At 43.2% G+C, this 288,358-nt stretch overlaps 2 protein-coding genes across 18 annotated transcripts; one reads left to right on the top strand and one right to left on the bottom strand.

Annotated features, from left to right (window-relative positions):
- Positions 1 to 167,568: 167,568 nt before the first annotated feature.
- Positions 167,569 to 187,092, bottom strand: LOC115610393. Of its 14 annotated transcripts, none has more exons than XR_003992221.1 (4): positions 184,911 to 186,573; positions 184,342 to 184,542; positions 183,395 to 183,617; positions 175,716 to 182,351 (listed from the first exon to the last, which is right to left on the bottom strand). XR_003992221.1 is itself a non-coding variant. In XM_030491871.1 (4 exons), the coding sequence occupies exons 1-4, from the start codon at positions 186,989 to 186,991 to the stop codon at positions 176,297 to 176,299; spliced, it is 606 nt and encodes a 201-aa protein (XP_030347731.1). In that variant the 5' UTR covers positions 186,992 to 187,092; the 3' UTR covers positions 175,716 to 176,296. The 14 variants fall into 14 exon arrangements, 6 of the variants coding, with proteins under 6 accessions (XP_030347765.1, XP_030347750.1, XP_030347731.1 ...); XM_030491871.1 differs by lacking the exons at positions 184,342 to 184,542; positions 184,911 to 186,573 and adding an exon at positions 186,803 to 187,092 and having other exon boundaries at positions 175,716 to 176,347; positions 176,436 to 176,578; XM_030491881.1 differs by lacking the exons at positions 184,342 to 184,542; positions 184,911 to 186,573 and adding an exon at positions 186,803 to 187,092 and having other exon boundaries at positions 175,716 to 176,169; positions 176,436 to 176,578.
- Positions 187,093 to 187,179: 87 nt separating this feature from the next.
- On the top strand, positions 187,180 to 285,448 carry ACVR2B (activin A receptor type 2B). 4 transcript variants are annotated; one of them, XM_030491860.2, is made up of 11 exons: positions 187,180 to 187,621; positions 264,332 to 264,539; positions 268,242 to 268,351; positions 269,732 to 269,883; positions 270,933 to 271,076; positions 272,182 to 272,325; positions 273,220 to 273,368; positions 277,044 to 277,158; positions 279,797 to 279,935; positions 282,314 to 282,444; positions 284,087 to 285,448. In XM_030491860.2, exons 1-11 carry the CDS (start codon positions 187,570 to 187,572, stop codon positions 284,279 to 284,281), a joined length of 1,539 nt encoding a protein of 512 aa, XP_030347720.1. In that variant the 5' UTR covers positions 187,180 to 187,569; the 3' UTR covers positions 284,282 to 285,448. The 4 variants fall into 4 exon arrangements, with proteins under 4 accessions (XP_030347720.1, XP_030347700.1, XP_030347710.1 ...); XM_030491840.2 differs by having other exon boundaries at positions 187,374 to 187,621; positions 277,044 to 277,353; XM_030491850.2 differs by having other exon boundaries at positions 187,374 to 187,621; positions 270,894 to 271,076.
- Positions 285,449 to 288,358: the final 2,910 nt, after the last annotated feature.

Raw genomic sequence — 288,358 nt, 5'->3', positions numbered from 1 at the left:
TGCTTTGTGCCTACACCATGATGTCAATGAATGCATGGTAAGCAAGGACCGTAAGAGGGTTCACTTCCTAAGCACATGTCTGCTCTAGACTAAGATGCTGATGTCGATTGCCCCCAGGCACCTTGATGGAGGATGCAGTGATCCTTAAACTTAGAGTGCTGGGTCCTTCCCTTAGAGTGGAATTAAACTGCCTAATTACAGCTACTATGCAGGAGTTTGGGGAGACCTGCACCCGTCTGGGGTGGGAGCAAGAGGCTGGACTCCAACACCTAAAACGATGTTAGGTGCCTGCATTGAAGCAGGTGAACCTTATCCTCTATGGCCAGTGTCCCAGTGCATTTACAGGTCAGCAAGAAGGGGCCAGACTGCATTTCTGCTTGTGCTGTCACATAGCATGGAAGCCAGATCAGGCTGCTGGAATCAGGCAGCTTGGGAGGCAGCTGGCGGGGAGAGCCCTAGAGGTTTGGAGGGGGGTTTCTAACAGAGTGCCGTGATGGTATCTAATTTAAATGGGATGGTTCTTCATACATCTGAGGCAGTGGCTTGCAAAAACTTTATTGCAGTGAAAATCCTGTTATAGTGAACATTTATCCCGGTCCCTCGGGGGTTTGCTATATAGAGAAGTTAGACTGCAATCTCCTTTTTCCTGTCACCTATTTAGTCTGTACACAATCTGTGCAGCATGTATCAGCTTTTCTTCTGTGTTCAGTACTGTGAGAGTCAGGTCTCTGCTGAGCCCCTAGCTATGATTGTGATTAAAGGAGATGGGACAAAGAGTGGCTTGTGGTGTTAAGTCATAGACCACAAATAATACAAACAAGATGCCGAGTGAGGTCTGGTTTGAATTCTTGGATAATGCTTCCTGGTGGCTAACTTATAAGGACTGAGGCTTAGAGTTTCTGTGGTCAGTTCTGCCACTGTGATCTGGTAACAAATCTGTCCTTGCGGAGTCAGGGGAAGAAAAATAAAAAAGTCGCACCATCATGTCCTGTTTTCATAAGCCAGATCCTGGGGTGCTTATTTAGAAAAGCCTCCCGTTGACTCCTGTAGTATGAACGCACAACATCCGCAGGAATGTAACCCAGAAATGTGACCCAAAAAATGCTGCTTCTTTAGCCATCAATCTGTTTCGCAGCATGTTGTCCTCCCAACTGTTAATCCAGATGTTATTTACATCAGTACAGTAACATTAAATGCTTGTACAAGCAGTATTAATAGCATCAATAACAATACTAAACATAAATAGCAGCAGCATTGATAGTAATACTTCTAAAGCAGCTTGTAATTGTAACAACCTGTCATTCCTTTGCTAACTTGTGCTGACTCAAGATTAAATTGCTCTGTGTGTGGAAAGCAACATGCAAAAGAGCCCATCTGTGCCAAGACTGTTTGCCTCCCTTTGTATTTTTGTTTGTTTGCTTATACCGACCAGCTGAGAACATGTCGCCATGCTTTACCCTCTTTATTGTTACCACATTTCTGACTGGCACCATTCACAGGCTGTTAGTCCTTGGAAATGGAGTATAGAAATGGAGTAACCATGAGTCCTCCTTACTGAGAAAAGTCTGAATGCTGGTGAAACTATGACTTTGGTGGGTTGACTCCTGATTTATGGTGTTGCAATCTGACCTCCCTGGTCAATTATTTAAGAAAGACATGAAGTGTAAGAGTTGTCAAAATATTGCCTGGCTATGTTTCCTACTGTTTTGGTTTTGGGCTGTTTCTGGCAACTTCAAAATGTCCAAAGCAGCCAAGTTTCTCTAAAATGGCTCGTGTCTAGAACAAACGTGACCTATTCTTGCTCCTGGATGTGAATGGACTCTCACAAGAGAAGAATTGAGACTTCAAAAGTGGCTATGGGTTTTACGAATTCTTCGGCTTTGTAAAAGGATTTTCTCCTAAGAGAAGACAGGTAAGCTTTCAACTCCCCAAATTAAAATTTTTTTTTTCTTCTTCAGTGCAGTACGGCGATGTCTCTCATTTTTAATTAAATGAATATGTGTTCATGTGTTAATGAAATGCAGAAAGCAGGGTTTTCCTGCATTCCTTGTAGAATTTTCTGCATGGTCCCTTTTGTTATAAAGCAAGCAAAGAATAATTCTGAGAAGGTAGGAATTTGATATGCCTTTTGCTGCCTATTTGGCGTATCACGGATTCGAGAATATATCAGCATGCCTTCATTGTAGATCAAGCCTTAGGTCATTAAGTAGTTGAATAATTCTGACTCTGAGATGTAACTATGATAACAGAAGGACTGAAGTACAACATATATTGAAGATCTGAGGAAACTTCCTCAGTTTAATGCAGATGAAATCAAGGTGTTTTATGGGTTTCTTTTAAAATCACTGTTATTTAAGTGTCTTGGTTTGGACTCTACCCTAGGTAAATGGCTCTGCTCAACTGTATTCTTTGCATCATACAGCTCATAATCTATTCTGTCACAGATTTCAAAGGGAAATATGCACGTCAGGACCCATATCTACAACAGCAGTTTTGGGGTTGGACAGGTCTTTCACACTTGGAGGCATGAGATGATGAATGAAGCAAGAGGATGGTCACTGTAGGAGTTGTGCAGGGTGGTCATCTGTCATTCTACTCCCCATAAAATGGGGAGGTGAACATTATTTAGCTGCAGAAAAGGGGTGTTGTGAAACACAGATCACTGTCAGCTGGTCTATGACAAACCCTGTAGCTGGAATTTCAGATATCATCATGCTTGAGCATCTCTACTGTCCAGGGAAAGTGCATTTGTGCTAAAAGATGCCTGTGTGTAAACTAAAGCAGCAGAGCAAAGGGCAGACAGATTGTGGAGGGTCGTTATTACCCGTGGACTGACACGGTGAATACTTTGGGCAGCAGATTTTTGAGCCACCACAGAAAAGTTAAATAGGAAATATCACCCATTGTCCTTCACTAAATAATATTAAATGCCTAAAGCCTATCTAGAGAAAAGAACTAAAGAGGGAAAAAGTTGTATTTGTATGTCCCCTTTTCTGACAGCCTCACCTTGAAAACCACTGCTGAAGTGACTGTTAGCTCCTGCCTCTTGTGTCTCTTCCATTTGATTGTGTCATATAAGTTATAAAAAGAATTGTAAAATAAACAGTAAAAAGCCCATCCCAGGATGCTATCTTTAAAGAATTTAAACTATTGCAGTGTCATAGGATCCTCAACATTTTGCCCAGGGGTTGGCTTCCCTGTCCTGTTGTTGCTCCCTATCCCCTGTCTTAGCATGTTTTGAGGCAGCTGGTGGAGAAACATCTTCATATGTCTCAGAACAAATGAGCAATTTTGTAAGTGGGTGTTGTGGATGTTTGAGGTGTTGAAGTCAAAGGTGTTCATCTGTCCTGGGCTATAGAAGAGGTCAACTGAAAGGATCATTGTAGTGATGCCTTCTGGCCCTTAAAAAAAATTTAGTATGTGGATTTTGGGGACCTTGAAAGATTTTGTGCAACGTTTGCTCATAATAAGACCTGTAATAAAACTTCACTTTGAACTTTAAGTACCCTACAAAAAAAAAAAAAAAGGAAATAGAAAATCCAAAACTTAATTGCAGCCTTGGCATGAGTGCTTGTATCTTGTCACAATTCTAGCTGTCTGTGAATGCATCTCTGGAAATCTTTTCCTGAAGAACCGAATTACCTAGACTTGGGAAGGCTCCTCAGAATATGAAAAAGGAATTTCAAAAGGCAGAGGGAGAACCTTCTTCATATCATGAAATGTATTTTAACTGTGCTTGAGAAGTACAGTTCAGATATGTAGCTAAAGATTCAAATGTTTACTCAAATCTTATCTGACCTACGGAAATCTCTGAGTATGCCAAATTAGGCTGCAATTTTGTGATAACAAGATTCTTCAGGAAAATTATGGTATTTCTGATGGGTCCTAAAATAACGACAGTGTAATCTGCTGCAGCGTATTCAGCCCACTCTCTTCTGATCACGAAGGGATTGTGGAAGAAAAGTATGGAAATAGAAAATGTTGATATTCTTTCTCTTTTTCTTTTTCTTTTAATTTTTTTTTCTTTTCCCCCTCTTAAAGAATATATCCAGCTGTGAAAAATACTGTATTTTCACTTCTGAGTTCCAGAGGGTTTTGTTTCCCTCCTGACAGTTGTAGCCAATTTCCCCCCAGATAGAGGTGGTACCAGACTCTCTTTTTGCCAAGAATTCAGCCCATCCAAATTGCCTTGTGTTTGCTATGGGATGAAGACACAGGCACAAGCTTACACGTTACTCATGATGTGGCTGCCTTTTCCTTTATCTGATCTCTGCATCCCAGGGGGGTGGATGTTTGGCATTTAGCAATCCCAACATGCAATTTGGCACCTGAGGTATTTCTGAAAATATTTCTGAAATATTTGGGATCTAAATGCCATTGAAACCTAAGCCCAGCTACCTCGGCCCCTCTTCTAAAATGGGATGTAGGTGGGTGTAGCCTCCGAAATCTGTGCCCCAAAACCCCATCCGTGCGACTACACCTTACACGTCTCCACCAAAGCTCTGTCCTGCCCCACTAAACATGACTTAAACATTAATGACACAGTCCCCATCTGGGCAATTGAATGCAGAATGCTTTTCCTCATCTGACTGCAGGAATGGGAGGTAAGATTTTGGTTTAGAAAAAGCTCAAATTAGAGCAGGTCTGGGTTTTGGCCTTGTTTTAAAATTAGGCACAGGAGTGTGGCAAGCTGGCTTGCTCTCTGTGGCTCCTTGTGAGAGGTTTGTTTCCATATGACTTGGGATGTGTGACCAATATCCTGGGACTGATGATTCCAAGTCACTAGGGCACTTTCCAATGAGTGTGAATACCCTGCATGAATGTGCGATGCACTGGCAAGGGTGCAGGACCAATTCTTAACACTTTTTTATTGCTGACATTGCTTTTCAATGTAAGGCAGCTCTGTGCCTCTTGCTAGACAGAATGTCTCTCGTCTGACAGAATTAACAATGAGCTATCCTCTCTTGTAGGGCTGACCTCTGTCATTTCTTTGGGCACCCCCTCTGCCCACCATTCCCTCTTGTGCTCCTTCCTCCTGCTGCCTCTTGTCAGTCACACTCAGGAATGCTTCAGGGGCAGAGATCACCTTGCTTTGCTGTATCTGTACTGCCTGTAGCAGCGACAGAGTTCTTTGTCTCCAAACCATTAAACCCACTGTTTTTTGGGTTACTTCATCCACCTTCATGGCTGTGGGGCTGAGTTAACTAATTTTTGCAGACTCTTTCTTGAGTCTCAAATAAGAAGCTACTCAAGCACAGCAAGCCCTGTGAGTGCGTATGTAGCCTCGGCAAGAGCACCACTGGTATTTCAAAAGTTCCAATTAGATCTGAGAAACAAACTTGCATGAGTTACTCAGTAGCTCTTGGGCATTGCTCTGCCACTGGTATCTATCTTCTGAAAAATGCCTTTCTCTGGAAACGGCAATCTCCATAGCACTTCACAAGTGCTCCAGTGGCTGGTGCTCATTTCATCCCTAATGTAAACAGCACAAACCCTGAGCTGGAATTTGAATCCTCACATCGCACAGGAGTAAAAGAATTTTCTTCATTACTGCTCAGTAACAAAATGTCACTTTGTCTGGCCCCACGAGAAGAGGGTTTCACTGTACATCCTCCTGGGAAATTTCTCTTGGCTGGTTGTCAGGAGGACGGCAGCATTTGGAGCACTGCTGCAAGATGCTGCAATTACTGTACTTGTGTTTCTTTGCATTTCAAGCTGTTGTCTTAGTGTCAGACTGTGCACATTAAACATGGCAGTGTTCTGTGGACTCCTCTGTGATACCAATATATCTCTAACAAAAGCGTATTCCAGGAACATGGCTGGAGAGGAGTCCTTTGCTTCTTCAGTCCCTCTTCCTTTTGCTGGTGGGACTAGTGCTGATACAGGTGTGAATCTGGAGCCACTTAAAAATACACCAAAAACCTGAGTGTAGCCATGCAAAACATTAAAGAAAAACCCCAGAAACATTTCACAGGAAGGGATTGTGTGTGCTGCAGGTTTTTGATTAGATTAAAGAACTAGAATGAAGCAGTGTGATTCAAAGTGGTCACACCATAGTAATAATAAATAATAAATAAAAGCTGCTCTGAAATCCTTTAATTGGAAATAAAAATCAGCTTTTGCTAAGCTACCCGGAGAGAGGGTACAAAAGCAGGGGAGGGAGCGTGGATTTGGAGCCCCTTTGAATGATCTATTATGCTGAAACTGCTTTTATCTTTTGTTTGGTGCAGTTGTTGAATGCAAAGTTGGCTTCATCTGTGTGACGTGTGGCAGACGCCTCTTTGGTCTGTGCATCCTACAGGGTGCAAAAGACCAGCTGGCTCAGCAAATTCCTCACAGCATTATTTGCTGCTTATCTTAACACCATGCACAGGGATCCTCTGACATCCTTGGGAAAGATGAACTTGCACAAGAAGAGGGAGGTTGGAAGGAGGGAGTGGGGGGAAGGGAGTTGAGGTGTAAGAAGGCAGTTCCCTCTTGGCATCCCAAAAAGCTTCTTGTAGTTCCCACATCCTGACATGGGCTGTGGAAATTCTTTCTGTGCCTGTCCCCTGCCCTCAGTCCAGCAGCAGGTATGTCCATTTGATGAATGGACAGACACAAACACACACTAAATGCTTTGGTTAGGCAAGGTTTCCAAAAATCACCTCCCACAGCCTCTCCCCAGGCTGCTTAGCAGAAGCAAATCCTTTTCTCATGTTACAGGGTTTCTGACAAGCTCCTTCCTACTTATTATCATCATTGCTTGGCCACTTTGGACCCCCTGTGTCACTCCAGTTTAACTGAAACGCAACAGAAGCGGTAGGCAGCAGAAGAGTTTTTTATCCATATGAAGGTAATCAACCTCCCGAGAAATGTGTGACTTAGTGGTTAATGCCAGCTTGGAATATGGCTGATGGTCATTTTTCCCCCCCCTACAAGCTTTAACAAGATTCCTGCCTGATGCAGAAAATTGTGATCTAACTTGAGTGTCGTCCTGTAAATGGAGTTACCCCTATGCTGCGGAGCTATGTTAATATAAGTCTGTTTATCTACAGAGGTGTGGTGAGCCAACCCTGGCTGGATGGCAGATGCCCACCAAGCTGCTCTATCACTCCCCTTCTCAACTGGACAGGGAAGAGAAAATATAATGAAAGGCTTGTAGGTCGAGATAAGGACAGGGAGAGATCACTCACCAATTGCTGTCATGGGAAAATTGGGAAAATTTGTTTATTACCAATGAAATCAGAGTAGGATAATGAGAAATAAAACCAGATCTTTAAAACACCTTCTCCCTCACCCCTCCCTTCTATCTGAGTTCAACTTTACTCCTGATTTTCTCTAACTCCTCCCCGCAGCAGTGAAGGGGAATGGGGAATGGAGGTTCTATTTGGTTCATCACACTTTGCTGCTCCTTCCTCCTCGCAATAGGACTCCTCTCACTCTTGCCCTGATCCAGCGTGGGATCCCTCCCATTGGAGACAGTCCTCCATGAACTTCTCCAACATGAGTCTTTCCCATGGGCTGCAGTTCTTCACAAACTGTTCCAGTGTGGGTCCACCATGGGGTCACAAGTCCTGCCAGCAAAACTGCTCCAGCACAGGTTTCCCACAGGGCCACAGCCCCCTTTGAGCATCCCGCTGCTGAAGGTGGATATCTGCTCCACCATGGACCTCTATGGGCTGCAGGAGCACAGCCTGCCTCACCATGGTCTGCAGCATAGGCTGCAGGGGAATCTCTGCTCCTGTGCCTGGAGCACCTCCTTCCCCTCCTCCTACACAGACCTGGGTGCCTGCAGAGCTGTTCCTCTCACATATTCTCACTCCTCTCTCTGGTTCCAATTGCTCCTGTGCAGTTTTTTCCCCTTAAACATGTTATCCCAGAGATGCTACCACTGTTGCTGATGGGCTTGGCCTTGGCCAGTGGTGGGTCTGTCTTGGAGCTGGCTGGCATTGGCTCCATTGGACATAGCGGAAGCTTCTGGCAGCTTCTAACAGAAGTCTCCCCGGTAGCTCCTGCCACCCCACTATCAAAACATTGCCAAAACCTTGCCACATAAACCCAATACAGGAGGCGGTAAATGTGAAGGTCATTCCAATCAAGCTGATAAAAATTCCTACTTGGATTGAAATCCCCTGGAAAACTCTGAAAGTGTTTCTGCTCCAGCAGGGGTCTGGCATGGGACATTCACAGATGGCACATGGTGTATTTTTCATTTCCGATCTATGCCTGTAATAATCTTTATGGCTGAAAGAAAAGTCGACAACTTACAATAAAGGTGCTATAGTCAGAAAAAAAAAATCTAATTTATGGTGATTTAAACACACTGTACCTGCACTGCCATTTGAAAACCATGATTGTAAACGAACTATAACATGAAAAACGTGGGGAGGAATTTATTAAAGGCCAGGCCACTTTAGCAAAGCCAAGATCTGAGCTGCCTGAAATGTAATGTGGTGCTTATAAACTAAAGGCATAAGTTATTAACTTAAACTAAATTATTTCAGATTTGTGTTCAATGGACTTGGTAATTATACCAAGGAATTTAAGCTGACCCCATCAAGCCTGCTTTCTCTTTTAAAATGTATTTCTGTGTCAATTAAAATGCCTGAGTATAAAAAGCAAAGTTTTTATAGGCCCAGCCATACAAATTCATTATCGTGCTATTATATACTTGGCAGTCTACAAATATGCTAGTGATTAACTTAGTGTGCATTAGCTGCCAGTGTTGCAGCATTTCAGATAAGTGTGGCTATTGTCTACACTCAGCTGACTGAAATTGCCAGGGATATAGACCTTGGATATCCTGGAGAAAGCCTTGGATATCCTGGAGAAAGTAGGTCCTTTCTGGTTGATAGCGGCTCTCTGCTAGATGAACCTTATATTAGATATGGAAGCATCACAGTCAATAGGCAGATAGTTGTTCCTGGAAAATGGCTGCTGGAGAGGCAGGTTGTCTGCAGGTTGCCAGACAGGGATGGCAAATTCCCTGGCTGGGATCAATTCTCACCTCTGCCCACGCATGGCTGGATAGCTTTAGTCAACAGCTTCCCTACTCCGTGTGTTTCCATCATTATATTATTCCCATTTTTTTCCATTTATATGTCTGCTTTACATTGTAAATTTTATGGGGCAGGGACTGTTTTATGAGTGGCTGTTATTGCATTATTGTAAAATATTATCAGCTAAGCTGAAATTTCTCTAACACTTGTTTCTGCTCCTCTGTCTTACCACTGTGGTGGCAGTGGTGGTGAGGAGATGAATCAGATCACCACTGGACAGCAAGACCCCAGGAAAAATACCCCCTCCCTTTCCATCCCATCATTAAACTGGCAAATCAAGCCAAGAAAGGCTAAAAATCAAGCCAAGAAAGGCTAAAAATCATGGCCAGGAGACACGCAGGAGAGAAGAAGCAAAGCAGGGTACACCCCAGCCCTCCAGCTTTGAAGTCTGGTACCATAGCTGTAGATGTATCCTTTCTCTCTCTACCTTCAACATTGTTTAGTTAAAAAATACCATAATACCTAACCAGGTTGGTAAATATTTCAAAATGATATAAAACTCAATAAAGGGATAATGTCAGTGGGGAGGAAACTATTTCCTCAGAGTATTCTGTCAGATAAATGCTGGAGCAAAGCCTTGAGCTGTAATGGTAATAGACATCAGGGCAGTCCCAGCAGAGAACTGTTTGGTGCTATGACTGGGTACTTTTTTGCTTGTGCTTCATGTGTTGGCATTTGGGAGCTTGTTTGGTGGAGGTTCTGAGTAGCCATGTTCTCTGCGTCCCTGTGGGAGATGATGTTGCTCAGCACTTCCAAAAATCAGTCTTCTAAAGATGAATCTTGCTGACTTTGGCTGTATCTGAAGGTGACTGGCAACTGCTCAGTGCAGCCATATTTTGAAGTAAATCTCTGAAGGAGGTGATACAAGGCTTTTCCTTTGCTGTTTTTCACTCTTGGGAAAAGCTCTGTGTTTCTGGGTTACAGCTGAAGCAAGTCCCAGGAGGTGTGGTGGGAGAGGCAAATATTAGCTTCAGTGGCTGAGGAGGCCAACATGTTCTTCTGTAACGCAGTAACGTGGGGAAGCATGAGATTGGAGTTCCCAAGACGGGTGCTCCCTTTTCCTCCATTGGTGGCAGCTCTTGGCTCCACACATTCCTCTGAGATGAATGCATTTCCCATCCTGCATGTATCCAGTTGAGAAGCCAGCCATTTAGGCTTCACATCCATGACTGGACTTCATGTCCATGTCTGGGCTTCAAGATATCATGTAGGTGAGATGAACCTTACTCTAACTTTAGCCTTATGAAAATTAGGGTCCTAGCCTAGACAGCTAACTAAGTGCCTCTTCAGCCAGAAGTGAGAGCAGTTACAATGACAAGATGTCCGTCTTAGACATCGGTTTTTAGGCTGCACATCCTCTGGAGGTGCATAGGCATGCAGGGGATAAACCTAGGCTGCTTGCTGACATTAGAATCTCGATTTCTCTGAAAAGACAAGATTAAATCCACCCTGACTAGATTAGCTGATTAGCAATATGCATCAACTCTCAAAGGCCAGCTAAATATAATCTAGTAGCATGGTGGTCTCCAGGTGTCTGACCTGTAACTGAGACCTCATCTGGGTAACTGATAACCCCTCCAGGCACGGAATAGTCCAGGACTAAGAAGCATCAAAGAGATCATGTTTATGTATATGAAATGATCAGTTCTATCTTAGACTATAAACAAAATCAGGCCGTGTAAAATGAGATGTGTTCTATTTTTCTGTTGTTTAAAAAATACCTGATGAATTTGTCTTCATATGAAGTCTGACTATGATTAGACTAGACCAGCTTGTAAGGAGCCCAGAGGTTTCCATACGAAGTTGTGCCTCACTTTAATGTATCTTGCTTTATATTTCAGGTGGTGCCAGAAGACACTTGTTATTACTTAGTGACACTGCAATGTACACCCATACAAAGCTCACACCAGTAGGCCATGGTGAATATTAAAGCCTCCTGGTTTTAGTCAGCCTGCAAACAGTCTCTTTCTGGAAAGGCATACTGTTATGGTAAGCTAAAGACAAGAGAGAGCTTGGAGGGAGATGTGTGAGTTATTATTTTACAGCTAAAGAAGTAAGAGAAGGAGAGAGTTGTTTGCGGCAAAGGAAAATACTAAATGCAAATTTCCTGTTTTGCTTCAAGCACAAGATGACTGTGAATGTCTCCTGAAGGAAATCAGTCCCATTGGGAGGTATAACACTTTGGGACCACAAGCATCTTTGTGGGTTCCTGCAGACAACATCTTGTAGCTTAGGTGTGGCAAATTCCAAGGCATGAATGGGGGGTGATATAGTAGAGGTCCTGATACGTATTTTGCTCCTGAGCAAATAAAACTCAGTTAATGAAGTTTTTGGAATGAAGGAGGACAATTATGTAGGCAGGGAATACTTAACACAGCTAGACATGTCACAAAATGAGACTCAAACTGATGCATTATTATTTAATTAGTATTGCTCCATTTAAGCAAGCCCATTTGTACTTGTACATATCACAAGCCCTTAATATAATCCATTCAGGCACAATAGTGGCACAGAAACAAACAATTAAAAAACATACCTTTTTGTAAATGGAATAGTAAAAGGTCTTCTTTGGGTCCAGGGAAATCCTTGTCTCTCAGTAGGGGAATTTGGCAGTATCCACCAAACAAATCACATAAGAAATGTCCTGTGGGTTTGAATTATTTAGGTACTTGGGGAACATTGAACTTGGTACTTCATCTGTGACTCCCTAGCCTGGTTCCCAGAACTGGATGCAATAGCATGGTCATAAACCATGTGTATCTACTGGGGCAAAACCAGACCCTTTCTTGAACATACCTACAGATTTATACCTAAGGTAGATCTGACAGTGTCCCTACTATAGTGTTCTCAGAATGGGAGAACATCTCTTCAAGGCACTCACGGCACCATCTCTGCTATCTTCTGTGTCCAAATAACTTTTTGTTGGACACAGGAGAAGAAAAAGATGGGGAGATGAACTCCAGGTCACTGTTTTGAAACACTGGCAGGTGTCTGGGAGCAGTTCTTGAATGAAGGGATTTCGGTTGAGTCACATCCCAAAAGGTGCCATGTACTTTTTCATGTACCTTAATCCTGCAGAGATGCGTTCATGTGAAGCTGTCCCTTCCCTTAGCTGTCTTTTGAAACACTAGAAAACGATTTTACACCATAATAAACAAAAACAGTCTAGTCCTACCTCTGTTGCTTTTAACAGACATGAATTGTATAGTGATCCTTACCTGAGTCTGAAGATAGCCTACAGGTAGCTCCAGGGAAATAGAGAACAATCTTCAATTTGGTGGCAGTGCTGCAATACTATGACATATGTGTTGGTCTTGATATTAAGGACTATGTAACTTATCAAACTGTCTACAGAAAGAGAGTGCAAATCACCCCATCTTTGGGAGGGGAATGGTCAAGATCCCTTCCAATCTTACTTTCTATAATTTTTCTATGAAGATGAGCACATTGTGATGGCATAGTCAACAGCAAGATGGAGAACCTGGGAGAGTATCACCATTTATTTTTTACTGTGGGAAATCACAGACTCCTATTTTTTTGCCACTTCAGCCATGCATTATCCTTGCTTAACCTCTCCGTCTGCTGCGGGAATCAGAGAGGAGATCAACAAGATGGTAGAAGCCTTCATTCCATTTATTTTTGATGTAATAGCTTGGGACATGTGGATATTTTTTTCCCCCAAACTAGAAACATGCTGTTAAAGTAGATGCCTGCTAACTCTCGGCCTGCTGAGCCAACGGAGCGAGCACAAGGGAATGTTTGCTAATCTAATGGGCTTCTGGCGTAGACCCAGCCCCAGTTCCAGCCATGTGAGGCTGGATCTGTCCCCACTGCTGCTTTGGTTTCTAAAGGGCTGGGTAAGAGGGGTGCATTCCCTTTTATGTATTTCATCTTTTTGGCAGGGAAGAGACATGGAGGTAGAGAGTTATAGAAAGGGGCATGATTGTGCAGCATGCCAGAAAGAAATGGAGAACCACAGTAAAGAGAGCTGTTGATGATAAAATAGTCCAAAGTATCTCCCTGTGCCTAGATGAGTGGCACTTATAAGGACTTGAATGAAAATACTGCAGTGCCATGACAGATGAACATTTATTTTCCTGCCCAAACCTAGGCTATGCTGTGAATCACTTGGGCCGGAGGTGTGGTCTGACTACCTTGTGTATTATTAGAGAAGGTTGTGACAGTATAGAATCATAGTTTCAAAATCATAGCATGGTTTGAGTCAGAATAGACCTTAAAGGTCATCTAGCCCAATCCCCCTGTCATCGACAGAGACACCTTCCACTAGAGGTTGCTCAAAGCCCTGTCCAACCTGGCCTTGAACACTGCCAGGGATGGGGCAGCCACAGCTCCTCTGGGCAACCTGTCCCAGTGCCTCACCATCCCCACAGAGAAGAATTTCTTCCTCATATCTAATCTAAATCTCCCCTCTTTCAGTTTAAAACCATTACCCCTTTGTCCTATCCCTATATGCCCTTGTCAAAAGTCCCTCTCCAGATTTCTTGTTGGCCCCCTTTAGTCACTGGAAGCTGCTCTAAGGTCTCCCCTTAAGGAGCCTTCTCTTCTCCAGGCTGAATAAGGCTGGTTCTCTCAGCCTGTCTCCATAGCAGAGGTGCTCCAGCCCTCTGATCACCTTCGTGGCTCTCCTCTGGACTTGCTCAAGCAGGTCTGTGTCCTTCTTATATTGGGGGCCCCAGAGCTGAATGTGATACTGCAGGTGGGGTCTCACAAGAATGGAGTAGAGGGGGAGAATCACCTCCTTCGACCTGCTGGTCACTCTTCTTTTGATGCAGCCCAGGACATGGTTGGTTTCTGGGCTGCAAGTGTGCACTGCCGGGTCATGGTGAGCTTCTCACCAACAAACACCCCCAAGTCCTTCTTCCAGGGCTGCTCTCAACCCTATTTCTCTCCAGTTTAGAGACATGGATGTCATGTGGGACAGTGTCAGATGCTTTGCACAAGTCCAAGTAGATGATGTCAATCACTCTTCCCTTATCCACCAATGCAGTAACCTCATTGTAGAAGGCCGCCCAATTTGTCAGGCCCGATTTGCCCCTGGTGGAGCCATGTTGGCTGTCACCAATCACCTCCTTATTTTCCACGTACCTTAGCATAGTTTCCAGGAGGATCTGCTCTATGATCTTGAAAGAGGTGAGGCTGACTGTAGTTCCCTGAGTCTTTCTTTTTTCCCTTTTTAAAAATGGGGCTTATATTTCCTCTTTTCCAGTCAGTGGGACCTTCTCAAGACTGCCACAATGTCTCAAATATGATGGATAGTGGCTTAGCCACTTCATCTGCCAGTTCCCTCAGGACCTGCAGATGCATCCTATCATGTCCCATGGACCTGTGCACCTTCAGGTTCCCTAGATGGTCTCAAACCTGATCTTCTCCTACAGCAGAAGGTTCTTCATTCTCCCAGTCCCTGCCTTTGGCTTCTGTGACTTATTTATTTGTATAGGGTTAACATTTGTGAGGCTCATTGGAGAAGTGGCTGATATCTCTCTGTCTGGATCTGCCATCCATCTGAGTAGGGCCTTTCGGAGGAGGAGAGTGGCTGAAGTGAGCAGTGCCTTTATAATAATTTGAGTGGCTCATCAAAAAGATCAATATTTCTTCCTCATGAAAATAAAATCACTCATCTGCATGTGAGAAAGCTGTCTATTCCACTCACTGCCACCAAGCAACACTTTTTCTTTCTTCTTTCCACTGAAAAGAGATGCACCTCAAATAGTTAAACCATCCTTATTGCCTCTCCTCTCCATCTTGACCTGGGTGCCAAATGAGGAGCACACTTCATATCAATACACAAACATGACTGCCATGGTGTAACAGTGGGATGTTGGTTAATTATTGGTAAGCAATTGTGTAAGCCGTGATGCTACTAGAATGACATTGTGGTTACCAAGCCCCATGGCAGCTCCTGGCAGCCTGCTCTTCATATGACATTAATCATGATGATCCTACAACTAGCCACAGTGAGCTCAGGGCACTCCCAATAAAGCAATGCTTTCTTTGTAGAAAACATCTCTACAAATATGTGTCTGATGGTTGAATGGATGTTGCATGATTCTAAGATAGATTGGTTTTAAAATAAAAGATGTTAAATATAGTATAATATCTAAGAATAGTGCAATTTGAGATTCTAGATAAAATTATCATGGAGTTTGGCTTTATAGGTTATTGACGTAAACATTCATCATCAACACCAGTCCGTATTAATGAAAAATATTAAGTTTTCGGCTCACCACATCCGGTCAGAGGCATCCAGGATATAATGCATTTATGCTAACCGAGTGGAAGACCTTCTGAAGAGCTACCAGAGAGGAGACATTGAAGGATCTTTCCCTACTAAATATTAGATCTGTTGTTGAAGACAGTTGACTTTGAATGGGTTTTGTGCAGAAATGATTTGAGGAATATCTAGAAGTCCACAGATGGTGTATTTTGGGATTTGCAGTATCATGGCTTGATCTTTTGACAGGAGATGGGAGAGATCACTGAAGCACTCAGCTTCTCTGAGGCAAGGGCAGCAATTTCTCACCTGAGTTCCTCAGAAAATCTGACAGGCTGGAGGTCCAGGCTAGGCCCTCCTACAGATGGTGAGACTGTATTGAGGGGAAATATTCTCAAAGAGTGTTTGTTTTTCATAATTGATTGTTTTCTGTGCTTTTTTAGAAGTGAAAGTGTTTAGGATCAGAAAATTCCTGTGGTTCATCAGTGTTTTGGATTGACTGCCGTCTAGCTCTAAGGAGTTAGTTGAGAAACCAAAGCTCCAGACACCTCTGGATGTAGCTGAGCAACTGATGTCTCATTAGAGCTGAAGGATTGTCTCCAGGCTGCAAAGAGATGAGGAGCAGGGCTCGATATTATCTAAACAAGATAATCTGATATGAGCTCAGGGTGCTCTTGCAATGAGCTGGTGGCCACCAGGGCAGGAGACAGGACCACTGTGGGACCGTTTAATCACTTACGCTCCCATTAGCATGTTATCTGTGCACCTTTGTCCTACAGAACAAAGTGCTAAAGGTTGTGCTTCTGAAGTTCAGATTGTCTCAAAGCCAATAGGACTTTATGCTGTCAACACGCCCTCACAGGGGATCATCTGAGACTGCCTACCAATGATGCAATGAGGGAGGCAGCATGGCTGGAGACCATCCTGCTGGTTGTTATCCAAACCACATGGACTATAGTCAATTGCTCCGTTGACATTACCCTGGAGAGCCATTGTTTACACAGCAGGTAGGTTTTGCCTGGAACCAACATCTCATTTCTTCCAAGCCGGGAGTTAAGGATTAAGGAACAGGAACCACTAAAATGGTAAAAAGTATAAATGAATGTCTTGGCATGTGGTGGGTCAGATCCCATGTGGTGAAATCCTAGTGAAATGGGGAAATTTTGGAGGATGTTTGAGCTCAGGGAGAGTAGTTTCGCTGTGTGGCTCTCCCATAGACCTCCAGCAGATGATTTGGCTTTAAAATCATGCTTTTAATGATGATTCCTTTGCATTTGCATGCTGTATGCATGGACAGTTCATCCAGTCATGTCCAAACTGATGCAGGCCTCAGGTAGCAACTTCAGTGACTGCTGAGGCAATCCTTTTGGGTTTGCTGTCTCCATGGACAGGGACAACAGTTAAGAAAGGAATTCTTGTCTCAGAGAGATCACATAGATCTACCCTCTGTGCCTTTTTCCTCCCTTAAAACAAAGATGATACTGCTTTGCCCTTTTCTGTTTAGATTGTTGGCTTTTTGAGGCAAGGAGTATTTCTCACTCTTTATGTCTACTACTTTGTACAATATGTGAATGCTGATCTGATGTGACTCTTGTTATGTGTATCTGAATGACCAGGTACAAAAAGCCTCAAAGCATTCAAGAACAGATACAGCAGACGTGCTTTTCAGTACTGACTTCGCCATAATGAAGCCAACGATTTACTAAATTAGCTAAAAATTAAAGGGTGAGCAGAACTTCGAGCTGTGTGCAGTGCACAGTGCTATTGCTTGTGTTGGCAGCGCAGAGCTTTCATGACTCCACCAGCTCTCTACCCTATAGTCTGAATGCTCCTTGCGGGCCACCACAGCCCCCAAGGATGCCTTTTCATCAGTGGCTAAGATGGCAGGTGCTGTTTGATTATTACTCATTCTTTTTTTTTTATTACCTTTGACAAGTTATAGTGTTGTTTAGTGATTTACTCCACTTTGTATTTAAATGTAGTGATTAGAATATCTTTTTATATTAGACTGCAGTTTTACTTTGAAGGTGAAAAGTGTCATGTATTAAATTATAGTGCAATAACTCATAGGTCCTGTTATTCACAGTCTGCACAACCTGTGCTTGAGAAGCAGTGAGTTGGACACTTTTCACATGTATACCTGGATGCCTTTGTTGCTCCTACAATTGCATTTATGCAGGGAACAGACTGAAAGCATAAAGACTATGTGGTCCACCTGTATCTTCACTGCTGATACCAGTAGAGCCTCTAATTTGCCTCTCAAAGAAGGAAGAAACCCAGCATCGCAGCAAAACCATATCTGCCCATTTTTAGAAGGTCACAGACTAGGCAGGCTGAAAAGGCCACTAAGCAAAAATAAACAGAAGGAAATATGACCATCTGTGCTCATCTTGGATGAGCAAATGGCATTTGGCATAGTCATTGTCACAGCTGAGTACCATTATCTTCTGCCCCCTCTAGAGAGGGAGTGTGAACTTCACCATTTAAGTACCAGGATGTTTTGCAGTTGAACTGGCACCAGGAGCTGTGAAATCTTGTTGTGTGAGCCCTAGCCTTCACTGCACAATTCTCTCTGTCTATTTATGACTTTTCTAACCCTTGTATATATGTAAAGCAGAAAATATGAACCATCTCTGGTGTAACTCCATCACCTGCTGTGGCTCACAATTACCCTGAAATTGTCCCAGAGGACTGATGGTGTGGCTCACAGTCATCCCAGAAAGCCACGAAGGTTGGTATTACAAGGTAACTTAGATACGTATGATGGAGTTGGTGGTCAAATCCTAGACAGCCATCTTATAACTCTTGTCTTTAAATATGTGTTTCTTCCTCTCTTTGTTGTTGGTTGGTGACATGTAATCTAGAAATAGGGGGGAAACTCCACAAAAGAAAACAGAATTGTGTACAAAGGGAGTTCTGATGAAGGATAACATGTTTTCCTGTGGAGCAATGCTGTGAGGCTATCTTCTGCCTGACTCCAGTTGATCCCAAATTGTCATGCAGTCTTGGCTTGCAAGACCAGATACTTTGCATTTAACTGATGGACTTTGCATTTAACTGATGAATTTCAAGCACCTTGTATAAGGCAAGCACATTTTTGGTAGCCCATAGACCTGAGCTCTCCTGGTTCAGCTCCCATGTAACGCCTGAGTACAAAGTTTGTAGTGTGAAGAGGTAGTCCAAGGCCGAGACACAAAGTTCAGTCCAGCCGCCTTGTCAATTTACTTACACTTTTCTTAAATTCCCATCTCTTGGAGTCATACGGTTAAATCTGACTCTCAACTTTTCATTAAAAGTAAAGAGGGGAGTGTGACTACAGAAAAACTGTCAGGATGAATCTTGCTCATTCACAACCACAGGAAAACACAAAATGTGCTGTAAGATAAACCTGTCTGATTTGAGGTGGTCTGATCTCCGGTTAAGCAAACCTGGCTGGGGGCAGTGTGTGTGGTGTTGGGCTGTAGTTGCAGATGTCTTTTCTACAGATGTCTTTCAGGACTGCTTACCCTTGGCTCCATCAGCTTCTCTTCCCACTCCCTGGGGGGTTACAGCTGATGTGGCAGCACCTAGTCACCTCCTTGTGCTACACTCTTTGCCAGAATTGTGAAATAAAGCATTTAAAAGAAAAAAAAATCTACCAAAAAATACCATCATGCCAGATGGTCTAAGGTGTATATAGCTAATAGTAGTAAAACTATTGCCCTACTTCAGCTGCTGACATGCATGCCTGACTGTAGCTTTCTCAGAATCACCAGTGATCGCCGTGGGCATATTTAGGCAACTTTTCATGCCACTTGAAGTGCCCATGTGTAGCTGAGACAACTCCATGGATCAGGCAGATGTGATCCACTTTGCAGTGGCTGCCGGGTCCAGACAGGATAATTTAAGACAGCCCAGACAGTCACAAATACTTAGACACTTTAATTGCACCTGATGTGTCCACCTATTTTCATTGTACAGAAAAAATGGTGTGGCTTTTGAAGTACACAGGCAGTTATATTGATACAAAATGGCTGGATGCGACTTGGGCACACAATTGCATTTCCATAGCCAGTGTGTACAACCTGATGTTCAAACCGCCCATCTGCTGACCACAAGAGGACAAAGATCCTTACCCGGGTAGAAGAATATGGGCAAACAACCCACATCTGGCATAATGTCTTCCTGGACTAGATAATTTCCTTGAATAGATATAGATATATTTGAATTTTGCTGTGGGTTGTATTTTTTTGGGGGGAGTGTGTGGCTTTTTAAGTAGGATTACATTTGTGTACTCTGGCCATGGTTCTTTTGATGGAGGACTAGATACCCTAGAATTCGTTTTATTGAGTGGTTGAGCCATGACCCATCTATGTTGGCATCAAGGATGGGACATTTTTGTAATTGTGCAACTCCATCTGCACTAACGCATATGCCAGTGAAATGTAACAGCTTCTAAATGAAAGGATCACATGGATTTGCAAAATATGTGTAGGAATATAGCACACAGAAACATGAAAAGTTGTAATGGGTTTATCTAGTTCCTACCTGTCAACAGAGATATATACACAGCTATCCTTGTGTATATTCTTTGCTTATTTCTGTTACAAAACCTGCAGTTTAGCTTACACCTTTTTCACTGAGACATAAGCTATTGTGCTTATGTTACAACAAGAAGCAATTAGTTACTTTGCCAGTTTAAGATGCTGTAACTTGATTGAATGATTGTGTCCTGGTGTTTTAGACCAAGTCTATCTTGGCTGCAAATGTTAACTTAATTTAGGCACTCACCAAATGGTTGTTTCTGGAGGGGCTCCAGCTTTCAACAAATGTTTCAATCCTGAAAGATATATTCATGGAGGATTGCTAGTTTGCAGCCCTAATAGTTAGGACTCTTTCTCTAGCAGGTGCTTCTGCTGCAGGAAAAGTTCTTCTGTTCTCTGGAGGTGACTATGGAAGGGATACTGGAGCAGCACTGGCCCATAGCATACCCATCCTCTCTCTGCCCTGCAAAATCCAGAGCTCTAAACAACACTCCTAGCTGTGTAAGCCCATCCAGGCTTCAGCTAACTCTTAACAGCAAGACCTTTGCATGGATTTGGACTTTGCATGGATTTGCAGAGATTTGGAGTAAAGCTGCATATATGCCTCAGTCAGCTGCAATGTGTAGATATGACTCAACATTGCACCATGCCCTCCCTGTTAAGTTGTCCTCTGGTGAACCAAGAAAACAAGAGAATTTTGGGATCTAGCCCCCCTCAGCCGGAGCCACCTGCTTACTGCTCATGGTGTTCCTGGAAGTCACTGAGAACTTTTTATGCCTTGTACGGGGGCTTGAAGTGACGAACAACTGGGTGAACCCCCTCATCAAAGAATGACATTTTCCTTTGAATATGTTAAATTACACCTTGAATAGGAAGCCAGAACAGACTCAAGAGCCTCTGCAAGGAATGATATCTTATGGTCACTGTCCTCCCCACAGAGAGTGGGCGTTTCTACATAGACTTTAAAAATTGGTTTCTTTAGGATTATGTTCTACCATCCGAAATGGACTTCTGCTGAGCAAAGAGAACCATACATAGCACCAAAGGTGCTCTCTGTGTGAAGAGTCTTGCAGCATGATTGGGCAGGACTCAGCCATCACAGAGAACATCAAGGCTTGGACCCAAAGTCCAGAGTGACATGGACATATGGACAGAGTTATCAGTTAAAGAAAAATCTTTCCAAATACACACGGAAAAAAAGGAATTTCAGGTATAATTGGGAATTGAAAACCAAGCCACTGATGCAAAATGAATCAGTGCAGGTGCACAAATGAGGTAGGACCAATAATTCCCACCCTGGAGAAGAGCACCAGGCCCTCTCAAGTAGGTATTTTTCCATGAGAAAACTACAATTATTAAATCTTAGCCTGTTTCTAGCCATGTCCCAGGGTATCCACTGTGTCATGTCTCATGAAAAGTAGAGGAAGATTTGCCTGTCCTGAGCAGCGAGGATTCCAATGCTGCCTTTGGGAGAGTCTGTGCCAGAAAATATTTAAGGGGAGTATTCAAAGCAGCAGCAGTTCTCCTAGTGTTTAATTTCTCTAGCGAGAAAAGCACAGGGTGGGCTGCAAATGATCTAAGCATGTCAGTTGTCAGATGAAAGCATTTCCAAATGGCTTTCTGGTTATATTTATGTCTTCTGGCTGAAAATGCATTTGATATTTTTTTCAGATGAGGACTTTTTTTTTCCTGCCTGTCTTAGAAAGGGAATTTACTGATTAAAAGTCACTGCATTGACAGCACTGGAAATTGAAGTTCCTTTTTTATCTACAGAACAGGTACAGCATGTACAGAGGCAGCATAAACCCAGGCTGCTGATGTGTCTTTTAGCTCTGTCCTGGGCTTAAGAACCCAGAAGGAAGAGGGAATAAGCTGATCCTCATGTCCCTGTTAGGTTGGGCTGCTCTTTGAATGGGGAACCCTGGCTTTAAATCTGGGATAGGAGGTTTTGATAATAGGATTGTCTGTTCAGCAGGAGCACAGCTGAAAACCTCTCTCAGTGGATTTGTAAAGAAGGTAACTGGATAGCTGTCAGGTACTGGCAAGCGTTGATCTTCTGAGTTGGATTTGAATGGCTCAGTGATTGGTGAAAGACTTTTCCCACTTCTGAGAAAGTCCCTTTAAGAAGCAAGTGGTCTCTGTTTGACTGCGAAGGAGATCCCATTACATACTCACAATGAGGATATCACTTTACATACAGGTCTCATTCTTTTAACAAGCCTCTGAAAGAGGTCTTTGTCTTGTGATTTAGTAAGGTCCACTTTTTTTGAAAGATCTGTGCCAAGACCTAAACATGTATAAACTGATTTGGGAAAAATAATTCCATAGCAATGTAGTTGGCTGCACCATGAAAACCAAGGCTTGCCTTACTGTTTGGTGTATAGATGCTGCCTCTGTTTGCAAACTTAGACAGCCAAAATTGCAAAAATAGACCTTTAGTAAGCAGAATCCATTTTTCTTCCTCTAATGAGGCCAAAATACCTTGAGAACAGTTTTCTTCTAGTCATCAGGACACTGGATGTCAATGTCATTTAGGAAACTTGCTTCTGCATGCAGAAACAAAAATATAAACACGAAATTAATGGTCATTGACCTTTCAACAGGTATGTGTGTGCATGTAAGAAAAGATAGGAGGTGTATTTCTCACCTATTTTCCTCAGAAAATAAGACTTATATGATGGGAAATAAGACTTCTATGATTTCTGTGCCTGTGTATGTATCCCCTTGTTACTTTCTAAGCCTGCTGATCTACTCCAATCAAATTTGGCACAGGTCTCAAGATATTTCATTCCTACAGGTTTCATCAAAACAGACAGTACAGAAGGCAAACTCCCTTAACACTTTCCCCAGAGAAAGGTTGCAGCATTAGCTCTCCATAGGCACCAGAGGATGCCTCCAGAGATGTCAAATTTGTGGGAAAAATGGCTTCACTAGTTTTATCTGTGGAGTTTTTTGGTGAATTATACGGAAAGGTGTCACTTTAGGGCCTGCTTTATATGTCCTTCTGTCCCGAGGAAGGAGTGGCTCAGGAGCTAAAGCACAGAGAAGATCTAGCCAGCATAAATGATGCTTAGCCAACAAATTCTCACTGCGGTACCTTAAGGGAGGGAGTGGCTTTGCTTTTCTTTCCTTTAATTTTTGCATGAAACCTAGTGGCCACTGTATCTTCTAGCGTTACTAGGACCTCACAAGGATATATGTTTTAATCAGTTTAGGTTAGGTTCCTTGGAGATGTTTTGTGCCAAGGAAACTTTGTGCTTCAACAGGCAATGCAAAATAATGGAAGCAGAAATGTTCCAAACTTGAAAATGCTAATGCTCGGAAAAAACCAAAATACTGAGAGGAAAAATATCCATAGTTTGACTTGCTGGAGAACAGATGCAAGTTTTTGAAGAATTCTCGCTCAAATATTGAAAGCTTTTTTTGTAAAATTTTTCTTTCAGAGCTTTCCTTTTTTCTTCATCTTTTTTTAACTAGCTCTAGTGCAAAGTACATAAAGCAAGTACTTCAGATGAGTAAATTCATCATTAAACCTGGATAGTGTTCTTTATAGAGAGATATTTCTCTTGAGCTGGCGAATTAATTTTCTTGAGTGGCAGGGCAATCTTCGCAGAGCATGCTGGTTTCGTTATGCAGATTGCCCATTATTAAAAACAAAACCAGTGGTGGTACCTTGCATACATTGCTGTTGAATTAGAGGATGAATACTCTCTTGCTTGTAAAAGACACCCTCCAGAGAAAGCTCCGGCTCCAGCCCTTACAGAGTAAGACAGTAAGACCTTTGGTGGCTTTGTGCCACTTGAACCAAAGTGGTAATTCTCTGAGAAGACAGCAGTTACAAGAACTATCTTCAGTAGGTCCAGAAAGTCTGTTTGACAACATTATGTCTCCTTTTCAAAACATCTCACATGTATGGGATAAGCACCATTTACCCTATATCATGGTTTTCTACAGAGGAAAATTTTGGCAAGGTAGAGGATCTGTCATGTTTTATGTGACTAGAGGCAATGCAGCAGTCTCTGAGGGCTATTTTCATGCAAAAGCAAAGCAGCTCCCTAATGATTTTTTGCAGATGACACCATGTTGGGCAGGAGGGTTGATCTGCTTGAGGGTAGGAAGGCTCTACAGAGGGATCTGGACAGGCTGGATCGACAGGCAGTGGCCAGTGGTATGAGGTTCAAGAAGGCAAAGTGCCGGGTCCTGCACTTGGGCCACAAAAACCCCATGTAATGCTACAGGCTTGGGGAAGAGTGGCTGGAAAGCTACTCATGGAAAAGGACCTGGGGGTGTTGCTCAACAGCCGGTTGAATATGAGCCAGCTTGTACCCAGACAACACAGAAAGCCAATGGCATCCTGGCCTGTGTCAGGAAGAGTGTGGCCAGCAGGACTATGGAGGTGATCATCCCCCTGTACTCAGCACTGGTGAGGCCGCATCTCAAATACTGTGTTCAGTTCTGGGCCCCTCACCGTAAGAAAGACATAGAGGTGCTGGAGCATGTCCAAAGAAGAGCAATGAAGCTGATGAACAGTCTAGAGCACAAGTCTTAAGAGGAGCAACTGAAGGAATGGGGGTTGTTTTTAGTCTGGAGAAAAGAGAGCTCAGGGGAGACCTTATCGCTTTCTATAACTACCTGAAAGGAGGGTGGAATGAGATGAGTGTCCATCTCTTCTCCCAAGTACCAAGTGGTAGGACAAATGGAAATGGCCTCAAGCTGCACCAGGGGAGGTTTAGACTCGATATTAGGAAAAATCCCTTCACCGGAAGGGTAGTCAGGCAATGGAACAGGCTGCCCAGGGAAGTGGTGGAGTCACCATCTGTGGAGGTATTTAAAAGAGGAGTAATGCGGCACTTAGGGCGATAGTTTAGTGGTGGACTTCGCAGCTCTGGATTACCAGTTGGATTCGGTGATCTTAAAGGTCGTTTCCAACCTAAACAATTCTATGTTTCTATGATGCTATGATTCTGTGATTAATAATTGGGAGGTGTGGGAAAAGAGGAGAGAAAGAGGCCAACTAAACAGTTTCAGCTACGCAAAATTCACGTGGTCAGTAAATCAGTTAATAAACCTGTCTGTTGAAAATGCCCCGGCTTACACTGATCAAAACGTTCCAGGAGGCAGTGCCTCTGAGACCTTACAGCTCAGCAGAGAATTGCAAACTGTTAATCTGAAAAATATGAAGGAGTAAAGCACAAAATAAAACACCACCCCCCGCCAAGCCCTGAAGTCAAGTGTCTGTGGTTCTAAATGCACTTTGTCTTTGTCACCCCAGCTGCTAAATGCTTTCTATTGATTTCTCTCTTGCAATCTTTTTCCCCCGGTTTTTCTTTCTTTTTTTTTTTTCTTCCCCCCCCTTACATTCAGTCCACTTGTTCAATGATACAATGCATAGCTTTAAACAAAGGCCAAAGTGACTGTTTGGAAAATCACAGCTTTTTCTGTTGTCTGAACTGGCAACACCTTGGGAACCAGATGCATTTGCGTTGTTCCAACAAGGGATATTCAGCACAGAGGCTCAGAAAGAGGTGGGTATCATCCCACATATATGCTCCCATTGCTTCCATCCATCCGCTTTAATGTGAGAAGGAGCTGGGGCAATTCCAGACGTACCTGCCCTACACCACTGCCCTTGCCCTTCATGTCTCATAGACCCTCAAAAGGTCAAGCGACCAGACCTTGCATGCTGCTGTATACTCTTCTACTGGCTTCACTGAGACTGAAAATTGGTCAGTATCCCATAAAACTGGGCTCTTTTGAGACCAGCATGAATGGTTAAATAGCAGGGAGCTTTAGAAGCTTTCATGCAGCAGCAATCTATTTGAATGACTCTGCGGCCTGTAGCATCATATAACTGTTTCATCTTTTCCCTCACCTAGTTCACCAGGGAAGGAGTCTGCAGAGATTTTCTAGCTGTGTGGGGATGGCAGGGGAGCACTGGTCGAGTGACACATGAAGCAGCACACTGCAGCATGGCTTGGAGACTTCAGAGGGGACATCTCACAGGAGGAATTCCGGCTCCTGAGGCTTTTGTGTTTGTGTGGGTTGTTGTGGCTGCTGTTTTTTTCGTCTTTGTTTTCTGCAGCTCAGTATACTGCTATAATACAGCAAGGCAGCACGGGAGTTGTTAAAAAAAAAAAAAAGAAAGAAAAAAATGTTTCCCTGCCCCTCTTTTTAGGAGCAAAAAGGAAAACAATTCCTCTGAGGTGGAGGTAAAACATGGAGTGCAGAGGTATAAACCACCTGGCTTGAGGTATATGGACAAGCTGCTCTCTCCCCACTCCCTGCTTCCTCACCATCTATCGGAGTTGATATCAAATCAAGTGTCTTGGCTGCAAATTTGGTTAGTGAGCAGGGAAGCTATGCCTTTGTTCTGATGCTGGCAAACCTCAGCAAGCTTGATTACCTAAAATAAAACCATCTGCAACCACTCTAATCAATGGCACATGCATAAGAGCAAAAGCTCTAAGCTACTAGCTCATGGCTAGTGTAAAATGTTCATTACATCAGACCGTTGTGCTTCAGGAAGGAATTTATGGGTGAGAGCAAGTGGCTCAGTATTACCCAAACTTGTTGCTGGGACACATGCCCAACCGTGTACACTGTGGCACTTGTCCCGTCTGGTGCCTGGTCCAGCAAAGATGAGGCTGCCGCAGCTTCTGCCTGGAGGAATTGCTGTGAGCACCAGAGTCATTCCTGTGGCACTGTGGGTCCTGGATTCGGGACTCATTACATGGTGATGTTTTCAGGCAGGCTTGGCAAACAGAAAGGAGTCATGAAGTTTGCTCATATTATTTGTGGGGTGAACAAGATTACACTAAAGTTGTCACTGGGATCTGCAGGAAATGGGTTAATCTATTTCTCCACGCATTAACTCCCCTTGCAAGCTGAGAGCTTGTGTTCAGCTCGTTGTCTTGAGGCTGAGATGCAGCCTGCTGATACACAAACCATGTGGTTCTAACTGGTGACAATATTCTGGATCATAGCATAACTTTTTAGGCATCCTTTTACAAGCTGGAGCAGATATACAAGGCAGCTTGCCAGTATAGGAGGCAGCAATGCAGTACCTACACATCCCTTGTCTTTTAAATATGCCTGCTAGCTTGGACCGGAGCACATAGGGAGATCTTTTCTCTTGACAAGCTCCATGCAATTACTACAACTACCTCAAAGAGAGTTTTCTTTAAAAATTATGGCAGATCAAGGCCAGGAATAAATTCCCACGCTAAGCCTGTAATTCCCTTTACCTACAGCCTTGTGCAATGCAGTTAAAGATACACCTGCCAAGGCCAAATATTTCCTCAGGCATGGAGAAAATGTATCACTTCACAGTGGGAGCTCACCCACCCTAACTTTACAGAAGTTGTCCACTGCCATCTTTTCCCATTTGCACTTTTCATGTCAAACTATTGTGCCAAAATTGACAGGCATGGCAAAGCTGGGATGCTAAATCCATTATCCTGGTTGATGATAATCACAGCATCTGTTCTTCTGAAAAGTATAAAATTCTGGTCCCCCATGGTCTCTTTGGAGGAACATGTAGGCTGGTACTCATTAAAAAAATTCTTCGACTTATCTTTTCCCTCGTGTTTGAACAAATGTTGAGCCTGGGAGATCCTCTCTGAGTTTGTGATCTTCCTCCTGCAAAACCCACCTCTTTGTTCAGCAGTACATGAAGTGGTTGTAGACACAGTTGCTTTGTATTCTGAGACAGCACTTAAAACTACCCTTTTCCCTTCAAAATCTGATACACAGGTCAAAGGGGTGACTGGTCATGTGGTTTCATCTACACGCACCTGACAGCTCCCATCCTCTTCTGCATATTCATCGCTGCCTCTTTCACTGCAAAATGATGTACTTGAAAGTCTAGTCCACATCTGACCACTTTGAGAACTGATTTATCATAGCAGAGGTTTTTTTCAAATTGTATTAATCCTTACAAATGGAACGTGGCCCTGGGCTACCGCGCGTCAGTTTTGGGCTTGCATGCTTCTGGTTTTGAAGGGTTATTCTGTTAGTTTGTAGCAAAGATTGATTTAATCAGACAAAATCTCCCCACCTAGAACCAAATCGTAGTTTAGCAAACCAAACCCATTTAGCAAAGCATGGAAGCACACGATTTATGGCAAGACAGTGCTTAAATTGTGATAGGGTCAACAGGTTTGAAGGATTTTCACAGGGGGTTCTGCTGAACAGGGTAGGGACAGCAGAAGACGAAAACTCTTCTACTTTTTTCACCAAATTTAGGTCACTTAGGTATAGTGAAAGTGGTGGTGGGAACTATGGTGATCAAAAGCAGGCTGGGCTCTTGTCTCTGCTCGTAGAAGCTAATGCAGTATTGGTGGTGAAAGCTTGACAAGACTTCTCCCAGTCCCACTGGCTGCTGTTCCACCAGCTTTTTTAATGCATACAGTGGATCTGAGCACTTTGCAAGTAATTGCATTGCCCCTTCAAAACACGCTCTGCCAGGGTGAGATCTTCTTCTCTATAGCAAATAGGGTAGATAGGTGGAAAAGCCCTTCCAGCCTCAGACACGGGAACAAGTCACCCTGCGATTGCCAGTTTACATCCATATAAGAACTCTTAGCCCACAGCAAGAGCAAGGTAATGTGCTAGTTTCACCTCCACTAAGGGGAGGCTCAATTAATCCATGTTGCCTGGATCGTTCAAGGGGCAGCTATCATGGATCAGCGGTTAGGCTGAAATTTGTCACCCTCAGTAACTTTGCTCATGTTTTCAAGCCCTCACATTTGCTACAGGTGCATATGGAGCTTTGATATTTACATTCCTGTAGCACTGTTAGACCGTTCACCAAGGGGAGATTCTGAATTTGACAACAGCACTCAGCAAGGGTGTGAATTTCCAAGTTTTATATTCATATGCGCAGTTTGAAATTCAACCTGCTGTTGGTTAGTTACATAAGGCTTTCTAGGGAGGGAACAGGAGCTTTACCTTGACGTTCCTACAGCGAATCCACACAGCATGAGCTACAGCGAACCCACAACTGTGACTGCTCACAGCGTACAGCTCAAATGATCTGCAGACTGATTATGATTCACCGAAGAAACCTGCAAATAATTTTAGATGAAGAGTCCAATCAAGAATCTATTTGCAGACAATTCACAAACACAAAAAAGAAGTGAGATTCATTGGATAAATTGTGCATTATGAATTATTCATCCAGCTCCAGTTAATGAGGTAAATAGTACTATCAGTGTTTAAAGTTAAGCTCATTTGTATATATTGGGCAGATCAAGGCTGAAGTAAGAGATGAAATTTTGGGGGAATAACCTGGGCTCCACAGAGTTCAACAGCAGAACTACTAACTACATGTGCAACCAGGATTTCATCCTTCGATTTGATCGTAATGGCTTGTCTGTGCTCTTGAATCAGAGGAGCAAAATAAGGTATTCCTAATTCCAGGTCTGGATCTCTACATTAGATGCCATTCTATGGGGCTTGCAATGAAACCAAGAAAGAAAATATCAGCAAGGAAGGGAAGCTTGGGGTGGCTTCTTTAAATGTTTTGTGAGTTATTTAATATGGGGGTTGGCCTGAGCTGGAAATCTTGGGTCTTAACTGTTTTTTTGCAAGAGTTAAGTGATATCCAGATATCCATCTGCGTTTCAATATGGAAATATCCCATGGAAAGAGGAATAATGAAAGTTTGAGAATGTTCTAAAGCTTTCCTTTTTAAATGAGCTTACTTTGACCAACATTTTAAGACTTCCATACTTAAACCTTGGTTTTAGACCAGAAAAGCATTTAAGCACATGCTTGACTTTAACCGCATGAGTAAGTCTACTGAAATCAAGAAGAATACTTCAATGATATATACAAATGTATATGTAAGCATAAGTCCATTCAGAAAATCCAGGGTTTGGTGTTAGCCACTCAGAGATCTAACGAGAATTAAATGAGAGGTCGGGTGGATATTAATTTCTTTTAAAACATTTTTCTTTAAAAGTCTCAAGGTGGATTTAATACCTTCATCTAATCATCTAAGTTTGAAAGTTTTCACTCTTAATCTTCCGCAATCTTGAGTAGGAGAATTCAGAATTCAGAGAATTCTTCATGGAATTGGTTATTACTTTACTGGGAAAGCCCTTAATTTGAAATCTAGCTTTTCCTTTGTATTTTTAAATTTTGAATTTTTAAAACCTGATTTCTGTTTGTTCTAGGACTTCACATTTTTTATGTGAAATAGCATTGTCATTAAACAGGCTTTTTGACACGACCACACTAAATCTTTAGCAGGTAATGCTTGAAATTACAGGCCACAAATCTCAGTAAGTGCTATTTACTAACATGATAATTGTGGAACATTCGATGATGTGTTAAGTACCATGGAGTGGCAGTATAATTACAGTACATGGCACGTTACAATATAAATATAAAGTAAATACATGATTATTTCTGGCTTAGGTCACATGGTAAATACTAAGTGCAATTATGGCACCAAGTAATGTGCAGGAACGTGTAATTACTCTTGGGCTCAATTCATTTACAAGTCCTTGTCCAGCTTTTCACACCACATGGCTTGTGGAAACTGTGGAAAACATTATTCATGGCTGCAATGGCCTTCTTATTACCACAGCCAAACCTTATATACAGATGATGCCTCCTCTGCCCTCTCCCTGTCCCAGACGATGGAGGTGAAGACTTGAGCTATCAAGGCAGCACCGAGTAGACAGACCTCCATTGAAAGCTGAGCCAAGAACTCTCTCCAGCTCATCTGACAAGGCTGATGTTATCTAACAGTTTTAATCTTACCAGTTTTGCTTTAGTGAGATCATCTCGCCCTGTTTTTGAGTCATTCGTCAGCAGTGCAGACTCTGCCTTACTCTACATCCTGGAAGTCAAAGGCTACAGCTGACTGTTGCTCTTCACGCACTAGCCCCAGGCTGATCCAAGAACTTGCCATTTCGTAATCTTTATTTGGATCCCTTAGCTCTGTTACCTAGTAAGTATAAGGAGCTGAGTGGGATGGCTTGGATGATACAGCCAACATCTCCACAGGTTCAAGAGCAACAGATGGCAGTAGAAGCAACTATGGCATATGGAAATTTTGTACACCTAATGGACAGCAGATATTTGATTCAGATGGTGCGAAACAGTCAGTTTATGGACAGCCACAGTGCCTGATGCTTGGAGAAAAGTCTAACAGAGGGGAAGAAAAAGGAGAAAAAAGAGAGTTTAAAGCCACCAGAGCACTGTTTTGTTTATCCAGCCAAGAGGACAATGTTGTGCCTCAGACATCATCAGCTGCCTGTTCTTCCAGGCACCTGGGCCTCTGAGAAGGTGATCCCAGCTGAATTTTGCTAGGCAAGATTATTAGTATTAATCTTACAGTCTGTCAACAGAATCTGAACCTGGGACCTTTACTGTTAAAGCCCAGATCCCCTGAGATAATACTAATGACTGCAGCTGTTTGCCATTAGCAAGTCATGCTCTCCAGGGGCTGCTTCTGGGGTAGCTGGGATTTTGGCTTGTTTCTTTTAGGGTCAGCTGTGAAGCATTTGAAGTAGAGACGCGAGGTGAGGAAGTGAGTTGGATGCAGCAGGAAGCCGTCTTGGTTCGTGCTGCTTCAAAATGCACAGGAGGTGCTGGCTCCCAAGTTGAGGCAGCTGACACTTGATGGGGTCTGCTGAAAAGAAAACTTCCTGAACCCAGGATGAGCATCTCCTGAAGCTTCGAAACTCTTGTGGTGCTTGAGTGCAGGAATATCACAACCACAGAAGCAGGCGCAGGTCAGCTAAAGGGCAATGTGGCTCTGGAGAGACTGGGGAGGGTTTGGAGGAGATGCTGCTGTATTATGGCTCCCCTCAAGAGCTAAAATGATATTCCTTGTCTGAAAATTGCTTTCCTGCCCTCAGCAGGCCAAGCACAACTTCCAGGGCTGGGGAGGTGGATCACTCTGAGGCACCACAAGCAGCCCATGCTGTGTTGCTCTGCCATGGTCTCCTCACAGTTCTCTCTCCCAGAAGGGGAAAGACTGCACTGCTGAGCCAAGACACTGGAGCAGAGATGAAAGGATATGATCCGTCAGCATTTTTGTTTTATCCTTTTACGCTCCCTTCTGCTGTGCTTTTCTTCGGCTTGCTCAGTCTCACTTGGTTCAGTTTTTCCCTCAGTCTCCCTTGTCCAGAAGAGAGGGGGAAATAACAAACAGCCTAAGGAATTATTTGCAGTTGTGTTGCACACTCTGAAGTGCACAGGGATAGTTAAATGGAGCCTTGGGGCTAAAACAGGGGAGGAATAAGAGAAACACCAATGACTCTGATTTAATCTCAAGATGCATCTATATCTTCCCAGTAAACCCACCGAAAAATCCTCTAAGGTTCCCAGAATTTTAGGTAATGTTTACGAAGAGGAGTCAGATTAAAATTTCTGCTTTGTATTAGGCTGGAATATATAATTGTATGTTATATGACTATGGCATCAAGAGAAACTCCAGAGCAAGAACCTTCTTATTTGTTGCGCACCATTTGCTTATCACGAAATAGGAAATGCACTTACACCATGCTACAGCCTTGAGAAATCATTATAAAAATCTGTCATTGCAAGTGCAGACTCCTGCTTACTCTAACCACAGCAAAGGCAGTAATGAAGACATGAATTACAAGTTACCTAACTAAAGAGAAAAGTTCCTTGCCCTAGCTCAACAGACTAGTATAATTTTTCAGGATGCTGTGTCTAATGCTAAGTGTCTGAATACTCTCAGGTTGTTTAGAATCAATTGGCTTAAATCTTGCGTAATGAAAGTGTATTTGTCAAATAGGCTCAAGCTTATTGCCATGTAAATTAACATTTGCAGGGGCAAATTTCTAAGTCCTTCCTCTCTTTGTTGCTTCCAAGATGTTATGGATACAATTTTGCACTTATGTGTGGGTGCAGTTCGTGTCATTTAAACTTCTAATTACAGCATCTGATTGCACCCACGTATCTTATCAGCTAGTTAGACACGTCAATGACACGCACCATAACTGCAAATATCTGGAGGTACAAAATTGCACTGGCAATTATTTGCACCCACTGAAGGAGAGGATGGATGTAAGGCAGGCCATTAAAGTGTTTAAAATACTTCTCTTACAGTAGCATAAAACACTGCTGCAGGGATATTACCTGCAGGAACGTAGAACAAACATTAAGCTGAATTTTGAGCAGCAGCTGGGTTGGCTTTGCAGCACAAACCTAACCAAGGTTCCCTTTATGGGTGCAAAATGTGTCAGCCAGGTCTGAGTTTACTTACCTGGCTTCCTCTGTTAGCTCTGCTCAGGATCTTGATAATACCAGCACTGAAATGCTTCCTTCAGTCCAGCTGAAGCCAACAACGGTGCCTATACTGCACCCTTTAGAAAATGTGCTCTGGCAGTGTCTGAGCTGACACCTGCAAATTCACTGTGAGCACAGCCTGGTTTTTAAGCAGCCTCAGGGCTTCTCTTAGCAGCCAGAGGAGATATGTTGATGGGGCCTATGCTCAGAGTTAAATTTAAGCTTGCAAGTGCTCTGCTGAATAGGGGCATAAACTGTAGTCATCTTTGGGACACATCCCTCTGTTCTGATCTCTGTGATCTTGCCATTACTTCCTGGAACTCTCAAAAGATGTCACCAGTACCATGGCAAAAGGTAGCAAATACTGTGTGATTATCCTACAACTTTGTGTTAGCCCAACCCTTCAGTACTTGACTTAGATTGATCTTCCACTGTGCAGTATGAAAGAATCTGGTCCCTGACTCAGAAACCTTCCAGGCTGGTCTGATGCCTTTTATCAGGCATGGGACACGCAACTAGCATTTGCTTTCATAGACTCATGAGTGGGTGAAGGTAATAGAGTTACTAACAGGAGATGAAATACTGGTGGTTCCATTTTGAGTGCAGCATTGTGAAAACAGATCTGGTTTAATGTCTTTTGTTTGTTTGGTTGGTTTTTTGTTAATAGGTATCTTTTAAATGATAACCGTCCTTACTCAGAAATGGTGTACATTGGTGTACATTTTACCATAGATGTTTTGCTGTCTGAATTGAAGTCTCTCACAACAACCTACATGTACTGTCTTCAGATTTTTTTTTTCCCTATCAAAATACTTGCAATTATTTAGGGTTAGATCCAAGCTTTGCCAAGCAGCTGATAACATTGCAGGATTTGAGCTGGAGGGAGGGGTGCTTTTAGAAGGGAGCCCTCTCAAAAGTGGAAGACAGTAGGGAGCACAAATGTTTACATCCACACAGATTCCAGTGGTGATGAAGAGTTCATGTGTTGGAGCTGCATTGATATTATCTACTTGGATCTGGCCCTGATTCTTCTTTAGAAAGAAAAGGAAAGAAGCAAAAAAGAAAACCTGGGAGGATTGTCTTTTGTTCTCATTTACCCTGGGGTAAATCCAGAGAAAATTCAGTGATCCAAATGGAACTAGTCCAGATTTCTGTTGGCCTAAATGAAAACATTGTTTTCATATACTAGCAGGGAATTCTGCCTTCTTTAATATCATACTTTTAAATTTTGCTGTCACCATGGGACACTGAAGTTTTATTTTTTTGGCTTATATTTTACTTATGAAAGAATTAATTGCTTCAGCTTCCTAGAAATCGTTGCATGATTCAAGTTACTCTCTTTCATAGCTTGTTAGAAAGTTTGGCTTAGTTTTCACCACAACCGCTCCCTACTCTAAAACATTATTTATATCCAAAAACTACTGCATGTACGGAACAGCCAGTGAGAAGTAAAACAAACACAGTATTACCTTTTAGCTGGAGTTGCACTCTGCTCTCCAGAAGGGATAACATTTATAAATCAAACACAGGTTTAATTAACCTTCCGTCTTTGCACAGGATTACGAGGGTGGGCGCAGTCACACTGACTTGAAGACGCAAGGTGCTCACATGACTGCTTCACAAAATTTCAGAGATTCAAAACAATAAAATAAAGCATGGTTTAATAAACTAAGGTCTGGCTTTGGGGCTCTGCCAGTGCTGGCTCAAAGCTGTAAGAGCCGCGATGAAGTCATTTTATATGGCAAAAAAGATTTTTTTCCCCCAGATGAAAAGACAGTAATATATGTTCTGACATTTGAAAGGGGTTTGCATATACTTTACCATCTTGCAGTCTGCAATCATACACACTTATCCTTAACCTGTCATTTCAGTGAGTGACATTAGTGTAGTCAGAACCTCATTTTTCCCTATTGAGAGAGAGATAGAAAATTCTTCTTTGCTTTGATAAAATCATAGAATAGTAAGGGTTGGAAAGGACCTTAAGATCATCTAGTTCCAACCCCCCTGCCATGGGCTGTATTCTAGTTGAAAGGTGTCTTTCTTGGGAAGCCCCTCTTTGTGCAAGTAGGCAGTTCAGTAACCATTTGCAGCCTAAAATTAACAGTTAGTATAAAAACAGTCAAAGAGACTAGCAGGACCTTTTTCAACGAAGTTAATTAACCGCATTAATCAAGATTTGGGTGCCTTTTGAGAAGAAGAGCTCGAGCTCAATCACAAAGTGATACAAGAAGCATGGGGTGCATTTCTGGGTCTATTACAGTAGGGTTGTGTGCAATGTTCAGACTGATTCTTGTGGCCTTTAAAGTCCAAGTCTTCCAGATCTGCCTGTGCTGGGAACACTTTCCAGAACATTTGTGCTATGGATAGAATCATTTGAATGACATTATTTCTAGCGGGACACCTTCGTGCAGAAGCCCTGGTCCATGGGATGGCTCCATTTCTCTACACCCACTTCTAACAGCACTGGTATCAGCTTGGGAAAGTGTTTGGCACTGCCTAGGAGCCTAGGGTGGCTCTGCTTTTTATAGAAAACCACAGTGATGCCTGGGAATCAGGCAAAAAGTCTGGGTCCTGGTCCCAAAGGCTAGGGAGAGCCCCAGCACTGAAAAGAATGAGAGGGGCAGTTGGCGACTTACAAGAAATTTGCTCTTGGGGAAGAGTTCAATCCTGCCCGGATGTCCAGTTGGAGGCAGGGAAGAAGTTGCTAGTTCCTCATTATTCTGTCCCTTCTGTTTGCATTTAAAACAAAATACAGCTGGCCATTTCACTGTGGCTCTTGTCGCACTAGCCTGGCAGGACAGAAGAACAACCTTGCCTGACTCATCTCTGGATCACTGGACACAGTAGCAGACAGGCAGTAGCTGATCAGACACCTGACTGCAGTTCCTAGCTTTGCTGAAGGATATTTAACAAAGATATCCCCTTTTCAGTGCTTCAGTTTCCTTCCTTTCACTCACTGCAGTGCTGCTGTAAACTAAGAGTTTGAGGAGCATCTAACTGCTCCCACTGGAGAACCCTACTGTCAGCTAAATCTCCCAGCCTCCCTGGTGAATCAAGTATATGGTATATAATAGGGTGTACTGCAGGGCACAGAGATAATGCACTGGTAATCCATCCAGGAGTGCAGATAGAGAAACCACTGAACAAATTACTCTACAATGCACAGTGCACACGTGTGTAAAGAACGTGTTAATTCTAACTCCATTTTGTGTTTCTTCTCTCCAGTGAGCATCACTGACGTCCGATCTATGTTTTTCGCTTGTTATTTCTAAGTGTTCAAGTTTAAGTAAGTGCTTTCTTTTTCTGTCTTACAAGAAGGGAATGCTTGAGCCTGTTGATTAAACACATCTCTTGCTTTTTTCCTGTTCGGGCACAAATTTCCAGACTCAAACTCTGAATGTAATTTCTATTCCTCCCACTCCACGTGCATGATGCAGAATTTTACCATCACGTTCCAAATCTTGCAGTAAAAACTTTTGCAAGTTATTAACAGACAGGATGGGTACTTCAGCTTTGACTGCTCTAGTCTTTTGAGTTTGTTTGTGCTTTTAATTCCTTTTTTCTTTTTTTTTTTTTTTTTAAATGAGGGATTCCAACCCTTGGAGATCTGAAGAAAAATAGGTTGAGGTGGATTGCATGGATCAGTCACACTTCTTTGCACTGTGCTATCAATCAAGGTAAAACACAACATCCTAGATGACCTTGTAGAAGTTTTTATACCAAAATGGATAAGCATGTCACTCAGGTGAAAAACGGCAACCAAAATGCTTCTGAAACTATCTGATCTTATTACAGTGTGTCTAGCAAACTGTATATCATGGTGCATGCATTGCTTTGCCATTACACATGTGTACATGGACATGATACAGTGCAGTGCACACATTATTTTTAATTCATGGAAACATTAAATGGGAAGCCACTAGGCGCAGGGCAAAACTTACAATGTGCCTTTCAGCTGAGAGATGGTGGGCTGATTTGCAGATGACCTTTTAGAGGCTTAAAATAAGTCCCAGGGCCAGGCTGGGAGCCTAATTCTCCAGGACAACCAACACTACTCACATGTGTAGCCTCTTTGGTTTCACTGGAATTACTCATGGTAATACTCACCAGTGGTAGTAGGTGGTGCACAATCTTGCTGTACATGCTTGTTTCCCTGGGTTTCTTGCAGCCAAGCAACACTGGTAATTATAGTTACCTACAGGTTTGAGACACGTAAAATGAGGCATTAGGGAGCCCTTCCTGGAGTAACTCTGCTTCAGGAGTTCCAGTTCCTGTTATTCTGAACATGAACTTCAGGATGCTTTCCTGCCTCCTAAATTCAGCCTGGATGCTGGAATTTCTATTTTCAAGCCATGACTTTGGAAACTTTCCAATTTCCAAGTGACTGATAAGGGCACGTGGGAAACAAGGGCTTTGCCCTCAGTACTAACCACATGCCCAAAACATGGAGTATGTCACCACGGCATCAGCACCCTCCTTGAATCCTGTTTGTGTCCCACCATAGTGCAGTTGCTCTGGGGTTTCTTTATGAAGAACGACAAGAGTCTCCAGTGTGTGATTTAAATCTTCAGTTGGCTGAATGCTCTCTGGAAATGCCTCTTCCTTGAGTACAGAGGGAAACTGATGCAACTCTCTTCAGGCCACGTTCAGATGCTTCATGTGTCTCATTGGTCCTGAATGGGCCATCCTGATGCTCACAAGGTCCCCTCTGACAGTATTAGTGAGAAAGAAAAATGTGAGTTGTCCATCCCTTATGTGCATTCTAAATGTGTTCAAGAACTGGGCATTCTGGATCTGATAAGATGGACTTCTGAGTTAAGGATGGTGGGGAAACAGGGTGCTGCTTAGGCAATGTACAGAGAGGAGAACTGCACCCCCTTTTGCTGGGGTTGGTCTGAGGTCATGAATTTACAGTGTCCTGTAGAGATGGGTCTGGAGCTGGGGTCAGCGTGGAAGTATCTGGGTGATCAGATTGCCCTGTTAGCTTCTCAAGACTGAAAGAAGACTAGGGCAAATTATGCTGCCAGGACATCCCGGAATTAGGGTCTTCAAATGAGATCATATTGCTGATCTGCTCAGTGCTGGGTTTCCTAACTTAACTCTGCTTTTCCACCTCCTGCCACTATTTTGACCAAAAAAATGTTCCAGTTTTTTTAACTCTTTGCACTTAGTACTTAGGAATAAGAAAAAATTGCACATCAAAGCATCTCCAGCAGGGAAATGTCTTCTCTGGAATTGTACTGAGGTTGCTGATGTTTTTCTATCCCTCTGGTGAATATATTCAGCCACCCTGAGTCTTTGGGCTGAAGTAAATCACTGGCCACCCCAACCCTGTTCTTCCCAGGGCAGCAGCCATTCAGCTGCACAAGTTATTGGAGAGGACTAGTTGGGGAGCAGATGGAAACCATGTGAAAATCCTCAGCTATGCTCCTGACTGAGCTTTGGGCCAGAATCAAATCCTGTATTTGAGCAGCCTTCTGTCTGTGGAGGTGGCATAGACAAGAAGCCGTGCAACTTAGCTCACAAAGCCAGAAGGCAATAGCGGGATAAATTTCATTACTCCTTCTCAGAAACCTTCACGTTTTCCTTCTCTTTATTCCTCTTTTCCTTTATGCTGTTTTCACTCCCCTTCACAAGAGTCCCGTACAGCAAAGGGGTGAATTTGATATCTTTCTTTCCATCAAGCTGCAAATATGATGAGAGGGAGATTCACCACAGTTTAGATTCACCTATCAAACTTCAGGCATTTCACCAAGGCTCCTAAATTAGAAGCCTCATTGTACTGACTTACTGCTGTTTGTGCCAGCAGCATCTTGAGAAATGGAGAAATACTGGCATCTTGAGAGCATGATTCACCCTCCTCAGATGTGAATCCCTCTTCTGAGGTGTCTCTCTCTTCTCTGTGACTGTAGCTGGTGCCCAGATAATGACAGTCCTAACTTGAGCATCTCTGCCTACTATCAGGTGGGATGCATCTGAGCCGAAATGTCAGATAAGCAAAACAGCCCATCAGAAGAACCATGGGCAATACAAACAACACAACTGATTCGGTCTTTCTTGTGAGAGGAAAAAGAGTTATCAGAACTCTTTAAATCTGCTCTGGGATCATATTGGTCCTTTTTATCATCTGTCCTCTTGCTATAACCTTCTGATAACCCATGGTGAGCAAGAGCAATGGCAGTTTCTTAGTGCTCAGCTTTCAAGTCGCCAAGGAAAAGCACTCCCACTCTTCCCCACTGCTGACAGATGAGGTGTCCACTGAAGAAATCAAAACAAACCAAAAAAATAAAAAAGAAATAAAAAAAAGCGGGGGGGGGTGTGGAACCCAACCCCAAAAAAATAAACCAGAAAATCTCAAAGCCCTACCAGTACCAGTAGATAAAATTTTAAATAAATGGTTGTTGCTTTCCAGGAAAAGGACCTAATAGGAAATATAAAACCTCTTGAATGATAAACCTATATCCACCTTGCCAGCAGGTACCACTTTCCCAAAATATTGATGCTTTTAAGCCTTAATCCATCTGTCAGAGGTGGTATGATACTTTCAAAAGGGAAACACTGCTCCAAGCTGTTGAGGGGGAAATGGAATGTAGTATGTTAGCAAGATGTGTTACCTGTCTTCTGACAGCTAATGTATCTTTCTTCACATTGCTTTGTCCTCTTCTGTGGCCAGAAAAAAACTGAATCATTATGGATGTCCCCAAAAGACAGCTTGGTAAACATGTACAATAAGTTCAGTTCTAGATTCTCATGGTGGGATCTCAGCATAGAAAACTCAATGCAAAGTTTGAGTGGTGTCCAGTCCATCTGCTCCATGACTGTGTGTGGAGCCAGTGAGAATGGCAGGACCTTAGACCGAATAAGTGTTTTTTTCTTATTTGTAATTGTCCATTCTTGCCTTTTTTAAGGTTCTTCTGCTTATGTGCATGATCTGCCAATGACAAACTAGCTTTGACTTTTAAAAGTCACTTAAGCCATGTATAACAGAGCTGATGAACCACTCAGGTTAAGGTACTGTCCACACAAAGTTATGGTCAGAGGAAAGCAAGACATCAAATTGAAAAGATGGCTTGGAAGAAGTAAAGAGGAACCACATGGGTTTGCAGCTGGAGGAGGAAGAGGACAAGACATACTATCAAGACAACTTAGAAACCTTCTTCTGGTAACTAAGGAGAAGTATTTATTTATTTATTTATTCATTAAAGCATTTGTTTGTCTGGTGGAAGCACAGTGTGAAACCTTACAAATAAATCATTCAGAAGATAGCAACATGAATTTAACCATCCAGATAATGATTTTGTGTCATTTTCCTGCATTGAATATTGGGGTTCATGAAAGACAGAGGAAGAAACAGGCTACACAAACAGAAGTGATGATTCTGTTTTCAGGAAAAGTTGCTCTCAGTATCTTCTTTCAGAGAACTGGTTTCCGCTGCATTTTTCATTATCCACCCGCACAAGCTTTTCAAGCAGTTTGCGCTCTGTGGTTTGTTCTGCTTCCTGCTTGAGGGCATGGTCCGAGGTCACAGTCATGTGAGATATAGGAAAAGCAAATGGACCCTCGATGAGATATAAAGAAAATGTCTGGATTGCTTCCACCCAAGAGAATTGAACTGTGGCCTTGCAGGTGACTTGTTGCAGTAGGACACGTATTTGGGTTCACTTTCCATCTCCATTACAGATGTTTTGTGTAATCCCGAGAGACTTACTTTGGAGAATTTCTGGAATTTTATGCTATTTAGTAGATGAACCAGTTTTATCAATCTCTTCTAGCCTTAAAATCTGTGCCTTGGCTTCACACTCTCTCATTCCTTTTTTAAACCTCCCTTGGGCTGTGCTATAGGATAACACAGCCATCCTTAGGTGGAATTTACTTTGCCTTTATGGATATGACCAAAATCCTAACCGGGGTAAATCACCACTGCTCCACTGTAGGGAATAACATAGAGGTCTTACTCATTTAAATGGATGCAAATCAAGGGTAGTTTAAGACAAGTTAAGTAAAGGATTATACTGGTAGAAAAGTAAATACAGAGAAAGAGGAAAGAAGAGAATGTTACTTATTACCAGTAGACAATAATATGATGGTGCTTTAAGCAGACTTGCTTATTTCCAACCTTGTCCCCTTTATCATGTTATTTCCACCTTTGTAGAATGCACATAAACCTGTTGCAGCCCAGGAAAGTCCCTTTCATGTCCATTTGTCACTGCATTACAAAGTGCTTTAAGATGCAAGACTGCAGGAAATCCCTTCCCTGGGAAGTCTTTCCATTACCTCCTGACTCTTGTCACACTTTGTTGGAGAATGCTAGTCCTCCACCTTCTTCCCAGAAGCCTCCTGCAGACTTTTACCAGCCCAGCTATCCTGCTGCCTTCCTGCTCTCCACTTGCAATGAAGCTTGTGTGTGGCTCGTATTTGTTTGCTCATATCACAGACTCTTATATTCCCCAGCTGCTCTTGGAGAATAGCCACGAGAAATCTTTCCAACTAATATACTGCCACCTGGTCTCCGAACAGCTCCTTGATATCTGGTTTTCTTGTAGTGTCTGCGACTTTGTTCTCTGATTCTCCTTTCTTCCAGCTTTTCACAGGTCCTTAAGACCTTTCCTTTTACCTTTTATATCTCTTCATGACAAATTTCCTAGTTCCTGAGGGAATAAATTAACAAGGCAAACCTTCTTACAGTGGATGTCAAGTTTATTTTTTTTTTCCCTTTCAGCCTAAATCTATGATTTAAAAAGAAGCTCCTGTGAAGGCTACAATTCCTGCTAGAAGTGTAGTTATTTTGGACAGCAGAGTATATTGGCCATTGATTGTGGCTTTAAAGTTTGTACACACATGCACACAATGCTGTCCTGGAGACTATTCCTTGTGCAGACACAAAGCTCAAGTTAATCCTTATCACAGTGTAAATGGCCCAATATTTCAGGAGAACATATTTTTAAAGACATTTTGAGGATACAGTCTTAAGACTATGCTTGATAACTCAGAAAAGATCCTATCTGAAAGTTATTAGTGCTGGTTTGTGCTAGCAAGAATGGCCTTATATGAAGGTATGGCCATACTGAGTTTCTGGTCACCAGATTTCCATGAGATTTGGTTCCTGCTCTCAGGGGTGCAATCGGAGTTAAAGACATGATCTGCAACAGTGAGAGACAGTCAGTCACTATGGCATGACCATCGCAATTCTGGGGTCTAAAAAGACTGACAAATCAAAGTTTAGGTTTAGCTAGGAGGAGGGGAGGGGGTTTAAAATATGCGTAAGAAAACCTGTGGGAGCATTAACATCCTTGAGCTAGTTACAAAGAGGTAGGAAATAGTGGGTTAGAGCTCAGAAAGGGCTGGAGTCTCGTGCCCTTCAGTCTGCTGTCTGCTTGGCACATGAATTAACAAATAAAAAACCCACTGAATGATCTTTTAAAAAGAGGAAAGGTTTATGGGTAAGTGGCGTTTTACCCTTTTTGTTATTAATGAGGTTAGAACATGTTTAAAACTATTTCCTGAGGTGTCTTGTTTAATGTGTAGTGTATGCATTTAGATGAAAGAATGGTCAATGAAATCTACAGTTTTCCATCTCCCAGTGGTTTTTGGTTGTTTGAGGCATGGACAATTCCCAGGAATACTGTGCCTTTTGGGCTGATGCCATGCCAGACATACTTACATATTTTGATTTACATGCAGTATCACCTGGAAAAGTGAGCTCAGCCTTGAGAGTTGTACCCAGGTCACGTTTAGCTCTGTTCTGGAAGAAGGCAGAGAACCAGCAGCACTCGCCATCAGGAGACATCGGATCTCTTTCTTTGTTGTTGATTTTCCATAGCAAGCTGCTCATCATCACATATTTTCTGTCTTGCTTTTCTTGTCTATGGGCAAATGCAGCCATTAAAGTCTATGGAGACCATGAATTTATTAGGACAGGGCTGCTGTCTCATTGTTCACATATACTGAACTTAAAACACTTGGCTCTTGCCAAGAGCTGGGCTGTGGTGCCTGGGATTGGCTTGAATTGACTTCTACTTTTCTCCCTAGTGTCTCTGCCTGCCTTCCTACAGATCCTTTGGGATTTGACCACACAGAGTGTGTGAGCTTAATTAAAATTAGCTTCAAAACAGAAGCCGTTGGAAAGATGCTAAAGATGCAGGGGACCCAGATGGCAAATGCAGAGCCTCAAGTTAAACTGAATTTAAAAAAATTGGTTTAAATCCACTGAGAGTATCTACACGAGGGTTTCTACCAGTTTAATTTAATTGGTTTAAAAGAATGCTTTTAATTAATCCTGTGTGTTCCTATAGGTGGATGAGACCTTTCTCGGAGGCAGTAGAAAGTGGCCAGCGTTCTCAGACGGGAATGATTGCAAGAAAAAGCATTTAGCCATCCGTGTCCTCGTCCCATGGGAGGAGCAGATAGCCCAGCTGCTGCACTGGGGATGCTGATACAGATCCATGAAGTGTCATAAAACTTTTTGTGTCACCTGGGGCGAGCTGCTTAACATTTTATCCATTTCTCTGCCCAAGAAAAAAAAGGATAATTGTATTTAGTTCCCTGGGGTGCCTAAGGATAAATATATAAAACATTATGAGGGGACAAGATACTGCAGTAATGGGGGCCTTGTTAAAACTGCCTCTTCCTTTCCACGAGCTAGTTCTAATGATGTATATTGCCTTGCAGGGTATCTACTGGCTGTACATTACTTTTCAGACCATGAAAGCATGAGATGTGTCACCAGAACTATTACTGCCAAATTTGTGATTTTTTTTTTTTAAATGAAATTTAAACATTTATGGTGCTTTACAAAAATAAAGCAAAAAAAAAAAAAAAAAATTAAAATCTACAAACCCTTCACCCCTAACATCTTTCAGCAGATCTTGTGGTGTTGGGTGGAAAATGAATTTAACAGGATATTACTGTTCTGTTGCAATATTTCTGGTGTACAACAATATTATAGTTGGTGTTAAACTTTATTACTAGCCCTGTGATAAAATTAGTTCAATATTGGCTGCTTTTATAATGTGGTTTTACAATTGCAACATGGGATAATGTGATATAGTACAAAAAAGAACAAAAAATTGCAAACAAACCCAACCCCCTAAACCCAGAAGCATAGAGTGGAGGAAAGGAACATAAAGTTACATGGCAGGAAGGTACAGGACAGGGGTTGCATTTTAATGTAGGGTGCTGTGAAAATTTCTTTCTGGAATGGCTTGAAGCCAAAAGCAGCCTTTTGATTATATTCTACACAGGCTGATGATTGTCACAGTGAAAAGTGTCAAATGGGGAGCAGGCAGGAAAGACAGGAAAGAAGGCAACAATTTCACAGCAGTGACTAAACTTAGTTTGCCCAGAGGTGAATTTAGAGCAACGTCATCATGCTGTCATTGGCTTCCTTTGGAATGGAGGGTTCCAAAATGGCACTTTTTGAGGTTATTTGTATTCTGAAATTGGGTGAGCTTAACCTCAGAAGGGTTTAGCACATTAGGGTGGAAATACAAGTCTAAGTGCTGCTATAACAGCATAATCAGTGTGTGGCATTTAGACACCCAGCCTGCAACACTATGCCATGTTCAATCAGACATCTTCCTTTCACTGCTGTGTCATTTGCCATTTCATTTATAGAGCCTGTGAGTTCCTTCAGGCAGATACTGTCTCTTATTTCAAGAGACAATAGAAAGCTCTGTTTGTGCAGAGCTTGGTGCAATAGGACCTATTCCCTGCTGTTATTTTTGGTAACTGGGCTAGCATAAATCCCAGCAGAACTAGGATGGAAAAGCCCAGTTCTGAACCAGTGCAAACCTGGGGAGCTCTACTGTAGCCAGGACTAAATAAGCAGAGAAAGAGGGCAGAAAGGTCTGGTTATGGCAATTGAAAATCTATGCCTAGAAGCAGTGACTTCAGAGTTGTGTATAGGATAGTGTGTCATAGGTATGCTGTAGCTTGTGTCCTGCTGTGCCTCCAAGTCACCCTTGTCTTAGGGATACTCATGCCTTGGGGAGCACCTTGCTGCAGCTTGTCATAGAGTAGAAGATGAAATTGGAATCATATCCTGATTGTTATTGTACTTTTTGGGTGAAAGTAGGAATTTACTTATTGAGAATTATGGCATGTACTAGATGCTGCTATTAAAAGCAAGGCTGAAGTTAAACAAACCCAAGAGCTATACTACTGTCTGTGCAGAGCTCTGTGCTGATTTCAAAAGAAATTTCTGGTATAAAACTATTGAGCCAACCTGGCTCCAACGTTTCCTCTGCTTCAGCTTAATCTGTTCTCATGTTGGAGCACATCTCTAGTAAAAAGGAGTGGAAGGTGGAAAGAATCTGGAAAATATATTGCCTACGTGAGCAGTGTATGCAGCCAGCAGAAGCAGCTATTCCTAGTAAAGAGAGCTGGGAATAGTTTTGAACACTCACTGGAGAGTATAAAAACCTTTGGGCTTTGTTGTACAGGTGTAGTGATAAGATATGTAGCAGTTTCCAGAAGGAAAATACAGCTAATGAAAAGGCACAGCAAAATACCAAAATTTGGAGGTGAAGTTCGGACATTCCCAAATTAGCAGCTAAGCTGCTAACTGCCTGTGGAAGCCTGGGCTGTGCTAACCCTTATTTAACCCATTGTGCATTGAAACCAGGGAGTGCCCTGCCCTGGACAGCAAAGCTAGATCACACTGGCACAGACCTGGTATGATACCCACTCCTCAGACAAAAAAGAGAGCAGGATAGTTGTAAGGACACACTGAGCAGAATATCACTAGAAGAATCTGGGTCTAAAAAAGTTTCTTGTGGTTCTAACATGCTTTAAACTCACTACAGTTACCTTATTTTGCTGTTCCTAGGTATGCGGGCACTTTGTTTTTTCCTGACCATGCACCTTTGTGACACTAGCTGATCCTGAAGACCTCCTCTCTCTCAGACTTTTTCTCTCCTCCAACCAAACTATGCAGAAGATTTCGGGTCATGTGTAAGTTTTTTGGAGCAAGTTTGTTTGGCTGTGAATTGCCACATTCTCCACAGTGTTTAGCCCATTTTACTCAGCTGAGTAGCATCACATCAGGTGTGTTTCAGCAAGCAAGGTGATGGATTGGAGGGCAGCGCCATTCGTTGCTCGATGATCTTAACGGTCTTTTCCAACCTAAATAATTCTATGACTATGAGCAACATTTAAAGGAGAACATAGCATTGCTGTGGATGATTTGCTTAAAAGTAAGAGTAGCTGAAGGGTATATGAACACGTAGGTGGGAAGGATTTTAAATGGTGAATAATTAAAGCCTGCGGATGAACTATCTGTTTATTTCTATAATGACTTTTGTAGCTAATAGTACTGCTTCTAGGCATGGTTGAATTGGTGGGGTGCTTAAGGTACACTGAAGGAGGGAAATCTTCTTGAAGTGGATGGTCCTTCACCATAGATGTATACTCGACTTCTCTTGCAGCACTGTCCATTGCAGAAAGTATGATATAATCTCAGCCAGAAGTACTGAAAGAGGGTAGATACCGATTAGATATTAGGAAGAAGTTCTTCACTGTGAGGGTGGTGAGACACTGGCACAGGTTGCCCAGAGAAGCTGTGGCTGCCCTATCCCTGGCAGTGTTCAAGGCCAGGTTGGACGGGGCTTTGAGCAACCTGCTCTAGTGGAAGGTGTCCCTCCCCATGGCAGGGGTGTTGGAACTGGATGAGCTTTAAGGTCCTTGCCAACCCAAAGAATTCTAGTATTCTATGACTGCCTTCACCTCTTGGTGCCACTGAGCTAACTGAAGACCAAGGCTGCTGCTGGGTGCCACTGTCCTCTTTCTGAATAAGCATCTTCCTCCACCTCCTATCTTTCATCCTAGAGCAGAGTATCTCCATCTCACTCTGGTGACCAGAGCCTGTCTCTGCCCTCTCCACCATCCTCCAAACTCTCCTGGAGTACCCGGCAGCCTGCAGCATGTAAGAGTAGGTGCAGGGCTGCCTTACCCCTCCAACTCTAAATGCAACTACCCCAGGGTGTCCACCATATCACAGGAAGTGAGGCCTTTTCAGGGGTGATTAGGAACACAAAGGGCTGTGCCTGACAATTAGAGAGAGGCTGTGGGACTGTGACAAGCATGACTGGAATTTGGAGCAGACAAGCACTAAAATCATACATGGCCACGGCCTCAGATTTGTGTTTCTGCACAGGTTTCAAAGTTGGGGGACATGCTTTTTTGGTTTTGTTTTAAACGTGGATTTATTTATTCTTTTCACAGTTTTCTCAGGCAGTTGAAAGGAAACTATGGTACCGAATCAGCCCATGCTGGAGGCAAGGAGGTTTTGCAGCATTTAGACCTGGAGTAAAGAACTGGGTTGCAGAAACTAACCATAATGAAAGCGTGTCCTTTCAGAGCCAACCATCAGGGAGAGCAAATCAATCATGCCCTGCCCTCCGCTGGGACCAGCAAGTGATTGATTCAGCTCCTGTCGGCTGCCCTTGTGGACCAGGGTGTGCGTGAACATGAAAGGAGCAGAACAAAGGCCCCATTACCACAGTGGGAAGAGAGGAGGCTCCCCTGCTGCTTGATGCATCTCACCCTCTCTAAGCTGTTTCAGCCTCCCCGTCTTTGTCCTCCTTCCTCCTCTAATGCTTTGATCCTTCCTTCCTCTGCTTTCCAGCCAGCCTGGCCCCAGTCCCTTTTTCCAGTTCCTCCCAACTGCGATGTTTTCTTGTCAGGAAAATCCTCATAACCCTATGTAGTGACTACTATTCCTGGCTGATCCTTGTGGTCAGTCCTTTCCCATCTATTTTTCTTTCCCCATCCTCATTTATCAGCCCCTTGCAGAAGAGCTAAAAATACAACCTCAGAGAAGTGTCTGCTTTCGGGGATTAGTTATTGATGATGCACGGGTCTCCCAGTTTTTTCTTGGGGTTCCCACTATCTCTCTCCTGGAAATCTGCCATTTTTATTTCACTCAGGTATGACCATGGAGCTGAGTCACCAAACTGGAACGGAGTATGGTTATTTTGGTTTGAAAAGAGTTTCTCTCCCTTCCTACTGCATAGGGAAGTGTGAAGGGATGAAAATTTGCCTGTGATTTTTCTTTCCTAAACTTCTTGTTTTCACCCACATTATTCATAGCCCCTGGCTCTTCGCCCCCAGGGCTTTTCTGGGCTCCTGTTGCTGAGGCCCCCCAGCAAATTGATGGCTGAATCCAGCAGTGCCAAGACATGAGCTACTGTGCAAGGGTTATGGTACTGCCTGCTCTGCTGACAACAAGCTGTCTGAAGCTAACTTGCTCCTCTGCTGAGAGCCTAGCATGTTTTTGGCACCTTGAAGATGGTGTGAAGCTTCATGCTGTACCGTCTTAGGTACCATCTGAGACCAACGACCTCTCAGGGTCTCATCCCGGCTCCAACTGTCCCCAGATGTGAAAGAATAGAGTTCACAGGCTGCAGTGTCTTGGACTCTGCCTTCTCTGGGACTCCTAAAATTCCCGAAGAAGATGCTCAGAGCTCCAACAACCCAAATGTCCTGCTGCCCTTGTTGGCCTTTGGCTTGTGAAGACAGTTCATGGCGCTTGTTTTTTCCGTTGTCAGCTGTTGTTTATCCCAGGAAAAAGCACTAGCGCTAAAAGCATAGCTTCATAAGACCAAGGGAAGATCTGACAGTCCAGGACACCTGGTGTTCAATAGCCCTCTACTGCCTCCAGAACGTGTAGAATGGCATAAGGTTAGGAAGAGCATCAAGACCTAGCCCTTCCTCTGCTGATTCATAGGACAGTCCTCCCTTTAATATGCCCTTTCTCACTTACCTCTATTTAATCATCCCTCCATCCATCCCTCGTTCAGTCTAAAAGAAGTTTCTGGTTGTTAGAATGAAGAATTTTTATTTCTCCAATCCATATACCCACGCAAGCTCAGCAAAATCTGCTAGTAGAGGGCAGCATGGTTAGTATTCTGCAGCTCCATGAGTAGGCTTTGAGAGTCGTTTTTTTCCCCTTTGTCTTTGTGTGGACACACACACGTGCAAGGAGAGGGCAAAGGCTAAAACCTCAGAGGGGCTGGTTACAGTTTCATCAATATTTCATAATTAAGAAGGTGACAGAATTCTGCTTTATTTAATAAGAGTATTCCCTAGGTAGGTCCTGTTTTCCCAGCCTGCTCCTGTAATTACAAACAGTTTGTGCATTAGCTGAGCAGCTTCACTGGGTTGTCTCCCCTTCAACTGTTTTAAATTAAAGGATTGACTATTGCTTTGGTCAGACCCGTGCTTTTCCTGGAAACCAGTGACATTTTTCATAGTTGATTTTAAATGAATCAGGAGGGGGAGAAAAAGTGTGAGAGAGAAACTGGGTGCGATTGGAGGAGCTGAATTTCACCCTTTCTGAGCACAGCTTGTGAGCATCAGGCTGTAGTAGCCAAAATGTCAGAAGAGACTCTCTGAATTAAGGATCGTAATCTGGAAGCAGCAGTGCCCACCAGCTGGATAGACAGTGGCCTGCGGAGAGGAGGGGATGGCGTCATGTAAACCGCTGCTGCAGCTCTTCGCAGCGGAAGCTGTCACTGACTGTGGATTTCCACAACACCAAGCATAGTGGGCCAGTACCAAGCTGGCTTCTTGGGGCTGTTACAAAGCACCACCCTAAGAGCAGGTCTGTTTAGCAGTATGCTTAGTGCTCTGCAAGTCCCTGGTGTTTTACAGTCAAAGGATGTATGGCCATATTTTGAGCTCCCAATGTGGAGATGGAAAAGGGCTATAGAAAAGTGCTCCAGGTCTTTGGCCGCCCTGCATCCCTGCAGTTCAGGCTGGGGATGGACACAATTCCAATGTGAAATGGGGATAGGTCCATGGGAGCATGCAGAGGTGCAAATTAGGGGAAAAGGAGGACTTAAGACTCGTTAGCACTCCTTCTCTCATGTAAGTAAATTTGTGACAGGTATAGAAGTGTTTCTATTGCTAGGTCCGTGCTGGCTTATTTCTATCCCCTGATGCTTTGGGGCACAGGATGGCGTCAGAGGCAAGCACAGAGGAACTTTGACCCATGGGGAGCTCCTCTTGGTAAAACATACTTTCTCCTCAGCTTCTAAGAGAAAAGCTGATTTTCCTTTTGGACCAAGTGATGGACTTCTGGGCCCTAGCAACTCTGCAGCCCTTGGGATTACCCCCCTTAGCAGGATATGTTTCATTAGCATCTCCAAGGGATGCTGTTGGCTTGTCTGGAGGTGTCACTGCAGGAAAGCTCAGTCCTTTCAGGGCTTCCCACCATGCTATCTGCTTTAGTCCACTCAGAGCAGTCACCGGGTTAAGTCAAGCAGTGTTTGCAGTATGGACATGGCAAGCAAATGGCAAGGTGAGCCACAGAGGGGAGGACTTGGACAGAATAATGGGAGGTGCCTGCTGCTGTCCTGCCTCCTCTCATTCATCTGATTTCTTTGTTCCAGCCTTAGGAGGGCAAATTCCACAAGAGACCAGCAATTCAGCCTACGGCAGGATCAAAGCAGCCTCATTTCCAGGGTTTGTGTCTGATGTTTGGATTCTCTGGCACAGGGACAAAATCAGGATTTTCCATTAGCTGGGGCCCTGAAAGCTGTATGTGTTTGTATGTATACATGTCTCTATTTAGCTTCTCTCGTGTCTAATACTGGCTGGGCGTCTTGACACTTTCTTCCACTTCAGGCTCCCTCATCTACCTGGCTGCCTATTTTTATGAAACTTGGAAGAATTCTTAAGCTTTGGGAATGCTTCATCTCTTTCGTACTTGGTGGGAAGTGACCTTTGGGTTCAAAAGTTATTTGGGATGAAAACACACAGGCTATGTTTGCATAAACAAGCTAGAAATAGCCCTTCAAACCACTTTTCAGTGTCACAACTCCCAGCTAACCTCCCAATAGGAGCTAGAGTGCATTTTACAAAATTGTGATTTTCCCCTCCTCCCCATTTAACAGTATACGAATACATGTAGTTGGAAATGTTCACAAAGTGCCATGAACATGTGCTCTGGTAAAGGAAATTAGTCTGATGTGAACATTGCTGCTTAGTGGTCTTTTTCCTCTGAACACTGCCCGTCACAGTGATCCTTCCTTCTCTTAGATAGTTTTGCCTCCGCCAGCACCACATGGAGTCAGTGTGGTGCAGCAATAGGATCTGAACAAACAGAAAAAAACCTAATCTGTGCCTATATACCCCAAAGAACATTAAAGACATCCTGAAAATGTCTTCTGGGGCATGGGGACATCCTATGGTAACCTTGAACGTATGTTCACCTTGTGGGGTAGCAGTATGGGTGGCTCAAACCAACGGGCGATGTTATGGCCCACAGCTGATGTGGGTCGGGGTTTCCACCCTCTCTGTGCTGCAGTTTTCCTTTGGTGAAATGAGGTACTGCTACTGACCCTTCCTTAAGGTGCTTTGGGGTCTTCAGTTAGGAAGCACCCTGTGAAAATTGTGTGTTATTGGGAAGAAGAACAAAAAATGTTAAGTTCAGAGGGTGACTAAAAGAGCTGCTGGCAGTTCAACTGCCATCTGTGGACAGTGATACTCTGAAAACTTAATGTAATTAAATGGACATTGTGATGGCTCTAAAAGCTCCTGCTGAGCAAAGATGAGAAGGGAATGACTCTGAGAGGCCGCAAAGGCTTCTCTTGTCTGTGGCAAGTCATGAGTTAAAGGTGAGCTGGGATTAGGCAAGTTTACTGCTGCAGGTACAGAAAACACGTACCAGGTCCTAGAGGGTACGATATACCAGGTGAAGAAATGTTCAGTCTTTTCTTCTGAGACCAAAATTTACTAATGAGGTTGTCCTCAGAAAACAGATCACCTGGGTGAGCTCTTTCACAGGCTCAAGTTCAGCTCTTGTCCTGCCCCAGGACATGGGTTTGCTTTTAATGGCAGCCTTGAAACTAAAATAATAATAATAACAACAGTAATAACTGTTTGGCTGCTGTTTATACACTAGCTGAGAGCTTATGGCTCGAGGTGTTTGCCCTTATTTCACAGCTAATTTCCTTATGTTCCTGTATGTGGATGAATATTTACTGTTCTTTATGGACTTCTCAGTGGTGGGGAACCAGCTGGGGCCACTACGAGCTGCAGGTTGGAGGGTGCTGTAGCAAAGGAAGCTCTGCCTCACGTTCCTTCCGTGCAAACCCTCCACCTCCACACCTGAAGACCTCCACAGCCACAGAGGTACCACCATCAGCACACCACAGCAGTGGTGGGTGCATGCTGCCCCATGAAATCAAGACACTCAGAGAGTTCAGAGCTTGCCTCATTGCCTACTACTGTTTTTAAGGTGATGCTCCATGTTCTCACCTACAATAAAGCCTTAGCACAGATTTACAGCCTATCGATGGCTAATTTTAGAGATCTGCTAAAGGAAGCCGTCTTTAGGGTGACTCCAACATACTGGGACCCTCTCTAGATAGTGCTGTAATGAAGAGAAAAGGTTTTTATGGGTATATTTGATCCTTGAATAGGAACGAGGAGTAATGAAAACATGTATGCGGGGGATATTCACATACCTCAGCTAGGAGGCCAGGTTCCCTCAAGGGCAGGGGAAGAATAATTGCAAGTAGGTGCCATCCTGCAACAGCTGTATAAGGGACCTTCAGTTTAATTAGGCTCAATAGGCCCTTAGCAGATGCATATAAGTGGCTCAAGAATAGGAGGAACAGCTGGACTTCATGCACCCACATGAGAAGCAGGACAGTGGTTCAGAGCTATAGGGAAGCAACAGGGTCTCTGGAAGATTTCCATTTTGCTGTCCCATTGCTTCTAGTCACATGGCTGATCTGCAACATCAGACTGCCATAGGCTCCCAAGCAGCATAGGAAGATGAATTTGCAGAATCAGTCTTGGATGTTAGAGGAAAGGAGGGAATGTTTGCATCCAGGCATCAGATCTGTGGGGTTCTAGTCATAGAATCATAGAATGCTTTGGGTTGGAAAGGACCATAAGATCATTTAGTTCCAACCCCCTGCCATGGGGGGTGGATGATCTCACCAGACCAGGTTGCTCAAGGCCCTGTCCAACCTCCCTTGAACACTGTCGTGCAGACTCATCATTTGTTTTGGCCAAGCAAGATTGTGCTACCTGGTGGAGCAAGTCACCAGCTCAGAGGGCTGCCTCTGGGCTTGGGAGCAGAGGTAGGTGCCTCAGACAGCCCCTCTTGCACCATATGGCACCATGGCAAGTTCTGAAATCATTGACAGGATCCATGCACAGCCAGGTCTCTGATCTCATGGGAGAACTCACCACCCACTCTTAAGTTCTATAAGCACTTAAGCATCTGTGGGATCTTAAAAAGTTATCTAGTGCTCCAGAAAATTCCCCAGCTGCTCAGCCTCTCTGTGCCCCAGCTGACTCAGTCTCTTTAAAGAGGAGGCATGGTGCTTGTGTTACAAAGACTGCAGGATGAGCAGCAGCACTGGTGTGTATGCCCATGGACACAGTCTGTCAGCGCTGATTACTTGTGTCACCCTTCTCAAAGTCGGTTTTTTTCATGCTTTGAATGTACAGGCAGGATTACTTTCTGTAATTTGAAAACCGGAGCTGACTGGACTAGAAGTGAAGCAACCTGAGTATGTGGGTCTGTGAAACTGGCTGTGGCATAGACATGGTCAGCAATGGTGGAGTGGGTACAGGTAAGGCAACTCCTCCAAAAGACGGGTAAATATTTCCGGTTCTTTCATAGTGCCTATCTCACACTAGCAAAATGATAGCTGTGACTGAAGAAATACCAGGCATCCCTGGAGTTCCCTGTAGCCTTTTAGAAAGACAGTCTAATCAGGAAGAGAGAAGCCACAAGTTATTTTCCCTTACAAAGACGATACAGAACAGTTGGGTCTCACATAGTCTGTACCCAGCTCTGAAGCTCTGTTTGTGCTGATGACTCAGTTTGCTGCAGTGATACTCACTGGGAAAATAAAACAAAACAAAGGAAAACAAAACAAAAAAACCCTTTTAGAATATAACTTCTGAGAAGAGGTGGAATCCCCTGAAAATTAGCTGTTGGTTAATAGAATTGATCTGCTGAATCATGTCTCTTTGAAGGCTGGGCAGATCTGCTGTGACCTAGGGAGGTTTTTTTTGGTTCTGAATGCAGAAGGCTTTGGCATCCCTGTGCTGCTACAGAATCTTTAAAAACAAGTTTCATCGAGAGCAGTTGTTACTGTGAAAAACTCTTGCTTGCAGTATGTTCCATACAGTCAAGGTCTAGGAGAAAGTTATATAGCAGACAGTAAATCCCACCTACACTTCTTTTTTTTTTTCTTTTTACAGACAGATGTCAGTGCCTTTGAGTGTATGCTGCTTTTCAAAGTGGCTTTGTAAGCTGATAACACATTCTTCCGAGGCTACACAATACTTAGCACTGCTCTAACAATTCTTATCTTCAAAGTGCTCTCCCCTGTGCAAAAGGAAAGTCAGCCTCTTCCCTGAAGAATTTCAACTCTAAAAAAGACAAAAAGAGGTTAGTGGAGAATGGAGCTACATGAAGCAAGTTCTCAGACAGTAGTTCACTTGCCATAAACAAGTCATTTTCAGTTAACCCGAAACTTGGCAAAATCATGCCACATTTTCAAGGTTTTTCACCCCCAAAGAATGAAAGAAAAATATTTCTTTTTTAATATTGCAGTCTTGCACCTTGCTGTTTGCAAAACCAAAACTTTACATGTCAAATCAGTATTTTGCTTGGAAATGTAACTGATGATTTTTTTCTTTAAAAAAAAGTATAAACAGAAAAAAAACCAGAATGAAACAGATATTTCATCTTGGATAAAATGAAATAATCTTTATGTTTCCTGGTTCAGCCACTGAATCAAGAAAAATAAAATCAATGCTGGGAAGAGCCTTTATAAGAGAAAAACATTATAACCCCTCCCATAAACTGGAGAAACTAAATGGCAGTGAATATCGCTGCACTGATTTTTATGGTTGACCTTCTGGCTACCCTTGCCCTTCCCAGACCTATGTCATGCATCAAAGCCAGCTATGCTATACTCATGATTTCCTAAGCATGGTGCTGGGATGCAGCTGCATTCCTTGTTTTCATATAAACCAGGACCCTCACACGAATGGGTCTGCAGATCACTTGCGTTACTGAACTTCTCTTGCTTAGAGATCAGCAGACAACAAAAGGAATACAGAAGCTCTTGGAGGTAGTAAAAGATAGGGTGAAATGGGTACTGCAGGTCACTTTTGTGGTATGATTCTGCTGGGCAAGGGTAACCCCATAGAGGCTGTGCTGGGCAGTACTGAGATGTGAAACATCAGCCTTCATCACAGAAGAGCTCTCAGGTTTGGGCTGGGCAGCCACTGGGTTGAGTTTTAGGTAGCTGGTGGCCAGATATGAGCTTGAAATTCATCTTAAGTGTCAGTGGAGACACAGTAAACAGCTGTGTTAGTTGGAGGGAGAGTTTGCATAGGATAGGTTGGTTGGATAGGATCCCAGCCTATTGGGTTATGGTTGATAACTACATAAGCTACTTTCTGTAAATATGTTTGGCAAGGGAACATCTTTGTGAGGAGGTTGAAGCATGTTCCTTGCTGGAGGAGTGTGGAGAAGGTGAAGGGTTCTCTCCGCTGCATTGATTCAGGAACATGCAGTCTCCTTGCTTGCTTTGAGACAGTACCGGTGTTCAATTTGTGGATGTTAAGTTCCTTTGGCTCACCACTTGTAGTTGAAGCTGCTTGAAGGGACCATGAGGTCCTCTCCTTGTCTCCTAAAGCAAAGAGCCTAAACATGGTCCTATCCTGGAGGAAGGGGAATTCTTGAGTTCCTCCAATCTGACAAAGGACTCAGAGTTTGAAATCCAGCCTCCACGGGTGTTTTCATGTCCTGCTGCAGACAGAGGTTGTACAAGGGTGCTTGAGAGCATGGTGAGACTAAGTACTGGGACCTTCCTTTGCCTTACAGCATCCTTGCTCTGCGCATTGCAATAATGGCTCACACTGCAAATTTACAAAGAGAAGCAATAAAAGATCATCATCAGTACTCTGAGAAGCCCTAGCATAAGGCCTCAGCTTTAAAATAATTAGTATTGATTTGCTCCAATAACTTGGGCTGAATGTGTTAGTTCCACAAGCTACATCTGCCTAGAGGCTTTGTGCTCAAAATAGCTTCCTTTTCCGCTCTTCTTCAACTCCCGCTTCCTTCGCTCCTCCAGATCACTGCAGAGGAGCATTCTGCAGGGAGCTATGGGGAAAATCCCATTATAGACTGTGTGGGAGCTCATAAGATATTCAAAAAAGTAAGCCAGGTTAAGTTAGGTTTGAGTATTAGAAGACAAATTACTGAAAAACAAGCCATACTTCAGTGGTGTCTCACAGTAAACAACCAAGATCAGTGCTGGCAAAAACAGTTCCTTTAAAACTTTATTTGAGAAGACTAAACACCCTGTTTCCTGCAGAAGCTACGAAGCTGGCTGGAAGTTTTGGAAAATAGCTTTTTAAAAATCTCCGTTGCTTACCATCACTGCACTAACAGGAGAATGATACTCCCTGGTGCTATCTTTTCAGAATATAATCCCTGCAGAGTAAGGATGTCTGTTTGCATTTTCCCATTAGTGACTAGCACAGTGGGTGCAAGAGAAAGTTTAATTACTATTGGGCTGAGGTAGATGAGAAAGCCACAAAGGAGAGAAAAGGTTCTGTAACTGACCACTGTTTCTCCTCCCCTGGTTTCTCAGAAAACCTCAGGCAAGTTTCTCATGCTTCTCCCCAGACTGAAGGGGAACTCTTTTAAAGAAAAATTTGGGGGAGGTTGGAAGAAAATTAGTTCAATGTGTTCTGTCAGTTGGTCTCCTTATGCAGCCATTACCCACTACACTGGTTACCTTAAAGTTTTTCTGACTTGTGCAATTACTGGCCTTCAGAGAAATTGAAACAACACATTGCAAAATGTGATGCTAGGGCAGCCCCTTGGCTGCAACTCCTTCCTCCCATAGCTGGGCACTCCTCAACTCCCGCATGCACATTGGTATGCTTGAGTGTCCCATAGCAAAGATTTGGGGATTTTTTTCTCCCCACTATTTTCTATTTGCAAAGCCAAAAGCAATGAATAAAATAAATAAAGGTTCAAAGCTTCCAATAGAATTGTATAAATCATTGGGCTGTTATGTAGTAAAATATTCATGTCCAGAAAAGCATGCATATACCATTCCTATGATCTTTTGTGAAATAGCCCCACTCCCAAAAGGAAGAAAGTCTCTTCCAGAGTCTTCCAGAGACGCACACCCCTGAAAGGGAGAGGAAATCTTCCCAGGTAGGTAAGGGGAAGCAAAATTTGGGAGTATGATTTAAAAGAATGAATGTCGTGATAGCAATACTTCCCATGCAAACTTAGATGTGAAGTTGTAGGGGATGAAGCTGCACCAGCATCCAAATCCCAAACGGTAAAATAAAGAAAAGTGGGATCCAAGTATGAGGTTAACTGCTTGGGGTAGACCAGTTTGCTCCTTGCTTTAAAACCACTTTATTCTGGAGGGACATTAATAAGGCACATAATAGCATAGGGAAAAGAAACTATTGGCATATTTCCATTAGTGCTATTGCCTGGAGGATGACCTGCTGGATTTCAGTGACATGTGGTTGTGCCTCCTACGCCATGCACATGTAGATCTATTGCACACACACCAAACTCCTGGGTTTGGGCCTTCCAAGTTTGTAGGTCTGTCTTCATACTCCATTTTATCTCTGTTTTTGAACTGAGTTGTTGGGGCATGAGGGGATGGTGAAGCAGGTACACTTCACCTGCTCAGCCACCATCTCATGTAGAGAGACTCAGCTTTGCCTTTTGATCACGCTTGCAATTCGGCAGCTCAACTGGTGGCAGAATAGGAGCTGCTTTCTTGAAAATCTGGACTCTAGTGACCTGAGAAGACTTCAACGTTTCTGGGTGGGATTCAGTTTACAGACTAAGGCACACAAATTTTGATGTCCAGCTGTCCAAATTCCCGTTATAGTCAGTGGAGTTCAAGGATGTCATACAGGTGTCTAAACATAGGCATCTAGTGCCATTTTAAATGCCCTCTGGTATCCAAATATCTCCTGGGGGCTGGCAAACATTACCCAAAATCTATGGGAAACCTGCACGCCTCTGGAGCACCAGATGGGAACCAACCAGAGCACGCCAGAGCCTCCAAGGGTACCAGCTGCCTCTTTTACGCAAAATTATTTATCCCTCATCAACGTTATGTAGAATCAAGAAAAACTGACTTCTACAGATGATCAACATTGACTAAACCTTCATTTGTTACAGAAGATACTCAGCATCTAGCTCATTACACAACTAAATTTAAGAGTCAGTCTGGCACTTGATCCCATAACCAAGAGCTGATTCCTTTCTTTTGCTGTCTGCACATTCATTACCCAAGTGGAGCAGCCCCGGATTCCAGACTGGTGGCCTTTGTCCCAGACCCCAGCACACTGCAGCAGAGTAGCTGGGAAGACCAGCAGAGACCAGTTAGGTCTGGTTCCTCTGGGAGATCTTGGCTGGTTCATGGGGAGACAGTGATGAGGACATGGCTCAGATGGCTCCAAAGGGACGAGTGGCACTGTGGAGCAGCCTTATGGCCAACAGCCAGAATGGCTCTGGCTCACAAAGTTCTGCAGGAGCCTATGCCCGGCTTTCTATGTATATCCTTGTCCTGGCTTTTCTGTTATGGCCTGTTTCCATCGTGTTCATATTATCCAGGTTTCAGGTGGTGGTCATGGTGCTTTCTTTCCCCTGGAGGCATGATTTTTCCTTAATTTTAAGGCTTATATAAATTAAACAGCTAAGAAAGTGTATATGAATATGACCTCATTTTTCCCTCCTACCTCCCCCCACACACTTCCCCAGTTGACATGTTTGTGCAAATGTTGGAGATGAATAACGTAAATAGACTTCTTTAACAGTGATAGCTTATTAAAATAGCATGGGTGTGTGAATTTCTATCACTAACCAGGAACCCTGCTGCTTACCAGTTGCAATGCCATACATGCATTATTCAGCAGCTGAAAAAGCCCATTGTTCCTGTGTTCTGGAATTAATCAGTAGAGTATGAAAATTACCTGTCACCAAAATATCATGTTTACTCAGTCCATCAAAACAGCCTGCTCTGATGGCAGTTGGATTTCCTCTGTAGAACATTACGTGTTAAAATACATGTTTATAAATACGATAGAGACCTAGTGGTGTTTGGAGGATGTAAGGAAGCAATCTTTTTCATTCGTCTTGTGTGTTGGATGTTAAAGCCTGTTGCGGAGAGAAGAAAGATGAAATACATAGAGCAAGGAGCACCTGTGAGTTATAATTCAATCAATCTGAAATGCATAGTGTTATTGTGGCAGATCTAAATCCGACTTTCAGGCTCAAGCGTTTTACAGCTGCAGCAGAAGGATGTGAGGTCCTTGACTTCATTATTTTGCTTCCATGCTTTCTCAGAGCTCTGGTACTTTCTTTACTGAAAGCTGTGGCCTTTCTTCCGTTTCTCTTCTCCTGGCCCATGACCTCTTCACTATATTTGCTCCTCTTGTTGCCAAAGTGAAAGTATTTGAACATCTGGCCTTGCCGATTTTCACTACTCTGCTGTATCAGATTAAGGAGTCCCAGGGTTGAACTATGCTGTGGCACATCTCAAAGACTATTGTGGACAGTATGTCTGAACTGAGACCTGAGTGAAAAATAACAAAAACAGACAAATGAAAATGTCTGTAAAGGAGAAGAGTGGCTTACACAGCTTTTTTTTTTTTTTTGCTGTCCAGGATACCTGAAATAGGTAGGAATGCTACTTACACATAGTATCCCCCATCTTTTTTGTTTATACGCAATTTTTTCCCCAACACATACATATTAAAAAATCCACAAAATGGGATCCCAGATCTTCAGTTACATGTGCAGTTAACACAGTCTCATGTAGAAACAAGTGGTTTTCTGAGCAGTGAGGAAGGAAGTGGATGGAGTTGTCCCTGTTCTATCTCTGGGTCCTTGCAGAGTGCCTGCGGGGCAGAGGCAGATGTGCAGCAGCATGGTGCTGCCTGTCTCTTTGTCTGCAGAGGTACTAATTTCAGTCTCTCTCTTTAATTTGCCCAGATGCTGCTTTTAATTAAGCTCCTAAAGTTCCATAGTCTTTGAGACCTCTTTCACTCTGTCAATTTTTGTTGAAGCTGGCAGGCAGCGTGATTGCAGACTTGCTTCCGCTTAAATTCAGGCTGAGGTTTGAGAGTAGATATGACTGTTTCCAACCAGGGCTAATGCATTCACCTGGGGTGTGAAATATCAGCAATGCTACATGTTTCCCATATGACCTTGATGCTGAGAGTGACTTGCCATATGCTCATTTAAGCTGATGGCAATTTTTTTCCTCCCTTGTTGACTTCAGCGAGTGTCTGATCAGGGTCCTAATCTCTCTGTGCCTGTAATCCCAAGCCGTAAATGAACACACACATTGCTTTATTTAAAATACAAACTCCTCACGATCACCATTTGTACAAATTCCAACACGTGAGGGCTGGTGTCTCCTTCTGGATCACCTATACCAATAACAAATACCAAGCCTTGCCACCCACCCCTGAGGGATAGTCTCCCATAATCATGCTCTTATCAGAGACTTTCATGGAGCGTCACTGTCCACATCTTACAGCAGCATATTGAATGTGACCATGGCAAGGAGTGTAATGCAAGGAACAAGCTGGCCTTGCTAAGTGAGGAATATGTCTCCATGCCTGTTTGCTCTTAACTAGATCAAACCTGTTTTCTTTGAAAGAATGTTTTAAGGATCTTCTGCCATTCTTTAATTTTTCCAAGGAGAAAAATGGATAATTTTAATGGAGAGAACCCAAAGAAAGATAATGGCTTTAAAAAGTATTGGGGGGGGTGGGGGGAGAAGAGGGAGGGAGAGGGAAGATAATGATGCTGCTGTCAAATATTCCAATTAGCACTTTCAGAAGAAAAGCTGTTCTCCTCAGAAGTGTTTGTTTGATCTTTTGACTGGCTGAGACCCATTTTGTTGGTCTGAATGCTGGTGTATCTGCTCTTACTGTATAGAGGATGTCCCTGGCCTGGCCATTTGAATTCCCTAAGCTAGAAACAGCTTCATTCATTGCAAACATGTCAGCTCTGCTTCAGGCTCTGTAATAATAACACTTTCACTTCAGCTGATGAGATCTAGATATCAATCTTGCTGAGGTCACCAAAGGAAAAAAATGAGTGGTCACTTTTCCATTGACAATTCAACACAAATCATGTATCTATGCCTAGGGGGCCTCACACTTCCTCCTCGTTTTATCCAAATTGCACAAAAAAGCACAACTGAGATTTCACTGAGTTTAAAAAAAAAAAACAAACAACTTGATGACACCATTCATTTTTGATACCTACAATGTCATAGGGACAAGTGGCAAAAGGCTTCTCATTTTATTAATGCCAACCATATCTATTCAAAGAAGCTATGACGCTGGCCTAAGCTCTCCTTGAATGCAAAGCACAAAAGCCCTGTACCCAGAGACATTATACAAAGCTAGTAACAGCCTTTTCTCTGGTGCCTGCTACTACTGTGTAGAGAAAAAGGAGCAAATGAATTCAAGTCTGTTTATCCCCATCTGGTTAGATGATGTGTTATTGGCAGGCCTGGCTGAATTTGCTTTGTGTGGCACCTTATACAAGACACCTAAGGCATATGTCTTCCAGATAAAAGCCAAGTCCCCTGATTAAAGGGTCAAAACAAAGTGCTGACAGTAGGAAGATGAAGCAAGCTGTTACTGAGCTCTGCAGAGGGATGGGAGTGGAGATTTTAGAGCAAGACAGTGAAAAGCTGAGAAAAGACGCATTTCATCCAGGCATAGATACCAGCATTGAACGGGCTGCATGAGATGCAAAAAAATGTATCTGCTGTTCACCTTTAAAACACAAACTGGAGAGAAATCCCCCCCCAGGGCCCAAACATGGACAGTGGGGACTGGAAGATGGAGATGTGAAAGGGGCAGTTGCTGCAACATGCTCCTGTGGCAGCTCCCATGTTGGTGGCCTTTGCCTCCCCATTTCCACCACTTGTCCCCACTGCTGCCTCCCTCTGCCTCCTCACCCACTGCTTTGGGCTAGCTGTGGGGACCGTGGGCTCATGAGCATGCAGAATTTGAGCTGACCTGAGAAAAAGCACTAACCTTCACTAGATGGCTTCAGGTCATGGAGCTGGACCAGCACCAGCACTGGGGAGTAAGAACCACCATTCTCTTGTCTATATTGCCCATTTCTGCAGGTTTTTGCTGTTTCACATCTCTCCTGGGGCCAGAAAGGCAGTTCTTGATACCTCCCAGAAACGGAGAGATAAACCTTCCCTAAAGGAGCAGTTTCCATCTCCGTGGGCAGCCCCAGCAGCCAGCAAGCCCAGGCAAGCACAGCTCTGCTCCCAGGGACCAGCTCTTGGACTGCTGTACAGGATCCCTGAAGCAAAGATTAATTAATGAGTGTTTGCACAGCACTTTAAAGGTGTGAAGAGCCATATAGATGCTGCTAAGTATCATTGTTAATTATGATTAGGTGTAATATTGTAATATATCAATATTGCACAGTAAATAGTGTGAAGAGCATGAGAGAGAATTTCTCAACAGCCATGGGCATTTTATCTTCATAGCTGGAGATGCATCCAGCCATTGGACACAAACCTGGTCTGGGAATTTGGAGGGTGCAAGCAGTGGGGGATAGAAGCCAAAAAGCTATTTAGGTGGTAGACTGAATTGTGTGGGCTTTTTGTAGGGAGTGGGAAGAAGGCAGAACAAAGTAGCATTTGAAAACAGAACAAACAAATCAAAACGTTGGAAAAACTCTCTATTGAGTGAACATAAATTCTCCAGCCTATTTTAAGGAAACCACCAGCTCTCCAGCCTTCCCACCTCACCAACAGCAATGTTTTTGCCAAGATGTACTTTTTTCAAAGGCAGGTTTAATACTGCTGAGCACTGAAAAGGGTGACTGCAGCCCAGGGACAGTTCCCAGGGTGGTTCAAACAGCCATTTGCAGCTTTTCCCTCCCTATTATGGGAGCTCTGGTGGCTGTGGGGGGATTTCCATCTGCACCTCTGGGTGTCTGTGCCAAATGCTCATAACATCTGTTCTCAGCTCTCTGGATTTGGGTTTGTCTGTGAGCTTCGGGGTTTGTGCGTCCACCCACCAGTCACCCAGAAGGACCAAGGTAGATGGACACTGCCCACCACGTCCACTTTCCCATTGCATTTACTGTGTTTGTGCTCAGACTGAGCAAAGGAGCTGTAAATCTGAGGGTTAAGCTGCAGAGCCAACATACCTGACAGACACGCGATTTTGGGTGAAATCCTGTTAAAATCAAACACCTGAGTATCCCTGAGCCTGGGGCCCTAATTTCTCAGTTGCTCAGTTTCCTCACCTGTAAGGCTGAGGACAATAATTTCCTTTATGAAACAAGCTGAGATGTATGGCCAAAGGGCCCAAAGCCAAGGAGACTTAACTTTTATTAAGTGGATTCTGAAGGCCAGAAGGACCATTGTGATCGATAGGTCTTGCCCATATAACCTTCTTCTGCACATTCTTTGTACCAATCCTTTAGCTTCTATTTTAGTGCTGATGTGTTACTCTGTACCTTCACCCATGCTTGGGACCTCAGTCTGCCTCCCCCAGTGCCACCCTGGAGAACGGATCTGATACCTGGTGCTTTTGAAACAAGGGTGAGGATGAATTTGTTAATGTATGTAAAGGACTGTAATTTGACGGCTGAGGAGCAGGTATATTAATCAGTGGCATGTGAATGTTATTGAAGCCCAAATTTGCCAGAGAGAAAAGAAAAGCAGAAGTGGGTAGGGCAGGAATTGGTACATGATAAATCTAAGTAATATACAGAGAGAGAAACTTGTACGGAGTGAGCTGCTCTGCTTCCTCTCTTCTTTCTGTCATCCATGCCTTATTAATAATGCTTGTGATGTTAATTTTCATCTCACACAAATGACAAATAAAAAGGCCTGATTTATATTGTTCTTGAAATACAAAGATTCGTACACAGCCTTAGAGAGAAATTCTGTTCACTCATTCCCCCTGGTAAACATAAATATTCAATAATTAATATTGAATTTTTGGAAGATTGATCTGTTCTCTTGATCTCTACAGCAGCCTGTTGACCCTGTCATATGTTATAGGCAGTACAATATTGAAAACTGAGCCTCATCTATATCTGCATATATCAAATGAATATATTCAGTCCCAGTTAGAAGGTGATATATTAACCATCTCTGACCTGCCGCCTCTACATTACTGCCTTGCTGAAGAAGCAGCACCCTGACTATGCCTTTCATGAAATGCTTTAGAAATTGTTTGTCCTGTACTTGCTCAAAGGAGTCCTTGAACACCCCTGTCCCAGCTAACAGAGCTTCACGACAGGGCCAGCGAGAGATGGCAGGAGAACCTGGGTTTCTCAGGTTGTGCCCACTCTTGCCCCCAAGATCCTGGATGCCTTTGAGGTTCACTGCAAATCCTTCCTGAGGGAGGGAAATGCCCTGGAGGAGAAAGAGAAGAAATAACTGGTTCAGTCCTGGAAGGAATTTGGACCTGACTCCTTCCTCAGTCCTGGTGGACAAGGACCAGCCTTCCCAGAAATGCAGGAAGGAGAGCAGGAAGTTGGCATTTTGGGCTGGTAACAACCACTTCCTCCAGCTATTGGGACAGTGATAAGCAAAAGACCACCCACAAATTCTCCCAGGTCAGAGAAGCTCATTGCTTCTGTAATTGACGTTTTTTGGACCAGCTACTCTTGATGGAAGGACAGCAGCACCTCTTGAAGCTGAATCCCCAGTGCCCCAGCCAGAGGATCACCTCTGTTAACTCACCGTGAGCCACCGACACAGAAACCTCATATGACCTGCCATGTCAGCTCTGAGAATAGGCTTCAGCATTCTCACTTTTCCATAGCATCACTGCTAATATAGCCACAGAAAAGGAACACAGAGAAATCAAAGGAAAGAATAGCTTCCAAAACATGTTATTTTGGAAATGAACATTAAAAAACCCAATCAAACCAACCCAAAAAAACACCCTCGGCACAACAAAATTCCTCTCTGGACTCCCTAGTGGTTTCATCAAAATTTCTTCCTCCTTGCTTGACCTCTTATAACACCACTGAACTATAAATAAACTTGTGATAGTTATGACACAAGCCAGGCTGCCAAAGCAGGCGTGGAAAGTGGATGGAGATGCTATGAATGATCTCTACTATTAGAAGTGTTATTTTACTGTATTTCTTCCCGGCAAACAAGACAAGACAAGGAAGAGATCAAGCTAGCTGAAAAATGTCCTCTTATTTTGCACTTTCAAAATCATTCCCTTTTTAAAAAACTGCTTTAAAAGGTATAGGTGGTTTTCTCTCTGTAAATAAATGGCTCTTTTGTGCAATAAACATGTAAATTGGACTATCACACATTTCAGATAGAAGGTATTTCCTTTCAGGTATCATAAATATCGCAGTGTAACCCCTGCTTCTGTTAGCAAAGTTTCTGTCTCATACTCAAGACATAGGAAGAATAATTCACACAAAAAATACCTTATTCCCTGAAAATGTTTGTTGTAGGCTACCAATCAAACCTTTAAGAGTCTGTAGGCAGACCCTTTCTTGTTATAAATTGGTGTCACTCCACTGAAGTCAATGGAGATTATATAAATTGAGGGTCTGACTCCATGTGTGTCTCCCACTCCCTTACACATGGTGTGTTTTAATCAGCTGAAGAAGAGAACTTGCTGTATAACCTATTTGAGGAAGGAGAAAAAATAACATTAGCAAAGTGATCTTCTTTATCTAGGGCATGGATTTTCTGTTTGAAGCTTGGGCTTGCAGTGATGACTGGGAAACAGCTTGTTGGCAAATGTTTGCAGGTCTGTATGTGACTGAGAAGAGCACTATTCTTTTAAATATTCTAAATGATTTTTCAGGGATTCCTTGTTTATAAAGTGTACTTTTGCTGGTGGCATCTCTGACCTCAAGAACATTACTTGTTTGAGACTGCGCTCTTCAGTTCTGTTTGCTGACCCATTACTGCATCAAAAATGAAGAGATTGAATTTACTTCCAATAAAATTGTATTAAGTTTGCAATAGACGTCTTTTATTTCCAATTGGATATGGCAGCTCCCTTCTGTGAAAAAGAACCAAGTACAGTGTTTCCAGCAAAAACCTCTGTAGGTCTTATCTGTGACCTTCTCTCCAGAACTTTTAGCAAAGTCCTATTGAATTAGATACCTACTTTTTGTTACGAAACATACCTTTAAACTAGTATTGATAAATAATTCTGTGTTGACAACACTTAAAAACTTACTCTTGTAATGTAGCTGGACCCAAAGGCCTGTCCGGAATACCACTCAATGGAGATTATATTTTTTTTCAGAGAGTAAGGAGATGATGTACAGCAGGGTGAGTGATATTTATCTATTTCCATAAGTATCTATGGGAAAGGGGGACAGTTTGAATGCATTCTTGCTATCCTATCTGAGGATCATCATTACAACTACATGTGATCCAAACATCTCCATGAGTATTTTATATTCATTGTGCAACAAGTTTTTTGGAAAACAATTGTCAGGTGTTTAGTTTTTAAACTGTTCTGCACATCCATACTTCCACTGCGTGATTTGCTGCTATCTGATTAAAAGAATGCTTTAAATGGGAAAATAATTGTGCAATACTGAATAATGAATATTATTATTTTATCCTGGCACAAATTTGGAAACATTCTGGGCATTGTGTTTGTTTTTTTGAATGCACAAAGTCATAGCTCTACTTGCTTACAAAGAACAAGCAAAGCAATTCCACAAAATACCGGGAATCAAATTCAAGCTGTTTTGTTTATACTTATTTACCAAATCTGTTTCCATTCTCTGACTAGCTTTCATTGTAACTAGAGTTTATCAACATTTTCAAATGCCAACATTTCAGTGAAACAGATTTGTTTGGGGGGAGGGAGAGGAAATGTTCATTTCATTCCAAAAAAGAAGACGACTTATGTGTCAAATTGTTCCACTTGATTAAAAAAAACTCACCCTATTTTCAATTATCATTCCACGCATCTTGTGAGTTTCTAGACTGAATTAGATAGTTTCCAAGACATTTCTAGAAGGCCCCTAAAGCTGCTGAATAACAATTGCAAATTTCACTTGTTTCTATTTAGTGAGACTGATGTTTCTGACAATCCTTATGTAGGATGAGTATTTCATTTCTCTTCACATCTCTGGTGCTTCAAAGTTTAATTATGATTTATTATGAAATTGTACATAGATGCCCTGAGGACTTTACAGAAACAATACGGAAGGGATCAGAGCTAAGTGGGACAAAATCAATATGTTCTTGTCATTGCTTAGAAGGTGATACATGTCATGTTATTGGCTTCACCTCTTATCCTGACCTGTTTCCCTACCTGATTGCAATCACTGATGTACATGGTACAAGTAATCTGTGGCATAGACTTGTCTATAATTTCTCATTCTTACTTGATCTAGTAAACCCAAAAGCTTGTGCACTGGCTTTGGTGAAGTGGTGCCTGATTTATGGTTATGGTAAGAGCAGAACTGAGCCCAACATTTACGGTTGGAGCTGCTGATCTCTAGCATTACTGATTATTTAATATCAACGTTTTTGTGTCTGAAATAAGTTTCCTGGTAGTTTTGACTTAACAAGTACGGTCTGTACAGCCCACATACTTTTAAAATAATTATTTTCCTCCCACAGCTATTAGTAAAAACTGTGACATCTTCCCCTTGTTCGCAGTGATATGTCATCTCTGCTTCAGCACCAGATGGCCCAGGAAAATGAGCAGGAGAAATAAGAGTGTCTATTTTCCCCTTCCATAACATGGCGAGAAAATAAATGTGAAATAAAGAATGTGTTACCTGTGCTAGGATAAAGCCTTGTGATGTGATGGCTCTCTCTGCCAATTTCCTCCTCTGCTCTTTCCTCCCTCTCCCCTCCACCAGTGCAGTCACTGCTGGTAAGTGGACCTTATCTATGGACTGGGCCTTCCCCTGGGCTCTCCTCCTTGAGCTTCAGCTGCAGGAAACACTTCAGCAGTCTTTTTTATCAAAGGCTGTTGCATATCATGTGTCCCACCTGACCCATCCCATGACTAAGGCTCTCTGTTGGGATCAGGAGAACTAACTTTGGTTCCTGGCTCTCCTGTGGGGATCCTAAATGATCTTAAACATCATTCATGCTTCATGTCCCCTCAGCTGTCAAGAGGAGACAGTCAGCATTTCTTTTTCTCCTGCATATTTAGAGACAGGGCTTGTCTATGACTCCCAGGTCAGGTAATCAAATTAGAGATTTGCTCCCACATCTAGAAAGGTGTTTCTTACGTTCACACCTGAGAAGTAAAACTCAGAAATGTGAACTGAATATAATGGAAGAAACAATATATATCTAAGTAGATAAGCAACTGACACAACAGTTTTGAAAATCATGGCTAGGGATTGTTGCCCCACCACCAGACTCAGATGCCCTGCCGTTTATGCCTTAGCTTTGCCTGAAAACTGAAGATGGCAGCAAGTCCCAGCAAATATGCTCTGGTTACTGGATTAATAAGAGAGGACCTTTTATTGACCCTCAGTGCCTTGCCTTGAGGGTTAAAGAAGATGTCTGCTTCCAGGGGTGCAAAACAAGTGTTCTCCAGGCTGGTGTCCCAGCTATCTAGGAGGGTTTGGAGCTGTGGCGTCCGCTGTTGTGGTGTTTCCAGGACCATATTTACCTTTATCCAGCCTCAGTGTTCAGAGATGAAGGACAAAAGAAAGAGGAGTTGAATACAGCCTTCTCAGTTCCCCCGCAGCCCAGATTCCTCATACATTGAAGCTGGTTTGCACACAGCTGCCATACAAGAAGTTCTTCATTCAGGCTAGAATAAACGGAAAGGGAAGGCAACTTGGACATTAGCTCTAGTTAGCATCTAGAGCTCCATGTTCTCTTTTTGCTTGAGCTAAAGCTGCTAAACCAGCTTGAAATCCAAACTGTCCTACCATTTCTGCCTTAACCTGCAATGTCAGGTTACCAACCCATGCAAGGGACAGCCACATTTTTAACTGTAGGCATGTCTTTTATGCCCCGGTGGAGCATTTGATCTACCAGTCTAATCTGCATGCATGGGAGTTAACAGCTTTCATAAGGACTTGAACATGAAATTCAGCTGTGAATTGTCTGGCCCCTTGTTTTATTTTGCTGCCTGCTCATCAAAATGTTTGCTAATCCTCAAATTCCCTTCAACTTCTACACCAGTGATAACATATCTTGGAGTTTCCTAATACATGTTTCTTGTTCTCTTTCTTGAAAGCCCTGTCATTTATCAGATAATAGAAACAGTATGACTGAGATGAACCACAACCCAATAAGGATATAAAACATTCTGAGTGAGCATCTTGTGAAGAAAGAGGTCCTGAACTTCCTTCAGCAATAGCTTGACAAAAACATAGGAATAAAGAGTATCTTTGCAAAAGCATATATTGGGTCATAAGCATTTTCTGGCCCAAATTACAACTGTTTATCTCTTCTTATAGCCATCTATCACAAATGGTTAGGGCAGCCCCCATAGTTCTTATTCTTGGCAATATGCCATGCTTCCATTTTCATTTCATTACTGACCTACAATAAATTGTACTGATGTCCCAAAAGCAAAAGTCTCTCCAGTCCATTATCATTCCCTAGAACAAGCCTTTCAAATGTAGTTAAATTTGGATCTCTCTTGCCTCTGAGACCTTTCTCTTTTTCAGACCATTTTCCATTTGGATTGACTGAAGCTCTAAAAGGTTAAATGACTTGGCCAGGGTCATACCAGGAGTCTGTGGCTGAGCAAGAGAGAGCGCCTGCACGTGATGACAACTACCCAAGCCCTCAAACCCCAAGCCCTCAAGCAGTATAGAAGGATTTTATAGGCAAAACTTCAGCTCAGAAAATTTCAGACTCTTAAATAGCAGAGTTTATAATGGAAATACTAAGAGAAACCTGACTGTAGCAGTGGAATAGTAGTAATGCATTACTTACTTATTCCATTAATGGCTGTGTTCTTAATAGAAACAGGTTCATTACATGGTAAGAAGCAAAGTTTGCATTAAATAGAAACATCATTTGGTGTTTTATTGATTAAAAGGAGATTAGATTTCCATGATGTTCTTTAGCAACTAGGATGCCTTGGAGGAAATGTATATATTTATATTATAAGGAGGAGGGTTTTATTACAGCATAATGGAAAGAAAATGTATCTCATAATGATAGTTTATATCACACAAGGGATCTGATAACTAGAAGTTTAACTCTTAACCTAGCAATGAAGTCCAGAAGTCTGTGCTGATGTTTTAAGGCAAACTTAATGATTTCCTTTTGGATAGCCTATTGTTACATGCTGCATGTGACAGCAAGGTTGGACCCTCTCTTCTTCACTAGAAGACTCAATCAAACCTGTCTCTGTGGAGTACATGGAGGAGGGAGTGGTGAGGGCAAATTATTACACTGAAATATCATCATCATCGTAAACATAATCATCTCCAATCAGCCAATATATGGCACACTCTTGTTTCGCTTATGCCTGGATTCTTAATGGTTCAAATATCAGCAATTGCTAATTACCCACCAACTGTTTCATTGCTCTCTTTCAGACACAGGTGGCTGTGAAAGTACATTTTTTCTAAGCTTCAGGACTGCAGCTGACAGGCTGAATTTCAGCTGTGTAAGGGCCACCTTTCCATCTCTCCCACCATTGCAGAGGAATCAATCCCTGATAGCCCAGAATCACCACAGAAGCTTTTGTTAGCAGATCAGAAGCACATCAGCTCCATCTGGAGAACATCTTGCTGAAGGTCAGAGTGAACTAGGACACCTTGCAGACTGCTCTGACTTATGCATTGGACCAGCCTCCAAATTCTGTGGTTCATATTCCCCAGGGATTGCCCTGGATTCAGGATGATGTGTTTAAAAACTAAATCTTGAGTGTGGTATTGATCCCTGTTCTGATGCGAGTGTGGGGATTGTGCAGGCTGCCTTAGAATGAAGCACCTCCATGCCCCAGTGTGTATTTCCAGTTCAAGCAGAGAAGACACATCAGGTGAGCACTTCTTCAGGGGCGGATGAGATTTTACGGAGTACCCAAAGTGGTTGAGTTTGAAATACTGCTTCAGTGTGTAGCCTCTCTGAGACCATATCCCTATAGCAGATGTCTCCATTCATGGGTATGTGGCTTGAACATAAACCCGTCACTTTTCTATCTGCCATGAGTCAAATCCATCAGGTCAGTCAAGAGTTAATTGAAAAACTCCCATTAACTTCAATGGGGCCAGACTTTGCTCCTAAATAATTCTGAAGAGTTCAATTAATATTAATGGGCACCTAATGCCAGTAACTAACAATCTACCTTTAACAGCCTAATTATTTCTTGACAGATGTTGGACTAGTAAATAATCTAGTGGTCATTGGTGATAGCTGCTTGACAGCTTTGGAAAAATGCCACTCAAGGCAAAGTAAAAATGGTTTTCCAACAGCCGCCCTGCAGATGGTCAGATTTTACAACTTGGCTGTGTTTTGCTGACCTTTTTTTCTTATTTTACTGTGGCTGAAATATGCATGATAGGAAGGAAATACTGTAAATGTAGCTTGGTTGGCTCTACCGTTCAGCCAGAGCACAAGATTATAGTTCCTAAGTGCTTACTGGCAAGTATAACCTGATGATGTGTTGTCTTGTTTCTCTCTAAATGTCTGTAAAACGGGGCTGAAGGCTTCTGTGCCTGACTATGAGCTTTACCCAGGGAGCAGGCAACAGCTCTAGCTACCCTTTCACTGAGTGATGTATACAAGGATACAGCTGTTTGGAGATACAGTAGCTCAGTGTTTCCAGATGAGTGCAAATGGTGAGATGGAAAGAAAGACTAAATCTTTCATTTCTTAACATAAGAAGTGTCTCTTGCTTTCAAATAGCCATATGCAAAAACACACTGGCAGAAAAGTAAAAACATGTTTATTTGGAAAACGTGCCAGAGAGACTTGTGGAAATTGCGGTCTGTGTCATCCGCTGCGCTCTATGGCCCATGTTCCTATTATGTTGTCCTTTTGTGCCACGAATAAGGGTTCCCAAAAGGTAGCTCACATTTGTCACACAGGATGTAATCCAGCTGGTCTGTAGGCAATGATAGCCATAGGAACATGAAATAAATCAAAGCTCCAGAAGACACTGCGGCATTTCCAGACGAAAAATGACAAAGTTTTGAAGAATTTGTGGAATATCTAAATTTCTCCTGAAAAAATCAAGACTCTTCCATAAATGAGGATAGGGAGGCATAATCAGAGCTGATGATTATCGTAACTTCCCTTGTTTTCACCAAAGACAACAGAGTTTGGACCTGTAACATACCCGAGCTGTGAGAGCCATACAGCATTCAGCCTCCCTTTGCATTTGCCTGCCTTTGATGTGTAACCTATATAGGAAACCTCTTTCACTCAGAGAAACCTTTTTCACCAGTCTTGGAGACTGGACCTGGAAAAGATTGTTTCTGTAGCCATGTCCACCTCCTGTCTGGCAGCCTGCCTTGTGCTGCCTGGCACAGGCTTTACCTCCTGGGCAAACAACAAAGCTCTCAATGCTTATTGTTTTTATAGTAACAGGGCATAACAATGTTATTTATATAGTCCAGTATGGGTCTGGTTCAGCTTAAACTGTGTGAGGAGCTTTTTTAAGGAAATCGTTTCCTTTTGGGTGGTATTGAAAGTCTCCTCAGTGTGTTTAATGGTGCTAGACCTGGACAGGAAAAAGGCAAATTGGATATGTCTATGAATTCTGTGTGTTCAAGAACCTACTGGGGAAATGCAAAATAACTTTCCAATCCAGACCTACCTGAAGATAAATGCTAGGATGCTTGTTACAGAGTGTGCTTGAAGGCACTGTTCCCATATTTTGGGGGAGTTTGCTTGGCATAATAGTTAGCAAGGTTGTCAGAGCAGAAGCAGAGGTCTGCGCTATAGAGTGCGTCTCTTGTGCTTCCTTGCTGGCACCCTGGAACAACCACTACTGTGGCAGCATTCTTGGCTCCGGCTGTTACGGCAGTTTTTACTGGAGAGTGGAGAAAAGGAGAGACGTTTGTGCTGATGGGTATCAGGCAGAGGAGAGACGTGCAGTTCACCAAGTGAGATAAGGGTCTCCGGCTGAGCTGGTCACCCATGGCTTCCTTTATAACCAGTGTAGAGAAATGAGTGTGATTTATCTGACCCTAAAGCTGTCTGGTTTAGGATGAGCTGAACTGCACAATAAAAGTGTCTGCTTCTCTGCGAGGACAGGGAGGAGTCAGGCTGTTCAGCTCCAATAGAGACATCCACACTGCCAGTGCTAACACTGGGTCAGATAAATCTCTCCCACCAAACTCTGGACACTGATCTCACTCAGATGGCTCTTATGTGGTGGCTGGACCAAACATGTTAGCTCAGGCCAGATATGATGGTTTACAATTTGTCTCTCACTTCTCTGAGAGCTGTGGTCTCTGCAATACAAATCCGAGATAATTATTGTGAATTAATTCTTTCATTTGTTGACTTCTATTGCTTCAGTAACTTGGTAAAAATATGCTACTTTTGCTTAGCATATTTTGATCAGCATCAAGTGTAAGTAGTTACTGTGTAAGGTATTGCTGAGATCAATCCTGGGACCCTGAGTTCATGAAGATTATGGGATGGGATTGGTTTTGATGCAGAGAAGCAAAACCCATCATGTTTAAAGAAGTAATGCTTGTGTCTATGTTCATAAACACAACAGGCCAGGGCCTGTACACTGCTCCTAGCAGCCACTGGCATCTCAAGGCTTGTGTCCATGCATCTAAACTCTCTTACACTCATAATTAGGTTATGAAGTGGCCAGACTAGACTGAGTGATCTAGAGATATCTTTGGTTTGGTTTTTTTTTTTTTTGGTAGATCAGCTGTGGATACTAATGGTTTCCTTTGGTTCATATAGGGATGAAGAATACGTGAATCTGTGATGTATGAAAGTCAGGAGTAGGCAATGTGGACTAGGAAGACTAGAACTCTCTTGTCAGCCATGGAGGGGTATGCATCATTGGTGGCAGAGAAGGTACAGAAGCCCTTAAGAGGTTTTAGGAATGCTGTTATCTGCTGGTACAGCATTATGCCTCTTGGTGAATTTCCCACTGCTTTATCCAGGCTTTCCTTAACAGTCATGGGCACTGGGACTCCTCCAGGTGACAATTTTGTGGTTCTGCAAGAGTGCAGGACTTCATGGAGCTGAACCAATGTGGCAATCTACATCTGTGAAGCTCTACGTCACCCACTGGCTGATCTTTTGACGAACATAATTTTATGGCCACGTTTATTACTCTGTGTGGCTGCAAACGAGGGTTAGTCCATTTCCAAATAAGGGCAACTCTAAGGGTGAGAAGCAGACATCAGAGAACAGCACGGAGGCACCTGGAACTTGTCAGTACTGAAAAAAGTAAGGAGAGATTGTTTGAAGAAGTGAGATTTAAAGACAGATTTGGATGTGTGAAGATAGAAGCCCAGATTCTCAACCATTCCCAGCTGCTCTTGGGATACAACTCAGCAATAAAATTAGGATTTGAATCTCTGGGTGGCACAGAACTGGCAGATCCCTGGGGTTATTCATGCCACTCACTTCAGGATGAAAAGGTAGGAAATCCTGCTTGTTGGAGCAGTTCCTTAGGATCACCTATATAAGTCAGAGAAACTCCTGATGGATTTGGGTGGTAGCTGGAGTAATGCAAAGTCATTTATGCCTTCCATTGGTCATCTACTAGAAGTATTTCAATGGGCCACAGAAATGTGGCCCAAGGAACCTGGTAGTGAAGAAGGTTGGATTGTGGAGCGAAACAAAAATGAGAATGGGAAAATCTAGTGGTAGAACTAAGAAGACTAAAATAATTATGGAAGAGTGTGGAAAAGGGAAAGATGAGGTCAGAGACATTACAGAAGGAACAAACTGTATTTTCCCTGTCCCCTTACAGCATCTGCTAGCTAACACATTCTCTCTCTCCTTTTCTCACTTTCATTTTCTGCAGAACTCAAAGATGAAACTGCTCATGACTTTATTTTTGGCTTTTCAATGTCTGTGTCCATATGAATTTTACTCATCTGTATATCTCAAATGAATGAGATATGAAATGTAATTAACCAAGTAAATTAAATTAGCATGATTTGTCCTCTCCTTGTTCTTCGCCTCAAGTCCATCTCTTACATGCTTCCATGAATTATGGTTTCTGTGGGGAACGAGACTGAAGGCCTGAAAAGAATAACGTATTGAAATTAGCATGGTGCTGAGACGGAATCCTTGATTTAGGCTTGTGCATGTTAATGGCATTAAAAGATCAAGATCCATCCCCTCACACCTTTTGCGCAGTGGCAATTTCTGGGATATATTTACTTATGAAGGGAAACAAATGAGGAAAGATGAAGATACGTGATCTATCTACTCATATTCCTGCAAAAGATGCTCTCACAGCTCAGCCCTCTGCTGCAACCAGCAGGTGAATGGTCAGGGTCAGTAGGTAAAGCAGAGGAATGATGGCAGGAGTCAAGAGGCCCTGTGGATTTTGAAGTGGGAAAAAAACCTTTTCCTGTTTGTTGTTCCTATGAGAATTGTTCTCTTAAAATGCCAGGAGCCTCCTGTTCCTCTAACTATTTCATCTCAACAACACACACTTATTTTGGGCTGAGAGATGATTTGTCTCAGTCTTGTGACACTACAGTGTTACAAAAACATGAACCTATGGGCCAGATCTGCTTTCCAGGTTTCTTCTCAGAAGTGACATTTGGCGTCTGTCTCATGGCCCCTTTTGCCCACTCCCAGTGGCACTGTCTTCTGTTTTATTATTGGGTTTTCTAATGCACTGACCCAGGTGGGGAAATGATGGTGAAAAGAGGCTCTACCAGCGTAAGATGGCCATCAGTGGCCACCACCAGGTATTGCAGGGGACAGTCAAAGAACCCCAAGGCAGCTGGAAGATGACTTTTCCTCTCGTCACATTCACACCTCAGTTTCCTTGGTTAGACATTGCCTGGTGCCCTGTCTGGTGCAGTTTCATGTCTTTCACTTCACCCACTTCTGAAATCTGTGCTTTAATCAAGTTTATGGCAAGTCTTGATAGTCTGAGCTCTGTTTAAATGGCTTTCCCCTTTCCTGCATCCTTCTGAGCTCTCAGTCTCAGTCAAGACATTATGGTTTCTTATGGTGCAGCATGCCATTGCTGAATTGCATACAGTGCCAAGTATCATTCTCCTGCAGACTTCTGAATTTATCTTGTGACCTATGTGGTATCTATTAGAAGTTGCTGACCTGTTACTATTAAAGGGAACACTGTTACCTTAACTTAGACTGCCTAAAAGAGGAATGGAAAGCTGTTTCTCGTTCTCCACCTTCTTCTACTCTGAAAACTGATTTTTCTCTTACAGCCCTGTCTTCCTGTTCTTTAGGGCTTTTGTTTTTTTCATTCCCAATGCTTTGGGAGAGACCACACAAGCACCAAGGTGAATTGCCTGACCCTGCAGAGGGAGGTGGAACAGGTCCTAGGGCTTTTCTCCTATTAATACCCCTACATATTGGAGGTAATTTATTCAATGGCCTGGCTTGCCTCTGATGTGATTTTCCCTTTGGCTCTGCCTGCTCTCAATGCTCCTGGCTTTGGGCAGAGACAGGCTTTAAGGTTATTGTTGCTGGAGGAGTGTTTGCTTGGCTCTAGCCACTTCTGGTAGTGGTAACCTGATGCACTGCTGCCTGTGACAAGCTCATTAGCCACTTTACGTATTGGCTCTTACCTCCTCCTGAAGAACTTCCCGCTAGGGCTCTCGCTGTGCATTAGCTTGAGTGCTGCTTGTGTGATGGAAATAAAGTGGCTCAGACAGAAACATGAAGTGTCCTCTTGGGGAGTGCTTTAATCGAGACACAAAACCCAACTGTAGCTGAGACATGGTTCCCCCTCTGTCTGACACTGGAGGGAGACAGGAGAAGCTGGGTAACGGCTACCATGAACACAGCCCAGGCAGTGAAGAGCAATTAACTTGCATGGTTCAAGAAAAATGCATTTGGTCCAAGCTGTTTGAAAGACATGGGCAATTCCAGAACTGAAAGAAGGCTCTTCCTGGGAGTATGAGCACAATGTTATGGGGAAAGCATGAGCAGAAGTATTTAAGTCCCTATGCAGGCAACCCCATCCTTTCCTTCATTATCTTGTGAAGACAAATGATGCCTCAGAGAACTTACCTTGGCATCTGTTAGTTGATGCTCATGACTTCTTATATGGAATACGTCTGACGCAGCAGTTGAATGATGATGAAGAATGCAGGGCTCTTCTCAGAAACACAACCAGTAGAACTCCTTCTTGAAGGGAAATATGACCAAGTGTCACAGTATTGGCTCCCTCAGAGTTCCTGAAGGCACTGATCTAAGTCGTCCCCTCTGCAGTGCTATCACTCGACACAGCAGCAATGAGGAGGCCCTGCCCTGCATCCTGACACTGAGGTTTGCCCCTGCCTTGCCAAGGATACAACAGTCCATTCACTTCTCATCCCAAATGCCTGCCACAAGGACCGTTCACTGTGGTGGGTCTGTTGTGTTCCCCGTATCAGAGGGATCTTCAGGTTGGCTTTCTATGCCAAAGGAGCTCAGTGGACCTTTTGGGCTGTGCTGCCACCTCCACAGCAGCTTTTTCACTACAGTTAAATCACAACAGGACTCTGTCTTTTTGCACATGGAGCAATGAGCAAAGCAGAACTTTAAGACCACTGAGTCAAAATCTTGCCTGGGTCTTTGAATGCTTCCCTGTGAGCAATATCTGGATGGGATTCATTTACATCATTTCTGGGGAAGCCTGTACAATCATACAGCCACTTCCTGCATCTGAGGACTGCGCCTCACACCAGCCAGTGCTAATGGCTGAGCGAGTGCTGCTTTCTGGGTCAATCCCAGTACAGACCTGAATGCAGCCTCACTTCTGCACCATTGCCAAACTGGAACCACTGGACTGGAAATTTATAGTACTGAATGCAGTAGAGACAGGACTCACCATGGAAATTTCTTGTGAAAGAACACAATGTGCACAAACCTGGCTCCAGACCCTTTGACTCCCAGTTGTCTGAGCAGGTTTGATAATACATGTAACTGGCTCAGACACTTCACTGGAAAAAGTTGTGTCAGAGCAGCAAACTCCAGCACAGCTTGCAATTTGCAGATGCTGATGCCTTTAAGCCATGTGTTTTACAGGTCTTTTATCTCTGCATAGCTCTACTCATGGTAGATGTGAGGACTGAGGTCACACATGAACCTTCATTAATTGCAGATGGCAACATTGTTATGGGAGTGGTAGATTTTGTTTTCAGCTTTCTGGGGAGAATCTTTGCCTTGCTTTCACCTTCACATCACATCAATTCATCCCAATGTTCTCCCGTTCCCCCTCCTCCACTCCACCCCGTTAAAATTGTTGCACAATAATTGTAAATTTTACAGCGCTCAAATTAGATTATTTCCCTTGACACAGAAACAAACAGACTGCTAGGAAATGATCATTTCAGATTACTGGAAGAGTCACACAACGCTCCCAAGACCAGGCCAATTGCTGTTCTCAGTTGCACATGCGTAATCCCAGGGATATCATTTAGGGCTGCACACATGAAATGAGAGTACGCATCGTGCCCCAACATGCATAAATAGCAGTGGACCCCATCCTGTGTACTGCTGTCATCAAGTCCAGACCACTGTGCTTATAAACCAAACACAGTAAATTTAATTAAAGGATGATCCCACAATGCTAATCAGATACATGTGCAGATCTTAACCATGGGATCAGGCCCAGAGCTCTTGAGGGCTGAGCCCCATCCGCTTCCATGGACTTGTAGGAACCATAGGATTGGTCTTAGGCTTGTTTTGCTGCTGAATCAAACTCATGCCTAGGAATGCACTCAGAGGGTTTTGCTTCCTTCACCATGATGTCCCTGAGGCTGGCAACAGCAGCAAGCAGAACTCCTTCCACCATGCCAGGTAGGTAGGTTGCCTAGAGCAGCGCCAGGAGGCAGGCACTTCAATCCAGCAGGGTCTGGGGTGAATTCAGCTCAGACCAGTGCTGGATTCACCATGCCATGCGGCAGTGAGGCTCTGTTCAGCTCCCAGCGTCTGCCGACACTTCAAAAGGAATATCAACCTGATATTAAGCCTACTTGGTGCTGTACAGGATCATCACTGCTATGGCCATGCCATACCTTGAAGGCTGGTATATACTTGGCTCTCGGCTCAGAAATGATGAAAACTGAGATCAAAGGGGGCAGTTTTACCATTATTGGTTGATGAGTATCATTCCCATAGGAACTGAGATAGAAGGAGGGCATCGTTTGCCTCCATGTGGAGACCACAGGTTCATTCACATGGGTTAGGGGCATCTTAGGAGATGTAGAAGAGGCCTGCAAGGCTTTTATCTGCACTGAGTTTAGTCTAAAACATCTGCACTAAGAGCCTCAGTTGAAGCCTCTGCTGTGTCTGCATCTGCTGCACAGATCCTTGTGCTATGCTCTTTGGTGGAGGAAGAAAGGGATTCAGTCTGCTTTATTCAGCACCTTTCCTCCTTTGACAGGAGAATAAAAAGCCCTGCCCCAAGTCTCTGTTGTGCAAACAGGAGCGGGGAACCCCATTTTCCATGTGCTGTGCACTGCAATGCTGCTGTTAGCTGCTGCAAGGAGGAATCCAAGCTAATGATAGCAGTTATTTCAACAATGTTAATGATTTGTAGAAAGATGAATTAAGCAACGAGAGCGAGCTGCACAAGTCTATTATTACCCTGTGCCTAACTCTATTAAAAAGAGCTGAGCTGTTCATCCATTTATGAGCCATTGACAGGGAGGCATATATCTCCATGAAAAAGGTCAGATTGCTCCAAAATGGTCATGGGCACATTTCTTTTCAAGGAGGAGCTTTCTGTGACAGAAAGTCTGTGTTGGCAGAGGGCTTCCAAATGCAAGGCTACCTGAAAGACTGCTGCATGCACAAGGACTTGCCTTCAGCTTTTGAGGTGCTGATTAAGGTGATGAAAAAACAAATTCAACCTTGACTGCTTGCTTGCACCTTGCACGTGGCAAAAGCTGTAACCCACTGGCAGAGGAAAACTCTGCATTTGTGGGTCTGGGACAGAGGCAGGGCACCCTTGAGGAAAGCTGGTGTTTTGGAAGAGTGTTATTACTCTGCCTCACTCCAGTCTAACCCCTGGGGTTTCCCCTGCCTATCTATCCCGGAGTATTCTAGGAAACCGTATTGAAGTGCCACTTGGTCAGTGCAGTCAGGATGAGACAGACCTGAAGTTCCCTATTGATCCGCAGAAGAAAAACAGTTTCATCGTCAGCAGGGATAGCATTTCTGGCAGCAGCGTGGGGCTGCCTGGGAGGCGGAAGCAGCATCTGATGGGCCCCCCATGGTCAGGGATCTGCGGTGCTGGCTCCTGAACCCCCTAGGGTGCATGCAGTCAGAGAGGACGTGGGCAAAGAGCAAGATAGATTTGCAAGAGGCACTACTGAGCAATGTGTCTGTTTTTATGTAACTATTTATAGCACTGAGAGCAGATTAGCCATGACCACCTCAGCAGGGATGCACCAGGGTCTTACAGACCTTACAGTCCTGCCCTCTATTTCTCCCTTGAGCATGCAATTGCAGCTCTCTGGTGGCTGCAACGTCTACTGTTGTTTCAGTTCACAATGACAATCAAGTGACAACGGCTCTTACCTACTACTGAGCTGCACAAGACCCAGCTGGAAACAGTGACCTAGAAGTAAAGCACTTCATATCTCCTGTCTAATGACCTGACGTCTGATGCTGTTATGTTCTTCAGAGTAGTTTAGCAATGAAGACAAACCCCAGCCAAGCTTCAGGTTCAGCTAGTTCTTCTGTTGGAGGCTGTGAAACCTGTGCAACATGTGATGTGCTTCACAGGGTCTACTCCTGTCTTTCCCTGCCAACTGAAAAGATTTTCAGGAGCAGCTGTGTGCATGCCTTGAATTTTTGTCATGTCTTGATTTCAGCATGTTGTGTCATTTCTGTTATGTTGGGCCATGGGGTGTCATCCCTGATGCCATGACATTATTTGCTGACATCAAAGGAAATAAGATGGAAGCAGGCTTTCAGCTGTCAGTGCTGCTTAATATTTGCACTATGGTCACGTCTAGACAGCTGAAGTGAGACATGGCTTTTCAATGATGGCAGCACAGCAAAAACAAGGTAAGAAGTAGACCATTGCCTGAAGAGCTTTCAGATGAACATGAAAGACAAGGGATCGGAGGAAGGAAATATTGTGCTTGCTCTTCCTGATGGCAGCCTGGGCTACAGAGAAAATATGTCACTTATCAGGATCACAGAAGCCCTCAGCAGGGGAGCAGGACAGACACTGCTCTGCCTGATCCCACTTCCACGCTTCATTAAATATGTCCATCCTTGTCTGGCAGCAAAAAGAGAGGCTGTGCCAGGAAGGGACTCCAGCACCTCCCTTTACCCTCTAAACCTTTAAGCGTAGTCTGCTGTCTAGGCAAGGCACACAGGGTTGAATATTCCTCTGATATTTCCTCTCATTGATAATGATGGGCAACACAGGGCGAGTCGCTGCTGAAGATCAAGTATTTTTTGTGCCATGCAATTCAATTTGCCCACCTCCTGCTGTCAGCCAGAGCCAGGCTGTTGTAGCTGCTTCATGCAAGACAGGAAAGCTGCTTGTGACTCTCCTTTCAAGGGACATTGCTTCCAAACCAAACCCAGCATGTAGATTGTGGAAGGTCATTCTCTGAAACCAGTGATGGGTGAATGGGTTTGCGTAAAGTAAAAGACAGCTCCCAACCTCTCCTATCACTCAGACTGCATGCCCCCCAAGCAACAACCACCTCCTTACCAAGGGAGTTCCAACCTTTATCCACAGACTTGGCAAAATTGTATTAGAAGTTTGTGTTCAAAGTCTGCTGTTATCTGATTTCTGGTAGGGCTTTTCTGGGTGGGTGGGAAAGGCATATCTCTGCATTGTGTTAGCTCCATCTTGCTCACTTAACAGGTTTGACAAAGTCCTGTCAAAATCCAGCAGTGTAGTGGGGAAGAGCCTAGATTGTATCATCTAACTCCAGATCTTATCTTGGCTTTTCAGTCCCCATCATTTACTGCAATTCACTCAAATATCTTTTTTGCTAATTCAAACCAAATGATCCTAGAAGACACTCAATAGACATACTAAACAACATATCATCTGTCCATTACTCAGGCACACTATGGCTGTAGTTCCCCAAAATCAATGTGCTTTTGCCACAGTGTTCCTAAAGGGCTCAATTCTAACTCCATGCGTTTCTGAATGTCCTTATTAAAAACACTGCTATAGGTCTCTTGAGACAACTTTGAGGGTTATATTAATGAGGATTAAAAGGTTTAAGCAGGGTTGCCTGATACTTTTGGGATCCAGCCCTATTTCCCCTTGTCACATTACTTTCTGTTTCATGAGTAGAAGTTCATAAAGCAGTTAATCAAGTTAAACAAAGCAACAGGTTAAACAAAACAGCAGGTTCCCAGCTTGGATGAAGAGTTTGCTATGACCTGAGAAGTCCTTTTATACAACTGGAACTGGAAACTTCAAGCGAAAATAGAAGTCCTTAATGAAGAAAATGAGGACTGCCAGAAGTATAGTGAATAGTGGGGCTGATATTTTGTTTCAGAGCTGATTATAGATAAGAATCAACAGATACCAAGCAAAATTGATTTCTGTAGCAATTAAACCTACTGACCTTTGAGGAGTTTGTTACAACCTCAGAAAACAGGAGATAAATGCTTAGAAGAACTGCAGAAGATGTAACAGAGTATTGTGCACCACAGCAAGTAATTTTGCCAATTCCTTTGAGTTTCATAGTAGGATAAGGAGATGATGTAGCTGAATATGTGCAGAGCTGGAGAGGCTAATTGAATGTTGTTTGATTAGCAACCTCCTGAGGGATCTGCTGTGAGACAGATGGAATTTCATCATTATGAGTGCCATAAACCATCGCTGATTGCTGGTGGAGGAGAACTTCACCTGGTCCAGAACAGCACTGTCAGCAACAGCAAAGTAGGAAACTGAAAGGCTGAAAAGATGTGTATTTAGAAATACTCAAAACAACAAACAGCTGAACTGACCAACCATAAAATGGAAAACCTCAATGAGATTTTTCTCTACTGTAAAAATTCAGCTTGTGTTTTAACAAAAGTTACATATGAAGTAGCCCAGGATCATATATATCTCAGGATGGGATGTGCAGACAAAAAAACCAATAGGAGCTCTCAAAAACAACCTCCCAAATCCACTATTTCATCAAGAGGTAAAGGAAGAACACAGGAGACTTTTGATTTTGATGAGGTGGCAGATATAAGCAATATATGCCTTCTAAAAGACGATGACGGACTTTATGGAGTAAATGTAGAGTTAAACTGCCTGTCAGCTTCCACAGAAGCACATACAACACCATTAATGAATTTATATCCTGAAGGGCAAAAGAGGACTGAACCCTCTGCTGCATGCCGCATTGATATGTGGGCTTGCTTTGGCGGACTCCTGGTGACAGCATCTTGGTTTGTTTCTCTAAAACACAAACACAAGAGATGATAAAATATGTATTAGTCCTAGATGCCTAGGCCAAATCTAAAACCCGTCAGGTAGAGATTGTTTGCAAGAATTAGAAGGGGAAATGTCAAACTAGACCCCATAGATATACTACTTCTCTGTGAAAATACGTGCAGGCATTTGTAAAGGGTTAGGACATTTAGAAGGGAGAATAATGGGGATTTATGCAGAGAGTGGCTCATGCCAAAACAGCTGCTAGTAGGGTTAGCTCCCCATGCCCTTGGAGAAACAATTGAGGAGGGGTGTTGAAGGAGGTCATCATTCTGCCTGGATTTCATATGAAGTGTCTGTATTTGAACCATTAAAAAACAGTTTCCTCTGCAGCAATTGTGCACAATTGTGAATCAAGTCTCCAGAGGAGACAATCATCCCATCCCTCAGACAGGAACTGTCAGGGCAGGGCAAGGTGGGTTGAAAGGTTCATGAGGTGGGTGCATAGCAGCAATCTCTGCAGACAGGGATAGGTAGGTACAGTGAGGATCTGACTACCAGGAGGGCAAAACAGGCAATGAGGAGCATTGGAGATCATCAAAGAGCAAATGAAGCATAATTGAAAGGGAGCCTGTGTTTTACAGTAAGACTAGGTGATGCCCTCAAGTACAAGAGAAGATATTTCAGTCATGTGGGGGCAGCAGGAATTCATAACCAAGAATCTGCTCTCTTTTAAAACCAGAAATGTAAAATCAGAAGTGTAATGCCTGTGGTACCCAGTAGGCAGGGATAGGATTTACCCTACAGCTGTTCACTTGTGGCCTTTAAATAGACCAGCCACATGGAAGACAACAAATTTATGAAGCATACTGCAGTTGATAAAAAATTATTACTAAATTCCTTTAGAGTTATCACATGAAAACTTGAGGTGACCTGGTACATGTGGAAAAAGACAAGAAAGGATTACAAGAAATCTTCAATGCTGTGATGTCATGGAAAGTGCTTTCCATTTTGATCCTCACAAAGATCATCAGTGCCACATCCCATGATGTTTTGGTATGTAATGTGAAGGCTATTTGAGGGTGGACAGGTGGCTTTATCTTCAGGTCAGTGACTAGGCCAGAAAAGACTAAATTAGCTGACGAAAGAAAGGCAAGATGTTGTTCTGGGAATAAAACATCCCCATCACTGCAGAGATGGAAGCACTTTATTTTTCTGGCAGATTATAGCCTACTTCAAGGATTCTTCCAGGGAAACAAAGGAAACCTGACGAATGAACCTGGCCAGCTGCTCTGCCAGGTTTTATCCTTTTCTGTTTGGTCTGTACGGTGAAGGCTAATGTAGATGTCCTCCCTCTGACAATAGCTGGTACTGCAGAGATCAAGTCACTCGAACAGGAGAGGGAAGGGGTAGGTTGGACACAACGTATGCTGTACGCACAATATACACTGTTGTACACTCAGAGGCCAAGAATTATATCAAATGCACAGGGCATTTTTTGCCTAAAATGTTTGTGGAGATGATGAGGACCTGAGAAGTCCGTCAGCATGGTTTCTTGCAAGGAGCTGTCTCCTCTTGCCTCTCCCCAGGATCAGGGGGATGGTCAGTATGTAGAATTGACTTGATATAAGAAATCATAGAGTGGAACATATACATCCAAAACAACAGGGATGTCCATGGTGACCTCAGCAACCTCCACTGCTATCCCCAGAAAAAGTAAACCACCTGTGGCTACACAGAAACAGCCCCTAGGGATTGTGGAGGTTGAAAAGTAACGAGTGTGGACATACTGAAGACTTTCTGAGTGAGAATGGACTTAAGTGTGCTCAAGCATTTTAATATAATCCAGCTTCAAATGATGTATCAGAGAGCTGCTAGAAAGGGGGTGTGAAGGAAATTATTAATGGGAGCTTGGAAAAAGTTCCAGATAGATTTCTTTTGAACTATGCCTCAAATTACAATAGATGTGAGCCTGGCCTTGCTGTTGATGAGCAGGAAGATAACATTCTTTTGGCCTTAATCTATCCAGTCCTGGTAGAAGAAATAAAGCGAGCCTTTTAAAGACAAACCACTCGCTTCCATGCAAAGGATGAGCACTGTGTAAAGACTATCCACATAAAAATGCCAGTAGTTGGCAGTTTACATTGTCTCTGCATATTGCCTCAAAGTGATTGGAATCTTTCTGTTTAAGTGAACTCTTTCTATTTAACTTTAAACTAAAGTTGCTGGTGGAGGGGATCCTCAATCCATTCCATTCCTACCAGTTTGATGCCAGTGCCAGCAAGAGATGCCCAGAGCCTGGAGAGGGATGGCAGATCAGCAGGAGAGCACCTGAGTAGCAGCACAAGTAAATTCCAGCCCCTCCAGCCATATGTCAACTTGAGTGGGAGCCCACCTTAACCGCCTTTATGCAAACACACATTGCATGGGGAATAAAAGAGAGGAGATAGAGACATGCATACACCTGCAGGTCATCATGGACATGTGGTGGGATGGCTCCTGTGACTGGAGGATTGGAGTGGAAGGATACAGGCTCTTTAGAAAGGACAGGCAGGGGAGAGAAGGGTGGAGTGACACCCTCTACGTCAATGGCTGGCTGGAGTGCATGGAGGTCTACCTAGAAATGGATGAGGCGCCGACCAAGAGCTCATGGGATGGGATTAAAGGGAGCGCAGGGACAGGTGATGTTATAGTAGGGGTCTTCTACAGGCTGCCTGATCAGGAAGACAGAGCAGATGAGGCCCTCTATAGACAAGAGAGGAGCAGCTTCATGTTCATAAGGTGTGGTCCTGGGGAATGTCAACCACCCCGATATCTGCCAGAGAAACAGCAGGGCATAAGCAATCCAGGAGGTTCCTGGAATGAGTCGTTAACTACCTTCTCCAAGTGATAAAGGAGTCAATGAGGAGTGGTGTTGTGCTGGAGCTTGTTCAACAAAGAGGGGCTGGTGGGGAAATGTGAAGCTCAAGGGCAGCCTTGGCAGCAGTGACCATGATGGATACCTCTGACATGTGAAGGAGTGAACGTGGGTGCTACAGAGAGAAGGTATTAAATAGGTGACATGAAAGAGTCTCTGATTTTTAATGTAATGTGTATGAGCTCTAGTTAAGAATGGAGGGATAGAATAAAGATGTCACAGAAGTGTTAATATCTTATCCAGGGCATTATGGGATGCAACACCCTCATTTTCTGTTTTCTGCAGCTCTGTGATAAATAAAGCAGCAGGTTCCCACCTGCAATGCTGTGAGCAGAGTGTTTGGTTTTCTTCAACCAAACAGTCTCTTTGCTCAAGGAATTGTTTTTTCCTCCACCTTGGTTGAAGTCCTGAGGAGTCTGATCCTTCTTGGGTAAACTCGTTTCTTGGATATACGAAGTTATTTCCTTTTACTCCCTTTTCTTTGCTTCAAGGAGAGTGAATGAGAAAGGCTGGCCCAAAAGCTGGGCTAGTCTGAAAGATTTTTATCTGCTCCCTCGAGGCTCATCAGTCACTGCAGTAGCCCTGAAGAAATGTTTGCAATTGCATGAGTGCCAGATGCATGCCATAACCAGATCAGCCTTGGGTTTGAGCCTGCAAGTGCTGTTGGGGAAAGATACAAGGACCCATGCAGGGAAACTGAGCTAATCTCCTGATGGAGATGGGGAGCTAAGTGGAGTCTCCTCTTGTTTCCATCCTCATGTCCACACCAGCTCCTACCACTGGGCGGAGAAGTCAGAAAGGAGACCATGCAATGGAAGCACTTGAGAGCACTGACATTGAGCTGGTTTGTGTTTTCAGCAGCAACAAAGAACCCCCCAGCCTAGTAAGTCGTTCAGCTGTGAGCGCACAGCAAGGTGTGTGTTTGTGCACAGGCAAGTTCATCGTGCAGCTTCCTTGTCAGCACCTTTTAAAACTGAGCGCAGAAAAGCATGGATTGTCTTAGCAGCTGCTTTTTGGAGTTGTCTCTGGCTGTCATTTTTGGGGAGGGACGGGGGCAGGGAAATTGGGTTGGGTGGCAGATGGTGTTAAACAGGAAAGGAGGCAGTGTTTGTTTGCAAACATGGCGAGGTGTCATTCCATTACTGCCCAGCGCTCTTGACAAAATCAGTGTGGGAGCTTTCTGCCAGCTACTGCAGCCCCACAACACTGCACAGCAGATGAATCAACGCCAACCAGGGAGCGGGTCTCTGCCCCAGAAGTCCTCCATGAGAGTGTGACGAGCAGGAGCAAACATGGCAGAGATTCACTGCCAGGCACAAACGAAGATGGTGGCGCCCTGTATTTCAAGGCTAGCACAGGGTGCTGGCAGCATGCCTTCAGCCAGCCTGCATCTCTAGCTGTTTGTTTCTCCTCCTCACCACCCTCAGAGATGGAGTGATATCAGCAGGCAGAGAGAAATGCCGCCCACCGGTGTGCTGGGAGGCGGTGAGCTTGCGTCTCGCTGCACCCACACAGTGGATTTCAGGCGTTTGGGACCAGAACTCAGCTCCTGCCTTTCACCTTATCCACATTACAGGGAGCAGGGCTGTGAGGGGATGTCACACTCTTCAGTGGTGGCATGAAAGGGGCAGTGCTCACGTCCACAGCCATAGCAGGTCCCCATCAGGAGGAAGCCCTGCTGCAAATGCTGATAGAGACCCAGACTGCATGGGAAGCATCCTGCAACCCATCTGGGCATGCAGCTGCTGAAATCTCTGGACCCTTTCCATGTAAGGTATAGCTATTGACAGCTACTACAGACAAAAGCTGGAGCCTCAGGACTTTGGCATGTTTAGGAAAGCCAGCTTTGCCATGATCACAAGTTTACTGACGGTGAGGTTGGGAAGGATGCCAGGGTGTTTATCGTCCTCTATAAACCCCTGGATTGCACTCACCCTGGTGCAGGGTTGAAGGTTTTCGAGTCGCTATCCCTGGTGCCAGACGTGGGCAGCACAAGGCACGCAGCAGTGCTTTGCTGAGCCTGGGGCAGTTGGCATCTCCCAGACTGCAGCCCTGTGGCATGGTGGGCGCTGGGGAGTTAGCATCCACTAAGCCTGGGGCTGAAGCCATGGCTGTCTCCATGGGGACTGAGGACGAAAGAAGAGATGGGAGTTTTTATGAGCATCCTCCTAAGCCGCCACAGAGCCTCCGGTTTTAGGGGTTTTTGTTAGTTTGGGGTTTTGTTGGTTTTGTTTTTTTTCTGGAAACATGGTGTTTCAGGACATTGCTACTTGTGCTTCTCCTTCCTTCTCCTGCCGGGAAAGCCAGGACTGATGACTCAGAAATTGCTAAAAACATCACACTCAGCACTGCCACAATCAGGAGGCTGGCTTAAAAATCGTAAGATTTCTACCAAACAGAAATCGATTCTTTTCCCTTTTCTTCTGGTGTTTTTGTCTCAGAGGTCATTCTTCAGTCCTCAGCTCTGAAGAATGTGTTATTTTATTTTGTTTGGGTTTTAATGGAAAAATGGGCTTCCCATCTTCCCTCCAGACAGGAGGACTTGAGCACAGTACAAGGTCTTGTGCCTCTCCTATGGAAAACGTGAGCACTGCCCACATGCAAGTGTAGAAAGGACGGACGAATGCAAACACCCAAGTCTGCACCATTAGCTCTTATATGAATATTAATGACCAAGGCACCACTGCAGTAAGTCAAGATTCAGGGAGCCAGGTTGTCACCATATCCTGTGACCACTTACCAACAGGAAAAATGAGTGAACTTTCACTGGCTGTTTTTCAGGGCTGGATATTGTACTTTAACGAACAATCAGAAGGCAACTAGCTGGAAAATAACGGGACCTTTAACAGCCTTGGTGCTTAATTTACCATGTACTTTTTCTTACATTCTCCCTCTCATTGCTGATATTATATCAGCATGGCCGCCTCTCTGACATCGGTTTTATTCAAATATTGCTGTTTCATCTCGCCTCTGCTCCTCACCCTGCTTCCCTGGGCCATTTCACTGGGTCTGCCTCACCTGTCAGAGCAGCCCAGCATTGTCTCCTCAATCACAGCTCATTAAGAAAGGCTGCATGCAGGACACCTCCATCTCTGCGCTCACGCCACAGTCTAAACACCAGCTCCTCCGTCAGATTCAGGGCTGGTTACAACATTGCAGAGCCCACCCTGCCTTGGTGGAGGTGACTGTATGTGGAGGCTGTTTGGATGGAGTAATTTAAATCCAGGATTTATGTGTTCTTCACACTTTAATTGCATCGAGGAATCTCTCACTCTGGCAGCATCTAATCTCTCAACATTTCACATGGTCTGCCTGTGCAGTGTCGGAAGATGAATAGCCCATTCATATGGGGAGTGCTTGACATCCAGATATGCTGACATACAATGCTGATAGAATGGAGCAAGAGATGAAGGGTAGGAGCAGGGACTGAGTAACTTCTTGTGCTTACCAAACCTCATTGGTTCAAAAATAAAATGCACTCTGTGTTTATCTGTAAATGACAGCATTTTTACTCACATGGTTTTTTCCTTGCATCTTCCAGATCTCTTCCCTATTTGCTAGTCTCTAAATGAGCTGCAAAGCATAGCTTTGCCTTTAGGGGTTGCAGGGTGGTGCTCCCAAGAGCCAGCTTTGGTAGAACAGGCTATTGAGGAAACCTGAAAGCTCTCTTTAGAACATTTATGTGAGTATTGTTACTATTTGGCACTGAATCTGTCACCTCAAATGCGCGAGATTTTCTTAATAGTGCATGCACATTTTGCTGGCTCCTTTTTTCTGTTCTCCTTAAAAAATGTTTCTTCTTGAATACTGTAGGACTGAGGTCCTTTTCTTATACAGGAAGAGACCACACCGTACCACCAGACAGAGCGGGAGGAAAGAGGTAACTTTATATTCATCTGAGGAACTAACAGATTAAATAATTTGCCCAAGGTCATAGAGAAAGGCTGTTTCATTGGATCAGGGAACTGAAAACAGACCTTTTTTTCAGAGTTTTGATCATAAGATAGATAGATTTTATCATCCTGTTCTGCTGTATTATTTTCACTAAGAAATATAATACTTACCTATAGAACAGGTAAAACTTCCTTATAAAGAATATTTATAAGGAATGTGTCCCCCATCCAGTCAGCAGATCCACTGTGGATGAGTCCCAATTTTCTTCTGTAATTTGTGTATTTGCACTGAAAAGTTTATAATAGATAGAGTTCATCTGTATTGAGATGTGATACAGCACTGACAAGAACACTCAGATAAGCTTAAGTTAATAAATAGATAAATAGAAGCACAACTCAGAAGCTGGCTGATCTGAAGTCCCAATGCTTATGAATCAACAAATGTGAAGGTTCAGCCAAAGGAATTGAAGGGAATGCCCTGTTTATTCCAACCACCCAAATGACAGCTAGTTAATGTTATTTGATTGCCTAATATATGTGAAATTACTTGTACAGGAGAGGAACAGTTTTGGCAGAGTTTGAGGCTTAGCCTAGAGCAGTTCCACATCTGGCTGTGACTGGTTAAAGGAGTCTCCTGCACGACCACTCCTTGGCGTGAGTGATTGAGTGTCTCCATGATTTTCAGTCTGGAGGCTTTGTGTCAGGCTCATAGAAAATTTTTTGAATTTTGGAAATGTTCCTCAGAAACGAAAATCAGTTTTGGCCCACGTCTATTCTTGAAGACTGGGGTCAGGAAACAGCACAAGCAATGGCATCAGAGGGGAAGGGTGGTTCTTGCATTTTAGTTGCAGTCTTAAGCACTTCTAGCATGAAAAAGTGGTGTAATCACATATGTTTGAGCAGTCATATAAATGAAAGGCAGGAAGATAAGCCTGCCTGCCATAACCCAGGTGTGGACCTGGGGAGGATACACGTGTTCAGCTGTCAGAGATGCAAAGGACTCATCTCTAACCCACCAGCTGCAACTACAATCCTAATGTTCATTTTCTGGGTTAAAGTTTCCTGGCCATATCTCTCTGTCACAACATCAACTGTCCTGGAAATGTTGACCAAATACAGCCTAAATCATATCTTTTTCTTCTTTTGAGAACATATAAAGATGTGAAGATCTGGATTATATTTTTTTTAACCTGGAAGCCACAGTTGGAAGTGTTGGTCTGTGCTTGAATAAACCAGCAAGTAACTGTCTTTAAAAGGGGGAATGGGGCTTGGAAATCGATCTAACAGTAAGACTGTTTGTTTAACATTCCAATGAGTAACATGATGAGATGCTGTCTACTTTAATTTCCACTGATTTAGCAAGTTACTGGAGTAGCTGTAAGTCCAGATTTCCAGAAGATCTTGGAGGCTTTTGAGCATGTCTGAAAGTCTGGCTTTTATTTTAGGTCACTAAATGGGAATCAAACACTTGTAAAATAATCTAGCCCAGTTGTGGATGCTGAGCACTTATAAATCTGGCCTTTAGTTGTTGAGAAAATCTGGCTGCTAACATGTTTTAAGACTGAGAAGGCATGGCTAGAACACCAAGCCAAAGGAAACAGTTTGTCTTGTAATGACAGGGTTGAAAGGTGGATAATACTATTTTAAATAAGTACAGTACCTAGGTCTGGATGATCTCTGCTTCCAACTAGATGAGGATATAAAGACACTGGTAATGAGATTCATTACAGCAGCTTTCTAATCTCTTTCACTACAAAATACATTACATTTGGAATTTAACTGTGTGTGCAGCACACCAGGTGGCCAAGCTGCTTTTACTGGGAGAAAATAAAGAAGCTGAAATGCACTGCTATGTAGTGCTCTTAATGCCTAATAATGTCATAGAGGAAGAAGTATGTTCTTGCTCTCTGTTGCTGATGACTGCCGAGCAAAGCACGTGTTATACAAAGTCACATGTGCTGGAGAATAACGCTGCTGCGGGAGCCCTTAGCTCACTGGGATGTGACACTGCAATGTGATTAGGAAAGAAATTACATACTGGCAAAGAGCTTTCCCCCATTTTGGGAGTGAGAGAGAAGAATTACTCCCTTGGAAATGTTATATCTGAGTGAATTTACTTTTCCATGGGCTGATATTCTTTTAAGGAAGAAGGATGTTCTAGCTGCTGTTTGGCAGAAGGATGATTTTTTACTTTATTGGCCCGAGGTGGTCATGGGGTCATGGACCAAATTCCACCTTGGGTGAAGCAGGGAGGGTTTCAGCAGTTTCGGGGAAATTTTAGTCTGAGGTTTGTGTTGCACTGAATTTGAATATGGAGACTTAAAAATAGGGTTTCTAGTTCACATCCCCGTCTCTGAGGTGTTCTTGCTAACGGTGGAGGTGTGTTGACATGGCAACTTCCTAAATCTATCCCTGAATGCTGTAAGCTTAGCTCCTGGCCTACCAGAACTCAAAACTCTTCTGAATGAAAGACTAAGTCAAGGTTTTCTGTCTACTGAGGGTGATGATACTGTATCACAGAGGTGAAGTTAGCCTATGTGGGTTTTTCTTTCAATTTCATAAATGTGCTCAGAAATTTTATATTTTAGTTTAAGAAGAGCAAAGCTGGGCTGGTCACTTGTAGAATTTGGTCATGATAAAACTGTGTCAAACACCATTTCTCCCCTTCTAGTACCTAAGCTTGTTGTGATGCAGAATTATTTTACCTTTTTCTTTCCCCTTCCTTCTTTTTAGTCTTAGCAGAAGTTCTGGATGGTTTTGGTACAAAGCTGCGGACAGGCTGTGAAATATTGTGCAAGTATCAAATGCTCTTCCCAGCTGTTTGTTGTGGATCATATTCACTCTTTGTCATGGGCTGGGATTCAGTTGCAGGGCAGATGTTTTACGATGTTGTTTATTGGCTTTGCTACACAAAGGGTTGTGCTCCACATTGACAGGGAGCAGGTGGCTTCTAGAAAGAAAAGAACCCACCACCTTTTTGTATTTTTTAAATTGTTTACAGATTCTTGTCACATACTGATTGCAGCTGGATGTGCAAAAAGGCGGGGCTGGAGGTATCCATGCAGGCTGCCATCCCATATCACTCAGACACACATACTGATCCACCAGGACTTGTGAGTCTGGGGATGCTCACACCATGGCCCATGGATGATACTGGTTGGCTCATAACCTGCTTTTCCTTACCCTTCTCCCATGATATTTTACTCCTCTTAAATCTGCAGACCCTGTGGATGTCTCTGCCAGTCTATCATGTTAGGTCCCAGCAACCCTGGGGAACTCCCTAGGAGTGACCAAAATGCACCCCACCCTCACCATGTGATACCTATGTACACATGTGTATCAGGTGGTGTAGCAAGTCTGCTCCCACCTATTGTCACATACAGGATGCCTGCCTGTCATTGCATGGGGAAAACTGTCACTTTGGTGACAATTCGGTTGGATGACTCCTTAGTCTGTCTTCACTGATGTCATGGATGTTGCTTAGAACAGAACGAGATATGAAGTTATTGAAATATGTATGTAAATGGACAGTTGATTCACTTGAAAAGGCAGCAGGAAACTGAATAGATTACTAAAGCCCCAAATAGGGCTGAGCAGTGGCCATGTTCCCTTCATGAATTTCTGTTTCCATCATGTGATCAGACATGAGCCCTTGTGCAGCCAAAATTTAGGTGTCCCCCAGTCCTTCTTGGATCTCTGACTGTAAGAGTCATATAAAAGTACATGCAAGAAGTTTCCCTTATGGGACTCAGGGATGCCTATGCGAGGTTCATGTGAGATCCCAGATCCAAAGGAAAGATAAACAGCAGCAAAAATTAGAGTAGTTTGGGTAGCGATCTAGCCTTCAACATATAATTTTAAGCCAAAATCCAGGGGGGGAGATGGAGGGCTGTCAAAAAAATAACCATGTAAAAGACTAAGTCATTGCTGACAGGATATTTCCAAGTCTGAGTGATACCTCCATGCTATGTTGGTTGTGCAGACCACAACTGGTGATTGCTCAGGGACTTTTTCAAGCAGTACTAGCCAGTTATACAGAAAAGCCTGGACAGTGGAACCAGCATTCGGACCCTAGCTCATATGAACATAAGCTGAAAAATCACACTACCACGTAGTATTTGGTACTGCCATTCTGGTGTGCTTAGCCATGCAATTATTTCTGCATATCAAAGCATGGATAAGAGCACTTTCACGCCTGTGTTTATGCGAGAAGCATGAGTGAAGCTATGTGAAAATCTCCATGCCCTCTTCTTGACTTATATGGTTGAAGGATAGGATGAGACGCGTGGTGCTGGCAGCATTAAGAGCAGATGAGGAGCCAGGATCTTTTTATTCATAGCTGTGATGATCAGTGTGTGAGCAATCCTGATGTCAGTATAGGTTTGTATAAACCAGATGAGCTAATTAAATGGGAATAGGTGCAGATTTGGGAAAGATCAGCCTCTATTAGTGGCAAAATCACAAACAGGAAAATGAGCTGACTTTGTGAGACTGCTCACTGCCAGCAGGTTGCCTGGCTTTGGACAGGACTGAAGAGATTCTGTAGAAATTTAGAAACTAGCGAGAGAAATTGCTTTACTTTAATATACAGGGAGGTTAACAGGCACCCACTGGAACCCTTTTAATTAGCAAGTGGCCCTGTGGAGGCTGGGACATGTTAAACAATCATCCTGGTAACCCAAAGCACAGCTAGGTTGAAAGCATTCACATCTATCTTCTGAATTCCTTAAATAATAAACACTAGACAAAGTTCAATAAACAGCCAGATCAAATCTCACTGAGGAGGCACTAGGAAAGCAGCTAGACAGAAGTGTCTATGGGGCAATGCTCTGCAAAGAAGAGAAAATCACAGAGAGCTAGGCTGGAACTGATGTTGTCTCTGTAAGGATTTATTGGCAACGTGAGGTGAAGTGTTTTGGGCAGGACAGGTGCTTATTATTCATGTTTTGAAGTAGAAGTCAGAAAACTTTTCCAAGGGCTGAATCAGCCTTTCGGACTCATCTGGTGGACCAGAAATGGACATCAGTCTGTAATAATGCCAAACCTCAATGTGTCCATGAGTTGTACAAAATGGAATTGCGGCTTGTGGAAAGGCCACAAATTTTTCATTGCCACTTCTAAAGTACATGGGATCCAGTGCAAAAAATCTCTTATCTACAGCCTTTGTCATTGTCTATTACTTCTCTTTGTTGGGGAATAGTTTACCATCTCTAAATCATCATCAACTCAAAGTATGCCCTCCCTGAAGCATTCATACTTCTTGCTAATGAAAGCAAGTTCCTTGCTAATGAAAGTACTTTTCTAAACTCCTGGTATGAATCTACCATAAGATGCCTTCAAGAAAACCCATAGCTGGGATGACTGGAGCAGTCAGCTTGGTCCCAGCTGAGTGGTATTAGATGCTGTGGCAGGAGAAGCCCAAGCAGAGGCAGCCTGGGGGTACCCATGGGAAGCAGCTGTAACTCATCCCATTCCTCTCTCCTGGTGAATCCCAGGCCTGGTGGATAAGGTTTATGGGTGGTATGTAGCACTGGGAGGAGGTAGGCTGTGGTGGTGTGCAGTTTGGTGCATGGGTAGGTGGGCTTTTGGGGGATGTGAGGGATGTAGACTATGGTGGAATCTATGGGGTCATAGTAGGAAGGCAGTGGTGCCATACATGGGGCAGACGGAGGTGGGTAATGCATAGTGGGAGGTGTGTAGTGTCAAGTTGTGTGAAGGGGTCAGGGTTCACTTACAGACATTGTATTGAGGTTGCTGATGTATCCTGGATAAATATTGCTCTGACATTACTGTCCTTGAAAAGGAAAATGTTTTGGTATCTTTTTTAGCCAAAATGGAGATCTCTGAGCCTTGTGGATATAACACCCTTGTCATGTTTAATAAGATACGTGTGAACTGCTGGCTTTCCTACAAGCCTACCTGCTCTTTCGCCTAAGCTGTTATGCCAGGCCCCTTATCATGCAACACTTTGCTGTTTGCACCTTGCTGACTGGTTGTCAAGATGGTGAACGGGAATGTCACTGCACAGTTTGTCACTGTGCTGTCAGAGTGGAAGCAGGTGGTGGTGACATGCAGGTTTCCTTCCATGCTCACCTCCTCCCTGATCTGTTGCTCACAGCAACATCCCCACGACACTTTCCAGATCTTTCTCACCCCTTCCAGAATGTGGATATGACTGGGGCAGTCTCTGAGTGCTCAGGGTCTCTCCCATGAGAGGAGGATGGAGTTTAGCCTTTCCCTATACCACAATTCCAACCACAGGGCAGCAGAATGGTGCCTGGTCCCTGCTGTGTGTGTTAGAGGGGAGACAGCCCACCCAAACCCACTGTTTATATGGGTATTGATTTCTGCAGTGAAAAAAAGGAGAAAAATCTTCTCTCACAATCTATTCTCTACCATTATGTCCAACTGCAAAAACAGTTAAATAGCATTGCTGCCCTGGTGGCAGGTCAATATTGCAAGGTTATTTCTACTGGGATAAGGGAAGGAGCAATGATGTCGGCCAGACTGATATTATTTTGTTCACCAAAAAATTTCAACAAAATCCTGTTTCCCTAAATGCAGTGGAGGCATTGGACAGGCAGCCTCCTTGACCTAAGAAGGTCTGAGTGCAAGCAGCTTCTCTTTTTGTCACTTCTTAAGACCCTGCTTTCATAGAACTTTGTGTCACCAGCATAAATCATCATCTAAGCATGGCCAAAAGAAGAAAAGCAGGGAATTACTCTCTTTTAGGATGCTTCCAACCCATGCAGAGGTGAGCCCATGGGCAGCACTTCATAGTGCTCATGGATCAAGACAACTAAAAAAAACCCTGAGTATTGGCAGTTGCTGCTCAGTGCTTGCTAGTGTTCTTACAGCAAGTGTCAACTGCATCCCTGGCAGAGTGGGGAATGAACCCTGTGTGTCCTACTGCCATTCTTCCCCTCTCACAAAACACTAGAGTATGAGCAAGGAGGACCTTGATTCTGCAGATGAGTTCTAAAAGAGGAAGGAGCAGTGAGCTGTAGGCATTTATAGGTGGAGCTTTCATGGGGGAGAAGCACTCATCGAATCAGTCAGGTTGCTGGTGGGGTTGGTCGTAAACAAGCTAATGCTGAATTGCCTTCAAGTCTCAAAAGGACAACAGTGTGAGTAACACGCAGGTTTATGGCTCTGATGGTCTTTGAATGAAGTGACCACTACACTGGGCCTCTGGTAAGTGAGACAAAGGAAGTTAGATGGGAGCTGGATCAGATCAGTTTCAGTTATGCCTCTTGAGCATAAAGAGCACACCGAAATATTAGACTGAGAAAGGTGAAAGGGAATATTTGCCATGATTTGAAACACTCTTTCACCTGCTTCCTAAGTATTCTTAAAATTGAAGGAAAATGTCAGACCTTTGTCTTGCATGAAGAATGAGTTCATTTCACATAGAAGTATGAACATTTTGCATGACCAGCAGAGCCAGCCTGGAAAGCACAGAGCTATCTGCTTAATGGTAGATAACATGTACACTCCACTATATGCAGTTTGTCCTCCAGAAATGTTGGCTGAGTCTTTAGGTGCTTCCCAAATCTTGGTCCTAGGAAAGTCACTGGGATCTCTCCTCCACATTCAAGTGAAGGATTCATGCTGAGGAACTCTTCTGCCTGAGTCTAGCTCTGTAGAGTGTGTTTGGTTGTCCCGTGTAGGTGGAAGAAAAGTGGTTACTTGTAGGAAATCTGTCTGCTGCTGCCTCTCTGGGGCTGGTATTCCCAGAGAGGGGAGCAAGTTCCTACATGAAACAGAGTGGAGAATTTACACCCATATAGCTTCAGGTGAGATTCACCTGGCCTAGTTTGTGCGTCTAAAAGACAGTTTTAGATGCAAACTCAGAGTTTGAGTTCAAAGCAGTCAGTCTAGGCATCCTTTATAGCCAAGTGAAGGAGGAAAGGGAATTCAGCTTCTCCAAGTGGGGCCCACAGACGCCCTGTACCATTGGAGTTCATGTCTGACCATCATAAAGAGAAAGCTCTGGCCCAGATGTCTAATTTACAGAAGACTAAGATATTTGTGATCAGACCCAAATCAGCCAAATCAGGTCCATTCTCTTTTTGTCTTAGTGGAAGCAAGAATAATGCCAGTGGGATTTCTTCATTTCCTGTGTTTCCTATCTCCTGGGGGGACAATGACCTGCATGGGTGATGAGTCAAGGTTTCCAATGCTACCTCCCCATGTCAGCATGGATCCAGTCAAGCGCGGATTTGGATCAGCTTGCTAGGAGGTTGAGTGGGACCTGAAGTGGACCTTGCTTAAGCAAAATTGAATGACCCCGGTGTGAATCAGCAACTAGAAGCTTCTTCACTTTCTTTTTACCTATATCTGACCATTTGGAAACATCATTGACTAATTGCGTTACTGCAGGTAAAGCCCATCTCTTTACACAGTGTAGCTGGCCCTTCTCAGAGCTCTCAGCATTTCTCGTGGGCACTGCTGGACCAGGGTATTCATGTAAAAGTTTTGGTCTCTGTGGGATTGTGTAAATGTGTCTTTCTCAAGTTGAGCTTGAAAATTGGCCAGATCCCTGGATTCAATTTGCCTGGACCTTGCAGACAATGGGATGACAGCATGAAGGATTTATGGGATGTGCCTTGCACATCTCTGAAGTCCGCATCCTCACAGTTGCAGTGACAAAATCTGGTCCTGGTTGCAGTAACCTCGAGCTTGTCACTGTATCTTGTAGCACCATCGGAGTCACACAATGTAAATGTTTATTGCCTTCTTTTCATGGGCCTGTGGCTTGTGTTTTGAGTTTCATGCAATGCAGTGAGGAGGGCCTCCAGAGCTCAGTGTTATAAAGAGCCAGAGGCCAGATGTGTATGAGACTTCAGCCCAGAGAAAAGACCCTACAGTCTGACTCCATCAGGGCAGCAGGGTATTGAGAAAAAGGGAAAATTGAGCCAGCTGTAGGATGCCATCCGGTCTTTAGGGCAGACAAATGCATATAATCTTGGTCAGGGCTGTAAAAGCGGCATTGCTAGGCTGGAGGAGAGGAATGTGTGGCTGAGGAGCTGGGATAATGGAAGGAGGAGCTCGGAAGAAAGGAGAGAGGAGCGGCATTCGCTTTCCCTATCTGTGAACTTGATGCAGAGAGACATTCGTAGTTTCCAATAGCAGTTCATTTATCTTAACTTAATACCTTTTTACTCCATCCCTAGAAGAGTGATCCCAATTAAGGCAGCACAGCAGGGCTTCCTGTATAAACCTCCTAACACCGTCAGTTACGTTATTTGCTACAACCAGCCAGAGTTATGATCACCAGTGAAAAATAAGCTTCCTATCTGGCAGCTGGCCAGATTCATCCTAGCAAAGCAGCAGAGTAGAAGGGCTGGGAGAGGGAATGCATTGAAATGTAAAACAGTTAACATTTCTACAATATATGTCAGCATCCACCAAGCAGTTGGGCAATTAAGTAATGTTACATTGTACACTTCACCTTGCAAGAAAAGCTCATTTTGATGGAATAAAATACCCAAATGCCACAGACTCTACTGCTGATTTCACATCTAAAGGAGTGTTTTCCCTTCTATGCACAACGCTTAGCACAGAATTAAGAGGAAAAAAAGCAGCATGATTTTAGACTTAGAAGATAAGTAAAAGTGCAGGCCCTCTGCCAAGTTTCTCACCATTTAGCAGTACTGAGATTGGATAAAGAGCAGATTTCTTACTGCTTCCCACAGCCGCTTTTCTAGTTTTGCAAAGCTGCTTTATATTAGAAAATTGTTGAAAATCTTTCCTTGCATCTTTTCTTTCCTCTGATTTAAGCGATCTTTGTGTCTCCTCCCCACCCTGCTTTTCAGTGGAAGCAGCCTCTATAGGGGCCCTGACCTCGCACTCCATGGGAGCAGGTTGCTTGCAGGAATGTTGAAGCTCTTCAGCAGAGTGACCAGGGAAATTGATTGTGGCTGCATATGTCAGTCATAGAATCATAGAATCATAGAATAGTAAGGGTTGGAAAGGACCTTAAGATCATCTAGTTCCAACCCCCCTGCCATGGGCAGGGACACCTTGCTCTAAACCATGTTGCCCAAGGCTCTGTCCAACCTGGCCTTGAACACCTCCAGGGATGGAGCATTCACAACTTTCTCGGGCAACCCATTCCAGTGCCTCACCTCCCTCACTGTAAAGAACTTCTTCCTTATATCTAATCTAAACTTCCCCTGTTTAAGTTTGAACCTGTTACCCCTTGTCCTACCACTACAGTCCCTAATGAAGAGTCCCTCCCCAGCATCTTTATAGGCCCCCTTCAGATACTGGAAGGCTGCTATGAGGTCTCCATGCAGCCTTCTCTTCTGCAGGCTGAACATTCCCAACTTTCTCAGCCTGTCTTCATAGTTTGTTGGGGTTTTTTATAAGGTAGGGCTGTCCGAAAATTAAGTGTGATATCTTCCACATCGCTCTATGGACAGCCTTGAAACTGGGAGGTCATTTTGCTGAACAGTAAAATCGTGTATGTGCATCTGGGTCATTAGTCTGAATAGCTGGGCTTGAGAGATAAATGGAAATTGCCTGTTGCTTGAGTTCACCAGAAGGGAAAACCTGTTTCTAAAAATAAAAAAAACAACAACAAAAAAGAGGGGAGGGATGGATATAGGGGATATAGGCAAAAAAAAATTTAGTCTCTAAATTCCTGTGGGTTCTATTAAAATTATTCTGCTGCTGGCATGTTATTGGAGAGCTTTTAGCTTTGAGAACTGATTGTCCAGTACTGCTGGCTTGTCTTTTTTAAAACCTGGATGCTGACTGGAACCCGATGAAAAAGTTTAACTGAAATATCTATTAGGGAACTAATTCTGAGAGGAATTCAGCAGACTTTCAGGCTCATTTCTGATATACCTAGATGCCAAATTGGTAAAGAGATACTGCACATGCTGCACAGTAATAGAAGGAGAGGAATGGGAAGGAGAGAACAAAAATAAAGTAGCAAAAGTGTTTGTGGTGCTGGGAGGCAGAGAGGGAACATTTTAACCAGGTCTTCTTTTGCCTTTGGTCCACGAATCTCATTAATGCTAGTTAATTTAGTCATTAAACACAACAGGGTCATGAGATTCAAGGAAGAAAGTTTCTATTTGCAGCTATGCCCAAGTTTTCAAGAGGTGTTTTGGACACACGGGCTGTTGTTATGCAAATGTAAATTGGCTTTTTCTGTTTTTTCTAAACCTCTCTGTTTGGGGCATTGGGGCCTGGTGCTGAATCTTCCTTTGATGTGGTATTTTGGAAATTTGCTGGGCTCAGATTCTGAATGCAGGCTCTGCTCTTAACACTTTGAGGGTGTAGGAGGCTGGCTTTGATATTTTGCATAGGTTCTGCTGAACCTATTTCAGGCTGCAGTTTAATGGTTTACACAAGAAAACAGCCTGAAGAAAGTAAGATTTAAAACCTGATCGTTCATGAACTACTAAAACCAGGAGAAATTGTGTATAATAGGAGAGCTGAGAATCTCCATTTTGTAGAGATCCCCTTCTGCTCATTGATTCTGTGCTTTCTAATAGTCACTGGTCATTCATACCAGGCAGGGAATTGCTTTTTCAGACCTCCCAAAATACCCAGAACAAAACTGGATTTCTCAGGCAGGAAGGACCAAATTAATCCCAACAATGCCATGTCTAACAGTGGGACAATTATTCAAATGCAAACCAAAAGTTCCCTAGAAAGCATCCATGCGACATTAGGAATATCTCAGCCATGGGGGCTCCAGTGGACTCAGCTGTTGAACACAAAATGTCCTTCTGTCACTGCTTCACCATGGGGTATGTCATCTCAACCTGCTAAACACTTTGCTGTTACAGACATGCATGCAAATTGCTTTGTGAGCTTTGTCTTACCATTTATCTGAAGCTTTTTTGATAACACAAACCCTCATGTTCTTTGTTTGAGGTACAGCTCTCATGCAGACAAAATATCCAGAAGATCTAAGCATTGATCTTGCAAGGACGTAGCCTCCTGAACGCGTTGACTTAATTAGGTCTACCTGAACTTATTGTTAAGCATAGATCCAAGCCTTTCCTGGGCTGAAGCCTGGATTAGTAACCAGGACAATAAACTGCTGGTGGTGGCTCAGAATAACAAGTAGCAGATTTAGAATGTTTGTATGTCCAGGACCTGAATCCAAAGAAAACAGATTCTGTATTTCCATATTCTGAACTGACCTGTATAACATGGGGTCTTTTTCAGTGTTCCCGCAGCACTCTGTTAATCTCTATTCCTTGTATTAACTGGAAAATTAATGTACTGTCTGGGGTAGCATCTTGGTTCACCTTCATAGAATGGCTCTGGATGAACACCAGCTTAAGCAATAGGCTAGCAGGATCTGTGTTTTTCCTGGGTTGTTTTCTGTTGTGTTCACTGTTGTCTTACTTACCTCTTCGGCCGTTTAATGATTGCAGTGGTCATGTTAGCTTGCAGCAACATTCAAAGACCATTATGTGTTTCCAAAAATCTTTGGATACAAATCACTCTTGTTAATTGAATGCTGCAGTTGTCAATGTGCCCTGTTACACCCAAGACATGAACATTATCACCCTTATATCCTTCTTCTAAACTTCTCCTTATCCAGCCAATACCCTTTTAATTCTTTTTTAACCCTCTGGTGGCAACCTCAAACACCTTCTCCTGCTGTTCTTTCCCGTATAGCTTCCAAAATGGGACCCAGGAGCTTGAATTGTTTCTAGCTATGGCAAATCCCTCCCACAGTCATTGGGAATTGTTCTGTGGAGGAGAGTGGATGATGGATCAGGTAAAATGATCTAGTTCCTCACACTTCTTATAAACACGGATGTGGCAGGCTGTCATATACATAGCTGACTCTTGCAACTGTGCTTGAGGCTTTAGTCTGCTCCCTTCAAAAGCAATTAACACACTGTTCCTTGGTAACATTATTGGTTTGTTTAATAGGACAAATTCATCCTCTGCCTGACCTCAGTGGGTTTTATAGCTGCACTGCATGTGGCTTCCTGTGCTCAGCTGGGATAGCTCTTGGTAAAGGCAGCAGTGAAGAGACCTCCTCTGTCATTTGCTTAAGGATCACTGCTACAGGCACAAAACACTAACAGCAAAATGTCCCTAAACATGAAATTCTATTGCGTGTTCTGAAGAATGAATACAGAAAATACCTCTGTGTAAGCTGAGATGCTGAGTACCCCAGTATCAGTGCCCTGAGTTCTGGTTCCATGTGTGGTGTCCTGGAGCTATTTTAGTCTGAAATAATCCATAATGACAAAGGGGGTGTAAGTGTGCAAGGGGGTCTTCTGTATACAAAACACCTGTGCTAATCTGTGATATGGAGAGCAAATTCAGCCCATGGCTCAAACAAACTATGCAGTTTCTGGGTTTCCTGAGTCCCTGTGAAATCAGGTAAAGCAAAGCTCCAAGAGCCCCAGCACACAGTGGTCACCTACCAACAAATCCACATTGCCCTTGCTAAGGCAGGGTTTTACCCAAGATATGGGAAGATCCCATTCCTTCTTGTCCCAGTTTCAGCAACAGGGGAAATAAGGCTTAAAGTCTATCTTTGCTCTCACTAATTCTAGTTCTCTTGGCTAGATGAGTGAAATTCATCTCCACTATAAACATCTTCAAATATTTACATACAATAACAATTATGGGCATTTTGATGTAAGTGATTAAAACACCAAGCTTGACTAGACACTAATTGCTATTGATTGTTTAATGATATTGTGGAATGGTAATGCAGACTTCATATTGACAGTCAAAAGCAATTGACTGAAAAGTCATTATCCATTTTTAGCCTTACAAGTAAACTGCCTGAATTTTGATTGAAAAATATTGTACTAAATGTAGAAGACCTCCTATAGAAAAAGGATGAAAACTCTAACCTCCATATTATTGAAAGCATTTAAATTACTCTTCTGACCACACAGTGGGAATACAAGAAGAAATTTAACTTTCGTTTCCAGAAGAAAGCTTTGACTATAGTCAGTGGTTAGAGCACTAATCTTTCGGTTCTGGGACTGGGATTTAAGTTCTTTCTCTGATTTTTATGTGCAGTATGTTTATGGCCTCATCTCACTCCTATAATTGGCATTGCATTTCATCACAAAGCCATTATACATAATTTAGCTGTGTTCTTCATAGGTCAGACCTGAGTAGAAGGTCACATTGGAGCTACCTAAACCATATGCCTTCTGAAGATAAACACTGAATCTTGATTTCCATTTTGCTGCCAATTCTTTTTTTTTCTTTTATGGGGAAGGGGGAAGGGAGAATGGAAAGAAATTCTGAAAAAAGCTGTATTTTATCAGTAGCAGTATACTTTTAGTTTTCTTTGTGTATATTACTATGCATGTTGCTCACAGCATTATATGGAAACCTAGTGGGTAAGATCAAGCATCCACAAACTCACCATCTTCCCTCTGATCATGACCAGTATGGGAATTGTGATGATATTATTGGGACTAATGTTCCTCAAAAGGTGTATGCGAATTAAGGCAGAGTCAAAGCGGAATAATGGACCTACAGAAGGCTGAGCCACTGACAGAATCAGAGCTGGACCAGGAGCTAACCAGCTTCGAAATGACCAACCTGATGTTGGCCAAGCCCAACTTCTGCATCTCACCTCTCCCACTCATGTTAGTGGTTGTCCAGGTTTCAAACCAGCCCCAAATTCAGGAACCAGATTAACTGTCCCCAGAGAAGTGACAGCAGTGGATTTTGGTTCAATGGTTGAATACTGCCCCTCCTGAAAACAAGAAGTCACAGTTAACATGTGAAACAAGAATGAACTTTGAATTAAAGGAAGAATTTGAGGAAGTGAAGATTTCGTTTGACCTGGTAATTGTAGCGTGGACATCAGCTAAATGATGAATGTCCAGAAACCTCCAGCAGTTACCCACAAGGGCATTTTCCAGGACTTCTCTATGAAGGGGTCAAATCATGACTGTGTGAATTGCAGTGGCAAGACTGGTGCACAGAGCCACAAGAAAATGCAGCCATGCATACAACATGAAGCCTGGCACCCAGAGGGGCATATCCTGAGTATTTCTTTGTTTTCTAGCTGTTTGCACTGGGGTGAGTCTCCCATGTTCAAACTACCTTGATCACAGCAAATGGAGAAAAGAGAACGGCTTCACCAATAAACTCAGGAGAGAGAAGCACAGTTTATGCAATTTAATTAAGAAAAACATACATTTTTGTATCATTTATTGTGATACTTGGGAATCTTTTCTAAGAAACTGAAAACAGTCACTATTCTAATAGTGAAATCTCATCCTCTCACTTTTGTTCGAAGTACAAATCTATTTCATTACAACTCCAAGAGGATAGGCTGCTAAAGAGGATGCCCAATCAATATTAAATCACAACTGCTTTTCAGGGCTTTAAGAACAAAAATATACACTTTGATAATTGTGCTGTGGCCCCATTATATATGACAGGTATAAACCACAGCTGCTGATGAGTTGTCATAAAATAATACAAAATTAACCAAATAAATATATAAATATTAATTTTGTTTTAAAACAATTCAGAATGTATTTTCCTAAATGGAATATTAAAAAATTACTTTAAAATACTTTTCTGCGGGACATGTGGAAAATATTTGCATATGTTACAATTAAGAAGGAAAATCAATATTAAAAGATTTTATGTGTCTACAAAACACAATTCATGACCTTCCAGCCTAAGAATGCTATGAGGTTTGCTTCAAGGTAAGACCAAAGTTTTCAAATATTTGTTTTCACTGGCAGACCCCTAAAATCTAAACATAATCAAGTATAAGTAACCTGATTTTTATGGCTGTTGAACCTTCAGTGGCTGTAAAAGCTAAGAACAAGCTTTATTATTTTTTTAGTCCAGAAAACCTTCAGAACAGCTCATTAAAAATAGAATAAATAAGAATCACATAGTTACCATACCAGGCCAAGTGGTATATCCAGCTAAAAAGTCTCTTCCAGAGAGAAATCTTTTTTAGCTGGGATAACACAATGTATGGAGAATCTTTCTTTACCCTTGGTATTCTGCTAAATTTCTTCATTAGTTGGCTTTTAGGATAGGAAAGGGGCATTCTTTCTGTTTAAAATTAGTTGAATTTCCAGGTGCTGAATCTAACTGCTAAAGTTTTTTTGCTAAAAAGCCCTTTAGGACCTGGCATTCTCTCACTACAAAGACGCTGGATGATGCATAGTTATCATTGAGATTGCTCAGTTTTAGGGTCAGTTCTGGGAACTTTGGTCCTTTCTTGCAACCTTGCAGACACTATTGCCTAGATTGGGAAATGAAGAGAAAAACAACTTCCTCTAGTGCTCAGTGGCACTGAGAAGCTGGGAGTCAGGTACTCTGCTTAGTATGGGATGACAGCTTCTCTGATGTGTGCAGTTCTTCTCTAACATAATTTTCATTCCCTGTGCTGTTCTTACATGAAGTGCATGCATGAAGCAGATGGGCTTCTCATCTCCGTGAGCCTTAATAGTAGAGTGAAAAGTCATTGGCTAAGCTTCACTGCTTGATTTGTATGCTATTTCATTGGAATTTTTGGTGCCTCATTCTGAGGAAGAACAGAGGCGAAACACTCCAGATCACCTAATATACCTAAGGACCTTTTCTTATAATAGACTCTGACTTTTCTGAACAACTGCAGACTAGAGTCCAGCCTACCTAATTTTGGTGCTTTCTCTCTCCATACTTAGGAGATCTTCTCTGGACTGTACACAGGTCCAGAGGACTATTCGGTCTGCTTTTGTCTCTTTTAGTGACAATACTGGGAGGCAGTGGGAAGCCCTGGGTGCCACCATTCAGCAGGAAATCTGATTTGCCAGGCTAAAAAAATTTCTGTGGTGGCGACAGTAGCAATGCTGCTATTTTGTGCAGTAATGTATCCAGCCAGGAAGAAGACCCTGGTTTCTAAGTTGTGCTCAGCAAGAGGGGGATGGCACCCCTTCTGTCCACCCCAGTCTGTGCCCAACAGTGTTGGGACTGTCTCTGCCTTCATCACTGTCCCAGGGCTGCAAAGCAGCCAGGGCTGGCAGAGCCACAGGGCTGGCCAGAGAGAAAGAAGAAATCTAACTTTAGCCTAACCGTAAGAGCTCTTAGCTGGAGGAAATCAAAACCGGGCTGCAGGCCCAGCTTCCTGGCAATCCTGTGCAGTTTTCTTTAATTATCAGTGGAGTAACAGTGAAGTCTGTAGCAGGGACCTGAAACCTGGGTCTTTTCCCTTGACCACCAGACACTCCTTTCCCCAGTTTTTACCTGCTTCTTGGGAAATGCCTTTCAACCTCTTTTTTCTCCTGGAAATTTTTGCATTCCTTCCTGCAGACATAGCTCAGCTGCAAGGAAGAGTGCAAAAGCAGGCACTTCTAGTCTCTCATATCCTAGTGGATAAGGACCTCTCAGGAGGTAGGAAATAGGGAGACTGGACTGAGCAGACATAAACTAGAGCATCCCAATGTGGATGAGCATTTAATTGCTAAAGAAATGGGCCAGAGGCTGGTGACACCTCCACCACCATGTACTGCTGTCGTTGCTGCAGCATTAATCACATCTTTGCACCTCTAGCAAAATAAAAGACAGACATCATCTTCTATTAAGGATGTCTGGTGATGGTTGGTGAGACCACAGTTATGCAGCCATCAATCTTTCAGTTTTAGTGTACTTAGACACAGGACAACACTGACTTCATGTGTACACAGGCTGTTTGGAACTTTGATGAATTTCAAGTGTTTAAGTCTCATTTGATGCCGGATTTGAGCTAGCTAGATCTTTTTGTAAATGGCTAAAAATGGTTTCTAGGTTTGTGTCTTAATATGTGATCTTTTGATAGGATTCACAAGTATTGAGCTGGGAAATGAAATACTCTTGAAATGTCTGGCTAGGAAAATGCAATGACTTCAAGTCACAGAGACTTTCTCTGTTTCTTTTAGGACACTCAGTCACCACATCTGGTATAATCCTATGCACTCTGGAATTAGAGATGGAGATAAGAGCTTTATGTGTTTCTTTCCAAGACCTCTTTTTTGAAAGTGATTGGTACTCTCCCCTGAAATTGGAAAGTTTCTATTCAAAGCGTGAAACTTCAATTACGGGTAGTGGTTTCTTCTGTATATACATTCCATCTATCTTTATATCTGACCTTCCTGGTGTTAAGAGAAGACTTACTAAGCATCAAATAGGTAAAGAACACTGAAAAAAAAGCATGTAGGCACTTCTATTACAACTTTGTTTTTACTGCAGATTGAGTAAGCTGGAATGCAATGCAGATATTAACTACCATCCGTTTTGCTATGTAACCAGAATAATATAGAAAATACTTCCCATTTACCTAGCAGTGGCCCTGATCCAGCAAAGCACTTAGATGTGAGAATAGTCCCATTCAAATGGGCAGGAATTTTATAGGATCAGAGTCAAAGTGTATGTTAAAGGGATTTTCTGTATGTGTGTGAAAACTCATATGTACACACACACATAACCCAGATGAAATCTTTTTGTTAAATTCTTAGAAGACAACTCTCTAATTTCTGAATTTAAGGGTCAGATCTAAAAGGAAGCAAATGTTATTGTTCAGTTCACAGCACTTACAGTGGGGCCTCTGCCTGTTTCATAGTACTTCTACTAACCCAGAGGCAGCACCATGCCAGGGTGGCCATATGACCCCTGGAAAAGAGCTGGCTGGTGGGATGAGTGGGAAGAAGTTGTTTGGCCATCCATGTAGACATGTCCTTAGTCATGCTGAGTGAATCACATTTTAAAGAAAAATATGAATTCTTAGATGAGAACGTCCAGTTCTTTTGGATTTATGATAGCGCAGTCTGAAGTCAGATCCAAAATTCATGGCTGACTCTTCCCTAAAATGATCCAAGACAAAATTCTGGACAGGAATAAATATCCTGGAACTCTTAAAGAGTTTGAGATCCAGACCAAACTTCTGCAACTCACATGCCTCTCCAAGGGATTGCAAGGTATTTTTTAATTGAATAGTTGTTTTCTTCAAATAATGTAAAGCTTAAGAATTTGTCCTTTCGCTTCCAACTCCATTTTATCACTCGCAAGCAATCTATAATAACATGTTCAGGTCAGGCAGCCAAGGTTTACAAATCTGCTTTGCATACCTCTTTCTTTTTCCTTGTCTCAAGTTGAAGTAGGCATAAAAGTTCTGCTTGCTAGTAAAGTACAGCGAGCTGGTGCTTGCAGTGGGGCTCAAAGCACATGGGATTTGTTGGTTTTGTTTGGGGTTTTTTTCAACTAAGAATGAAAAAGAAAAAATATCCTAGGTCTTGTATCTGTTAAGGTCTGATAAGGCACCACCACCAAGACAGGGAGCACGCATTGGTGATTCAGGGGCCAGCACTTTGGCATCTTCCCTAGGCATCTTCTGATTAACCATGTAGACATTCCCTTGCAGTCTTTAGGCCTCAATCCTCCAAAACTGTACAGCTTTGCTTAATTTTGTACATGGAAATCTGATATATAAGGAATTCTGTGCAGAGTCAGGGCCTCAATGAAAAGGCATTGACTGAGAGAAGTGCAGTGAGGGAGCAGCTTGCTCATGGTCAAAATCAATTGTAAATAGCACCAATTCTCCTTAGCATCAGTCCACCAAACCCTCCCAAGTGACTTTTTCAATAAACAAGTATTGTCCTCCTCTCTGGTAAACACTGTGCAGAACTGCTACTGGTGGTTCTTTACACCTGGAAATGTGCAAAGATAAGCTCCAGAATGGGACAGGCAGATAACTGGAAGAACATCTAGAGATTGAGAGACACTGCAGCTGATTAGACGAGAAAGCAGGAAAGCTTCCTTCTCACTTCTCCAGAAGAAAATTGTACAAGACCCAGCGAAGTCCCCTTATTCTGTAACGCATGTCAAAGGGTTAAGCACTACAGAGGCTCCAGCCTAATAGCCACACTCAATGTGAGTAGTTAGAAGCTCTTTGGCCCATTCTTCACACTTTAGGAGGCCCGTCTCAAAGCAAACATACGTCAATAGTTTAGAGGCAGAAACTATCAAGTCATGCTGTGTTACCCAGAAACAGAGTATAATGGGAAGAAACTGGTATAATGGGAAAAAGAAATGATCTCACCTGCCTAGTGGTAGAGAGACATTTCTCACAACATTTAATCTAAGAGCTAGTCTTAGCTGCTGGCCATATCTATCATTCATCACTGCTTAATGAGAGAGAAATTGTCTTGCACTGGGTGCAGAGCTGTGCAACAGCAGCAATAAACATTTTTGCACTTTCAGTGGAATTCTCTTATCTTTCTTTTTTCTTTCTTTTGACATATTCAGCACCACACAGCAGGGAATAGTTTGGCTTTATATAGAGCTGTATACTCACTGTGTGCTTTGCAAAGTAATGGATTAGTATAGTAGCAACGATACAGTTGTGCTGCTTGCACTGTCAGCTCAGCAAGGGCTCACTGGTGGATGTGGAGACTATGGAGATGAGTAGTGCTGGTCAGGGCATCAGAGATATCCTTCTCCTTCAAGCTTTTTGGTGGTAATGTAGCAGCAAGATGAAAATAGGAATTGTAAAAATCCCACTGAACCTTTGTAATCCTTTGCATTTGAAAGCTGTTCTGAGACTGTGGCGCAATGAACAGATGACTGGTTTTTCAAACAAACAAGCTCGTTCAGATACTATTTTATTTTAGCTGGAGTAGTATCAGGGTCCATGCAGACCCACAACTATCTGCATCTCTATCATAGTCCTATGGCACACTATGCGTCCATGAGGGTTCCTGGTTTTTCTGCTGCCTTACTTGGGACATGAGGCGAAATGTCGTCCTTGGGTCTGAGTGTGCTTGCAATACATAGTGTGCCTTCCAAAATTCTTTCTGTCACAGGAATGACAGCCTCAGGTTTTGGTAGAAAACCACCTGGAAAAATAGCAGAAAGGTAAGTGCTTTTTAAAGCACACAGCCAACCTCAGGAAACCAAGAGGATTCAGAACAGTCAGGCTCTTTAGGCAGATGGCCTGACCTACCGTGTAGCCTGTGCTGTTCCTCCAGAGCATAAGGATCACAGTGTTTGCTAGATGTGTGATCCACCTACACCAAAATACAGAGGGGCAATTAAATGAACAAAATGCAAAGTAAAAAAGGATTCTTTCTCTCCCAAATTCTACACTTTTCTAGAGAGAGATTGGAACAGGCGATCAAGAAACAATAGTTCATCTAAAAATCACATGCAGTTATGGAGTGGAAAAGTTGCTACCAAAAATACTACCCTTCCTCCCAAATGTGAAGTCTCTCACACTAAGGAAAGGGGTAATGGGGAGCCTTGGGAAAAAAAGGATATTAATATTTAATATTAGTAAACTGGACTTCCCCCCCCCCTCTTTCTCTCCAGGAGTGTTCTTTTAGAAAAGTCTGGACTGCTTTTGATTATATTGAAAAGAATCAACCTGAGGCAAACCCTCAGTGTGGAAAACCTTTTCTCATACCATCAAAAGTTTGCAGAGTTACAAGAAATGGGAAGCAGAACATTTTAATGAAAAGCATTGGCTTAGATTAGTAGTAAGCAGTGTTAGCTTCCCTAACAATGATATCGTTTATCTATGGATGAGATTACAAATAACCACATTTCTAAGTACAAATTACGGCATGTGCACAGTCACTGCCTCAAACTCCCTTGAAGTCCATGTGAGCCTTTCCACTGATTTCACTGAATTTTGACTTGGATCAAGCCCAAGGGGCTGAATTTGCTAAAATGGCTTAAGACAGGAGAGTGTTACTTTGAGCTAAAATTTGCAAGGTAATTATAAAAATAGTTGGCTGTTGAAGTAATGACCAGGGTAATGACTGGTTGTTAATGAGAATAGCAATGAGCTTAATATGTCTAACTAGAGGTAATAAATAAATCAGCCTCAAATTGAGAGTCTGGGTAGTTACCTGAAGCCAGGGTAAAAGAAGCTCTAATGCTTTTACATATGATGTATCATAGGGACTCAATTTGGTGAGGATTTTGAAGATTTGGCTAGAGACAATGGAGCTTTAATGGTTGAGTGTTTTTTCATAAACCTTCTTAAACTAATGTTACTTGAACATATTACTGGATTACATGCACCAGCTATAGTTACAAGACAAGATATTGGACTTGAAAAAAAAAGAAATTCTGTTAAGACTCCAATTTCATATTGTTTGACACAAAGCAGCAAAACTGAGATCTTTGTATGTCCTGTTCCTATACATCTTGTATGTACAACACTTTTGAACTTTTGGGTGATTTTGATCCAATTCAATAGCTTGCTTCCTTCATCCTATAAATTTCAATATCTTTTGATCATACTAGTGGAATAGCACAAATTTCTTCCAGCAGATAAAACAACTCCTTTAAATTCTTGTGGGTGTTAAATGTGTACTACACCAGTGCTAGCAGTTATAAAAACTAATTCTAAGCTATGTTCCACCTTGAACTGCTTTCATTTGAAATTTCTCCAAGTCTTTTTTACAGTGAACAGGTTATTTGGCAGTTTTTCCTTTTCATTGCTTGTATAAATTCATAGACTGTGTGCCCTAATTCTTGTCTGAAGGCAGGTACAGGTGTCACCCTGAAGGTGCCTGGAACAGATTTTTTAGAGCATCAGCTAAGGTGTGGTTTGCTTGTACTGGGGTTACCAGAAGGAGTTCATCACCATAACCAGTGCAGTGCCCAATTCCTCCTGTATGTTTTTTTATAGATTGGCAAAAGTAAAGTTAAGTAGTGGCCAGAGGTATCCGCTATCTACCTCTTCACTTGCCAGACATAGATGAAGAGAGTCTTTCTGCAACATCCCAACACTGCAAGCTTGGGTGGCATTTAAAGGCCACTGGTGATTAGCCTGTCCTTTGTGAGAACGAGCAAGACTTCTTGGAGCTATGGCAGGGAACGGGAGGGAGTGGGGACAGTCTGTCTTTCAGGAAAGCCGAGGGAAGCTCTGTGTATCCAACAGATGCTGCAGCCTTTGTCATGAACATGGCAAAGGAGATAAATTCAGGCCTGCTTGCCCCTAGCTGAACCTGAAACCAACCCTCCTTCCTTTTTCTATGGTAGTTTTGGGCCCAAAACAGCAGAGTACTCATGTGCTGGAGTTGTCCTTTCCATTTGTGAGCCTTAAACACACTCCCACAGGCAGAAACACAGAGATTGCTAAATTGGGAATGTTCTCTTTTTGTAGGTGGGAGAAAGAAATGGGGAGGAAGAAGATGTACCTGGAGACAAAGAGGGGAAAAGCTACAGAGCTAATTTAGGAAGGATGGCTTACTTAGAACAGCATACAAACACTTATACGGACAGCATGTGGAAACACTTACCATCCTGGGGTGGAAGAGGGAGCTCATTCAAAAGAGCATTTCCAGAACAGGACATGAGGACATAGAGATGTCCTTCTTCTGTACCAAGAGTAGTTCCCTCTCAGCCATTTTTCACCTTCTCTCCCACTGTTATTTTTTAAGGGCAATAGTTAAGTAGGGTCAGAGAGAAAAAGCTAGCAGTTAGGATGGCTCAGGTGATAAAAGCCACACTTCTCTCATTCTCCTCTTCAGAGAAATGAGTCAATGTTGAGATGGGTTGAGGTTGGTGGTGGAAAAGGGTCACCTTTCTGCATCTACCCCGAGTGAGGGAGATGGGATGTGAGGCTCCTTGGGAGGAAGGGATCTTGACTTGGCCAGTCCTTTCCATGCAAACTGGCCCATCCCACTGCATATATAGGATGTCTGAAAGGAAATAGGTAAATTCCACAGCTGTTGAGGGGCACTTGGCACAGCATGGTGAGCAGCACAGCCACAGCAAGGACAGCCTTGAAGCTTGTTGTGATCCTTCTTCCAAGGGAGTATGCTAGTACTGAAACATCTGCAGCCTCTCAGATGGGCAGGGTTGTTGGAAAAGCAGCAAAAATGTGGTTGAGCGAAACATTTGGGGCAATAGGATTCAGGAGAAAGACATCTTAGGAAGATCAGTCTGATTTGAATATTGCCGAGCAGCTGAAGTGCAGAGGCACCAGTATAAACAGTGCATCTTCGAACACCCAGCTTTCCCCTTTCTCCTCCAAGCTACACAAGCATAGTTCACATGTAGAGCAGAGAGGAAGCCCTTCCAGCTGTCTGCCTGGCACGTTCACAGAGAAGCAGAAATCATTTGGCTTTCACTTTCTAGAAAACCCTCAGACTTCTTAGAAAAAATAGAAGAGACCCTTTTGTAGCTGAGTAATGTGGGAAAAAACTCAGTTATCTTTATTAATAAGTAAAAATACTAATGGTCTAAATGCATGTGCTGTGGAGATGGCCAGTGTCATTCTGCTCCATCATCTTGCTGATGCTAAAAGGATGCTGTAAGGGACTGCATGATGTGATACTGCATCCAGCATACACTGGTATTACTAATATTGCATTGTGAAAAGCCTTTATCAGTTAGATTAGAGCAGCAGTGGCGGTAACACTAGGAAATGCCAGCACATTATCAGTACAATAATAATTATCTAATTGTGCCCCAGAACTATGCTGTCATCAAAGAGGACTCTGAGATACAGAAAAATCCAGCAGCTGAATTCTAAAGAAATTCATTTGGCCAAAGTCCCTCTCATCAGTAACCTATTTTTCTGACTACTGAGGAAAGAGGCTGAGGATTTTTCTGCTCTGCTCATTTAAGGATCACCTCCAAAATAATGCCCTTTATGAAAAATTTCAATCAGGTTTCAGACCTTATCATAATGCAGAGGCAGCTCTTCTCAGGGTCAGCAACGATTTACATATGTATAGTGTGCTGATCACAACTTACTGTCAGCTGATTTATTTTTGGATTTCTCATCTACTTTTCACAGGACAGACCACACAGTCTTAAGCTCAATTTGAGGAAAAGTGACTGTACAATTTCCATCATGGCTTTCGATGTGTTCAGCCCTTACATTACCACATCCACCAACTGATTTAGTGAACAAGGTGTGATTATTTACCCTTTTTTATTCCTCCCACAGCTTTGCCTACCAATTTACTGAAAATCACAGGTTTGGGTTCATGCTTTAGTAGAGAGAATATCTTCTGTATTGTCAATTAAGCAGCAGTAGGACTGAGCTGTGTGTAAAGTTCAGCCGTGTGTCAGACCATTGACACCAAGGCTAATGCATCGCTGAAATCTTCTCCTACCAACCCAAAGCAACATACATGGATCTTCCACATAAACAGCATAGAAACAGGGCTGCATTTCCCTCTTTGCTTCATCACTTTTATATTCCTTCTCTCCTTTTCCTCCTTTTGCACAATTCAGTTGGAAAAGTAGGATCATACCACCAAAGCTTGGGTTCCTGTTCTTGTCAGTGATACCAAGCAAGACATGCCTTGCATAACCCAGTGTACGCAACCTCTGATTAATTCCATTAACTTCAAGATCCTGCTCATGTGTTTAAATCTAAACATGTCTAAGTATTGTGCTAAAATAGGATTGTGGTGCTCTGCTTCTCTGCTCATAAAGCTAGATTGGTTTTGTGGCAGGTTCACTTGAGCTTTTTGAATCCATTTGGAAAACAGCAGCCTAATCGGGAATATTTTGCTTTTTGTTTCCTGTATCTCTTTGAGCAGGGTAAGGATACCGGCAGCGGAGAGTTTGTGACCATGCAGCATTCAAACGCAACATGTCATATGCTTTAACATTGTAATTCAACAAAATATCCCATGAAACCAGTTTGTCTGACTTTTACTTTCCCTGGTTAAACCTCACTTCTCCTATTTCTTCTTTTTCTGTCTCATGACAGCACCTCAGGGCTTCCTTTGGTCATGACAGACATCTCTCCTGTCTGAGAGAGGATTCCTGCTTTGAAGAGATTGAGGTCTAACAGAAAATGATGCAGAAAAGATGCTGCACAGAAAGAAAGAAAAGGAAAGAAGTGATACCGAGAGGATGAGGAGAAGACATGGTGACTTAGCTGGACAATTAGATGTTTTAAAAAAAGCCAAAATCAACAAGTATAAATAGTGCAAGGTCTGTTAGGGCTTTTTCTTTTCTTTCATTATTTGTTCTCTTACTTACTTTAAAAGTTGTTGAGGTTAGGTTTGGAGGATGTAATAAGATGGGTTTTGTCCTTTTTTGAAAGCAGAATGTTATTGGGTTTGTTTCTTTTATTAGCCTTTCATCTTCTTAACACCTCTCCACGTGTTAGAATTTCTAAAAAAATAAGTCAGTACGACAGTAAATTCATCAGTAGAGCTCCTTTTGATCTCCTCAGAATGGATGTCTGCAGACATTCCCTCAAGTCCCCTGTCCACTTCTTACTGACAGATTTGACTGCAACTAAACTGCAGGAGGCCAGAAATAATCTGTCAAATCTCTTTTTTTTTTTTTTTTATTTTTCCATGTTTCAGTAAACATAGCTCTTTAAGGATAACATCTGCTTCCTGAAGACTTCTTCTTTGGAAGAAAAGCACAAGCATTTACAGGCAAATTTCCTTGGCCTTGCCCTGCCTTGCCTTGTCTTCCCTTTATGAGTTTTTCTCTCCATATCCTCATGAAGTTGATTTTGTCGCCCATTATCCATAATTCCATCCATACAGAAGACTTATTCACCAAGTGAAGCAATTCAGAGGAGGGTACAGTTCCAGCTGCTCTGGCCTTGCAGTGGAATGAAAAAAAGTGAGAGGATGAAATTGGCTGTGATACAGTCTCTCAAATGGATAAATAAGCAAAGTTTGGGGTCTGTGACTCTTGCCTTCTTTTAAAATCAGTAACACTTGCTTTCTGTGCATTTATTCTGGGAAGTATGCTTTTAAAGTAGGCTATTATACCTTGTGTTCATCTGGATAACCATCTGAATCTCAGCTAGTCACCTTCAGCTCCCTCTACAGTCAGTGGAGATGTAGTCCAGGGAGCCATTGATTCATTTAATCCTAAATTAGATAGCTAAAAGGATAAGAGAATCATGCCTAGGTGCCCATTTGTGCCCCTTGGCTATGAGGGAATGACTGTCCGAATGACTAAATCACTGCAGCCGTCTACTTATAGAAGGTTGGTAAGACAACCTGCCTTCTGTGGGCAACCCTGCCTTCTCAAACTTCTGAGGTTTAGCTTCATTATATCTGGTTTTGTGCTACTCATTCATTCTTTGTTAGCTAAGGAACCTAAATTCTGTCTTCAGATGCTGCAAGATGGGCCTTGGAGGATTAGATGTAATTATTGCAGAAGTTGCAAATATTTACATTTCTATGAGGGTGTACTGGCAGGTGTGCCTTTTCTTGTGGAAATACATCATTGCGTTTGTGATATAGACATCAAAAAAATCTGTTTCATATCCAAGTGGTTTTATTTATACCAACTATTGAGAAAATAATAATTTACTGGAGAAGCAGTTTCTATTAATATTCATTATCATATGCCTTGAAAACCCATACACAAAATGTAATCACAGCCTGTATTAGTTTTGTAATTTGTGCACCTGACATGCAGTTATTTGAGAACTACGCTGGTAGTAGTATTGACAGCCTCTCTCCACTTGCAATGTTTGACAGTATCTAGATGGGAAAGGAAAAAAATGGTGGAAAAATGTGGGATATTTCCACTGTAGCCTGAGAGAGACATCTGGGTTGAGCTGTCTGCTGAGTTTTAAAAGCTTTATATGGAAATTGGAGTCCTAATGCACTGCTGAGGTATGTATATACTGAAGGGCCTGACTGAGGAAAGGTTGTAAGATTTTGAGTTTGACTTCAGTTTGGAAATGGAATTTGGAAAATAAATACCAAAATGTGTTAGTTTATCATGGTTCAGTTGGAGATGGAGAAAAAGTGAAGTAATAGCTAATTCAAGCAACTGATTTAGTGGTATAGCATGTTGGAAACATAGCAGCAGATACAAAAAGGAGGAAAAAGACTTAGGGGTGAGATTCATCTCTCCTAACTTCAGGGATAGGATCCATCTCACTGAAATGTGGGTGTATAGAGAGTGATTCACTGACCAAACGTAGGAGTCTGCTTTACAGTGAGACAAATCGCTTCCTAGGCTCCACAGACCACATTGACTAGATCCCCAGTGCTGGTAGTGGGAGTGCAGACTTCCAGCTCACATGTAGACTCTCGCATTGCACCATCCTACACTACCTCCTACCCAGGCTGGCTTTAGGGATGGGATTCACTTCGTCTAATTTCAGACATCTCCACAGCACACTTCTACATCAAGCTGGTCACCCTGGGCTCCCTGCACAGTCAGTGGAGAGACACAGGTATTTTTAGGGAGTGAGTCATGACAATGCAGATCTGTCCCTCCCAACTGTTGGGCTACAAAACCAAAGCCCCTCTTGCTTGTTCCTGTGATTCCTGTACACTTGTTTATGTTTAAAATAAGAAAAAGGAGAGGCTATCACCCCAGTCTTGCTGTAATATGAAGAACAAGGAGCTATGGGCTTGGTTTTTCAAAAGGCTGGAAGAAGCCAGGTTTTCTCCCAGCTCCCTTTCCCCATCTGCAGGTGCTCTTCAGCTCAGTCTTTGTGCCTACAGCCAGCTCTAGAAATACAGCCCAGAGGGTGACATTACTGTCACCTTGTCCATGGCCCGACTCAGGCATCAACATCTGCAGCCCAGTGCAATTCCATGGTGACCTGCTCCGCGTGTTCAGAGCCTGAAGTACCTCCAGGGTCTACCTTAGCGATGTTGGAGCCCAGCTCTGTAGCGTGGCTTCCACACTATGGGCAGGTATCCAGAGATGTGTCACCATGCACCTCAGTCATGGGCATGAACATCCTTTCTGGGAGTCAGAACTCATCTGGGTCCCAGTCTTGCTGAAACTATTATTTCAGCAAAGTATTTGCCAGAGGGAATTGGTTATGGAGAAGTTCATTGTGACTTTAGCTTTCCTTTCACAGAGTTATTAATTTGGGGAAATGCTGCTTCACCTGCTCTCAGCTTCTAAGACCTTGTGCCAACAGTGCTCCCAGTTGCGAGACCAATAAAAAGGACAAAAACCCCCACCACTTTCATATTGCTTCTCTCCTTCACCAAATTCATAAGGTCCCAAGGTGCCTTGGAAACCGCATATACCTATGCACAGAGGAGACTGTCAGCCATCGTTCAAAGGACAGTGAGTATTCAGCAGCCAGCTGGACTGCTAAACTGCTGTTTTGGACAGGAAGGGAAGAAAATTGCTAAATGCCAGGGAAAACTGAGGAAGAAATTTAAATAAGTGGGACATAATTACCTGAGCTGGGATGGAGCCAGGACACTGGAGCAAAATATCTTCATTGTAGGGGTTTGCCAGTTCCATCAAATCTTCCTGTCTCAGGATTTTGGTCTTTTACTATGGCGTAACAGCATGAAAGAGGTTGGTTCATCCTGAGGAATGGCGCTGTTGGTGGGCTACAGTCTGAGCCAACAGCCCCAAAATATTTCCCTGTAGAACTTTATCCCTGCCACCTCCCCCAGTCCAGATTTGCTTAGCTGTAATAGATGCTTGGAATTACTTCTTTTGAACAAGCAACTGTTGATTTAGTACCAAGCCACAGTTTTTCCAAGTACAAAACACAAAATATAACAAGCTACACATCTGTCTCTGCATGGAGAGATGCAGTCCAAATCCACTGGAGACAGGAAGAGCTAATTCAGCACTCTTGCTGAGCTCCATTAATCCACATATTTAATACAAACACAACATTAAAACTAATTCTGGCTCTGATGTAGAAAGCAGATGTAAAGGCTGTATGTGTGTCAGAAAATCCAGCTTTTCAGATTACCCATCATTTGTGGTTTGGATGTTAATGTGGTAGTCAAACCTCTTAGGATTATCTACCTGTCACGAAGAGAAAAGTAGTAGTATTTTCTGTTAGGCAATTGTTAAACCACATAAATGAAGTTAGTCCATTGCCAGCTGCCTTAGAGGATTGTCTAAGGATCCGCTGTGGTTATCCTGTTTCAGAGCTAAAACTTGTTTATCTAGCTGAGTGAATTTAATTATTTGGATTATGTATGGAGGGCAAGATCATCAAAGTTGACTCCATTTTCTGTGCTTGGGTGCTCAGCAAGGTTACACCAAAGGAGGCCAAAATTTGGAGGCTGACAGCATACCCAGGAGCTTTAACCCCACGAGTGCTCTACAGGCTCAAATTCTCATGCAGGTGTCTGACAAAAAGCTTCCATTCCTGAGCCAAAGGCACACAGAAATGTGTAGGACAGAGAACAAGCAGTTAACAGCTGTAAATTTTTTTACTGTCCTTTAGGACATGACCTGCTGAATTCACTTTGTGTTTCAACTGGCAGATCCTCACTGCAACAGATTTCAGTTTGCCCTTGAAGCAATGTATGTGACGGTGAGAAGGGAGGGAGTTGTCTGCTGGGGGCAAAGCTGGGGCTGGTACAAGTAGCAGTCAAGCAGAGATGGGATGAACAATACAGCTGGAGTTTTCAGAGGTGGCCATTGCAGTTTCCTGAAAAGTCAGTGGAAAAGGTTTGCCTTTCCCCTAGCCAAAATCTATAAACCCCTCTTCCTGCAGAGGCAGCTGCCACTGTGCAGAGTAGCTGGGGCAATAGATTAGTCCCTGTGCCCTGCAACATGCGCCTCTGCTCCTGCGAAAGACAGGGTAAACAAAGAGCAACATTACCATAAGGTAAAAACTCTTTGGTGGGGGAGGGATATTTAGTGCTGGTTCTTGTGATCTTTACCATCTGTAGAACAGATGGAGCTCCATTATGAGGAAGGGAACACCTTGAGAAGCATTATAATCTCACACCAGCCCGGAGAGAAGCAAAACCTCACTGTAGTCAAGTTATCTTTCAGGGAGGATTTCAGCTTGTGTTTATGAAGGTTTAGGGAGCAGGAAAAAGAGGCTAATGAATGATTGGCCAAAAAAAAAAAAATGTTGCCATTAATTTCGTTAGCATATGAGATGAGAAGAGCAGGAGTGGCTTTATTTAGTTCTCTGTCTGAAATAGCAGAGTGTGTATTTTTTCATCTTGGGAAGCAAGCCTCATGCTTGCACCTCAGAGCTGAAGTTAGCTGGGTGGTTTTTGTTTGCAAGGTTTGGTGCAAAGGCTGTTATTTTTGTTTGTTTAACCTTCGTGCCTTCGCCCTCTGTCTGCCCTTCAGAGCGTCTCTGAATCTGGCATTCTTGCAAATCCCAAACTCACAGCAAATCTCAGCACTACCCTCTGTGTTTTTCCTGTGTTGGCATGAAAACACCAGGAAGCCACAAGATTCATCCAGCTCATGAGCAGTGGATACAGCACAGATCTGCAAGGAGGCTGTGCAGACATTCCTGCCTCACATGGCTGGGAGAGAGCTGGCTGCAGCAAGCCCTATGATGGGGGGCAGACAGACTCTTAATCCTTTAGCAAGTCTGCACCTGGCTTCTGCACCACAAAGCCATAAATCTGCCATAGGACACATCAGCGGCCCTTGGGTTCAACCACCCTCCTGACAAAACGCAGCTGAGCTTCAAGTGTGAAATGGAATCCAGGTGAGTTGGAGGGCTGCGGAAACAACCCCATGAAGCTCCAAATCCCTACAGGCGAAGAAATGCAGCTCTAGGAGAGCAGCCTTTGCTCTTGATGACTTCCTAAAATTCCCCTCCACTAGTTCCTATGGTCAGATATCTCAAAAACTGCAGCCACTCAGGCAGCTTGGCATGTGCTTTTTACCCTTGCGATTGCTCCTGTGTTTGCACAGGTCTGAGAGGCTTTTTTACTGAACAGCCTGGTCCAATAGATACAGAACATGGGACTGGGCAACAGGAGCCCAGCTACAGTCTTCCTCCAGCTTCTCCATACAGTGTTTTTCCTCGCCACTCTTTAACTATCTTGTGTCTTCCTCTATGTTTATGCAGTGCCTAGCACCATAGGGCTGGGGTCTCAGCTGAGCCTCTAGCAAGCAGCACCTCAAGACAATAAAGACATGCTCCTTTAGAAACTCTACCACCTTCCATGAATAGCTGCAAGCTTGATCCTGATCCAAGCAACCTTATCCACAAAGTACAGAGAGAACCTGTCATGGTGTGAAATACTGAACTCTGCCTCTATTTGGAGGAAAGCCACAATTTATCAAGCTGAACACCACAAGGAGCGGATCTGTCTGCCTACCTAAATCTTCCTTGCTAGTTAATAGCTAGGCAGAGAGTTTTGTCTTCTATATTTTTTTTATTTTTTAAAACTCAGAGGATGATTTATTCCAAGAGTAATGACTGCAGATGGGACTCGTAACAGATTAAAAATTAACATAACGATATTTGATAATAATCGTAACATTTCATAATATTGATCACTGTAGAGAACTGACAGCAAAGAATGTACCAACCGTCTGTACATGTAACATCTCCCAGCTTTTTAACTTTTTGTCTCCTGACGATAAGTATCAGACAGAAACTACATTTATTTATTTATTTATTGGGTTTTGTTCATTCATAGAGAGGGAAAAGAGAGATGGCAGAATGTGAACATTGAAGTATCTTCCCACGAAGGTAAAGACCTTAAACCCATGATCTCAGCCCAGATGTATTTTCTGACCTCACCATCTCTTGCTCAGCCACGCACGAGCACTCTGAAGAGAAAACCCTAATCCAGACTCTCTAGATGTTTATTGGGACCCCAATGGCCTCCAGGAACCTGTGCCCATGGATGGTGGCTGTGGCTGAAGCTGATTTCAAGAAGGCACTGCTCCCTCACCCTGAAGCCAGCCAAGAGTGGTGTATACTTTATACCTGTATTTTCTCCTTCCAGCCTTGGGGTGGCTGTGTCCAAATTGCCTCCTACCCATAGCTGGATGCATGAGTCCCTGAGCCACACTTGGGACAAAGTCAGAGAGCACTAGCCAAAAAACACTCCAGGGATGGTGGCAGCCCTGTGGGTCACTGCAGGCCAGGCCAGTGCATGAAGCCATGATTTTATTTATGAGTACACATGGAGTCTGGATGTTTCATGGGTCCTAATTCAACAGCACATTTAATCCTTTGCTGGACAGAGCTGCCGCGGTGGTGGTGTGGCATTTCCAGTGGCTAGATGCTTTGAACTTCTTCATTTTTACCGTAGCAGATCACTGCAAATGCTAGGCAGGGATTTAACTTCCTAGGTGCTTAGCAGTTTCTGAAAAGCTACGTATGTCAAGAGGAACATTCAAAATCACTAGTCACATAAGCCACGATTGTCTGGGAAAAGTGAAGTTTTTCCAAAGACCATGCAAGTCTGTAGAAGAGAAATCAGCCTAACTCTCTCAAATCTTATTCCAGCTCTTTAATTACAAAATCTTCCAGTTGGTGAGCTTCTTTTGATCCCTCAAAGGAGAATGAATTGCTAAATTTGTACTTTGGGGAATTTATATTGTGGGAAACTATTGCCATTCCCACAACAATTTCAAGATATGAGTGCTTCTATGTACTAAGAAACAATACAGAGTTTCTGTGCACAGAATTGTGAGTGTACCAGAGAGCTCACTTGAGCTACCAGCCCCCTACTTTAACTCTTTACCTACGTTCTGTGTTAAGTTATATTGCAACCCTGGAAATTTTTGGTGAGGAATTTGTTATGCACATGCAATGTAATGACATTGCAGCAACATCTGTGGCTGGCATTATCCATCGTATGATGGAGTTTAACAGCCATGCAAAATGAGGACTGAGAAGCAATATCTGAGGACGGAGAGGTGGGGAAGGAAGGGAGAGAGAGAGTCTGTTGACTTAAGAATCCCTCCAAAGAGCATAGGATAAGAAAATAAGGAGACTGATGGAACAGTCAGTCCTTGTTTGGCTGGCTGGCTGCAGATTGAAAAGATCAAATATTTACTGGTGCTCCCAGTGCAGAAGAATAGCTGGATCTCTGGCTGATTGGAAGCAAAGTGATACTGAGCACTGTTAAAATAACATAATGCTTAATGCATAATGCAGTTTTTCAGCCAGTACTCTGGTATTTAGCTATACCTGTGCATTGGAAAACTGTTCATCTCTGCAATAATTTTCTCCTCAGAGAAAGGTGAGTTGGGGAAGAAAATATACATTTGATTTGGGGAGATGGGTGATTTGATAAGGAAAGAAAATAAAGAGCCACTGATGTAAATGGAAAGGAACACTCTTGGAGAACAGATCATTTGTCACTAGCAATGCAGTCCCCCTCTGTAGCAGCTGGCTGTACAACGGACAGGAGAAGATGGACAGACTCACTCAGCATTCATCCTCTGCCTGGTCCTCACTTCAGTGCCCACAGCTCCAGTGCTGCTGCCTTCCTTCTGCGCTGAGACCTAGGCAGCAGGCACAGGCACAGCTTTTGCAGAGGATACTGGAAAGCTTTGACTGGCTTTCCTTGCTGAATTATCCAAACCCATGCAAATGAAAAGTTCATGAATGAGAATGCACCCCAAGCAATTGCACTTCTTTTAGGGGCAGCTGGTTTAGGAGATGGCAGCAGTGCCGAGGTACCAGCCCGCGTGTTGCGAGCGGCGCATAATGCAGGAGATGTTACGTGTCTGAAGGTCCCCTTTACAGTAATCAAGGAAGCAAAAGGAAATAAGCACACCCTGAATTTCAGAAGATCCTCTGATCTGATGACTTCAGCTGGATTTGAAAACACTTGGCACCTCTACAGATTCATGCTTTGCTTCTTGAGATGGTGGCTATAAAACCAGAAGGACTGCAATAAGCATGGTAGGTGAAAGGAGAAGGCGGCTCAAAAAACACATGTGCTTTAGCTTAGTACTCTCCAGCCTTTTAAAGCCCTGGCAAAATCCTGAAGCTTTTACCTAATGTTGATTCGTTCTTGCTCAAGGAAAACATTCTCTTGTTGCAGTGGATAAGTTGCCAGAGGAAATTCTTGAGGATTTGTCTGATAATGAAAAGATGATAGGAATGGCTGTGTAAAAAGCCTAAAATGGTGAGAATGTAGCAGCAGAGTGGTTTGAGAATAATACATTTGCTTTTCTGTGTGTATAGCTCCACTGCATCTTTTGTGTAAATTCTCAGCATTCCTGGAAAAGAAGGATATCAACCAAAGGTGGCATTTTCCAGTAAACTCTTTGAAAAGAATCATCCTCATATTCATTCACTGGAGACTGCCAATGTCACACACAATGTGTGTGACATCGTAAAGCCTTTTGAGAGAGCAGCTGAATTAAAGTTTGCAGTTGTTGGTCTGTGAGACAATTTTCCCAAATGCACTGTTCTATAAACCCTTCTTTCCCTTTTTACTGTTGGTCCAAAAGTTGGTCATTTTAAGTAGTTGTTAAAATTGATGATTTTAAGTTATTAGTCTGCCCAACACAGTTTCTTCTAGGAACTAGAGCGGAACCAAATCCTAAACATAACAAATGGAAAATGTTGGAGCAGAAGTGCTTAAAATGTTGTTCGGAGATCATGTTCCAAAGTTTAATGCAATGATTCTTTCAGGTGCTGAAAGGTGGAAATTAGTATTTTAAACATTTTCTACTGTTATTTATCTGTGGATCCAAAACCCCAATAATTGATTTGGTGGTGACAGAACATTGAAACAAGGGATTCATGAATGAGAATGAGGACAGAATTGTCCACTCTGCAACAAACTGCTTCATGCTTAAATTGCTGCAGCAAGTCATGGTCTAATGAGCTACATGAGCCTACAGTTTTTCATCCAGGGCATGTTTAATTCCCATGTGTCTCATTTCTCTTGAGAGACTATGGAAGAGCCAGGTGAGAAGTTCTGCTGCCATTCAGCCTAGATGCAGCTGCAGACTTCAGTCTGAATCAGCCCATCCAGAAGTTACTGATTTATTGAAGAGGACTGAACACATTAGAGATGGTGTGCTGGAGAGGTGTGAATATATTCAAACACTGAGAGAAACTTCAGGATAAACCAGATTCAAAATGGAAATCACAGCTGAACTTAGTTAATAAATTATTGGCAGAATGGCAGGAGAAAAGATGATTTTTGATCTTGCCGAGCATGTAGGCTTGTTGGTAGGATGGCCAAAGTACCTTAGGTGCTCTCCATAAATGTCAGAGAGAAAAATGTGCCTGCTGGGGAAAAATTTGGTGTATGTGAGATCTGAATGCCTTGTTGGAGAGTCCTGTCTCCCTCAGTTACAGAAGCAGCCCGAGGTGATTAAGTTTCCAACTCACATGCCCTAATGAGATGCCCAGTGAGGAATCCTGAAATTACCACATCCCAGTGCTGGTTCCTGAGGAGGGTGAATTTAGATCATTGCTTTTCCATGCAGTGGAGGATGGCTCCCCAAGAGAGGGAGGAGGAAGGCTAAAGCGATAAAATGGAAGCAGCGGTTTAGAGAGCTGCTGAATACACCCTGGTCTCTGCTTCTCATGCTAAGAAGCAATTGAAATATTAAAGGTAATAAAACATGAGTTAGTTCATGCTGTGAACTTCAGTTATTTACTTCAGTTCACGCTTTGCGTTTTATCTGCTGGGCCTCAAACTGTCTATGTTGATAAATCACCATGTTCCAAGTACAGAACAGGGGAAGAACACTTTATTTCATAACTACTCAATTATGAAAGCAGGGGAGGAGGGAAAAATGCATGGATCAATATCACTTTTCCCAGAGTTATCAATATATCCAGTGTCATCCCTATTTCACCCCTTCTCAGCCACGGATCTTCATCTCCATTTTAAGGACAGGAATAGTGACTTGTCCAAGAAGACAGGAATAAAAATGAGGTTTCCAACTACAGTTAAGTTTTTCCACTCTACAAAATGCACGGTAACACTACACTATGATTAAAAACAGCCCCTTCACCTCAGGGAGACTCTGGACCCAAATCCTCCCTGCTGAAAACCCCAAGTTGCACTCACTACTTGTAGTAGAAGGTTTTCAACAACAGCACAATGATGCTCAGAGAGGAGCTGTTGTTGCAGCTTTAGGGGTCTACCCTTAAAGTGACAAATTATGACACTAGTTGAGAGGGTCTGTGATGATTAAATGGAAGGTTGAAAGTTATTTCCTTTTTTTTCTTGCATTTAATTCTTGCCACCCCCAACAAAGGACAAAATGTCAGTCATAACTTTGACTCAGCAGGGCTTTGTCATTTTATCTCCATTTTAAATGTTATTTGAATGTTAGCTCTTTACATTTGCTTTTCTTTATTTAATAAAAAAGGCAAACTGATCATAATAGGCATAAAACCATCATGAGAAGGTCATAAAATGCATATTGCTTACTGAAATGAATGGGGCATCTCCCATCCTGTTTATCTGGTAAATAAGTGCTGAAGAAAGTTTCTCTATTTTGCTGTTGTTTATACATTTTTAAGTGTACTCTGAGCTGGTATGAAGTGCCAGATTGACAACTCTGCTTGTTGCCAGAATAGTGACAGCATAGACTGCAAGCAAAGTGAGACACCGTCATGCTAATATGTTTCAAGCCTGTTTTGGACCAGACGGGGATGAAAGAAAATATGTAGAGTGGAAGATCCATTACGTGGCCCATGTAATCTTTTGTCTCTCTAGTCTAACATAGATGGTGGTTGTACATGCCAGATCACAGAAAAAAAGAAAATAATGAAATAATGAAAAAAAGCTGGCATTAAAATAATTACTAAGCAAAGACTTGGCCAAGATTTACAAATATAGTGATTTCAGTAGGGTTGGATGCCATTATATCTGGGTGTACAAATTAAAACACCTTAAAGAGGTGATTTTCAGACAGGATGGAACACTTCTCCTCTGTGAAAACTGCTCTTTTTAAATAGCATACCACTCCCTCAAAACCAAAATACTACTTTTGAGCATCCGGCTTACACATAAAAACATGAAAACACCGATAGCTTGTGGCAAGTAGGAAGTTTCTGTAAATTGCCTTTGGATTCTACCCAACCAAACATTCATTAAAAATGAAATAAATCCCTAGATGCACAGGTTGCTAGGAAGTCCTTTTGAAACCTGAACAATTACTTGGGACCACATAATATTCCCAGCCCATGAATCAAGTAGGTAGCTTGGGTGCTTTTCCTGCTGCTCTGGGTTTTGTCAAAGTGAGATGATTTAAAACATCAGTTGTCACTAACCCAGTGTGTAACACTGAGCCAAAAATCAGGTTAAGTCCATTCTGCTGCTGCTGAAGATTGAACAGCAAAGTATATGTATGCATCTATCATATATTATCATATCTATGTATCTATACATTATAACTACCTGTGGGAACTGGAGAAAGAGAAAATTTCCTTCATCTCCACCCTTGATTTGGGTAGAAGAAGGACAAAAAGAACTTTTGTAAACAGAGTGGTTACATGAGTTGCAGGGAACTTGATATTTAGAGGTTTGATGAGGATATCCTCTTTAAATAGAAGATGTGGCAAACTGAACCAATACTTCCACTTTTTAAACCTGCAAATTGCGTGTTTGATGGACAAAGCAGTAACATGGGAGGTTTTCATCTTGCCTAGGCGTCAGTTCACAGGCCTGGAGACGTCAGGTCAGCTTTTGGGAGCACAGTTTAACAATAAACTGGCTGTTTATTGTTAATAATCTGTGGCTGGAAAACCTGTAAGCCCCCCACTTATTGCCTCCACAAGAGTTGCTGTCAAGGCAGAAACAGCTCAGCAGAGGTGAGTGTATGCACAGACGCTGGTGCTGGTGTGTTCCTGAGAGGTCTGCACCAACTAACGCAGCTGCAGGAAGGGGAACTCGACTGTGTTGCTTCATCAGCTCTTGCAATTAGTTGCATCTAATCACAGGACCAAACAATAGCAATTGACGAATTAATGAATTGGCAAAAGATGATCAAGAGAACACAATGTGACTTTCAGAGACTTATGACTGACTTTGTGATGTGAAAGAGAAAGAAAGCAGGAAAAAACAAATGTTCCCACCCAGCCATCTTATCTTCCTGTCCTTGGGAATAGAAAAGGTTAGTAGGCAAAAAGGAGGGCTCCTACAAGAGTTAAGAGACATCATAGGAAACAAACCTTGCACTGAAGAACCTGCAGTAGATAAAAGAGCAGAGATGGATGGGGTGGTTGGGAGAAGTACAGTATCATTTCCTCCATAGCTCCCTGAAGCCCCAGTTGGATGCATGAACTTGCACTTCTTTATGCAGGAGACACGTGGCAGAGCCTTGACCTGAACTCAAAGTTACACACTTAGGACAACTTGTAGCCAAGTGTTCAACTTTACACACGTGCTGAAGTTCCCTTTAAATGCTGAAGAGCTATCCTAGAACTCAGAAACAGCAAATGCAGTTCCCTGCCATGTTAAGAGACCACACCTCTTTCAGAAACTGATTTCTAGCCATATTCAGCCCACTGAATATTTTACTTAATTCCATTCTTGGCCACCACTGGCTGGCTGCTTTATATCAGGAATGTTCTCCAGCTTACCCTGGACAATGATACTGCCCTGAGTTGGGACCATGTGATCTTTATCATAAAATCTCTGTGATTCATTTTCGTCCTTTTCCATATTATTCTTATTCCAGTTACTGCTAAGCTTACACTGCTGGGAAGGACTCTGGGCTAGGACACCAAACACATTCATATGGTGTTATACATCTCCTTCCTTCTTTGTGATGGAAGAAGTCAGGGAAACTTGTGTCCATGAGTGAGCCTGAAATGAAAAGTAATCCATTGCTACAGAATGCTACCCTTTGAAAAGCCATGAGCTTTAGAGACCCCACATGACTTCCCATCTTACAAATCACATGCTCTTTGGGGAGGGCAAAGTTTTGGTGCCTTTCCTGGCACATATCTGGGTGATTCCAGTTTCAGATATTGCATTTGTACCCGCTGGATGAAACTTAGCCAGGTTCCAGCAAGCCAAGGAAATGCTTGGCTGAGCAAAAGAGTTATATGGGGCTTAAGTCATGGTGGAAATGAACCTCCCTGAACCTTGAGGCCCCAGCCAGGATTGTGAAATTGCTGTGTGTCTGGAGATCTCTCCTTTTCTGTGAATAACAGCTTTGCTCAGTTGACTTTTGGAATCCATCTTTTTTGTCCTAATAATTCTACAACAACATCTTGGGGGAATTTATCTTAATCCACAACATGCTCATGTTTCTGTTTGTCATAATTTAAATTTAGGCAAAGAGAAAACTACAGTCCACTTATTCTCCCTACTGAAAGAGAGGATAAGAGGGAGCATTTACTATTTGCACAAGCTAATGGAGATACATCTAATTCCCTCTTTACCTCACAGACTTGAAGCTACTTCTTGCTTGCTGTTAAAGCTGGATAAAAAAAAATGACAAAACAACCCTGATAATAAAGGTAGCAATTATTTTTACATTGCAGAATGCCCAATACAGAGGCTATGCAGGAGCCTCATTACTAAATAGCATTCAATATTTATTCATGTATGTAAATTCCACTGGTCGAAATCTTGACACATTCACAGCATCACGTATTTTATTCAGTTTATCCTCTATAATTGTTCCCAACTGCTCAACAGCTCTGAATGACGAGTCCCATTGAGGGCAGGAGGTACAATGAGTGCAGTGGCTGTTGCTTCATAAATAATGTCAGAAGCTTGAGGACTGCAAACTTTTACATATATATATCTTCTTACAAAAAAAAAAAAGAAAAAAGACTGTTGCTTTTGGAGCAAGGAGCGCACTGTTGAAAAGCTGTTTGGTGGTTTTGACTTTTACACTCTGTGTTTACATATGTGTTTTGTTACTTTGTCATCTTGAGAAGATGGATGGCACAAAGGGGTTTAGAGAACACAAGGTGCAAAAGGTGTGTAAGAGTTACCACTGTAAATAATAAATTTGATATTTTGACTCCAGTTCAGGGTTTTTGTGGAGTATTTATTATACAGAATCGCATAGTGCAGTTGGCAGGAGCTGATCTAGTAGCTTACATGCATATATATTTTGGGAACAAATATTTTAAAGCACATGCACAGAAGAAAGGGTGGCAATTGAAGACCGATAGGTTAACATATGTAATGGCTCTTATTTAAAATTTGTCTCCTGATTCTTCATCTCTGTCTGGAAACCATTTTTGCATGACTCTGACTACATTCAGAAGGATTCAGTGCAACTTCAAGATCTTGTTAATTCAGAGCCTGAAATGGTGGGCATAGCAACACCCATATTTTTTTCTTAAAACTGTGCTCACATCTATGACCCTGGCATCTTTGGAAATGTTTGGTAACTATTCCTGAACTTCCTCGCATTTTTGCTGCAGAGCTAGTAGTGCTTTGCAGTGGTGCAGTAAAAGATAAGCCCAAGAAAATGAGTTCTCATATATTATTTGAGCAACGTGTTTTTTACTTATTTCTTAGATACATCAGTACTGAAACTTCACTTTCTCCTCGTTCTATGTCTCAGGCTGCTGCCTGCCTCTTAAAGCATCAGATAGTTCAGTTGAGGGAGAGAGACTCCTCTGAGAGATCTGAGCACTAATAAGACACAGATTATGCCTTCCACCCTCTTGCAGGGCAATTTGGAAGACACTGCATGTGTCTTCCAAAAGACACAACATGTTGACAGACAAAAGCAAGAGATGAATATTTTCATGAGGCAAATCAACACCAGCACAAGGAAAGGAGAACAAAACACCCAAGGTTTTTTAAGGTATCTGCAACTTGTTTGTTGCTTTAAACAAGACTTGAGGATTGAAATGAATCCCAGAGAGGAGGTGGAAGAATACAAACATTATTATTGCTATGTGTAAATGTGGATGTTTTTGAAGGAAGGCTTGCCACGAGTAATCATAGACTAGAAACTTGCACTGGAGAACCAAAAAGTGAATGGCTGGAATCCCAAGCCCAGACAAGTGGAAGGTAATCAGCAGGCTTGATCTCGGAGAAGGAAAATAGTAAGGAGACTTGCACTCCCATTTAAAAACAAACAAAACTGATATTGGCATGAAAGCCATCTTGGCCTTATTATTACTGCCTAAAGTTTAAGAACTGCATGGTAGTGATTATCATCGTGGAAGGAGAGAGAGAGACAGCATCTTTTCTTCCACGTACCACTCCTCTGCATCTCCAAGATCACTACCTATGTGGCAAGAGGCTGTTGTTGAAACCTTGGCGCGGCCACTGACTGCTACAGACAAGACACACTTGCTGAGCTGATGTTCATGGTCCTTTGACATGTGTCCTTTTTTTATTGTTTTCTTTGAACTAGGTGATGTTAGTCTGAAAGCATATGTTGGCTGTTTGTATAAAGAAAATCATGACCAACCAGTGCATATAAATTCCAGCTGGTCTTGTTACTTCTTATTAGCAAGAACAAATTTAGGAGGATGTGGTTTGTGCTCACACTGACAAGGTTCTTACATCGTGTCTGTCTCCAGAGCAGGCTTCGGAGCTAAAGAGTTTTGTATTTCTGCTCTTCCATGACGTAACCTGGCCCATCCACTGAGTTCAGACTGCATCACAAGCTTAGCAGGAATTACTGTGAAGAGAGGAGAGTATGAATGATTAAAAGGAGCTTTGACCAGCTAAGCTGCGAAGGCATTTGACAAAAAGAGTCTGTCGCTGTCACAGTAATTAATGCTGAAGAGCATTTTGGTGCCATGAATATTGTACTTAAGGAATTATATCAGCATGTTAAAAATGTATCAAGAGAGGGCACATTTCATCGGGCTTAGTTTCGAAAAGGAACAACTAATAATACAAAGACATAAAATCATGCCAGCAGGGAAAATCATCCTTTCTTCTCATAGGCTGCTGTAACCAGGTCTAATCCTTGAACCCCTCCATCTCAAGAATGATCCATTAGGACTACAAATAAATGGTACTAAAATGGTGAGAAGGTTTCTTGCAAGTATAAAAAGGCATTGTTATAAGGAGGCTACACCTGTGCTAGTAAATGAAATGGTCTGGGGCCTAGAGGACAGGTAGCCCAGCATCACTTTCATGTGTATAGCTAAACTCTTCTGCAACAGAAAGGTGGGTCTGCTCCCTGCTGCCTCTTGGCAATCCCTGCCTGATCTGTCCTGGGGAAGGTGTAACATCTACATTACCGGACAGTTTAGAGAACAGGTTAAAAAATGTCAGAAATAGTTAAGCTCTACCTGAAGCTGCCTTGGGACTGGGGCTTGGTATCTTCCTTCCAGTCACAGTGCTTTCAGTTCTGTTAGTTTATAAATACATCACTTCTTGCCCTAAGATGTGCTACAATTTTTCTAGGCATTTTTCAAGTCTTACCTTTAACTCACTTCTGAAGTGGCTGCAGGAGGTGGTGAAGTAATCCTTGTTCATAACAATCTTTGTATTGTATGTCTGAACAAAGTCCCTTGGGATCCATCCCTAGTACTGGATATATACTAGACATGACTATTTTAGCCATCACTTTTCTATTCAAGCTGTAGGATGCTGCTCTGCTCTTCCTTTCATTTGATGGCATCATCTGACCTACTCTTCTTCCAGCTTTTTGTTTGTTTTGTGTTTGAGGAATGTTCCTTGATTCTGATCTGAATAGAAAGGTCACTAATGGAAACCCTGCTTCCAAAACACTGGGAAGTGAGAGAAAAACTCTGCCCAGCTTTGAGGGACAACTTCTGGTTCTTAGGATATGTTGTGAAATTGGCCTTCATTTTTGTGCCTGTGGCAAGGGAGACCACCTTGGAAGCAGAGGGACAGAGACTAGTCTACTCTGTGTACATCAGCTTAATTTCCCGATGATCTGTACCTTGAGTTGTTTGCACCAGGGTGTACTAGCATTTTACATCCACCTCATTTGGCTATTGATCTTGAGAGGGCAAAGAGCAGCAGCCCTCTGCTCCCATATTATAAAGGGAGGTGGGAGGAGAGGGTGAGTGGTACCAGCTGCCATATGGGGACTGAGGTCCCAAGAGAATAAATATTCCATCTGAGCTTTGTTCTCTTTCCCACTAAGTGTTAGATGCTAAGTCTGATTAATACAGCCTTCTCTTGCTCTGTCATTGAAACCTTTGGTGTTGTCTAAATTCATGAAAAACATGTTTCTTTTACCAACAAATTGGTTTGATTTTCTTTGATAAATTATGAGTTATCATAAAAGAAGCAGCACTTTGTGTGCCTGGTGACAACTTCCTTTGAGGTAGAGCATATTAATCTACATACTGCATTTGCTTTGAAGTCAGAACAAAATCCTGAATCGTGATGTGTGTGCATGAAAAAGAGACAGACGGCAAGCTCAGTTCTGTTCTGCTACATCTGTGTAAATCCGGATCAATGCCAAGGCTGCAACAGAGATAAGGATTGGGCCCAGTATGTTATCTCCATGCACATCCCATGCTTGGTAGGAAAAGACAGGAACGAGAGAAGTGAAAATCCCCGGTTTTAGCTGTATATCATCTCCCCGGTGAAAGATGCGTTGACCGGAGGATGATCTTGCACATTAAAGGTAATATTGTGTGTCTGTATAGAACAGCTTAAAGTGAACTAGAAATAAAAAAAAAAGTCAAAGGAAGCAGTTATGGTGGTAAATATCAGTCTGACACAGATGAAATAACTCAAAATGCTTTTTACTGACACAGCGTCAGCAAGATGTAGAGCCTGTTTCTCCACTTGTACCAGTTTTACAGCCACATAACTCACTGCATGGCAAGAGAATAATCCTTGATTTGTACTGGTTCAAAAGGGTCAAACAGTTACCCAAATTCCTCAGTCCAGCCCTCTCATTTCCATTTGCCATAATATAACCTCTTCCCTCCCAGAACTGCCATTGCTGTAGCCTGTGGGCCTCCTGCTCCAACAACTCCGGTGCTGTGGGACTGGCTGTCTGCACGAAGGTCCTCCTGCATTATGTCAGCATCTCTGAGAAACGAATCAGACCCCATGCGTGGTTGTCAGCATCCCATTGCAAAAATCTAATTCAAATGCTGAATAAATTGCTTCAGTCCATGGAAACGTAAGTGAAGGAAGCATTACAGCGAAAGGGAGATGTCTTACCTGCTGTTCACCATCCATCACTTTTCTTGCTCTGAGCTGCTGTCACTCTTGCTTCTTTGGCCAAAACATGGTTCTAAATATCACCATTGAATTTGGATATATTGTAATTTGGCTTATGATTTTTACTTTTCAGATGTCTCCAATCACACCATGGTAAAGGAAAGCTGCTGGGTGGAAGGAGGTTAACACAGAGAGGTCACTGGAGCACAAAAGGCGATCACAAGCATCTGTGCTTGGATAACATGGGAAAACCACAGAATAAAACAAAGAGGTGGTGAAATCATTGGAAAAGACTGGTTTTATTATCATCTTTGCTGGAGTCTATACCGCAGTCTGTAACACCTGAAACCACAGAAGCAGCTGGTCCACTTCCAGTGAGAGAGCTCTCTGCATTCGGCATGGTGGAGCTGCGCTCTGGAACAGATGGAGACATTGTACCCCCTTCTAGTGCTGAGGCTTCTGGAGGCCATCTAGTCCACTCTGCTCACAGCAGGAGCAACAAGAGCAAGTTGCACAGGGCCTATTCTAGCTGTGTTTTTAATACCTCCAAAGGAGATGCCACACACTCTCTGGGCAACCTGTTTAAGTCTTTGATGACCCTCACTATAAATCTTTTTTATTTAATTTAAATGGAATTTTCTGTATGTCAATTTATGCCCATTGCCTTTTGTCCTGTCACTGGATAGCACTGAGAAGAATCTGGCTCCATCTTTACATCACCAATTAGGTATTTATGCACATTCACAAGATCTCGCTAAGCCTTGCCTTCTCCAGGCTGAACAACCCCAGCTCTTGCAGCCTCTCCTCTTATAGCGTATGCTCCAGCCCCTTAACCGTCTCCATTGCCCTTCAGTTGACTCACTCCAGTATGTCCATGTCCTTGTAATGGGGTGCCCAGAACTGGACCCACCACTCAGTGGTACTAAGCAGAGGGGATGGATCAGCTCTCTCGACATGCTGGTGATGTTCCTCCTAATGCAGCTCAGGAGGCTGTTGGCTTTCTTTGCTGTAATGGCACATAGCTGGCTTATGTAAGACTTGAACACCTGGGACTTTTCTGCAAAGTTGTTTTCCAGACAGTTGGACCCCAGTATGTACTGGTGCATGTAATTTTCCCTCCCAAGGTGCAGGAGTTGGCATTTCCCCTGTTGAACTTCATGACATTCCTGCTGGATTACTTCTTCAGCCTGTTGAGGTGCCTCTAAATGGCCGCACGACTATCAGCTACTCCTCCCAGTTTTCCATCATCTGCAAACTTGTTGAGAGTGTCACCCTGTCTAGGCAACTAATGTAGATGTTGAAGAGTATAAGACCCAGTATTGACCCTTGGTGTACACCATCAGTGACTGTCCACCAGCTTAATTTTGTGCTGCTGCTCACCCCTTGACTTCAGCAGCTCAGCCAGTTTTCAGTCCACCTCACTGTCCACTTGCCTAGCCCGTACTTCATCACTTTGTCAATGAGGATGTTATGAGAGACATTGTCATAAGTTTTGTTAAAATAAAGATAAACATCCACTGCTCTCCCTTCATCCACCAAACCAATCACCTCGTTTTTTAAAAAGCTATCAGGTTGGTCAGGCATGATTTCTCTCTCAGAATTCCATGCTGACTACTCCAAATCACCTTCTTGACCTTCATGTGTTTCGAAAAGGCTTCCAGGAAGATTTGCTCTATCATCATCCCAAGGATCAAGGTAAGAATGGATGGCCTGTAGTTCCCCAGACCCTTCTTCTTGCCGTTCTTGAAGACCATAGTGTCATTTTCTTTCTTCTGGTTCTCAGGAACCACTCCCAGTTGCCATGACCTTTCAAAAATAATTGAGAGGCCAGGTCCTTCGGCACTCATAGGTACATCCCATGAGGTACCATGAACTTCTGTATATTCAGCTTATACAAATGTTCCCTAACTTGCTCCTACTGTACCAAGGGCAAGTCTCCTTGCTCCATAGTTTTATACAGGTCTCAGGGTCCTGGAATTCCCAAAGGCAAGACTTATCAGTAACGAGAAGTAAAAAACAGCACAACATCCAGCAACAAATAACAAGGCAGCCTCCCATCTTTTCTTCCTTGTCAATAATTAGAAGAAGTGGTATATAAACTGAGATGAAACCAGGTAGCATATAGAGGCCAATCTGAAGAAAATACTAATGCAGCTCAGTCCTTCCTGGTGTTTGTGTGATAAAGCCAAATAAATGCTTTTTTTACTAGAATAGTAAAAAAAATAGGCCTCTTTGACCTATCAAAAATGTCACAACCACTAATGCCACAGTTTAGTCTTGTGCATTTTTCTTACAAGCCTATAAATACTGTAGAGTCTTGCTTATAAATTGTGTAGAGTCTTTCTTACACAGATGGCAACTGGGGCCTTCAAAAGTCTTCCCTTTAAACATACCTCACTGTAGTATTTGAGGTGCTTCTCAGCGTGTGATAGTAAGTGAAGCAACCAGGAAGGAAAAGATGCAATCTGGATGGTGTTGGATCTATTTCAACTATTTATTTGGTGTGTGTTGTACGTAAAAGATCATTTGCATCTGCACCATCTTTGGCTTTTCTTAAAAAAACTCACTTTTTTTCAAGTGAGAGGGGAAGGAATTGTTTCTAAATCTTATCAAGAAATAAAATAACACAAAGTACATCTTACGAAAGAAGAGGCACACTGTGCCTTTTTTTTCCACTGGCCTACTGCCTAAGGGAAACATTCACTGGCAAATCTAAAACTTGTTCAAAACCCTTTGGAGAAGCAGACTATTATTAAATTATTTATTTTATCTTTGAAGTGTTTCCATTTTTATACTGTTAAGGATTTCTCTGTAAAAGCTGGGGTGCCTGAGAATATTTGGCCTGTAGTGATGTTTGAAACATAAGCCTCTTTTTTTTTTTCTCTCTGTCTTTTCTTCTCCTCCACTATCTCTGTCCCAGTTTTTTCCCAAAATGAATGATCTGCCTGATGCAGAAAGCCTGTACACATTGGGGAAATTTAAGGAGATCTTTAGTAGCTGGAACCAGCTAGAGCCTGGTTTGCACTGTTTGCTCAAAAATTCTTTTTAAGAGAAATAAACCTGGCAGAATCAGAAAGGGTGGGATCATATTCAACTGCTCTTAAGCACTTATTAAAATGTTATGTAATTAAATGTTAAGATCACGCCTGTAGCAGTGTCTTTTGAAATAACTGTACTAGCTGGGCCTTGTGAAACCAGCATAGGAAAGTAATTAATTTGTGAGGTTATTGGCTATTGAGGCATATGCCTTGGGGACCTAATTTAATGAGAGAAATCCCATTGACTCGAGTGGGCTTGGACAGGGCCCGAGGAGGCCCCTGCTGCACCCAGCATGTGCCCTTGCAGACTTGGAGGACAAAAAACTTGTGTAGCCATATGGTGAGCACAGTGCTTTGTGCTGGGGTGAAGTGTTGGTGTGACCCAGAGTGGGATAGCAGCAGAGCTGGCAGGCTGAGCCCTCCACAGGTGGTGGGTACAGGGCTCAGGAGGGATGCTCAGCTGGGTGCTGGAGGCAGTACTGCTGCCAGCGGGAGCTGCACTGTTTGAAGACACAGGGACCATCGCTGTCTCTGCAGGATTTCTTACTGGGTAGCAGAAAGAGGGGACACAGCATACAGGCTAGCATGTCAGCCTGGTAGAACTGTGCCATTTAAAACAGCATTATGAGGCCTCCCTTTCCAGTGGTGGCTTCTCAGTTATCACAAGGAGAGTAACTTTATCAATGCTGCTTCAGGCTCAGGATCAGAAAAGGTCTGAGTGTTTGGTGAAATGGATGCAGAGGTGCAGCCTGGGCGGCATGAGCATCTGTGTGTCAGTGGCTCCATCCCTTTGTTCGGGGGGTCTCATGCTAATAGGGTGAGTTGTGCAGTTACACTAGTGGAGCAGTTAGTGAAAAGGATGGGCTATTCCATCAATGGGATTAGGACCATGTGTGTAAGGGAGCATTTCAACACAGCTGGGCTAAAGCTGAGCGCAGCCATGAGAAGTCAGCACAGTGGCAATGGGAGGGGTAGGGCACATCCTAGTGCAAAGGGGCTGATGAGGCTGTTTGTTAGTGCTGCTTCCTACAGCAGATAACATGTCAGCTAGTACTAACCCATAATGCTCAATGATCATCGTAGGGAATTCCTAGCTCCCAAGATTACAGGTGGTGAGATGTTTTCCCTTTTAGCTAGCTCGCTGATTGAAGGGCACAGCTAAAATGCACTGAAAGCCTGTACGCAAAGCCCTGTTTATGTTGCTGAACTTCATTACACAAGGGAGGGCTTCTGTGTTGGTCTGTTTTGTCTTATGCAACCTTCTTCTTGCTGCCTTAACTTCATATGATGATTAGGTAAATGAGCCTGTTCTTTCCCGTAAGTAATGGGCATCTTTACTCTTCAGTGCAGTCTGGGTCGCAGTGGATCATCTCACACTTTTGCACTCAGCATATTGCCTGTCATTAGAAATCTGCTCATCTTTCCTTCATCTCTAAGGCCAGTTAAGTGCACATGGTTGCAAATGCCTTTGGGTGCTGTCTCTGCTCCCACACCTCTCCTTTTACAAAATATCTGAAACTTAACATGCTGAAAGTGCATCTTGTGAAGAGAGATTCTGATGCCACAAATTTAAGACCACACTACCATGATCACAGTGTCAGGTCAGTGCAATGCCGGATTAGCCACCTCTACAGATCTGAGTTTGGGCAACAACATATCTGCACATCCACGAACCGGCAGGAATGGGACAGGATAAAAATTATGCTCCCAGTTGCAGAAAAACTGAACACTTGATCTGGCAGAACAATTCCTGATATGGACTGAATCTGTGAATCTTTCTGAACAGCTAGTAAGCCCCTACCAAATCAATGCTGTATGACATGTGGTCTTTTAGATCCAGCACTTTGATGCCAAAGCCAGAAGTGGTGTGTCATCAAACCATGGCTTAACCTTGCTGCAGGATCCATATTATGAGGAGAAAGCATAAGTCTGTAATGCCAGGCTGTCCACTTTACTTTTTTTTTTTTTTTTTGAGAAATAACTTCAGTGAATGCAAATAATGATTGTGGGACCCAAAAGCAATATCAAAATATTAATAATTAAGAGTTTGCATTATTCTGGGTAACCAGAACAGGCCCCCTTTCAGTTCAAGGGAAATCAGTGGAAACCAGTGAAGCCACATTTTAGCCCTCAAAAGGGCCAAGTTTGGAAGGGCCCCACTAAAATCAAAGGAATTGTGTATACCTGGGAGTGCCTCTGAGGCACCTGCTTCTGCTAGACTGAAGGATTTGCAGGACAGGGTACAAGGAGAGAAGGAAAGCCATTTCGCTTGTGTACGCCATAAAAATCAGATCCAATAAGCAACATTATTTTTATGTCCCCTGAAAAACATTGGGGTTTTTTCCAGGCTTTTAACATTTTCATCTACTACTTGCAAAGCCCTACACCCTAGCTCCCTCTTAGCAGATGGAAATTGGAGGGAAAAAAAAAAAAAAGACTGTATGTGCTGGCATATCCATATGGCATTCAAGTGAGAAATCACTTGGAACATGGGGCCTCGTGTGGGGTCACAGCCTCCATACGTTCTTTGATGGGTGCAAAGGGTCCTGAAACTTGTTGCTGCTCTAACAGCAGGGGATTGGGGTTGGTATAGCACAGGCTGAAAATCCCTGACAGAGAAGGAGAGGAAGACAAGAGATATGAACAACCCTCAAGGTATTTAGTTGCCTATCTGCCCCTGAAATCTGAGGCACTGTCGAGAAGCCAGGCCTAAGCGCTTTTGAATGATTTGCAGCCTCTTGCTGTAAAACGATAATTACATCAGAGCAAATATATGCCAGCTTTATCACGCATAATAAACTCTACCTGAGTGAAACCCTCTCCAGCACGGAGGATCTGCAGAGGATGCTGCACACCACATGAGGAGGGTTTAAGTGATGCAGGAGCCTCGTGTGGGCTTTCTGCCTTACTAGAAGGACACATGAGTACTGCACATGCTACGGCAGGAGCACAAGCACATAAAAGAGACGTTCACGCATTATTCTGAGTGGCTCAGTAGTCTGCTTGAGCAGCTACTCAAATGCCAAAGATTGACTTTGAGCAGGGTCTTTTCTCTTATCCCCTGCATTATCTAAACCTGGAGTTCCCTGGTATATCAATCTTTGGCTTTTCATCGGCTTTTGCAGGTTTGGCATCAGTCCTGTGTATACATGTATCTGTCTCTCTAATTCTCTTAGCCGTTTACATATCCGTCTTATGTATTTGTTTTCCCTAGTACCCACCATTGCAATATATAAGGCAGGAGTCATCCTCCACAATGCCAACTTCTTTTGGCTTCTTTCTTGTGCATGTTTGGCTTTGCACTTTTCCTCTGAAGTTATGGCAGGGATTCTCAGTTATTCTGCAATGTTGCTCTAACTCTGCTCAGATGAAGGGTCTACCGCCAGCTTCAATGGGAGCAGACTCAGAGCAGGGCTGAGCTTTTCTGGGTATCCTGTCCTATGTGTATAACAGAAATAGCCTGTAGTTGCAGTATATCCTCTGACAAACAAAAGGTAGTGGACCATGACTTCCCCAGAAAATCATAAGGGCTTCAGAGACCCTGCAGATCCTTTCCCACCTGGTCAGGCTTAGATGTCAGTTGTTGCATCTCTAGTTAGGAGCTAAAATAGCTGAGATGGATACATTTTTTAAGAAGAGAATATCACATACCGAAAGGAAATTAGTTGTATTCAAAACTTTGTTCAGAATCATATCCACAGAACCAAAGTCCCAGATATATAAGTAAGTGGAGGAACAATCTGTTAGTTCATATTCAGAGTGCCAAGAGGAGGCTGAGGAGAAGTCACAGGACTGCAGCACTTGCAGACCTCAGGATCCTCCGAGGCCAGCTCTGGTTTAGCCCATGTTCAACCTCTTGCCAACCAGTTGCTGTGATCCTTCCCAAGCTTCTTCTCAGGGAAAACCAGACAACTGATGCTCCAAAGCTCAGTGAAGGGATGGGGAGTCTCAGGCTGAAATCCAATTCTGTACAAGACTTTCATCTAACCAGTGTTAGTGATTCAGCTCCAGGAAAACAGACAGTAACTTTGTGCCTCTCAGAGCTCTGTCCCAAAAAGCTGCTCATTTATGTGCCCTTATATTAAAGACTAATCTTAGTTACAAGCTCAAACACAGACTTCCCATTAGTAACCACCCATGAACTTCAACTGCTTCAGGTCACATTGGTTGTTACTTCTAATTTTTCAAAAGGAAAGAGATTTGTGCAATATCACCCTTCTTTTCATGCCTTTGCTTGTGCCTAACCGGCCCTTGGAGAGCCTTGTAAGAGATGTGCATCTATAAGGATGTGTTCTTGTAGCAATGAAACAAAAGACAACCAAGTCCAAATGCAGCTAACACTTGTTAATCTATTGAAAGTCCAAAGAGCCAGTCATTACGTATGGACAGCTTTATACCAGACAAGAGTATTGCTTGGCATGGGTCCTTCTTTAATTGCATTATACAAACATAACAGAAAATTGACCCAAAGGGGGAAAACAATTTTATCCTTACAACACTCTTCTGACTAAGTACAGAGCTTTTAATTAAATTCCCTATACAAAGTGACTGCCTGTCTCTCATGTTGCGCTTAATTGATATCAAACCCATCCTTAAAATCAATATTTTTTTCTGCAAAAAAGAGCAAATACCCTCTCCACCCCAACAGAATTCAATAAATAATTTGATAGTACTTGACTTCTAACTGTAATCTTTGTCTGATTTGAGCAGAATATAAAGTGAAAATTTGTCCCCACTGCCCCCCAGCATTCCTATTGCATCACAAATCAGGTGCCACAAAATGTCGGTATTCCTCCTCAGCAGGTCTGTTGTTTCCATTTATTTCAGTGAACCACACTGAGCAAGGGAGGAATTTGAAATCTTCAAGTGGCAACACATTTATGCAACTTTTGTTACCTATTTTAGATTTTTCACTTATTTATGATTACTGTTGCAATTGGATCGCATTAGACGTCTCAGTAAGATCAAAGGCTTGTTAGAGCAGGCAGAAGACAAACCCATACTATTCCGAGCCTGCTCGGAAGGGTTTGCAGTGTACCATACCCCTGCTGCAAACCTGTAAGCAGGAGCTTAACTCTTCTGGGAAAGAGGCATGCAGGTCTCTGCAAGACAGGGCCCCGCTTTGATAAGAGAAGCACACAAATCAGGCGAGCAAGCCCTGTTCGTTACCTTTGCTTTCTAAACAGTCTCCTTCATCTGTCCTTCTTGCTTTGTGCAGGAACCCTGTCAATCTATCTCGTCAGAGCTGGCAAGAGAGTTGGTCCCCTTTGCCAGGAGCAGCTTAGAAAACTGATGGAAAAGAGCAAGAACAAAAATTAAGCTAAATGTTAGGGTGGTTGGTTTTGGTTTATTTTAATTATTCAGCCAGATTAGTGAAGCGGAGAATCAAAGTCTGGCACTGGTTACTGCCCCACCAAAAAGATGGTCTAACTGTAAGTCAAAGCAGTTAGCATATGCAGTCCTTTTGCATTGCCTGTTCCTGATAAAAAGACAAATAATCTCTGCAGAGACCACTGCCTAGCAAGGCAGCACAGACTTGAAAGCTCAGCCCTGATCTTCAGTTTCTGCTCTGTAATGTCTCTCTGTTGATATTGGCCCTTGGGGACTCTTGCTACAAGCACAATTTTCTTTCAAGAGCATATGCTAATTGTGGCATTAGGGGTGTATTTATGATCTCTAGCTGACTGTGGCAGGTAAGATTGGGAGGGAAGCGATTCTGAAACTGCAGACAGATCACACTCATAAAGCATGATTTTGTGCTTCCCGGGCACTGTGACACCCTGAAGCACAAGGGATTAGCATAAAGAGAAACCTGCCTTGGCATCACTGGAATAAAAATTTATCCATGATTTAGGCAGCTGAGCCAGCTCCACGGACTTTGCAGCATGCTTGTGCACCAGATAACAACCTGAGACCTGGTTTTCATAGGCAGCCAGCACAGCTGTCTGTTGTTCTGGGCTTTGGGAATAAAGAAAGGCTGGGGGAAGACTGGGGACATGGAAAGATGATGCTATTTTACCACACTGTGCCTGGTCCTTTATTCCAAAAACCATCATTCAGATAGTCCTAAAAATCACTTATCTTCCAAACTGGTCCCGTGCCTTCATCACTTCCTATGGTCTACCTCAGAAGCAAAAACCTGGCGGTTGTAGAAGACGACAGCAGCCAACTAGCTCTCCTAAATTGTCATCTTCTGAGGGGTTTCTTGCTGGGGTCTGCATCCCCCAATCCTTTTAAGGTTTTGTTGCTGACTTTGGCAGATGAATGTGACTGTATCGCCATGCGAGTGCATTTGTGCACACCTAAGTCGCATCCTCAGCTGGGGTTGCAGCTGGTGGTGGGGAGCTGAGCCAGTGCCCGCCGTGGTGCACAGAAGACCCTTGTAGACGGTGTGAGTTCAAATACACCACCATTTCTCACCTAACATAAACTTGTTTCAGCTACATGCAATACAAATAAAATATTTAACAGAGGCTGGCCATACATCTGAATGCCAGTGGAAAGTGAGAAGGGCTGGAAATAAATATTGACATGAAGGTGCCAAGGCTCACTGTAAGTGAGGTGTATGTGTCACTATCTTATAGGCTTTGCTAAGTGATCAGAGCCTGACTCTGCTCCCAGCTGCAGTCGGGTAAATCTGAAATAACTCTGACGATGTTAAAGTTACACCACCTCAAAACTGGTACGTGTGAGCCTCTGTTCAGTGGGGCCAAGCATTTCAATGCAGTCATGAAGATCCAGACCCCTCTTCCTCTGAATATTTATGCAGGACTCCTTAGGCATCTTTGGAAGAGTCACAGTAAAATTTCTGTTGCTGCAGGGAGAGCCCTGAAAGAACAATTTGCAGACAGTTATTGTCATTATTAGACATGGTAATTGAATTAGTGGCTATTTAATTATTATTATTATTAGTGTAATAAATAGTTCTTGCCCTCCTTGGTCCTGCAAAATGCAGCCTGAGGAAATCCTAGTAGGAGGGAAGAGCTGCATTTGGAGACAGCTATTAGAAAAATACTGCAGTGAAGGAGGAACCAGAGGAAACATCTATACCCACACAGAAGGCAATTTCTGCACACTCTAAAATATTGCAGGGGATGCCACTTCCAGAGGAGTATTTTGATTCAGGGAGGAGTTACAATGGTACACTGGGAGCTGAAATTGTTGATTTATATGTACATTATGTAGGGCTTTTCTTCATCAAATATATGGCACGGAGGCCTCCAGTGTAACCAGTTAACTTTTCCATGGATAAGTTTCTTTGAGTTATGAGAAACATTTATTTACTCATGGAGGCTGTGTGGTGACAACACAGCCTGTGAGGCGAAGCAGGTGGAAAGAAGGGTCCGTCTTGGCCAGTCTTTAACACGAGCCCAAGAGATAAGTGTTTCCAGTACAGCATGCCAAAGTGATGCAGGGAGATTTGTCTCCTACCCAAACTAATGACAGAGCCATGTCACCATATGTGTGGTTAGTTTCCAGCAGCTCCTCACTTTTTCAGCACGAATGGAGGGTGACAGATTGTATATTAGACAAATTACGCTTCTCTTGAAAGCAGCAGTAACTTTGATATCCAAGTGCCTTCTTTACTCTCTCTTCGCTGAACAATTTCTGCACCATCATTCAAAGCTCTTTGCAATAAAAAGGTGGTCAGTAAGCAAGTATTACAGTGCAGCTCCTTAGCTCCCTGCCAGCACTTCCCAAAGCTATGGCTATACCAGCAACCACAGCAGGCCGCATCCATCCTCTGATCTTCCTGCCAACTGGCACAGCCATGCTGGCACCCACATGGACAAACTCTTCTGAAAAAACAGGGTGGCCACATCCCAGCTGCCTGCTGAGAGCAGCCGTGCAGGTTCCAGCCAAATACCCACCAGGGAAGATGCACACGGGGACAGTGCCAACATCTCCAGGTTGGGCTTTGGGCCTGGCTGTGGACCTGTGTCTGCCCTGGGATGGGTGGCAGAGAGATCTCCAGGTGTAGCAAGGTGGATTGATTCCCTGACCTCAGGGCTGCTCCCAGGAAATTTTCCAAAGAAGCAGATCCATCAGTACTGTGGGAAAGACATGGGGAATTGGTGTCCTCAAGGGAAGCCTTAGGGGTTGCCTCAGACAACAAATCCAGTAGTTGCCTTGGGGACAAAAAGTGGAAGGCAAATATGCTCCTTCAAAACATCATGCATCATGTCCCTGGGCACACTGTGGTAGAGATGAACTTTTTCTCATCGTGTTTGAAGCTTTCCTAGACAGATGGTGATTCCCCTAGCAAGCTCAAATTTTTAAGGCATTTCTCATATTTAAGACTCATCTCAGTTATCAGTTGAACCCCCAGTTCCCACTGGTCATTGCCTAAGGATACTGCATGTAGAGTCACACAGCTGGTGATGACAACCAGTCTATAAAGATGTATCCTCTTGGCCTACCCTCCTTGGAGGAAAACCCCATAGATTCCATCACCCACATGTTGTCAGGGGTCTGGTGCTTCTTGTTACCTTCCGTTTGCCTGTCTTCGCTTTTGCCTCGTGTTATCCAGTACACCTTCCAGGCACCACCCAAACCACAGACCTAACTCCTGGGTTTGTTCTTTGGCTATCACTTCTGCCCTTCTCTTTCCCCCCTTCCTGAAACTCCTGCTTCTGCTGTCTGTCTCCAGGACACCACTATGGATAGCGCATTGCCCTCTAATGGATAGATTTCAAACTGAGCTCCTCCACTGACTAGAAAACTGTTGGTAGGATCCTTTGACCAACTAATGAGGCAGGAGACTTTTTATCCACATCCAGGCCACTTTCTATCTCCTGCTTCCATTGAATCAAAATTAAATATTTTATTTTTAATAGCACAGACATCGGACTGAATGTTGCAGCTATTTTTAAGAAGAGGCAGAGGAAATCTGTGCCAGTATGAACCCTGGTTCCTTCATGTCCATGCATGCTTCAATAGGCTTCAGAGTTAGGAAAGAATTAACAAAGCTGATTTCCGTGGTTCCGTGCATCTGCATTTCAGGATAGGTTTAGGGATTTTTTTAACTTGCCTAATCATGTTTAAAGTCTTAAGATTTATTTTTATGTTTATAAGATGCTGCTTTTCTCATTATACGTACATTATAGTCACCATTAAAATAATACAAACAAAAGGAAAAACAGAATGGACTTGCAAGCAGCTGATAATTAATTACGGAGAACTTTTGAAAGGGTGACTTAGCATCTTAAGCAATTCTTTTTGCTGCCAGATACATGGGCTTGTTTTATAAACTACAATCAATCTGCCATTGGGGGGAAAACTGCAAATGAACTTAGTCATCTGAGCTCATTTTCAGTTTCAAGAACTAAAAGGCTTTGGAGTATAAAGTACCCTCTTCTTTTAATGTCAGTAAATAAGTTGATTTGTTTATATGGTTTTCAATACAAGTAAACTGCTTGCCATTTAAACAAGTTCAATCAGCTGTGAAAATTGACATTTTTAACCATAAAATCAGACTTCATCCTACCATGATATTAAATATTAAGGAATCATTTAAAGGACAGTATACATTTCAGAAACCTGCCTGAAGCGATGAATGCCAATTTCTGCCATTCACAAATATGTACAAAAAAATGGCCCCTTGGCTTGAGGCCTGCTGCTCTGTAAAAGCCCCTTTACAGACTTATTCCAACATGGTAAATCATCGTTGTTCTGAAAAGACATTCAAGCTTCATATTCAGACCACGTGTGGCAAAAACACATCCTCAAAGAGGACTGCCAGCAAGGATGGATGGAAAAAGGGCATCATATACTGATGCTTTTCCTGGCGACAGCACGTCCAGGTCTGTGGGAGGCTGCAGCAAGGCTCAGCATCCTCTGGTCCCAGGGGCCTGAGGCTTTGTGAGCCTGGGAGACATCTGCCTGGATGTACCCTACCCATGGAGGCGAGCAGTGGGATTTCTAGCTCCCCTTGCTCATACGCATGGCTGCACTCACAAGTGGCACTTGGAAATGGGATATTCCTACTTTTAACAAGACTTCAGGAAGTCTGCACATACTCCTCCAGTCCCTGCCTTCTTTTTTTTCCTTTTCCTTCCTCTTTTTCTCTGTTCCTATCCAATTTTGGGGACCAAAAATCCCCCGCACTGGTTCTGACCAGGCTTACAACTGACACAGCTCTTCACAGCTCAACATCCCTGATGTTTTGCTTGTGCCAAAGGGGTCTCATTGTGTAAGGGGTTTCCTTCTGAATAGGACAAAGCAAAACAGTGAAGCAGTGGGATTACTGGGCTGCTGAAGGGAGACAATGGGGAAAAACAACTCAGGCCGGAGAGACATTTATTTTCCAGAGGGGCATGGCTGCCCTTACACAATCCCTTTTAAAGCGCTGTGAAGTTTCTCTAACACAATCCAGTCCCGCAGCCAGGCAGAAATCCAGCACATTCAAAACCTTTTCATTCCATCTTTAATTTAAAAAATGTGCACCCATTCACTACCACAAACTGCAAGAGTATTAAGGTATCGGAAGATCTAACAACAGGCTTTGGGGTTTCTCTGCTCAAGCACCTCTGGACGTTTCAAGCACTGAACGATGATGGTGGTCAGTCCTTTCTGTGCTGACTATTTGATGTGGAAATCTGAGTGGGTGCAGGTTTCAGTGATCTGCTGCCTGCTGACTGAGCACATGTCTGTCATTCCCTGTCCCATACTGGCTCACTTTTGGCTTCCCGCCTGAACTTTAGCTCTAATTCCCTCAAATGGGCTGCAGCTTTTCCGCCTGGGGGCAAGGAGAAGAGGCAGCCCTTTCTTTGCAGCTGTGGTAATGATCTGCATCCGTGGTGGGGTGAGATTGAAGAAGGGGTGTTAATTTTTGGGTACTGCTGGTAGGGTCTGGGTTTGCTCCCTGCCGCGGGTTCAGGCTGTGACTGTGGTTCTTTCCCTTGAAGAAATTTTCTCCAGAGCTCCTTCAATGCTGGAAGTTGATCTTACCCATATAGGACCACTCGATGCTGTGTCACTTGTCACACATGCTAGATATGAGCCCCTCAGATCAGCCTGAGGGATTCATCTCCTCTCAGCTTCCTACATGCCAAGCTGTGACTCTCTCCCTGCCCTGGGCATAATGGTAAAAATGATGGAGAGAGAGCACTAACGTATCCCACGGGACCGCTTGCTATAGGGCTAGCTCTTGGCACTCCTCAATCCCCCCACAAAAGCATGTGGGATGGGGAGAAGCCAGTCCCATCATGAGTAAAGAAATGCTCTGAGTTAAATTTTTTAAATGGAGTCATAAAGAACTATTGGAGAAATCCTTAAAGACACTAATTTTGCTAGGTTTTTGGTTTTGCTTTTGGTTTTTTTTAATGTTATCAGCTTCAGCAACTTTTACAGAGATGTCAGAGTAAACAGCCTGCGACCCTACAGCATCTTATACAGTCTTTAACAAAAAGATTTTTATGCTTTCATATTAGATGGATTCCTAGTAGACATTCTGTTCATGTCTCCTAATTTTATATAGTGTAGAAAAAAAATAATAATCCCTGTCCATAGCGTATTTTAAAATGTACATCTGTTTGGCAATTTCTGAACTAAGGAAGAAAGAACGAGATGCCTTTTGGATGGAAGATGATCAGGGTTTTCTGGGATTTGGAACATCTTGTAGCTTTTGCACCAGCCATAAGAGGGGAGGGAGGGGAAGAAATGTTTATTCTGTTTAACTTAATGAACAGAAATTTAAGGGAGACTTAATCATGCTGTTCAGGTAAATTTCCTGATATGCTATTAGAAGGCTCTTTCATCTTGCAGATTAAAGGCTACCTGGGGAAGCTGTTGCACAGTGAGGTATAGGGTGCTTTAACTCTCCTGGCTCAGTAAGTACAAGGTGGGCCATTTCACTTTCAAAGGGGAATAAATTTTCTCTCATGAGGAGAGTTACCACAAAGAGCATTAATACAGTGTGCTTTATGTTTACAACTTACATTTGGGATAAGGTTGATTTCCCCCCATAGAAGAGGTCAAAAACATGATGAGATACAGTAGCTGAAAGCTGAATCTCCTAAAATTCAACCTAAAAATGAGCATACACTCTTAACCACAGGAATTTTTAGCTCCTGGAACAACTTACCTAAATTCCCCATCATCTGACAGCTTTAAATCAAGTCTGGATGTGTTCCTAGAAAATACACTCTAAATCAGCTGAAAGTCAAGAGCCTGATGTGTGATTCCCATAGGGAGGGTCTGCAGCCTACATTATGAGGGAGGTGAGACCAAGCAAGCAGAACAGTCTTAGAGCTGCTGAAGCCAATGAACAACAGGTTCCACACCACTCGACCAACTGCATCTGACTGCAGAGTGAATGCCTTTAATAAATCATGTGTTTTTCCTTTCTATATCAATCACTTGATTCAATTCTGGAGCTTTCTCAAAGGGAATGTTACAGGGGCCTGAAACCTTCACCCCTGGCTGGAGCGCAAACACGATGACAGGGTTTTAGAACATGCAGTTGGTTTTACTAGAGTATCCTTTCTTCTTTATGCCCAGAAATCATCCCTAAAACCTCAGGCTCTATAATTTCCTAAATCTGCTTCCAAGGTGACAGATAAGGTGAAGCCCACTCAAACTACCTTTGGAGTTGTCTACACTGCAGATGTCCACCTGACCCAGTCACCACGTATGGAGGAAGAAGAGAAATAAGCCTTTGACAAGAGCGACTCTTCTGACCCAGATGAGGTGAAGATGTGACCTGGACTCCCTTGGGTCTGCCAACTGGATGTGCAGTGAGCATAGGAGAACCTCAGGGTGATGACTTGGATAGATTTAGAACTAAAATGGTGCCACTTGTAACTTGAAACAATCTCCAGTGGAGAATTTAGTGCAGCTAAGTTGGAAGGGGGTCATGATGGTGACAATGTTTTGTTAGACCTACTGATATGTCTAGTGGAAGCCCCGGATAAGCTTCTCAGAGTTCTGTTCCCTCACCAGGCCTGGCAAGAAACAGTAGGCTCCAAGGTAAATACAGTTTGGCTGCAACTGCTAATCCAATTCTCTGCACAGGTCCAGCTTGAGGGCTAGGTGCTGAGGGCTGTCAAGATGTGCCCACTTACTAGGAGCACAGTTCCATACAATTGCAGGAGCTGTGCTGGCTGTGTCATATGGGCAACTCAAGCCTTGCCTTTAGTACCAGCTACCTCCAGTCCTCTCTGAAAACTGTCTTTCTCTTTTCCTTTCCATGTGTGTAAACTATCATCAGAGGTGATTTCCTCTAAAGCTGTGAATAGCCAGCCTGCTAGTTGCATGACTGTGTTTGGCCTATATACTTTTTAAACATTGCTCTTATGGATCTCAACTCTATTTCAAGCTATTATCAAATCAGTGTGAATCATAGAATCATAGAATCATAGAATAGTAAGGGTTGGAAAGGACCTTAAGATCATCTAGTTCCAACCCCCCTGCCATGGGCAGGGACACCTCGCACTAAACCATGTTCAAGGCTCTGTCCAACCCGGCCTGGAACACCACCAGGGATGGAGCATCCACAACCTCCCTGGGCAACCCATGCCAGTGCTTCAGGCTGCTACGAGGTCTCCACGCAGCCTTCTCTTCTCCAGGCTGAACAGCCCCAACTTTCTCAGCTTGTCTTCATACGGAAGGTGCTCCAGCCCTCTTATCATCCTCGTGGCCCTCCTCTGGACTTGCTCCAACAGCTCCATGTCCTTTTTATGTTGAGGGCACCAGAACTGTACGCAGTACTCCAAGAGAGGTCTCACGAGAGCAGAGTAGAGGGGCAGGATCACCTCCTTTGACCTGCTGGTCACGCTTCTTTTGATGCAGCCCAGGATATGGTTGGCTTTCTGGGCTGCAAGCGCACACTGCTGGCTCACGTTAAGCTTCTCATCAACCAACACCCCCAAGTCCTTCTCTGCAGGGCTGCTCTGAATCTCTTCTCTGCCCAACCTGTAGCAGTGCCTGGGATTGCCCCGACCCAGGTGTAGGACCTTACTCACAATGGAGATACTTACAACACTTTACAATCAGGTAGGAATTATTCAAGCTACAATTGCATCTGGTTTTGCTGCAAAGGTGTGTCCTTTGTACTGTCTCTACACTTGTAACTTTGGAGACTTTGTTAAGACAGAGTGGAAATTTGCAAGGATAGAGTGTCTATACCAAATCTGGAGATGTGACTGCAATTGAGAGGAAGGCCTAATTAGGTTGGGTGGAACACCATGCTTTTGTGGATACTGTAAGCTTGATTCAAAGTAGCACACCAGTGTGGTATTGCACAGTGCTGTACAGTCAAAACAGACTATTCAGAAGCAGATCTGTCATCTCACATTATACAATATGCCCATACTATAGCGTTTATAAGACTATCTAAAGAGGGCTAAGACTGGGCCAAAGGACTGGCATCCTAGAAGTCAGGATAATTTCTTAACAAGCAAATCTCTTACACTATGGAATGATTTCCAGTGGCAGCTCTATTGCTCTGGACATTTAAATCTAGATCTGGAAACAGTAACAATCAGCAATAGGTTATGACCATCCAAAAGGCATCCTCCAGCTTCACTTCCATTGAAACCATGAATGGAAAAATGGTGATGGATTAACCATCCTAAGTAGTTCTGAGACCATTCCTGGCAGATGGCGCTGGACCTGATCTGCCAGACTCTACCAGACACCACCCTCCCTACTCCACTAGTTTATGACTGCTACCAGCTAGCAGGTGAGCCACGTTACTTAAACAAGGCAAACAAAGTTGTTCAAATCTTCTGCTGAACCACAAGGAAGTTATTGTTCCACCAGGATAAAACAAGGGATGCTTTAGTTTATTCTGTGCATATCTCTGTTGGCCCTGATACTGACATCCAAAGGTGCTTCAGCATTAAGAGAGTTTTTTACACCAACAGCAGGGTAAAAGGCAGGTTTTATTAAGTGCTTCTAAAATCTCTGCAGACAAATTGAATTCTTTAGTACACAGAGTTTCAAAAATTATCTTGGTAGTTATTGTGTCTTTGAAGCGCAGAACAGCCTAGATACCAAACGCAAAAGGCAAGTACCAACTGGAAGTAGGTGGAATTAGGGCTGCTTAGTTGTGTGTAGATGTGAAGAGAGGCTGGGTTCAGACAAGGACCTTCTTGTTGCTGGATTGTGGTTTTCTTGTTTACACTGTTCTGCATTACCTGTTTCTGATCCAGCAAATCAGTTGTAGGTAGGCCACATGTGTGCCTGCTTATAATGACTGGTAAAAACACGAGTGAGAAAGTTCAGCAGTAACCAAAGGTGCTGATATATCTTGACCACTCCTAGAACTGCCGTATCTGAGGAATATACAGCAGAGGAATAAACAATACACTGGGGAGTCATCTCATGTTCGCTGGGCAAAGCAACTGTTGTATACATTAGCCCTCGAAGTTACAGTCTGCAAATCATGGTAACTCCAGTAGGTCTATAAAATCACAGATCTTCTCATAACAAAGGAGGGCCTTTGAAGAAAACAGAAACAAGTAGGCTGAATATGGGTTCACTTCCTCATTTGTCTCTCTCCTGTTTATCAGGACCCACACCCTGTCTCATTCCCTTTACGCTCTTTATACTTCAATGGCTGAAGAGCTGCTGTGAGTAAATCTGTCATTATGGCCTTACTTAGCATTCAGACCAACTTTCCTCTTGGATGCAACTTGTGGGATCCTAACCTTGCAGACCTAAGACAACTTGCATAATTTGTGTTCATATGAACACAAGCTTGTGCATTTTGAAACATTACAATCAAATAATCTCATCTGTACTTGGGAGTCTGTAGCAGGCTGATGTACAGTTGCCTTTTTGCAGTAAGTTTGGAACTTCCTTGGTAGGAAACATGGCTGAGCTAAACGACAGTCCTCTTAGCTTTCAGCTTCCTTGTAAGGTGAGATTTGTAAACCCAGTGGAAAACTCCACATTTATCATTTTAACAATTGCTAGGAAGATTGGGCACTTAGTGATAGCACCTCCTACATGCTTCAAAAACATTTCCAGCCTCCGGCACTTCAAAATCCATGTGAACTTCCAAGGTGACAGGAAGGTATTTTTATCTCTAACCTTCCCTTGACTTTTGGGCATTTCTGTTTTTTCATTAAGTATGGTGAAGACTCGGAGAAGATTGCTCTCATCTTCCAATTTGAGCTTTGCCCATCCTCCATAATGAAATACACTGTTGCATGGTTTCTCCATGCACAGCATTTTTGGCCGTAGGTGGGATACAATGAAGTCTTCATGAACACCAACAATTATAATAATATTTCCCTGCTGCTTTGTATTGTATTTTGAAAATAAAGGCAAATATTTAAAAAAAACCCAAAAAACCAAAAACCAAACAAACCCCCCACACACATTTTCAAGGATATGGGTTTGAGGTCTGCATACAGGTTGGTAAGAGTTTTCTAAATGCCAACTTCCTCTTCCTCCTGTCACTGGTGAGGCTTGCTTAGTACTTCTGAAAAATCACATCCATCGCTAAAATGTGCTGCCAGACAGAATCTGGTATCTATTGTTAAAGTTCATTAGACTGAAGCCAAAAAAAATCCCCGTCTGGTTTGGTGCAAAGCTCTTTTTCCCCTGAGTGCCTTTGGCTACGAATTCTGCATATTCTAATTTTAAAGTATCATTCATTTTCTATTTGGTGATAAATGCTTTCCTGCATAAGAGCCTTTTGATTGCTCTGCTAATTAAAGTGGATAGTTTCCTTTTATGTTAGGTGACTGGGCTTCTGGGTAACTGCAGTTTGCAGGGAACAGCCAAGGTTACGTGGCAGTGTTTATTACCTTCACTCTCATCACCAATGAGTACATGTTCTGGAGCTCCAAATTCTCAGAAAGAAAATTAATTAAGAAAATGAGGAATTTGTCATTTTCGATGCTTTTTGGTCCCCCTTTCATAGGAATGGCTTTTTATCTGTTTGCTCTCCCAGATTCATTACACTATCAGAAAGTTTTGATGACTTAAAGGGCACGGAGACAGAAATAGGAGCAGAAGTTCCATTTATCCCTTTTTTTCCCCCTCTGAGTCTACTTTGATCAGCATAGATGTGATAGTGTCACATGAATGTGTGCTGGGAAACTCACTTTTTTTGTGAATGCTACTTTAATTGTCAAATAACACTGTGCCTTCACTTCTGCAAAAATGTCTCATTCTTGAGCTGAACTGCTCTGGCAAGTGCAGGGGACTTGATCTGAAATATTAGAGAAAACACAGGAAGATACACTGAACAGAACAGAAAGTGAATAACTACGGCTAGCCAAGGCAACCTATTCAGAGGAAAGCCTCTGTAGGTGATCTATCTACCACCCATGGGACAGTTGTTCTTCCAGGTTGGAATTCTCCTGTGTTGGGTATCAGCGACAAGCTACCACAGAAGGTCCTTGAAATAATATCAGATGAGTATCTGATAAAGGGCATTACTATAAGCAAAGGGAACTATTACATATGCAAACCTCTTTCCAGTGAATGGGACTTACAGAATGCATCATAACAAAAGATCAAGGGGAAGATGTGGAATTTTTGGGGTCTCTCTGGAAGGGCATTGCTCACGTCTTCAGGATGCTCCTGCCTGTAGGTGCATGTTTCTGCAGGTCTGTAACAATCATGGTGTGTCTGTGTTGAGTGTGCACATGGCTTAGGAATGCTGTTAAAATGTGACATTCAGATCTTCAGTTTGTTTTCACACTGTCAGGGTGACCAGGAGCTCTGCAGATGGTAGTCAAGTGGTTTTGGTGAGAGGGAAGGTTTCTGTTGTTTCTGAAGTCTGTGGAAGCTGGTCTTTATAGCTCATGTAGAGCAAGAAGAGGGTACAAGCTTTAAAGGCCACCTCCAGAGCTAGTGTCTAAAGGGATCTTAGACTCAACAGGATCAAAACTCATGGACTAAAGTTTGGGTTTAATAAAACATCATGATGACAGTTCTTAGGGAAGCTCTGCCAGCTGTCTTACATCAAGTGAAACTTGGAAATGTTTGGACACCTAGTCTGACTGCGCTTCTCTGAATGCTAAATAGCCCTTCCAGACCACTGTTTCCCCTGTCCTGAGTAGCGGCAGAAATCATGAGCCTTGCAGGTCACATCAGTGAGGGAAAGCAACCATGAATGCAGCATCTATGTATAGGATAACTTCAGGCTCCTGAAGCAGCAGGAACTATAGACTGAAAACCTTATAACAGCTTTTTCTTACACTCCACAGGAAGAGAGGAAACCTTCCTGTTTCCTCTCCAAACCAAATGGAAATTCCTTAGGCTTGAATGTTTTGATTGTCACAGGACTTTACCTGAGCTGTGAACATTTAAATCATCCTCTCAAACTGAGCAGACCTTTGAGATTAAAAAGGGCTTGGGAGGCAATGTGTGCTGATACCCCCATAACCATGTCTGCTGGGTATCATGAGGGGAAAAAAATAAACATAAAAATCTTGCTCTGTTATTAGAGACGTAGCTCTCTGCCTGCCCTGGTTCAGGTGCTGGGGTGTAAGATGAGGTCAGTCCTGTCTCACATGCAATCTTCCCCTTTGTACCCACAGCAGAAGCTGCACTGTGCACACTACTTTGACTTGTCTACAGTAACCAGGATTTTCCTTTTATAACCCAGATAGCACATATTGTCTATATGATTTCAACAGAACTGTCTCTCCTGTTGTCTCTGAGGAAGAGCCACTGGGTGAATCACCAGCAAGATTAAAGAAGCTGCTATAGTCTTCTTTTTCTTCATTTCCACAGATGTGCCCCTTCCTTATAAACAGTAACAGAAAGCAAGAGTTCAGACCTCAGGAACCTGCACAACACAGCCTCCTAGGTCTTGTTTACACAGCATTTCCCATTTCTAGGAGCTGGTGACCTGCAAGAAAGCCATCACCTCCACCTGCAGAGATGCTAGTACACTTAAACAGGGAGAATCAGGGCTTTCTTAGTTCACGTCTTGTATTCGCATTTGCAGTTACAGATGAGCATTGCCACGTCTCCAAAGACAGGGCAGTCTCAGGCATTTGCCTCCTTTGAAATTCCCCTCCTTACCCTTTGGGGGTTGGATCCCAGGGTTTTGCACTTGGACCATCCCTAGCCAGCAGCTGTGTGGCCATTGCTGAACAGTGGCTCTGACTTCTGCTTCGTTGTTCTGAAATCTCCCTTAAAACGTGGAGGGAACCAGGGGAAAAATAAAAAACACTGCAACAGACACAGGAGTCTAACACTTGGCCACTCTGGCTGTAATAGCTGTAACAAGTTGTCATTCATTACCAGGCAGTCTTATATGTGAAACAAATGTTGTTCACCTTCCAGGTATCCTCTTGTTGGTATGATGCTGACTGCCCTGTGAGGGTTAATTGGCTATTTAAAAGTGCCACTTTAGGGTAATCTGCTGCTAATAGGTAGCCAGCAGGTCCCGAAAGTAAATATTCCTAGAAAGCAGAATTTCTCTGGATGCTGTGGAGTCACCATGAATCCTCCTAATAGTGAATTTTAAGCCTGGCTACATTGCTTCACTACAGTTTTAATTCTAGAGCACCCATAGAGCTGATGTGGATTGAGGGAGTTGTTTAACAGATGGTTTCTTTCAGAAGCTGGATAAGAAGAGCTACCTGTTAGATACAGGACAAGCACCTGTGTGAGGAGTTTTTGAGTGTTCAGGTAGCCTTCCAGCTCAGCACGTATCTGTCTGAGGCAGCAAGGTTTGGCATGGGAGGAGATTTGGGCTAAAACTCTGCAACCAGAGTAGATTAGAGGCAGTTGCAGACTCTAGGGACAGTGCTGTTCTCCAAGTCCTCAATAAGGGTTAGAATCCTTCCTGTGATTCTCAGATCTTATCATGTGATGATTACTATAAAGTCTAGCAGAAACTCTGTATCATTTCCTATTTCTTTTTAGCAAAGCCAAGATCTGCATTCTGGTATGTTTATTCTAAGTGACGGGGTCCTGAGGTCTTTGGAGAGAGTCATTACAATCATCTGCAGCTCTGCCAAAGCCAGAAAAGTTGGACTTGCTCAACTTAGGTTCAAGAATTCTTGGTCTTGTAATGATGAGAGGACATGGGTCCTCATGGGAATTGTACTTTCCATCACTAAGATTTTCAAGAGAAGTTGCATGAAGAATTTTGGTCTACTCCTGCCTCGTGAAGTCCTGGAGTTGACCTAATTTTCATACATGCGCCCTTCATACTGTGCCCTTATCTCCTCCAGTTCTTGTAACTACATCTCATTGGCAATGAAAGCCTTGTGCCATGGTGGGATTTTCCCCTTCTCTGTGAGAAGATAAACTCATGGCAAGACCCACAGCTCTGTGTTTGTGATTAAGGGGAAAGAGTTCTCATTGGCTTTGATGGACATTGGTTTGTGCCTGATATCATGCAGCTCAAGAGGGCAAAAGCTAGTACTGGAAGAAATGTTTGCTCTTAATATCACATCAGTCATTTCTCATTATGGCATGCATATCCAAGGGAGTTGGATGCCTTTCATTGACATGGACACTTTTTCTATAGGAAGCTTTGTGACACCCTAGTCAAAGACCAGACAGACTCCTTAAATCCGTTGCTAGCACTATGAACAGCATGATGATGAGCAGGTAAGTTTGCTATACTATGAGTGCAATTGTAAAGAAATTCAAATCAATAAAGGTCTAATCTAAGTTAAACTGAGCTTTAGGGATTAATCAAATCTTAATTACAGAACAAACCACACAGCCACAGTTATTTCTAAATTCACTGGATGAACATTCATGCGGGTGGTGGAAATTAAGTATCACCTTTTTGCATTACTGTTATTAAACATTACACTTTCATAACCTTTTCAGTTGTAAATTATTAATGTGTGCAGTTATAATTTTAATTAAGACAAATTCTTAGGGACAGATTCTACTACTGTTATTTAGTTTATGTCTTTTCCTACTAGGAGTTCTCTTAACTTCAGTGGAATGGTTCATGTGACAAGATACTATTAATTTGTATTTATTGCTGGTAAAGTGCATAGCATGTTAGACATATATTCAATGAGGGAACATTCATGTCCAAAACAACTTGAAATCTAAGACCAACAGACAAAAAGATGATAGATACAAACTAAAAGACAAGAAAGAGTGATGCAGAAAAAGGATGGACAAGCAAAGTGGTAAAATTTATAGCTAACATCACTCCTGTGTCCAAGAATAGGTGACAAAGAATTTCTGAAGGTCATAACTGAATTAGGCGAGTAGACAGCAAGAACATACATGACAAGTTAGTATTAGCAGTAGTATTATTTTGTGGGCTTAGCTATGGATCAAGGTCTTACTTTGTTAGGTATCACATAAACCCAGACTAAGGTGAGAGTCCTTGCCCTGTTATCCCTCAGTTAAGCCATTGTTGGTGAATGTAAAATAATCCATACAAAAAGAGTGGAGAGGAATTTGAATACACTTACTAGCTGCAGATACACCACTATCATAACACTGCTGCAATGATAGATGGCAGGGGATCTCAGGATAATTTAAAGGGACTTGAAAAGGTTTACAAAAATCTTCTATTAATTACAAAAATATTAATTAAGGCAAAACAAACTAAGTTGTGCTGACTTACACTGGCTGAATACCAGTCCTCTCTGGGGGCTTGTGAGTGTTTGTCTCTGCAGCCACTAATTACAGGTGCCTTTTCTACCCTGGTGAACCCGAGCTGCTGTCAGCTATGAAAGGCAGTTAGCAGCATCCTGTTTGGAGTGTTGTACAAGGAAAGATGAGCTCAAAAGGGGAATGCACTTGCAGAAAGCTCGAGAAACAATGAAGCACCTTAGTAACAGCACTGACCAACAGAAAATATCTCTGAATAATTATTGCACCCTTGTCACTTAAGTTTTCAGCTCAGGTACAAATTCTGTCATACAGGCAAACAAAAGGTTAGGATGTGTAAGAAATGGGATGGAGTAAATTTCAGCGTGGTATAAAACCAAGGCTTCTCTCTCATCAGGAATGCTATATGTCACTGCCAAGGGAATTAAAGGATGTTCAGATAAGGATGACAAGAATAATTTGAGACCTGGGAAAAAAAAATCTTATATGGTAAGAGATTGAAAAGATAAGTGGTGTTTACAGTGGAAGCGAGCTAAATAAGAAGGGCTGTGATAAGAGCTCGTGCTGTCTAGCCTGTGGCAGAGAAAGAGGGGGAATGGTGAAAAAGAACCCAAGAGGTGTGAGCATGCCTGAGCCTGTGGGCAGAGGTGCTGCAGAGCCGGGAAGACATCAGGCAGAGTGGTGAAGAGCTGGGGGCATCAGGAAGGAACCAGAAATTCTGTGAGGGCTGAGGATGGGCTTGGGCTACAAACGGAAGGGACACATGCTGGTTGCCTATCAGTTCACTATCTGAAACAGTGAAAAGGAGGCTGGCTCAGCATTATTTTTTTTCATGTCTCCCAATCCAAGGCATAATATAAAAGAATAGAAGGCAGGAAATTCAAGATTAGTAAGAAATTCCATGTCACCATGGAGAATGTGATGGGTTTGTGGAGCTCAGTTCAGTTTCCCTGGATGTTGTAGTGGCCAAGGACTTAGGGAGATTCAAAGAGGGACTGACCATTCCTGTGAGGAATTAAAACCCAGTACTGCCATAGCGTACATGAAGAGATTATTTGGACTAAACAGGCATGCTCTAGCTCCAGGGGTTCTGCCATCTCCTAACCATTAGTAGCTGAGATAAGGCTTTTGTGCAGAACATGGTCTCCAGAGGGTTTCCTTGCACAAAGCCCGACATTGTCTCAGACAAGGTCCAGGGCAGGATGGAGGCAGGTTGGTTTTGCTGCAGCCTCCTGTATGTTCCTGAGATAGAACATGTGTGAGAGGGGTTGTACTCTGAGAAGGTCAGCTCTCATGCAATTATAGTTTTCCCCATGGCCTTGGGAAAGCAAGGCATCTTGACATTGTAACTCTCAATGAAGAAGAGCCCTTGGCTCTGCTCACAGCTTCACTGCTAGTACTTTAGGTGCCCTTCTCCACATTATGATTTCCTCACATGTAAAACAACATCAGTGACACTGACGACACTTGAAAGTTTGATGATCTACTATGAAAAGGTGTCACACAAGTGCTAATAACCTATATTTTTTGGTCACATAGTGCGTGCTTAGCTCCACAGGAGGAATTTGTTCCCAGCAAGAAGTTCCAGCTGCCTTTGGTGTCACCATCCTTGCTCCAGACAGGAGTTAAGCATTTCCTCTCCCTCACTTCATTCAGGAAACCACTCCAGCAAGAGGCTAAATTAAGTTCACCCAAAAGCATTTAATTTAGCTTCACTAAGACAGTTATTCTATATTAGACAAATACCCACCGGGTTTTAAGAGCATATTTATTTGAAGATTAACTACAAGGCAGAGTTGTTTATCCAGTGGGGCAACTGGATTAATGAGGTGAAAACTGAAGCACCTATCCTATTATACTACAACTGATGACCTACTTTTGATACTTCGATGTTTCCATTTATTCTAAGTCACTTAGCCTTGTGCTTCTCCTGCTCCTCCTGTCTAAGCAAAGCTACTGACCTCAGTCTGTCCAGTTTCAGAATAGGAAACTCAGTTAAAAATTGGTCAGTAGGGTCAATGTTATTAAAGAAGTCTTTGGGATACATCTGGGGTCTTTCTCACTCTTCCTCCTCCTTGCCCTGCTCCCAGGACCCCATTCTCCTCCCAGTTTTCTGCACTTGAGGTTTTCTACGGACCTCAAATCTTTAGTCTTCAGCTCCTTCTGACAAAACTTCAGTCTCTCTTTTGCATTTGGCTTGTATTCATTTGTCCAATAATGTTCCTCCAAAGCAAATTCTTTCCATTAGCCAGGGGAAACAAGTGATTCATGATTGATGGGCATGTTTCAGTTGCCTGAAGATAGGGGTCTAGTGTCATCTGAAATGGTCTAGCTTTTCCCACTCGATGCTGCAAAGGATCATAAGTAGATTTGATATCATATCTACTTCACCCAGATGTCCTGGATATCCCTATATTCATTTACCACATACCTATTTTTTGGTAACTGGGTCATGTATTTTTGTGCTTAATTGGATACCTCTTGCTTCACTTTGGGATACAAGAGAAAGAAATGGGGATGTGAAAGCATTATGGCTGTAAATTTAGACTTTCAAAGCAAAGGAACTGTTAGCTCCTGTTGACTTTCAGCATATTCTCTGAGTTTAAAAATGCCAGCCACATTCCTTACAAGTCCACAGGTAGCAGCACTACACATAGCATCAACAGCATGGCATCCCAAACTACCCATGATAGTCTTGCTTGAGCCAGTCTTGAAGAGCTGCTTTAAGACAAATCTAGCAAAAAAATTCACCTCTCCAAATGAGTGATAAAGAGTTAAAAATCTCAAATCTAATCAGGGAGACATGAGGTTTTTTGTTGTTGTTTTCACAGAAAGACAACTGATATTCTAGACCATGGCTGTGCAGCAGACTAGTGGTTACAGGTATCAGTAAAATGGATCTAATTCCAAATTTGGTGCCAGTTTGAGGGCAGCTTTGATCAGAGGGCTTCCACCTTGGCCCATGAAGCTAAACAGTCGTCTCGTCTTGTTCTTTATGCAATGACACATGGAAAATGATGAGTTAGTTGGAAAAAAACAAAAATGAACAGTGTACTATGAGAAGGGCAAGGAACTACCTTGAGGAGAACTGATCATCAGTTGTGCTGAGCAGTGAAGCGAACAATACAGGTAGAGCTTGGCACCAAAGATAGAAGGGAGGGAAAGAAAATGTGCTGGTGACATCAAATTGAGAAGTATTATCAGTACTGAAGGGGCTCCAGATATCCTACAGGAAAGCCTGCATGGTCTCACATAGTGAAATACTGAAAAGGGGATGAAACTGTAAAATCCTGAATGCATGACCTTGAAGCTTGTGTTAATTCCAGCTGTAACCAGAAATTCTGAGGGTTCACTGACATTGCACAGGAGAAAGACCCAAACGTATTCGTTAATCATGAGACGTCTGAGCTACCAACACCATGTCACATCATGTCAGACTAATGCAATCCGGAGATGCATCAGGAGAAAAAGACACGGCTGTTGTAGAGGCAGCTGATGTGGCCTCTTCTGGAACAGCATGTACAATTCCCATCACTGGTGTTCAAAACTGATGAATTCAGATTGAAACAGGAAGAACCACCGATCAGGGAAGTGAACAAACTGCTTTGCAAGAGGCGATTACAAATTCGACTCTTTCAGCCTGGTGAAGACAAATGTATATAATGACTGCTTATAAACGTATCAGGGAGGTAAACATCAAGGGGAGCATAGACCTATTAGCCTGAAGGACAACACTGGCACAAGAATAAACAAGAATGAATTGGCCATAAATTTAAGCAAGTAAGTAAGAAGAAGTGTGCAAGTGACAGGAGAAGGGAGTCTGTAGCAGCCTCTTCTCTGAAACATGGAGGGGAAAAACCTTGTTAGGTTTAAGTTGGATCAGGGTCATTTCTGAAAGGGAAAATATGGAATCTGCTGCTATAGGGACTTGTTAAAAAAAAAATACAATAAAATAAATACCCAAAACCCCACAAACAAGCAAAAACTACCACAGAGGAACCTTTTAACCTGGAATAATGTTTTGGTTTGGGTTGGGGGGGGGGGGTTTTGGTTTGTTTTTTGCAAGTCTATTGCCCACATAATGTTGCATAGATATGAAAGGGGGAGATGTTAGCTGCAGGATGCCTTCTAGGCAGAGCTCTAGCAACCATACTAAAAGGAAGTCCTCACTGATGTGTAGTGTTGCTGTTGCTTAACTATTCTTCTTACACTGAACCCAGGAGACCCATTTCTCCAGGCATTCTGCAAGTGCACAGGTGCAGTCCCTGCACCAAAAGCTTACAAATTAAGGTAGGATTTCTTGTTTTGTTAAAAATGTTTTGTGGTGTCTCAGGGTAATTTCCAAATGGGGCCAAGCGATTGAAATAAATTCACAATATGCTTTTAGTGTTTGACTGATACATTAAACTGGATTATAGACTTGTATCATAGGAAATTACACTTACGCTTTAGTTCCATTAGCCTACTTTAAACATTGGTATTAAAAGCGGATACTTACTTAAATACCAAACTGTGCCTGGGTTATAATCTGTTTCTCTGATATCATAGATCATTTGCAAACCACAAAGCCCCTTTGATCTTGCAGAATGCTCAACTGAACTTAAAAGGAAATTAAATGCAGAGCTCAATTTTTCATTAAATTGTCACCCACTGTTTTAGAGTTATGACTCTTCAGATCTGTTTCTTCTAACAGGTGGACAAACAGAATGTTAATACCACGGTATCTGCGGAGTTATAAAATCTGCACTGAGCAAGAGATTTTCTAATTATTATTGCTTCTTTATTAGCCAGGCTAAAGCCTCATTTCTCAAAAAAGTCTCAGGACACTCTAAAACATGACTGAAAAATCAGGGCTTTAAAAAACTGGGGACAATTTTGTAGCCTCAGATGGTTTAAGGCAGTAAGAGCTGAACACATTTTATAAAATTGAAGCTGCAGAGATCAGGGCTTATGTGCAATTAAAGAAGCCCTTGATGGGTGTTTTGCCTTTATAAAAACAGGTATCTGTATCCTTAGGATCTGCAATACAGTCACAGACTTTGATTATGAACCTAAAACTGCAGCATTAAAACTCGCAGGTGCTTTTGCCAGGGACATCAATGGGTGCAGACACAAACTCTGTGAGAAATTCCAGCTCTCTGTGTCTCACTGAGCAGGATGACAGTGATCATTTTGCACCCTAGAACTGCATCTCCAGCTCCCAAAAACACCCACTATGCAATGCCTTGGAAGAGGCTGAATCAGGACACTCATGTTATAAGCCATAAGTGTGTGTTTGCAGCTCTCTCACTATCTCATTCTCAGAGAAAAGATCTATTGCAGCTCCATCCAGACAGCCCTTGGTGTCTTTAATCCAAAGTGTAGCAGCTCACCATTTTAGGCTTGAAAGCCTCCAGGTTTGGCAAAGATTGTGATTGTAATAGATAGACTTACCAAGCTACCTATTAAGGTCACAGTCTGATGCTGCAGATACAGCACAGACTACCTGGAAGGAAAGAAGGAGATTAGGAAGCTGCCTGTTGAATGCATCCATTAGTAACATCCATTCTTTTGGATCAGGGTTAGGGTTGAGTTGTGCTAAGAGCTAAGCAGAATTAAAAACTGACTTGGATCTGTGAATTACCTGTGCTCCAAATTCCAATTTTTCATTCCAGAACAATGCTGGTGAAGGGGAATAACTGCACTGAGGGAGGCTGCTCTATACTTCTAGCACTTTGTCTGAATCAGGCACATTTATCTGCTTTGTTTTATAGCTGGACTTTGCTTACAACTGGGATTTATTATTTTAATTTACCTTCTAATTACAGCAATTTTTTAATTGGAGGAATTTTGGGTGGGTTCTGCCAGGTCCAACAAATCCTGTTCTTGGAAATCTGGTGGGGTTTTTGGCAGGGTTTTGGATAAGTCTCACTCCGGTTTCAGGAAACTTTCTCTTCTGAGAAGTTGACTGAACTTTTGTTTGTTCACACAGTCATCCCTCTCTCCCAGGAAATGTGTTCGGATATAACGTCTTCTTCTGTGAACAGCCTGGTTGGCTCACCGGACTGTTAGGAACAGTGTGCTAGCTGTGTTTACTGCTTTTATAGCAGAGCCTTAATGCTCTGACAAGTTGAGAAATGAAGAGCAGAAGATGTTTTCTAACTGTGGAAGGGAAGAAATAGTGACGTGTCTGGACCTAGGTGGGGAGACAGACACCCCTTTTCATCCTGAATTTCAATGAGACTGTGAAAGCACAGCTATTATTTCCCAAAAGAGGAGTTTGGAAATACTGGGCAGATGCTTTTATTATAGTAATACAGTCATTGCTAGTACAATAAAAATTAAAGGCAACCACTTCCTCTGAGGCAGGGAGAGAGAGAAGACGCTCTTTGTGTGCCCTCTTTCCACAAACACTGGTGGAAGGAGCAGAGTATATTCAGGATTTGCTTTGAAAAGCAATGGATTAAGACGAAAGTGTATCAATTTCCATGTCCAAGATCTATTGCAAAGCACTGTTAATGAATATTACAAAAGATTGCAACTGAGGTCTTTCAGCCCAGGCTTGTTTATCTGAGTCCTGCAGAAAGCTGCGGTTTTAACTGTAGCCTAGTGGTAAAAAGCCCCAAAAGTTGCCTTTTCCAGGTATGTATCTTCAAAATTGTAACTGTCCTGAAAAAATTTGCCAAACCAAAGAATTGCAAGTGAATCACCACTCAAAGTGTCCTTTCCACACTCTCAACACCTGAGTGAGAGCAGTTCTACTGACACAGACTTGGTTGATCCTGAACTATTTATCTGTCTGATTGGTTTGAAAATATTTCCATAATTAGTAAATCAGCACATAAAGGAACAGCTCCAAACTCCTTTTGAGATTGCTGTGGCTTGGGTCAGGCTCCCACTGACATTCTTCTCCAGTAGCAGTTAAGATGCAAAAGGCTAGGAATTTCTGTTGAGGTCTTGCTCATGGACCACCCATTGAGCCTCATCATACCATGCACATACATACATTCAAAGAGAACATCCCTGGCTAGAAGATGATTATAGGAGGAGGCTAAAAAGCCCCAGATGGGTCCAAACATGGCAGGAAGCATAAGGCAACATCAAGACAGTTAAAACTAGCTTGAAAATATCTCGAACCTCTTGAGTCCTACCACATCCCCACTGTGGTGTATTAGCTATTGTGTGCAAACAAAGAACAGGGAGGAGAAGTTTTAAAAATGGCACTGCAGTCAAAAAGAACTTTTAAAAATTCTTTACACTTAGCCTCCATTAGTCTTGTAATGTTAATTAGGTCTCCTGGGAAGAAAATGTTCTTCCAGGACAGTCTTTTGCTGGGAGGCAGAGTATGGATTGGAGAGAAGATGATCGTTCTTTCAGAACAGTGGGCTCAGAAATTGCCTTCGAAAATTGGCAGGTCTGACTTACTTGCAGATTCCCCATGATAGTACCTGTCTATCTGGGTGGGAGAGCCAAAATCCAGGAAATCCAATAGAGAGGGTTAAGACTTCTTTGTGTGGTCACAATTTTTTAACTTCAAAATATGATGGGCCCTTACAAACCAACACTTAGCCTCTAGCAATTTGTTGAGGGCTCCTTAGGACTCTGACTATCACTGATGATGTGTTTGGTATCTTTAATGCTTAGATTCAAGTAGCTAACTACCAGTAATTAGCCCTTAACCAGCAATGCTTGGCCTTTGAAAGCCAGAGGAGGTATACAGTACATAGGGACGCTGCAAGCTTCCCAGTGTGTTTCTGTCTAGGTACTTCAAAACCTGTGATATCATCCAAGGCTCCATCCAACGGGATGACCATTTGCATCATGGTGCTTAGAGGGTCTTGATCCATTTAAGCATTTCCAAGGAGCAGCTTACTGAAAAGTAAAACACTTTACCCCATCTTCCAGGCTCAGGAGAGCAAGACTACCAGTATATTGAATGACTACATCACATAACCTCCAGACAGAATATGTTATTAGGATTTATTAGGTTATAATCCTTTTTTGATTAAAAATTATAAATCAGCTCATGTTTGATGTTAACCCATAAATGCATAGCACATGTCAAGCAAAGCATAGTATACATGGCCCCTGGGCATGCATGGAGGAGCTCACCCTGCTGCTTCCATCACTTCGCAGAAAATAATGGACCCGATCAAAGGAGTGTGGCCCGCGTTGTGTCGGGGACATGGCTTTCAAGAGGTTAAGTCTCAGAGATGGAGCATGCTAAGCTGTTGCATTTGATTTATTGTCCCTCCTTTCTTCTTGTTTCTCCTTGAAACATAAAAGCTTGAAGCACACAGACTCTTGACATTTCTTTTACATGCTCTTGTCATTCAGAAATTGCCACAGTCATCTCCCGTAACTTTGCACTTAGTGTTCCCAGCCTGGTTGGGGTTACTTGTAGAAGCTGAAAATGAAATATGAATAGATAACAGGGCTCAATCCTGCAAGGTGAAGTCTTCTAGTTCTGAACCAATAAAGCACTTAAACCATTTACTGACAGAACTGTGTTACCACTAATTGAATTATAATCTTGAGAATGAAATTGTGAAGATGTCTGCAAAATAAACAGCCACTCTAGCTACCGAGGGCAGGTGACACTGCGTGGGATTTTTAAAGGATCTTGTTGATTTATGAGTACAATTATGGCTTGCACTGGAATCTGCCACCTAAATGCTTTTCTGAAAATCTGCCTCCCTATGATTTAGGGTTAGGTCCCTGGGCTCCTTGAATTCTCTTTCGCACAGCAGGACTGTTTTTCTGCTCATCCTGCCTGTACCATGTACATCTCCCTCTCTCTAATACATGCTAATGAAGGATGGAGAGTCTTCCAATGTGCAAGACAGTTCAAGAGGTTTAAAACTTATTATCCACAGACCCAAAGAGCCCTGTGGGAAGCTCAGTCTCTGGCCTTTGTAGCTATCTATGGTTACGAGTAAAAGTTGAGGGTTAAGAATAAAAGTTAAGAAAATTCTGGGCTTTTGGGAAAGCACCTTTATTTACTTCAACACAATGCAGGAATGCCAGGTGGAGCTTTCATCCATTTATGAACCACAGAGCTAACGGCACATTTTAGCTCTGTTAGCTACATATATGATCAGAGATTATCAGCTTGTAAACATTGCTACATTCACTATGACAGCAAGCATCATACCACTTTCAATACTACCTTCTGAAAGACAGCCAAACAGAGTAAAGACATCTATCAGGACCTTCACCTATCTCTGATTTATAGGAAAGGTCCTATGGCTCTGACCTGGGTAGTGCTGTTGGTCACAGATTTGTTTTCTTATCTGTTGTGAAACTTATCCTCCCATCCAGTGCTCATCTCCAGGAAAAGTTCCCTGTGAATTTGTCCCTATATACAATTTTTTTTCTTTTGCTTTTCTCAGAAATTTTCTTGACTTATCCTTTTTGTTAGATTTTGTGTGTGTGTGTGTGTGTGTGTGACTAATGCTTCCAAAATCCCTTCCTTTCAGCCTTGAGCTCTAGGGAACCTGAATACTAGCCAGCTTTTCCAAGGACACGTGGCATTCATATTTCCTAGCTGAATCCTGACAGTTCACTGGACAAGAAATCTTTTTTTTTGTCTCACACATGCTGTAAATTGGAATAAAAATCTTAGCTTTTTCAAGTTGCTTCTGGCTGAATGTAACAGTTGTTTCAGTGAAAAGATCATGCAAGAAAAACATGACAGGGTGGTGGCAGATTGGGGTTTCAGACAGAGGAAGGGAATGGACCCACATTTTCAACTTATTGGGTGCTTGAAGACAAGGTTACTACGGAAAATGTGGTCTCTTCTCTTTTCACTGTAGCCTTTCAAATGCAGTGCTGTTGGAGTCCAAAGGTGCCTTGCCTTCTCGCTAGGGCATCCTGGGCGTTCAAGCAGCACTGCTTGTGAACACCCATGTGTGGGTATGGGACCTGGATGGGCTTAATGAAGACAGAGACATCCCCAGGCATGGGGAACAGCAAAACTTCAGAGTCTCCTCAGAAGCTTTTGCCAGAGAAATGGAGACACTTATAACTTTAAAGCCACCCAAGTGTGTTGGCATTGTTTTTTTCCCACAGACCTCTCAGTTCAGCTGAGGTGTCTACATTCTGTGCAACTGCTGTCTTAAATATTGCCCTTTGTGATTTGCAAGATGAGGCCTCAGGTGGCTTCAGGAAGCCATGCTGCACTGAAGAGGCACAGCTTTCTCTCAGTAATCCTGGGTAAGATAGCAGCGACAAGTGACATGAAAGGTGCGTTCTGCATGACGTACATGGAAAAGCCAATTACATGTAATTAATGTTGGTTAAATGCTTTGAAGATGAAAAGCTTTTATATAAGTGTGATTAACATCTATTCTGTCAAAATGATTGTCTTTCTAATGTTTTAAGAAGCTTAATAGCATGCTTCAGCTTTTCAGTGTTTATCTCTGAGATGTGATGACCCCATATAAAGCATTCACCGGAAAACTATATAAGAAAGACCTTCAGTGGGAGTTGATGTTGGCCACAAACCAAGAGTAAAGACTAAGACACTGTGGGACAGCGATGATTCACCTGTCAACAGCTCAATCTCTTACAAAGGTACCTAATCAGCAAATGAGCTGAGCAATGCTGAAGTATTGTCCTGATATAAGGTCTTAAACTGTGAGCACTCACTGCAGGATGGCTTATGGAGCCTATGAAAATATAAGTCAGATAGATAGTCTATGCATGTTGGATCCAGTTTTAGAAGGTGTATGGTAAGGCATACTAGCTTACACTTAGCAGGAGCACAGGATCTGGCACAGGACCAAACAGATACCTCCAAATGGGAATTTTGCCACCGATTTCAATGAATGCAAGAAATGACTACATTTTAGCATGAACAAAAATAAGCTGTTATTGACTGAAGGCTTATAGTCGATTGTCTTGCTCTGACATATTTTGCTTTCCACTGTAAATAAAGTGGAATTCATTGTAAACCACTCACAGGAGATGAGAAACAATAAGGGTCGGACACTGAACAATAGGCGTTCTGAGAAAATGGTGAGTTCATACATTGGCAGTTGTTGTTATTTTCTGAAAATGAGTGCAGATGTTTTAGTATGCTGAAATCACTCAAGACTTTTATGGCAGAAAGAGGCCATGGAGTAAATAAACTGGTGACAGGTATAATGAAAGGCATTCAGTTTATTTGCTTGTTCAGAGTTATTTTATTCAAGGGAGCCCTGTTTTGCCTACCACAGGCAAATCCTCGAGACCATCTTGAAGAAGTATCTCCCTGGAAAAAAGAATCATGCAAGATCGTGTAGTAAGCCCAGGGCTTCTGGATGACAATCAAATGGGTTATTTAATTCTTTGTAAGCAATTCCTAGAAAGCATTAGTTCCCAGAAGACACATATATGAAAACTCTGCTCTTTATTTGCTGGGAGGGAAACACCATGGCTGTACCTCCAGTAGCGAGGAGAATGCCATTTGAATCATTCATGGTGCTGTTGCCAAGAAAAATGTCCAGATATCACTGAACATATACTATTAAACCAGCCAGATAACGGTCAGGGAGATGGCTACAGGAATGGGCAGAGATCACACTTTCCCTACATTGGATATCTTCCCAGATGAGCTGATCCACTGGTGGGTTAGGACCAGTGTCTGCAGATTCCCCCTGTATGGTGAAGGTGGCATGATAGCTCTGAGTGATTGCTGGGATCACCTATTTCTCCATGGCTCCACCAACCTAGCAAAACCCTTCCCAGCGCTGCCCTCCTGGCAGTGGTGAGGGAGCAGGTGCTGGGATCAGTATCAACATCAGTCGCATGATGCACCGGGGCAGTGTCACTACGAGATGTTGTCCTTCAGGACACCCCTTTTGAGGTTCAACACATCCTGCAGTTATGTGGTGGGTGGGCATTCAATACTCACAAGGTACCTCTTTTACCCAGCTGCAAGATCTGTGCTTATCTTGTCAATCTACACATGGCAAACCAGGTGAGACAACTCCAGCTTCGCTTGGACCTGCTAACATACATGGAAGATGGATGAGGTCCTCAGGGCTTATCTCTGTCAGTTCACATATATTAATTTAGCTGCTTTGCCTTTACTGGGTTAATTACTTTGTATTTACTAATGCCATGTAAGAACATGTATTTTTCCCCCTGGTGAAGAGAAGCTGGATCTGGAGGAGCGCTCACCTTTACTATAGCTTGCTGAAGCCCTGGTAGTTTCATCTTTCAAAAATGCAATTGATAAAAATGTCAAAACCATTTCCACGAGGCTGTTGCCACAAGTGGGGGTTTACCCACTCTCCCACCAGACACCAAGGCATGCCGCTGGAAAATAGACATTGCTCTGGCTGTTCCTCTTGCTGTCACTTACCATGCATCAGGTTTTCAAGTCTACCACCTTTCATAAACACTAAATGCCCTGAAAAGGAGTTTTAGAGGAGAGAGCTGCAAGACAACCAACCTTTTCCTCAAAGGGAGGCATACGATAACTTCAGCTTTTGTTCTTGTGACCTGCCCTTGAAGGACTGAAAAGAGCTTTGAGCACACACCCAGGACAGCAGGAAATCTCTCCTATGGATCACTTGTAAAATGGCCCAGTTTGAAAAACACGCTGCAGAAAGAATGAAGCCTGACTGCAAAGGAGAGTGGGGGTTTTTTCATCCATGAATAGGATTTCAAACTAGCAGCCAAAGTGAATCATTATACATCCTTGCCATATGCCACTTTCAATCAATAAGGCCTTATGCTCTGCTAACAATCATCCTAAACTATACCTATTAACAAGAATGCACATTTTCATAGTAATATTCTATGCACGTCACCTCACACAGACTGCAAACAGTCGAGAGTGATCACAGACGAAAGGAGATGGTTTCTGAAACAACGGGCTAAGTGTGTGGACGTACACCACACTGTAGAGGCTGCCACTCTTACATGTGTAGGCTGGTTTTTACTTTTAATGGCATACACTCCTACAGACTGATGTTTTTTTTCTCTCTTTCAAGCATACACTTTCTTGATGACCCAGTGGATTTCTTTCCTGGTGACCCAAGACTTCCTCAGAAGTGGATGATGCACTGAGGATATGGTACAGCAATAGCCACAGGGGGATGAGATACAGCTTCAACAGGACCCTTTCAGTTTGCAGGAGAGAGATGACAGCAATCATCATGAACTAAACATCAGTATGATTAGTTCATACCTGAACTAATCTCTCTGTGAAGACATGGAAACCTCCTATAAGAGACACAAGGTTTGAGGGATGTAATGTAGGAGCATGAAACACAGACTTTATTCCCTGCTGATCATGGGGCACCTCTATTTCACACATGCTATTTCTTTTGTCTACTCCTCCTGGTAGGTGGCACTTCTCCATAAATACTGTGCTTGCCACAAAAGTTATTGACTGAAATATCACAGTCTGAGCTACTCAGAGCAGCCAAGTCTCACACTATGGGCATGAAGCACTCTAGATTTGCCCGACTAAAGCAGAAATCTGCACTTGAGCTAGTCACCTGTGGCTCCCTTGCTAGTCAATGGAGAGCCAGTCAATACTGTCGATGGAGTCTATGGTGATTCATCTCTTCCTAAAGTAGATGGTCAAAACAGCAGATGAATTGCATAATAAACCCACTTATTTCTTCGTGTTTCCTGGAAAGCTCAGTGTGACAGCTCGCATTTAGGAGTCTACTCTGAAATTAGGTGAGTCTAATCCCACTACTGCCCTCATGACCTTCCATTGCCCTGATGTATCCCAGGCATTTGCAGGTACAGCTCATTCTGTATCCTGTAGTGCAAAGAGAGTTATGGTTGGGTTGAGGGCTGCCAGAGCACAGTGGCTGTCCCCCACTCAGGTGGCTAAAACGTTCCACCCCTGACCAACACCCCACAGCCCCAGGCCCTCCCATGTGTCCCCAGGCTCCACCCCCCCAGTTCCACTCCTGAGTCACAACCACATCACTCAAAATGCAGTATGTGACCTGTGCATTGGGATTGCATCAGCCTTGAGTGTCTGGTTGTGCAGGAGCGCAGCCTAGACTATACAAAGTTCTTATATCTGTGGATCTTGGATTAGTAGAGCATTTAGGGTACGGCATGTGCTGATAAAATGGTCTTCAGATGCTACCACATAAAAACCCCATTTATCTTTCTCTCAAAGAGTGAATTTAAACTTTGCTTTTTTTAATGTTTTATAACTAAAGGCTGTTTCTGCCACCCTTGGTCTATGGGATACTTCTCATGATTAATCTTTGTGTGTTTCGCAAACTTCAACATCAAAATGCTTTGCTAATCAACAGGCATTACTGCTTGGATGTTTCTGTGCTGCAAAATAACCCCCAGTCAACCAAACCTTCTTCAAACAACTCCTGCCTATGCTTATTGCTTTGCAACCTTGTTTCCTGTGGGTAAAGGTGGGAAAGGAGAATGTGCTTACCTTTGAGCAAAAAGCTGCGTAACTCAGGTATCGGTAACACCACCAAAATATAGCTGAGGTGCTGTAGTGCCCATTCGCTGGCTTTCTGTGCAAGCACACATCCATAATAGCATAATTTGGTTCAAGACTTCAGTTAGTTTCTGCCTCTCTGGCATGATATGCACTCATTGAATCTTGAAGTCCTTATTCCTCAGACAATTCCTCTTGCCTTTGATGAAGATTTGTAGTCCTGGAAGGGTTGTGCAATATTTATACTACTAATTTTTCATATTTGGCGATATTAATGATGAACAAGTTACTGGATTCAGTATAAGGTAACTGACCAAATTATTGTAGTCTATTTTATATGTGAAGTAAATATAAGTGATCAAAGGATAACTTCTGGCTTGAAAAGGCATTAATACTACTAGTATCAGCTGAAGTAATTAAACTGCATGTATTTGTTTAAACACTTAGTGTAGCTATTGACCTATGGCATCCTCCCCCTTCTTTTTAACATCCACAGACATTTCGACATCGGTGGGATCTTTAAGAATGAGGGCAGTAAAGCTGGGCAGAAAAAAAGTTTTCTCATCACAAGGATGATCAAGAGCATGAAATAAACATGCTTTTATTCCAAATTGGGATAAAAGCTCAAAATCACAGCCCCACAATCCAGTCCCGGCAATGACAAAACCACACACAGTCCCATCCAGTTTCACATCTGGAAAAAATAGTCAAACACCTCCTCACATTTTTAGCTGCTGTTTCTGGCTGATATAAGATGCACCTGCTCCCAAGCAGCCCTGCATCCCTGGGGATCCTGTGAAGGTACTCGATGGGGTGTTGTGCCTCCTTAGGGCAGCTACTTGGGGATAAAGTCAAAAGACGACCTTAGCTGTGGCCGAGCAAACAAGGTGGTGGATATTTCACTCAGAAAAGTTCCTTTTAATTTACTTTAAAGGGCTGCAGCTACTTGAAAGGCAGATTCACATCTGCCCATGGCAATTCATCCCTATGGTGTCCCCAGGCATGACGTATTGCATGCTTTGGGGCACAGGACTGCTTTCTTACACGTGCCCTCTGTGACTCTTTAGGAAGGATGCCAACTATTGAGACAATTATTTCGTTACCTACACTATATTCAGAAATGCAGTGCAATCTCATGTTCTTAGTCTGTTGTTTCAGACAGCCGGTGGGGCTGGCTCTGCATGGACATGTTGAGCTCAATTCAGAGCAAACTCTGTGTTGCAGCTAATTAGAAGGTGCTTCTAGTAGGTGAGATAGTGGAGGAGAGCTTTAGCCACGGCAAACCGTGATCTCCAGCCAGAGTCAAATCCACACCCCCCAGCAACTGCAGAAGCGTGCTTTCTACTCTGTGCAGACTACATTTATTCATACTTGTGCGTCTTCAGTTTTTTCATCCTTCATTTCCCTTTACATAGTTTTATTTTTCCCAGTCAATAAGAATGATTTTATTCTTCTTAATTAGATATTTTTTTTAGGTTTCTCATAGTAATTAATGTACTTTTCTTCAGCAGTATAACCTATTACAGTAGTTAAAATATTAAATCATGACTGCTGCCAGATATAAGGGACCAAGAAACATAGGTTTTTCAATAGCCACTTTGTCTTCATCTTTTGAATTAGTTTGCAGCCTGCTTTACATTTTTGGGCAAGTAATAAGATTTGTTGATTTGAATGAAGAACGATATAAAAATAAATTGCATTGTACTTTTAATTACATAGTCTTAATTTTTGTGGTGACACTCCAGGCTCTCATATAATGTTGTTTAATGTTTACATCTCCTTATTGATTTGATAATTTAAATACAAAATGTCATTTAATTTGCATATTTCTACATTCATTGTTGGGGTGCTGTGCTCATTAAGGAATCAGGGGAATTCTGTCTTTTCCCCCATCTCTTTCATGCACATGCAGGCATGTATGTTCCATATTTCCTTTTCTTAGGCACCAAATGCTTTTCTTCTCCACTGCTGTGAGACCATGATCCTCTCTATGCTTGACACTTTGAACCCAGGGGTTTGGTGTGATATGGGCTGCTGCTCCAGGCAGCTCTTTTTCTGGCACTCCTTGGAGGTGGCTGAAGATAGTGGTGGGTAGTTCAAGAGCTACTACTGAGCACGCTAGCTTTGGCGGGCTCTTTCTTCACCTGGGAAGTCAAACACACAGTACAGAGTGGTTTGGATCCACCCATCCCCTGTAGAGAATATTGTAGAAGCAGATCTTGCAGAAGCCCACAGAAATCATAGGGTGAGTCCAGTTAGATATCCTTTGTTTCAGGATGAGAATGATGTCCTTACTGCTCTCCAGATGCCATTCAGAAATAGCTATGAGAATGCAACCAACCAACAGCAAACCTTCAAACCTTCCTTCCTCCATCAAAACCAAGATCTATGACCATCCTCTTCCACTCACCTCAGCTCTCTCGGAGAGAAGCCGTAGACATGGCTCCATCCTACCCCACGCAGTCTTAGCCACGTGACTAAATCCCATCTTTGTGGACTGGTTTTGAGGTGTTTGTCTTTTAGTTTTAGAGCTCCAGGCATATTTTAGAGTTTCTAGAAGTTAAGCAAAATTAAACTTTTCTTTCAAAAATCTATCATCATCAAACTGTTTTCCCCTCCTCTTCATTAATGATTTACTTTCTGTGGAACAAATGCACCAAGTGAGGACAGAATCATTATTAAAATCTCAGTTAACAACACAATATTACTTTGGTCCTTTCATTTCCTCCACTATTATAAAATTCAAGATTCATTTCATCTATTAATATTAGCAATCTATTTTTTTTTTAATTTTGAGCAGGCACAAATTAAAGGCTGAATGATATTATGGAAGCAGCACTAGAACTTATTCCTTTTTTTCTAAAATCTACTTTTTCCCTTCCATCAGTTCTTTCTTTGCACCTAATACTGGCTTCTTTTGCATTGGTATTCCCAGTGACTTCATTTGATACCTGGCATTACTCCCATGGAAGTCAACTGGAAGAGGCCAATTAGACTTCCATGGAAGGTGATTAAAATTAAGGGTCAATGAAGAGCTGAAGACTGGCACATGGGTTTGGGAGCAAGGAAGCTGGGTTCTGGTCCTAGCCCTGCCACAAAATTGCTCTGTGACCCTGCACAAGTCATTTTATTTCACTGTACTGCTGTTTCTACGTGTTTAAAGTAGGAACAAGAGTGTTTGCTGCTCATCATTCAAGTCTCCCAGCAAATAAATAAAATATGATGTATAAGAGCTAACTGAGCAAGAAGGCACAGATCCTTCTCTGAAGAAATCTATGTCCTACAGTACAGCAGCAGTGAGGACAGGGGCAGAACAGAGATGGACCTTGGTTTTCGAGAACTCACAAATTGCTCCTGTTCCCTTTATAACAGATCATTGTTGGTGGGTTCTAACGAGATTTCCTTTGGCATCTCTAAACATAACTGAGATTTCCCTGCAATATTTCACATGGAAAAGCTCATGTGCAGCATTTTTTTGTCAAAGAAAGGCTGGACTTTTAATGCTCTAGAGTAACCAACTTCTACAGTTACAGCACATTTATTTCTTAGCCTGTTTCTGCACCCCTACAATCCTAGGAGCCGCACATCAGCTAAATATGCATGGGATTGCTCTGGCAATCCGCTTGATTGCAAACAGGGGATTGCTATTGTGGCAGGTCTTCCCAAACGCTAAAGTGCTGAATTGCAATGATTTCAGTGGCAACTGGAGGAAGTAGTTTGATAAAGCCTTCTAATAGGCTCCCAGTACAATCAACAATACCTCAACCATCCCTGCAAGATCTCTAACACCTGCCTGCAATGACAATTCCACAGCCTGTGGGAAAACCCCTGTGCTGAACTATCCATAGCACTGTAAAGTTTTTCCTATCTTTTATCTACATCTTTTCTGCTGCAGCTAAAGGCCATTACTTGCCCTACTTGCAGAAGGTACAAGGATACACCATGCTGCTCCTCTTTGCTTCAGCCTTGCATGTATTTGGCAACTTGCTTTGTCTCAGCTTGGTCCCCTCTTCAGACCACACACTTCTCTCTTTCTCGCCCTTTCTTCAAAGGCAGGTTTTCTACAACTCCAGTCATTCTTTTTGCACCTCTTGGGGCTTTTCCCTGCTGACCCATATCTTTCCTGAAGTGTGGAAATTGTTCTTAAGCCAAGATGCCACCACTGCCAAGTTTAATGGAAAGATTGTCTCATGCCTTCTGCAGCATGCCCCTCTGAACAGGCATCCCAGGAGGACTGCTGGATTTTTGCAGGACTGGATTTCTGCTGTACTCCCAAGCATCACAGCCCTGGATCTTTTTTCCGCATGGCAGCAGCCTGGCCAGTTGCTCCTCATCTTGTATTTGAGAAATTGATTTTAACTCCCCTGCCAGGGAGTGAAACATTTTAATTACTTCTGTGGATAAAGCCTGTCGTTCCCATTCTGATCAGGACTTACCTCTTAAGTAAAGCAAAGCCTATCAGAGATCCTGCAGAAGATTGAGCTGGAACCTAGGCCACCAGAATACCCCCAATCAATACCTCTCCCATATGTCCTGCACCTTTTCATCCCTGTCCCATGCCATCCTTGTTTTTAAAAAAAAAATCTTTTTTCTCCCTCCATTATTATTGAATTCCTTTCAAATCTGGTGTTTGTAGCCACTTGCAATCATTTAAACTATTGTAGATGAATAATTAATGGTCCATGTATCATCCCACAGCATCAACAGGCCACAAAAAATGGGATTAAAAATGAGGTTGATTGCTTGCTGGATTACTGATAATTTCCCTGCTGCCTGTTCCTGCTTCTCAACACAAATGAGTGGCATTTGGTGGCAAAAATAAAGGACAAGATCAGTGGCTTTGAGAGCAAAAGAGTGTTGGATGGATAAGGGGCCAGGAAAGTCAAGACACGAAGTGCAGTCTTCCTGCCAAACGACCTAATCCCAATTTAGGGGTCACCAAGATAACTATAAATAGATAAAAACTTGAGGCTGACTACAAAAATATCTCTGTCTCATTCTGCCCATGCCAGGAACCCACAATACCCTGGCATCACAGCCTGCAGGGCTGGCTGCTCTCGCTTGTGAACACATTTATCACTGATAATATGCCAAAATGTCCAAGAGTTGAACGCTGGGGAGCGCTGGGAAGGAAAGCACAGGTGTGACTGAGTGCAGCAGGATTTTACCTGCATCTGTATCGGCAATGCGTCACTCCTGTCTCCCTACAAAATTGATGAAGCAGTGGCTGGATTCTTAACAGAACAGTTTTTATATTTTATACTTTTTATGACATGTGGTATGTCCTATGCTGTGAAGCTAAGGAACCAGTCTGAGAAAGGGCATTAGGGCAGCTGGGCAAGAAGAGGTCGATAGGAAGGTAAAGAGGTAATACCAAGGTGGAAGCCTGTGAAAGCCAAAAATTGCTTGGATGAGTCTGTCAGGGAGCCCTTCATGATCCCAAAGACCTGCAGTGTAACTGGAGGGCTGAACATAGTTCTGGGCTCTTCTGTCCCCCAGAACTGAAGAGCACATGCCAGAGATGGTGGCATGGGGAATCTAGGACTTCAGCAAGGGAATTTAGCCTGAGATACGGCTAAGCAACCCAAGGGATGGAGTGAGGGTCATGCTGTGCAGACAGAAATATGAGGAAGGGACAAATGAATTGGCTTGTTTTGGGTATGGCAGGCTGAAGAGAGACAATCTTCTAAGGGGCAAAAGCTGGAGCAGAGAGAAAAGGAGCAATCCCTTCCCAATATGCTCAGCAAGGACCAAACCACAGCAGGTTTTGGCTTGAGGGAAGGCTTGAAGTTACGCAGGAGGGAAAATACTCTTCAGGCAAATCTCGTGATGCCCTGTGTGTAGCGCCCAGTACTACAGGAAGAGCCAGGTTGAATAAACACTGCCGAAATGAGTAGGATAGACTAGATGGCAGATGAATATCCCCACTTGCGCACTGCCAGCTGCCACAGTGTGGGATGAGTTTCATCCAGGCGGTTTACACCAGCATTTCCCTTGATGAGCAGCAAAGACAAGACACTTTATGATGTAAAAAACAAACTCCAGTCCCGATAAAGACGAAAGGAAAACTACCTTGCTAGTCATGTCCAGTTCATTACTCAATACCATGTAACACAGTAATGTTGCACTTTAAAGCTTAGTGCATCTGCCTAGCTCTATTTATACTGTGGTCTTGAGTGTTTACCGCCTCCTGCTAATGGCAGCAGAGTATGTGCCACAAAAGCTTAATTATTTGCCTTCTCTGAGAGGGTACTTTTTGTGATTAAAGCCTTCCTGAAAGCAATGCAGGAAGCACTTGGCCTCACCGTGCATTCTTATGCCCTAACCACTGAAATCTGGGACAAAGGCCAATAATCTGGGTTAAACTCTAAATATACACCAAACACTCCAGGACATATTTTATTAGTCCTCCCATACATGTCTTGAGCGTGTCAGGAGGCACAACGCCACAGGTAAGAGTACTGGAAGTAAAGCCTGCAGCATAGACCGGCTGGCTGCAGGGGAGATACAGATGGTTTTCTTAGGCAAAGCCATTTCAAAGAGGGGCACAGCACATCCATTTGAACCTTCCCATTGTTAAAGCTTAATTGCAACCAGTTCAAAACCCCCAAGTCTAGGTTTTTAAATAAGATATTGGAATTCGAAAGATGTTCTTCTGCCAATGGAACACCTGGGGAGGGAGAAAGGTGAATGAGCTGGAGAGATGACAGGCCTCCGCTCTAGGCTGCTGTAGCCACCATACGCATTTTAAAACACCTGCACTGCATTTTCAGGTAAAACATCAACAGGTGAAGACAATGTGGGTAAATACCTACTGCATTGTTTTACAGAGGACAGTAACTTAAATGGGCGGGGTTAGGGAACAGTCTTAGGGCAGTAACTGAACATGTTGTTCTCACTCTGCAGATTCAAGGGCTGTTATATTCCCAGGCTCTTTTTTAGGTGTGGCAAAACTCCATGGGATATGCTGGTAGCCACCCAAAAGAGTGCAGCACTTAATGCTGCTCTAGCCTGGTCCAAACACATGCCAGCACAGAGGAGATTTAACACCCTGCTCTTCTCCTGCTACCCCCAGCTGGTATCAGCAACGTTGGCTGTTGGGCACAGAAAAGTGGAAAGACCAGTGCGACTCAGCAGCTCCTGAGCACCAAGCTCACAGCATTGTGCCCTGGCTAGCCTTACACCAAGCACGGGAAGATTTTCTTTCGCCCTTCTGCTTGTCCATCTCATGTAGAGGCTCTGTAGGTAACCTCTATGCAAGCAAAATCATCTGATGATGAGACCTGTATTTATTTACCTTCAGCTTTTAATGGGAGGACAGAGTGCTTTACGAGCACAGAGCAAGAGATTAATAGATTGCCATTACTGGAGGCTGCTACAGTCACCAGGATTGTCACCAAGAAGTGATTCCAGTGTTGCTACCACCGATTTGGGAGCACATTTTCCTGACAGACATCCAGGCAGTCCTAAACATTTCAAGCAGAAGGGATTTTGCTGCTGTGGCTTTTGGTAATCTGTTTGAATGGTTAAGTACCATCAGCTGGTAGAAACATCTTCCACTGAATTTAAGATGCATTGACTTTAACTTGCTGCAACACACACTCTTAGAAGTTAGCGAGGTATTTATTTTTTTAATGAGCTAAGCATCACCAATGCTGTATTTGCATTTTACAGAGAAACTGAGGCAGAGATCTTGAAAGCAGGACATTAAAATGAATGCCTAAAGTTTGGTATCACAGTCCACTTACGTAAATATCATGCTTTTTGTGACTTCTGGCCACTGGCTTTTGCAACAGCCAGAGCTTTTATACCTGAGGTTCAGGGAAGCCTCTCTGTGAGCTGCGAGAGCAGCACAGCCTGATGTTTCAGGGGAATTTGAATACTGGTTTCTCATCAATAAGAAGCATAGTAGTGCTGAAGGGCACAAGACAAAGCTGGAGGTCACAGTAACCTTAGGTACAGCGAATCTCAATGAAGAAAATACCTGAAATGAACCTCAAACATCAGGCAGACCTTTGACGCTATGTCCCAGGTTAAAAAAAGATACAAAATGCAGTCCTTTACCAATTAAGCATATACCGTCATTGCAGAATTAGTCATATGATGTCCGTAATCCTCCTTGTCTGAGCAGAGAAGTCTCCAACTCAAGTGTGGGAGTGCTTCGGTACCCGGTGAGCCGGCAGGATTTGGGGGTATGGATGAGAGCTTGGATTCTCCTTTTCAGGGGCGGGTAACATGCTAACGGTATAGCTATCATGCAGTGCCAACTGTCCTCCAGAGCCTTCTCACAATTAAGCTCCCTGCCCAATAAGCCAGACAAGTTCTCCTGGATTTAAGGGGAAATAATTATATGACCACTCTGCTGGTTACAGTGGTAAAAATAATGAGCTATGCCCCAGAAGTCCTAACAAAATCCACGGATAAGTAAAGTGGCACTAAAGATTGAACATGAAGAAAGCTCTGGTATGCGGCTCTGACACCGTCTGACATGTGCCAGTTGCTGGTATTTACACTTTAATCAAAATACAACTAAAAACCGAGGGAAAAGTTCACATTCTGGAGGATGGCAGAACTGCTGGTTTATGGGCATCTTGGTAGCAGATCCCTTTGCTTGGTATATTCCCCCCCAATCTGTCAACATGGGATGCCTTGCTCTTTAGTCTGGAGCTAAGAAAAGTGATCAAAAAATATAGTTTAGGGCCCATTCTGTCTGTCGTATCACTCGCTATTTTTACTGGCTGCACTGAAGCCAGACCGCAAAGGGCAAATTTGTCAACGTGGGTGGGCTTTTTTAGTGCTAAAACCAAGGGCTTATACAGACAGTAGCAAAGACCATCTGCATCCACGTCTGTAAGTTCAGGCTCGAATTTAAAGCTGCTTCAAATATAGAAATTCCAGCAAAGTTAATTGTAGCTGCATTATGGAGAGGTGACAGCAGCAAGTCCGTAGAAAGCTGGGGAAGGTTTAAATCTGCCTTAGGTCTGTTCCCTTTAGAGTCACGCAAAGCCACCAGCAGCAGAGTCGGGCTAATGCTGCGTATAAACCCTACTGGGAAATTCTGCAGGTGAGATGCTGACCACACAGCAATGGCATTTCTGGAAAATAAGGATAAAGTTCTCTAGCAAAACCACCCTTCCTCCACATGTTGAGAACTGTGCAACATGGCCCTCCCATATTAATTGGTCTGTGCTTTTAAAAGCTTCCTAATTCTGCTCACAACTGGGAACTTACTTAGCTTACCGTTATATTAGGAAACACCTTCATAGTGTGGGTTGCTTATTACTGGGAAGCACTTAATTACAATAAAATGTGTAGTTAAAGTGACAATTTATTTACTCAAGGTTATGAATATAGCTTGTTTTTTCTTACCCATGCATTTTGAAATAGGAAGGTAGAGGCTGGGATCCCAGGAGGTTCTTTGGGCTGGGTGATTTCCTACAAGCAGCTTTAGGAACCGATATGGAAACCGCAGCCTGTGAACTGGTTTGCTGTCTCGGGGCCACAGCACGCATGTCTCACCTGTTGCAGTTATTGCAATTTTGATTAAGAAGACTGGAAACGGGTCCCTTTGGTTGCACCAGAGCTCTGTAACCTGCAACGAACCAATGCCAAGCTGAAAAACAAATCCCCGTTACTGAATACTTGAAGAGATAAAGGAAGCGTTGGGTCCCCTTCCCCAAGTATTTTCCATGTTTTATAACACCTCTGTCAGTATAAATTTCCATTCACTGAAGAAATTACATTTCACGAGAGCTACAATAGGATTTTAAGATAAATGACGTGCGAGCACTGCAGTTTTGTACAGGCTTAAGTGAACCAAGTATCTTTATCACGTGCCGGGTATCAAAATACATGAATTTGACTTGTTACAACAGTCACACGAGAAAGATGGAGTGTCATATGAGGCTGCAAAGCATAAAGCCATCTTAGCTAAAATTTATTTTAGCGCAGGAGGGTTTTTTAACTGGTAGGTATGATTATTTAAAAATGGTCTCAGCTGTGCAGCTCTAATGGTAACTGGGAACAGAAAAAACCTCTTGAAAATGCCGCTTGTGAGGACACTTCTTGCAAGCACTGCCTGCTCTTAACACTTGCTACCTTCATTCATCGCTATTCTGAAATTCTTGGAGGCTGACGAAGTTTTTAAGTGTCATCTTGCTAAGGCTGTAACATTATCTCCCGTGACAATACTCACTCCTGGGCTTTTTATGTTGCAACTAGAGAAAACATTTTAGCTTTTCAGGAGGGTAAACATCTCCTTGTGAAACAATGTACACAACACAGGCTGAAATTTAATAAATGAGAAATTAGGGTACCATTTATCCCCGCGTAAAAACTGCCCTGGGTCCAGCGCTTTGTCAGTCTGTTCTTCACAGCATCGCCATGAAGCAGCACGCTGTCTGAGTGCAAAAGGCCACATCTTATTGGGTGGCTTTAGGACAACATCCCAAGCACTCTGGACCCGTTTCCTCAAAAGCAATGACAGCTGTGTGACAAACGTGCTCCCAGGTCTCTGCCTGTAAAGTGCAAATTCAGGTACTGTGCAACAGGGCTTTTCACGGCACAGAGATTAAAAATAGGATCAGCGCTGGCCAGGGAGCATTTCAGTTTGGGCAGGGACACAGCCCAAGTGATCACTGCATTAGCCATGCTGCCTGCTCCCCAGGGCTAATATTTTCTTGGTATGAACTAAATGTCTCGCTTTAGCTAACTGTGGGGATGCTGGTAGAGTGAAACACTGGGTCACATTTTATTGCCCCACACATTTCTCCACACTTCAGCCATGTGGTAGCTGTAATAACTTATTCATTGAATGAAATACGCAGAAATATTGACCCATTATTTGCTTTTGAATAAAATAAGCAACCTTATAGGAAATACTGACCCATTATTTGTCCCTTCTCTTGTGGATCCCAATGTATCCTAAGCGGCTGCAGCCCATGGCAGACATTCCTCCTTATTTAACCGTTTTCCATTCCCTTTTGCTTCCTGTGTGCTCTTCTCAGTGACTTGTCCCATGAGTGTCTGGTGACAAAAATCAGTCCTTGCTGTCTCCAGATTAAAAAAACCAAACAACCCTATTTGTGAGTGCTTGTTTCTGAATAAATATGGGTCATCCCTGACCCATCCCTCTGACAGATACATCTCCTTCATATTTTCCATCCTTGGTTTGACTAACTGGGTTACATTACCCACCTTGCTTTTTCTGTGCCACAGACCTGCCCAGCACTAGCTCTCTGTGAGCTTTTTTGGTTTTGCTGCTTTTTACTCCAAAAATTATTTTCTTGAACATTTTTTGCAGCTTTACCAATTGCACTGCCCAGTTGTGCATGCTTTAACTGTAACTTTTCCCCCCGAGTATCGTGTTTGAAGTCACAACTGCTATACTCCTGCCAATGTATTCCTCTTTACTTACAGTGAACATATGAATGAGGTATGATACCATGAATGATACTATTAATCAGTTTATTGCAACTGCATCTAGGAATCTCATTCACAGTTAAGACATTGTTACGCAAGTGCTGTATGTATATAAAGAAAGACTCCAGCTTCCAAGGCGCTGCAAGCCCTTACAAAAGATTCCTGAAGTTTCCTGCAAACTTTACTGTAAAAACCCCATATTTCTTCTTGGAATGAAATGCTTCTCAAACTTTTAAAGGAATTATTCATTTTTACTCTTCTCCTCCCTCCAGAGGTAAATGATTTTAGAAACATTTTCAACCTTACTCCCCATAAGATAAACTGGAGGGAGGTGACCTGCGATTCACCACTGTGTGCGGGAGCTGCACATCTGTGCTACAGCCCCTTCCCCAGCGGACCTTGCAGATCCAAAGTCTTGGGATGGACTCAACTTCAGCATCTTCCTTTCCTCTTCCTTCCCCTTGTGGTGCTCCCTAATACCATATTATTTAGTTATGGTATTATTAAAACAGATTGTGGAGAGAGTTCAATTCCTGTAATCCTGGCAATAGAGAAAACCTTATTAACCCTGAAGCAGCCTGGGAACTGATTCTGCTGAGGTGGCCCTTCTGCCCTGGCACTCCTGGACACTGTCCCCGTGCCATCGCTCCTGCAAGATCTGGGGGTCGAGGGACTTTTTTGGGTGCGGGGGGCTCCAGGGCAGGGAAAACACATTCTCACCAACCTGGAAGAGAAGGATTATTTATTCTATAAGGACAGGGTTTATTCCCACCCCCGAGGGGTCCTGCTCTCTCCTCCGGGAATGCGGCGGGCACGCAAAGGGAGCTTCACCCCCCAACCCCATCCTCCTCATTTCCCCCCTCCCTGCCCCCCCAACCCCCCGGGCCTCCCCGCGGGGGGCGGTGCTCTGCGGGGCGCGGCCGTGACGGGCAGCGCCGCTCCCCACTCAGCGGCCGCGGAGCCCCCGCGCCGCTCCACCCTGCTCCAGCCTCTTTGTATCAAACATCCGGGTTTCCCCGCTGGCTCCGCTTTGGCTTCTCCCTTTTTTTAGAAGCCATTTTGGAACCGGTTCAGGTTTTTTTTTTTTTTTTTTTTTTTTAATTATTAAAAAAATCCTCCAACACCACCACCACCACAACAACAAACCTCCCCTTTCCCTCCAGCTGCTTCTTTTCCCTCTGTTCTTCTTATCCCCCCCTCTCCCGTACATGGCAACTCCCGGCCGAACCCCGCGTCCGCCGCCCCCTCGCTCCGCGCCCCGCGCAGCCCGCGATGCCGCGGGCCGCCGCCGCCAGCGCCCCCCCCATCATCACCACCACGCTGCCGGCGCTGCGCGCCTCCTCCGCGGGCTCTTGCCTGCCGCTCCGCGCCCGCGCTGGACGCGGGGCCGGTCATCTCGCAAAGTCCCGCCGCCGCCGCCGCTGCTTGCCGCCCCGCTCGCTGCCGGCGCCGGGAGCGCGTCTGTCGTTGCGCGGGGAAGCGGAGCGGGTGCGTGTGTGTGTGTGTGTGTGTGTGTGTGTGCGCGTGTTGCGCGCGCGCGGACATCGCGCGCGCCTTGCACGGGGGGCTGCGCGTGCACCGTGGGGACGGGAGGGGGGTGTGCGTGCGCGTGTGCGCGCGTCTGCGCTCGCCCCTGGTGCTGGGGGAGCCGGAGGGGCTGGGTTGGGAGGAGGAGGAGGAAGAGGAGGAGGAGAAGGGGGTGAGGGGAGGGGGGGAGTCGGTGTGTGGTGCACGCCGCGCTCCCAGCACAAAAGCCCAGGGAAAGAAACTCTTGGAAAGCTCGGAGCGAACGCCGGGGCCAGGCAGGAGCAGGTCGAACCGTCCGGGGCTGTTCCTCTCCACTGGATACATTTTGCAACTGCGAAGGAATTAAATCCGATTTTTTTTTTTTTTCTCTCTCTCCCCCCCATCCTTCCCCCCTCCCCCCCCCAGGATTTTTACTTCCTTTTTTTTTTTTTTCCTTTTTTTTTTTTTCTTTCTTTTTTAAGCGCGAGAGAGCGCGGGCAGAGCCTCGCGTCTCCCCCCTTCTTTCACTCTCTCGATCTTTATATTTTTATTTTTGCTTCCCTTGGGGATAGAGCGGCACACGAGGAGGAGAAAAAAAAAAAAAAAAGTAAAGGAATATGATTGCTTCGTGGCTGACTTTCGCCTTGCTTTGTGGAACTTTCTGTGCAGGTAAGTGCATTTCGGCGTGTTTACCTCCCGCTCGGGCTTACGGTCGCCTCTCCAAATGCAGAATTGAATGGGCCATGCAATTATTTGCAGCCACCCTCCGAAACAGGGCAGAGCAGCCAGCGAGCCTGCAAACTGGGGTATAACCCCACCGCTATCTGCTTAATTTGCTTTATTATTATTGGGGGGTTGGTTTGTTTTTTCTTTCTTTTTGCTTTTCACCCCTCACTCCCCCCTCCGTTTTCTCCCTGCTCGCAGGACGAGCCTTCCCGTGCTGCTGCTTTTTGTTCCCTTCAGGCAGCCTGTGGGAATTAATGGCAATGTAAACACGGCGCGATATCGAGGAAACTTCACAAAAACGGGCATTTACTTCTGGGCGGGTGCTGCCGGAGTGGGGCTGGGGGGGAGCCCGTGAGGTTGCGGGGGGCTCGTGTGTGTGTGGGGAGAAGTTGGGAGCGGCGGGAGGAGACCCGGGGGTTGCTCCGAAATGGTGTGGGGCCGCTCAGGTAGTGGCCATGTGTGCGCTCTCTCCTGCCGGGCTGCGGGTGTGTAACCCAGGGGGGTGGAGAGGAGCTCCCCCCCGGTTCTCAGAGGATCCCCCCCGATTCCCTCTCAGCCCCCCGGGCTACCGCGGTCCCGCCGGGTTTTGCCTGTTAGCGCGAAACGAGCCGTTTGGGGCTGGCTGGCGCTGGGGGGAGCTGGGAGAAAGTTGGGATAAAGGGGGTGTGAGGGGCGGGAAGGGGGGTGCCTGGGGGAGTATCCCCCTGGAGGGGGCGTTTGTGGAGGGGTCGTGTTTGTTTAGTGTGTTTTGCATCCCATTTATTTTGTGGAACTGGGCTGGCCCCCAAACTTCGGCTCCAACCCGCGGGGTGCGCGTTTTGCCGGGGGGCGCGGGGTGGAAGTTAGCCGAAAGCCCACGCACGGCCGGGGGAGCTGTGGGAGCCCCAGTCACCCCTCCGGGGGGGGGCTCTCCATGGAGTGGTCCATCCCGCAGCCCTCGGGGGGGGCGGGAGGGGTCAGAACCCCTGTTTCCCTCCCAGCATTGAAAACGCGGGCACGCTTGAAATCCCCACGCTCCCCTCTTTCTTTCCTTGTTTTTATTTTTGTAATTATTATTATTATTTTCCCCTCTTTTTTTTTATTATTGATGCACATTCCCCAGGATAAACCGGGGCGGCAGCAATTTTGCCCTTCCCTCCCCCTCCTTGCTTGGTCACCATGACCCCTTGACACCCCCCCCCTCCGTATTTGAGCCCCCCGCCCCGGCGCTGGGCAGCGACTTGTTTCGGTACCTCCATTTCCCAGCCCTCGCTCGGGGCTGGTGGTTGGGTTCGTGGGGTGGTGGGGGGCTGTTTGTGGCCGGGGAGGGGTGCTGCTTGTTGCCGAGGGTTTCCCGGGGGCAGGGTGTGGGAGGCGGCGATGCTGCAGCCGTGCCCTTTCCCTGCTCCGCGATGGGCACCCGGGGAGTTCCCGGCGGCTTTGCCATCGCGGCTTCATTGTATTGCAAAGCGGGTGGGAGTGGGAGGGGTTCCCCGCGTGTCCGTGTCCTCTGGCCCGGGGAAGGGGCTGCCCGGGGGGGCGGCGGTGGGGCCGGCCCCGGGGCGCTCCTGCAGCCGGGCTTCCTTTGTTCCGAGTGCCCATTAAATATGCACTGCCACCGCCTGCCTTTGGCATTATAAACACTGCCATCGCTTAATTATTTTTTAAGTCACACCGAAAGTGTGAGGCGGGGAGGGGAAGGCAATAAAAAGGGAGCGGGCAATAAAAATAAATAAAAAAAAAATTAATTTGATGGTGAGCAAAGCCAGCTTGGGCTTTTTTATTTGATCACTGGGACACTTGTACGCAGCTTTGTTTCCATGTGTTAGAAAGGGGGTTGTGCGGGCTTGTATTTACATAGCAGTGCTGAGGGAGAGCAGGTATTTTGGAAGAAGCAGGCGGGGGGTGTGTGTGTGTGCCATCAGTATTCGTGGTGCTCGCCGTTGCTATCATCACAACAGCTCTCTTGGCTGGAAAATTCTATTATGTGCATAAAGGAGATTTATGGTCAATGTATTTTCTTTCCATATATCTTGGAATCCTTTTATCTCGGGTGATTCAATAAAAGAGATGGCTTCCGGGTTGGGTTTTTTTGTTTTGTTTTGTTATTTTGTTTTTGTTTTGTGTGTGGGGTTGGGTTTTTGTTTGATTTGGTTTTGTTTTTTAACCCGATCCTATGGCTGTGTGCATATAGTGGTAGAAATGGAAGTTGGAGGAAAAAAGCAATTGCGTTAAAAAAATAACCCTGAAAGCTTCTTAAATGTATCATGTTATGAAAAGATAATCTGACAGGGCATAACTATGCTGACTTTTTCTCTCTCCCCAAAAACAGAATAAAGAAACCCTAGAAAATGAATGTAATTGTTTATTTGGAAAGGTCCCCTGGAATCATTAAATCAGTGCATTAGCAATTCTGTAAATCCCTCCCTCTCTTTTAAAGCCTTTATTTATGAGTATTTATCAATGTGATCTTCATTGTCCAGTTTTTCCTAAAGCTCTTCAGCCAGGAAAAAAAAATAAACAACCTCAGATACCCACAGTTGCAATGTGTTGCTGGGATTCGTAGCACCGGGCTTTGCTTGAAGTATGTCTTTTGTGTGTGTGTACATGTTAGGACTCTGAGAAAGTGGTGGGCTTTTCGAAAATTGCTTGACCTCCATTGTTGATGCTTCTCTCATTGCTACCTTGGCTGGCTGTAACAAAGCAATCACGGGCTGCTGTTCTTTAAAAAAAAAAAAAAAAAAAAAAAAAAGAAATCTGTTATACTTAATTTTTGGAATACTGAGGATTCATTGAGGAAAACATTATGTTTATTTTTAGCCCTTTGTTTGCAAATTTTTCTGCAGCCCAAATGTTCGGAAATCATGTTTTAATCTATGAGCTTTAGAAAATACAGAAGGTGTAAAAGGATTTGTCTTGCAGAATGCATTGCTAACACGTTTTCCCGAGCCATTGCATTACTTTTATTTTGGTGCAAGTTTAAGTAATGCCATGCAGCAGTGAACTGTGCTGGAAATGGATCTGGTCTCCTCTTTCACTGTCTTGTATTTATCCTCTTGTGCTTGAGAAAGGGAATAAAACTGGCTTCATTAGCTTGCTAATTAAACACAATGAAGTGCATGGCCCAAGGTTAATGGCAGTGGCCTTTAAAAACACAAAACTCTTGAACAGGTGTTTGGGATATATATTTTTTTAATCTGTCATCAAACCTAGATAATTATACCACTGAGATAACCATTGTCACAGTTCTGTGGAGAAGAAAATGCTATGTTAGAGATGTGAGTGTGCAGTGTATTATTTTTAGTGGCATTATTTATAAACACCTCTCCAGGTCCTGCCCAGCCTGTGGTTTAACTCCCTCTTTCCCCTCCTCCCCTCCCACCCCCCATTTTGAAGCATCTTCTTCGTATTCCTTTTGGTGTAGGTTTTTGTGGATCAGGCAGGGTTAAAAATTAAGTATCCCTGGACAGGAGTGAGTATCTCTGTCAGCCTGGGTAGTTAGCTGAAGTATTTACACACTGAAATTTCTGCCATTTCTTGTGGTTTTGAGCAGCCCATCCAGGCTCTAACACTCCTGCTTGTTTGATGAGATAGTAAAAAACAGGCAATTAAAGTGGAGGTCTCTTACTCCCTGTGTTTCAGCTGTCACCAGCCTCCTGTCCACTCTCGTCTCCATCAGCTAAAACATGCTTGTCAGGTTTTTTTGTGCTTTACGTGACACACAGTTGTAGACCTCTCCTGCTGCCACTGAATAGATGGTAGAGAAGAAAGAAACAGGCCAGCCTCACTTTTTGTTTTTTGTGGGTTTTTTTTTTGGTTTTTTTTGTTTGTGGTTTTTTTTGTTTGTTTGTTTTTTGTTTTGATTTTGTTCTGTTCTCTCCCTCCCACCATTGCCCTCCCCTTCCCCACCACACATGCACTCCTCACTTTGCAGATCAACTTACTTCACCAGTTCTGGGAAGCAGGACTGGCACACAGGCTGAGATGGAAGAGGGGCAGGTTTTGGAGTGTTGGTAATGGGCTGAGCCCAGGGATCCTGCTGCTATGATTTGCATAGTGCCTGTCCATGGGGTGGGTTCCTCTGCAGAAGCATCGCAGGTGTGAAAGGAACCAAGGGATGTCTATCTTAATTTATCAAGAGTGAAGGAGGTGGATGGAAGAGATGGTTTGAGGCTGGGCACCAGCAAAGGTGTAATTGTGTGCTCTGTCCACATGGTGCTTGTTCCTAGAAAGCCAGGACATCTTAAAGATAAAGTAGATAGGATTCAAAGTTACTCCTCATTTGGGCCTTGTAGGAGAAGGTATTTTAGTTGTCAAATTTCAGGGCCTACTTCGAGAAGCATTTCTAAAATTTAATGTTAATAGTAGTTGACCATGTGCAGCTGCACTAGAATAGTCAGATGTAATTTTAGTATCACTGCATCTTTCAAGCCCCAGAAACTATAACACCTTTCTACCAAATGCACCCAGGACAGTTATTTCAAGCTTAACGCAGTAGCTGTAGTCTGAAAATTGTGGAAGCAACTTGATAACTTGCACTGCTTCTAGCTGTGCAAGATCAAGGCAAGGTAATTTGCTGGATGTCCCTTCTCCAAAGAATACTGCGCCCTGTGCTAGGGGCACGGCCTCTCCTTATGGTGCCTCCCATCCCTCACCTGGAAATCTGTGTATGCAGCCCCATTGGCCAGTGCTGAAGAAGCATTGCTGTGATTAGGAAGGGCAAAGGTAGGGGAGAGAACCTGGTTGAGTTCAGTGGTAATGTAGACTCAAGTGAAAGCCCTAATGGGGTCTTGCGCTCAGCTTCAATGACTGAAGAACTGCTTATGCGCTGAAAAAGTCTTGCAAAGGCAACTCTTACGAAGTCAGTTTGGTTTTGTTTGGTCAGTACCTGCTTCAGAGTTGGCTTTCTCTTGCTGTTGGGCTGAAGGAGTGGTGTCAAAAAGGCAGCAATGTTTTCCAGGTTCTTGGTCAGCTGTGGGTAGCATGGTGCCATGCCTCAGCACTACCACGGTACCCCAGCTCCAGTTCTCTTGCTGTAACAAAACATTGTGGGAAGTCGGGAAATGGGAACCGCAGACACTAATCTCTGCTTTAAAGAGGTGTTGTCTTTCCCTTTTATCCTTCCTTGGCCTTTGATTTTAAAACTAGCAGGGGGGTGTGATTTTCTTGCCTGGCCAATAGCACTGCCTGGATCTGAATTATTCAGTGTAGCACTTGGCATTCTGCACCCTGTTCCCACTTAAGCTCTTTTTTCGCCTGTTCCTTCACGTGGAGATTTTCACATCAGTGAAATTGGATGTGGAAGAGAGGTGTTTGTGGCCTCAGCATTCACCAGTATAAGCTCTCCTCTCCCCTGCCTTTCCCCTCCATTAACCATTGAGGATCAACTAATGTCTAATCTCTTCTCTTCATTATTACTTCATTCTAAAATAATTTTCTATCTCTTTAGTCATTTGTTCCTTTAAGGTGTGTTAAAAAAATGTGCATCAATTCCCTCTCCCAAATCTTCCTTGTAAGTTTTCTTGGAGCCATTGAAGTCAGAGGGGCAGAGAAGTAAATTAAAGATGAAACACTTTGCCTGCATTCTGCAGACCCAGCACATTTTATGCTTAGATTTGAATATAACTGTTGGTCTTTTTCACCAATTTCATGTTCTTTTCTCTCTGTCATCTTCCTCCTTTACTACAGTATAGCTTCAATTCAAACTAGAAGTTAAGAGCAGCAATTGTCAGTGTACACTGAAAATAATAATATGCTTTCCTCCAGCTCACAAGTGCCTCTTATTTTGCCAGTATTTGAGTCTTGTCTCCCTGATTATGTTATTGCATGTGGCATTGGTCCATCATGCTACTTAAGAAAAAAATGTTACCAATGTCTAGATCCCTTGAAAAATACTGCTTCTGTTTCGGAAAGTGCTGTTTGTGTCGAGAGAAGGTCCGTGTCCCAAAACCACTGAGCAGAGGGGCCAAGTGTGAGAAAATGTTACCGTCTGCAAGCGCTCCCTCCTGCATTGTCAAGTGGCTCACCCAAGGTCACACCAAATATTTCGTACCTATACTAAACATAAAAGCTACATGAGGAAGTGTTTCTGTATCGGGTAGAATCAGGCTTTGACCTGGTAGTGTGTTCTGGCCACCTTATGTGATTTACATTTGTTTTCTTTTGGCAACTTTGGAGGTGGTTGGTGTGTTTTGGCTCTTGTAGAAGATCCTTTCCTCTTAGGTTGGATTGCCTGCAAGCAGGGACTGGCTCATGCACACAGGTTTGTAAATTTACATAGAAAAGAAACACAATGGAAGGAGTGAGCCTGTTGCTGGAGGAAGATGTGAATTACCCATTTCTCATTAATAATTCTGCAATTTCCAGCTTGTTGTGCCATTTCATCGCAGGTTTGGTTTTGGATTGGAAGAGTTCTGCGGGCAGGAGGTTGCTCGGAGGAAGGCATGGGCCTGGGTGTAGGCAGGGCTGCCTTGCAGGCACTGAGCAGGAGGCAGCCTGGACCTGAAGCTCACTGATGAGTTTGGGAAGCAGGGGTGTATTAAGCAGCTGAAATGAGCCTGTTAAAATGTTTGCACAGGAGTTGTTAGACATAAAACTTGTATCTGTGGATGTTTGCATCCTGTCCCTATAGTGCATAATTTATGGGATGTAATAAAAGTTTATCGGGTATTCCCACCTCTTCTATGGCAGGAGTGATTTCTCTGAGATCTTGGGAGTCAGTGGCAGGACGGGAGTGTTGCTCCTGCTCCTCTTGGGTCCACAGCTGGTGCTCTGACGACCACATTGTCCTTTGTTGTCCACCTGGAATTAAATTTGCTGAGAAAAATGGAATGTTCTGGTATGTTTATGAAACCAGAGGTATGATTTTGTTTTCTTTCTCCTGTCTCGGTTCATACTAATAGATCTATGTAAGAGTCCATCCTCTTTATTTAAAGAGAATAAAGCACATTCATGAAAAGATGCAGTGCTTTACAGTGTGAGCTAAATTAATTTTAATCTAAGTGGATACTCGTGCAAATTAAGATGTGGATTTTGAACTCGACTCCTCTTGTCTAATGTGTACCCTTATGTGATGGCAGAAGACGAGCAGAGAGGATGCATTAATCCTCCAGTAAAGCTGGCAATGGAATGTATTGCTGTGAATTTTCTAGAGAAATAAACAAAAACTGGGAGAGATGAGTGTGTCTCTGGCACTTTTCAGACTGATCCAAAATCCCAGCCTTGTGCTGAATGAGCCCCAAACCGTAGCAGCAAAGGTTGTAATTTTTAAAAGTTCATGGTAGCTGATGCTGCTCTGTAGTGTCTTAAGTACTGTGACTATCTACCTTTTTTTTTTTAAAAGCTTTTCCCACTATAGAAGTTGTTTTCTAACTGGTAGTAGAAGTTTAGATTTTCTATGTGGTGCCTGTAGTGCTAATATAATGCTTCTTCCTAATTTATTGCTTCAAGGTGTGAGATTATAAGCCTTTGATTGGATGAGAGGGATAAAGTTAGCTCCATTTGTGCCTGATCTATCAAATGGTCAATCTAGGTGGCTAACCCTTCTTTCCTCTGACATTATGTATTTAAAAGGCCTTGTGTAATGTGTGCAGCTTTTTTAATTTGGCTTTTAGGAATATTTTGCTAATACATAATTTACCTCTGCAGACAGTTTTGAATTCCTGGGGAGGGAGGAATGCAGCTGTGGGTCTGAAGTGAAGAAATGTTCAATTAAGCTCTGTCTCCTTCTTGTGACTTTTAAAAAGCATTTCATAAAATGAGGGTATTTCAGGCTTTTTAAGCCTTTTTAATGCTCTTCCCATGTTTTGCAGTCTCTGGCTTGCTTCTGCAGGCTGTTGAGTGTTGGTGCAGTTTGGCTGAGCTGTCTGAAAACTCCCCTTTCCAGTTGCACTGTTTGCCATTGATACTCCTTTTTCTGGGAAAGGAAGGCTTTTAAGCTTTGCACAGCTGATGTTCAGGCCTTTCTCTGGGGCAGCAAGCTGAGCTGTACACTATTAAAGTTGTAAGGAGACTATGGTGCTGGTCTTGGAGGAGCTTGTGAGCTTTGGAGGTGCTCAAGCGCGAGTAGGCATTTGTTTTGCTTCAGACCTGTATGTTACTGTGCAGATTTGCACAAGTCCCTGTGCTCAACAGAGGGCAGCTATGATTGACTTGAGATGCTGCTGCTCAGCAAAATGCAATTTGTGGTTATCTTGGTAGTGGCCTTGTTCTGGCAAGTTCATTCTTGGGACGGCTGAGATGTGGCAATGCAACCTGTGGGCACACAGCTCGCTTGTTTCTGCAATTCTTTATTTTCATTTCTCCAGTATGACAACTGAAACACAGAGGGTTTTGTCCTGCCACTTTAGTTCCTGAGCGTAATTCATGGGTTAAGAATGCTAATTCCCCTATATACAGGCAGGCTAAGAAATTCAGTTGTCCTTGGGTGTTCATGGTGGGAGTATCCAGTTACAGCTCGGTGGCTATTGGGTAGCTCTTGGGTGCACAAAAGTTTGAACTCGGAATTCCTTGCTTTCACGTGCACCCACGGCATACCAGGCACTTTTATTTTTATAGGGAAGTCTCTGCTAAAGCACATTCTTAGGCCCGGGGCAAGACATTTTCCCAGATACCTATTGCAGTTGCACTGTGTAACACTCACCTGCTTGGCTTCTAAAAATTGAGTTTGGGGTAATGATGATAGGCACTGTTGCTGACATACCAGTTCCCTGCTGTGAAATTCCTGTTTACTTAAGGAGCCTGGGGTGCACAGGAGATAAAGCTTAGCACAAGAAAGAGAAGAGGATGGTGTATTTAATGCTTGGCAGTGCCTTGCTGGGATGTTGGCCCTGGCTGCTGGCAGGCAAGGAGTTGTGAATGCCTGACTCCAGTGATTATACCGGAGCTGTAGCATCTCCGGCTGAAATGCTGCACATGGACCCTCAGGTGGGGATGCTGTCAGTGGTGTGCCCTGCCACAGAGCTTCCCCATCCATGCTCCTTGGCTTCCTTTGAAGTATTTCAGAGACAAATGCTCTTTTAAACAAACAAACAAAAACAAACCAACAAAACAAAAAACCGAAACAAAAACCCCTGCAACAAACTGAAACTTATGGAGATGAGCATTGTTACCTGTTACAACAGACCTTAGTCCCTTCCTCAGGGTCCTGGAACATCTTTTTAAAGTGAAAGTATGAAGCAGGGGCTTGTAGAAAGGGTAGTCTCGGCACACTTATTTATAGCAAGAAATTCCCATGTAGGTTTTAATCACCTTTTGGAGTCTTTGAACCAACATGGTGGCCCTCCATTCTTGATTTCCAGGCTTCTTTATGCAGGCGATAAAGAAAAGCAAAGCCTGATGGAGCATTTCTGATGAGCTCGCTTGCTGTTGCTGGGCAGTTCCCCTCGTGGGTGCAGCTTGGTGACACAAAGCTTGTTCTGCCTGAGTTTTGATGGTGGTGGATGAAAAAACCCCCAAAACAAACCAAATCCCCCAAAACCTCACCAAAGCAAAAAGGAAACAGAAAAACCCCCAAGCCCCACTGAACGTACTGTCCCTGCAAGTATGTGTCCCCGTGGCTGTTGCCTGGCTGAAGCCCTGGCACCGTGCCTGTTTGCATTGGCAGGGAGTCTGGCTCGATGCGTCCATTCCTGGGGGGTATTTTAACGTTTATATTGTACCTGAGATAACTGGGGAAGTCTTTTACAGATAATTTTTATGGCTATAGATAATTTTCCGTAGATAGCTTCTTCTGTTGTCTAATGGGACGGAGTTAGTGCTGTTAAAAGCAAACATGAGAAACCTTTTTTTTTTCTTATTATTGGTAATAGAATTTTCTTTCCCATGCAATCCTGTACAGATTGGCTATTTATTATGTAAATAACAGCTAAAAGAAGCCCTTCCAAGGTAACTGTAAGCCCCAAAGGTAAATGAGATGACTCCTACTCTGTTAGATAAGTGAGACGCAAGTGTATCTGGCTGTGTAACTGTGTCTATAGGCTCCTTCTCAATGAATTGCTGATGAAAGAAGAAACCCCGAGTGAGGGACGTGCCATTCTTGCAGCCCGCACTTGAGAATCGCCTCGTTGATGTCCCCAACACTTTTTGTGCATGGAAATGATTTTGAACCAGCTAATGTACAAAACTTTGAAGTGCAATACGACAAGATAAAGTCTGCTAAAAATAGGTCTGAATATGAAAGCCAGGCGAAAATTTGGGCTTGGGGGGGGAGGAAAGGGTCGCTTTACAGGCATTGTTGATAGAGTTTCAGGGTCCTGAGAAGGGAAGATGAATGTCTTTCTGTTATAGTAACAGCTGCTCTCTGTCCATCGGGATCTAGTGTTTGCCGATCCAACTCATAATAATTAAACAAAAGAGTTATTTCATAGCAGCCTCGGTGGAGGATTTATGTTGGAATTTTATCTTTCTCCGGTTAGACTTTGCTTAAAGAAAAATACAAAGTTAACCTCTCACCTGGACTGGGTCTCACCTCTTGTCATATCCAGCTAATTACTGCTGAGAGGAAGTAATCTTAACTGAGCATTCAGAGTTATAGTAAAAAAAACCCCAAAACTCCAAGTTTCACTGATGCACTTGTCCTTAAAGAGCTCTTCAGGGTTTTTGTGTCCTGAATCTGTGAGTGGTTGGGTGACTCTGCATGGCTGTTAGTAGCTCTCTGGTATGTCCATGTAATGCAACATACAGAATTCCTTTCTTCTTTCCTCCTATTTTTTAGATTCCTGCCCCCCCACCCCTCCATTTTGAAAGCTAAGAGCTAGTGTGAACAGCTTCAGAGGAGTCCCTGATGCAAAGTGCAGCAGCATTTTTGGGAATGGACCTCCATTGTGGCACTTTATTCCAATGTAGTTAACTCTGCAAAACTCCTTGCTATGGGTCAGTCTTAGAGGAGTCATGAAGGTCCAGAGCAAGGCAAAGCTTAGTTACTTGGTACATTCTTGTGTATTCAGCCACAATGTTTAAGACAATTTAGGTTACATCTGTACTCCAGAATAAAACATCTGGTGCCCACCTGAGCTTGATGGTCACGTTTGAGCCCTGTCCCTGTCCTGTGCTATGCCCTAGGCATGGGCTGGGAGAGGCACCAGCCAGAGCTGTGTCACTCGTTCCTCCTCCTTGCAAATCTCTCCTACCATTTTCTGTCATTTGTCTTTGTCCCTGCGGAGGGTTTCCAGAAGACTGCACCTAGAAATATCTGGTTTGTAACTTTTTCTCATTGCAGTGGCACAGCCTTTTTAAAATACACTGAAGCTACCACTCCTTGAAGATCACAGGCTTGAATTTATCCAGTGCTGAAGCACCACAAGGGACTACCTAAGCCCAGGGCTTCCATTGCAGGATCCTTTCCCAGATCTTAATGGGATACATGCCTCTGTGTAGCTGCCTTTTGAACCTTGTCTGTTAAATACCGTTTACCCTTCTCCAAAGGAGTATAGGCCCAGTTGGATGGTAAGGGTAAAACCTGAGCAGCGCTATGTTTATATTAATAATTTCCACTGGCGAAATATGGAACTGAGACTCTCCTCATTCATTTAAACCTCAGAGTTAATAGGCAATAGTGGAAATGTACCATGTACATGATTATTACAGTGACCTGATTTCACATGCATTTCTGATCTAACTTGTTTAAAAAAAAAATAAAAAGAAAAAAGAATTATATATAAAATTGATTTTGGGAGCCCTGGGAAGGAGAAGGAAACCATTTATTTCAACCCCCAAATTCCTTTGAGCTGTAGAAACATTGTCAAAGTAATTGTAGCCTTTTCAATTTTTTCTGTGTAGATTTCTTTCTGTGTAGTCTCAGAAAAACTATGCTCTGCTGATGGATGTCACTATTTTTTTTACTTGTGACAAATATCTCCCAAGGTATTGTTTGAGTGATGTAAAATTGGTTCATGTGTAAAATTCTAGCTTTTCATGAATACTTTATCATGGATATGTGTATGCCAGCTTCTTTTGGATTAAGGTGTTATACCTTTAGTGGTTTGCTGCGGGATATCATCTTAATCATTTTTGCTGTAATTTAATCATCTTAATTAAAATCGCATTGAATTGTGGAAAGTAATTTGGGTCTGGAGAGCAGTGGGTTTTGTATTTGGGTGTTTTTTTGTTTGGTTTTTTTTTTTTTTTTCTTCTTGTTAGAAGATGGTAATGGTCTTGGCAAGATTCTGCTAAAAATTAGCACAGTGTACAAAAACTCATGTTGCCAAGTTTGTACAGTATTTCTCCACCTAATTGTGGCCTTGAAGGGTATAATATAAAAGGTCATCTTTGTTAGTGAACTGCAGGCTTCTCCTGCGAGACAGAAATCCATGTCCTTATCAAGGATGAAATCTTGGCTCCTTGGTTACACAATTGAGCTTTGCTATAATTTGGACATCATTAGGCTCTTTATTAAAGCAGTGGAACACTCTAATCAATCTTGGTGCTTTGCTTTCTTAAACGTACTTCTGAATGTGAATTCGTGTTACGGCTTATCATTCTTTTCCTGTTCCACAAGCCCTGTGAAGGGGAAGTGTCTGAAGATGAGGTGGATGAAAAGTTGCTGGTTTCACCTTTTTGGCGTGTTCTTTGCCCAGGAGGTTCCCATTTTTGGCAGTGCTTTTGAGAACTGGGATGTTTGACCTCCTTATCTTCTTGCATTGAGAAGAACTAGGAGACCACCATTCCGGAACGAGCAGCCACTTGTTTGGTTTGTGCTGTTAAACTTAAGGAGAGGAAAAAAAAAAAAAAAAAAAGAAAAAAAGGCACAGCACTTCATGAAACCAAAATTTAATTTAAAAAGTGGTTGGCATTACTTTTCTATTTCTTTAAACTCAAACAAAAGGGCTTACTGGCTTTTTTTTCAGGGGGGATGGGGAGGAGGAGGAAACAATGCAAAAACCACAACAAAACAACCCGAAACAGATTTCTGTTTCTGTGGCACATGGTCATGGGGCAGAATTGTGGGGGTGAGAAAAGTGGGGTTTTTGTTCTTCTGCCCCTTATTTGTGTTCTGGGTTACATCTTATTATGATGCTGGCGCTCCAAGAGGCGTATTTTTGTGTCTCTGACTTATATGTTGTAAAACATACGCGGTGCTTACCATTTCTTTGTTTGATTGCTGTTTCTTTAACCAGCGTATATTTTTCTAGTTGGATAGATAAATGCGTCTTCCCTACTTACTGGACACTTAGACCTGATTTTGTACAGCTATAAGAGTTCGACTTGTGCTTTGGCAGAACTTCATTCTCAAGGTTTTGGAAACTCTTGAATTTTGGTGCCTTCCATCACCTGTATTTCATATTAGAGTAGATGATGTGCTGGAAGTGCCTGCATCCTTGAGATACTCACCAGTGTTAGAAACACTTGCAGAGGCAGGATCAGCAGTATGGGATCATCGCTGTAAAGGACTGTTTTCTGTAATATCCCTGCTGACCTCACTTTCATACATTTTGAAGATGGTAATCTGAGAGTACCACCACAGTGGGACGTGGAAGTCCCATTGTTTGCATGTACAGATGAGGACCGGAGCAGAGAAATATGTTCTATGGGAGTGATGCTTGGACCCTTGGTGGTGGTTCTGCAGGATACGTTTGAGGTCCCAGATCCCCAAAGACAGGGATTTTTATGTGGACCCCAGGATCATTTCAGCATTCCTATTCTGGGAGGTAGATATCTACAGTTGTTATTATTTTAATAATATGGCAAATAGATGGCTTCACCTCAAGCATAGGTGCTGTGACAAACGACCAGTTTTGCAGTTGGTTGGTGTGCATGCTGTGGCTCTGATCAGAGTAACATGTTATGCCTTTAAAATACTTAAAAACTGGGCAAGAGACTGTATTGTGCTTGTGGATGAAGAAAGCTCTGTTCAAAGACTTTTGGCATCCAGCAACTTATTTCAGGAGTCCTGCTTTTCCTTGAATCTGTGTACTGTGGGCTCCCAACTTCGTGCTGGTACCACTGTTAGTGGTTCCTTGGTGCATGGATACATGCCAAAGTGCTCAGTGGCATTTAAAATGGGCTGCACACCACTGTATTTGCAACCCCTTGGTTGGTACTTCCCTAGTTTCTTCTTAACAGATACATGTGCTCTTCAGGAGCTTTCCCCAGGGTTCATTGGTTTGTGCAAAAATTTCTCTTTGAGCAGTTAAGAGAACCAAACGTTTCTGCTGTGAACGGGCGAGCTTTCTTGGACTGCAAGTTTTTAATGAAAGCATTAGGTTATGAATGTGTCATCTCATTACTGTTCCTTACCGTTTGGTGTCCTGTTGGGCTAAGGTAGTTTGACTGTCTTCAGCCTAAATTGAGTGCTGCTTTTAGTATTTATGAACTCTACAACTGTCAAAACAAACCAAGCCTCCAGATACTGCAATGGTGTTGGGGTTGAAGACAAGGAATTGTCTCTAAGGAGCATAGTCTATTATACATTGGGTATAAATCAACCTCTGAATTGTGGATGTTGGGAGGAAAATTTCCTTGGAGACTTGTAATCCAGAATCAGCTTCCTATAAATCTGCTTGGATCTTCTCCTGAAGTGTATGGTGGTACTGGAGAGCTGATTATGGATATAGACTGTGGACCTGGGAGTGTGAAATACTACTGCTCCTTCCCTTCCATCACCATGCTGGATGGCATGTCCGAGGAGCAGATTATTTTCACAGTTAGAAGTGATGAGTTCATTGTCATGTTCTTCCTCACAGTAAAGCCTGCAGACTTGGCTTTAGATACTGAGAGTTGAAAGCAAACAGCTGGGTCAGTTTTATTTGCTTTCTGGGGTTTCAGGTGTAAGAATGCACATTGGTTGCATTTTTGTGCTGCTTTTCCCATTCCTTGAGGGCTGGAAAATACTTTTCTTTAAATAGAAGGTGATGCTTTATATCTTCTAAATGTCACTGAGGGATGAGTTTGTAGCTGACAAAAATCCAGCTCTTCCCTGGGTGGTGTGAAATCCTGGGAAGAAAGAACAGGGCGGGAACTAATGCCACCATATCTGCAGGGATAGGTTGGCTCTTGTCAGCTGGACATGACAGTGTGTGAAGTTTGTCATTGCGTGCCTTCTTGAGACAAAGGGGTGTTTTTGTCTTTGTGGTGCCACCTAGTTCCTAGAAACTCTCTTAGTGCTGCAGGTTAAGATACCAACTGAAGGATGGATTATGTGAGCAACTCTGGTCCTTTGGGGCTTTCCACAAAAAGCAGAATGTGGTTGATATCCCTGAGCAATTTGTAGTTGGTGAAATTTTCCCCAGAAAGTTAAACCATTCTTACAGCAGCTCCAAAATGACATCCCTACTCTGTGCTACAAGAACATCAGCAATTAGGGCAGCTTTATTTTCTTCAGTTGCCTGGTGGGTTCATCAGCCTCCAGATCCCAGAGGCTGCAGGATGGGGCACCTCCTACAAGACATAGGACTTGTCCATACCTCATGTTGCTCATCCTTTTTATCCCTGTGTCCATCCTGGCTTGTACACTGCTCAGATGTGGTGTTTACAGGAGGTTTCTCCTAATGGGAAACATGGCTAGTGATATATGGCCTTGGTTTGTGTTTTTTATTAACCTTTTTCTTTTATCACTTCTCATGCAACTTACCTACTTATTGCATGTTTGGTTTTTTTGTTTTTGGTTGTACTCTTTCCGCCTTTCTCTCTCGTTGGAATAAATTGTCTGTCCTGACTTCTGTAAATGTTTTCTCACTTGTCAGAACAAAAGCAGCTAGCTGAGCCTGGTGGGTTTTTTGCTTCTCTGTGTGTGTGCAGGGAATGTGCCAGGGTGCTTTTAGGGGCACTGCTGCTGAGCTTGTCAGTGGTGGCTGGACTAGGAAAGCCAGGCTCCTTTATAGATTACATATCTTTTCAGATATTTGTCTCCAGTTTGCAGGGAAAGGGTAGCCTGGAGTCAGTCTTGACAGTTGAATAGAGGGGAAGGCTGCAACCACCACTCATGCAGTGCCCTTGCCAACTGATTCATCCTCCTGCCTGCTAGGAGAGGATCAGGGTGATGGGCACTGCAGTAAGGGATGCTCTCGCAGCATCTCCATCCCTAGAGAGGTTGTCCTGCTGTGATGGTCCTCATTGATCCTTCTGCGTTTCCAGTGAGCTCTACTCCTTTCCCCTTCCTGACTGCTCCTCACAGCTGGAGAAGCCTAAATGGAAATTGAGAAACCTGTCCCTGTCCTTTCTTCATCAAGGGGGCAGTCTTCTCCGACTTGTTCTGTGGAGTCTTAGTGACCATATGATATGCCAGAAGTCAGGAGGCCTTAAAACCATGCCTGATAAAGGCTTTTTATTTATCTTTCTCCCAAGAGGCTGTTCGGGAGTGGATGCTTGCAATTCTTTGTGCATATTTCTTCTCCTGCTCGTTATGTTCCAAGGACCCTGGATCGGAACTGAATCCAACCCTCTGGGCTGGAGCATCCCCTGCCCTGGGCTGAGCTCCTGTTCCCAGGGTGACCATGCTTGTCACCTTTTTTTGCAAGGTGTGGGCAGTGCCCTCTGTGATCCAATCCATTTTGGCTGCAATTTAAAGATGTTACAGGGTGGTCTTATGTGTACAGGCATTGACACTCATCCCTCCCCTCTGGGATGCCATTATCTACAGCTCTTCTGTTTGGTGGAGGATGAGCTGTCAGGAGTTAATTTGCAAACAGGCAGCAGGTAACTAGACTGAATTAAACTGGTAATGCCATATGAAACCCCTTCTCCCTCCTCTCACGTCTTTTGAAATGCCTTTTATCTGGACCGTAAATTAAATTATTGTTGTTGATGTTGCATCAAAGAAACTGCAAGAATGAGTTAATGGGAGCTCCCGAGAGAGGTCTCCCAAGGAAGTCTCCTCTTCGTAAAATGTTAAGGCATCTTTTTTCCTCTCTTCCATATTTTTTCTGCAGTTAGACTAGAAATAATCATTCTGTCTTTTCAACTTTCATGATACGTTTACAAAGAAACAAAAGTCCAATAAATGTCTTCTGTATTATCTTTTCTTACAGGCTTCATCATAAAAATATTTATTGAGGCCCTGCTGGCTCAAAGTGTTGTGGTCAGCATCATGAAAGTAATGTGGTTTTTTTGTTGGTTTTTTTTGTTAAATGGTATGTAACAAAACCCAGCAAAAACCCACTGAAAAACAACCTCAAGAAAACTCTCATAGCCTGGAAATAACTTGTTTTCCTGGTGCTTTAATATTTCTTTACCAGATTTGAACCTGAGAAGGAGCAGTTCCTTTCTGTTGTCAAAGCTGAGCTATGGGCAGAAAATGAATATTTAAAATAATGCTATGGTTTAGTAGTACACCAAGGTTCTTTAAAAAAGATAAGGTATAAAAGATGTACTTTTTTGTGGTTGGTTGGTTGTTTTGTAGGGAAGGCTTTTTTTGTTTGTGGTTTTTGTTTGTTTGATTGGTTTTTGTTTTGTTTGTTATCCTGGTTTTGGAACTGTGGAGGGCCCAGTTCCCAGGGAAGAAAAGGAAGGGGAACATCAACCATTAACATGATTTGGAGAGAAAGGAGAGGGTAATGGGAAGATTTGGAGGAAGAGAGACAAGGCAGCATGTCGGCACTTCCTTTCATCGCTTCCATTACCTTTCTGTTTCTCTGTCTCTTCTGCCTCCAGATCCTGGTATCGTGACTTAATGCTTTTGATATCTGCATCTCCTCTGCATCTCTTTGCCCCTCTGCAAAACCCCTTCTGTTAAAAGCATGCTGGCTTTCGTCCATCGGGGCTGGACAAGTGGCACTTGGGCATATGGAGGTGCAGGAAGGCGGTAGCACAGGCTGGGGTGCGAGCATAGCTGGGAGCTGGCTTGCACAGTGGTTATTGCAAGTTCCCATAGATGTGAATTAGTGATTATAAAGTAATGGGGAGATGTTCCTGAGCTTTCTTGGCACTGATGGCCCCTTTGAATTTCTCTCAAGACATTCTTGTTTGTTGTGAGATGTGTAGTTAAAAACACAAAGTGGCAGTGGGGCACTTGTGGGTCCCAGAGCACCACTTGGAAAACCCTGGCACCAGGAAAATAGAGGGGGAGAAAAAAATAGCTTGGAAGGTATTTAAAAGTCTCAGGCTGGTATCTTTTTATTAGATGTTGCTACCTAATTTTTTTGTACTATTTCTGTCTGTAAAGACATGGGGCTCACTGCTGTTGGTGAGCTGTGATGGCATTTAGCCAGGGCTGGAGGCTTGGGCTGATGCTAACGAAGATCAGATTTTGGTGCAAGAGATGGACTTTCTGGAAGCGACTGATTAACTAATTCCCCTCACTTGTCAGTAGAAGCACAGACTTTGGAAATCCTGCCCCTGTGCTGGCCAAGAAAAGACAAAAACCAGCTGGGGGGAGTTTCTCTAATAGGGATATCACTCCAAAACCCAGCAGCAGTTTCTCGTTTCTTGCCTGCCAGAGCACACTGCAACTTCTCCTCCTTGAGTGGTCGTGGTGGCTGACACAAACTGTATTTTTCAAGTAAGAAGTCATTTTTTTGTGAAACACAAAGGTCACCATGTGTATGTGCAAAGCTTCCATCTGGGAAGGGAATAATGTGACCTCTGTCCTTTCAGGTTTCACCTCAGTTGATCTGTACCACATGTCCTTCAAAGTAAGCTGGGTAAGTGGCTAGCAGTCAAGGCAGGGAAAGAGAAATCCCATTTGAGGCTCACCTGATGCCATCTGACATTTTGCTTGTTTGGAAAGAGAAGGTTTGGTATGGAAATGCTGGGTCTAGTTCTGAGTTTCTTCAGCCCCATATGAGTTATTAATCTTCAGGGTGAATTATGGCCTTATAAAACCAGGTTTTTTTACTCTGCGATGAAGACTTTTTCTTCCATGGGCCATCTAAGCCTGCTTGGATCCTTGACATGTTTCTTTGCCTCACTTGCACCATGTTGAGAAGCTGTTGTATACCTAGTTAAGCATGTGCCTTAATTCTGCAGAATGGAAGCCTCCTTAATTATCCCTCTACTTAGGTTTTATGAATGATGGGATGCACGTTACCTAATTGTAAGTGGGGCCAGTGTATTCTTGCTGTCTCTTTAGCCCTCCTTCTTGGAGAAGCTGAAAGTTTGCTGTGTGCTTTGAAGACGAAGGAGCTACCACTGCAGCCTGTCTGCTCTCTGGCAGATGCAATCTGCCCCTTAGGAAGCATTCAGCTGGAGGTTACAAAAGATAAAGGGCCTCTCCATACTGTATCTTTTATTTAAGTGGGGTCTAGAATTTAAAAGCATGGAATTATATAGAATTTATAAGACTAAATGTCTTACAGTCTTCTGCTCTGCTTGCTTTTTTGGTCTTTGTGTAATGGTGTTAGTTTTGAGGCTTTGTGATACTTTCTGTTGACTTAGTGCCAGATGAAGGTTTCTCAAGCCTGCTGTTCAGCTTTCCATGACCATACAGGTTGGAGTATGCCATCAGCACACAGTGGATATAAGTGGTCCTGCCTTGGTGCGGGAGCCGGTATGTGCCTTGCCCTTATTCCACCTACTGCTACTTGGACTGGCAGGACAGGTTGCTCAGGCAATTAAAATTAAGGCAATTAAATGCCTGTCAATGGTAATAGAAGTTACTGAAAGTCTGCGTGTTTCTCACTTTTGATTGGCACATGTGATGTCTCCAGGAGGAAAGGCAGCATCTTTTCAGTTTGTCCCCTCTCTTCCAACATCCAGCAGCTGGAGTGGCTGCTCCTCTGTCCCGTCCTACTTGGTGCACCAGCGTGCTGGGCTGGGGTTGCATTTCTCATCGTGCTCTCCACTGGGCACAACTAAAGAGTGGGAAGGGCCAGAAGAAAGATGTGATGGTCTCCATCCCACAGGACATAGGGAAAAGACTACTGCAGTCACAAGGGAGCCAAGCACTCTGCCATTACGCTTTCTGCTCACATCCCCTTCTACAGTTGTATCTTGTCCAACATTCCTGATTTTCCTTGGCCCAGCACTCATCTTCATGATACCCTGCTGGGTGCTCTTTAAAATGTGCTGTAATCCAGACATTGGCTCCGTGTGGTCTTCGGGCCACTGGCCAGGCTGTGGGATGGGAGCTGCTCTCTGAGGCAAGGTCCAGCCTGGCCACTGCAGGAGCAGGTGGACCACCGTTGTGGCCTTCGGGACATCCACACAGCCATCCTGCCCCAGGTGGATGTTGGGATGGACCAAAGGGTGATGAGGACATGTGGTAGATGGGACGTGGGGTGAAGGAAAGACATCTGGGGATCCTTAGCAGAGCCATCTCAGGAGAGCAGGGGTCGATAGCTTCCACACACTTGGAGGGTGCTCGTGGCAGCTCTCCCATACTCCTCGTTTCCAGTGCGTATTTCAGAGAGCTGTTCAGGATTTTCATTGGAAGGAATTGTATTGGGTGAAAATCCCTGTGTGGAAAAGCTGCATGTTATCCTAGTAGGATCACGTTTGAGAGTGCTCTGTAATTTGAAATCACAGCTGAAACATGACTTGCGTCTTTTTCTTTTTCCTTTTTTTTTCTCCACTTTTTTTGCATTCCTAAAAATCATCCAGATTTTGTCTCCTCTTTAAAAGCAGCAGTGCTGTAAACCTCTCCAGCTGCCGTTACGAAACGAGTGAGTTATTCTTGCTAAATTGAGTAGATTGGACTGGAAACACTTCTGGAAATACTGTGCAGGTTGTGGACCAGCTGTTGGCAAAACTAGCCAGGCTTTCATACACAGTAGGCCCCAAAAAAGAAATGGTATTTTGCTGTAGTGATTCCGCCCCCCTCTTCATTCTGCTACAAGCACAATCCTGCACTTTTTAATTAAAAAAATTTGAGCTGTCTCAGCACTAGGAGAGGGCTGTAAGGCTGCAGCATGAAAGGGCAGTTGTTTCCTTCATGGTAGCTGGTTTCTCTGCCTCCTTTGGGCTGTTGGTGACCTGAAACAGCAGCACGTGTGAAGGGGCACAGTGAAGTGAGCAGGTTTTTTTCCTCCAGGAGCAGAGTTTTCCTTGCTTTTCCAACCCCCTTCATGAGTTGACTCTTCCTCTCCTGCACTCAATGGGTAGCTCAGTGGCAGAGAGAATAAAGGAAGAGCTTGCAATAATCAAGATAACTCAGAAGAGCATCCATCAGGGAGCAGGAGAGATCCATCAGGGCCAGGTAGACCTGTGCTGATCTTAATCCAGGCTGGCAATTCTGAACATCTCCATTTCCTTTAGTGGTCTTTCCAGGTCTGCCTCAGTCTAATGCTCCTGGACCCAATCTAGTTTCTTGGAAATTTTCTGCCTTCCCATGAGTATATCCTAACTCTTTAATTTAGGGCTATGGTTGTGCATGGAAGGCTTGCGAGCCTCCTTCCCTGCCCGAGTACCTGGGCCAAGTGCAGTGGTGGGGGGCAACTGAGCACAGAGCAGCCCCAGTGTCTTTTGAGTTATTTTTCTTTTGGATGCATAGTCAAAAATTCTCCCAGCATCATATTCCTTCCTGTGAAAGGGGGGAGATTATCATCAAGCAAAATAGGGACATATTCTTCAGCCTGCTGCTACTCTTCTTGATGGAAATGTCCTTTTTGACTCCCTTCTTAAATGTTTTCCCCTTCCAGTTTGGGTGACCTCTTGAGCCATCAGGTTTTCAGTCAGGTGCATACAGATCAGAATTTTGTTCCTGTTTTCTTGCTGCACTTGCTTGTTGTTTGCTGTCAGGTGTCTGGCCAAGTCATCTGGAGCCAGCTACTCTGTCCTGCCTGTGCAGGAACAGCAAAGTCCAGACATAGCCTTGCCACCGCTAGCTAGGGTAAGCTGCCATTAGTATTCTGTATGAATCCAGCTTTAGTGCCTTGCTGTCAGGGATATTTGAATATAAGATGGACGTTTTCCCCACCCTCCCAAAGAACCTTAAATGCTTTAAAGAGTTGTATTCAAGAGTCCTCTTTCAAGAGTCAACTTTCTTCAGCCAGCTGACCAAGAGGTTGATAGGACTGATGACGTGCTGCTGATTACGTCCCATCTACTGCTGAGATACTAAAGAAGTTTTGATTCCCTTAGAACAACTTGAATTAGTCTTTGCAGATTGAGATGTTCCTGCTCAGCACTGAACATAGCATTTAAAAACAAAAGAGGAGGTGGATGCTAGCCCCTCTGTCACTCTTTCTACAGAAGAACTTAGAAGTGCTTCCTCCAGTTCCTTGCAGTCTGCTTTAGCCAAAGACTTGCTTCCATTTTGATGCCTTTTAGCAAAAGTGTGATACTTGGGAGCGTTGGCATTTCTTTTCTTGTTGCAGAATAGCAGCTGGATGGTGCAAACTCCTGCAGCTCACTTTGCAACATCAAACTGGGGTTTTGAAATGTTGCTTGTGGTCCAACAACACGTGGCTTTAAATAATGGCTTTAAACTGGGCCACGCTCTGATTTTGGGGAAGACAAGGCAATGGGGAGCTATGACTGTGGCTGAGTAGGCGTGTTGTAGCAGGGAGATAAGCTACTGTGTCCTCCCTCCTGCTGTAAATTTTATTGGAGATGAGACTCAAGTAGTGTTCATGACGACACAGTTAGGTGACCTCTCCAGACCTCTCTCAACTGTGGGTGAGAACTTCCCTGCTTTGCCTTTGTGGTGATTTCGGAATGGTACAGCTGTCATTCAGCCTTATGTTACCTTATGGTAAAAAAACAATTCTTTGGGGAATTTTACTCCTTAGCTGCTTTATCTTAACTTGTGTTGTAGATTGAATGAAAACACTGTTTTAATTCTGCTGAGCATGGGGTCAGAGACCCTGCATACCTCATCCAAAACCCAGAAGCACTCAGCTAACTCCATGGATAGCTTTACTAGGTGTACTTGAGATTGCAGTACACTGATACGCTCACTGCTTTAAAATGTTATGTGTGCTCTTTGGCTGGGACTTTTTGCTGTGGACTCCACATGCTTTGAAAAGCACTGCTGTACTCTAGGCAGGAAAAAGGAGGATCTGAGGAGGCTCGAATTGCCATGATCGGTCTCGGAAATCCTCTGCCGAACCACGTTTAGCAAGAGTCTTGCTCCTGGCATCAGTGGGAAGGGATATCGCCCTTTGGAAACATTTCAAAAGTGTGAAATGCCGTCCCTCCCAGCCTGCCAACCCTGCAAGGCTGAATTTTTTCCCCTGACCCCTCTCGCCAGTGTAATTTGTATACATGAACTTTGCTTTGAATTTTTCAAATCTGCATTATAGGCACAAATTACTTTCTCTTTCTTAAGTGTAAAAAAGCCTTTTGAATGGCCGATCTGCTTTCCGAGGAGCTATGTAAGTGCAGTAGGTCATCAATGTATTGCACACATTATGGCCATGCCTTGGCATTTGTTTTGCGTTTGTAATCCAACACCCAGCTGCTTCAGCCTCAAACTCCAGGCAGCTATTTAGTGGTTCAGCTAGTGTTGAGGAATGCATTGTGGTGCTGTTTTCTTCATTACATGCAAGGCTTATATGGAGTACAGTGTGGTTCAATTAAAAACAAACAAACCAACCAAACAACAGACAAACCCAAAGCTGAAAACCCAGGCTAGGAAATGAAAGGTTAATGTAGATGTTAACTCAAGTCAGGGTAGACAGACCCAACAGAGAAAATTTGGGTTATATTCTGCAGTCATTGCGAGCATTCTTGATGATGAGAGCAGAGATTACTTACAGTGTGATAGGGAACTGGACCAAGAGGAAAAAAAAAAAAAGTATCCATCTACTCCTGTGCTGCAGCTGTTGTGTTGCTTCTCCATCTCTGGCTGAGCAAAGGCACTGGAAAACCCCACCCAGAGCAGTAAATGGGGCTTTGCTCTGGTTATACTCGGTTTTTGCTGGTCCTGATCTAGGTTAATGTTTCAATTGCAGACTTGGTGGATGGTTTCACTGCGTGTTTCCACATCCCCAGACCCTCTAGTTTTTACTAAAGTGCTGTGGGGCAAGTTGCCCTGTGCCTTAATTTATAACTAGTGTAGTAATGAAAGTGCATGAAGTGAAGGCAAATTGAATTCATTATGTTTAGCTGGATAATTAGGATGTTGCTTGCTGGTTACGTAAAGGGTGGTTGTAAGCAAAGCTTTGGATCAGCTGATGAGGATTTTGCACGTATTCCTGCTGAGGCTCTTTAAGTCTCCTGGGGGTTGAGGAGCAGTAGTGGCTCTTAAGAGGATATAAGGTACTGAAATCTTGCTGCTCTGGGAGAAGGGAGAGAGGGCAGAGCTCTCCCTGCTCTTTAGCTGGTGGAGATTGTCATGACCGTGTCTTCTCGGTCACAGAATAGCTTCTTATGACGGACCAATATGTTGTCTCTGAAACGAGGAATGATTAATGGGGGGCTATTCCCGTCCCCATGCTGCAACAGCTGGTGTTGGAGGAGGGATCTGAGGATATAGAAAAGTGCAGGGAGCTCAGCCGTTGTCCCTGACTGTTGCTCCCGTGGATGAATTTGGTGTGGTCAGGGTGAGGGTGATTAGCTGGACTCCCAGCTCCCACTTCGGGCTGATCACAGCAGGGGACATATATTGTGTGTTGCAAAAAAAAAAAAAGTGAAAATGTGCCTTGATGAACCAGAAGTTTAGCATATGTGTGTGTAGTCTCTTGGAGGAGCCACTGCAGTGGTACCTACAAAAATGTTCCAGCAAACAGGGTGTGATGTTCAAGTCATTTGGCTTTGCTGAGCCAACGTGGTAGTACCTGGCCAGGTCACTTTATGGATTTGATGGAAGAAAAGAGCAGTAACCTTCTCCTCATGCTTTACAAAGCATGAGCCCACTGAACTCGAATTTCTTTAAAAATTAATGCATGGCCTGAAAAGCATAAAGGTGGGATTAGGACATAAATCTCAAGCCAGCTTGGCTGGGTGACCTGGGCATGCTGCACAGCAGAGTTTCGGTTTTGTTTTGTGTTTGGGGTTTTTTTTTTTTTTTTTTTTTTTGTCTTAAATATTGGGCTAGAGAAAAGTCATTCTAGTTATAGGCTTGGCTGGTGGTTGATTTTTAGTATACCCATTTGTCACTGGGCTTTCTAAAGATGATATCATCCTTTTGAGCTTCTCACTGTTGTTGTGTGGAAGAAACAAGTGACAGTCCTTCTAATGGTACAAGAGCACATCCAGGTAGGCAGTGAGGAGATCTGGAGTGCTGGATGGACACAGTTATCTAACGGAGCAGGTTTAAAATACGTTTGGGTTTATTTGAACAAAAAGTCCCATGAGATGTGTAGCTGCATCTGACTTGGCATTTACTTTCTGGGATCAGAGATCTACTTTAAAGCTCATGCATCACTGACACATTTTTGGGGAATGCTATTATATCCAGCAAGCATACTGTGCTGAGCTCTAGGGAGGGTTTAATGAGTAAAGGTTGGAGCACTGACCTTTTCCACATGTATTGTATTGAATATGATCCCACTGTAGAGCCTGGTGTCTGACTGCTCTGTGACTGCGGCTGGAGTCAGGGCTTTATCAACCTAACCCAGCATTGCTTATCAAATCCTGGGACAGGAGTTGAGTTTCAGTGCCAAAAGGAGAAACTCTCCCCCCCACCACCCTGAATGAAATCTGAGGGAAGTGAGAGAGGCTGTGGTCTTCTGCTACCTGTCCCAGGGTGCTGCACTGATGGAGGTGGGAAGGTGGGACAGCTCCTCACAGGTCTCCTAAAAATGAGTAGAGAGGCAGCATCCTTTAGAAACAGACCTCTGCACCATGCTCCCATGTTGAAAAGGGGAGGGGGGCCAGAATCTAAGCCTGCTTGTAGCAAAGCAAATAAGAACTAGTATTTTACTGAGAAGGGGCTGAGGCTGAAACATCCCTTAATTCCAGTCAGCCTTTTGTCCTTTACAGCGGCAGTAAAGAAGGATCTTCCTGCCTTGAAGCTGATGCTTCCAGAAGGGTTTCCTCCATGTACAGCAGCAGTCTTAAGATTCAGAGAGGTGTTGGATCCTGCAAACGTCTTCAGCTGCGAAATGGTTATTATCCAGCTATTTTTGTAGCAGAGGGCATGTAAAAGTGGCTGTGTGGATTTGATTTGCCTGTTTTCCCTGTCAGCGTAGGTTAGGTATCTTGTCATACTCTGCAGTGGCTTTCATTAAAGTGGTTTCCAAGCAATAGCACTTCAGTGGTTTTGTTTTCTTTTTCTCTCTCCCTACTTTTCTATCGGCACATTTCAGGTTTTAGAAGAGTTGAAGAACGCTAGGCACGTTTTCAGTGCTTTCTCACCTAGCCTGCAAAGCTTTCCCTGCAACCTGGGACAGACTCCTACCTGTGCCCCATTTTTTTCCAGACTCCCAAACCTTAGCTGTACCAGGCTTAAAAAAACCCTAGCTGATGCGTTGTTATACATTATGGGATAGTCTAAAAATAGTGCGCTGCCCTTTTTAACAGAAGCATGTATTATTAAAGGAAGAATGAATAGGCGATGGACCCAGAATAAAATCCCTCTTCTTCTTACTGAAGACAAGCTCTAAAAACCTCTAAGCTAAAATATTTGACCCTTTGGAAAAGAGGAGCTCCTCCTCAGGAACTGCAGCGTAAACTTTGAATTTCTCAGCTTGTGGCAAGGTGGTTGTTTGCCTTTGCAATTTTAGTACCCAGGTGATGGGTGGTTTTATTTTTTTCTCAAGACAAGCAGCAGCAAATATGGAGCTGGAACCAGTATTTTCCTAACCACCCTCTGCCCTTGCATTTCTGCCAGGTGGTTGTAAGTGGTTTATATATAGTGATAACGGGGCCAATTGTATTTATCTTGCCTGGGATGGAGCGGTATAAAATACTCCTAAATTGGACTGGTAGCATCTGACACTGCACAGTCGTTCATGTGGATGCTGCGGTGTGTAAAATGATACCGTGCTGCTGCAGTAGCATCTTGTATTCACTGCTGGCGCAAGTGAAGCAAACAAGATGCCCTGTATCTTTTCTTGTCTGAATGACCGGTTGGGACAAATTATTGTGGGATAAGAGCAGCAGGCTCTTCTCTTTGGCTCAGTTTTCTGTGTGTTGCTGGTTGAATAACTGTGTGTATAATAAGCAATTAATGTCTATACGTTTAATTTTAAAGGACACTGTAAATAACAGGTTTTACTTCTCTTCCCTCCCCCAACTGTTGCATTGAATTTCATTCCCTTTAATTATACTAACAAATGTGGAAAAAATTATAAATATTTATACTGGACTGTGTGGCTTTATTCCATGAGTGAGTGAATGTCCCAAGGTTGATTATAATCTTCCATTCAATCACAAATCAAAAGTATCTATTATACAACTTCAAGAATGAAACTCCAAACTTCTGCCAAAGGCAGAATGAAGCAACATCAGATGTTGGGAATGTTGTTAGTACGAACCATGGTGTGACTGGCCAAGACATTTTTGTTATCCCTGTTTCTGAACAGCTAAAAAGTGAATTATGTGGCTGTGATTCTGGTGACAGTGCATTTTAGATGTTGTGCCAATAACTAATTTTTAGAGAACAAATGTCAAGCACTGTACTTTGACATTAACTTTGATTCAGCATGTCTTTTAGAGTTTTAATTTGTTAAAGGATATTTAGCCAGGCATATGAAGTGATGAGTACACAAGTATTTTTTCGTCACATTTTTTTACATTTAGTGTAAAACCTTTACTTTCAATATTGCATTTATAACTCTAGTTTCTCTGGCAATCTGAGTTTTTTCCCCTCATCCTTTCCATGCATGGTGATCACACATGGAAAAACCATCCTTCTGGCAGACCAGTGTTGTTACTAGAAATGCTGTATATCCATCCATCTTGAAGGGTATTAGAAGCATAACCCTTTTCATGTCCTAAATTTTTTTTTTTTTTTTTTTTAACTTAGTTTTCTGTCTTTTTTTGTCCCTTGAACTGCTGTGCCATTACAGAGATGGGTGGGTCACCTCTTCTTATGCTACAATAAGAATGTGTAGTTTCAAGTGAAGCTGTGGAAGGGTTGAGTGTTGGTAGCTTTGCAGAAAATAAAAGCTTAAAGTTTGATGTTTAAAACGGGTTAGTTTGCATCATATGCCTGCTTCTGCTTTATGATTGTATGGATGAGAAGAAAGGAAAAAATATCTCTGCTTTCACCACTGAACATTCGATTGTCACTGTAGTGTTAGTGCTGTGAGCAGCTCTCAGTGGATGAATTCTTCAATCCACATGTGCTTCATCTCTGCTAAACTGCTGGGACTGCTTCTATGGGCTCTGGTTGTGTATCTGTACCAAACTGCTCCAGAGAGGACCTGCCTAAGCTTTTTACAAATGGGGGGGAGGGGGAATTACATAATGTATGTGTATCTATATATAAATATATATACATGCATGTATATATATATCAAAAGGTGACAATAATACATATATGTAAAAGCATTGCCGCTATAACCACTGAGTAATGGTCTGATTAAAATTTTCTTAAAAAAAGAGAAGGCTTTCAAACTCTCAGTTCTTTATTAGCTATTCTTTGTATCATCCAACTGCTGTAAGACAGCCAGGTAGACTTTTAATGGTACGAGTTGTATTTTATAAAGGGTCTAGCATAATAGAGTCCTAACTGGAGCCCATAATTGAGACAGTGTTTGTTACTGGCAATAAAAACTGGCAAATTTTCTGGAAGTGTCTTGTTATTTTATAACTTCAGATGTCTATCTTACATTATGCTTAAACAAACATGTCTCAAATTAGGAATTTAAGGCTTAAATTAGACTAATATTCCCACAAGTTTCCTGTGTGTGTGTTGTGTTTGTTTTTTTTTTTTTTTTTTTTTTTTTTTTTTTTTTTTTTTCTTCCTTCGAAGAGCTGAAATAAAAACACTTTGGCTTATCACTCAGCCCCCTTCCTTTTTATTATTGAAGAGGTCTGAAGTAACGGTATTTTAAACATGGTCAGATGAAATGTTGTTTATATAACTTTTTAATAGGCACTTTCAACTGCGAACAGCAGGTTTGAGTTGAGGCTTGAGTAGAAGACATGTCCAACATAGATTTTAGATTTCCATCCTTTCTGTTGTTGTTTTTGTTGTTGGTTTTATTTTGTGTTTTGGTGTTTGTTCGTTTGTTTTGTTTTTAAATCTTTAGTTTTTTAAGTAAGTTACAGTGGTGGACAAATGCTGTATACTGTCCCATGTCTAGCCTACTGGCATTTAATCCTTTGGCCTCTTCTGTCCAGTGGGCAACCACCCAGCCATCCCTACTGCGTCACTTCTGTGAACATCCCCCCAGCCTTTCCTTCCTCTTTTCAACATTTTCTCCATCTGCAGTATGACACGATCTTTTTTAAGCTCCTTTTCCTCATCTTTAAAGATTCTTTGTGGTTCCCTCTCTGGTCGCTTAGGTGATGCGGTGCATCACTCGGACGATGCCAGCCTTAATCATCCATTTGTCTGGCTCTCCTATGGGTGTCCTCAGCAGCTTTTTCCTGTGCTCCTTAAATGAGTCCATGAAGACACTTCTTTTTCCTCCAAATTGTTCTCTAAGACTCCAGGGATCCTACAGAAAGTTGGTATTCACACATGCTAGGAGAAAGGCCCCAAGAATTTTAGGTGGTGCCTGTGTAAAACCATATTAACATGTGTGTCTTGCTGTGCATTTATTAGCTCTATTGCTCTCCCTTTCCATTGTTTGTTCTCAAATTAAATTGCAAATGACAGGGTGGCATCACAGAGGGTGAGGACAGGTGTTTACAGGGTGGCTACAAAGAAGATAGAGACTCCCTTTTTACAAGGAGCCGCATAGAAAAGATGAGGGATAATGGGCACAAGTTACTCCTCGGGAGATTCCGACTGGACACAGGAGGAAAATTTTTCACAATGAGAAGAATCAGCCATTGGAGTAATCTCCCCAGGGAAGTGGTGGATTCTCCAGCACTGGACACCTTTAACGTGTGGCTGGACAGGGTGCTGGGACATCTTGTCTAGGTCATGCTTTGGGAAGAAAGGCTGGATCAGATGATGAATGAGGTCTCTTCTAGCCTGATACTCTAGGATTTTGTGAAGGGGCAGGAACATTTCCTTTTGTGTTTGAATGGTGAGAGACATTAGTCCTATTGCATACCTTTCAGTGCTACTTTAATGTAGACCTTTTTGTTGAGTGATATGCATAATTGCCTAACAGCATGTCCACTGGCACAAGGGGCTAGCATGTGCTCCCTGCATGGGCAGCCAGCTTTCACATGTCTTTTATATAGACCATAGCAACCTTGAGATACTCATCAGCAACCCATTTTATTTTGTTCTGCCCCTCTCTCAAAGTTGAAGTAAATTACTTATGTGGCATGGTTGCTGGTAAAGCTTCTGGTAGGCCAGCTCCATAAGTCAAACAAAATTGGTTGTGAAATGCTTCCCCTGTATTTTAACCTCAATTTGTGCCATGCTGGGTCCCAGCGGCCATGCAGTGGGAAAGAGGACTTCTGGTCACCACACTGGGAAGACTTGGTGTGCTCTGCTGTGGGCATTTGCCATGTAGCTTTTGTCACGTCTAATGAAAGTCATATTTACGGATCAGTAGCGCACACTGCCCTGTTCCTGAATAGCACTGATTTGTACTTCACAGCCCAGGAGGCACCCAAGTGTGTGCTGAGGGTGAGAGCGGTTGAAGCTAACTGGGAGCCAAGTGCAAGAAGGAGGGGGAGAAAGCAAGGTCCTAATTTTTCTAAAGGAAAGCATGGCTGAACACCTGCTGTTCCCCAACAGAATAATATGAATTTGCATCAGAAAGGGGTCCCAATCAGTTGTGCTGGCTGCTTTTGAGGAGAGCAGTTGTGTCTGGAGGCATTCTGTTGGGGGAGATGTCTTCCAGTGAAAGCATTTTCCACACAAGGGCCGTGGGGCCCACCCCGTGGCTGGCATTTAGAGAAGGGTGGAAATGCTATTTAAATTTCAAATGGACTCAAGTTTTCACAGTTGCCATGTCAATAGATCAAGTTCCTTGAAATACATTTTAAGCGGAGTTTACACAGAGCCGCAGGAGCCCGCATTGACTCCAAGGCCTGCCTTTATTGTGCCTCCAGCAGCGGTAAGTCAATATGGCATATTGAAAGCAGCTCTGCTCCAACACTGAGTGAAAGTTAGCAAATTCCCTCTGCGTCCTTCCAGCTCTTTTCTTGGGTAGCTGCATGTTTAACTAACTGAAATAGTCTTTTTTCTTTGTCTTCTTTCTTTTCTGACTTGTTTTGGGAAGGCAGTAATTAGATCAGGCTATCAGAGTCATCGCACCTTCCAAAATGCCTGTCCAGGCAAGGCTGAAAAACCAGCGTGACACAAGGGAAGGTAACAGGAAAACAAGTGGGACCAGGGTGATGCTGATAAGGATAGGCAGTTGCTTAGTACAGAACAATAGAAAATAACTCTGAAAACAAGACTGGCCAGAAGAGTGGTTGTATTTCATTGAGGGAGCTGATAAAGGTTGCAAACCGTAACTCCTGCGGTTCCAGGAACAACATCCTCTGGGAGTGACCTGATCTGACCCTCCCTCCAGCTATCACCCTTGCCTGATTGTGGTTCTTACTCATCTATCTTCACCTTCTTCTATCTCTTAACTTTTCTATCTTTTTTTTCCTGGAGGAATGCTGCGTGGAGCAATGCATTGTGCTTCTTCATGCTGTTGTTCATGGCTGATGCTGGAATCAAGTTTTGCCTCTGGTCTTCTGGAATGCGACTGTGTTTGGTGTGGGGGTGCGTACAGTGAGTCTGCTAGAAAATGTTGTCTTTGATTTCTACAAGACATGTCTGAAATGCTCCTGGAGATGTGGTGTGCACTTCCTTCTCCATCATCCGCTCATGCATGAAAAAGTTGTTTCTCCTTGGCGTGGCTGCCATAAAGGCTGTCCCTATTAAATATGCTTGTTAGCTATTTCTTGATGTGTTCCCAATAGATACGTGAATCTGAACATCCCCATCCATGGTAAGCAGATGCTAGCAGGTACTTGTGATTTTGAGTTTGACCTGCTTTGGTGTTTTAAGATGTGGCGTGTTGCTAGCTATCTGTGGTCCTCCTCTTTGCGCTGGTGTAGCGTGTGAGGAAGCTGCAGCAGTATGCAAGCTGGAGTCTAGGCTTTGAATTTTAAATGCTCTGGTATGAGTTGTTTTGTTTCTGTTTGGATTGCGCCTACTGCTTTTATACCCTAGTGCTACCCTGCCAGGATAAATCACTCTTGAGGTGACCACGCATTTCCTGAGAAATACTGTTAACTTAAGCAAGCAAACAAATGACCTGGCAAATCGCCATGTGATGTTGGGCACTGATGATGGAGCCTTTGATTCAGCAACCCAGGGAATGTTCCTCTCCCTTTTCCAGGGCTCTGGTAAAGCTCTGTGGTTGTGGTACCCAAAAAAAGGATAGCTAGATTTACGTTCTACCAGAAATAGAGGGTAGCATGGGAGAAACATATGCTTTGATTCCTAAATGGAGAAGAAGGAAATATTTAGGAAGGAAAAACAGTTCTGTGACTAATTATTTTTAGTTGTTTTCTTTTTAAAAAAAGATCAAGATTGTTAGAGTGCTTCTTCTCCTCCAAAACATCTACAAGTGATCAGGCTACCAAACAGACTAATTAGATGTCAGATAGACTTCAGTTCTTAAATTGGTTTAGTTACACAATGCAAAACATCACATTGGGAAGCAGATGGCGTGTCATTCTTAATATGTCTTGTAACTTGCCTGAAACCACTTCAAAGTTTCCTTAAAGAGGATATTGCTACTACTGACCAAAAGAGGTGCCACTGAGTATCTTCACTGTGAGGGTGGTGAGACACTGGCACAGGTTGCCCAGAGAAGCTGTGGCTGTCCCATCCCTGGAAGTGTTTAAGGGCAGGTTGGACAGGGCTTGGAGCAACCAGGTCTAGTGGAAGGTGTTCCTGCCAATGGCAGAGGAGCTAGAGCTAGATGATCTTTAAGACCCCTTCCAACCCAAGCCATTCTGTGATTCTATGATAATAGCTAGATATTGGACCAATGTCCTGCAAGTATTGTTGGTGCCTTCAGAAGCTTAAAAGTAGAAGGATTTTTTTCAAAGGGATTTTTATTCAGTTGACAAAGAGCTGCTGCTCTCTCAGAAAATTGTGAGCCTTTAATTGGATGCCAAAAAAATCAAGTCTATAATATAATTAGTTTTGAAATTTTTTTTTCTCTGTGCCCGGTTTATGTAATTCAGTTAGAAAGCCTTTTGGGCCATGCCTGTCTTAGAAATGCCTGTGTTGCCCTGGAATCTAAATGATTCGTTGAATAGGAATGTGGAGAACCAGAAACCCTGCAGCAGTGGGGGGAACCCATAGTCTTGTTTGCAAAAACATGAAAATGGCTCAATATCTTGTAACTCAAGTCATTACAGCATTAATAAAAACAGCATTAAGTGCTGCCAGGCTGTTCCATTGAAACCTTAATTACTGAAAGAGTAGGAAATGAGTGTTTAGGTGAAAAACAGCTGTAGGATTGTGGTGGAGATTAAGTAATAACGAAGTGGAGGGAGAGCTGTGCTCGAGTGATCAGAACTAGGGGATAACCTCAGTTGTATTTGGAATCCATACCCAAAGCTATGCTTCAGTGGCTTTGGAGGGTGTGTTTGTTGCATAGGTGGAAATGTCCATGAGATACTGGACAGTAATGAAAACGAAGTCGGTAGTAAGTGATGAGATTTTTCTTTTAATAGGCTCTAGTATATATAAAAGGTCAGTTTAAGTATCATTAGATGGTTTAATGCTTGAAGAAACATGTCTTCCCATTATAGGTTTCTGTTGTGATTTAAGCAGTTTCATTAAATATTATTTGAAGAGTATCAGTTTGGGTTGGAATGAAACTCAGAAAATAAATCAGTATAGGCAAAACAAGGCAGAGGGTTTAATTTCTCTCTAATGTTCTTCCTTCATACTTAGCATTGGCTTCGTTAAAAGCCAAAATTTGTTAAAATTCATATTTCTAAAGGAAAGTGATAAATGCAAAGGATTAAATCTAAATTAATATTTTAACCTAATGTGCAAATTTTGGAAATATCTTCTTTTATCACAGAATAATCCAAAATAGTGGAATTTCCTCCTTCCCTTCCATCTCAAGCTCTTAAATGGCATGAGCAGCAGGGTAAGCTTTGCCATGGGGTATTTTCTTTTCAAATATGCTTAATTGCCTCCGAGTCTACTAATCTAATACATGAACAAACACGAAAGCAATTAATTATGTTGATATAAACCCCACTTCCCCTCTTTTCTTCCCACTTCCCTCTCCCCAAATCTCCTTACATGTTCATCCTGTTGGTGACAGATCATCAATTTTGAAATTGGGTGATGTATTGACCTTTTCGGATTGGAAAGCTGTGGCTTGCAGGGCAAGTGCTTCTTTAGGAGGGAGGGAGGAGATGGAGAAGTTGGTTTGGATGCGTTGGCAGTGGAGGATGCTTTCTGCAGGGACGAGGTATGGTCTAAAACCGCTGTTGGATGTGGCATCTTTGAAGTCATCCCCATGGGGAAAGAGGGAAACCAGGCTGGATGATACCGTTGCTGGACAGGGTAGAGGGGAGCTGGCCCTTTTGAGTTGTTTTCTCACCCTTTAGTCCCCCTGCTGGTAACAGTGTTTATAATTAACCTCATTAATACGGTATATAGAGCCTCAATCAAATTTGTGGGGGTTGCTCCCAAGGATATCTTGCTAAAGGACTGGATGATAAGCGTGTTTGGCACCAGAATGCACTGAAGATCTTTGTCCATGGCATTAATTGCTTGTGTTGTCCTTCTCCCAGCTGCCAGCTACATGTGGTCCTAGAGATTTTCCTGAACAGCAAAGCATTTCCTTGGAAAGAAAACAACTTTGACTGTACTTTTGACAATTTTATATGACAGTAGTTGTTTTTCATTGGTGCTTGGGGGGATTTGAGGAGATGGAGGCAGTTTGGAGACTGAATCCATGTGGACCCAGTGGAGAGTTGGGTGGTTTTGAAAGGTGCTTCTCACCTTTGGGTGCTTTAGAAAAATCTGTTTCTAAAATAAAACAAATCCCCAAAGTGAAGGTGTAAAACAAAAGAAGCAATGACCAGGATTGCTTTCCCTTGTTTTTTTTTTTTTTGGTTTCCCCAAAACGGAAATGAACAACAGCATGCAGCTACATCAAGGTCAGGAAGTTTGCAAAGTAGCAACCAGTGGAGGAGAAGGCAAAAGTGGAGGCAAAAAGACTGGGATTACTTTGGGGTTTTGGGGGGAAAAAATGTCATCCAGTGTTTTTCCGTTGCAGGTTGCTTTCTGTTGCATGCAAATTGAGACATCTCATTTTATTCTGCTCTTGGCATGACTTTGGTTTTTGTTACCTGGTAGGTTTCATCCTACTCGGCTTTGTGGATGTGGCTTTGTTTGTTTGTATGTTTTGTTTGTGGGGTTTTTTGTGTGTGGTTTTGTGTTGGTGGTTTGTGTGGGTTTTTTTTTTTTTTTTTTTTTGGTTGGTTGGTTGGTGGTTGGTTTTTTTTTTTTTTTTGTTTTGTTTTTTTAAAAAAACAGGGCAAGACTGGAAACTTTTATTGTGTTGCAAAGGAGTTATGAAAACTTTCAGCACAACCACACTTTTTATCTCACAGTGGAAGTAAAGATACCACTGGATAATTTAAGAGAAATCTGGGGGGAGGAAGGTGCATTCTGGGGTGCCTTTGCTGGTGGGTGATTCTGGGTGTTGGCTCACCTTCCTGGCCACTGGATTATTGGCTTCATGTGATCCTAATGCAGGAAAAGGTGTTGGAGGAGGAAGTGAAGAGCAGCTCTATTGCCCTTCTTGCATGTTGAATCCTGCCTTGCTCATTATTTTAATTACAAATGCTTTACTTATCCGTTTGTTTGCATGGGGGCTGGACTCCAGAAGTAGCCCATTGACTATACACTCAAATGAACAAGAATGACCTGAGAAATCTGACTTACCATTGCCTTTCATTCTCAAAGCTGTTTTTAGTAACTAGTTTTTGTTTGTGCTACACCTAAAAAAAATCCCAACCCTTTAGCAGCCTCAATTGGTGGGCTGCAGGAGCATGGGAAGGCCCTGTAACCATTTCCCCCATTTTATTTTCCATGAAGTGCAAGCATTTTAAACAGAAAACCTGACAAGTCATTTCCTATCATGCATTGTAATTATCTATTATAATAGGGAATAAAGGATTAATTAGTTTTCAAGCTGCAGATATGATTTAATTAGTTTTCAAGCTGTATATGAAACACCTGTTTCGGCACAATCAAAGTGCTTTCATTTAGAGGGGAAAAAATAGGGGAGAGAAGGAGAGAGCGAGTTCAGGGTTGCTGATGTTTGCCGACCTATGGGGGAACTCCCCTATTTTACACTCTTATCAAGGCTTTTCTTTTTAGCTGTCCAATTTATGAGAAGTGCTTAATTGCACTGATGTGTGCACGCTTGCCTTGCCAATTCATGCCACTACTCCCCAAAATCCAAGAAATTTTGTTTGTTTTCTATAGGATGCATGTGCTGACCCCAGGGAGGCTGAAGCAGAGAGGAAAGGACCAAAACCCACTGTTTTTCTGTGAAAATCTCAGCTCCGGTCGCTTTGCTGGGGGAGGGCAAAGCAGTGGCCATGAATTTCTCCTCTGGTCATTGATTTGGGGACAGTTCAGTGCTGAGTGGTCAAATCAGGTTAAAGGATGATGGTTTTGGTTTATGTGAGCAGCAGCTCAAGTCTCTGTCGCGGACAGCAGCATCTTTCCATTGGGATTAAATGATTTGGGAGGAAAATGGGTGTAAACCAGGATGATTGAGGGATGGGTTTTATTGTGGCAACACTGCTAGCACCCAGCACTTGGGATGCTGTGGGAAGATGAACCCCCTGGCTATGGCTTCACTTGGGGGCCAGCTCTGACTGTGAGCGAAACTTCATCCTCTCTACTGTCTTTTCCTTCAAAATTGTAATCATTATCTGCAAGAAACTAAGCTGCTTCTTCCTTCTCCCACCCCTTCACCTCCCCACCTCCCCCCATATTTTAGGGTCACTCTCTGGGAAGAGGTGTCCAAAAGAACAAGAGTTTTGCCTTTTGGAGGTGGGAAAAATGGATTGTTCCTGAAAAAAAGTTGTTTTTTGGTGTTTTTTGTGGGGGGTTTTTTAGTTTGTTGGGGTTTTTTGGGGTGTTTTTTTGTTGGGTTTTTGTGTGTGTGTGTTTGGTTTTTTGGTTTGGGGTTTTTTTGGGGTTTTTTTGTGGGATTTTTCGGTTGTGGTTTTTTTTTTTTGTTTGTTTGTTATTTTGGTTGGGGTGTTTTTTTGGTGTTTTGTTTTTGTGGTTTTTTTTTTTTTCCTCCCTCTCAGTACCTGAAGATTTTTCTTGGTTCATATTTTTTCCCTCCATCTCCTTTTCTCCCCGCCAGTCTAACTTTGAATTCTGCCTTACAAAGCAGCGCTACGTACCCAGGCAGGCACAGGGTGCAGCATGCTTTCTTCCTGTAGTAGTAGTAAAGGTCACGCTTCCCTGCGGTGGCTTTTTTGGCTGGGTTATTTTTAACTCAGAACAGCCCATCCGCGCTTCTTGTCTCTCTTGCCATCGCGTTCGCACGCGACAGGGTCTGCGGGAGCAGAACAACAAACTGATTGCACTTGATTTTTATTTTCTTCTTGTTATTATTTTTGTTGTGGTTTTTTTTTATTTTATTTTATTTTTGGAACCGCTGGGGCTCTGCGGTTGGGTTGCGCCTGGTTGCTCGCCAGCAGCTATAAATAGCGTTGTGTACAAGCAAGAAATGCCTGAATGAGGTTGAGCGGCAGGAAAGGAAAAGCCCCTTTTGGCTTCCAGCTGGCTGCCGGCCAAGCAGTGCATTGCTTCAGCAGATGAGTGTTTTGAGGTAGCGTGGGAAGGAGAGAGCAGTGAGTAAGATGGTCTTTCTCCGGTTAGAGGTGTGTGTGGATGTCTGTGTGTGTGTCTTTTGTTGGGGTTTTATTTTATGAATGACTGCCTGCGGGCAGGGTGGTGCTGCTGGCAGGGATGCTGCGGGCTGCAAGCAGCTTCCTACCAAGATTTGATCCCTCGAGGTGTTAACGAGTGAGCCGTGGGAAGGACATAGCGGTGAGGATGCTCTGGAGGATCCCTGATGAGATGGTGCCAGGTTGGGAGTCAGGTAGGTTTTGGCTGAGATTTTGTCCTGCTGCTGATGTGTGTAACATCGGTCAAGTTTCTTCTCCCTTTTTTCTGGTCTGGAAATGTGCCATCACATTTGACCTGGGGTGTTGCATGTGTTTGTGAGTTCTCATCTCCAGCACTTCTCATGACAGGACGTGATCCTGGTGGGTTTTGGACTTCTGAGCTTGGGAAGGGAGAATGGTCCCTCTGCATTGGGAGGAATGGGACCATCAGGCATCACTCTGCCCCCATAATCTCTGGGACTGAGCTGCTGGTTGGGCACCCCAAACCTGCTTCCTTGCACCCAGACACTTCCTTCCGGGAGAATGATGGTGGTTTCTTGCATTACTTTAGCACCGAGTGGACTCTGGTGCAACTGGGGCTGTGTAAATAGCATAGAAGGAAACACTTAAAATCATTCCTTGATAAATAAATTTTCCCCCCTTGATGCATAGATAATTTTAATCAAGGACTTCATTTAGGAAGTCTTTTATCTATATATGTATTAAAGAAGAAAATAGAAAGTGCATTTAAGTGCCCTATATAGAAGCACAGATTAAATGACATTGTTACTATTGAATTAAATGAGTTTTTATCAGAACACTTAGAGACACTTTTTCAATAAAGCCTGAATTGGACTGGGGAAAACCTGCCTTTTCTCTGTCCAGTTATTTGGGCCCCATTGAAAGGCTTTCTAGGAAGAGCTGCAGCTCAGCCTGGAGACCCTGCCAGGTTTGTGGGAAGGAAAGAAGATGAGGGAAGAGTTTGCTGTCTTTGGCTTTCAGTTTTAGAAAGAAAAACAATAAAAAAACCCCACCAAATTTCCTTTGTAAGCATAGACTGAATTTGCTGAATTTTAGTCTGAAACTTGAGAATTTCAATGAGTTATGAGATACTAAAAACAGGGACAAGAAGTAGAAGTATTTAGGAAATTTATTCACTCTTCCCTTTCCTTTTTATAATTTATTTGCAAATTCAGTGAGAAACATTTATGCCGACCCCCCCCCCCCCCCCCATTAAGAAGTCCAATTAATGATTTACTTAAAACCTCAAAACTGATGAATTAGCCCTACAAAAAAGTAAGCAGGACATTAGGGATCAGCTGATATGCTGAAGAAGGCAGTGTTAGTTTTTAATAGCGATGGTAATGAGTTAATGATTGCTTATATGGCAGAACAATATATTCAGATGTTTATGGTCTTCTATGCTGTGTGGTGCGATGAGTTACTGCAACCATCTCTGCTCAGAATAACCTCAGATCCTGCGCAGTCTACTTCAGAAAAACCATGTACTGTAGGGTTTGCTCTCTTAAATATTTTGAGGACTTTCTCTCTTTTTTTTTTTTTTTCTTTTTTTTTGAAGCTTCCTTCTAATTGTGTTGATGATCCTGCAATACAGGTAATGCAGCCTTCATTTTATAAATAAATCAGTCTCCTTTTTGGTTTTATAGCTATTCAGATGCTATAGCTGCATTATATTGCTGGATAATATTATTTTTTTTTTCCTTCTGTAATTGAATAGTCTCAAAATGCAGAAATGACACTCCATTTATTTGAAATGTTTATAGGAAAATTAATTGGCCTATTTTTATGACTGGTCTTTTGTGTCATGATCTTATTTTTCCCTATCTAATTTATGTAGCTAGAGTAAAAGGACCAAAAAAGAAAAGAAAAATCAGCCTCATTTGAATTGCTGATATTTCTTTTATAGAGGTTTAAGTTGGGATTTTGTAATTTCTGCTTTTGGAGCAGGAAACAGAGAAGGTCATGCAGGAGAACTTGAAATACGGAGTTTCTTTTGCGCTGTTGTGATCTCAGGGCTGCTTTCATCTCCCATGGTGAAATGTAAGATGCTGAGAAATGAAAGGTTGCTTGAAAGACCAAGCAGGGCTTTTTTCCCCGCCTTAAATTCTTCAGGCAGCTGGATCAGAGTGGGGACCCTCTGGAGGAAGTGGGACAGGATGGGGGGCACAGGCTGGAAATGCCATTTGAGTAATGGCATTTGAGTAATGAAGGTCGTCAGATCCCTTCCATAAACCCAAGTGAAGGTTATGACCCCCAAGTCCTGGCGGGGTACCATCCTCTTTGAGGCTGCAGGACTGCTCCTGGATGAAACTGAGATGTGGAAAGCTGGCTTTGCCCTTTTTCAAAGTAGAGAATTTGTTCTGCACTGGTAGTGTTTGCTAACCCAGGTCAGAGATCAAATGCCAGGCTGAGCTGGGAGTTTGCAAATGGTAGTTTGGGAAGTCAATAAAGAAGTAGACATGGGAGCACCACCTTCAATAACAGGTTTGAAGCCTTCTCTTGAGCTGTGTTTTTCTCCCTCATGCAGGCAGCGTGTGTGGATGTGGGAGGTTTCTAGAGGTGCTGCTGCATTTACTTGAGCAACCCCAAATTTAGGGGAGAAAGGGGTGGGTACCTGGCTGTTAGTGACGGCCTGGCCATGTGTGTTTATCCCTAAAGTGTGAAGTCTTGTACTTTGTTTTGCCTGCAGTGAGCATCTCTGGTTTGATATAATCCATTTAAAATGGTGAAAGTCTCCTCTTTTTAATTTCTGTCCTTTTTTTCCCCCCCCATTTCTCCTTTCAGTTTTCAAATAGATTATTTGAAGCAGATAATTGTCACCAACTTGTGGTGCTGCCCTTTTCCTCCTCTCTCCTTGTGTGGAGTACTTGAGCTGGGTTACAAAGAGACTGGCCGCTTCTCCAGCTGCTTCTGAGCATTACCATGATGCTCAGCTTCATCAGGAGGTCACCGAAGGACCCTTTTCTGACAGCAAGAACTTGTTATCCAGGGAAACACTGTTATCTCTGCGATAAAATGCTGTTTGTGGGTTGGGGTTTGGGGTGGTTTGTTGGTTTTTTTTGTTTTTTTTTTTTTTTTTGGCAAATAGCCTTCTTACAGTCACAACTACTGGAGGAGTTAAGTAAGTAAGTGAGGCTCTTGGAATGCTGCTGCCTGGTCCCTGTGAGTTCCCTCTCCTGAGTGGCCTTTGCTTGTTTGTGGCAGCAAAGCGTGTTGATAGGAAGTGTTGTCCTTTAATAAATAGGAGATAGCAGATAAGGACGTGTTAATAGTGGAAGGTGCCACATGAGAAACAAACATCGAAAGCACTTTGGGGGCTATTGGCGGTGTTTCCCTTCCCGTGTGGACTTTGGTGCGCTGCTGGGCTACACAGTTCATGGACGGCGTGAGGGATGTTGGAAAGCTGCTGTTAGCTCTGAGGGTAAAACTACTTTGGCTAGTTATGGAACAATGCCTCTACACTTTGTTTTGGTTTCTTTTTAGCTGTATTAAATGTGTTTTCTAGTTAAAACATTTCCTGGCATGATACAATTTTTTTGTCTTCTAAGCACCTAATGCTCATAGTTAGCAAAGGGAGTCAGACCACCTGTTCGTGGTGGTGCCATGTTCCCAAATTTCACATTTCCTGGTGCAGGTGAGAAGGTCATGTATCAATAGTGAGAGGTAGACTGAAACCATGCTGCTTGTTCGAACTATGGGCAAAACAAAGTGTGAGACTTCATGCATTAACTCCTCTGCTGGAGAGAGTGGGTTGCAAGCATTGCTAGATGCTTTCTCTATTAGAAACTTAGGAGTATAAGGTTGTACGGAGTTGCGGTTTTGAAATGTGAAAGCAGTATATTTGAGCATACAGTGTAATTAGCAGTGTAATTAGCCTTCTAATTAATGCAAGCCTTGATTTTTGACATCCAAAATACTGTACTAGTGGTTGGGAAGAATAAATGTCACTGTGATGGGGTTGCACAGTGTCCCTAATGACTGCACTGAGAACTGCTGGTCCGGATACTACAGCTGAGCTGCCATAGGGATCCCAATGAAATATGTAGGGCAGGGATGTGTGCTGTTAGGAGAATGATGTAGGCACACTGCCACGGAGATGGAGGTTAAATCACTGTGGCCTAATGCAGATTGGCGTTAAACCTTGCCAAAGTAAATGTTCAACCTTTCGTCTGTCAGAGGTTGCATTAACCAATAGTGTAATTAAGAAAAACCAGTAATTTTACTTTGAGAGTTGAGAGGGGTCTTGTACCTTGAGTTGCAGGAATGAGTAATGCAAATGCCTGTCGATTTCAAGTGTTCATACTAACAGATTTTTTCCAAAAATGGGACAATCAAGTCTAGTGCCAACCAGAAGTTCCTACTGCAGAATGCTGTGGCCTAAAGAAGTGAAGATGGAGTATGGTTAAAAGGAAAGGTAAAACCACTCTTTTCATTTGTGAGGTGTCAATGATAATTGGCTGTTCAGTGGTGCTTTAGCTGTATCAAATGGGCATAGGGTGAGACCGCACTGGTTTCTGCTTTTCCGCATCAGAGAAGGTCTTTGGGAAGGTAGTTTTTGTGCTGGGTCTTGCCTTTCTTCTGCCTCCTCTTTCCAGTAATATGGAGCCCTGCTAGTTGTAAACTTGGTCCTAAATTAGATAATTTTTAATTTGGTGCTATGCTTTTATTTGTTTGGTTTTCCACTGAAGGGAGAGATGTCATTCTTTAACCAACTCTTCACTTAAAAGCAAGCGTAATGTGGGTCTCCTGATCAGAGGTGGTAAAGGGAGTTGGAGAAGGAGGTTAAAAATCAATACTTTTCTTACTCATTCCTATTTCTCTCTTTGTTTTAACATGGAGGGAACTGGAAGGATTGATTGCTCATGGTAAAAATGAGCATGGTAAAAATTGCTTCCTTAAGTAGTTGAGCCATTTAAACTAGATTTTGCTTTTGCTTGTTTATTTGGCCCTACATCATTCATTCGCACCAGTGAAGTCTGTTGGTCTGGAGAGGACAGGAGCTCCACAGGAACAATTGTGCTGATGTGGTGGCCCAGACCTTCATCAGTTTTAATGTTGCTCTTGATGGTGCAATTTTTTTTACTTTTTTGAACGCTCCTTTCTGCTATAGCTATTTGGTGTCATGTCAGCAAACTGCAAGACCAAGCACCTTGGCTGTGTTGACTTTGCAGTGCTGAAAGGAAATGGTTTGGGATTTGTGTTGTGGTGAGCTGTTGAGAGTACCTGATCCTTTCTGTGCCTGGTGGGTGCAACTGATACTTCCCATGGTGGAAATAACACAAATGCATACATGGGGATATGAGAGAGGAGAACATCCATTTTCTTGGGCTAGAGGACCAGTGTCAGGGGGAGAAAATCCATTTTTGTGGGCTGGAGGACCACTGTGAGGGGAGAGAACCTATTTTGCTGGGCTGGAGGAGCAGACTCAGTGGAAGTGGCAATCTGCTAGTGAGGTTAAAGTCAGCCAGTCTGCAAGAAATCTTTAAGTAGAGCGAGACTCCAAGGAGCCATATAGTTACTGATAATCAAGGCCAGGCTCCATGAAGATGGTCTCAGCAGCTGTGCTGGTCTTTTCAGATTTCCAGGATAGCCGAAGCCCTGTCATGTTGTTCAGGTTGTTCAGGTATCACAGAAAATTCTCAATTTAATGGCCTGGCTCTGATGGCTGCAGCGTCAACCCGAGCTCTGCCAGGAACAGCCCATGTGGGTGTTGTGTGACTTGACAGATTGAAGGTGCTCGTTCAATTAGTGCTGCATCATGGTTTGCTTTCAGTAATGCAGGAGGTGTCAGCAGTTTTGTTTACAAGCCTCTGTGTTCTCCTGGTTTAAGTAATTCCTGACAAAAGGAAGTTTAAATGCTTGCATTGATTCCTGGCTCCGCAGTTGAAAATATCCGCATGTGGCAAAGACAAGCAGATTTTTCAAAGCAGCCTATAGTATTCAAAGTGCTTTTAACATCTCAGGCACTGAGCTCCCAGGCCTTGGACCACTGCTTTTAAACATCTGTAAGTCACAAATAGATTTAGATGATAAAATGCTGGAGGCTGTTAGTTCTCTCAACGTATACTTTACTTATTATTTCTTTTGAGGAAAGCACACTTACTAAATTTACCCTTTGTAATATTTAGAGATTGATATTCACAGATTTGGTCTTTCTAAAAAGCATGTTGGGTTTTGTAAAGAACATTATGGCTTAGAAGCAAGATTTCTGGAATTTTTTCATAAGTCACTGTCACTGAATAAACTACCCAAAAATATCGTCCTTCACAACTTAGTATGTGGTACATGTAAGAAACTAAGATGCTTTCTAGTTTTCAAGTAGAAGCTTGAAAATAGTGTGGGGGAGGTTGTGGTTTTGGTCCATGTGTTTTCTTTATAGGAAACCCAGGTTTTTAACAAAATTAGTTAATTTTTCCACTTTTTTATGAACTTAAGATGATCCATGCTTGAATGCTTCCTTTGAAATTTTTTTGAAAAGGCTAATTCTGTGTTTGCTGAAAAAATTTGGAATGTTGTATATTAAAAACTCCCAGTATTTGGGGAAAAATGTGGAAGGGAAAAAAATGTCATAGAACCATAGAACAGTTAGGGTTGGAAAGTACCTTAAGATCATCTAGTTCCAACCCTCCTGCCATGGGCAAGGACACCTCACACTAAACCATGTCACCCAAGGCTCTGTCCAACCTGGCCTTCAACATTGCCAGGGATGGAGCTTTTACCACTTCTTTGGGCAACCCATTCCAGTGCCTCACCGCCCTCACGGTAAAGAACTTCTTCCTTATATCTAACCTGAACTTCCTCTGTTTTAGTTTAAACCTCTTACCCCTTGTCCTATCGCTACAGTCCCTGACAAAGAGCGCCTCTTTGGCGTCCTTATAGGTCCCCTTCAGATACTGGAAGGCTGCTATGAGGTCTCCACGCAGTCTTCTCTTCTCCAGGCTGAACAGCCCCAACTTTCTTAGCCTGTCATATTTCTGATAATAATAATACCACTTCAATTCACCATAATTGATCACAAAAAGTTGCATACTTGATGACATCACCATTTTCTGAATTGCTTCAGACTTTTGTCCGATAGTTCAGCTCACTAGTAAGATTTCTTTCAGTTTTACATGTCAGATATATTGGAGTTAATTGGCTTCTGTATCATGTTCATCTGCAGTGGATCTACCAAAATAGCCTAGGTGATTGCTCTGCTCCATCTGGTTATTATATTACTTCTTGTAATATTCTTGTGCCACGCTGTTGTGGCTGGCCGCGGCTGAGAAAAAGCTTGCTGGAGGTTCCTGAAGATCTGCTCTGTCATACGTTACCAAATTGTCAGGGACTCACTTGACAAATTGAAAATTAGCCAAATGCTTTTCCAAGCCAAAAATAGCCTGATATGATGTCTATGCATCATACCAAAGAGCTCTTTTTAGTTCCTTAAGGTGACTGACTCCAAATACTCCTTAGATTATTAATAGTGCCCTAATAAACCTGGAGAGTGATCCTATAAATTTCTGCATGTTCGGGGGTCAAGCAGTGAAGTCAATATTAATTAATAGACAAATGCAGTGTTTTATTTCATGTAATCAGCCTCCTGACAGTCAGAGCAGTCTTGGAGGTTAGTTACGCTCAAAGAGTGGGAGCAGTGCCAGAGCATCCCATGCTCTGTCGTTATAAAATAGCAAATAATCTTGAGCTGTTGCGTGTAATAGCTGCAGATTTAATACATTGCCTGAAATGCTCTGTGCCCTTTTGTAAGGGGTGGTAGAAGCGATGTTCTGGTGGACCTCATGATGGTTTCTCCTTTACCTCTCCGCCGGCTCTCGGTGCGGGAGTGTTGCAAAGCAACAGAAAAAGTTGGCTTTATGGTGAGTTCAGGAGAGGGGTGCAAAGGTCTGATATCGGGGTGACCTAGGGTGGTTGGTTGCTTCAGTGGCTGCATGGTGGCAGCTCAAAGGCAGAAAGTTGCAGGGAGAAAGGAAGGACATGTGGAGAAGCTCCACACTTGTAGCACAGGTGGAAAAGGAGGGGGGCTCCAGGGAAAGGGAAGAGGATGCCCCTGATGTCAGCTCTAGTGTAAATTAAATTACTTCAGAATTGTTTAACATGCACTACTGGGAATGTTTAAAGGATTAAAATTTTTTTTTGGGGGGGGTGTGTGGTGTGTTTGTTTACCTGGACTGTCAAGATTACTGTGCTCAAAAGCAAATCCATTTATTTGAAGGAGTGATTGGTATATTATTCAGCCTTTCAATAGCTGATCTGCAGTTTCTCAAATTCCTCATACACTCTTCTCCTTTGCCTGGCTGGCAGTTGGCATCTCACCTGGATTTGGCTGTGGTTTAGAGATGCAAGAGTGGGTGATACCTAAAATTCATTGCAGGACGTTGGATAATAGGAAGCCCATCTTGTCCAGAAGTTCTGCCTTCATTCATTTTCATGTTAGCTTGAAACCATAACACAGCCCAAATGCCACTTTTTACCCCCAAAAAGGCTGAGAGGGAAGAAGTGGAAAAAAAAGAAGAAAGAATATTTTCCAGGCAGTTGTGCAGATTCCTCTTAGCTGAGGGTATCTGCCAGTGCAAAGATGGATGCTTCAGCAAGGTGTTTATATTTTCTCCTCAATCTGTTAGAGTGAATTAGGATACCTTTTGGCTACCTTCTCTTCTCCAAGCAGCAGGCTTCTTATAAGTTATTTATTTGTGATATGTGTCTTTATTAATTATATTACTATATAACCTTATGGGGCTGATGAAAAGTGTTCTCCAGCATGAGGAGGATTCACTTGTGATGAAGCCAGGCTGGATCCACGGTGCTCATATCTGAACCTGTGCCATACGTCATTCTTGGGGAAGAAAAATAAAAAAATTTGCAGAGATTTGTGGCCAGTTAACCCAGGCAATGCTTCATTTTTGTGAAGAAAAGAAGATTTGTGGCTAGTGGAAGGTTTACTGCTGAATTTTTAAAATACCATGTATATACACATGCACGCATAAATACAATACGTGAATATAAAATAAACATGGTCACTCCCAGCTACTGAGGGTACATAAGTATTTTAATTTGATTTAAATACGTTTTGCCTGCCATCCCATTGCAGCTGGAATTGCAGTCTCCGGGTTGAGGTGTCGTCAGTGATGTCCCTCACTAAACAGCAGCCAGGTGGTGGCCTTGCAGGGTGGTAGAGCCAAAAGTGTTGATGTTTCCAAAGGACAACTTCCCTCTCTTTCTTCATTTTTCCCACTGTTGAAGCTGGTCAGCTCAGTCAATGAACATGAAATTTTGATTGAAGTCGTCTTGTGTCCCAATCTTGGCACCTGTTCAGTGGAACACATCTTGCGATTCTAGTTTAGACCCATCGTATATTTATATGTATTTTGTTTTAATGTCATAGTTAAGGCCTTTGCTGAAGGGTATGGACTAAAGCATGTTGTCTGAATGCTCTCTAAATCGGGGTTTTTAATAACATTCACCACATGTTCAGCACCCTGTTTTTGAGGGGACATAAGTAGATGGAGGATAGGAGAAGCAGCACTTTTTATCATGCTCTGCTTTTCTATGACTTAAGGACACAGTTGTTCATCATCCATATTTCTATATCTAGATACAGATGAAAATAAATGTTCCTGGTTTTAACCATTTTTCAACAAAATTGTTTAAATCCTTTCTCAAAGCTGGGGCTTTCCTTCCATGAGCCATTCTTATCCAAGTGTTTCATAAAGGAGATATAAGGCGATAACATTACTTGTCTGCCTGCTCTGCTCCTTTTCAGCCTTTTGACATTGCTACCGTCTCGATGGATGAAGTTCTCAAAAGCGATGTGTGCTTCTACAGCTGTTGCGAGAAAAGGCTGCAGGGTTGAAAGAGTTGTGCTTCTGCCATCTTCTTGATCAGGTGTTTTCTTCCATCTGGACTGTTCGGGGTTTTGGGGTGCAAACCTCAGCTGCCAGATAGAACTGCAGAAGAGATTGCTGTATGGGGCAACTCTCCAATGACCTGTTCAGCAAGCCTCTGGCCAATGGGGCATCCCAGTGCTGGTGCAGTACTGTGTACTTTTACGGTTGCTGCCTTTTTCTGTGTGTTTTTTTTAAAGTGGAGTTTTGACTTCATCTCTGGCTATAATGGATTTTGTGCAGTTGAGGAGATAAACTGAGAAGCTCCACTCAAACGTACCTTGTTGACAGCCTCTCATTTCCCACAGGAGTGCTTTCTTTTGCTGGCCATACGTGATTTTTAGCCGTTGTGGCTGAATTTCTAGTGCGTATTGTCGAGCTTGTGACAAGGCTTTTCAATTGGCAAAACACGTGTGCACACAGAACCAAATTGCCCAGCATTACAGTGTGTTTTGTTTTAATGCCAGCTACATCAAAACAATTTAGCTGGATCCCTTCTTTTTCTACATTGGTGCTAAAAGCAGGAGAAATAACCAGAGATCAATTAACTTGTTTGGGAGATGGCCTTTGGAGGGGGAGGGGCTTCCTTTTAATCCATGGGACTGAAAATTGGGTTTAGCTGTTTTAGCTTCAGTGGGGATGAAGATGTGTTCTTGTGTGTGGATTTAGATTTAGGTACAATCTGGTATGTCTCTCCTAATGAGAAAGCTGTCTGCCTCCTCTCCCCTGTAGCATTTCATGCTCCGTTTCTTGTCTTATCTTGTTTAAGTGTGTACCTTCCACAAAGTCCAGCATCTCAAGCATCTTTTAGTCTCAGTTGAAGCACATGCTTATGTGCTGCCTTGGATAGAGGAGGATTTAAGTCCTGAACTGCCACTTTCCCTGAGAGTCTACCTAAAAAATTAACAGAAACCACCACCACCTTTCAGCTACACCTGTGGCATGAGCAAATAAACAGCTCAGTTTTTTCCTAAAGGACCAAATATATTCCATAACTATATCCATTAACCATTGTGCATACAGAGGTATTCTGGATGGCACCATTCACCCAGCTGGTATTTTTTTCATTGATACTGCTGTGCCTAAATTTGAGCTTTTATTGACGTGGCTACATCAGCCAGGGATGGGATGGCCACAATGATGGGGGAAGGACTGCGTCAGCTGATCAAATAGCTGCTTTTTGAGCTAATTCCTCTGTTATGGGATAGGTTTGAATGGATGGAGGCTGATTAATGCCCACCAGTGAGTTTGGGCATTCATGCCTGAGCTCCAAGTGCCACTTTTATGATACGGGGATGTAAAAAATTAGCAGCAGGAGCTGGTTTAATTGATGAAATGTTAGTGTTGTGTTGGGAGTAAGGGGTGTCGTGGGTTGGAGTCCGAGGTGCCTGCCTTGGCTGTGCTTTGTTCTCCAGAATGGGAAACATGTTATAGATCTCAGCCATAAAAATATAAAACTTAAGCATCTCAATATCTTGGCAGGTCTCAGCCTTGGAGCTGATTTTCCAAAAGATGTCAGACCCCTTGTGTGATTGTTGGTTTTAGGTGATAATCTACTCAGGCACCTCCAAGTTTGTGAGCAGGTGTTGGAGTTTGGTCCTACATCTTCATCCTTGTTTTTTTACCAAGTGCTAAGAGGCTTCGGGTGTGATGCTGAGGATGCTGAGGCACCCTTTCTCCAAATGGGTCCCTCCTGTATTTGTAGGGGAGCTTGAGTGCATGTGCAGAGACGGGGTATAATGCAACTGCATCCTCCATCAAAATCTGTATTAAATGAAAATAGGGCTCACTGAATTCCCCTAATCTCTGGTTTGTGTAGCTGAGCGATGGAGAGAGTCTTGGCCTACTTTGAAGCGAGAGGAAGGGAATGTGTAAGGGGAAGCAGGAGCTGGAGTTGCTAGGGAAACACGAGCGTGGATGCTTGCATGGCTCTCACCTGATCCCTGCCGCAGCAGCTCCGCGGCACAGGTTCCCTTTCATACAAGTGTCATGTAGCCTCCTGGGTGAGTTCACAATCACAAAAATACGCTTAAATTGTCCTCTCCAGGAACATTTCTCCCCAGAGGCTTGAGGGGCAGCAGCGGTGCCTAGTGGGACCCCAAGGAGATGGGGGTGTGGTCAGCCCCCTGGGCTGTTCCAGGGATGCGCTGCCCATGGGCATCATGGCTGGTCCCTGAGGGCTGGTCCCTGAGGGTTGTGCTGGGGAATGAGGCAAATGCAGATTTTCTCCTTCTGGCATGACTTCTGGGGAATTGCCACTGTCCCTCCATAGAAAGAAATGCAGCAGGTTCAGTGGTTTCTCCGGTCGTGCCCGTATTGCAGGACATGGGGATGACGCTGGACCCATCTAGGTTGTCTTTGTTTTCATTGCTCTTACAATTGTCATTCCCATTTATCCCTCTGGACTATGAGATCCAGAGTACTTTGCTATTTGAATAATTTGTACCAGGCCATGTACCTAGTGCTAGCACACCCCGTACCAGGAAAGAAGACTTTCATTGAATTTATGATTATGTAGGTATTTTCTTTCCTGCAAATGTTTTATTTATTGCAATGGTTATTGATAGCTGCACTTACCAATTCTGTTCAGGCAAAACAACCTTCTACAACTGCTCTTTCTTTTTTTTTTTGGTGCTTGTGGAATAAAAATCAATCCTGGCAAAATCTGAGTATCTGGATTCCTCTTGGCTTCCCCACCTTGTAAGATTTAATAGTATCTTGTGAATGTTTTCATCAGCTGCTCCTGTGCTCTTTAATCGAGCACGGATGAATTTTGAATGAATGGGTTTTGTATGACTGGGTTTTGTTGGGTTTTTTTTCATGTTTAAGCAGTGATCTGTTCACTTTAAGCAGTGAGCACTTTTGGGGGGTGGATAATGAGTGGCATTATTTTCTTAAGTTTAGAATTAAACAGTTGAGGAAGAAAGAATTGAAACTTTCCTGTGCTGGTTGGTTCCTTGGGAAGCAGCCTGTACCATGTAGGAATTGGAAGCAGCTGGCTTTGCTTTATAATTAATCAAGGGAGTGATTATCTTGCTATAATCTTGCCCTCTTCATCTCCTATTGCATAAGTAAACAGAATTCCAGCTTGTATAAATTGAGTTTTGGCCTTCCACCTTTTGCTACCAGAGGTGAAAATTAAGGCATGCCTTGATGAGCTGCCTCTCCATCAGCTCTGCCTGGCTCGTTGTCCCCATCGCCTCAGGATGATGCAATGAGGGGCTGAGCTGGGCTAGCTCTGCCAGGAACAGTGATGGAGCTTGGTGCCAGCTCATGGGTGAGCTGTCCCTGACTTAGTCAAGCAGGGACCACATTTCACAGCCGAACAGCCGTGTGAAAAGAAGGTGTACGTGGGTGCTGCAGGGCTCCGGATGTGCTCTGCTAACTGTTTTTTCTGTAACAAAGCGTTTCTGGCCAGAGGCTGCTGCTTTGAGCTTCAAACAGAAGAAAGGGACCAATTGAAAAATGAAGGGCACCTGCTAAGGGGTGAATGTGAGACTTGTGCTGTGGTGCCATGGAGTCAGCATCTGGAGTTCAGTGGGGTGGCGCTGGGTGAGATGAGCTCAGGTTAGCTGAACTCCTGTCTTTAAGAGCCTTGGGTACACCTGAACTCGCAACAGACTTCAGAAGCAGTTGGTACGCACATGGCCAGCTTTGGCGCAAAGTCTCAAATCCCTTTTGGCCAGCTTGTCTGAGTGCTGCCAGGGGGTCAGAATTGACACTTCTGCAGATCCCAGCACCCCAGGCTAGGCTTTTCCTTTCCAGGCTGCTCTCACATCCCGTTTAAACGGAAGGAGAAGGCACATCTGAATAGCAGGCTCTGCATTCATTTCTGATTTTATTCCTTACCATTCCTCTGCAATATCTTCCCGCTGGGTAAGTGATACCATGAGCTGGAAGGAACTGGCTCCTTGCTTGTCAGTGGCGCCGGCGTGGCCCGTTTGCTCACCCGGAGGCGGGGAACACTCAGTGCCAGCTCCTGTTCAAAATACATTTGATTTCTAAATTAAGATGGGGATTCTGCAGAAACACTTGGCATAGGTGAGTTGTAAAAAGGTTTTAAGGGTAAGCAGGTTATTTATACTCTGCCTTACGTGTCCAGCCTGTGCTTGTGCTGCTAAGTTGGTTATGTTTATTTTATGGAGGAAGACTTCTGCCATAAATACTCCTCTAACCATCAGTCAGCAGCAAGCGCAGGGTGGCCATAGGGCACGGTGTCCAGCTTGGATGGAGGAGCCTCGCTGGGGAGGGAGGTTTAAATGGGATACAGCCCCTTCCCAAGGACCATATCCTGCACCATATAGCAGCTAAGAGGGAGCAGTGGGCTGGGTGGTGGGGAGCATCTCTTCTGCATCTGTGGGCAGCTTAATTTTAAACACTGGAAAGGTTTTCAGGTTCCTTGGGCTGGGAGCAGTCACAGGTTCATGCATTTGATAACTTTTTAGCAGGGATTGGTGTGTTTATATGAGCTCTGCAACGCAATGGCAGTGATCCCACTTGTGAAGTACCTGGAAAGTACTGTTCAATATACATTTTCCTCCTCGGATTACAGGCATGAACTGGCCACTGGGCACTCAGATTAGTAAAAGCAGTTTTGCCTCTTGGTTCAGGGATGGAGAAGAAGATTTTGGCAGGAGCTGAAACCAGTGGGGTATTAAAGAAAATCCCTGTCTTCCTATAAAATGTCTGATGGGACTTTTATCCTCACATTTGTGTCATGGACTCTTCAGTGGGAAGAGTTAAATGTCTTCTTGCATGTGTTCATCACCACAGCCTTGAGGAGGTTTCTCTTCTTCAAGAAATAAATGTAGCACGTGTTCAGCTAAAAATACCGCAGGAGCAATCCTTCCTTGGCCACAGCCTGGATACAGGAGAGCAGCTGTAAGTCGCGGGGATTTTGTTTGTTTTTAAACTTCATCTGTCTTCAAAGTGATGCTGTGGCAGTCGCGGAGCATTAGAAGACCCAAAATCCCTGTTGACCTTCTTTTGCATCCAGCAATGGTTGTGGACTGACTTCTTGGCAGCTATTTGCAAGTTGGGTTGGAGGAGGCTGTTGGTTCGATTTGCAGTTACCTGTAAAAGCAGAAAATCTGGAGATTACTGGCATGAGTTGGACTTCAGTAGCTGCAGGATGGAGCATCTCTGAGGTCGCTCATCAGCGTGACAATCTGCTGCTTCACAGAGCAGAGGGTGAGGAGAGGTGTCTCAGCCTAACTTTCTGCAGGAATCAATCCATGGCACTGAACCTTCCTCATTGAGCAAGGCACCCCGTTCACCGTGTTAACGGGTAAAATGGATATTGACGCCGCAAATTGACTGTCTTCCTCTTACCATGCATGCCTTTGATCAGTTCACTGCTTTTGAAAAGTCAAACCGCTCCCATGTGTGTCTCAGTGCGATGGGATTTCTTACATTTGGCTTAACCTTCTATTTTAGGGTCTTTTGTCCCTGCAGGTAATTTCAGTTTAGTGTTTCCATTCGTAAGCCCATAGTTGGGGCTATTGCTGCCTTGATAGTTTTGGGGTGTGGCATAGGGCTTCCTTGCCAGATGTATTAACACCGCAGGTGAATGCTGCTGCTCACTGTCATGAAGGTGCTGGGAAGCTGCGCTCAAGGACTGGCATGCCCCGTGCTAGCTGCTCCCTCTCCCGGATAGATCCTTTTAAATCGTGCTTCAGTTTGTATTGTAAAAGTAACCGTCCACCCTCCCCTCTTCTTATTTCTTTTTGGGTTTTTTTTCCTTTTTTTTTCCTTTTTTTGGTTTTTTGTTTTTTCTTTTTTTTCATTGCTGGCCAGTCATTTTTCCAGCACCCCAAATCCCAATTGAGACCTGATGCTGAGGGGCAGATGAGGCAGTGAATGTATTCAGCCTGATGATTTCCACATGAGCAGGGCTCTGTGCCGGTGAAAGACGTGAACTCATTGCAGAAACCTCCCAAGAACAAAGCTTTGGAGAAAGGATCAACCTTATTAGCACATTTAAGGAGAAAGGGGGTTTGTCACTGTATCAGTTTATGCTTCAGCACATTAGTGTTGTAAATCTCTTTGTGGAAGGATTAAAAAACTATGTTTACTTTCTCCCTTAAAAACCCAGAAAGAAAAAATTAAATCCCCAGCACACTAGTTTGCTGTAAATCTTTTAAACAAAGTTTATGGGGTTTGATAGTTTGAAACCTCCTGCAGCTAAAATGATTTTTTTTTTTCTTTTTTTTTCTTTTTTTCTTTTTTTTTCCAAGCGATCTTTTGGTTTCCCAAGTATTCTTCTGGCCTTTTCACTTGAAAAGGAAAGGCAAACTTTGATGAATTGAGCAGGGGCACTCTTTGAATGAAGTGAGGGTCAGTGCTTCTTAAGGCTTTTCTTCCCATTGTTTGAAGAATACACTGAGGATGGTAGGAGCAGATGTGCTGCTTCTATCTGGGCTTCTTCTGCCCCTAGTATGGATATATATGAGCTGCTTTTGCATTAATTCCTCCCATGATTGCTGTGGCTTAGCCTACCTTAATGTATGGAGGCTCTCCATAAGCATAGGATGAGGCTCTTCTGTAAAGAGTCGGAGCTTTACATGGACACCATCTCATTTAAAAACTACCAACTACAACAAAAGGGATGAAAAAAAATGGTAGAAGGAAAAATCAGTGGGAATCTTTCTATACTGTGATTTATGTTGAAGAGTGTACACGCTGCATTTGTGGCCCCTCATAGAGGTGTGTCTGGCATACAGTCCTGCCTCAGCCGGGATCTGCAAACTTAGCCAGCTGTGTTAGTGATGGAGGGTGAACTATTGCAGCACCCAGCCATTGACTGCTGAATGGGAAATGCTGTTTGTAATAGTACCTGCCACTGGGATTTAATTCCGGGGAGGGGGGGGGAAGTGCAGAAGGTGAAGGAGATTGCATTTAGAAGAAGTGTATGCCAATGATTTATCTGTATTTCATAATATACAGAAAGATTAGCAACGCATTGAGCACTAGAATACTAATAGCTATTGTTTGACTGGTGATTCTCAATTTAACTATGCCATAAATGAAATAGAGAATAGATGCTTGTGGTCACAAATGTTTTAATGTTAACAAAAAAAGTAAAAGTTAAGCAATCTGGCTTTGGAGCAGAGATGCTGCAGTAACTAAAGGCAGGCAGAAACCTGGCAGGTTTCCTGCATTTGGGGGGAAATCCTGCAATCAGGGGCTTGCTTCTGACTGTTCAGATTTATATGAAAACCTCAGATGTGGCATCCTTGGTTGGGTTTTGTCCTGTCATGGAATCTGGTTGTGTCACTGCATGTTACTAGCTGGGTTCCCACTGTTACAGTATCTTTTAAGGTAGGTTTTGTCTCATGAGTACACATCATTGCAACCATTGCTTCAAGGACAGTACCTCTTTCACAAGGGCTGTATCTCTTTCACGTTCTGAATCCCTCATCGTCTTGAAACAGAGCAATTGTTCAGTGGAGAATGTAAAGTACATCCTCATCCCTAGCTGCCACTAATGATGGAGGTGATTTGTTTTGGATAGGGGAAAAAAACCCCAACATATAATTACTCACCTATTCATCTCCTTTTCCGTCTCATTCTGTTATCTTGTTCACGCATGCAATGCGGGATGTGGTTTACCCAGGGGAGAGGGCAGAGCTGGGCTCAGGGCTGTGCAAAATGAGGCAGCCATGGAAAATCCCACTTGCACAAATGATGGCAGGTCGTGGTCTGCTTGTCGCCTTGTAGCAGGCAAGGAACAATCTTTACCCCCTGAAATGTCCCTGTGGAAGAATCTGTGACGAGTATCTATCTTCCCAGAGAGGGATATATTGGGAAGAAATCCTGGTCTGCTCCGCTGAAGCTGCCTTTCCACAGACCCCTCTTAAATCAGCCTCGTCTGGAGGAAATGACTGGTTTCCACGTGATTCATTATCAAAAAAAAACCCCACTCACAATGAGGCTGGATTAACCATGGTATTTTACAAGGCCAGCTGGGGGAAATGCTTCATGATTAAGTGAAGCTAGTTTCTACGCAAGCCATGTGCTTTACTCTCCAAAATGTCTCATTTTTGGAGGGCAGGATGTGTATTTCTCACTTTCTTTCTGATAACTACATTTTAAAAACAGGGCTAAACTGCAGCCATCCCCTGGTCAGAGTTGGAGAGATGCTATCTTCAGCAGGGTTTATGATGTATTTGTGTGCTTGGAAGATGCTATGTGATACCCAGCCATAGGTTGACCATTCAGGGAAGCAGATGGATGACAAAAGGAGTCACCCAGCACAAGCTTGGTGTCATGGGCTTGAGATTTTGTAGATGTTAAGGTTGTTGAAGAGGACTGTGATGCATTAATATAACCTTCTATATAGCACGGACAGAGGAACTTTATCTTCTTATCAGCCTATCCTTTTTTCTACTGGGTACACTTCAGGCTTAAAATCCATTCCAAGATAAAAGTCTACTTAAGCCTCTAAGATTGCTTAGCAGTCAGTAGAGCTGGAAACAGCACAGTTGGCTGAGGAGCAAAATGATACTGGTTATATCAGTTCCAAATCTTGCGGGGATACCCGTGATATGGCAGAGGCTGTTGCTAGCGACGTAAAGGTCTGCTGAAGGAATGGGACCAAGAAATCTGACTGTAATGAAACCTAATATCCACACTGGTGTTTGAGTTGAAAACTGAGGAACTGTGGAGAAGTTGTGTCCTTCATCTGAAAGTGGAAGATGGAAATAAGAATCAGGAGATAGAAACCTTCTGTCCTACGATAATAAGATGGAAGAAAATACCTGGAAGGCACACCTGGCTGATGAAGATGACACCTCTGAAAAAAATATTTGTCAATCCTCAATCTCCTACTGAGTATGTGCTGAATTTGGGATTCCTCTTGTGCTCCAGAAGGCATTTGCGGATTCATCGGGCTTCCCGGTGCATTGAAATGCATGAGAGAGAGTCGCTTTCTAGCACTGCTGTGGTGTGCTCTGTTCTTGCCATCCCTCCGGTGGATGGTTCGCAGGGCAGGATTTCCCAAAAGCACTTGGTATTGACTCAGCCCTACTTCCAGAAGCCAAGGGAAATTCTGCTGAGGCACTTGGAAGCCCCTCCTGGAGTTGCTGAACTCCATGGGGACTTTCACATGTGCTTTGATCTTGCTGTGTGATGCTCTTTGAAACAGAGTTTGTGAAGAGCAGATAGCTGGTGCAGACTTTTAACTTCTGTTTTGCAGTAGCTCTCAGTACATTTTGCCTTTACGATGGTGATTGTTGGAAGTGAAAGACCTCCATGCAATGCAACTTTGACACAGGAAGACATGGACGGTGTCCCTGGAGCTGCAAGTGGGGTTTTCAGCACAGATTAACTCAAGGCAGTGGCTTTCTGTTTTGCAAACTCTCCTACTTGACGCGTAAGAGGATGCTGTGGAAAAGGGGACCAAGCAAGAGTATCAGGGAATTTGGATGCAACCAGCAAGTCTTGGCACTAAAACATTGGGTGTGATAGGGAAGGTGTCCTTCCTCTGAGAGCTGTGCTCTTCGAGTCCTTGAGTGATGCTGAATCTTTGGGAAGGTGTGCTGCTCTGTCCTTCACCACTGAAATAGCATCCAAGTGAGGCTTTTCTCCTGTGACACAAACCTGCCTCGCGCTGCTGCCAACAGCTCCTTGGATGCTGAGCTGGGATGAGCTCTTTGGACTGCTGTTGTAATGTTCTCACTCAACATACCCCATGTTTGTCTACCTGGTTTAAACTGTTACTAGTTCCTGAATAAAAAAACTATTTGCAGGAACTCATTACCTTCGCTGTTCTTGAGCACTACAGCTTTTAAGAAGTGGCTGCTAAACATGTGGTCAGATGTGCTATTGAAATTAAAACGCAATATGAATTTAATGTGAAATAGCTGCTCCTAAATGGATGCATGCATGTAGATATTCCTAATCTGGAGCGGAGAATTAATTTTTAATCTATTTTATTTCATTGTGATATATCCACAAGGCTAAATTGAAACAAAACAATATTATTCCAGGGTAAATGTGCTTGCCTGTGGGTATTCAGGAAGAATGGGAGCCTGAACAGCTCTGCTTCAACAGCTTGGTGTGTGCACAAGCCACAAACTGATTGCAGGCAGCAATCGTCTGCTGCGATTTTAAGAGGGAACCCATGATGTGGAAAATCCTTTGCAGCTGATATGTCAGTCATACCTGAGGATCAGCCAGGAGGGAGGGATAACAGCACATTTGCTTTCCAGTTGAGGGCGAACAGCTTGCAAAAAACTCGAGTAAAGCTGGAAATAAGCTGCTGGGGCTTAATGGGGAATTGCAGTGCAGTGTGCAAGCAGTTATAATGTTGGAGAATGCAAAGTAAAAACACTCGGGGAAAAAAAAGAAATGAAGCTGGTGCTGGTGATCTCGGTCAGTGTCTTGAAAGCAGTAAGACTGATCAAAATTTCTTGCAAACCACCATGTTATGGGATGTTCACCCAAGGGTCACTCGTAAGTTAGCTGGCTCTGCAGGAGGCATCTCTGCAGGAGCTGTTTGCATTAAGGGTCGTATGAGGGGATGGGGAAATTTTCAAGGTGGTTCTGGGAACTCACTAGGCTAAAAAAAACCCCCAAAACATAAATCTGCGGTGGGTATAAGTAGTCACTGTATTTTCCCCTTTTAACGTGCCCACCCCTCAATCACTCCCTCCTCTCTGTGCTCACCTCTGTGTGTGGCTTCAGATGTGCCAAACCAGCGATGCTCCTCCATGACCCCTTTGGCCAGATTTTGGGGTAGGGAGAGAAGTTCCCAGCTCTCAGGGGTTGAGGAGTGTTCAGGGTGCCTTCATGCCAGCAGTGGTTTCCACGCCGGGCTGCCTCCTCATCCTCACCCTGCCTGCACTGTTGGCATTGTGCCAGTGGTCCCAGGTGGGTTGGTTGGTCCCAGTGCCGGTGTCCTCACACCCAGCGTAGTTGTTGCTGGGCAGGACGAAGGGATGACAGGTACTGGATTGACAGGGTGTGCAGCCACAGGGTTCCTCTGGCCATCGTGCTCCCTTGGGTCCTCTGGTTGGAAGCAGTGCAAGATGCCACATTTTCCTTGATAGAGTTAAATAATGCCCTTTTTTTTTTTTTTCTATTCTCCCCACTCCCCTTTTTTTTTTTCTTTGCTTTCTTCTCTTTTCATGGAGGATGGTGATGTTTTTCTGCTTTAGCTATTTATACCATCCAGACAACCGTGCCTGCTAGTGCTGTTCCTTATTTTAGCACAGCCCAGCTCCTTCCTTTGAGGTTGCCTTCACCTGGTTTATTTTGTGATAAAATGAGCTCATCTTCACCCTGGGTCTACCTTCAGGCCTGTGAGTTATCTCAATTAAGGGCTATGTTATGTTTCTTTTAGTCCTATAGAGATGCTCAAAGCAACATCGAGCCAAGCACTGGCTGCCTGGGGTCATGAATGCCTGTGGAAGTTGGATGAAACATCCCTTTGCATTTTGGTTTTTTTAATATTAATTGGTTTTGCAAGTTGGAAGAAGCTCTAATAACTTATTTCCCTGTTTTGTTGCTTGAAAAGCGACAAACTCATCACTTCAGAGGGTGAAGACGACAAGTACGGGTCTGCAGCTGAAATTACAGGTGTTGTTAGCAAAGCAGTGAAATGTTGTGGGATGCTGAGCTGTTGAGGGTCATCGCACCCCTGTGGCATCTTCTTGCTGTAGGGGAATACTCGATTTCATCTTAGTAAAACCCACAGGGTTGTTTGTGCTGGGATGCAGCGGTGACACACCAGGCAGATTCCTTGTATTTGATATTGTGCTGTTTCACCTCTGACAGAAATTGGGTGCTTTTCATCTAGTCCCAAAATCACCTGTTCTAAAATGGTTGATGATTAATGTGATTTTCCCCCTCAATTCAGGGAAATCTCAGCGGAAGGTTGGAGCAGATCAGGAAGCAGCAGCAAATGCCATGTCTCCCTTATGGGGAAAGATCCTCCTCCTTCCCTATGAAAAAATCAACAATAATCAAGTAATTTCTTTATACTCATGGCTGGCCAGAAAAAAACTTGCTCATCTCAGGAGTCTCCTCATATGTTTGCTGAAATCTTTTTTTCAGGATGCAGTGCTCACTTTTTTCTAGTTCAAGGAAATTGCATCCTCACTGGGAGCGATGCTATAGTAGTGTGTTGATGGGAAAGTGATCGGGGCACTTTGGTTTTCTCTCATATTAAACCTTACAGCAGGTTTACTTGCTGGAATTGAGAGGATTTAAAATGAAAGTGGTGATGTTCAAATGAAGATAGCATGCTGAGTGATGGTGATGGAAAATGGCTGTAAAACATTAGGGATGGTAGCCTGAAATATCAGTCAGAAGGCAAAGGAAAAGTAAAGATAAAAAGTTCCTCAGAGATGTTTGCTTGGAAAAAAAAAAAAAATCTTGTTTGGTGCTAATGTGCATTTGAAAGATTTGGCAATTCAAAGAAAGCAAATGCTAAAAAAAGAAATTAAAATTCCTTATATTGTTTGAAAAGCAAGAGGCTGCTGCTTTAGAAGAAGCGCCATTGGCATGTGTGGTATATTCTGAAATTGCTTGGGAGAGAATATTGAACTTGGGGGGGTTGGGAATGGAGGGAGAGGCTAATTATATATAATCTTAAAATGAATTAGGTGATATAAATGTAATGAAAGCAAATCCTGTTCCTGGAGAGACTTTTCAGTTTTCATTTTGATATCCTAGGGCAATGGCATGTTGCTCTCTGACAGACAACCATTTGATTTGAAAATGTGAATAATTGAGAAGTGGAACCTCTTTGAATTTGTTACTTTCCCCTCTAGCATTTGAAGGACTAATTATAAGAAGAGCTGCAGAATGCCCTGTGCAGGCATGCATGCAGCCAATTTTGTACTTTGCCGGTTGCATGAGTCACTGCACTGCATCCTGTGCTCTTTGATATGTGTCCTTGCTTAAAAAATTATACATTTATTTTATAGATGAAGAGAGAAGTGTGTTGTATTCCTTGTCACTGAGCCCTTGTTAAAGATACCTATGGCAAAAAAATGCACAGCTGCTCTGCGGTTGAGGCTGGGGATGTGCTGGGATGTATTGAGTGGCTGGGTAGGAATAAACTTAAGCATCTGGGCAAGGCTTGTGCTACCTGCTTGATGGAAAGGCATCACCCTATTTTAAGATGATTTTAAAATGGGTCTGAGGATCCTCCTGTCTGCAGTTCTCTGCTTACCAGCAGCCAGAGGCTGACCTTGCACTGGGCAGGAGAAACCATCTCCCTGTGCCCAGTGTGGCCGCTGCCAATCACTTGGATGGCATGAGCAAAATCAATGTGACCAACCCAAGCTCTCCAATGAGGAGGGAGGGTTAATCAGGTTAATCAGCTGTGTCCCTGTTCTGAAGCATTTGGTCATGTTTTCATCTCTGCCTGTGCTCAGCCCCAGGGTGGTAGGTTTCAAGGAGGGTTAAGGCCAGCATTGGCATGGGAGACACTGGGTATGCGAACAAAAACACTTCTTGGTCTGGAAAAAACCCAGTATTTCACTACTTGGAAGAGCTCACAAATCCTGAATAATAATACTGTATTAATGTCTTAAAATATATTAAGTCTTTCTTTCCCACTGAAGGTAACATTCATGATGGGAGCAAAACCGCTGCTGGGTTGGGCTGTGCAGGGGGAGAAGAGATGGGCACTTACAGCAATGTGATGGATATAAAACCACAAGCCTTGCATGCAAGATCTGTAATTCCCAAGCTGTAGTCAGCATGCTTGTTACAGTATCTTACGTTAAGCTTTTGTTGTTTAGGTAACATGGAAAGTTTGGGATCTTCTGACATTGATGAGTCAAATATTCCTAGTGGCTTGTTCCTGGCCTGATGTATAACCTTGGGCTTGGAGCTGTACCTCTTCCTCTGGCTCTCCCCACCTGCGATAACTGGGATAATGACGTTTGCTGCTGTTTGTAAAGCAGCACTGGCATGGAGAGCTGTGAAGTAAACTGGGATGCTTCACCAGGTTAGGATGTGGGAGACTCTGCTCACGATTTCAGCTGAGGTTCTCAAGACATGGTGCATCCTTTGTTGCACCTTCTTTAGGCAATATCCTCTTTGGAAAGAGACTAGCACAGTGAGGACCAGATGTATGTTAAGCCCTTGGGGCTGTATTGAAATGCAAATGGAAATGAAATAGTATATTACTTCCAAGAGCAGTGATGGTGATATGAAGATGAAAACGCAGTGTTAGTAGAATGTGCATCAAAAGGGGATAGCTGGGTATCAGTCCTGACAATGCTTTATCCTGTTGGGAAACCTGCATGCAATGCAGTGTTGTATTTAGGGTTTTGAGGTCATTGTTACACAGATTATTTAAGCCCGTATGCATTTTTAGCTGGACTTTGTCTAAAGAATAAACATAGCCAGGGCTGTTTTCCAGTCATCAGCTAAACAGCCAGATTAAGGGCTTGAGTCAGCGATCCTTACAAAACGTCACTGGCTGTCTTCAAAAAAATTTCCTAATGTTTCTGCTTTTGCAAGTGTAATTGTGCATAAAGTGATGCATGTTATTTTTACTTCACAAATGATTCTGGTGTCTGGACCGTGCTTGCCTCTGTCTTGGCTCTGCTCCGTACTTACATGTATGGTGCTCTGCTTCCTGCGTGCATCCGTGTATGCCTGAGATGGCAACCTAAAGATGGGACTAGTCCTCTTCCGAGAATAAAAAAAGCTTAATTGTGTCCTTCTGAAAAACTAGTGGCACAAGGGCAGGACTTTTATTTTTGCCATGCTAGGAATGTGTGGCTTGTATCAGCATAACTATCATGTAGTCCCTACCCCGCTAGAAAAGCCTGCTGTGAACAGGGGACTCCAGGTCTTGCTGCAAGGCTTGTAGGTTTTTCCTTGCTTTGATTCAATCTGTAGAACTACATTCTGATAGAAACACCGGTATTGTGCAGTATTTGTGGTGAGATAGCTAATCTAGTTATCTCATGCTAGAAATGTCTCTCTTATGGCAAGGACAATATGTTGCTACCTTGCTATGGTGAGATCAAAGGTGGTTGTGAGATGTCAGCTCAGACTGAGCACTATGGTGACTTCTCTCCTTAGATTTTTCAAAACTGTGTAGTGGCTTGTGGATACTTAACTTGAGACATTTTTAACACTTTTTGTCCCCTCAGGAATCAGACAACTTTTCAAGATAGGTTAGGCTGGCTACCCTGCATGAAAATCTTTACTCCCTTCGAAAATCTTGGCCCACATCTTCTTCCAGAGTACAGCCAGGCAGGCATGGCAGCTTCCTCCGCTTCAGCATAAAGGTCACTTATGATGTGTTGTTAATGAATAATTACTACTGCATGCTTCCCTCTTTAAATGGCAGGGGCATCCTTACTACATAAAACATTAAAAACTTGTTAAGATGGAAAATACCAATGAACAATGAATGAAAACCCTATGCAAAATCTCTGCCTACTGGGAAACTGTTGCAGGCATTCATCTGAAGGGGAGCGGGGACAAGTTGTGCAGGGAGGAGCTTGTGAAAGACTTGTGTCCTTCTCCCAGCAGCTGTTGGCTCTAAATGGCACTTACAGGCTCGGGGCAGTTGTTCAAAGGGATTGGGTTCCTCAAATCCCAACATGAAAAGAAATGTAGACTGTGTAGATAGGTCAAATGAAAATCCAGAGCAGAGACACAGTTAGTAACATACTGCATTTGGTTTACCAGTAGCTGCTTGGGCCTTGCAGCATTTGAAGTATTTTTCAATGATGGTTTTTAGTTTGAAGACATTTAGTATAGGAACTAGACAATGGCCAGACTGGGCCAGAACAAAAGCCCACCCAGCCTGGTGGCCTGACCCCATCTGTTGCCAAAAGATGCCTGGAGAGGAATGGCAGAACAAGCAAGTGCACTTGGTTCTTCTTAAAACATTATGGGGCATCTTCTGAGAAGGGGTTCTCCACATCACCTGCCCTTTGCATGAGGAACTGCCTTCTCCATGTTTGTTTTGAACCTAAATCCCACCATCTGTGATTGTTTCACCCTTCATCACTTGTAGTTCACCACTTGTTCCACTCTTCATCAGTTGTCTCACCCTAGCAAAGTATGGGCCATCTTAGAGATGGGGACATTGATCAGCAGTATTATTCTCCAGTCTTAATTCAGCATTAAGAAGGGTGCATATCAGTGGTCACAGAGATCCCAGGATAGCTAGAATAATAGGTTATGTTTTCCTGGGGTTATTTTGTTAAAGAAAGTGAATTCTGTACTAGAGTATTTAAGTTGAAAGGCTTAAACTATGATGTGATACCCACAGGAAATGTGTACATGTAGCAGTGGGCTGAAACTCTGCCTGCGTTTGCTCTGACCTCAAAAAGAAAGCTATAACAGGTGGAAAGTTTCCTGTCCCTGTGGCTGTCTTGCCTCAGGTAGGTGCGTTCACCTGCTTGTTGGTGCGGACAGTCCTTTACTCTCCGAAAAGTTATCGAAAGTTTTGTTTGCTCTTCTCAGATAGCTGCAGCGCCTTACCAAAGTTCAGGAAAATTGGCTGAAGAGCACTGAGACCCTTGTGTTCAAACCTAGTGGGTTGCTTAGTGGTTTTATTGCTCAACTGGCTGCAGTTGCAGAGAAACTTTCCACGTTGCCTTGGAATTTTTTATCATTTTATTTAGTGAAAAATTGAATTTATTCATGGTATGTCCTCCATTTCTGTTCCTGCTGAGTAACAGGAATATACAGTAACGTCTCATGCAGCACCTTTTTATTGGAGAGGTGGGAGTAGTTTGCACGCCTGTGTCCCTGAGCAGGGGGAGGCAGTGAGAAGATGTGTTCAGAGTTGCAGTTTGCTCATCTCTGTGTGGCTGCCAGACCTCTGTGTGTATGTTCCTGCAGGCACCTCTCTCATCTTACAACTCATGCACACAGAGGTAAACAAGTGATTACTGCATCTTGCTGATGAAGCTTTTGAGGAGAAAGAGTTTGACTGCAGCCTAAAATAATTTTGCAGGTTATGTAGGGAGTATTTGAAAGATTTTTTGCAAGGTGGTTTAAACAAGGATGAATTAATCTTTGGTTGCCTTCTTACTGAAATCTGGAGGAGAAGGAAGAGAAAAATGTAAGATATCTTTAAGTTTTGAAATGGTTTGCTCTGTCAAGGTCTGACCTACTCTGATATCAGGAAAGGTCTCTCCACTAAGTGTTCAGGTTAGTAGAGGGAGGAACCACTTTCAATCATTTATCATTCATCAACCAAGCCACTTTCAATCATTTATCAACAGTCCTTGGTAACTAGGGAGGTCCCAGTTGACTGCAGGCTAGCAAATGTGATGTCCATCTACAGGAAGGACTGGAAGGAGGATCTGGCGGTGAACTTCAGGCTGCAATAAGGTCTCCCCAGAGCCTTCTCTTCTTCTCTTGGGTTCTCATTAAATTTCCAGTGAGAAGTCCATTTAAATACTTGTGATATCTCTGCAACTGCCCAGACAAGGGCACCTCTGTTTCCTTATTCTCATACTTGCATCTGAATATATGGGAGCAGTATCAGGGACAGGGCTTGTGGAAGTTCCCACCTCTCTTGAGGTTAGGAAGTTGTCTAGGAGTACAGGACTGAATCTTAGAATGTTACTTGCTGTTGGTTTATGTAATACTGGAGCCTGGTCACCATGGGAACAGGCATCTAAATGGGAAGTTGAACTGGAAGCGAATGTACCCAGTTTCTGAGGTGGAGCTGTGGAGCTCATGTCATCCAGAAAGCTTGAACACAGATGGGAGGGTAAGTGCTTCTCCTTCCATGCCATGTGCACACTGTGGTCCAAAGTGTTTTAGTCTTCCTTATGGCCTGAGAAAACTATAAAACACTAGGATGGAGAAGACCTTTCCAAGAGCACATATTTATTTTACTGCTTTCCACCTGTGAGACAGGCAGAGTTTCAACTTTCTGGGACAATCTGCTCAGAAACATTTTTATTTCAAAGTGGAATCCGGATGCTGGTGAGTGCAGGTAATCAAGAGGAAAGCTAATATGGGACTTCATTCCCCCCCTTTACATAATATATATCCAGCATCTCTTTTATGACTTGTCCTTAGAGAATCACTGCAGTTATCCAGCCATTTCTTCCGTGCCTTTCATTATTGTAACAGAAACAATCGGTGGAAATTGCATGATGGTATTGGGTTGTGCTACATTCCTTCCTCAGGTCATTTGACAGGAGCTTTTTTCAATAGACCCGAAGGAGAAAGGTACATTTCTGTAAACAAGAGACAAGTCCTAGATATGCGGTAGCCACTTGGGAGAAAACTCCATTGTAAAAGAGGCTTTTAAAATTGCTCATGTGGGATTTGCCATTAAGAGCGTAAAGATGGGAGAAATGCACTTCTGATTCAGCTGACAACTTGCTTCTCATCCTTGAAGAATTTTAGGAATGTCTTTACTTCCTTTTGGAGGGCTTAAGGCTAGTGTGTGATTGCACGGGCTAGAGAGTTGCTTTTCTTCCTGCCTCCCTTCTCTTTCAGGCTAGGTTCAGCTGCCTTCCCATGCTTTGACTGAAGCTTGTTAACTCTTGAAATACCAGTGTATGCTTTTAAAAAGCTTTTAAAAGGCTTTTAAAAGTCAGTGGTTTCTTCTTTTACAAAACTTGAGTGATTTGAAGATCTAGGATGTAATGTAAAAGATGTTGCTTGCTTCAAGGAGTTATCAGGTATTTTCATACGTACTGCTGTGGGCTGAACTGAAGGAACTCTGATTGGGATGTGGTAATGCATGCTTGTCCTTCATCAGTGTAACTGGCTATAAATTGTGCTAGTGCTTGTTTGTGCAGTGTACTTAGATCATCTTCTTACCTTTTGAGCTAAAATGCACCAGGGTGTCAGAGCATCAGGGATTGTTCACATGCTGGGGAATCCAGGTCACACTGGCAGCTAAAATTCGCATGTTTTATTCTCTAGAACATGGAGAAATATGGGAATTTTGTATAATATGCAAATGGTCTTTGCCCAGAATTGCTTAATTACCCATCAGTACATTGAACCTTCGAGCATGCTGTAGGGAGTGATGGGCCTTGCTGCAACTCGGGGCTCTATGTAAAGACTGGGTGAGTATCCCCAGCATGGTCTCACAGCAGTTCTTGCGGAAGCCCTTGGTTCCTCTGAAGCAGAAGTCTGGTTTTCTCAGATGGATAAAGTAGAGACCTCAGTTGGGATCAGCCAGCAAACGTCCACCACCACACTGGAACTGAAGTTTGAACTTACAGATCTGGTGAGGTTTTCTCTTTGCCACTGCCCCCCCCCCCTACACCTGGCTGGCAAAGAGAAGCTCAATGCCTGTAAAGCTATGGAGTAGCAGAAAGGTGATCTTAGAAACCCAATTTCTACATAGATAGAATCTTCTTCTACTGACAGAGTTATCAAATTAATTCTTCCATGAGTTTCCCACTTGCTCATTTAATCTGCTGATCAAGTGAGTTATCTCTCTGGTGTATTTGAATTTTGGTCAGTTTAAAACAGTGATTTCGAACCCACAGTTTAGAGTGTTTGTGCTTATTTATTTCCTTTCTTCCTCCATCCTGTTGAGAAAACTGCCCAGCTCTGAGCTTTGATTATTCAAGTGGAAGAGGGTGACAAGAAGACAACCAAACATCGTTTAGTTCTTGGGGGCATGCTTTCCTGATGCTTGACCTTTTGGACTTTCAACATCTTCTTGTCCATTTACATGCATTACAGTTTTTCCAATTATCAGTGAATTAAATTTGGAATTGTGGTATTTGGAAATGTCAAGCAGAATCAATAGAAAGCACTTGGGGCCCAATCTTAGTAGACTCAGCACATTTTAAAGCATATTTGAAATGTCCCTGCTGATAAATCTCAGAGGACCACGTGTAGATTATGAATTGAGGTGCTGCTGTTTGGGTACTGAAGTTCTCTGTGGCTTGCCAGGTGTTCTGTGGTGTTTTAGACACACATCAGTTTCTCCCTGGAGAAGACATTAGAAATCAGGAACTCTGAAAAGTGTTTCTGCTGGTGGCAGCTGCATGGGAGTTTGAGGATGGTGGGATGGAGCAGGAACATGTGAAAGAGCTGGTAAAGGTATTACCATGTGGTTATTGCTGTTCCTTAAATTCTGCACTCCACAAGGAGATGCTCCCGTATCCACATCCCTTCGCCTGGAAGGAAATTTCTTTTGTAGACTTGCTTTGAAAGCTTTTTGAAACTTCACTGTGTGTATGGAAAATATTTACGAACATACGTGATTTCGCTTCCTCCTCCCATGCTCTTTGGAGAACTCCTGCTGGCTCCTGAGGAGAACGGGAGAGAACAAATGATGGTGTTTTAAATCTCATTTCAGAATTTGCTCCATATTTTATGTAGTGATTTGTGGTATCTGGTCAAAATTTGCCCTCTACTTGATTTTTCAGGAATGTAGTTGGAAATATCTTAATCTAGTCATTAAACTCTAATATTTTCCATCACTGAGGCTGCAAAGTTTAGCAGCTGAGACAATCTTCTCAGTAGCTTATTTGCACAGTGCTTAGCCCACAAGGGTCCATTTTTCATGCCAGAGAATACTCATTGCTGTTACAAACTAAATAAATGGTCTGCTTAATGCTTTTATAAATGCACACCTCAAATTTAAGAAAAAAAAAATAACCTCAATAACTGTATGCTTGTTTGAAAACTCATAGTCTGCGGGGTAAACACAACCCTCTCCTCTATGGAAATCCTATATGGGGCAAGGCATTTTCTTGCAAAGGATGTAAGGAGGTGTCTCTTAATGAGCAGGGCGGTTGGAGGCATTCACCTGTTTTGCTTGTGGCAGAAGTCCTTCATGAGGTGGCATCCTTGGGGACAGTCACAGATGGATAGGCAGCAGCTCAGCACATTGGGGAGGTTTGGATGAGCGATCTGCAGCATCACAGTTTTCTCCTTCACCCCACAGCATGGGCAGGCGGTCAGTCTGTCATGGTGCTCTTTTTGGATGTATGACTTGTGTTTGTTGAGGCTGACTTGATTTTGTTTTTATCCTCTCGGGCATAGCGGAGGAGTGTGCATCTGTAAAAAAAGAAAAAGGAATTAGGCCTTTTTGGTGTGTTATTACTAATCCGGTTTGAGCTCTGCTGTTCAAATTGCCTCGTTTGTGACCCAAAGTGCATTTAAACATGAACTGCAGAAGCACCATGGCATTAAATGCTTTTGATTGATCTCCCTGATGGTTTTATTAAAGAACTAAAACCTTTTTGGGGGAGACAGATACAGTTAGCGATGCGAAGGGAGAAATCTAATTACATTTTGGCTTTGTCCATAACTGAAATGCTACAAAATAGGATTTTTCTAATGGATAACTAAAATGATCTCTGCTTTAAATAAAATATAGAAATGACCAGCTGAGTTCAAGTAAAAAATGCTCTGCTTCCAGAAATTGATTAACTGCTGGCAACATTTCTGTCTTGCCTCACGCCAGTCCAGCTGGTGACCTGGCCAAACCTCCTCGGATTGCTCTGCCTGGCCAGAGGAATGATTTACTAAACCTTTTCCTGAGTGATCCTCCCCTTTGGGCCAAGAGATTAATCTCATCAGCTCTGCATGTGTTGTGTGTGTCTGTGTACACTCAGTATTTCACTAGATGGAACAACGCTGACATGTCGCTCAGCTCTGTCTTCCCTGAACAGGAATCTGCCTAGTTTTATCGACTTGTAAGGAGCTGGGATACTGCATGTCCTTCTCCAGATCCTTCTTCTATCTACCCTATTTGACTTAAAATACCGGGGAAATTGTTCGGAAGAATTAAACCGTTACTGTATCCTTTCCCCAAGCTGGTAATAGTGACTCTTAAAACATGCTCTGTGTATTTTACAAAACAGGTTTTACTAGCAGTTTGGGGGAAAATTCTCATAAAGATCTAATTCTTTTGAATAATTTCCTTGTTATCTTTTACTGACTTAAGCCCAAGTTAAAAAAGAGATACATGGGGGGGGGGATTGCTACACAGATGTCCGTGGAAGCTGTGAAGCATGAGTCATGGTGTGAATATAGAAGCCCTGAGTTGTCATCCCTGGTGAGCAGGGAGGATGTATTTCTTTAATATTAAAGTTCCTTTTTTAATTTTAAAAGAAAATGACTTAAAGCCTCCTGTCCTTTTGAGACTGGTTGTCAATGGCATCATTGCAGGTTACCATGGCAATATATGCTGAGATAATAGATTAACAGCCATTGATTGACTAGAAAACTTAGAGCTCTTTTATTGTGGGATATGCCAAATGTATTGACAGAAAACAAAATTCAAAGTAATATCTTCCCTTGGTGTTACACTGTTACTGTTCTCAGTGCTGTATGGTCCTGTTTTTACCTGATCTGGCTTAAGACCCAAACCATTTTGCAGTGGTGGATGCTTTACCGGGTTTTTTTAATTAGGCAGGGTAGTGCCCATCCCTGCATCCAGCTGGCTGGATATTTGATCATTCTGTGCCTGGGCATTCACGGGCCAATGGAGGTCCCCAAAGGTGGGGTGAAGTTTTGGCTTGAGAAAAGGGCTCTGCGGAGTCAAGGGGGCTCGTTTCTGTTAAGTGAGGCTCTGCTGTTTCAAGGTTTTTTGTGAAAGAACAGGGGTTGCACGCAGCAAGTCTTTAAATCTTCATGTGCAGTTACGTACTTAACCGCAGATGTCAATGCTAGTTTGATGCTTTGCCTAAAAATTTATTTAGACACTATTATTTAAGTACAACAGGAATGAAATCACCCTGCTTGGGGAATAAGTGTTGGAGCGATACTTACTGGTTGCGGATTCAATATCGGCTCTGTAGAGATGCAACTGGGTGGTCTCTCCAGAGCAACATTTTCCAAACTTTTCCAGTTGCAAACCTTCCTCTGGCTTTATTTTGGGATCTGAAATGCTAGCAATAACTGTTTGAATTTCTCTAATTTGCAGCCCTGCACATAACTTCTGGGCAGTTCTCTGGGAGAGAATGAGCTGGGGGCCAGCAGCCCTCTTTTCTTGCCTTTCCCTCTCTAGCAATGCCCCAGGTGTCCTCTGCACATGCTTAGATATTGGTTTCCCCCATTGAAGAATGTGCCAAAATGCAGCTCAGGGTTTGAAGGCAGCTGGTTTAGGATCCCTGCAGGTGCTGAGCAATGGAAAGTGGCTCATCCCAGAAGGCTGCACTGCAGCAGCCTCTTATTTCCCAGCTCTGCTCAACCATGCTGTGGTTTGAGGGATGGCTCTTGAAAACAACCCCAAACCTCAAACAAAGGGCCCGACTTTCATAATCACATGTGCAAGAATGCATCCACAGTTGCTTAATTGCTGCATGCAATTACCCTCCAAATTAGAGGGCAATTACCCCAATTCAGTGTACAATTTCTGTCATTTTATATTATAAAATTACATGTACAAATAGCTATATAGGGACATAACTAAGTGTTTGCAAATAACTTCAGTTGCGTACACAGTTTCATATATAAGCCTGGTGGTTTTGACAGTTAGGCAAACAGACTGTCTGGTAAATCACTTGGTGTTTATGCAGACTATTTTGACACATCCCATCTTTTCATATATACTTTCATTTTAGGTTTTAAAAAGGGGACAGGCAGAGATAAAGAGCTGAGATTTATAGCAGCCTTCAGCCTTGGGGAAGGTATTCCCTATGTATCTAATTATGAGTTAGGAGCCCAGCAACTGCTAACACCTAGACCCAGAGTTGCTACACTGGATCTTGGCTATAATTTAGCAGCTGTTGGATAATGACACAGCCTCAGTGATCTGTCAGCAGCTCCAAATTGGGAGAGCAGAGTTTAGTCTCAGATCAGCAGCAAGGTCCCATGCTTCAGCAGGCTGAAGTCCTTCAGTTCAAGAGGACCCTTTTTAATGAGATCACTCTGTGCCTTGCAACTCCCAAGTAGAGGAGAGAGGTCTTCTCATGCTGCACAGTGTTTTGACTGCTCTTCCTATCATTATGTGCGTCAGATAGGTGCTGGGAGTCTTGCTCAGCAAAAACCTAGTGATGCTTCAGTCATTTGGAGCAGAAAATTGACCCGAGGGAATCAGTGTAATGATTTCTCAGGACTGAGGTAAAAAAGATTTCGACCCCCAAAGTGGGTGGTGATGGGTAGCCTCCCTCTGCCTTCATGATATTGGGAGTTGTTTGGGCTTGGTGGTATTTTGTGTAAAAGTATTTTTCTGTGGCTTTTGCTGAAGAAAGGTGTTCGGAGCAGCCACGCTGCATCATCCGAAAGCATTGGGAGGATGCAGTGGGGTACCAGAAACCCGTCTGCTCCCGCAAAGCCTAATTCTTCCTTCCTTAGACTTTGATTCCAAACCAGACTTCAGACTTTGTTCCTTAAATGACTATTTGTGGATTGTGGTATTAAAATGTGTATCATTTTTGCCTGGCTGCTGACATGAGGCTACTTCCATGGAGAGGACTCCAGTGCTGCTGGAGATGACATCCTCCAGCCCAACATGCATGCTCCTACTTTGATTGCTCAGCGTTTTCTGCAGAGCGCTGTTAGTGTAGTGATGTGGTTCTGCCTGCAGTAGTTTCTGCAAGCAATCACTCAGCTTTGGGGGAAACATCTCCCTTGCGAAATGCATATATGTGGCAGGGGCCGGCAGGTCCACCCGTGTTTGTACCTTTTGCCTGTACCTCATGGGAGTCCCTGCTGGGTGGGAAACAGCCTTTTTTTCAGCCAGGAAACAGCCAGATTTTGCTTTGCAGCTGGCAGAGTAGGCTTAGGCAGGAGGGAAGGAGGGCCCAATAGATTAAACCAAGTTCCGACAGCAATCTTCAAACACTTGCTTAGCAAATGTTTATCTCCTTGCACCCAAGTCCTGTTGACTTTATGCCAAAATCTGAGTAGTTCCCCGGTGTGTTTATTTTCCACCCTGCATGATCAGGATGTCCTTACCAGGCAGTGCCATTGAATGAAGGAGGTCAGGAGATTTCCTACCACTTACCAAAGCTGGTATGAGGAAGACAGCAAGAACATTGTGGTGAGGGGAGGGCAGGACTGGGGGTACACAGCCCTTTTAGTCCACCTCAAACAAAGCTGTCACAAAGCTGTGGTTTGTGACTGCCCTCAAAAGCTTTTGTTTCGGGAAAGGGTGTTTTTTGCCAAAATTAATCCTGTCCCTTCCCTCAGTGGCTCAAATTTGGTTTAGCACCTCCTTTGAGCCAGGTTGTGTTGCTGGGTGTTGAGGGAAGCCCACTCAAGTCCAGCCCAACACTTGTTGCGCTAATGCATCAGCTGTGTCCAGTGGAAGGCAACAAGCTCTCCCTGCCATCCATTTTGAGGCAATTCCCTCTGATTTTCTTGCAAGTTGAAATAAGAAGCAGGACATGGTTGATCTGTGCCTCCCCCACGTGTGTCGGTTGGCAGAAGTGTCCAGTTCAGTGTTTCTTACAGACCTCCAGTGGCCTTGGAGGAACGGGCACTATCTGTTGTGCAAGGGAAGAGAAGGCAGGAAAAACTACATGGCTTCCTGGAGATGCAAGAAGCAGAGCTTAGATTTCCTTCTCTTAGTCACCACCACCACCCCACCTTTCTCCTTTAAAGTGGTAAACCCCTGTTTCAATTCCACCTCCCTCCATTCAGTTGAGGGTTTTAATGCAGTGAGCGCAGATATGGCAGTTAGCGAAAAACTTTGGTCTCTGCGTGATCCATTACAGAGCAAGGTGTGAGTGTTTCTTGATGAGCTAAAGCAGCAGGTAAATTAATACCCAGTCCTGGAGCCCTGTCCCTTCCTGCTGAGACCATCTTGGGCACAAACAGAAGGGTTTCTTGCAGTCCTGAGCACCCAGCGGGATGAGGATCCTTACCAAATGGCTTTTTAAAAAGATCTGAAAGCAAGTAGCAAACATGCAGTTTTTTAAAGTGTCTCCTTAATGCAGGCATCCTTAGGAGCCATTTTAAGGGAAGCACACATACATTTAGTTATCGAAAACTTTATATGTGCTTTTATTCAACTCATATAAACTTTGATGGTAGGGGAAAAGCTGCGAAAGGCCTTTTTCCTGGCGCGGTTGCTGTTTGCAGAGTTGGGTTTGCGTGTTTGCAAGCAGATCTTAGTCTTCAGCTGAAACTTGTTCCAGAAAAGACAACTGTCTTGGGGGAGGGGAGCCTGGGCTCAGCACAGGATTTAGCAGCCTCAGTTTGCTGGTCCCAGAGCCGATACAGCTCCTGCTTCACATCTTTTTAACATTACCTTTTCAAAGCATAGTGGAAACATCAAACCTCACCACAGCTTTGTGCCTTGCATTGGCCATTGTTGCAAGTGGAGAAAGCAGAGGCTACGCAATATTGCTCACAGTTATAGACAGAGGTGGCTGAGCCAGGATTAGATTTTGGGCCTGCTTCCCAGGCAAATGGTTCATTAAACCTTCCTGGTTTCTGGGAAATGGGGTTAAGGAGGGAGAGGAAATTTCCATCTAGAGCAAAACCAAGATTTGGTTTGGGGTGATGGAAATGGTATTACAAAATATATTTCAAGGACTGGACCAGAGGTTGATAGTATTAGTTATCAAGTATCAGCTGGAAGCTATGTGAAGTATTACAATGAAGCAAAGATATTTACTCATTCCTTTATAAATAAAAAGATATTTCCCTCCCTGCACATAAGACAATGCTCCTTTGCTTTCCTGTTAATTTAACCAGTATTTAGCTGCTTAATCTGCCCTAACAAAGTGTGGTATAAGTATCAAGAGAACAAATATCAAGATTTTAACAAGGAGTGTCAATATTGACATTGTTCTGTGTTGAGGGGTATTGGTAGGTTGTTTTTATTATAGTAAGCAACTTTTCAGAGGAGGACTTGGAGCTTTGCAAGTGCTGATAAAACCTGCAGGTGCTATTGAAATCGAGCTCTTGTTCGTGTGTTCTTTGAATATAATTTCCAGTTTCAGAAGTCAGCTGTATGACTTTCTCATACCCCTCCTCCCTTGCAGTCTCTCGCACAATGCAGATTAAACATTCCTCTCAAAAAAGAGTTATTGAAGGATTGAAGCCCTCTTCAACTTGCAAAGACATCTTCCTAGTCTGATGAGTTTGTTCCATTACACAAAAATTACCTAACGCTAAGTCCAGGTGTTGGTATCAGGATCAAGTTGGACACATCACCCACCCCTAACTTTGGCAGAAACTGTGATTTTTCTCCAGGCTTCTTACAGTTCCACTTCCACTGCATGCCAGATCATCTGCGCTCCTTGCTTGACGGCTGTTGGCAGCAGAAGGTTGATTCGCTACAGCAGATCAGGCCACATTGAATAGCTTGAATGCAATCTCTAGCTCAGGTGCTATCTCTAAAGGGCTTTCCATGCACTGCAAAAATAGGAGGTGAATCCTGCCACCAGGTAATAGCTTGGAGACTTGGCAACTTGAGGAGTTGCAGGCTGTGGAAAGGCAAGTCAGGTTCCCCCCCAGCATCCTGCTTCCTTGGGACAAGTCGTTTAAACTTGGCATGTTGGATCTTCAGTTGGAAGTAATACTCCCTTCTCTAGCTGGGTGTTGCATGTGGGTACTACCCTCAGTATCCACTTCAGTAGCACATGGGTGTTCAGGAATGGAAACGATGAAGCTACAGAAGGTATCTGGGGCCTGGAGCTGATGCTTGGGCCCAGGCTAGGTGTTTTCTTTGCTGGCTGTAGGCCACTCGCTACTCAGTGTCTTATGAAGAATAAATTGCATCACCTTACAGTTCTTTTCAGAAGTGGCTGGTTTGCCATATTGAGTAGGAATCATAGGCTGGGTTGCATTTAGATTGTCCAGACATGGCCCTGGCTGCCTTAATCTCAACATTAAAGGTTGCACGGCTTTTGGGGATGATGGAGTCATGAAAGCACTGCAAAATTTTCTAGCCAGAAACTTAGTTCTGCACTTTGCAAAGATCTGTCTGTTCTAGGAGCACAGCAGTTTCATTTCACCATCCTATGGGACCCTTGTGTGTTTTCTACCCGGTTGTCAACACATTTTATTGGGATACTTATGTTTTCCATGATTGCAATACATCAAAATAATGGCCAGGACTGACCTTGTCTTAGGTTGGGTAATCCCAAAGAGAGATGGCTGCAGGGCATCTCAGGATTTATGAAATCATGAGCTTCATGGTACCTTTTCTGTTTGTCTGCTTACATGTTGTGTGTTTGTTTCATTCTTCTCATTTTAAACTAATCCTCAAAATGCCACAAAGCAGAATATTTCCAAATGAAGAGAGGCTCAGGACAAAACAGGTCACCTGCAGGTATCAGTGTTCCCTTACCTGACTCCTTTTTTAATGGATGTGTCTCTGTGTTTCAGTTCTGTGCAATGGTGGCTATGGGGGATTTTTTCACTTTGGGCAGTAGGAACTACTTGGTCCGTTGGTACAAAGCTCTAAGTGAGGAAAGACTCACAGGCTGTGGAGGCTTCTTTGGGGTGGCCATAGTTCTTTGGGGATCAGAGTTGCTTTTTGCTGAAGGTCTTGCTTGCGTGGAGAGGCAGCATGAGCTCTGTCAGCCACAGCTAAAAACATGGTATTTATCATATGGAGACTCATCCAGATAAGCCTGAACTGGGATCCAAGTGAGGAATAGGCACTGGTCTGGCTCTCCTCTGCAGGATGAGTATTACCTATTCTCAGTTGCATCCTGCACATGTAAGCAACCATTTATTTTTAGGTGGTGTTTCCCAAAATAGTGGTGGAAAGGGAGGGGAACTCAACTGTGTGACATCCCAACAAGCGCTAAGTAGCACTCTGGGAGGTTGTCTTTCCTAAACAGGGTTTCTGTGGGTAGAAAATACAGGGTATGGGTTGCCTTATACATCCTACTGTTAGGGTTCTGTGGTTGAAGCGCTGGCCAGTGCCAGTGGAGATCTTAGGAGGGTGTGTCTCAGCTGGGCTCTTGACTTCACCATGAGCTCCTGTTGTGAGCCTAGGCAAACGGAACCTCTTTGTTCCCCACCTCACACCAGCAAAGGACAATAACCCTCTACATCATGCTGAAGCTCACATCGATGAGCTGCTTAGCTCCCAGGGAGGCAAATGTATGAGTCATCTAAAGCATAGTGACATGGATATAGGTCTCCTGGGATCTGTTTCTGATTTTGCTTGAACTTACTTGGGGTTTGAATTTTGCTTCAGGACCAGGCCATGGGGAGGCTGAGACAAGGGAGTGCATTTACTACAATGCCAACTGGGAGTTGGAGAAGACCAACCAGAGTGGTGTGGAGCGCTGCGAGGGGGAGAAGGACAAGCGGCTCCACTGCTATGCTTCTTGGAGAAACAACTCGGGCTCCATCGAGCTGGTGAAGAAAGGCTGCTGGTTAGATGACTTCAACTGTTATGACAGGTAATAGCCTAGCTGTGTTTTCTGCATACAGGTTTCATTGTTCCTTTAAGTGCAAAGGCTCATGATTTTTGTATTGGGGAAAAGAAAGCAAGTCCAGGTCAGGTGGTCCTGTAATTACTTCTGTTGCTAACATAGCTTTTGAAATTGTCAGTTACCTGCCTTAACTTTCTACGTAGAAGCTACAAAAGGCAGTGTTAGGTTTGTTTTTGTATTTGGTTGGGATTGGGTTTTGGTTTTTTTTGGTGGGTTGTGGGATATTTTGGGGTTTTCTTTGTTTTTTCTTAGCAAAGCTTTGATAATTCTGGCATTTGTTGAAAAACCTGTCCTGTACCGTCAAATGAAGAGCAGTACATTCTTCCAAGAGCATTTGGCAATACAAAGGAAAATTTGGAATTATTTGGAGCTCTCTAAAAAAGCACAGGTATTTGGGGGTGATTAGAGGTTGAGATATTCTGGTGTTTGTGATGTTGCAAAAAGTTTCACTCTTCTTCAGCTGAGTTAAGAGACTGGCCAGGAGAAGGAGTGGGGTAGCAAAGCAATATGAGTGTTTGTGTCACTGCCTGTATGGAGCTGAAAAGAGTGAGGCTTTGTAGTACAGAGCCTCCAGCCTCATTAAATAGCTGGGAAAATAAACTAGTATTTTCTTATTTCCCTTGATGCACTTCTATAGAGGGAGAGAGAGTTACGGCTAAAGAAAATAGCCCTCTGTAGTTTCACAGTTTTAAAGGACAGTGTTCAGTAGCTCTAGACTCGTCGTTTCTGTTAAAAAAACCCAGTGACCAGCCAACCCAAACCCAACCCTTCCAATAAGGGTTAAGAGAACATAAAATTCAAGGATTTCCCTTGATACACCACCAGTGTAGGCTGATCTCACCTTTGTGCAGTTCCCAGCTGCACATCTTTGTAGCTTCTCATTCCAAAAATTTTAAGAGACCATATCCTAAGCTGTGGGGCTTAATCTGGGACTAGATTTGTCCCATGGCTGGAGAGTTTTCTCCCTTTGACACTGTACATTATCTCTGCTTTTGTGTCCGTTGTCTTAGCTTATTCCAACTGTGAGTTGTTCCTCATCTTCATTCTATTATTAGCACCGGGCTTACTTTCCCACCACACCTATTCCCTTGCCATTTGCGTAGCCAAGCTCTATATATAGTTAAATTTCTATTCTTTCCCGATAAATCAATCCTTCTTGGCCCATTAGTCATCTTAATGCTGATCCTTCTGAGAACAGAAGGTCACTCTAGTTTCCTACTTCCAAGCAGAAGTGTTTACTGTAAACAGATTTCTCTTTTCAGTGCCTGCTCTCATATACAGTGACACTTGTATTGCCATTGAGTGTCTCTGTGCAGGGATGTAGTGCTTCTTAAACTTTGTCATGATGCGTTGCTCTGTTACAACACTAAAAAGTTTCCAAAGCTCCTCACCAGCCTTTTTGCAGCCCTGGGGTTGAGCATCCATTATCCTGCAGCCTGATTCTTCAAAGCCACAGTTCCAGGGCAAAGCTAAAAGATCTTCTGAGAATTAACAAACAATAGAAGTGTTGAAAGCACCATGTGAAATAAAGGTTAGCTTTAATTAAATAAAGGCTGTTTAAGTGCAGTATTTTTTTTTCTTTCCCTTGAGTGCCCTCAGCAGCCTTTCATGCGGGTAGTGTTGCATCCCAAGACAGCAAAAAATGGCTAAAAAAGATGATTTATTGATCAGAGGTGCTGTGCTCATGCCCTTTTTGTCTCTGTCTTCAGCACCTTTGGATGCTGAGCTCGGTGCTGCCTCAGGAGATGCACCTGTATCTATATGGGCAGAAGTGTCGCCTGAATGCACGGCATGGTCCTTACTCCGCCAGGCTGCAGCTCCTCTTGGAGCACAAGCAGCATGTTCTGAAATCTGGAACTGCCTCTTTGTTGCTGGAAGGTGAAAAATTCAGGAGTGCAAGGGTTGGGATGTTGATGGCGATGGCTCCTCACTCTGTTCTTTATCTTAAGGAAACAAGAACATGGCACATGTACATTTAAGGTTATAGGAAAAAGGTAGTGTTTAGAAATTGGCTTGTGTGCTCTTCGTTTATTTATACAGTCCCACTAGAGAGGTCATGTTCATGTTGCCTTGAAGAGCATATGAACCACTATGAAACCTGCCCTCACTGCCATAGAAAAATGTGTCATTCTCTCCCACTGTCTCATCTGTAATATTTGCTAAGTATAACATGTCATATGTACCTGGATGCCTGCCCTGAGTGCACACCAACTCAAAGACAGGGATAATGAATTGCAGATGTGGAACAGGCTGTTTTCACTCATTAGCTTGATTTCTTAACCAACAGATTTAGCAAAGGATGTGTTTTCTATTGAAGACTCCAATACTGATGCTGTTAAATCCAAACGGCTTGTTATCTGATTTCACAAAAAAGCATCTGGAAACATTGCTTAACTTGTTGAAACATCTTTGTTCATTTGAATAAGTCAAATGGCTGCTTTTTTTTTTCCTTTGAAGTTTAAAAAAATAAAAGCCTAAAAAACAAACCAAGTGCTTCCCAGCTGAGATCTTGCAGGAGACATTCCAGTTATAGCCACTTTTTTTTCCTCCAAAAGGAATAAAGCATTGAAAACTACCCTGTGTTATGATTGAAGAGAGTCCTTTCCATTTGTCTTGTGTCAGTATGTCAGTGATACCACAGAAAGGGAGGCTTGGCATGAGTTCATAAATGAGTAATAATGTCAAACACATATGATTGTTTTGCTACTTCCTCCAAGTGGTTGAAGGAAGGAAGTTATGCATATAATTTAGCTTGGCTTCAGGAAATAGTTTGATACAGTTCGCTGCGGAGAGCAGCTCTGCAACTGTAATAACTAAAAGCAGAGGGTAATGTAGCAAAAGGTGGCAGCGAAGGGGAGCAGGCATTTAAGAAAGAGAAACGATTGCTAGATCACTGCTAAAGTCACTGCACATCTCTTGGCATTGATGTGTGGGAGAGAGAGGATGTGTGGAAGTGGAGTTGGTCAGATCCGTGGAAGTCTCCTAAGGCCTTGCACAGTGTGCAAGGAAACCTCAGTGCTGAGAAGGCTAACAGGCAAATACAAAAAATGAGAGCTGCAACCTGATTTTCTTTCTGCTTTCGTGCAGAATAATTTTTTTGAAGAAGATGGCACTTTAAAGTAAATCCTAAAAAAACCCAACAAAACCTGCAGCAGGACTGTTGCTACTGCTGTCTGGTGCCCTTCTAATGTGTAGAGTTAGCGATGCTGACGCCTGTGAGAGCAGTCTTAGCTCAGCTCTCCTCATATGTGCTTTATGGCACAATCTTTAATTGCATGATGAAATACTCGTCTGCCCTGACAGCATACATATGGGCTGCGAGAAAGACACTGTTCAGGGAACGAGGCATCTCTCCATCATTTTTCTGCTTCTCATTCAGTTAGCGGTGGCGGCTGTTATTTATTACTCACCATCTAATGCCTTCAGTACATATGGAAGCATTTGTTTCCTTTATGGTCTTTTCAAGGGTCTTTGCTATCCACTGGGGTATTTGAGTGCCAGCTTGTTTTCTGTAAGTGGAGACTGCTGATCTGTGCAGCACAGCAGCAGGAGAACGCACATGGAGAAGACAATTTGGGGCAGGTCGGCTCCCAAAGACAAGAGGCAGGAGTTGGCTGATGTTGTTTTCTCTCTTCCCTTCATTGCCATGTCTGTCTATCCCTGATGCAGGCAGGAGTGTGTAGCCACGGAAGAAAACCCTCAAGTGTTTTTCTGCTGCTGCGAGGGCAACTATTGCAATGAGAAATTTACCCATTTGCCTGAAGTCACTGGCCCAGAAGGTGAGTGACTGGGTGGATGGACAATTGGTGTCTATTCCTCTAGACCCAGTTTGTGATGGCTTTATTGGTTGTTGGTGTGGAGTTGTTGTTGAGGGGAAAAAAAAAAAAAATACATCCAGCAGGACACAGAGTACCATTTTGGTTACAAACGCCAGAAATCCTTCTGCTATGTGTCTTTAATAATAGTTTTTTAAGGCTGTTTCACTCCATGGATAAAGTTTGTTGTAACAACACCTTGGATACCATCAGTAAAGATTAGGTTTTCTTTATGGTGGACATTCACAGTGGCATATTACAAAACAAAATCATGCACTAAGGGAAGAGGGTAGAGGGATTTATACAGCATGGATCAAGACTCAAACTCTTAAGGTATTTGACACCTTCGTCATTAATTTTCATAGGTCTCGGGTCTCCAAATACTTTGAGCATCTGAGATTTTTGCATTTGATTGCTATCTTGCTGGTCCGAGGATTGAAAGGGAATAGGTGTGCATGTCAGCTTTCAGAGTTTGTAGATATACTTCAAGGAAGAAAAGTAATAGCAGGTCCTTCTTCAAAGGCTAATAGAAAAAGTGATTCTTCTAGCTGACGCTTGCTAAAGTATCATTCAATAAAATTATTAAAGCAGGTGGGTCTTTTCCTTAAAATGATTTCTTTTGCTGTCAACTATCTACATTTACTGAGATGTTCCGATAGACCGTTATCAGATTTTCCTGGGCTTTCCTGTTAGGTTTTAATTGTTTACATATGTTTTATTATCTCCTGTTATTAATGTACCCGTAGCAACGTAGTAGCAAATATTCTTTCTCTCACAGTTTTTTGTTTAATTTGGCAAGTTTTGCTATTTTTTCCTTCCCTGTCTCCAACATAGCAACATGGCTCCATTTAGTATTCCCATTGTTTATGTCTCAACTGCGCTGATGTAATTTGGAACAAGAACTACTGTGGGAATAGTGCATTTGATTGTGGCTGCGGCAGCATTTTACTAAAAACTGACATCTTGTCAATCACTGTAAGAAGCAGAGCAGCGCTGTGAGGGATTTCGTGCTCACTTAATACATTCAGAAGGGTTAAGAAGAGGAAATGTTCTGCTTTTACATATCCTAGCAAGAAATACCCATCTTAAATAAAGGTCAGATGGAAGCTCGGCTTGCACAGTGTGGTTTGGACCATTGTAATTCCATTACTAAAAGCCATATGGAAAAGAGTAATCTACAGAGCCTTATGAATGCTGTTGGATGTGATGGGACATGCCACTAAGCATTGTCAACTTTGGAGCAGAAGGAAGGATGGGGTTTGCTTGCATCTGGACATGTAGCTGACAGTGCTGTTGCATGCCTGAAGGGTCCTTTCCCACATTTACCCTGCTCTTTTCTCACAGTCATATACGAGCCGCCGCCACCAACACCCTCCCTGCTCAACATCCTGGTGTACTCACTGCTCCCCATTGCTGTCCTCTCCATGGCCATCCTCTTGGCCTTCTGGATGTATCGTCACCGCAAGCCTCCCTACGGGCACGTCGACATTAATGAGGTGAGGGAATCACTTCCCTTTACGTGGACCTTACAAACGGCATGGGGCCTGCTCATTGTATGTTCGTGTCCACTTTTGCTTCACTCTGTTCAGGTGGCCTAACTTTTCCTCTCTCTCTTTTCAAAGCTGTTGGTGCAGTTGGCCTCTATGGTGGTGTTAGCATTCCCTATTGGGGCTGATTGGTTTAGATGGGGTTATTAACATGTCTAAGATTCCTAAGGGATGGAGTTACACAGCCCTGCTTGTTGACTATCCTTCCCCTCCAAACTCTCAATCTCATTGCCTGATTTCAGCCAACTTTGCAGAGAAAGAGATCAGGGAGATGATAAAGTTCCTACCAGCTTTATGGGGTGAGGAGAGATGTTTTCCCTGTTGAAGCTCAGTTTTTATGAGCCATCAGTGAATGCATGTAGGAGGTCATCTGATGGCCCAAAGCCATCAGGAACTGGTCCTTGCTGGCTCTGCTGTGCCCTGAGCCTTCTGGTTTCTTTTGAAGGGCTGAGCAGCTACCTTTACCTCCCTCCCTCCCTCCTCTGCCCATTATAGCCCATACTGTGAACCTTTCTCATCTGAAAGCAGATAGGACAGAACTCCAACCTCACGCGTCCTGCAGGGTTGCGTTGTTCTCCTGGATAAATGCATTTTAAACAGATAAAATCTTTATGATGCCGACAGACCTGTTTACTGCTCATTGTTGGGGTTATGCGATAAATGCCTAATGAAGTGCAAAGCGGTGGGAGGTTTTAGGTGTAGCTGGCTGTTGGGTCACACGGATCAAAAAGTTTTTACTTTTGGCAGGAGGTGGCCTTGATGTCATCAGTTTTTTACAGCCCAAAATAGCTCTTGCTTTGAAAGCATAGGAGAATTCAGGTTTTGCCAGAGGATGGTAGGTGGTAGTTTGACGCACAAAATGACACTTGGAGCTGATTTGTATTAAATAAAATGTCACTTCTTTATGCCTCTTTGCCCATCCACAATCTCCCCATTGCTCCCTTCCCTTTGTTTTATAGTCCAGCTTCAGCTGGCGACAGTGCTCTTCTCTCGTGCAGGACCCTGGCCCTCCACCCCCTTCTCCCCTGGTCGGCTTAAAGCCTCTGCAGCTCTTGGAGATCAAGGCAAGGGGACGCTTTGGCTGTGTGTGGAAGGCTCAGCTGATGAATGACTATGTAGCAGTGAAAATCTTCCCTATTCAGGTAAGAAGGGCATCACATTAGGTTCTCACTCACCGGGCTTCCTCACTGGTGCTGAGATCTCCTAAGTGCCTTTGGAGGTTACAGTTTTTAAGACAATAACAAGGATGCATTTGGACTCTTCTTCTGGGGGAAAAAGTTAAAGGACCCTTCCTTCCTGCACTTTTCTCTGTGTTATCTCATTACCAAAAGCTTCCTGTAGTAGTAGTTGTTGCAAGAAGGGCAAAAACAAACATATTTTGAAATCTACAGGGTATTTTAACTTCACTGCAAATGTCCATGTTGTTAAAGTCCAGCAAGGCAGCATGCAGCTGTAGTGCCCAAAGTGCACGCAAAAGCCCAAAGCCCCAGCTTTGTGTGTACTGCCTGGGTAGATTGTAAATCCAGACCCAAACCCAGCAAACAGTTTACAGCTTGCAAAGGCACAGCCCCTGCACTGTGAAAGCTAATTGCACTGCAGCATTTCTGTCAGCTCATGTCTTCTGCTCTAGGAAACCTTTGAACACTCCTGACTTGACTCTCTAGGAATTGCAGATGGAAAGAGTAAAGCAATCAAAATGAAATCAAAATGAAAAAAGAATGACTGAAATATCTTTGTGCTCCTCCGCTATCTCCTTCTTTGTTAATTTTTTGCCCCAAATTTGTTGTCATAGCATTGCTAAAGGAGATTTGCACGTCTTCTGTCCAAGCCAGCTGTGACCTACTAGTAAATATTCAATAGATTCTAGATTAGATTTTGCAATCGTAACAATTACAGCTACAATGCAGATCTGGGTGCTATATGCACGGGCTTTATTCTTGCAAGCATCCTTAGGAAATCTTGACAAATCTTATTTCTCAGTGAAGTTTAGTTTGGATTCGTCCCCACACATGTGCTTTAGGGTATGAGCTGAGGATAATTTTGGAGAAGGGAGACTGAGAACAGCAATTTCCAGTCTTTCTCCAGCATCTACATTTTAGAAAAACAGCCTCATTTTGAAAGCATACATCACATCCGAACATAGGAGGATGATATTAAGAGGACTGTGAGCAGCTCTGGCTGAACTGAAGGAGCTGTTTGCTTTAAAGGGAAGCGTGATCTTTGATGGTGCATTTCTCCCTGCTTTAGGATAAGCAATCTTGGCAGAGTGAGAGGGAGATTTTCAATACTCCTGGCATGAAGCATGAAAACCTTTTGCAGTTTATTGCAGCAGAGAAAAGAGGGACAAACCTAGAGACAGAGCTCTGGCTGATCACAGCTTTCCATGACAAGGTAAGGTATCATTGAATGTACATTTTGGGAGGGAAGAGAGGTGGCTGTCAGTGAAAGAGCAGGATTTGGTGTCTAATATTCTCCCAGAAGCTCTACTGTAATCTATTCAGTTTCTCCATGGTGAGCTGTGGCTCAGCGGTAGGAGAGAAGGGCTACAGCTCCCCTCCTTCAAAGGCCCTTCCTTAAGCTTTCAAGGCTTCCCTACACAAACACGGGATTAATAAAGGTGGGACTTGGGGCGAGAGGCAGGCACAAAAGGCCACAGTTTACGTATGTGGTGGTCACCATCTCTTAACGTGGGAGTTGGGTGTCACAGACCCGTTGCAGTCCCAACTGACCCCTTGCAGATGGGCTCTGTATTTGCTTTTGAAGCTCAGGGCACATCTCCTATTTCATGGATTGCTTTAGTTATCAAACGTGACTAACACTTGAAATAAAACAAACATGCACAAATCCGGGGTTGAGCCAGCAGTGTTATCCCTCTGTTTAATCCAGGGTCTACTGAGTCAATCATTGCCACAACCAGCTGATATGATGCATAATCTTCTTGCATGGAAGGCTTTCCCCTTTCTTAGGTTAAATGAATCGCTGCATTTTTTAGATGATTTTGTTCTTTCCCTACTTCCCTCCCCTTCCCTGGCAGATTAGTAGACTCCTTTTTGACATCCAGATACTTTCCGTGCTGTCAAGGTCTGAGGACTGATGAATGCTTCTGGGTTTTATTTCTTCTTTTTTGCTTTCACCAGTGATTTTTTTTTTTTTTTTTTTTTCCCTGTTAAATCAAGGTTCAAATTTCTCAAGCACTCATTAAAATCATTTTCTAAACTGGTGAGTTGGCACATCTGTCATGTCACAGGGTCTGCAATTAAGAACGTACGATGTCCTGTTTCACAGGGTTCTCTGACAGATTACCTGAAGGGCAATATTATCAGCTGGAATGAGCTCTGCCATGTTGCAGAAACAATGGCCCGTGGCTTGTCCTATCTTCATGAAGACGTCCCTTGGTGCAAAGGTGAAGGACACAAACCTGCTATTGCTCACAGGTATGGCCTCTTTCATTGACACCATTCAAGCGCTGTGTTCAAATGTTCACAACCACTTTGAAATGATGCTGTTGAATGGAAGAGGAGGAAGTTGTGCTTCGAGGAAGTAAATGCCTTTTAACCTACCAAATTCTATGCTAAGGCAAGAATTTTTTTTCAACCACATATGAAATGGTAAAAAGCAAGTAAGTTTTTGTCTGTGAAGAAGTTAGTATTGTTGTTAGTGGTTTATGGCAAACATCTGAAGGTTAGGTGCTCCCCTCTTCCATCAATTGTTTTCTTGACATGTAGTGGGAAAGGAGATCTAATTGCTGCAGAACTGCTCTTTGAAAGGACTGTGCTTGATAAATTGCATTATAATCCATGTAAGTCTGTAGCCGTACCAAGATGTGGTCCCTGGTTTTCCCTAAGTGTTTTAGACTGATAATTCCACTGTGTGTCTTCCCACAGAGCTTTTGATCATTAGGTAAGAAACGGAGAAATTGTAGAAATGCAGAAAATTGCTGCTATTTATTTTTCACTGTATTTTATAGTGCCCAAATTGCACCAGGGGGCTTATGAGAGACACCAGAGCAGGCACCACTGTGCCTCTGACACCTCTTGGCACCTGCTTCAAACCACCTGGGTGGTAGGACCCTGGGGACAGCAGGAATCCAGAAAGCAGTGGGTTAAACCATCCTCATTGCAATAATACTTGTTTTAGCCCTTCTCCAAAGTCCCACATTGCTTGCCTTGGACTAAAGCATCTCTACCAGAGGTATTGCTAGTGGCACGGCAGGAGGGGGGAGTTTTCCAGAAAGGATTTATGTGGGCTATGCCCTAATCTGCAGCTGTACTACCCTGCCACCCGCTGCATTTCATCTAGGAGGGACTTAAACCCTGCATCCAGCTGCAGCAATTTGTACCTGATCTAGCGGGACTGTCTTAATGTACGGCAGGATAATCCCTTTTATTGCAGGAGTGTCCCTGCCCCCAAAATAACCCCCCTACCCAAACCTGAAGGTTTCTGAGAGCTGGGGGCTGTTGAAAGAGCCTGCAGCTGCCTTTGTGCTGTTCCTGGAGCTGACCCCTGTGTCCCTGACATTTGTCCCTGTGGAATAAAAGCAGTGGTTTATACATGAAAATTCCTGAGGGTGGGAAGCAGAGAAAGGCTATAGAAAGGCTTTAAAGCAACAGATCGTGCTCATTAGTGTCCGCATCCATTTAGCAAATTATAAAAGATGGAGAATGCACTATTTGTGTGAATTTAGCACATACCTACTGAAGAGGGATTTCGGGACACAGGGGATTTCCCTTGGATTACCCCACTCCTTTCAGTTTTATTTTTGCTTTAAAAGAAAACACCAAATGCTTTTTAAATTGGGGGGAGGGAGGGTATTTTTGAATGGCTCCACACAAAGCGTGTGAAGATGCTGGGGTTGCCAGGTGGGACTCCCCGAGTCACTGCTGGGCAGGGGTTCAGCTAACTCTTTACTGGCCCCTGGCACTACAAGGAGGATTAAGGTTATGGGATCGCTTGTTGGTGCGAAAGTGCCCCCACGTGGAAGCTGAAAATAAAATCTCCGGTGTCTGAATTAACGCACCCATCATTCATAGTCCCCTTGCTCTCTTATTCCCTGCTTTGAAGCATTGCACAGGAAAATATATTTTCTTCTTTTCAGGCCACTTTCCTTTATCAGTGACTATTTTAGTATGGTCTAATGCATACGATGTCAGTGGGAATTCTACTTGGCATGGCTTGGATCAGGTCTTTCTCGCTGTCCTGGATATGTTTACATTGCAGCTCACACGTGCCAGTTCAAGATGGTTTGTGGAAGGAAAGAAGCAAAGCATGGAAAAATGGGGAAATGTACAGAAATAGTGGAAAAAAAGGAAGCACAAAGGGAAATTACTGCATCATGTATCAAGATGTAGTAGTTAACTGTTGCATGCCCAAAGGGCAGTGCGGGTGAACAAAATGCCAATACAGTAATACTGGTTTACATCTCATTTCACTTTTGAAAGGTATCGTTCAGGCAGACGGTCTGAGCATTTCTACGTGCTCCTCATTTCTGTGAGCCACAGTTTTGGAAAACTCTTGCGCACGATCTGTACCATCCTGGAGGGCATAATCCCCTAATGCTGGCTGAGAAAAGGCATTTATCTATGTCATTAGATGATGGCTGTTTTCTAAGCTTGTGGGAAAACTGCTATAGCATGGAAGCAGTCAGTCTCTAAGATGACAGGTATTAGGTAAATGGTGTTTTTCTGTGTAACGGAGGGGTGTGAATGTTTTGCAGGCTCTGCAAAACTGTACTGTGTCCCTAGAGACCTGATGTGTCCCCCTGAAAAGAGGGAGACAGGTTTCTGCTGGGGTTCCATGGCTGTATGATGCTCTCCAACTTCCCACCCACTTTCCCCATCTTAATCCTTGAGCCAGAAATTCCCATCATCCTGTAATTAGTTTAGAAAGGAAAAAGCCTTTTTTAAGCTCAGAATCAGGGGGTGGGTGGTACAGGATGATTTTTGCTTGTGGTGCTTTGAGCTGGTGCTCTGGCATGTGAGGCCGCAGCGAGCAGCCCTTCTCTATGGTCCAGCAGTTTCTCTCTTCCCAGAGAATTTTGACAGGTCTGTCTAGTGTGGAACAATTGTATCTGCCCTCATTAATTATTTGTGCAGGCCTGCAATGTCCTGCGATCAGCAGGGTCACTGAGTGAATTGATGATAGGGAAATTATAATGCTGAGCATACAGGACAATTGCCATCTGCTGTCTAAGGTCTGTAATTTAATTAGATTGCCAAACATTCCTTTTCAGATGAAAATGCGGGAAGCCCAGGGAACAGGGCTTGACTGGTTAGGCATCTCAGTGTGACCCTCCTCCACCCCTCTTCCCTTTCCAGCCGCTGCAGGTTTACCTGAGCTGCCCTGAAAGAATCCCACTGCAGCACAGGACTGACACAAATGTCTCCTTAAAGCCCCCTTCAAGGACAGACCCACTATCTCTAGTGAAAATGCTTACACCTGCCCATCAGCTGCCCGGACCAATCCTGACGGCTTTTCTGAGTGTGGGCTCGCCCCCTTCCCTGCTTGCTTTCCAGTGCTCCAAATTCTTCAGGGAAGATCAGTCCAGCAATTAAAACATAAGTGTAATAGATGACTGTGGTAAAAGTCTGTTGAAGCATATAGTCAGGGTGAAGAGAATCCCACCAGCATCTACTAATTTCCAGGAAGATCTAATTCTGTAGAGGGAAGCAAACATCCTTACTAGGGTAAAGAGTAAATGCACCCCTTAACCTGTCTTGGTTTTGTTGTTGGGAGTGAGAAATGTAAACGCCTGGAGGAGGGGGTCCACAGCTGGTGCTCAGAGCAAGAAATGGTGCTTTGTACTGCCTGCTCTAATTAAAACACTCCCTTCATGTCACTCCGTCATTTAGTTTGAGGTTAATTCACCACAGAGTTTGGTTGACTCTGTGCTGAGCAGCACAGGGCTGCTTGGTTGTGTTTCAGGGACATGGGCAATGAGGAGCAGCCAAATTTGCTGGTGCTGGCCATGCTGGACAGCCAGGTAAGGAAGGAAGGAGCTAATTTACTGGGAGCTACTAAGCCTATAGACTTACAACATGGTGTGTTGCAATGTGATTTAGCTGTGTGCCATAATAAACCCTTCCCAAACTCGCTTCTTGGCTTGTCTGTAGGGACTTCAAGAGTAAAAATGTCTTGCTGAAGAACGACTTGACGGCAGTGCTAGCCGATTTTGGACTAGCTGTACGGTTTGAACCTGGAAAACCTCCAGGGGACACTCATGGACAGGTAATCGTTCTCTTTAACAATCACATTTTAAAAAGTTGGGCTTGCCAAAGCTCCTTGCAAGTGGGGGAAGTTTGTATAGATTTAGTTCTCTCTGAGATATGTATTTTCCATAAAAGCTTGTGCTCAGACATAAATTCCAGGAGCTGCTTTGATCTGAGTGGGGAGAGTGCTCAAATCCTCCTGACCGCTATGCAGGTGAGGTCACCACAGCCCTGCGGGCAGGCAGCTTCTTCCTTCAAACACGGGACTTGTTGACTATTGTCTATGTATTAAATATTCATAGAATATCAGAATGCCTGGTTGAAACGGACCTCAACCATTATCTGGTCCAACCTTTCTAGGCAAAGCATGACCTAGACGAGATGTCCCAGCACCCTGTCCACCCAAATATTAAAACTGTCCAGTGTTGGGGAACCCACCACTTCCCTGGGGAAGTTATTCCAAGGACAAATGGTTCTCATTGTGAAAAATTTTCCTCTTGTGTCCAATTGGAATCTCCCCGGGAGTAACTTGTGCCCATTACCCCTCATCTTTTCCATGTAACTCCTTGTAAAAGGGAGTCTTCATCTTCCTTGTAGCAATCCTTTAAATACTGAAACATGGTGAGAAGGTATCCCCTGAGCCTTCCTTTCTCAAGGTTGAACAAACCCAGTTCTCGTGGCCTTTCCTTATTTGGCTTCCCAGTCCTTGGATCATCTTTGTGGCACTTCTCTGGACCCTCTCCAGCCTGTCCACATCTTTTTTTGTATATTGGGGACCAAAACTGAACACAGTATTCCAGGTGTGGCCTGACAAGCATTGAATAGACTGGGATGATGACTCATTTATCTCTGCTGGTGGTGCCCTTGTTGAGCTAACCCAGCCCCCTGCTGGCTTTCTTTGCCACAGCAGCACGCACTGCTCACTCAAATTGAGCTGCTTGTCCACCACGATCCCAGGTTCCTTTCCACAAAGCTGCCTCTCAGCCAGGTAGATCCCAGCCTGTACTGCACTCCTGGATTATGTTCTTCCAGGTGCAAGACATTAAACTTGTCCTTACTGAACTTCATAAGGTTCGTGTTAGCCCACTTTTCCAGCCCACCAAGGTCTTCCTGCAGGATGGCTCTCCCTTCCAAAGTGTCCAGTTCCCCACCCAGTTAGGTGTCATCATCAAACTTCATCAGGGTACCCCTGATCCCATCACCCAGATCATTTATGAAGATATTAAATAGTGTTCAGCCCAACATCAGTCCCTGGGGTACCCCAGCAGGAAAGGGAGCTATTCACCACCACCGTCTAAGCACAGTCAGTCAGGCAGCTCCCCACCCACCGCATGGACCACTTGTCTAGACCGTAGCACAAATATTAATACTCCTAAATATTAATATTAATACAATACATATATTAATAGTCCTAAAATCATTCATTTTGTTTTAAGGATTCAGCCAGACTGGCTGCTTGGGTGACCTTTACCAATGGCAGATCTTGCGAGCTGGCTGTGCACTGCCCAAACATTTAGTACGTTTTTATGGGTTCTAAATTTCCTGCCTTTTGATTGCAGTGAGTGGCCCTTCATTCTGCTCTCTTGCTGGGGCACAGCAAAGCCAGCGTCTCCTGCTTGTGCCTCTGGGGCTTTCTAAGTGTCCATCTCCAATGCAGGCTCCCGTTTTACTTTTATCTTAGAAAGAGGGAAGTTAGTACCTCCCAGCTTCCCTCATTTTTACCACCTTATTTTTGACTTTTCCTGATTTTTGCATACCTTTTTCACATCCTGCCTTTCCCCGGTCCTCACTGACTCAGGTAAAAGTAAGAACAGATAAGAATTTTCTAAAAGAACATATTAAAGGAGTTTCAATTCCCATGTTAAAAAAGTGCTTTTCTGCTGTCTCTCCTCTCTGCTCTCCTCCAGTATGGGCTGTAATTCTGTCACTTATATAATCACAACTATATGTGGAGCTTAGTATGGCTCTACCTGGACTAAACACAACTATAATGAGGACTGAGTCCCCTCAAAGCGGCAGGAGGGGATCTTTTCCAAACCAGATCACAGCAAGCCAGGGCAGGGCAGACTTTGCAGGGTTCATGCTTTACTGCTTCTGTGGTTGAAGGAGACTTGTTTTATCCAGAGCTGCCAAAACAACACCTTTTCCTACCATTTCAGGATGTATTAATTTTACTCTTATTTTTATATAGTTAATTTTTTTTGAGTGAAAGGGGATTGAACTTTCAATGACTATGATAACAAAGCCTGAATTGACCTCAGGATGTTTGGTGTGTCTCCAAAGATAGCGTTTTCTCATGGAGCATATGCTGCCAGAGCAAGATGCAGAGGGACGCAGGGAAGGCAGGAATTTCATCGGTACTCACCATGCCACACTGTGTTTAAATTAGACCTGTAGTGTACACTGAATGAATATCACACACATAGCCATGCACTTCAGCTTTTTCCTTCAGGTAGCTTATCTAGACTCGAGTGATCTTAATGAGAATCTGTGTCAGAAAAAACAGCTCCTTTTTGCTTGTTTTCCAAGTGAGGTGCAACTTTAGCAGAAGTAGCCTTAAGTCTAATGAAACTGGCTGTCACTCATCTCCAGCCAGTGGAGGCTGACAGGCCCAACTGGAATGTCATCTGAGTTGTGGTTTTTTTTTTTCTCTGTAGGTGGGAACTAGGAGGTATATGGCTCCTGAAGTGTTAGAGGGAGCAATCAACTTCCAGCGAGACGCCTTCCTGAGAATAGACATGTATGCAATGGGACTGGTGTTGTGGGAGCTAGTCTCCAGATGTAGAGCAGTTGATGGTAAGAATAAAGACTGTCTCTTCCCTGGGGATGGCTTTGTTTCAGTGTTGTTTAGTGGTCCAGAGAATAGGCCTGTCTTTGTTTTTTAAAAACAAAAATTAATAATAATCAATGGCATATTTTTATTAAGCAGCTAACCTGTTTTTCACTTGTATATTTTCTAACATAATCTGTCATTCTCTGTAGATAATAACCTTTGTAGCATTCAAGTCTCAACGTGCTTTTAACTGTGCTGGTTACATTGCAAATTGGCTGAGAACTCAGATGGAGGAGGAGTAGGTGATTCCTCCGTCAGTGGTGGGTGTCCTTTAGTCCTGAGCCTGCTCCGTGGCACTCTGCATTCCTGTCCGTGACCAAGGCAGGCTTTGGGCTCCAGCTTGGCTGTCACACCTCACTTCTGCTGGCAGTGTGGTAGCCTGAATGGAAAACCCAGAAATGAAGTACGTTGGTGAAATAGCAGGAACACAGGGCTGGAAGGATCTTCTTGGGTCAGCAAGCCTATTTCCCTGCTATCATAAGTCAATAGGTATTAATCTTTGACTTTTGCTGGTCAAGCCCACTCCCAGCAGCAGGCTGAGTTTGTTCCATGTACAAGTTTGGAGGATCTCACTTTCTCCCGCATGATCCAGAAGAATGAACTTTTATGATATCTCCTTTCTCAGTTTTTTTTTAATCCTAAAATGATGCTGCAATGTGGGGCATCTTTTCTGTCCAAGTAGCACTTCTGCCCTTTGGTGACACCCTTGCTATTTGTAGGACCCTAATCATGGAAGCAATGATTTCATTGTAGTAGGTCCAAAGCTGCTTGCTCCAATTTCTTTCTTTTGTATAGGTATGGCTGCTCTGGACAGAATATCAAGTTCATAAATTAACAGTTCCTCACCTGGACTTCAAATGTTTTTATTAGTATTGCAGTAAGACCAAAGAGCCAGTCAATCTTACCACACAGGTGTGTGGTGAGAGAAGGCCTTTTCTTCAAAAATTTTCTTCAAAAATTTGGTATCTAACCAGATAAAACACTGGAGGAGCAGGAAGGTAATAGCACAGTGGGGTTAAACAGTGGTACCCATGTAGGAATGACCCTTCTCTTTTGAGATTCCCCAAATAAGCATTTGGATTTTTAGACTGTCATATTTGTGATCTCCTTCCAACTCTTCTCAGGCAGCAGCTGGCCAAGATACTGCAGATGCCATAGAGAGCACCATTAAATCAGAGGAAAGGCTTCCTTTGGGATGGTGGGGAGTTACATTGAACCGCATCTGCACTTCTAGCTCAGAAGTGACGTTTTATAAACAGCAGATTTGGCTTGGGGATCACCAGTGCAGCTCTTCATTGCCTTGATCCCTCTTGAAAGAAGAGGAAGGGAAGGTCATGAGCATTATTGAGCCGCCTGCTGGAACAAGTGTTTCAGTTTGGTTTAGCGACTGGTGTGTCATGTCAACAAGAATAATGATAAGCTGTTTTAGTGATTTCATTTTTTTTTTTTTTAGTGTACCTAAACATCACATTGTTGGTGTCACAGTTCATGACCAGCCAAAGTGCTCTTATTTTAGTCTGGAAGGGCCCTCTCGAAATATCTCCACTCTTGAAAGAGGTCATTCTTTGCTATCAAGAAACCATAAGTGGTGCCATGGAGCACTCGGAGAAAGCTCATCAGTTAAGCTGGGCTGCGTTTTGTGAGAAAGCATCTACGATTTGCCAAAAGCCAAATGACGTTCCAATAAGCAGAAGTTACTGCTACCGTCCAGCATCTGCACTGATACTCATAACAGTTGTCTCATTCGTGTGGCCCGTGGCAGTTCACAGCCATGACTGGTATAACTAAACCATTCAGAAATCATTTTACACTTAGGAGCTGGTACTTGGGATGAGTGCATCTGGGTCCAGAGAGTCAGGGCTGACTCAAACCTATGACAAGCCAGATCACAAAGCAAGAAGTGTTCTATATGCTTGAACTTGCTAGTCAGTGCCTAAAATGAAATTATGCTTATGTTGAAACCTTTCTCTAGGTTATTGTGTGTTGAATTGCTATGCTAAAATGTGAGGAGGATGGGCTGATTTGCCTTTTCTATTAAAATAAATCACAGACTACCCGACAAGCCTCCTCAAGGAGGGCAGTGTGATTGGGAGGCCTGGCTGAGGGTTCAGATTCGTAACTTGATGAGGTGGAAAATGCGTAGCCAGACAGACAGCGAGGACAGCAAAGTCTGTTGTGCAGGAAGAATATAAATCACATTTGTCTGCAGTGACATGTGAACTTCAGGCTTTGCTGCAGTGGGTCGAGGTTGCTCTGGAGCCACAGCTCACTCATGCATGGGGAGGATGTGGCTCTGTGGAGGACATTTCTGTACTAACCCAGTTCTTTGTGTGCACCTTAGGTCCAGTGGATGAATACATGCTGCCTTTTGAAGAAGAAATAGGTCAGCACCCATCCCTTGAGGACCTGCAAGAAGTGGTGGTTCACAAGAAGATGCGCCCTGTGTTCAAGGATCACTGGCTGAAACACCCCGTACGTCCCTCCTGGTTAATGGTGGAAAATTTTTTCCTGTGTGATGGGAATGAGGGATGTGGTTATGCATCACTTGTAGGCTTCAGAGGGAAGCTAACCAGCCCACCCTGGTACATGGACCTGCTCGCCAGTGCTGAAGAGAGTCAGTGCTGGGAATGAGGGGTCGCTCAATACCTTCATGTTCCCCTTTCCATTTTTCCTTTTATTTAGAGAGTAAACCAGCTGATTAAAGACAGCCAGTGCTAAGCATGGAGCATCTGGTGGTATAGTAGGACTCCTTCAATATGGCGAAAGAATAGAAAATAGTCTTTTTTATTAAGAAAAAGAAAACGACCCATAACATGGGAGATGCATACCTCACAAGCTAGACAGATGCAAGACTTGAACAATTTTTTGAGGAAAAATTAATTGGATGTGAAGCAAGCAGGCAATGAAGCAAAAGGCAGCGTGGGTTTCCCAGAGGTAGTTAATTTCAGGCTTGCGTTTTTAATAAAAGAGATTATTTTTTTCAGACTGGGAAACTAAGCAGATGATGAAATCTCACAGGGCTTCAGAAAGAAGCTATAAATGCCTCTGTTCAGGCCAAACTGCCATGGTTTTGGCTAGACTCAGGTGTGCTAACTCACTGCCTCAAAGTTAAGGAGGGCTGTGGGATGTAAAGATGAGTGTTCAGTTCAAATGAGGGTTCAAATAAGAGCTGTACTCTTCCAGCAGTGTTGAATTTAGTTATTCTGGTTATATAGAATTATAGAATGGTTTGGTTTGGAAGGGACCTTGAAGATCATCCAGTTCCAACCCCCTGCCACGGGCAGGGACACCTTCCACTAGACCAGATTGCTCCAAGCCCCATCCAACCTGGCCTTGAACACTGCCAGGGATGGGGCAGCCACAGCTTCTCTGGGCAACCTGTGCCAGGGCATCACCACCCTCACAGGGAAGAATTTTTTCCTAATTTCTCTTCAGAAGTGATTGCAAACAAAGCAATGGTTTCATAGTAACTGATATGGTGCTGCCAGCTCTCATGGTTTTATCATGGGAGCAGTGATAAAGCCATCATCGCAATGATGGTGCATCGCAGTGCTTGATCGGAGTGCTTGATGTCTGGTCTTTTAAGGCTTTAACTGCTGAATCTTGGGCTATATTTTTATATTTAAAAAAGTACTTTTGAGGCTGTGAAAGAAAGCTGGATATGACCAAGCTGTATAGCCCTAGAAAGAAAAGCTTAAAAAAAAAAATCCCCAAACACATATTTAAAGTAATTTTTAATGCTTATCTTGTGGTAATTGGCATAATTTTTTGAATTGGCATAATGTTTGGAAAATTTCCAGAATGAGAACAATGAGCCATCGGAATAACCTTCCCAAGGAAGTGGTGGGTTCCCCAGCACTGGACAATTACAAGATTTGGCTGTACAGTGTGCTGGGCCTGCTTTGTCATGCTTTACCAAGAAAGGTTGGACCAGATGATCCTTAAGATTACTTCCAACCTGATATTCTATGATTCTATGATACCATGGACAAAATATTCTTAGTTATTCTTTACAGTCTTAGGCTATTTTAAGTGGACCTCCTGTCTGCTGCAGAGACAGTCCCCAGAGCAGACTTTGGTGCTGATGGTGCTTTCTCCCCCTTGTTGTCCACAGGGCTTGGCGCAGCTCTGTGTGACCATTGAAGAGTGCTGGGACCACGATGCGGAGGCTCGGCTCTCAGCGGGCTGTGTCGAGGAGCGCATTGCGCAGATCCGCAAATCTGTAAATGGCACTACCTCGGACTGCCTCGTCTCCATCGTGACGTCCGTCACCAACGTGGACTTGCCGCCCAAAGAGTCTAGTATCTAAGTCCTGGTTCACTTTTGTCTTTCCAGACTCAGTGGATTAAAAAAAAGAAAAAAGTTTTAAGAAAAAACCCACACAAAAAAAAACAAACACAAAAATCCAACAAACACATGAATGCAGCTGCTATTTTATCTTGACTTTTTATTATTATTGTTATTATTATTATTATTATTTTTTTGGATTGGATCAATTTTACCAGCACATTGCTCTACTGTATTAAAAAAAAAAGGACATTTCAGCAAGCATTCAGGTGCCGACTAATGAATGCAGAAAAGGTGCAGGTACCTCAGAACCTCAACAAACTCACTTCAGTTGTTTTTATTTTATTCAGTTTTCTGGGTTTCTCTTTATCGGTCTGTCTTCTGAGCGGAGCATCTGTGACATAAAGGAAAACCACCTACCATCTTAGAAAACGCAATGCTGCAAACTGTGGAGGAAACTTAAGACTGTTATATAAAGAATACACCTTCCTCAAAAGGATTTTTTTCCCCATTTTGTTTTGGTTTTGGGTTCAGTTCCTTTTGGTTCTTGGTTTTTTTTGGAAGTGAGCTTCAAAAAAAACAGCAGATGTGTCTTTTACGGATCTAACGGGTGTCATTGTAACATGGAAAAAAGTAACTGGGCAGAGAATGTTAATTCTTGATGGTAGAATTGAAGGGGGGAGCGTAGAATAGGGGTGGGGAGAGTGACGTTGGATTTGGCAGCATTTGGGGAAACATCATTTGCTATGGAGCTACTTCTCAGGTAACCATTAGAGGAGAGGAAGGACATTTCTGGGCAGAGTATTAACGACTGCAGAGTGTGGAGAAAGCTGAGTTAAAGAGCCAGTGGTTGTAAGCAAGGCACTAGTTCTTTCTTCCTCCAGTATCTCAGGCTTGGGTGGTAACAGAACAAAGCAGAACTATAATTATTTTTTATTTTTCAACTCCACGTAGGAATGAGAAGGATGCTTTTAAGCTGTGTAATTGGAAGAGGTGGGAAAGTGTATTTTCAGAAGCACTTTGGTAAAAGACTGGAAGATGGGAAAATTTTTGCATCTTAATTGTGAGTCAGTTCAGGAAATTTGGCCTTGGGGTTGGTGATCTGTCAGCCCAAGCTACCGGTGCAGATGGTGGAAAGAGGAAAAGTGTAAAAACTGGCTCTATAGTTGTTTTTTTTTTTCCTTATTAATTTGGGGTTGGGGGGGTGGGTGGGAATGCTTGAACCGGTGGCAGATGGCTCCTGTAGCATCTGAGACACCTATGAGCTGCCCAGCTGCAGGAGGCAGAGGCAGCTCAGCAGCAGCAGTGATTATTGCAGCATCTCTCCGACTGGTTTCTTTGACGCTGCTTTCTCCTTACTCTGTGACAAAACTCTTTTGTCTTAAAGTGGTGCATATTCTAAAATACCATTACTCTTATTATGCCATAAACTCGCTCTAGTCAGTGAATGTTCCTAATGCTGCTGATTCAACATTGAAATATTTTTTTAATTTGCAAAACATGCAAAGTTTAAAAAAGAAAAAGAAAAAAACCTAAAAAAAAAAAAGAGAACCAACAAACACAAAACACACACACGTTACGTGGCTTCCGAGGTTTAAACTGAAAAAAAATTTAAAACTTCATGACCACAGACCACCTCAAACCAGAAATACCTCAGAATTTTCTACTTGTATGAGTTTTATTATATATTTTGTTAGTTGTGTTGTCTTGTAGTAAGTATATTTTAATGTAAGTTGGCTTTTATGACAAGGGAGTTTTAAAAAAAGAAAAAAAAAAAAAAGAAAAAAAGTTCCAAAATCTTTTAGGAAGTGCTACCATTTTTTTTTTGTTTGTTTTATAAAGCACCATTGTAAATAACTGTATACAGTTGTAGAATAACTGCCTATATAAGGTACCTGGGCATTATTCACTCTTATTTGTGAAGGCTGTTTCCATTCTGTGTTTTTTTTTTTTGGTCTGTTTTAGTGAAAGGACAGTACATCTTTTTTTTTTCTTTTATTATTCTTTTATTTTATTTTTTTTTTTTACTTTGAATATAACATGAATTCTGTGTCTTGCTAGACTGACAAAGTTATGTCCATTGGATGGCCAGAACTTCTAAATTTTCCTTTGTGTTAAGCCAAAATGCAGTCCTAAACTAATCACCCTGTAACAAAAATGTAAAAAGTGTGTATTATATAAACGAATTGGGCTTCTTGCCACTGCCAAATTGTCAGCGTGCACCCTTGCACAGATATAATTTATTAAGCAAACAAAATGGCTGATTGGAGAAAATATAAAGAAAATTAAAATATATTTCTTAAAAAATATAGCTTTAAAACCTAGAGGTCACAGATGAGGACATGGTCCTTTATCTTGAAGAGACATTAAGATAATTGCCTTAATTTGTCTATCTGAATAAAGTCTTAACCTATTCTTTCAAGTTACTGAATGTATATTGCATATTAGTCTGTACCCACATGTAACTGTATTTCCGTGTGTAGGTTTGGAAGTTTCTGTTTCTTGATGTGCTTCTGTTGAGAACACCTTGACAAAACCAGACAGAACGAAAACATTTTGACCAAGTGATGTCCCCGGTGGGGGTTGGCATCTTTGGGCCTGATGCTGCAACATACCTGTGCTTAGCATTAAGCATGTAGGTAGCTCTTCTGGTGTCATGATGTTAGGCGCTCACTTAATGTTAAGCGTGGTTGTAAACGTTTGCAGGATCAGTATTTTTCATGTTTAATACATTTCTGCACTGAGATTTATATAAAAATGTGACTATGTTTTAGAAGTGAAGTGATGTAAGGGTTGGGGTGGAGCGTAGAGCAGTTAAGATTGAGTGAATACTTGTTTCAAGGTTGGCTTGCTCCCATTTCCCCAGGAATGGGAACTAGTTCATATAGCTGCAGAAAGAAAAAAGCTGTACTGTCTTTTAACTGTTATTATCTGTTTGCTGTTCTGGATTTTTTCCTTCAGCATTATGTGTTGTGGCTAAAACAGGCTTATTACAGCAGTTGCTTTTTTTTATCCTAATTTCTTTAAGAAGCTTTAAAGTATTTATTGAAAGTGCCATATGATTTTAATAGCCTATTAGACAGTCTCTGAAGTCTTCTCTTTTGAGAAAGCATAAACAAAAATTCTCATGTGTAGCTTATCTTACTGTGGGGAACTGCATGACTATACAAACTTTGACTGAATGTTGATTGTAAAGTATTACATCTTCCCTGGTGTGACGGTTCCTTATAGATCATCTTGTCAACAGGTTTCAGAAACTGACTTTAAACAGAATTCCCAAATTGCGTGTGTACTCAGTTACAAATTTTAAATATATGTAGGTGTGTGTGTCTGTCTTGCTGTCACAGCAAAGAAGGAAATCCTGAACTTTTGCTTATTTACAAATTTGTACCAGTTTTGCTAAAGCGGTTCTTTCAAACTGGAATTTATTTTATTCATGAAGACACTCTCTGATTAACTTGTTTTTTCAACACTTGAGCTGTCAAGCAAGTAGTTTCCTCACCACTGATCTAGCATTTGAACTCTCACTGACAACATGATTTTGGTTCTGTTCAGTACTGCAGAGTCTTTTTCCAAGTCAGCATGGGCACATCCATAGGTGTAGCTGTAATAAGCAATTGTGGCTCTTTCCCTCTTAACACTCCCTTGAATATTGATGGGTATGACACCTCTTAAGTTACTTCCCAAGCACTAAATTTCACTTCCCATTCAGACTTGGAGAATGTAGCTGTTTAAAAGCTTTGCTGCAGAACTTTTTGTTGACCTTCCTCTCTCTTATGGCAGTTCTTAGGTGAATATGAACCTTGAATATCCTGGGTAAAAATTCTCCTTGATTTTAGGAGCCAAGATTCCCCATCTCTGTGGTGTAACTCCCTTTATGAATTTATTGCACTGACTGGGTTGGATTCCTAGGTGGAGAAAGATGGAGTTCACATTTGGAATCTGGAAATGCCACAGAAACTAAAATTGCTTGGTTTGATCTGATAGAGCTGTGACTTTCTAATGAAATTGCAGTAGTGCAGCAAGGCTGGAAATTGTATGTGTCTCATATACATGCATGTTATAAAAGATGGCTATAAACCAGTCTAACCATCAGTTA

This window comes from Strigops habroptila, chromosome 1 (genome assembly GCF_004027225.2).
Source record: "Strigops habroptila isolate Jane chromosome 1, bStrHab1.2.pri, whole genome shotgun sequence".
Lineage (NCBI taxonomy): Eukaryota > Metazoa > Chordata > Aves > Psittaciformes > Psittacidae > Strigops > Strigops habroptila.
The sequence above is the reverse complement of the archived record's forward strand: the minus strand, read 5'-3'. Positions and strand labels throughout refer to the sequence as shown.

What these genes read in the sequence shown, in the direction of transcription:
- LOC115610393 (XM_030491871.1), bottom strand. Translation starts at nt 186,991, where the DNA reads ATGTCCGCGCGCGCGCAACACGCGCACACACACACACACACACACACA. An exon ending in TCCTATTTCAAAATGCATGG is followed by an intron (nt 176,579 to 183,394) that starts GTAAGAAAAAAC and finishes CTTAACTTCTAG; the next exon opens with AAACTCTAAAATATGCCTGG. An exon ending in TTCTCTCCGAGAGAGCTGAG is followed by an intron (nt 176,348 to 176,435) that starts GTGAGTGGAAGA and finishes GCATTCTCATAG; the next exon opens with CTATTTCTGAATGGCATCTG.
- ACVR2B (XM_030491830.2), top strand. Translation starts at nt 187,570, where the DNA reads ATGATTGCTTCGTGGCTGACTTTCGCCTTGCTTTGTGGAACTTTCTGT. An exon ending in GACTTCAACTGTTATGACAG is followed by an intron (nt 264,540 to 268,241) that starts GTAATAGCCTAG and finishes TCCCTGATGCAG; the next exon opens with GCAGGAGTGTGTAGCCACGG. An exon ending in GGCACGTCGACATTAATGAG is followed by an intron (nt 269,884 to 270,893) that starts GTGAGGGAATCA and finishes TTTGTTTTATAG; the next exon opens with TCCAGCTTCAGCTGGCGACA.